General features: G+C 38.2%; 5 protein-coding genes and 1 long non-coding RNA gene across 7 annotated transcripts in view; 3 read left to right on the top strand and 3 right to left on the bottom strand.

Annotated features, from left to right (window-relative positions):
• LOC118697286 (uncharacterized) overlaps positions 1 to 2,349 on the top strand; it is a 5,216-nt gene extending 2,867 nt beyond the window's left edge. Inside the window, exon 2 of the long non-coding RNA XR_004981742.1 lies at positions 1 to 2,349. This exon is cut by the window's left edge and continues 1,413 nt beyond it. This is a non-coding gene — a long non-coding RNA (uncharacterized LOC118697286).
• Positions 2,350 to 20,139: 17,790 nt separating this feature from the next.
• Positions 20,140 to 28,350, top strand: ACOD1 (aconitate decarboxylase 1). Its single transcript, XM_036388172.2, has 5 exons — positions 20,140 to 20,446; positions 22,202 to 22,363; positions 23,457 to 23,546; positions 25,566 to 25,771; positions 26,341 to 28,350. Exons 1-5 carry the CDS (start codon positions 20,435 to 20,437, stop codon positions 27,293 to 27,295), a joined length of 1,425 nt encoding a protein of 474 aa, XP_036244065.1. The 5' UTR covers positions 20,140 to 20,434; the 3' UTR covers positions 27,296 to 28,350.
• Positions 28,351 to 28,864: 514 nt separating this feature from the next.
• Positions 28,865 to 34,922, bottom strand: LOC118689747 (glutamine amidotransferase-like class 1 domain-containing protein 3, mitochondrial). Its single transcript, XM_036388185.2, has 4 exons — positions 34,732 to 34,922; positions 32,050 to 32,221; positions 30,033 to 30,237; positions 28,865 to 29,158 (listed from the first exon to the last, which is right to left on the bottom strand). The coding sequence occupies exons 1-4, from the start codon at positions 34,837 to 34,839 to the stop codon at positions 28,966 to 28,968; spliced, it is 678 nt and encodes a 225-aa protein (XP_036244078.1). The 5' UTR covers positions 34,840 to 34,922; the 3' UTR covers positions 28,865 to 28,965.
• Positions 34,923 to 40,387: 5,465 nt separating this feature from the next.
• CLN5 (CLN5 intracellular trafficking protein) lies at positions 40,388 to 48,032 on the top strand. The gene is made up of 4 exons (XM_036393524.2): positions 40,388 to 40,839; positions 43,495 to 43,660; positions 44,835 to 45,060; positions 46,844 to 48,032. The coding sequence occupies exons 1-4, from the start codon at positions 40,517 to 40,519 to the stop codon at positions 47,353 to 47,355; spliced, it is 1,227 nt and encodes a 408-aa protein (XP_036249417.1). The 5' UTR covers positions 40,388 to 40,516; the 3' UTR covers positions 47,356 to 48,032.
• Positions 48,033 to 51,684: 3,652 nt separating this feature from the next.
• Positions 51,685 to 68,483, bottom strand: FBXL3 (F-box and leucine rich repeat protein 3). Of its 2 annotated transcripts, XM_036393331.2 has the most exons (5): positions 68,250 to 68,480; positions 63,730 to 64,093; positions 61,587 to 61,709; positions 58,437 to 58,608; positions 51,685 to 53,607 (listed from the first exon to the last, which is right to left on the bottom strand). In XM_036393331.2, the coding sequence occupies exons 2-5, from the start codon at positions 64,090 to 64,092 to the stop codon at positions 52,964 to 52,966; spliced, it is 1,302 nt and encodes a 433-aa protein (XP_036249224.1). In that variant the 5' UTR covers position 64,093; positions 68,250 to 68,480; the 3' UTR covers positions 51,685 to 52,963. The 2 variants fall into 2 exon arrangements, with proteins under 2 accessions (XP_036249224.1, XP_036249302.1); XM_036393409.2 differs by lacking the exon at positions 61,587 to 61,709 and having other exon boundaries at positions 68,250 to 68,483.
• Positions 68,484 to 76,878: 8,395 nt separating this feature from the next.
• Positions 76,879 to 251,199, bottom strand: MYCBP2 (MYC binding protein 2). Its single transcript, XM_036387571.2, is given in 83 exon segments — positions 76,879 to 77,685; positions 78,412 to 78,577; positions 78,784 to 78,891; positions 79,494 to 79,703; positions 80,706 to 80,813; positions 81,357 to 81,545; positions 82,689 to 82,792; positions 83,016 to 83,148; positions 85,624 to 85,752; positions 87,422 to 87,523; positions 89,120 to 89,239; positions 91,060 to 91,156; positions 91,290 to 91,573; positions 92,961 to 93,227; positions 93,821 to 93,901; positions 94,546 to 94,644; positions 94,785 to 95,024; positions 96,242 to 96,307; positions 96,916 to 97,140; positions 97,740 to 97,896; positions 98,503 to 98,663; positions 99,837 to 99,986; positions 100,264 to 100,463; positions 100,877 to 101,034; positions 102,698 to 102,836; positions 102,839 to 102,864; positions 103,543 to 103,787; positions 104,526 to 104,695; positions 105,613 to 107,259; positions 120,247 to 120,372; positions 123,033 to 123,165; positions 124,087 to 124,311; positions 132,237 to 132,377; positions 133,145 to 133,261; positions 137,453 to 137,550; positions 139,584 to 139,699; positions 140,121 to 140,176; positions 142,562 to 142,774; positions 144,612 to 144,756; positions 144,996 to 145,168; positions 145,847 to 145,896; positions 148,894 to 148,981; positions 150,254 to 150,372; positions 150,656 to 150,881; positions 151,991 to 152,209; positions 153,359 to 153,459; positions 154,235 to 154,377; positions 156,910 to 157,088; positions 157,634 to 157,765; positions 158,523 to 158,729; positions 159,557 to 159,748; positions 161,374 to 161,595; positions 162,564 to 162,838; positions 163,445 to 163,637; positions 164,442 to 164,538; positions 165,804 to 165,887; positions 165,968 to 166,102; positions 166,992 to 167,083; positions 168,678 to 168,805; positions 168,901 to 169,026; positions 170,071 to 170,243; positions 172,577 to 172,730; positions 173,076 to 173,280; positions 175,175 to 175,292; positions 181,207 to 181,288; positions 181,939 to 182,058; positions 198,912 to 199,013; positions 199,727 to 199,872; positions 200,535 to 200,739; positions 201,214 to 201,372; positions 202,063 to 202,227; positions 203,146 to 203,350; positions 204,892 to 204,968; positions 205,572 to 205,710; positions 206,806 to 206,879; positions 211,232 to 211,328; positions 212,193 to 212,264; positions 212,533 to 212,775; positions 212,989 to 213,185; positions 214,379 to 214,532; positions 219,268 to 219,483; positions 227,671 to 227,746; positions 250,573 to 251,199. Coding segments are annotated over 83 exon segments (13,899 nt in total). The 5' UTR covers positions 250,845 to 251,199; the 3' UTR covers positions 76,879 to 77,569.
• Between the last annotated feature and the right edge of the window lie 37,159 nt (positions 251,200 to 288,358).

The raw sequence follows: 288,358 nt of genomic DNA, 5'->3' as shown, positions 1-288,358 counted from the left end.
TTATTTTTGACAGAGTGATCCCTCAAAGGTAGAATAGTTAATAATAATGACATTGGTGATTGTGCTTCAAATTTTTGTATTAATTTTAGCTGTGATTTGGAGGTATACTGTTCACTAATTGAGCATGTTTCAAAATCATAACTGTGGTCAGTGAACAGTAATTAATGTATTTGTTTTTGCTTTCTTCCACTATGTACCAATGCAAGCTGTGCTTAACTAACATTAACTCTTTAAGTTAGATTAAAAGAAGCAAATGAAATGCAGACATTCATTTCAACAGACTCAGACATTGAATGTGCTGCTTTGTTCTCTTTGCTTCTTTTTCTGTTGAAAACAATTTAAAATTCCCATTATGCTTAATAGAAGAAATATCAAAATCCTTAGCAGGGGTGCTTACAGCATCTGCAAAGGTATGAAGGGAGTGAAAGCTCACAGCACTCTACTATAGATAAGTTGGTAAATTATTTTTTTACTACTTTAGGTACCTTGCTTGACTACCTGAGAAAAACATGTTTGCACTAGTTTAGTTTGCTCCTCTGCTGAGATGCAAGTTTGTATCCCTACTGGCAGAACTGACCTCAGTGCTGTCAAATCCTGCCAGGCTTGTGCAGTGTTTCACAGTCCCCTGCTTGCTCCTGTCCCCCCAGGGTACCAGTCCTGAAGGATGCTCTGAGTAGAGGTGGTTCCAGCTCTCCACTGTGCCTCTCAGTGAAGTGTCTCTCCACCAGATTTCATCATCTCTCAACAACAGCTGAAATGAAATTAATAAAATCTCATTAGAGAATTGCTATTCACTTCCACAGAAGTGAAGATTAAAAACTATTTCTGTAGACATAAAGAGAGAGAGAGAACCTTCAGTGTTAGCATACTCACACTTGTTTCTCCTTCTTTGGCCTCAGAGGCTCCTACATGGTGAGTGCAGCTCCACAAGCTCTTAGCTGCTCCAGACATCCTGGAAAATATCCATTCTCTCAAGAACTTGCCAAAGCACATGCCACCAATGGCTACAACTAGAGTTCATGCCAGTGAGGACATCTGTGAGTGAAGGCTGTAATTACACACTCTTAGCTCCTGCAGGCAGTGTATCTCAACTGTTCAACCCGTGCCAGAAAGGGATGCTGGAGCTCCTATTCACTGATACCCTTCCTGACCTGCTATGTAAAATAATGTGTCACAGAGAATATATTTCAGTTACTTGGCAGGGGAAATTATTCACTCCAAAACTGCCAAAAATCTCTGCCTAGAGGGTGAGATAGCAGACAGCCTTCTGTTAGGGCCAAAATTGAGTTTGCCAGCACATTTCCTTCAGCCCTTATCCTTAGCGGTGTTTCCAGGACTTCTCCTACCTGTTATCCACTGCATAAACCAACCTGATTTTTTCTTTGGACTGAGCCAAGCTTGAAGAAACTTGGAATCAACTTAATCAGCCATAGCTGATGTTACCCAGCTTGCTGATGCGCTGTGCTAATGAGATGTTATTGCCCAAAATAATGAAAAGCATCTGTTTCTTACCTGTAAAGAAAGGCTAAGGGTTGCTTCTACTTGCTTGAAAGTGAGTTTGACAAGCTTGTCTTCCTTCTTAGAAAAGTTCACTGCATGTGTTTTGCTCTTAGCCTCTTGGAGAGGCCCAAATAGAATTCAGTTCATGTGTCTAGAAAATTCTGAATGTTCTTTCCTGTTGCAAGTGTTTACATAGAGGAATTACTACTCTGCTTTGTAGGGATTTCCTGTAAGATATCATCTATGTATGATCCATGTTTGTAAATGCCAATATATTATCACTAAAAATAAATATATCAACAGAATAAATGTTTGAGAGACATGTAAGAGATATATGAAATGAAGAGTGTGTTTAGATTTCATGAACTTTTAATGAAGTAAACATCTGGATTTACAGATAATCACAGCCAGTTAATTCCAGCAGCCTACAGAGTCTTCAAGCCCTTGAGAATATAGGAATTAGATTTTTAAGAGGCTATTTTATTTTTGTATACTGCAAGCTGTTGAAAAAAAAAAAAAAAAGATTATTTGTTAATTGCTTATGAACTAAGCAGAGGAATTATCTTTTCTGTGTCAGCAATATGACAACAGCAGAAGTATATGCCCCAAAGTTTTGCTATCCTGGAAAGTGCTATGCCCATGCAAAGCAAATTGTTTATTTGTTTTCACCTTTTAATTTTTCATGAGTATTGTGTTTGTATAGTTCTTGCCAAAATGCCTTTCTCAGAAAATGGAAAGCTTTCTTCATTAATGCTTGTATTTTTTAACAGAATGCCAAGAGTCTAGATTGTATCAGAACTGAGTCTCTTAAATAAAATCCCTTCAAATAAAACAAGCAGAAAAAATCTATTCATCTCAAGGAGGATAAATCACATATAAATAGGTTGAGATTATAGGATGGATCTTAGCGAAGGGGAAGCTTATCTGAGGAGCAGGAGATAAGCAGAAAGCCTGCAGTCATAGTGACAGTAAAAGGCATCTGAAATAAGAAAAGATCTCTTTTTAAGTCAAGATACTGGTTGTGACTGACAGTCTGAAAGAGGGAAAAAATTAAAACTACCAAGTATAAGGATGTTAAGAGGGAAAAAGAGAAAGGAAGAAACTAAATATATAGCTAAGGAAAAGCAAAAGAAGTATGGAATTATTATTTCTGTATTTTATAAGCCCTCAGGCACATCTCTTCAGTGCTTATAGGGAGTACAATAACCATATATTTAATACTGCGTATAATACTGATATATATAATACTGACAGTAAATGTGGTTATTCACACCTGTTTGATAGGGGAGTGACTTGAAAATACTCATCAGTAACCTGCCCAAGTGATGTCTCTTCTTAACCTCTCAGCCTCTGTCCCCAGGTCAAGGCTGATGTGGCTCTCTGATTTCTAGTGGACAAAGATGATGTCTGGATCACTACCAGCTGAACACAGCAAGGCTCATACTCGTAGGGGAGGTTCTCATTACTTTTTCCAAGAAACCTCTATGTTCATCCTTTTACTGTGCTGTTGCTTTTTTCCATCATCCCCATTGAGTGCTCAACACACCTGCTTTGGGGCTTTTTTGCTTTGTAGTAGAAAGGAAATGCTTGTGAAGGCAAAGGAGGTGCTTACCTATAACCCTAAGAGTTGGCATCTTTGCAGGTACAAGGGGGCACACCTCAACAGTGCCAAGTTAGCTACACATCATGCATCCAGAACAGGGCTCAAGAGTAGGATGGAGTGGAGGAGCAGATTCGTGGAATGGAGAGGGTCTTCTGGTAGCTATAGGGAGGAAAAATATTTTAAGCTATATTTATTATGAGTAATCATACTGCCTGCAGGAGCTCTTCAGAAGTGAGCTGGGCACATTCCAGCAGCATGTATTTGATATACAGGTTGGGAAACATCAAGGTAACCTCATCTATACATACTATAGTGCCTGATATGCTGTAAAACTGACTGTAACATCTGCCCAAGTAGTTTCTCCCTGCTTCATGTAATTTATTCTTCTACACAAACTTTTTCTTTTCCCCCATACATTGAGCAAAAATGTTTTTTCTGATATTGCTCTTCCTCTATGAAGAATAAAATTTTGTTTACTAATCTCAGCTAGGTATTGTCAGTAAGCTTATTGGGCATTTAAACCTTACAGACCACACCAGATTAAGCTAATACCTGGTTTGTTCCATTCACCATACCTTATTTTGAGTGTTCTTGTAGAATTTAAGCAATTTCTCTTCTATATAGAATTAAGCTTACTCAGAGCAGAAAATACAAGGTTGTATAAGAAAATTTTATGACATTCTAAAGATTTTTGGTTGAAGACACAAAGCTTATTAGTGGTCTTAGCCACACAACTTACATTAATTGGAGCTGCTTGCCTTAGTCTTGGACTAGGTGAACATTGTAGGACCCATCCAACTGAAATATTCTGTTCTGTTTTCCTCAGCTGTGGGTATTTCAAACCTTGTTATGCAAATCACAAATCCATCCACACCTCTTCTGGCAAATTGCTGCCCAGGAAAGCATAACTAATTTAATGCATTAATCCCTACCCCTGAAGCACAAACATCTATCACCTGAGCTAGGAAGACTGTAGTTACGCTTATGGATTTCAAGTCACTGTGTCAGAGTGAGAAACAAATATACCGTTAAATGCACATGGAGCCTGAACATGTTTTGTCTGCTAACACAGTGTGACTAAGAAAATATGTACAAATTTACCCCATATGTTTTTCTTAACTTCTACTTTCAATCTTTACTTAGGTTGAACTTTGTAGTAGCTAGATATATATACAACCCCTAGTTATATTCAATGATTTCTTGATTATTTGAAGTAGTAGTAGTATTTTATGTGTTGTGCATTCTTACTAGTCGGGGAATATCAGGTCCAATGTTTGCGTTAAGATTCATAGTAGTTTTCCTTAGAAAGGACTCTGAGTACGTTCACAGTGCTTTCACTCAGAAACCTCCTAGCCTGATGCATCCAAATGAGGACCCAGTTAAATACACCTCAGCTGGGAAATGCCAGGCACCTGGCTGCCCAGGAGGTAAGGCTGTATTAGTCCTTTTCTCACACTTGAGAATCATGTCTGGCTGGGGAAACATTCCTTTGCTCCACTCTTGTTCAAGCTGCCAGTGCTAGAAGCTAACCTGCCTGAATTTGCACTGCAGGAGGAAAGAGATACATTGGGATGCATTTGTTTCTGTCAGCTCTTTTTTGACATCCCAAAGAGTTTCCAGGCGCAAATAAAAATTACTGAAGGCAGCAGCAAAGCAGGGTTCAGGCTGAGGGATTTGAATGATTCATGAGCAAGGACTCTAATAGGGAAGAAGAATGGGCTTACAGAGTGGTGCTCATGCACCTCGGCAGTGAAGCAGCTGACAGCTTGACTTGATAAGCAAGGATGATCCTGATTCAAAGCATTGCAAGACAAAGCATGAGCAGGTGTTAATGCCACACCGTGTTCCAGGCACTGTTTTTAATATGAAAAGCAGTTTTCTTTAGAATCTAGCACAAAAAAAAAAAAGTGGTGTTCCAAAAGCCAGGAAGCAACTCTCTCCCAGTGAAATCAACATTGCAAATGTAAATATAGAAGTTGAAATGTTGGCCTCTCTCAACTTGGTGGCTGCAGTTCCCTGCAGCTTTTGCCAGGATGCGTGACTGGCTGCACAGCATGCACTGTCTTTCCAGATGCACTTCTGTATTTCATCAAAATGCTTTCTGGGGGAAGATCTGAAATTGAATTTCTGAAATAGTACAGTTACTTTAAAATTTACATAGGCATTGTTGTAAGAAAAAATCATCACCCTTTGTCAGTTTCTGGCAGCTTTTGCAACTCAGTAGTTAAATCACAGATTCTAATCTAATTCTTTATTAAGGTGTCATCAAAAGCTTCAGGGTCATAGGCCTAGCTGTTAAAATTCCAGTATAGTTTCATCAGCACTGACTTTATAGTAACCCTTAGATATCCTTCACTATTCAGTCTGTTGTGTCTGAATTTATTTGCAGAAACCACAGCTCTTGCCAGCTACAAACATGTGTCCCATTTCCACAAAACTTTATAGCAATTGTAGTAGCTACTGTTTTTTAACAATAACGTACCATTTTAGCCTGACAAATGTGATGATTTCTAACATGACCTTAAATAGTGTTGCTTTAAGTGCAGTTCTGATAGTGTTTATCAAAGACAAGGTGTGTAAGACTCAGGCTAATCATTTCATCTGTATAGGACAGGTGATGCAGAAGAGGAGTAAATACATTAACACTTTTAGGTCATGCATGTCAATAGGATTTTGCCATATTTTTCTTGCATATTGTTCTTACGTCTGTCACTCTTGTCTGTTGCCCATCGTGCCTTTCTTTAAGGACAGCATTGTTACTATAAAGCCTCAGGCTGGTGAGAGGTTAATTGCCTGCAGTTTCAGTAAATTCCTAACCAAACTCTCTACACTGAACTAGCCAAAGACAACTGCATCAAGGGTGTGACTAAACTGCAAAACAGGATGGCAAGGCAGCTTGCTTTCTTTTTAGGACTGTGACATTATAGTAGAGGAAAAGTATTGTACTTGAGTATCTGTATATAGGCTTTGCCCCGGGAGGTCCTGGTTGTCCTTGATGGGCTGCAGCTGCGATGTCCTTAATTGGGCTGCAGCTGTGACCAGTGAAGATAACTGGGATAAAAGGGGGCAGGTTAGCCAGGCAGGGAGAGCTTTGAAGGAGCCCTGAACTGTGAGACAGTAATATGCAGAAGAAGTAGTCTGTGCTGTGAAGATCTGCAGCTGTAAGAATATGCCGAGGAGGTATGGCCTTTAGAAATCTGATAACAGCAGTATGGGACTCCAGAAATAGAAGAACAACGTTGGTGACCCCGATGTGATAATTGGTAGAAGATAAGACAGCTGAGAGCTGTGACAGCCACGAGCTGTGGATAGTTGGTAGAAGATCAGACAGCCGAGAGCTGCGAAAGGACATAGCCTTTGGGTCAAGGAGCTGTGAAAGAGTATGGCCTTTGAGCAAGGAGCTATGGGTGTTGTACATGGCCTTTGAGTCATGGGAAAATGTATGTATTGTACTTGAAGTATTGTATGTAAAACCTTGTTCTGTAAGTAAAAGCAAAGGGGGAAATAAAGTAGAGGAAAAGTATTGTACTTGAATATCTGTACTTGAATATCTGTGTATAGGCTTTGCCCCGGGAGGTCCTGGTTGTCCTTGATGGGCTGCAGCTGCAGTCAATGAAGATAACTGGGATAAAAGGGGCAGGTTAGCCAGTCAGGGAGAGCCTTGGAAGAGCCCTGAACTGAGAGAGAACAACATGGAGAAGAAGGAGTCTGTGCTGTGAAGATCTGCAGCCGTAAGAATGCACCAAGGAGGTATGGACTTTAGAAATCTGATAACAACAGTATGGGACTCCAGAAATAGAACAACAACATTACAGGACCATAGTAGTAGCTTATGTTATTGCCTGATGCTTTGCAAAGATCAAAGTTTGGTATTTAATTTTATGGTGAACAATTTTTGACTATGAACTTTGATTTTTTTTTTTTAGCATTTACTTTTACAGTAAATACCAACTTTTCACATCCAATCTTTAAGAATTCAACTCAATTACATTTGTAGGTCCCTTCCAGCTCAGAATATTCTGGGATTCTATAGGAAAGCTTTGATGCCCTCAGTGAGCATGAGAGCCACGTCCCTGGGAGCAGCAGGTGGCAGCGCTGTCTCTGCTCTCTGTTTTTAAGCACTGCAGCAGCACAGCCGGAAGGAGCCATTTCATCAAGAGTGTTTAATAGTTCAGGTTCCTGCAAACAAAGGCACTTCTGCCTATGGGCAGTGCCAACTGGCCTCATCAGGGTGGAGTGAATTTATCCTCCAGACTGTAGCCCTCTTTCTCCACATGGAATTCCTCCAAGTCATGCATACAGCATTTGCTCCAGTTTATGTAGCAAGGAGTAAAGGTCTATAGCAAAGTGTCCAAGTGATTTTTCTGTGCTTTTAATTTTAACCCAAGATTTATTTGCCTAAAAATGGTTGAACTGTATATCTTTACTGATTTTGTGGGCAGCATCCTCTGGCAGGCACAGTTACATCCATCCCTAGAGGTTCTTAGCAGTAGATTCAGTAGCAGTGTCAGTGACAGGGACAAACACTGCTCCTGCAATGAGGCTTCACCACATCCTAAGGGCTGGTCAGGAAGGCAGTAGATCGATGTCTGGCCATGCCTTTGTCTTCTGTAGCTGCATTTCTCTTCACAGAGAAAAGCAAGGCACAACTTCCCAAGGATATTGCTGGGATTCATGTTCTCTGAATCTCAGAGGAAATAAAAAACAATTCTTATCTCATTTACTGCTCCTGTGTTTTGGAACAAGTGGAATGCATTGAGGAAGATTATTTACCTGAAGGAATTTGCTTGATTGGATTCTGGTGTGAGTGTTTTGATTCATTGAACAATTCAATTTGTGTGTGTGTCAGGGCTGTCAGCTGATAGTCACGAGATTCTGTGCAGTTGAGTTGGGTGCTTGTGCAGATTCAGTAATATAGTATTGAATAATATAGTATAATAAAGTAATTAATTTAGCCTTCTGAAATCAATGGAGTCCTTGTCATTCCTCCCGGATGCCGGGGGTTATCCTGATTTACAACAGTCTTCTCCATGTCTGCAGACTCTGCTTGTGGGCCATGGCTCTGAGATCACACGAGTGTGCTGATGGCTCAGGAGCAGGTTGTCTTGCAGACAGAGAACTGAAATGGTCCATGACTCAAAACACAGCATTAAATTTAGGCAATGTAAATAACCAGGGGTCCAAAACCAGTGCTCACCCCCTCATGCTCTGCTGTTTATCAGCACAGACATACCGAATAGGACATCTGCTACCTGCAGGGAGTGGGGGCAGGACTGAAGGAGGAGCAGGGACAGACTGACAGCTGCTGCCTTAGCTTGTTGGAGAGTGATGGGGAAAGGAATGACTTGTTGCAAATGCGTGATGAGAGTAAGCCACAAGACCAGGCCATCAAGATTAGTGTGATCAAGTGGCATTATCCTTCCTTTTTTAAGTTCTCCTTTTTTCCCACTGTATTTTTAACAACCAAGACAAAAACAGAACAAATGAAAACAAGAAATGTCTTCTGTGGTCTCTGTTATCTCAAGAGGATTCAGATAAAATATGAGTTAGGTCACAGGAAGCAAGATAAAAAGCCTAACTATAAACTGAGAAAATAAGTGAAGTAAAGAATTTTTCTTTGAAAGGATGAGATGTGAATCATTGAGGTCAACAGTTTCAAGACATGTTAAACTAGATGTCTGCCAAATCACCAAAGCATTTCTGTCAGCTTCTTCATTACATAAATATGGATCTGGTTTTGTTTTTAATCTGAATTCCTTAAATGGGACATCTGAGTTATTTGATGCAGTGTCAGCAAAATAAAGAAAACCCTTGGCCTCTCTGAAAATACATATCAGTCAAAGTGGAGACATTTGAAAGTTCCCCTCTGAGATAATCTCTAAAATTTATTCCCATTAGTATGGGTCATGTTCCAATATACGGGTGTCTTGTGAAATGCTTTTTTCAGTAAGGGCTTGGATAATTTGGTGAATCAGCTGAGAAAGGCCGGGGCAGACAGAAGTGGGAAAAGGAAATGAGCAGAATATGCTGACCCAATGTTCACTGCCAGGACTGAGAAAGGTGAGATAATTCGTCCATTCTCCTGCTTTGGACTGAAATGGGCTGCATTTGGCAATGGGTAAACTGACAGTATTAGCACAGAGCATTATACTATATGAGTAAAATTAAATTAAATGAACACACACATACAAAGGTCTGTAGGAATTACAGACCCATCTTCAGAATTTTGTTAGCATTTTCAGAGAATCACAGAATAGTTACTAAGATTATTATTGAATCCAGCTGTTAACCATATTTTGTCCTTTCCTATTGCATGTGACAGTTATTACTGCCCTTCCCACTGAATTATTCCTTTAGTACTCACAGCCATGTATCACACTGCTGAATCAGGATCACAACAGAACTTCAAACAAAAAATACACGAAGCAGGGAAAAAGAAGGGAGAGTCCCATCTGAAGTAGAGGAACTGTTCATTTTATGATGTTTCTGCAAGCTTCACATACAAATGGAAAGAAGATGCTAATGTTAAAGGGCAGAATAAGGAACAAGTCAAAAAAAAAACCGATGGTAGATGTCATAGGAGGTTGTCAGTGCAGTCTTCTGACTGGTTAGCTCACAGAGGCAGTGAGGTCTTTTGAAGCTTCCTCTCCCTCTTTAGTCAGTCCCTTTAGAACAAGCAGATCCCAGCTTCAATGGCTGCAGGGCTTGTCAAAGAAGAAAGCTGCCTGCTCCTCAAGCCGTGGATGGCAGCTCAATGTCCCACAGTGGTGGTTCCCATGTGAGGCTGCCCAGCTTGGCAGGGTGGGAGTGGTTACACAGCAACTCCTGTGCTCAGATGGCTTTGAAGGGTTTGTGTGCTCTCCCTACATTAGTATTGATCCTCTCCGTTTGACAGGACTTCCAAAGACTTGAAAAGATACTTGGTAAAGCATTTTTCTTACTTGATCCCTCCCCCAGGAAGTCTAGGGGAATCCACAGGCTTCCTGCATTCGAGCTAGTTTTGTCCAGTTCTTTAAATAATAAGGTTTTCTTAATTAAAGTGATTGTTATATTTTCTTTAAAACGGCCTCTACTTTTTCTTTTTTGTCCTACCTACAAAGACTTTTCCCAGAACTTACTGGCACTAAAGTAAGTAGAGAATTTTGTATAAGAAAGCTGCAGTGTTTATTTTGTCCATAAAACACTTCATTAGAGAACATCATTAATAATGACATTTACTGACTCTGAGGAGACAGAAGGTTAAATGCATTTCAGTATTTTCCAAGTCTGTATATACCGATCTTGCAACCTGTCATTTCTGGAAAAGATTTCCAAAGGAAAAAAAAAAGTCCCTAATACAGCATCTCTCTTCCTCGTTTGATCTCCAATTTCCCATTTCTGCACTAGTGTATTTTAAGTGTGAACACCAGTTATATTTCAACAAAGCTTTACTGTTTGCTATACTTCTGATATGTAATGAAATTGTATATCTCAGCATACACATTTCCCTGCTGTTGACCCTGCTTCTCCTATTTGCAATTGGATTTCCATTGAGCTTCAGCAGCTACTTGCAAGTGCTGCATCCCCATTTGCAGTACAAGCCTTTAACCTGGAAATCACCTCTGATGTGTGACTTGTTCTTATGGGTTTATTTTCATGGCGTATTCAACAAAATATAAATCAAACAGCAATATTAGAATCTGGCACTGTTCTTGTTATAGCCATTTTTCCAAGTCCTATTGAGTTCAGTTAGAGCTAACTCGGGCAGGATGGGTGAACTTGGCAAATTGTGAAGCCTGAAAAAAGAGGGATAGAATGAATCTCAAGAGATCATTCTCAAAATCCATATCTGCACCAAGGCAGAAAAAGAAACCTTGAAGTAATCCTGGCAGATTGGGGTAATACATTGGTAATGATTCCAGTAAAGGAAATTCCACAAAATTCTTATGTACAATATTTTAATACTCTTCCTGTTATAAAGGGATTTTATTGCATAAGTCAAGAATCTGAAAAATATTTAACAGATTTGTTTTTTTTTTCTTTCTCAGCAGATAGAGCAAAGTTGTTCAACACTCTCTCTTCTAAAATATACAGATTGTATTTTTGTATTGTGTACAGAAGTACACTTCCACATTAAAGCTATGCCAATCTGAAGGTCAGATGCTGCAAAATTAACCACCCTACATTTTTCCCCATTCAGCCAGCCCTCATGTGATTGAGATGAACCAGTTCAGAGGATAAAGTGGAGAAGCATTCAAATAAATAATAAAATTTGTTTCCTAGCAATTTAGTTTACTGGATTAAGCCCGAGGGAGGGCATCAGACAAGTGCCAGTGGTCAGACTGGCTTAGCTGTGATGTGAAATGGAGTAGCTTCCCTTTTCTAGGATAAACCTCCTCATATCTCTTTCACAGACCATTATTTCCAAGGCTGTTATTGTTCTTAGGCTCCTCTGAATAATTTCCAATTTTTCTGAATCTTTTTCATAAATGGCTTATTTAATGTATTTCTTTATCCAAAGAATATTTAAAACGTATGATCCAGTTGTGAGTGAGCAGGCCATCAGAAGCATAAAAGAGATCAGTTTTTCCTCATATGCTCTTCTGCCCTAATTTGTGTGTGCTGTTACCATGACTTTGCCTGCCTGTGTAATAACTGTTCTCACAAGATGGATGGACAAACACAAGTGTGTCACCCTGTTCCAAGCTTTTTCAATTTAAGAAATTCCAATTTCTTAAATTCAGTGCAGTCATTCCAATCTGCACCTTTCCCTATGTGGTCACTGCTCATGTGGACATCTTATCATGTTCCATTTTAACTTAAGACATCATCTAAATTCCAGAAGAACTTTAAGCAAGAGTTTCTCTAGATGGGGTAGATAATTTTCCTCAAGTTTCCTTCTGTTTTGCTCTGTGTGTACACTGACCTACATTGAGAGTAGGCATATGACATATTCTCAGTCTTTCCTGTAATCAGAACTCTTTTGGGGTTAATGGCTTCATGCAAGTATAATTTCGTGGCACTCTAAAGGAATAAGATGTTAAGATTCGCTGTATTCTTTTAGATATTTATAAATTTAGATTTTTATAAATAATGTATATTTCCCAGTATAGATTAACTCTTGATTTACATTCATATATTTCTCTCAACACATGATCTAGACTCTTGAAGAATTTTTTTCTTTTAAAGCCATCACCACCTGAAGCCATGTAGTCAACTGGGAATTTAGGTTTTCACTCTAACAGTTTCTCACTGTTATCACTGGAAAAATGGGAAGCCTGAGGATACAGCAACAGCAAAGTTAAAGCAGTAAAAAAAAATATACGCAGCCTTATAAATCTCACCAATTGTTAACAACTGTGAGGCTGGAGTTGTGCTGGAGAGTGCTGTGGGTGAAACCCACACTGTAAAGAAGGTGCAGCAATTATGGTTCCATCACTGACTTGTATCCCACCACAGGCTCTGGTAAACTGTGTGCTGCTCCATCACTTGTAATCAGGTCTGGTCTGAGATGAGCCAGATTGTTCAGAAACATTCCAAAATGCCTGATCTGAAGCGGGGGATTGCCAGGATTTCCTGGCCTTCCTGTCAAGGCTCTTGTGTGGTTCTCAGAGTGCAGGAGTGACCAAAGCCCATGGGCAGACTGGACACACTGCTCTGCAGGCTCAGAGATGATGTGGCAGCCTTGGGCAAGCTCTCTCCCCTCCAGGCTTCTTTGTGGTGTAGTGACATGGAGGAAGGAATCCCACTCACCTTCATGTGCTGCCTACCCTCTGGTGAGACCTCAGTGAGCTTTTGAAGCCCATCTTTCCATAGCCTTACAGGAATTTCTCAGGATGCTAGGGATGGAGGGAGGTAGGGAGGGAGGAAGGATGGAAGGACATGCTGAGGGTGGACAGACACCTATCAGTTTTGTTCACCTGGACTCAGGAGCAAGCTCACCACATATTTTACTCTGTCAGAGCACAGGAATATTTCTGGGGCCTGGGAAGAGAAGACCTATGAGGAATCAGGGGACTTTACTGGATGGGAATATTTAAGGGCTTGGGTATCTTTCTTCTCCTTCCTTTCCTTTCCTTTATTCCTCTTCCCTGCCCCACAAAATTGTGCTTTTCCAGTGTCCTTGTGAGACATGTCATGTTTTATTCCCACACAGTCATATATCTTCTCTTTTCTCTCCTCCTTCGCTGTCTCCATCCATCTTCACTAATTGACCTTGACTGGAGAGGCTTCCCAAACCTGCACAGAGTAGACAAGCATGGGGAAATATGCCTGGCCCTTGCTAACACAGGAAGAAAAGAGGCAGTGCAGAGCTCAGCTGGGCTGCACAGGTGGGGGAAAGTCCTTTTGCCAAGGGTAGTAGGGTGAGACAGCAGGAAGCTGTAGGGAGAATCTACTTCTCTGCATCAGTCATTCCCTTCCTCCCTAGGAACCCTTCCTTTGGCAGCAGCAGCTGAACACAACAGAAGCACGAAGCAGCAATGGGTAGGTTGGGCTAAAAGCCACTCAGATTTATTTTTTCTTTCACATGCAACATAGACCCCAAACTATCTCTTACAAGCTGCTGCCAAAGGCAGCTTCCTGCTTTGCTTTTGTGGTGAAATAGAATTGCATTGGCTCTGCCCTGTGGATGGCTGGTGGCAGGGGGATTTACACCCCACTACAATTGTGCCAGCAGCCCACAATGGGCCATAACATTTCACTGCTCCTTCATTTGAGACTCATTTAATTCAATGGGGAAAAAAATGTACCTCCTGTCTTTTTGGACTCCCCCAGCCACCCCTCCTTGAGTTCAATAAAATATCATACCAAATCAAGGAAAGAAAAGGGAAAATAAATGCCCAAAGAAAGCATAGACTTCAAAACAGACTTCAAATCTGCCCAATTTGATAAAGAGTGGCAATAGCCAGATTGCGGAAATAGAAAAAAATCTTCTGACTGTGGAAAGGAGAAGTAAGAATGGTTTATTTCCATATTATATAAACCCCAAAGTCATGGTGATGGCATTGTGCCATGCAAATAAGTCACAAAGTCCAGATAAGCTGTGTGAGCTGGTCGTACCACTACCACCATCTATTCTCGCTGAAAATGATCTTTCTCATAAATAAATGCAAGACTCGACCATCACATTATTTCCCTTACAGCTAACCCTAGGGCTCCTGCAATAATTCAAGACCATACAAGGAGGGACATCGTCCAGCTTTTGCAGGGAGGGAAAAGGTAAATAAAATGCTGTCCTCTGCATCTGACAGTAGGTTTCATTTTTAGGTGAATAGTTTTAAACCCTGCCAAGACTGAAGCATCAACATGGTTGATCATTCCTATCATTTTGTGAAAGTAGTTATTTTTTCTTGATTTTTAATTCTTCCTGCATCTGGTTGAATCTACTATGCTGAAGATGAGTAATCATAGGGAAAAAAGAGTGTCATTATAAATTCTAAAACCCAAAATTCTTCAAATGCTACTTATGTAAAAAGGACCAATTTAAATCAAATCATTAGCTTCTGCTTAGATGCTCAATTACAAGTGCAATAATATAAATGTTTTATGTATTCACAGCTCTTGTGTTCAAATTTGACCTTTCTTCCATTTTTGCCGTTATTTCTCCCTTTTATAAATGTTGGTGTAATTAAGCCCATTTCCTCTTTAGAGGTGAATACACAATCACAGCAGAAATTCCTCAGTATGTTTTACAGTCTGAAATATGTGATACTCAATCTCAGAGCTAATAACTACCATGACATGTTTTATAATTGCACCATAAATCAGAGACTGCTGCATTTTAAAGTGTAATTTCAGGCTGTTTTGCAATATTTCTTGACACTTTTAGAAGTACATCAGGGTGGAAAATGCATAATCTAGCTGGGTACAACCACAGATGAGGAAAAAGCTTTTTTTTTTTGCAGTTCTTAGAGTGCTCCAAAAGAGCAGGGACATATTTGTCACTCATGGGATACCCAGGCTGCCTCGGGGATCTCAATGAAAGCATGATGTCTGATTAGGTGTCCAGCAGCTAGGAGGGAAGGGTGGAAATTAACTCATAGCAAGAGCTTGAAAAATGGGCACTCCATGAGCAACAAGTACTGTGTGTGGATTTTGTAACACGGCTCATTGTTTAAATCTTTCCAGGAGGGGCCATGTATGGGAGGGACAAAGCTGAGAGCAAGAGAGAAAGCATCTGCCCTGAAAGTTGGAGGAACAATTCTGTTAACTCACACAGCATCTTCCAGCACCTGTCTCAAGCCTTCTGCAGCTGCTGCCAGGTAAATTATGGACTCCCACAAAATTAGGTGATTTTTTTTTTACCTGTTTATGTTTGAAGAATGCTGCTTTATTTTTCCTTCTGGTTCTGCTATATATTCTATAGGTGTTATTTTAGCCCTTTTAGTGCATACAAAAGTTTGTAATGAGTCTTGGATAATTTCTTAGGGATTTCAAATCCCTGAGAACTAGTATAGATGCAGAGAGGCTCTTTTATTCCTTAATTAATGGGTAAGGTTGTTGTATACTAGATTTTGATACTGTATCTCCCCACTGGACCACCACCACAGCCTTGCTGGGGCCCATTATGTCCTGACATCTATCCTTGCTCTGAAGTGACCAGGAGCATCAATTTTCTTGGTGCCTTTCTGTGTATGATGCACTGCCTAGCAGAGTGGGTAATGCCTCATTTGCACCACTGGAGTTCTGCTGGTAATTTAATTAAAATTGCCACATCCCTCACATGTGCTCTCACTAGTTTGGTCACTGCTCATGAAACTCTGAATTTATGCTAGCCAAGTTTTATCTTCTCCCCAAATAGCACAAGTCATGTAATGACATCTGGCTGCATCTTGGTCACATAATATAGACATCATGAGCTGCTCTTTGATTAAGAGAGCAGAGTGTGCTACAGGCTGCCACAGGCTGCCAAAAACAAAAAGTAGTTATGGGAACTACAGGTACACAACACTTGTGATGTCCCACACCCACTGCTATTATTCATACTGGTGATCTTTGGGAGAGACATTAATGGTCAATGGCTCCAACATTTGGCCACTTGCAGAGGCAGCAGAGTGCTGTACTGGGGCAGGGATTGCACCCACCAAGGGGAAGAGATGAGTTTTGGGGTAGGTAGTGGCAAAACCTCTGATCCAAATTAGACAGAGGGGAGAACACCCACCACCAGATTCTGGGGTTTGAGCCAGGTAAGATAGAAGGTCCATAAGAAGCAGGCCCTGCAGAGGGGGAATGGTGTTTTTTTATCATGCCAATTGTCCTCCCTTACACTTCTGACTTAGATGTAAATCCCCCCACATTGGGGAGGGTCACATTCACACGCAGGCCTGAAGGTATTTATCCCTTCTAATGGGGCATAACTGGCTCAGCTACATGAGGTGCAGCTATCCTATCTTAGAAGGTGTCGCAAACTATCAAAGACCCCCCAAAGCACCCCCAGACTCATCTCCTAGTCCTTCCACTGAAGGACTCCATGTGATCCACAGTGGTGCAGCAGAGCCTGAGGGTGCTGCAGAAGACAGGGTAAAACTGAGTGCTGGCACCAGTAAAACAGGTAAAGCTTGTAGCTCTGGTAAGAACTAAATTGGTTAGCCAGGAATGGAGCTGCAGTGTCTTCTCACATTGTTACAGACCAGGTCTCTTCACACTACTCCATAATGATGTGTCTTGAATGTGATCCTGAGGGAATATCCCAGTATGTTTGGTGCCTCTATCTTACAGCTCATTTAAGCAAACCAGCATCTACATTACAAGTTAAAATGAGCCTTGAGGTCTTGCATTAAGGAATAGCACTGCTAATTTAGGAAGGTAAGAAGGGCAGTGTAATGTAGTGCACTGATCAGCACATTGACTCCTAGCAACCTTTACCAGAACATGGCTGGGAACTTCCAAGATTTGTTGTGGGAACTTTGAAAAAAACAAACAAGGGTGATAACTTAGAGATTTCACTGCCACTCCCACTAGTTGTGCAAGTAAGTGAATAAGAGAACTACTGTAGGCTGGAAATTTCCAGGATGATACATTTCATGGTGCAATCATTGCCTATTGCATTTGCTGTGTGTCATCGCTGTCTAAGATTCTCACCTTTTCACTGTAATTAAATATCCCAGTAGAGGGAAAAGGAGAAAGTTCTGAACTGTTTTCAGACAGTCAGCAACAGCAGAGTCTCTGTAAACACAACACACTGGCTGGCACCTGTCTCCTGTTTTCTCATCTAAGCACAGGCCATGAACAAAGCTACTTCTTAAAAGCTGGCTTGGAAAATAGGAAGCCTGGGCTCTGTATTTTGTCATAATTTTTAATATTTCCTTAGAACAAAAGGAGCATAAGGCTAGGGCCAAAATTGCTTTCAGTAGCAAACATACAGTTTGCAGGTGTGGGCAGAGTTTAGCCTAAAATAACTGGAGGCAAAAGAAGGAAAAAACTGCTTAAAAATGTGGTGTCAGCAGGAGAAAATAGACTCTGTGGGGCACTGGTTTTCTAAAGCCTTGTTCTGTAATCAACACAGCTCATTACTGTAGCTGTGTGCAATGCTGCAAATGACATTTGGATGAACACATTCTGTCTTTCCACCACACTTGCTAGTTAACAAATTGTCTGCCCAAATTGCTGAACCATGAGTATTGTGTCAAAGAAGAGGAAAGCAGCAGACTCCCTTTGTCAGGGTGCACAGGCTGTACCAAACTCTCAGTCACTGATTTCCAACCTTCTTCTGTTCAGACCCCTAGGAATTCTGCTGTGGAGGTACAGGACTTTGTACAGATGCCTGTTCCCCCTGCAGTGATAATCATATTGCTTTCTTTTCCCTCACAGGCCACAGTGTACACCTGAGCCTGAGGTCTGCAGAGCACAGTTTGGAAGTTGGTTTCCCAAGCAAAGATACTGTTTCACTTCGTTCTTTTTTAAACAAAAAGTCACTTTCTCGTAGTATCTCAGTTCAGTCCATAAATATACTAACGTTATTACTGCAATGCATGGGACAGTCCATCCTGCAATCAAGATCACAGAAGGAAGTGACCACATATCTGAGATCAGCCAGCAGCATGTGACTGCACAGCACACTGCAAGGCACATCACAAGTTCTGAGTCCCATCCAAATTCACTTTGGAGTCTCATCATGGGATTAAGGCAGTGGAACTTCTATCTCACTTGAGGAGGAGAAAGAAATGAGAAACAGAATGGGTTTATAAATTATATCCCAAAGGTTTTGGGAAAGAGGGTGAACTTTAGGGTTTTGAATATTTTTTATTTAATATTTTCTGTGGTTGCCCAGGGTGGCTGAGGAGTCTCTGTCCTCAGAGATATTCAGAACCTAACTGAACATAGCCTGCTCTGGGTAGCCTTGTTAGAGGTTGGGCAAGATGGTGTCTGGAGCTCCCTTCCAACTGCAGCCAGTCTGTGATTGTATGGTTCTGAAATTTAAATATTTTCTTCCAATTTTCTGAGAGAAGAATGAGCTGAAAGAACAGAAGTGAAAGTCAACAAAATCTTTCCCTTTATCAGCCCAATAGCATTAACTTCTATTAACCTTTCCAACCACTGCCAACCTTGTCAACCTGAGCAATCCCAACATGTCAGTTGGATTTTATCAGCACCAAAGATAATTCTTCAGGCTACCTCTGAGATTTTCCTCAGTGAGGAAATATGGGGGGCAAGGAAGAAGCACAGATGCACATTCTATCCCTATGGGGTCAGGATTTGGCAAAACAAACCCAGGACCTAGGACACGTGCTGGCATGTTTTATGTAGATGCAAGTTATATCTGCATGGGTGAGGAAACTGTGTCATACTCATAGAGAAATGTGTGGGAATAGGTTTAGTAGCCATGCTGAACAGCTGCTCATATTTAAAAGAAAGGACAAGGGTTTAAATGGAACCTTCACATGATGCAGGTTAGCCTGTACAAAATTAAGTTTGCGTTTGTAAGGCTGGGTTTTAGGAGTCCCAGGCCTTTGGTTGTATCCATGCACTGACTCATCACTGCTTCTGTCATTTAAGGCCCTTTGTTACCCAGTGCCATTTTTGGCATCAAGCTATGCACCAGCAGATGATACCCAAAAGCAGAGCTGGCTAAAAGCATAGGCAAAATAGGCAAATGTCTTGCTTAGAGCTTGCTGGGGAAAAGCTGATGCCCTCTTCTCTCATGTTACCTGTCTGTGCTCTCCCAAAATTTCACAGACTATTGCTAGCCCTACTTCTCCCTCCCTCTGCTTGTGCTGCAAGATTTAATTTTGCATTTCTGAGGGAATGAAACTCAGTTATGCCTGACTGCTGAGGATCATAGAGCTAGCTTTGGAGACAGGCTGGACCAGCTCAGAAATGGGTCTGCTCAGCATCAGGGCTGGTCCAGGGAGGAGAAGGACCATGTACCCAGGGACAGGAGAGGGGGAAGGACACAGCCTGAAATAGGACCTTTCAGTAGTGGTTAGAACCACTCAAATTGATGTTTAGCTTCACCTCTAGACCCATGTTGTTATCTACCTGGAAGCACTCAGGAGTTAGATAAGGCTTTACAAAATTATTTGGAGGTATTCTCAGTAAAGGGCTGAGGTTTCTAGACTGTTTTAGGCAGCACTTATCATGTAAGTGCAAGGCTGCAATTCTGAGATTTGATGCTTTGTTCCCTAACCCAGGAGATTTCCATACTTCAGACATGGTTACTTATTTACTTCAGAATTATTCAGTGGCCCCTAGTCATGCTCCTGTGGGGTCTGCTCCCTTCCTGATGGGCTAGGCAGGGATTTGTCACTCACTATCTATTGCTAACACACAGTGATTCATGCTGTTAAAACACTGCTAAGTGCCAAGAACTGCCTTAATCCAATTTATGGTCTAAAATTCTTATGGCACGCATTTCCCAAGTCTGAATTGTATGTGTTAGAGAAGAGACATATAGCAAAAGAAGAAAAAAACAAAACAAAACATATAAACAACAGGTTGTTTAAGCTAAAACAGCCTTTGCCATCCTCTAGTCTAGTACTGGACTTTTCCAGCCATGTATAACTGTGGTTCCACACAGCTCTCCATGCTGCCAGATGAATCAGCTCCTATCTGGTAATGAAGTATTACATGTATTACATTTACACAACATGTAAACATGACTGGCTAAGTCCTATCACATGTGTCCCAGAGGTTTATAGTGCAATTAGTCAGAGGAAAGTTGAAAGTGAAGCAAAAAAGAACATTTATAGATGGAAGAGGAAATGGGCAGGACAAGATGCAGAAGTGGAAAGGCCTAATATTCCTTCCCCCACCTCAGACAGACACACATAAATAGGGAGAGAGTGAGTTCCCCTGCTCACTGGCCACCACTCATTTGCTGCATCTCTCTGGGACGTGCATCACCCCTGCAGGATGTGGGCAAAGGTACTGTCTTGTTTCCTTGCACTGTAAGATGCAATTCTCTATTTAAGCTTTTGTATCCTCACTGCAAATGTTGCAGTTGGTGACCACCACACCATGGGATATGGGGTTCACCTGCTTTAATCTGCTTGTAACTGCTCCCTTGGGATAATATTAATGCTTCACTGCAAGTGTGAGTGAGAACTTGTTTGTAATGGTGGGTACAATTCTGGTCACTGTGGTGGTGTTTGCAGGGTGAGGGAAGAGATGAGAATCTTGACTCCATGTTTCAGAAGGCTGATTTATTATTTTATGATATATATTATGTTAAAAGAAAATTATGTACTAAAACTATACTAAGAGAAAAGAGAAAAAAGACACCAGAAAGCTAGCAAAAGAAAGGAATAGAACGATAATAAAATCTTGTGACTGATCAGAGAGTCTGAGACAGCTGGACTGTGATTGACCATTAATTAAAAACAACCACATATGACTAATCAAAGATACACCTGTTGCATTCCACAGCAGCAGATAATTATTGTTTACATTTCATTTCTGAAGCTTCTCAGGAGAAAAGATCCTATCAAAAAGATTTTTCATAAAATATGTCCATGACAGGTCACCATTGCTAGAGAAAGAGGAATGCAGTGTGAACAGCGCAATGAAAATATATGAGCATGGTAGGGGTGAGTCCATATTGTAGAGGAGAGAACAGCAGAGTTTGGTTTGTTTACCTCAGCTAAATGAAGGCCAAAAGGCAATACCAATACTCTGTGTGGACATGTACAGGGGAGTAAAGGAAGGGCAATGAAGAGTGGAAATGAAAGGAGACAATTTCCAAAGAGAGAGAAAATAAATATTCACTACTGCCAGTAGAAAAAAGAAACTGTTTCTTTTTTAGGTTGTAAATAATGTGTACCTCTACACTTTATTTCTAATGATCCAGGAAGTGGGACATTTCTAATGGTCCAGGAAGGGAAGTTTGACATCATTTTCTGAAACAGATACTAACAGCAGCTCACAGCCAAGAAGCAGGTTGAATTTGCATAATGGGTCATTGCTCAATAGGAGAGGAAAATAAATATATATAATTCCCAGATCAGTAGGATCCAGGAACAAGGAGACACTGCTTTTCAAAGAGGCAAGACCTTGTCTTGAAGAAAAGCTGGGACTCCAGCTGAGAGTGAATTCAATGGGAGCTGGGAGCTATGAGCAGTATGTGCAAGGTAGGGCTGCCAATTCCTGCCTCCTACTGAGCTCCAAGCTCAGCAAGATTTGAGATAGTAAGGCTGCCAATCAGGGAGATTAAATCTTGCCTTCTTGTGGGGTAGTGGGTGCACTGGCTTGAAATAATTTCCCACTGATTTCAATACCAACAAGTAGGTGCCATGGGAAAGACAGATGTTTTTACTTCTGTTTGAGAGATGTGTGTGTGTGAATAGTCATTAGAGATGGAGATGAGATGGGGATGAGATAGAGATGATAATCTTGCATAGTTATAGCACCTGCAGTGCATACTCTCAAGGGCTAGGGGAGAAAGCAGAAGAAATACAGAATAGAAAAGGATAATGATGAATGCATAAGTAAAAATAAATAACACAGTGGCGTTTCTCGGAATAAAAAGAGGAAGAACTCAAACCTTGGCTTTGCTGATGCAATTTAGGGTAGAAATGGCCAGTGTGCTAGACAGTAGCCCAAAAACTGAAAGGATAAGAAAATAGAGTGTTTACTTTAAATATAGAGAAATATCTACTTCTTCTTTATTTTTTCCCTTTCCAGACAGTTACAGGAAATTTTGCCAAGGTGATTCATGGTTTGAATGCAAATCAGTTGACAGATCAAGTAGTTCAGAGAAGTAAGCGAATGATTCTGGATACTCTTGGAGTGGGGCTTCTGGGTACCAGCACTGAGGTCTTCCACAAAGTGGCACAATACAGCAAGGTAAGCTGTCTGGCATTCATAGCACACCCTAAGGTTTAGCTTTAAGAAAGCAAGGGAAAACTTGGGCAATGAAAAGGAAATTTTGCCATGGTGAAATTCTTTCACAGATGGAAAGAGAGAAATCATGTTCTTCCCACTGGAGACAGTGAAACTTCAGTGCTTAAATTACTTTTCACTCTGGATGGGCAAAAGTCTGTGTATCAGTCTGTATGCTAAGTTCCCCCTCTACAAACACAGTCAACTAAGAACCCCTTCCTTTCTTTCACCTGTGATATCTCATTAAAAACATCAACAAAGTAAGCATCACTTATCACCAGCCTTTCAAATCAAGGAACTGTTAAAGAGATGGGGAGTTAGGAGTGGGTTACTTGCAGTCCATAAAACAAAATTGTCTGAGGTGTATTAGCCATGCTTGTCCTCCACTCTTGCTCTCCTCAAACTAGCAGAGAAATTGACCCTGAAAAGAAGCCTTTCCCAGCACAGGAGTGCATCAATGAGGAGGAGTTCAGCCCACTGTTTTAGCATTCAGGCCTGCCTGGGTGGACTTGTGCTCCAGAGCTCTGTGTGCCAGTTACTCTCTTCCCACAGAGAATTCCCCTTTCCAAACCAGGGTAGTTTATGCCCTTTTATTCAGTTTGCAGCACCAGGAGGCCATCTATCGTTTACTCAGGCTCTTACTAAAACACAGAAAACAAAACCCTTTAATGAGACATCTTCCCCAACAAGATGATGACAGTCCCATATAATTTAGGTTGGACTTGATGATCTCAGAGGTTTTTTCCAACCCAGCTGATACTGTGATTCTGTCAATGGGTGGTGAGAAGGGGCATCAGTGGCCAGAGGTTGTGTGAAGGTACTGAGTGCCAGGTGGGTGGTGTTGGTCTGCCCCCGAGCTCTGTTTGGGTGGGATAGGACATAAACCAACAGGAAATTTACTTCCTTTTCAGACTTTCCGAAAGAATAATATTTTTCTCATAAAAGGGAGCAGTTAGATCCCCAGAGGACATGGTCTGCTCTCAGTTACATCAGAGATACAATGCACATTTATCCTTAGGTTCAGGACTTTGAATTAATTTGTGTCAATTTGTTTCAGATCTACAGCTCAGATTTATCCAGTACCATCTGGGGCCACTTGGATTTCCGACTGCCTCCTCTGTATGCAGCTTTTGTGAATGGAGTGGCTGTAAGGGATGCTCTTTTATTTGCTCTGAAATCATACCAATTGATGCCATTCTTGCTCTATAGAGAACAAATGTCCCAAAAATCATAGCTTATTCTGAAGCCTGCTACAAAACTTTTCTAGACTATTCTCCTAATGTGCTACAACTTCCTTCCAGTGAGTTTGAACTTAAGGTATAATATATGCATGATCCAACTCAACAGCATCCCTTATATTTAATGTGGGACCTGGGGCTGTTGTCAAGTGTCAGAACTCTACCTCTTACAACCTGGCAACCTTGTAGCAAGGCTACAACCTTGCTGTAGCTGCTTAAAAACACACCCTCTAGCTCATTTCACTGGGATCCGAATTTCTTGCCAGCTGGCAAAGTACAGTTACAGAAAAACACAGATGCACATATAGATACATACAGACATAATATCACAAGGCAACTTAATCTTCAGTTACACAGTTTCCAAAAGCCAGTGATATATTTTGGACATGCACTTTGTCATTAAAGCAATAACTGACTGCCCAGACATTTGTCTAAATTCAGATTGAGGCTGAAACTGTTTGAAATTGAAAGATGCACAAGAGGTGGGGTAGACAAATTTGGCAATTATGCAAAACTAGGAAAGGTGACCAACCAAGGAAATAGTAATATTAAGCCTATTTAAATTAGTGTGACAACAATATCAGAGGTCCAATTTAACAGCTCATTTCCAATGTAGAGAAAATTACCTTGGAAATGAGATCTGGTACTGCTCCTAGCAGCCCTCGTGATATTCAGATCTGGCTGTTAGCATATATATGATCAGTTTATATCTTGGTCACAGGTCAATTTAAGCACTTACTGAGGACACCAGAAACACAGCTTGCAGGGTCAACTGCAAGCCACAACTTTGGCCACAACTTTCCTTATCCTGCCCTGCAGGGCATCTTCCCAGATGGCATGAAAGGTTTTCAAGGGAGACATTGCGTTTTCTTCTATTTGTTTAGAAACAGTCCTCAAAAATGCAGAATCACAGTATAACAGGGCAAAACCTGACTGCTGGGGAGCCTGACCAGCTTCCCAGTTTGCTCTGAAGTTAAAACATGGGTGAACAGATGTGAAAGTTCAGGTTTTTGAGGTGTTTTGCCATGCTATATTAAAAAATGCTGTCCCTGATGCGCTCAGGTCTTTGGGGTTCTCAAAACTTTGCAGGAGGAAGGAATGTGTGTTATAAGCAATGCATTACAGACACTGACTGCACTTTTGGGGACAATCTGCTGCCAGATCAGCAGCCATATGCCATGCTGGGAACACCTAAAACCTTCCTGAGCAGCTGGGCTCTGGGCATGAGAAAGAGAAGGCACCTCTTGGGTTACTCTTTTGAGCCAAGCAGCTCGTTCAACATTCACACTGTAGCTTTCTCCTACTCCCAGCAACTCCAGGAAATCTGGTTTCTTGTGTGACAGGTCTAGTTTCAGTGTGCTTAAAATTCACAAAATAAAGCCTCCTGTGCATTTTCAGGCTTGTGCCACTTTACAGTAGATGGCTGCAGCAGAAAAATAGCTCTGATGATATAAATTCCATTTAGCAGTATTTAGCTGCTACAGTTTTATGGTGTGAGTCCTAATGGCAGCATCGGTTGCAGCACCGGGGAAGGAATTTCATTGTGTTTATATTTCATTATGTTTTGGGGAAAGAGAAAATTCATGTTCACATGGTAAACCTAGAATAGCTGCTTTAATTATACCAGTCTAATGAAAGAAGCAAAAGCCAACTGTAGAAAAAAGGAATCACTGTCACACTGGTTTCAGGCTAGTACAAGTTGAATTAGAATTATTCTCTTCTGAGGAAAGATCTCTGCTGCATTGCCACTTCTCAGACAGCCATGTTGGGAGTAAAGGTCTTTAAAAGACTTTTGAAATTTTTGCTTTCTAAGGAAGATCTAGTTTTTTGGCACTTTTTAATACCAGTTGCAGTAGTTTCATTTGACTGAGGCAACCTTGCAAAGTCAGAGTTTATTTCTAACATACCAATGCTTCTCTTTCCATTAGGTGCACTCAATGGACTTTGATGACACCTGGCATCCAGCCACACACCCATCTGGGGCTGTGCTCCCTGCATTGATTGCACTCTCAGAGGCCTTCCCTCAGAAGAAAAAAGTCTCGGGTCTTGATCTGCTCTTAGCTTTCAATGTGGGAATTGAAGTGCAAGGCAGGTTGCTGCACTTCTCCAGAGAAGCCAGGAATATTCCAAGAAGGTACATAGAAATGTTTAAAGTAGAAATTGGAGCGGAGGTGGTTTTTTATCAGTGCTAATATACATAATTAAATGTCAGTTAACATACAGGTGGCACAGTTATTCATATTTCCTAAGCTCTTTGTTGGAAATTTTGGGAAGGCTCATCTTACACATAAATACATTTGATTCCTAACTCTGTAGCTAATATATTTTTTTAAGCATCGACTAATTCAGAATGATGTGATGATGTCCCTACTTTGCATTTTTATAGATTTAGAATAATATATAAATTTAAATAATAAGAAATATAACTTTATATTTAGACTATAAATTTGCTTTAAACTATGAGCAGCACTAATGTTTCCATTGCTTTCTGGGAAGGACTTACTACTGCAAGCAGCACTATTCCAGTTTTACTTTTTCCTGGGGAAATGTGACAACTCTCAGTTAGGCCCACACATGAATGCTGAATGTATGTTTCTTTATGGTCCAATCCACTTCCCATGGCAATGAGTGAAAAGCTTTTGTAGATAGTGAATTTGGTTGAGTTTTTGAAATCTGGTAATGAAGATACTTTTGTTTCCTCAGGTTTCACCCACCAGCTGTGGTTGGTACGATGGGGAGCGCAGCAGCTTGTGCTAAACTGCTAGCTCTTGACCAGCTGGAATGTAAAAATGCCTTGGCTATTGCTGCCTCCTACGCAGGTGCCCCACTGGCTAATGCAGCAACCCAAATAAAGCCTCTCCATGTTGGGAATGCTGCCAGGAATGGACTGGAAGCAGCTTGCTTAGCTTTACAGGGCCTTCAAGGAAACAAACAGATCTTGGACATGGAGTCAGGGATGGGTGCCTTTTATACAGATTACAACCCACAGACTCTGCCAACCTTGCAGTCCTACCCATGGCTCTTGGACCAGCAAGATGTGGCCATCAAACGCTTTCCTGCTCATCTTGCAACACACTGGGTGGCTGATGCAGCATCTTCTGTTAGGAGGAAGCTCGTGGAGAGCAGTGAGAACTTGCTCCCCCTTGATAAAATCGAGAAAGTCATTCTCAAAGTCCCTGAGGTCAAATACGTGAACAGAGCCAGCCCAGCCTCAGAGCATGAAGCACGACACTCCTTCCAGTTTGTGGCGTGCTCGGCTTTGCTGGATGGCAGCATGTCAGTCCAGTCCTTCGCCAGTGAGAACATTCACCGGCCGGCCTTGAGGGAGCTCCTCTGCAAAACACAGCTGGAGCACCCTCCTGACAACACGCCCAGCTTTGACAGCCTGTACTGCCAAGTGAGCGTCACGCTTCGGGACGGCAGCACCATCAGCGACCGCTGCACTACCTTCTACGGGCACTGGAGGAAACCTCTGGAAAAGGAGGACTTGGAGAAAAAGTTTCAATCCAATACGCTCGACATCCTGCCCACAGAAGCCATGGAAGGCATTATAGAGACTGTGTACAACCTGGAAAAAGTAGAGGACTGTTCTGTATTAAGTACATTTCTATCAGGACAGTCTGCTAGAGTACTTCCAGAGAAGCTGCGCTTCCTTTGAGTGTTCCAGCCAACAGCTACATGCTCTTCACAAAGCCAATGCAAAATTCAGGACAAACTTTTACTTTGCGATTCAAGCACTTTTAAATAACACAAGAACATAATCCTGTAATGCAAGAACCATATTCAGTCCAATATTGTGGGTTTTGATTAGGTAAATAATTTGGTGTTTATGTGCCCAGCTTAGCCAGGCTGAACAGAAGATCCTCGGCTGGCACAGCTGACCCCAGCTATCTTTGTACCTCTAGAGGCAGAGCACTCACTGCTTGCTCACGGCACAAAAAATCTCCCTGCTCCTCTGCCAAAAATCTGTGTTCTGCTTCTCCTAAATAACTCCATACAGAAAATCAAAATTCCAGAAGAGGATGGAAGTGCTGTGTCCATGAAAATCATCATGGTTAGAAGTACAAAGAATGAAAATCTTTTAATATTTTTTTCTGTAGAATTATCTCTACAACCTCCTTGAAGAGGGAATCTGTTATGTCTGAGTGTTGACATTTGTGCTAAAATAAACACAGCACATGTAGGGAGGGGCAGCACTCCCTACTCTGCAGCACGTCAGGTGTCACTGTAGCCATTGCTCTTGCACTGAGGCAGCAAAGGCCTGGGCCCAACCTGATCACACGAGTGCTGAGCGTGAGGGACAGCTCCACACTCCTCATCATAAAGGCATTACTGCCCAGTTCCACCTGCTGGCTCCTCTGTGGTACAGGTCTGCTCCTGTTTCATTCCTGCCCCAGTTACATGAGACACTGAGCAGGTGATGTCAGTGTAGGTTACTTCAGGCCCAGCAGAGTGTGGGCTGCACCACACTGGGCAGGAGTGACAGACCGTGAGCACCACAGCACCTCTTCCCAGAGACAACTCAGTGAACCCAGATCATGAATTCTGGGAAGTTTTGGTTCCTCCAGGAGTACAAAGCCTTGCCAGACTGAGCTTCTAAGAGAAGCTGCCAACCCTTTGTTCACATTTATTAAATCAAAGCATGGTTTCTAATACATATAAAATTATCTTCCTCGGGACAATAAACAATGTATGCAAAAAAAATTTACAAAATAAATCGAATTCGTTTTACTAAATAAATCTGAAATTACTTCCTTTATTAGCACGAAACTTTAGTATTTTCCACTGGCAATGCATTCATTTGTGCTGCATCTTGGTTTATAAAGTTGGTTTACCTTGGGGCTCTGCAAAAATTTTGGAAGTCCATCAGTAATACTTGCTTAAAGACTTGCAAGAGGAAAAAAGAATCCAAATAACCACATTCTTTTATTTTTCTCCTCTGATTAGAAATCAGAATTGAATTATTCACCTATACTGATGATAAACAGACTCATTTACAGCTACTTCACTTGTAATTGCAGCTGGGTACATCGCAATTGCAATTGCAGCTGAATACATTTGGATTCATTAAAAAACAAAACAAAACAAAAACAAAGGAACTCCTCCCATCGCCTTCAATATATGGCTTCTATTTTAAAAGAGAAATAAATAAGTTAAATTCAGCAGTAACCATCTGATGTATTAAATATTAAAAAACACCCCACCACACCAAACAAACCAGGAACTGTGAAGTTTAGCAGTTGCATTATTTTATTAATTCAATCTAAGGAAGCTAAATGTTTATGCTTAGCTACACTGATTTCCTTGGAGAAGTCTGTACACTTCTAGTCAGGCAAGCTTCAGGACTTCTTGTACCATTGTTCCAATTCCATCAAAGATTTCATGCAGAGGAGCTTTGCACATGAAAGCACAGGTAGTAACTATTTTATTGGCTTTATCCACGTGGGATTCATTTACATTTTTGCAAATGTGCTTACATCCAAGCTCTGCTATAGCAGATGCCGTTTCAGCATCAGGAAATCTGTAAATAAAAAGACTTTAATTAACATAAAGGAATGATACAGCCATAAAATTCTGCATACATAACTTGAATGAGAGAGCTACAATAATATCTATGTGAGTCTTTAACTGATCGATGACAAGGGAGTTAGAGACTGCTACTATCAGATTTTCCTATCCCCTATGGACATATCAAGTGATCTAATACCTTCAAAAACAATGTCTGAAATATGAAGCCACAATATGTCAGAAGGTACAATACTTTTTACTAATCTTTCCATAAGTTTGGAAGATGATACCAAGTGCAGTTATAACTGATCTTTAAAAGGTTGAGAGAAGCCAGCTGAACTTGCAACCTTTTCCAATACCTCCATGTAAGGTGTTCCTCTTGGATCTCTAGAGATTTTAATTTTTTTCCCCCTTCTGATAAAGAAGGAACAAATTGCAATCTGTTCTGAACAGAATCCCCCACTACAGCTGCTGATACATTTAATTCATAAGTTTTATTGGGAGTTGACAGTTCTTGAAGCAGTACTGATTTCTTCCAGGCCCTGTTCTCATCTCCATCCCCTAAAGTGGCCCCAAACCACTACCACTAGAAAAACTTTACTAAAAATCCCTGAGTTAGCAGTTGGAGTCGCCCATCCTAGAGGACTTTTCCAACCTAAACAAGTCTATGGTATCACAGATCAGTGTATATCTGGTTGTAGCATCACAAATCACCTGACCTCATGGATTCACTCTGTCTGCCCTGAGAGTTCTGTGCCTATTAATTTTTCTTAAAAGTAACTAAGTTCCCCTGGGTTTACTGCTACCAAAGAAACTTTTGCATAGAAGCCTGTCCATTTCCTAATCTTAATTCCAATGAAAATCCTCGCCATCCATTTCCTTCTTACCTTCCATCTATGTTTTTATCCTGACCGACCGTAACCTCACAGCCAGGAAAGACTTTGGCTGCCAGAACTGGTGATATGCAGCACAAACCAATGGGCTTTTTAGCACTGTGGAAGGCCTGGAGTGTGGAGTTCACGTGCTCGTTGACAGTACAATTCTTGCCATCTACAGCCCAGGAACACAGATTCTTTGCTACACCAAAACCACCTAAGAAAAAAAACCAAACCAAAATCAAAAAGCTCAAATATAAGGCACTGCTAAACGCTATTAAATTTGATAATAGCACACACCAAACAGAAGCTCTTTTTTACAACATAATCTTGGTATCAGTGAGACTGTTAAGTCACTGTACTGAAAGCCTTACAATGTCACTGTAACCTGTAAACAATGGGTTTACAATGTTAAAAGTTTAGCTGTGCAGTTTTTTATACCATGCAGGTCATATACAGGCCAGAAAGCTTAACCTTGTTTCAAGAAGTAACAAATAGACAAAGAGGAAACCTCACATTCGCCTGCTAGTCACTAGAACAGCTGTACCATCTGTCGTGCACTCAATAAGGAAGAAGAACCAGAAGACCACTACTAGTTGAAAGCACAAGTATGGAGTTCATGGGAGTAATGCAAACAGTGATTTGACCCTCTATAGTAATGAACTTTCAAGTTTTATTTTGATGCTTAAGCAATTATAGAAGAGCTTTTCTTCTTCCCTAGAACTACTTTTCAAATTAAAAAAAGCCATTAGCACAATAAAAAACCACTGGGGATTTTACATAAAATGGACACTATAACATATGGTATTCTAAGACAAAAAAACTTGTAAATGATAACATAATTTCCTATTAAAATTAGTGCTGATTTGTCTTTCTATAAATTAGTTTTAACAATCCTTTAGATACATTTAATCGTCATTTAATTGTATAAGCAGATTGTATTTTACAGCTCCTTTGTCTGCTGGATTTATAACCATCAGAATAATCAAAGTAAGGTTATTCCACATGGAATGTGCACAGCATCAACTTTTCTCCAATAAGCATAAGGAAATTTCCACAAGTACTTCAGCAGACATCAAGAAGCTTTGCATTTTTAATATTTTCCCTTTCCCGGTTTGCTCACTTTCAAGTGTTATCTGAAATCTCTGAGGTAAGATTTTAATTTTCAAACTAAATAGGGTTTATTTCCCTCTAACAGTTATTACAGCAATCCCCCCGGGCCTGGGTTATAACAGCATGAAATTAATGTGGAAAACATCTGTGAGCCTCTACTCGCTCCTGATCAACTACTCACAGTGCAGGCAGAATTGTTTCTCTGTGTTATACACACGCTCCCCCTGCTGGCCTTACAACAGTGTGAAAACTTCAAAATTAACAGGCCCAATCATGAAGGCAGTATTTAACAGTACTGTGAATATTCTGGAAACAGATCTTCAGCAAGTCATGATTTCCTTGTGATGCTCCAGCTTCTTCATTTCTAAAAATGATTACAATTACCTCTGTCTGGAATGAATTTGTGTGGTCTCTAAATGAAAAATTATCCATAAACATGTTTAGTACAACTTGATCAGCAGTTGAGTGGATACATAATTAAAACAGAATGTACTCCCATCTGACATGGAACATCATCTATTTGGAAACGTGCTATTCTGCCAACATTTTCAGAGGCCCTGAAATTAAGGCATTGCCATGTAACTGAGTTCTGACCCGATTTTTGTACTCTGGTCAGGGTTCTTGTCCACACATAAGTAGTGAAGTTTTCACAACATTCAGTAAGAAGGAATGGTGGGATGCATAACTTAATACCAAGAGAACACTCTGGCATTTTAACTTAGTGAACTATGAATCAATAAATATATTGAGTTTAAAAAAATCACAATTTTCTTTTGAAAGATGAGCTCAGCTGGTCAGAGCATGATGTTAATAACACCAAGGTTGTGGGCTCAACCCCTGTGTGGGCCATCCACTTAAGAGTTGGACTCAATGATCCTTGTGGGCCTTTCAACACAGTGTATTTTGTGATACCTACCAGGGAAAATGACAGCATCAAATTCACTAGCTTTAAGTTCAGCCAAATCCTGAATGTTTCCCCTTGCCAACCTGGCACTTTCAACTAACACATTTCTCTTCTCTTCTGCTGGACTTCCTTTTAGGTGATTGACTACATCCCTTTGCTCAATATTGGGGGCAAATATCTTCACCTAGAAGAGAGATGAAGAAATTTTGTGAATGTAAACAAAACTCATACATATTTGTCACAATAAAGATCATTTAATGAAAACAGATTTTGTTCCTGAAGCCTCTTATCTAAGTTAAGCAAATTCCAGAGGATGAATCTAGCACATTAAATATCTAAAGCAACATATGATATATTAGAATGGGTAAACACAGGCATCCTTCCCATCCTATTCCTGCAGCATTTTGACAGGAGAGTATTCTTATGCCAACATCAAGCTTACTGATTTTGCCATGGCAGATAAGGCCAAGGACAAACAGGACACCACAATTTATATCAGCAGCCCAACTGGACATGCAGCTGACTTTGAAGAAAGGTTGCTCTTAACTGTTATGGGATGAAAGTGCTAAAAAGTTTGACATAAAAAAGTTAAAGATGCAAATTTTACAAGCATTTCTAGAGCAAACATTAGAGTTACCAGCTATCCTAAAACACCAGCAGCAGAAAGGAAGACCAAAACACAGCAGAACCGATTTTGGTTAGACACAAAAGGAGGACAGTGCATCAGAATACAAAGCCCTGTGACAGGTTTACCACAGGGCTGTACCACTGTGTCTGTTTTGAAGCTTCCTTTGCAAACTTCTCAGAGATGACAATTTTGTGCTAAATATGAGGGTGCTGTTGTTACCATCAGACACCTCAGCACAGCTACACACAGACAGTGACCAGCTTCTGCCATCTGAAGCCACAGATGGGACCAAAGCACACCACTACATCCTGGCCCAGGCTTCTCTGACAAGTCCCAGCTTACCAAAGAGAGCCCAGAAACTGTGAGCAGAAAGCAAGCAGGTAACCCCCAGTGAGGGCTGCAAAAGCAGTTGGAAAGATGATAAAGAATTTTAACCCATCCTCAGCTCCCTGTGGCCAGAAGAGAAGGGACAGGTCTCCAGCTTCTCCTTGCTCCTGGCTTCACAGGATCAAAGAATTCTAAGGGCTGGAAGGGACTTCTGAAGATCATCCAGTCCAACCCCCCCCCCGACCATGCAGGCTTTTGGATATTTTCACAAACACATATCCAGGTGGGTTTTGGATATTTTCACAGACAGAGACTCCACAACCTCCCTGGGCAGCCTGTTCTCATGCTCTGCCACCTTCAATGTAAAGAAGTTCCTCCTCATGTTGAGATGAAACTCCTTGTGGTTTAGTTTATGGCCATTGCTCCTCATCCTCACTGGGCACCACTAAAAAGAGTCTGGCACTGTTGCCCACAAAATTGGATTCATTACCTTGTATGTGACAAGCAAATAATTACATATCAAGACAGACACTGATCATTTATTTCAGAGTTGTGCAAGCTTGGGTGTTTGGTGGTATTCCACAAATCAAGCACACCCACTGGAGTTTTTGTGCCATTGTCTATACACCGAAATCCAGAGAACTCTCCAGGTGAAGCCCCTCTGTTACAATTGGCTGGTCATTGCCACACAAGTTTTGTATCTCCAGTTAACTTCTACACAGGCTCAGGGGAACAGCCCTCACCTGGGCAGGGGTCTCTCTGACCTGCAGGCATGACTCTTAGTATAATAACTTAGTTGTATTAATGAGACCTCTTTTCAGTTTTGTGTCCAGCTACCTGTGCAACCTGAACTCCTGTCAGGGAGCCAGACAGGCCTTTGGAGGGTGTGAAAAATGCATATTTTATGATTGGCTTTTTGCAAATATTAAAATGAATATTATATGTGTTATGTTAGAAAGTTATGCTGTATTAATTTTCTTAAGTAGTGTGTTAAATATAGTTTTAGGTTATAACAAAATGTTAAAAAAGAAACTATGCTATGTAAGATACTTTTTTTAAAGAAAGGCCTTGCACCAAGATAGCAGCCACAGGACACCTAAATCTTTCAGAGAAAAAGAACTTATTGCTCTCTTATCAGAAGAAACGAACTTCTTCCCGCCTCACTCAGCCCCGACGACGCTGCTAGGATTAAGAAGAAGCAGCTGACACTGACCAGACAGAATCCTTTCTTTGAATGGAACTCATGCATCATGTATGAAGTGTATGAATATACAACAGGCTATTGTTTTTAAGGGTTAATCCTCTGTTAACGGGTGTCCTTTTTCGGGCTTATTTTGCCCAGAAAAAGGTACCCGGACGTCCGTAACTGTTTGTTTTTATTGTCTCATATCGTCCTAATCCAAATTGTCCAAAGTATTATTACTCTAATTATGTCGCTATTTTTATAAACATTTTATTATTATTAAACTTTTAAAATTTTAAAAACAAGTGACTGGCGTTTTTCACAGATGGGGATGAATAAAACGGGGAGGGGGGGACAACATAAAGAGAGAGGTTATGGCTGAAAGGGCTTGTAGGGTGCAGGGGCGGCGCAGGGAGCACCGCAAACCGGGAGGGGCTCCTGTCCCACGGAGAGGGGGACGCTCGGCTGCTGTGTCGCTCGCACGCACACACACAGACAGACACACAGACACAGACAGACACATACACACACCCCACACCCCGCCGCCCCCCGCTACCTCCGCGCCGCCGCGGCTCAGGTGCACCAGCGCCGCCGACGCCTCGTGAATCTCGCTGCCATCGAAGACGCCACAGCCGGCGAGCACCAGCGCCACCCGCTTGCCCATGGCAGCCGCCCCTCAGGCCCGGCAAGGAGCTGCGCCAGGCGGCGGGCCCGGGCCTGGCACCTCCGTCCCTGCTCCTCCTGCTCCTCCTACCGCGCCTGCGCCGCCGGCTCCATCTTCCGCCGGCGTACGAGCGGGCGGGGCGGGAAATAAATGAGGAAATCTGGAAAGCAAGGGGCGTGTGTCTCTAGTTTTAAACAAAACATATTTTAGAGCTCGGGACATGTTTTCGGCCTCAGGGCTGGCCTGGCTGCGCCCCGCAGCGGGGCAGTGACGGCCGGGTGCCGCACGGTGACCTCGGTGCGCTGCAGAACGCGCCGCCCTGTCGCTGGTCCCGAAGGTGCCCGGCCTCGCTGAGCCTCAGGGGCTGCCTGTGAGGTGGGCTTTGTTTGCTGGGTTTGTTTTGCGCTTAAGGCTATAATTGTGTAATGAAAATCGGCTTCCAAATTGCTTTGAAAGCCGAAGAAAAAAAGTGGAGTTTGGTAAGAGGCCTGCGGTACTGCTGGGTCCTGATGCTTTTCGTTTCAGTGACCCCACCTAGGCCTTTTTTCTCCCTCAACTTCATGACGGGTTTCAAGGAGCTGCTCCACTTTATCAGGGAAAACTGAGGTATTTGAGCAAACGAAACTTTCTTCCCACTTAGTTCCTTAGGGCATTGCTTTAAAGAACCAAAAGGGAAAGAATACATCCCATGTCTCCTCTTTAGGACTGTGCACACAAATGCCACACCAGGGCTCAGCTGCACTGAAGTTCAATAAGATCTCTCAGCTCTTGGTTCTTCGTTTCTCATGAGCTGCCTCTCTTAGAAGAAGCTTGTGTTTAATAATGAAAACTTACTCTTCTGCTGAACCAGAGGACTGAAAAGCTGGATTTTGTAGAAGAATTTAGAGTGTCTTCCAAAAATTTGGAGTATGGGTTTTCTGCAGAGGATGTGAGAGTGAGCAGTCTGGCAGAACAAAAACAACATTTGAAAGCAGAGCCTTTTCCTGCAGCAAAATGCATTCAGTTGAATACTGATTGGGAGTCTGTGTGGCATGATGGACAGGGAGATTCTGGAACAGGACAGGGCCAGGATAGAGAAATTCCCTGCTGAAGGGCAGACTCCTGTCTGCTGGGCAGTGTTTACTCCAAATGGGTGTAGGGCTTCAGCTCAGTCTACACCACAGCCCACACTGCCTCTTAGGATTGAGCATTACAGCATAGCCCACTGAGAGTCTGCAGAGCTAGAATCCCACTGGAATCATCTTTATGCTTGAGAAGGAGTTCTTCTTTGCATCTTCTGCGTTGAAGGAGTTTAAGCTCAATGCATGTTTGGAGAAATGAGTGTTGTCGCAGACTCTGCTGTGTGTTAGGGCTGGGGTTAATGTTAGAGCTAGGGAAATGAGCACCCTCAGGACTACAATTCCCTGCTCCTTTCTGACCTGACTTACTGGCTAGTCTTTCTGGATGGATCCTGAACCTGAATTGTCAGTAACCTCATCTCCAGTCTTATTTCTGGCCCTGTCTTTTAGATGGATCTCAGATTCATATTATAGGTGGTCCTTTTTCCTAGATGGACCCTAGACTTGACTGGGATATGATAGTCCTATCCCACTTCAGGTTCTCTATTTCACACCTCTGTGCCAGCTCTGTTCCCTGATCCAGCTCCAGCTTGCTCGTGCCGTGTCCCTGCCCTGCCTGTGTGACCTTGTCATGACCCTCTGTGTCTTAGGTCCATGTTTTCATCCCAGCTCATGACAGGGCCTTGCCCTAGCTCTCTGTCACCCCAAAGTAGCCCTAAGAGGACTCTTCTCCATCCTGTGTGGGTCACTCTTCCTGCACATCCTATAAACTGCCCTTGGCACAGGTAATGTAATCCCAGCCTCTACCCTGTTGTATCTGGGGCTCCTGCTGGATCCAGCCACTACTATGGGCCTGTTCCCTTCCAGAAACTGAACAGCAGTGAGGTTCCACCAAGAGTCTGATCACTAGAAAAATCCATGGTGATGAGGCAAATGCAAGGCTGGAATGATCAATGCACTGGGTCTGCATTGGTGGGGTACACATCTGGGTTCAGGTGTGGCTGCAATGTAGCTCAGGTGGGAGGCAGGAGCTTTGGCTTAAAAGCAGCTCACCAGGAAAGGAGCAGGGAGCCTCTTCTGAGGTGTCTCAGCAGAGCAGAAGCAGTTTCTGACTTTTCTCACAAGTTTTTATCAGACCTTGAGCAACCAGCTGCACAGCCTGAAGAGAAGAGAGTAGGTACCGTCTCCTCCAGTCTTCAAGGGATTGAATTACAGCTCTGCCCTAGACCCCAGCCTTTTTCCTGCTGCCCAGGATTTGAGAAATATGTTTTCTCTGGTGGAAATCCTGCTTTGAGGTGCCTTAGTTGCCTGATGACAGCTGTTAGCTTAAATTTGACTTGGACAGCTCTTTGTATTTCACAGGCACTCAGCTGACTCATCAATTCACTCATCCCTACCCTGCAGCAAATCCCAGAGGGTTCATCTCAGTTTAAAACTCATGATGAACTTCCTGTGCATCCTTATCCCAACCCTCATCCTATCTTTCAGGCTTCTGCAGACCCCCCCTAGAATTCCAGCTTGGAAAGAGATAATTTCCATCACTTGCCCCCTAAGCTAGCAGACAAAGGAGAAGCTGCCCTGTAATCCCAATTTTTGCTGAACTGCATATCTGCCCCAAGCACAGCTCCCATGCTAGCTGCCAGGGTCAAGGAGATCCTGAGGGGAACTCTTAGCAGTGTCTTACAAAGCCCAGTCATTCCCCCCTCCTGTAGAAAAAGACATGGCTTTCTCCCAGCCCAGCTCACAGCTCAGATGGCATCTCAGGCTATGTAGCAAAGTGTAGAGCCCAGGAGCTCTGTTTCTGACCCCTTTTCTCAAAATTCCTTTCTTACCCCTCAAAAGCAGAGATTGTGCCTCTGACTGATGAACTCCTGTCTTTCAGAGCAGCTTCAGCATGATTTCAGGTGATGTTTGTATTTCTCAGTATGTGTCCAGATGACTCAATAACTGACATATGCCAGTGTGAGTGGGGAAAAAACCCCCTGTGATCGGTAAAGCTGCCAGATGTGTAGCTTTATCTGCTGTGCTTTCAGCAGATAGCTTTAGCTTTATCTGCTGTGTGTTGTTTTCACTAATCAAAAAAGAAAATATTCTGGGAAATGAGAAAAATTTAGGAATCCTGTCAGGTCTAAAATTTTGATCTTTGTAGCCAGTTTCAGTATTTACTCAAAGCCTGTTACTGGACAAAGATGCAGATCAGCTCTGTGGGATTATAATGGGGAATTTGACATGTTTCTGCATAATAAACTAGACAATGTCTTTTTAGCTCAAGTATATTTATTCATAAATATATTAGTGGTTTATTTTCTATGTTTACAGCATAACTTAGGTTGCATGAGAAAAAAAAGAACCAAACCAGTTCCTCGCTGCAAAAGTTTCCTGTGGTATGTGATTAAGTGAGATATGAAAATGCTATTAAAAAAAAAAAAAAATCAACCCCTTCAGCATCTACATAGTGGAGATTTAATAGTCCTCACTGCAAACATATGCTGAGTGAGGTCTAAGAACCCGTTCACACTGCATTTCTAGTTTGGCTAGTGAGCAGTTATGGCACCTTTATTATGCCTTTTTACTTCCTTGCATCCTGATTTCAAAGAAAGAATAAATTAGCCTTCCTTCATTTCATAAAGCACTTCCAGAGTTACACATCTAAATCTCTAGCACTAGGAATTATGGCTATATTCCAAACAAACACATATCTTTTTGAACAGATTAAAGAGCTGGTATATTGCACTACGCTCAAGCTATGAAACATGCATGATTACTGGCATACTTTATTTTCTAATAAATAAGCCCAGAGATTTTATAAATCGGACACAACTAACATGCATGATATTAAAATGAGATATGGAAATGTAAGTATGTATTGATTATGTAAGCATGCATTAAATTAATGTATAGTGCTGAATGGCATGGGATTTTAAAAATAAACTATAGAATCAGAGAGCAGGGAAGTGAGATAAGGAAATGTTGCTGAAATTTAAAGTTTTAAGGTTTTCTGAATATCTTTTGTACCCCCAGCATTACTGAAACTGATATTCAGCTGCCTATCCTGCACTTTTATGAAGGATGCAGGGTTTTCCACCTGCAGTTTTGTTTGAATATACAGCCTAGCACAGTGCTGACTAGAGAACTGATTGTTCTTTAGGGGCTCACAAGAAATGAGCAGGGATATTTTTCTGGCTCCTGATGGTCAAAAGTCCACAGCACAAGTTATTATTTACCCAGTGAGTAACATACACCAGTGTTTTCATCTGGATGCCAACTACTAAACTTAGCCTCCTGGACTCTGATACCAGCATAGCCAGTTTTGGACTCTACAGAGCTGGAAAAAGCTGTGTTTTCTGCAGGGATGCTGCTGACAAACCTGTCTTCACAGTTTCTCTTAGTTCATCTGCAAGACAGCTCTCACCATTACCATAAAGATGAGAGAATAAAATGCTATATGAGTCCTGTAAAGTGTTATGATTTGAAAAAGTGTTCTGAAATGGGTGGCAGATATACAGACTTAGCTTGAAGCCCTGAAAAGTTTCAGATAAGACATCTGGGCAGTCTGAGGAGGCTCAGGGTTACAGGGTTTATCACAGCAAAAGCCTCTCTGCCATTTGGTGAACCCTCACGTCATCATCCCAGGGCCAGGCCCAGAGGTTACTCCCTCAGTAGATTCTGGGTGTGAGGATGGGCACTTGATGTGCCTTTTACAGAATCACAGAATCAATTAGGTTGGAAAAAACCTCTGAGATTATCATGGGGTATGGTAACACCCCATGTCAACTACAACATGGCACTCAGTACCTCCTCAGTGCTGCATCCAGTCTGTCCTTAAATACCTTCAGAGACAGTAACTCCGTTGGGCAGTCCATTCCAATATCCAATTACCCTTTCTGTCAAGAAAATTCTTCTTGATGTCCAACCTAAATCTCCCCTGGTGCTGCTTAAAACTATGTCCTCTCATCTTGTCACTGATTACCTGGGACAAGAGACCGACCCGGACCTACAACTTCCTTTCAGGGAGCTTTAGAAAGTGATAAGGTTTGTATGAAAGACATTCTGTGCTGTTCTTGTGAGCCAGCAAAGGCCTCCTGAAGATAAAGAAAAGCCCTGTATCTCTCCTGAGGAAGACACATCAAGGTTGTCACCATGGCGACGTAATGAAGGAAAGAAAGTTAAAAGATACGGACTCTCGCTGGCTCACAGAATGACGTGGCTCCTTGGTCACCTACTGAGAACTTTGTTTCTTTCTTATAACCAATGGGCAGTGAATGTGTCTGTTAAATAAATGTAAATATCTTGAAAAAGTATAAAAGCAACATGTTGCTATAATAAATCTCTCTTGCACCCTTCTGATGGAGTCGTGGTACTTTGTGCTGTGTCGCGCTCGATAGCGACAAGGTTCCCCATGAGCTTCCTTTTTTTTAGGCGAACCGCCCCCACTTCCCTCAGCTGCTTCTCGTAGGACTTGTGCTCCAGACCCTCCACCAGCCTTGACGCGTCTCCAAAGCAATGCGTGAAAGGACAACGTTCAGAGGACCCCTGCTCCATCCGAACGATAGCGACATGTAGTTCCCTGGACCTCCAGAAAACTCAGTCGCAGTTCGGCCGGGTGACGTTTCTCACGGATGATTCTGCACCCTGCTGGCTTCCCTCGGGAGGAGGAGGAAAAGCACCCCGCTCGGTCAGGCCCTGCCCGCAGCCCGGCCTCGGCGGGCACCGCCGGCCTCCCCGGCCCCGTGGGCGGGCGCGGGGGCGGCCCCTTCCCGCCCGGCCTCCTCCGGCCCCGCCGCTTCCCTGGCGGCTCTGGGCCCGGCTCTGCGATGGGCGCCGCTCGCTGCTCCCGGCTGCTGCCGCCGCTGTGGCTGCTGCTGCTGCTCCTGGCGCTGTGGGGGCCGCGTGTGTCGGGGGAGCCCCGCTCGGCGCGGCGGCGCTGGCCGGTGCCCTACAGGTGAGTGCCGCCCCCGGGCCTCGGCCGCGCCGCGCTGCTCCTGCTTCTCTGCGCCTTAGACTGAGAGGCCGTGGGAAGCTTCCCCTTTCTGATCTCGGGGTGGTGCTCACTGACACGGTGTTTGGCGTGTGCGGCTTGCCGTGGTGCCGTGCCAGGCCAAGAGCTGCGCTTGGTCTCTGCAGCGGGAGGGATTGGCTCCCCGGGAATGACTGCCCGCTTTAAACACGCTCCTTAATGCCCGCAGGAAAGGTGGTGGTGAGGAAATCGGGGTACGGGTTTGTTTTTTTCTTTTTAAATTTAACTTAACATCATGCTTCGTGACAAATGAAACGGTACAAAATCGCTGCTCCAGAGCTGCCTGACCTCCAGAATTCCTGGTGGTGTTGGGCCACAACTGCACGTTGTGTTGAGAAAACAGCGATTTGGCCGTGCCGAGGAAATGAGCCCCTTCAGAAGAAGCACTACGCTTAATTGTGTATTTTGTGCGGGTTTGCTGTTTGTAAAGGGAGTAGTTATCAATGTTTGACTGCAGCTTAATAATGCACACCTGAAATTTTGAGAGCTTGTTGTGCAATTCCCAGCAGTTAAATTTGTGTCAGGTGATGCCTGAAGGAGCTGGTCTTGCAGTCATGAGTTGTTGGGATTTTCCAGCAAGTTCAGGAATTACAAGACTGGGCCTTGGGATGGTCAGATTTGGAGAACAATCCTGTTGGTGTGAGATGCTCAGAAATGTGGGGTTTCAGTGTTTCTTAACGTGCTCTTTACCTTCTTGTCACATGCAGTGCAAGGGGTAATTGAAAATATAAGGTGTGCAAGCTAGAAATAGGACTTGAATGTGTGGTTGGCCTAAGTTTTTGTTTTCTGTATGTTTTTTTCAGACATACTTGTTAGGGTTTGGGGATTGTTTTTCCCTTCTTTTTCTTTTCTTCCCCCCCTGCCCCTGGCTAACCAGACAAGATCTGGACAAGCTGTGCATGCCAATTTGTCATGGTATCAGGAATATAGGAGTGTTGTTTTAAGGGAAATACAGGAGTGACTCTAAAGGAACTTGGAACAGGAAGACTTGTTACAGTGGGTTGATCCTGGCTGGATGCCAAGTGCCCACCAAAGTCACTCCATTATTCCCCTCCACAAGTGGTGGGGAAGGAAAATACAGCAAGGTTCATAAGTTAAGGACAGGGAGAGATCACTAACCAAATACCATCACAAGGCAAAACAGACTCAGCTTTGGGATATTAGTTGAATGTATTGCTAACAAAATAAGAGCAGAATAAATAAAAATAAGAAGTAGAATAAATCTTAAAAACACCTTTTCCCCACCACTCTCTCCTTCCCAGGTTCTGCCTCCTCCCCCTCGTGCTGCAGGGAGATGGGGAATGGGGGTCAGGCTCATTTCATCAGATGCTGTTCCTGCAGGGAGAGGAGTCCTTCCCCTACTCCAGCATGGGGTCCCCTCCACAGGAGACAGTTTTCCATTAAGTTCTCCAACCTGAGTCCATCCCACAGGCAACAGTTCTTCGTTAACTGCTCCAGCATAGGTCACTCTTCCATGCAATCCTTCAGGCACAGTCTGTTCCAACAGGGGTCCCCCAGAAGGTCACAAGTCCTACCAGGAAGCCTGCTCCAGCATGGGCTCCTCTCTCCATAGGTCTGCAGCCTGCTCTGTGGGGTCAAAGCATCCTTTAAGGGATCCACCTGCCCTAACATGGGTTTGTTCCACAGGCTGCAGGGGAATCTCAGCTCCAGCTCTTGGAGCAGCTCCTCCTCCTCCTTCTTCACTGGCCGTGGTGTCTTCAGGGCTGTGCCTCATACATATTCTAACCCTGCTCTTCTCTGGCCACAATTACATTGGTGCAGTAACTTTTTTTTACTTCTAAAATCTGTTATCACAAAGGTGTTGCTGTCATTCCTGATTTTCTCAGCCCAGTCCAGTGCAGGGTCCATCCTGGAGCTGGCTGGCATTGGCTTTGCCTGACAAGGGGCAACCTTCTGGCAGCTTCTCACAGAAGCCACCCCTGTAGCCACTCTGCTACCAAAACCTGGCCACACGCTCCCCCTACACTTGTCAAAAAGGTTCTTTGCTGTTTGACTATAGTGTGATAAGGAAGTGAATTGGGTCTTTGGTTTTTGAGGTTTGATAGGAATGAAATAGAAACAACGATTCCAACAACGTTCTTAGACCTCTTTATCTAAATTAGCATAGAGGGATTAATTATTTTTCTGGACTTTGCAATATTGTAGAGTCAAAATAGCTGTTCTGGGGGCCTCTTACTATAGAATAGCAAGAGCAAATTGGTCAATCCCCATGTAAATAAATTGCCAGGAGAATGTTTTTGAGGCAGATCTCAAACTATGCATTACTCAGCACCTGTGTGTCTCTAATCTGGTATGTCACCCTTTGTAATCCACATTATTTCCACTCCTTCACAATCAGTACAGTATGACTTCCATTTGTGAGCGTTAAGTCCTGAAGTCCTGTTTCTGCAGATGTGCACCCCAGCAGCCTTATGAACTTGTGTACTCCAATTGTTGCAGTGTCTGGGTCACAGAATCTGTCTTGAGGGGTGCTGGACATGTAAGCTGTCCCCCTCAGGAAGCCATGACAGGTACTCCAGCTGTGTTTGTCATTCTGTGTGCTTCTCTTTCTCAACACAGGCGCTTTGATTTCCGTCCCAAAACCGATCCTTACTGCCAAGCTCGCTACACCTTCTGTCCCACTGGCTCTGCCATCCCGCTTATGAAAGAAGAGGATGTCATTGAAGTGTATCGACTACAGGCTCCAGTATGGGAATTCAAGTACGGAGACCTGCTAGGACATTTGGTAAGGTGACTTTTTAACAAAGTTAGAATGACAAATTCAGCTGAATTTAACAGGAGCTGTTAAGAGTGGGAGCTGTAAGGTTGGGATAGGCTTGTATGGAAGAATATTAGAGCACACAATTAAAGCTGGGCTATCTGTAGGGCAGGTACTCAAAGACCACTGAGTTTCAAACAAAATGTACAGGATTCAGCTCAGCTAAAGACAAGAGCATGACCAGCATCGTTGGTGGGTTTGAACACATTCCCCCTGTAGCTGCATAATGAGTGCTTTGTATGCACCCCATTATGTCTTGGATTATTCTTGAATTATGTCTTTTCTTCTGTGCTATCACCACATCAAGAAAATACCTTTATTTGTCCCCTTATATCAGGTAAAATAGTTGCTTAGTGTTTTAATTTTTCTCTTGTTAAAATCTCACATATTTGCTTGTACATTGGTATCTGTCAGGAGCAGACAGCCAACGGTCAGAATGGTGGATCATGAGAAGTTGGTTGCTTTTACAGTTCTTTCTTGAGTGTTATGATGAGTATGGGATTGAAGTCTCCATTCATGGAATCATGCAAACATGAAGTCTCAGCTTTAGTAATATTTATAGTTATAGCAGTAGCAAAATTAATCTTCAAAGCATGATTCCTAATTAGTAAAGAAATGTTAGTGCATCAAAACCAAGCACAAAGAGTTAGACATGGGAATAGATTCAAATACTGTTATCTCAATTGTTAACTAAGTTTGGATTTATGTTTTTCTGTGCAGCTTTTAAATGAAGTATTTATATCATAGTTTTATGGCATTTATTAGAAAAATCTGGTTTTGGTAACTTGGTTCTGCTCTTTATTTTTCTGATACCCCCATGAAGTTAAGGATTCAAAAGACAGCTTGAGTCTTGATGATGAGCTCCCACTGAGTATCTTCTTCCAAATGACAGAATTTACAATGGATGGATAGACAACCACTGAGACAGCATGATGCTCTGAATAGTAGTGTGTGTGTCATGCAATCTGGTGTATTGTGCTTCAGTGTTACAGAATTCAAGATGTTATAGGAACTCCCTCCCCTCTTCTCACCCTGTTACAGAACAGCTCCTGAGCATCTTACCTTCTGTATAGGTCAAGCTGAAGTTGTTATGAAATCAATGTTTTGGTGGTTTGGTTCTTTGTTTTTTTCTATTTTCCAGAAAATTATGCATGATGCTGTGGGTTTCAAGAGCTCTCTAACAGGCAAAAACTACACAATGGAGTGGTATGAGCTCTTCCAACTTGGGAACTGCACATTTCCACACCTGCGGCCTGGCATGGATGCACCATTCTGGTGTAACCAGGGAGCTGCCTGCTTTTATGAAGGAATAGATGATGCACACTGGAAGGCAAATGGAACTTTAGTTCTTGTGACCACAATATCAGGTACATTTTGGAGGCTTTGGATAATGTTAATACAAAATATAGAGTCAGCCTTGTCTTCTGTAAAGCAGTATCTTTTAATTTATGTTCTGTAGGTTATTTGCAGCATTAGTCAATGATGCTGATTTCAGACACTCTGTTGAATACAGAAAGTAGCATGAGGCTCCTGCCTTTTGAACAATTCACACTGGAGAGTTGTTAAGTGAGAGTCATTTGGTGTTGCTGTACAAAAACACTTGAGTCTCTTGAGTGTAAAAATAGCAAAACAGCTTAAACAGAGTCATTATGGGCTCTTTTCAGATGGCTTCACCAAAACAAAATCTTCTATTGTGAAGTGGCAGATGACTGCTGAGATGGAAAAACTGTTGAAAACATGTTCATTATTGAGCAAACAAAAGGCATATTTAGAAACAATCTCAAAGATATAAAAATATTAATCTCTATTTCTGTCCCCTTCATTATGTGTCCTAAAAACTGTGAAAATGTCCCCAGTAATAGGTCTCTGTCATATGTTGTAGAACAAACCTAGGCCTTACACTTCAAAATACATAGGTGATCACCAGAAGAGTTTCCTGCTGTATACTGATCACTGCAATCCTAAAATAAAAAGGTCATTCACATAAATCTGATTGATTGCTCTAGCAATAGAGTGAATGACTTACAAAGTTCACTGAGTGAACTTTGTTTGTAAGACATTTTGGGTGATGAAAACTGCTTAGTTTCTGAAGTTGGTGCAGTGTGAAAGACACAGTGGAGAGTCAGCTTACAGCTTTGTGTGTGCCCACTTCCACCCTTAGCAGCTTTGCTGGCCTCAGTCTCCACATCATCTATCCAGTGCTGCTAAGAAATCATAGGCAGTTCTTTAAACAAGGAAGTAAAGTGGAGCTGCTTTCCTGTGAGTTTGTAGTTCATGACTGAAGTATTTGATGTCTGATACAGTTGGATTCTTTTGTATGAATACCAAATTAAAATTTTTCAAACAGCTAGGAAACTTGTCATGTTTCCTCTCTCTGGATTATTGGATGCCCAAGAAAGGGGAGGCTATACTGGTGCCTCATGGAGGCATAGTTACAGTCTTCCTCACATTTCTTGCTTTCCATTTCCATGAAACTTTGAAGGAAGTAGCATTTCTGAGAGCTTTCAGTTGTCTGAATTTCACAATAACTGTCAGATTTCTAGTCAAGGAGGGTGAGTGGATGCAAGCACAGATGAACAGCATCATGAGCTGAACTTACTCCCTTCAGAGAGCTGGCAAAAAGCATCCCATCTTAGTGGTCTTACATCCCACCCATAATTTGGCTCAATTCAGCTTTGCCAGCTGTGCTAAATCAGCAGGGTGTCTCAGTCTGTGTCTCTTTTGTGAAGAAACATGAAAATTTCTGCTCTGAATTTTTGAATTTAGTTAAAACTTGAAGGGCAGAAATGTCTATTGTTCTGGTGAGCATTTTTCCAGCATCTCTTGTAGACTGTACTACCTCTGTCCTGTTTGTCTGCATGGATAATGCAAAATGAGAATTGTCATGTTCTCTGGTGTTAGAATGTTCTGGCATAGTTGCAGGAAAAGTATCAGGAAAAGGAATTACAGTTTAAATAATCTGCATGTAAGTGTAGTTTATTCAGTGGGTTATCCCTTGCCCCTCTGACCTAAACCTTGTGTCTCTGTATGCTGAGGTAGTGTAGGTAAACTTTTGCAGTGGAGGCAGGTGAACCTTTAAACAGATGGAAAATATTTTGAATTCTGCATTTGTTACCTGATGTCTGCAATACTTACTTTCATCTCTTACAGGAACCATGTTTAATGAAATGGCACAATGGGTAAAATACGACAATGAGACTGGCATTTACTACGAGACCTGGACAGTTCAAGCAAGTCCTGACAAAAACTCAACAGTGTGGTTTGACTCTTATGAGTGCTCCAAGTTTATACTGAGAACCTACCAGAAGCTAGCTGACTTAGGAGCTGTATTTAGGAAGGTACAAACAAACTACACAAGCATAATTTTATTCAGTGGAGAACCTATTTATTTGGGGAATGAAACATCTATTTTTGGACCACAAGGCAACAAGACACTGGCAGCAGCTATAAGAGACTTTTACAATCCATTTAAACCTCATCAGAGTGTCAGAGAGTTTTTTGTGGATCTTTTCAAAATAATTGATCGTGTTATCTTGAATCATCAGTTTTACCTCTTCTACAACTTGGAATACTGGTTTTTACCTATGAAGTCTCCTTATCTCAAAATAATTTATGAAGAGGTCCCTTTGCCTGTTGGAAGCAAAGCATCCTCTGGTATATGACGGTCTACTGAAGAACAAAACTTGCCTTTATGGCAAAAAATTCTTAAGGATTTTGGAGCGCTACCATGATGATGTGAAAGGGTTGTATGTTTCACTGCTGACTGTAAAAGTTGTGTTGGGAAAGCTTTGCTGTACCAAGTGAAAGACTCAGCATTTTTTTTCTTACTACCTGTATAACACATTCATGAGTGCTTCAGCATCTCTGACCTGGCCAGTTTCTGTGTAAGCATGGCCCCCTGCTGCCTGAGGGGAGACCGCAGTGGCTCCTCTGGCTGAGCTCTGCAGTGCCAGAGGGGGAATGGGGAGGCAGCTGCCTGCTCTTGGCTCAGGGACTCTTTGCATGCATGGCCACGTGGCAGCAGATGGCATCTGGCCACCAGCAGAGGTGGGACACAAGTTACAAGGACTAACTCGCTCAACATGAGTGTCTGGATGTGTCCAGTTCCTTCAACATGTGCCTTACACTGCTGTTCCTGTAGTTCTCTGGTTTGTACAGCTGGGGCCTATGAACTATTCTCTGGTATTCTGGGACAGTGAATGTACTGGAGGATGGCATGGGTGATGCTTTTTCACCACTTTGCTTCCTTCAGCTGCACTGTAAACACCATACAGATGGCTCTTCTTCAGTTTCATGTGTGTTCTTGTGACACAGATAAAAGCCAAACTGCCTGCCTTGATGTTGACTCATGCATAATTGCAGTGTTCTACCAGTCTACTATCTTGGAGTCTACTTGAGGCTTCAGTTGGGTCAGTTTTGTAGAACTTGTGTATATTCCTTTCAATTTTTTTTTAAAGCATAGAAATCTTAGTATGAAAGAGGTAATGACAGCTTGTGGGGCATCAACATTGGAGGTAAAAATCCATGCTTGTCACAGAGCTGCCTCTAAAATGTGACTGCAGCCTCTTGCTGGCAGTGATGTTTGCAGTAGTGGTGCTGTGCCAGCTCTGCTGTCCTTGAGTCCTGTTCCAGGCTCAGCTTAGAGCACTATGGCATCTACTTAGTTCCCTTTAAACCCAAGGGACCAAAGTGAGAGGAACACTGACTTTCTGCAAACTACTGAGGTGCCTGCACACTGAAAAAACACAGCTGCAGCGATGTAGTCATCTCCAAGTGTTCACTGCTCACTTGGATTTTTTTTTTAAACTAGCTGTGGGATGAATTGTGCTCCTGCAGAACTTATTGCTGCCTTGTGGCCAAGCAGGAACACAGGAACGAAACTCTGCAGTTTCATTTGGCTTGAGCCAAGCTAATACCCTGCTGCAGCCAGAGAGGAGAGTACACAGTGCTTGGATTCAAATAATAAGAATGGCAGAAAATTACCCTTGTATTCAGAAGGTCACTACAATTAATTAGTTGAATTGCATTATCATGTAATGGGATGAGCATGAAAGGTAATGGGAGAAGAATGAGAGGATGAGCACACCTCTCTTCAAGCTGCTACTTCCACTGGTAGGTGAAACTTCATCTTTTACCACAGACTGAAAGACTTGAGTCTTTTTAGCCAAGTCACAGGCCCTTGTGACTGAGCTCAGCTTTAGATTAAGACACTGTCATGGTTTCACCCCAGCCAGCAATCGAGCACCACCCAGCACCACCAGGAAGGTAGTCCAGGACGCTCTAGGGAAGTCAAAGGGGCTGCAGCAAGCCCATCTACAGCAGTTACATTCTCATTGATGCATGTTTTTATGTCTCTGAAACCCTCAGTGTTGTTAAACCCACTTTTGTCTTCCCAGGAAAAAGCCTCAACATCACAAACCACTGTTCAAAGCTCTGAAGGGGAAATAGGATCACAGAACCAAGCTTCTAAATCACACTGCCAGTGATGTGGGGATTGCTCCATGCTAGTCACATGTCTGTTTCACACTCTGAACACTATCCTCACTTTAAAGGTACTAATTTCCAATGCAGGAGCTGCCCTTTATATAACATACATGAGTTCCTTCTGAGGCCAGTATTTATGAGAGAGCTCTCACTTTCTTTGCTTCTCTCAGCTGGGAGGGTTTGTGTGTTAATTAATTGTTCAGACTGAATGCACAGCTGGCTGGGAATAAACTCCACCAGTACAAACTGCAGTCCTGAAGGAGGTGCTGTTGTTGCAGTTAAACTGGAATGATTGCACTAGAATGAGTTGAAGTTGTTGAGTGCAGTGCTCTCTTGTAGGTAGAATCCACAATCCTTGAGTTCGGCCTACAGAGTTAGATCCAAAAAAAACTAGAGAGGTGATAAATAGGCTAATTCTGCAAAGTTTAGACAAGCCCAGAATAGATCCATAAAAATGACACTTTTAAAAAGGAAGCATTAGGTGTCACTGCTTCTGTGCACCTGATGATCTGCTTGTGATGGAAAACCACCTATTCACCTCAAACACTTAAGGATGGCCTCCTCCTGAAAGTCACACAGGGAGCAATAGGTAGGATCTCACCTATTTCACTCACAGGCAGGTGGTATCAGCACTTGCCCAACAGGAGGAACCAGGGCACTGTCCAGACTGCCAGGCTCAAGGATAAGCCTGGCATTTTTTTGTGTCACTGTCACTCTGTCTTTACTCACAGTTTGAATACAGGACTTGTTCATCACTTCAGACTGTGCTTGGTCCTGCTCCCTCCTCTGATGCACATTGCACTTGAGGGCAAAAATATACAATCATTCTGTACTACAATGATTTCCAAGTCTGCATACTGGTCTTGTGTAAAACTGCTGCACTGCCACACCTGTGGGCTGCTCGGGTTGTAAGCCACACTTCATTCCATGAGGGTTCTCCAGCAAAGCAGATCCTGGCTCATCATCCATCAAGGTCACGAGTGTGCTGCTCCTGTTTCTCAAAGCACTGTGCAATAGAAGTCACTGGTACCAATGTTCTCTGCCTTCCCCCTCACAAACCCACCCCCAGATGTCCTGGATTAGGAGAGCTGCTGCCTTCAATATCTTAACTTGTAACCACTTGGATTTAGAGGTAAGATTTGTCACTGCACACATTAACTCCTACCCAAAACTGGACAACCAAGCCAACACCTGAGTTTTGTTATTCTGATAATAAGAAATAAAGGTGAGCTCGGGGAAAATGATACATCTATGACACTCATGTTGCTGTTTCTAGTGAACTTTGTGAGTCTGTGGTACTCTTTACTACTTGTGCCATGATTTTTATGTATTTGAATTGTTTCAACATCTAGAAGGCAAAAGAAGACATACTGAATTTGCTCAAAAAGCACTGTAGGCTTGCCTGGCAAGTTTATGTCATAGCTGGATTATTTGAATGAAGGATGCAGTAACTGATTCAATGTATAGAAACTGCTGACCTCCCATGGAAGAGGGAGACAACTGCTTTTAAGCATTTTCTTGTGCTGAACATCCTAATAACCAGTAGTATAATGTGGTGTTGCCTTCAGGAAGGACTTTTTGAAGTCAGTGCAACAACACAGGCTTCTCAGAGCCAGCCAGTTACCTTGCTGGGAAGCAGTTTTGCTACAGCCAACCCTGCCACCTTCAGCTCCTAATACATTCCTCACACCAGGGTCTGACAGAGGCCTCTCTGTGAGCAGCAGAACGCTGGGTTTCCAAGGTGTGACTTCCAGGAGTGGGATCTGGTACTGAGGTTATGCCTCGCCTTTCAGTTATTCCCACTACCAACGTGTTGGCAACTTACCATGCAGCATCGGGACACCTGCAGTCAAGGTCCAAAGAGCTTTTGGCTCCATTACTAATGGTATTAGTTCACATTAATTTAGTGAAAACTAAATCCTGTCCCCAGACTACAAGTCATACTCCACCTTTCTCATACAGGCAGTTCTGAGAGTCAGGTTATAAAAGACACAGAGCTTTTTTACTTTTAAGGACTAAATATATTGACACCTTTTGTACAAATAAAAGCAAATTATAGATTACATTAATTTAACAAATTCTAATACAAAAACCGGAGTTATTTCATAAAATGCAATTTTTAAATCAAAGCTCTACAGAAACATACAACTCCCCTATAAAGATGTCCAGTCCGCTGAGCATTGTTTGCTCAAAATATAGTTATGAACTTAAATACACTCATAAGTGTATTACACTAAATTATACATTCGGATAAACATGACTGAAATCAGAGATGAAGGAAATCTACTTACGACAGAAGGAGCTGTACAGCTCAAGTGAGAAGCAGCCACCAGCTAAGCTCAACCCAGCCCGTGGGGGCAGCTCTGCCTTGCTGAGGGCTGACCACATCTCTCAAACATGCAGCTCTCCGGGCAACACTTCAGTGTTACCATCAGCAACCTCAAAGAGAAAATAACTGTTGGCAGTAAGAAATGAAGTCACAAGCCACGTCCAGATCACAGGCAGTGTCTTGCCTACACCACTTACAAACTAAAAACTTTCTTTAATAAAACTGATTTATAAAATGTTCGAAACAAATTTTTGCCTATTGCTCTACTTCACCAAGTCTACTCCTTTTGAATTGTTAAATATTATGAAATTACAGAACTAGCTGAATTAAAGGAATACAAAAATTATCATCTATTAAACATCCACTTTATACATAAACATTTCTGAAACAGATTTACAGTATACAGTTAGTTTATACAGCTTAAGCAACTGTTCCAATGTCATTTCTGTCAAACTGAAAGCAGCCAAAAGGTCTAAGGTTTTGTGAAAAGGTTCTTGGTCAACATTCAAATTTTACCTTTCTCGCACTGCTCACACCCACTTCATCAGAATAACATTGCTGGGTTCATTTCACAAACCATACATTATTCCATCTCACCGTATGCTGCCAGACCGGGTAATGTGCAAGAAAGCTCATTAACTCCAGTGTGGTTTTAAATACAATGTATCTACATTTTTCCCCAGAATGCTTTCGCTTCCTGAGCTAGACATAAAATACCTTAAAACAGGTTTAGACGCAGATCTGAGACCCCATAAGCAAACTACATTAAAATGCATAGAGCGTGGAAAAAACCCCACACCACTTTTGGTAGCTCACACTACTGCCTGTTAGCGCTCTAAATACATTTTAGATGGATCTAATAATCTGTTGAATAAGGTGGTAAACTTACTACTTTAGTTGTCTAAATTTATTATTGTATATTGCTCTTGCCTTTATGACTTAACAGAATGTGTGTATTTCACAGGCTACTAGACACTCCTCATAATCATCATCTTGTCATCGAGGTGACTGGACTTAGAAATGCTACAGGTCTGCAACAAAAGCATGCAATTTTGGTGGGGTTTCACTTGGCTTTTTAAGATTAAATATGATTGTGTCCAATACTACTAATCTAAATCAAAGAAAAACACCATATTAAAACTGGTGTTCTGCAAGTGCATTTCAATATTTTAAATAATTTTTATTTCCAAAAATATTTAAAGTCACCTTTAATGACAAAGACTAAATATAAAACAGAAACCTGAATTTTGTTTGGATGAAAACAGGTTTTGGAGCTGTGAACTCTTTTGGTTCTCAAGTTCCAAAATATTTTTGAAAGAAAAATTAATTTTCTAATCAAACCATTAATTAACTTGCAACAGAATCTGTATTATTAAATAAGCTTATACAGGAAATTGCAATATGGTAAGCTTGGGTTTAAGGTGCTACTCCATTCGCCTTGGAGTCTTTTAAGGACTTTACCAAGTGGGCATCATGTCTGGGAACCAGACTCTACCAAGATGCTTTGAAACCTCCCAATGAATCTGCTCTAAGCTGTATTTCTGATCAGGAATCAGAACTTCCTCCATAATAGAGAGTTGAGAGAGGCGACCGCCACACATCTTCACGAACTCCACAAAGGCACTGCAGGAGACTTCACATTCCCCGAGGCCCACGGCCGACAGGTACTTGCACCGCTCGGCGATGCAGATCAGCTCCTCGTCCAGCGGCCGCAATCCATTGGCACACACCACCAGCTCGACCAGGCGCGGGCACGTCATCCCCACGCGGCCCAGCACGTCCTTGCTGACCGACCTGCCGAAGTACAGGTGAGTGACGGGGATCTCGTAACGAAAGAACGGGTCAAACTCCTCCTCGTACAAGAAAAAGTACATGACTAAATTTACTTTAGGAGAGTGCTTGATGAAAGCGTCCCAGCTGCTCTTCTGAATGGTGTGGAACTGAGTCTGTCCGGGATTCTCACTGACCACATCGATGCGCAAGTGTTCTAACCTGACGTGTTTCTCCGAGGACAGAGCCAGCAGCAGCTCGTCGCTCAGCAGGTGGTAGTTCAGCGCCAGCTCTCGCAAGCCATGGCACTGGTCAGCCACACAAAGGATACCTGTGAGAGGACAGCACGATGCAAGGCGTTACACAGATAAAGGCACTGATGACTGAAAAAAAGTGGGAGGGAACTGTTTGTGTGTGGCAGGAGGGGTGCTTTGGGCACCTGTTTCAAATGTGCAACCAAGACCTTGAATCAAAACCAAATCAAACTGGACAACCAGAACACTAATCTTTTTCAAAGGCAGGATCTTGTGACTTTTTTGTACCTACATGTGAGACAGACACACACAATGTGACTACATCTCTGTTTTGCTGGGAATCAGAAAGAAGTGAACAAACACATAAACAGAAGTGACACATACATAAATAGCATATTCTGAGTGTTCTGTTGTAAGACTACATATACTCAATCTCACTTTTGTAAAAGGTGCTTACTTATGATAAAACTATTTCCTTAGCCAGCTTGGAAGAACTGCTGAGTGCTCTGTGGCTGACAAAGCAACTGTGAGTGAAATCTGTCATCTGAAGAAAGCAAATGTAAAGCAAAAGTAAAATGAATGTTATATTTTAATTCAATAGAGAGGCTCCTGCTCTCATATTTATTTTTTCTAGGAAAGTATAAATGCTTAAATTTGGAAAAGCTACAGCAAAAAAGAGGAAAACAGTAGAAATTTGGAGCAGTAATTTCTAAAACAGCAATTTTCAGATTCTCTTTAATGATTCAATATTCAATGCAGCTCACAGAAGACAAAATATTAAAAAGAGAATTCGGGTCAGTCTAAGGTTTCCACTCACACTATTTGTAGATACAAGCGATGGTATTATACTGGTAACAATACTGAAATAAATAAAAAGCACTAAGAAGAGCATTCAGTCCTCTGCATTTCATGTAACCCAGAAAACTGCATGAAATGTAGGATACAGCCTTTCCATTAAGAGAAGGGATGAGAACATAGCATTTAACATGAAACTGAAAAACCTGAGCTCAATACACTGAAGCAACAGGAAGAAATTCAGAAAACAGCAGTTATTTTAAAGTGCAGCTATTAAATTTAGGGAAGCCTATTCTGAGCATAGAAACGCTTTTTTAAAAAAAATCACTGCAAAAACATTGCATGAATCAGAAGGGTCACTATGATCACTCTCTAAGGAAACTCAGACATGCTGCTTCAGAATACCTAGGTCTGTTGAGATATATAGTATTTTAGGCAGTTTCAAGATCCATATACATTTTCTCATCTAAAAAAAGCTTGTTGTCCTGGCTGCCATCCTTCCATAAATCTTTGTTAACTTGTGGGGTACACTATAGACCAGTGCAATGCAAAAAGGGAAGAGCTGGGGTACAACTTACTGTGATTTTTATGGGTCTAAAACTGGATATACATGGTCTGTCAATGCAACTATGCATCCTATATAAAGAGCTGACAATGTATACAGTGTAGACAGCTACTGGAATGCCTGCCTGGAGCCCATGTATTTCAGAGAACACCCCTAGGCACTGCCCACACCTTAGTGTCACTGAGAGGTAAACAGCTCTGCTCTCTGATCTTACTGCTGAGTTGCATCAAAAAAATCCCTGACTCATGATGCTCCTGATAAAGGCACACCTGACACCTACTCTGCTTCCCAACTCCCAAGAGAAGCAGCCCTCCTACCCCATGCCACAGCACAAATACCACCTTTACAGGAACACTTTCCATTCCCTCTGTTCCAACAGTTAGTGTTTCAGAGTGGGAACACCAAACAGAAGTAACTTCAGATAAACTCACAAAGATTAGAAATACATCACTGCCTTTGTTTCTCCAGCCCAAATTCAAACGTGTCTCTTTATCTTTACACAGTAACTTAGAGCAATTCACTGTTTGATATCAACCTTTTTCCTATATCCCTGCAGTAGTGGAGTCTCTCTTGCTCTACTTTCATTACTCTTCTCTGTCCTTCACTAAAAAATTTCTTGAGAACTGACCTAGTAATGAACATTCCCCCTTCCTCCAATCTGAAGACATTTTAATTGCATCTATAAGTAATTAGTTTTGCAACTCACAGCCCTTTTGTTTCCATAAAGCTTTTCTATATTTTTAGCAGCCTGCTAATTACAATATCCCCATTACAAAAAAAAAAAATCCAGGTCACTTTTTCCTTCAACAGTCTCATTTTTTGCAGCCTGCCTGCTCTGGAAGCCAGCCATCCACACACCAGCTTCTTTCTTTCTTTGTTCCACTTGGTGGGATGCCCCTCCCTGGACACCAGGTGCCCACCAAAGCTGTGCAATCGCTCCCTTCCCCAGCTGGGCAGGGGAGAGAGAATACAGTTAAAAACTCAAGAGTGAAGATAAGGGTGACAGGGAGAGATCACCAATTACCATCATGGGTAAAACAGACTCAACTTGGGGAAATCAATATATTATCACTTGAATCAGAGTAGGGTAATGAGAAATAAAAGTGAATCTTAACACACCTTCCTCTCACTCCTTTGTTCTTCCCAGGCTTAACTTCCTTATTATTTTCTCTACCTCCTTCCCTCCCAGCAGCACAGGGGTACAGGGAATGGGGGCTGTAGTCAGTTCTTCAGACATTGTGTCTGCCACTCCTTCTCCTCAGGGGGAGACCACCCCTCACTCTTTCCCAGTCCCTCACATGGGAGCAGTCCTCCATGAACTTCTCAATGGGAGTCCTTCTCAGACTGCAGTTGTGCTCCAGCGTGGGTCTCTTCCATGGCATGCAGTCCTTCAGGAACAGACTCCAGTGTTCCACACAGGGTCAATTCTTGCCATCAAACATGCTCCAGCATGGGCTCCTCTCTCAACACATGCTTCCAAGAGACTCTTCCAGCATGGACTTCCCACAGAGTCACAGCCTCTTTCTGGCATCCACCTGTCCTCCATGGGCTGCAGGTGGACCTCTGCTCCACTGTGGCCCTCCATGGGCCGCAGGGGCACAGCTGCCTCAGCATGGTTTGCACCATGGACTGAGGGGAATCTCAGTTCTGGCACCTGGATCAGCTCTTGCCCCCTCCTTCTTCATGGACCTTGGTGTCTGCAGAGTTGTTTCTCTCATGTATTCTCACGCCTGTCCCCAGCTGCAACTGATCTCCTGCAGTACCTGCTCCCCATTCTTAAACAGGTTATCCCAGAGGCACTACCATTGTCACTAATGGGCTTGGCCTTGGCTCTGCTGGACAAGGGGAAGCTTCTGGCAGTTTTCACAGAAACCACTCCTGTAGCCCCCTCACTGCTCCACAAAACAAGTGCCATGCAAACCCAGTGCATTCACTTTTTTTCCATCTCAAGGCACACCCTTATCTGAATTAAGCAGTTAAACTTTCCTACTGTTTGCTCAGCACTCCCTGGTTTTGTTACTAATGCATCTTACCCCGATCTATTCATCCTCCATGAAGAACATGGAGGCTGGAACATGTCCTTTAACAGGCATGACCATTTCTTACCCATTGTTCCTTCAATTTACAACCATGCAAGATACATCAATCAGAACACACCCATGTCTCCTCCCAAATTATCAAGTGTATGATGTTCCAATGAAGCCTTCTAGCAAGGATTATCCACAAACCAGCCAACTCTGCTAGAGCTGACAGGCTACTCTTCGATCCAAGTCCAAGGAAATGACTCTCCTGCCTAGCTACAAATTACTGCTGAAGCCTTTTCCTCTTAACAGACACAGCTGTTATGGCTCTTGCACTTCTCAGACACAAGGATTCTCAAAAAACAATTTTAGGCTGGAAAAGCCAGTCCCTCAAGCCTATTTAAACAAACCCCATCTACGACTAAAAAGCTTGGAGGAGGCAATTATGCAGTTAATTCTGGGAACACTTTGCTGGACCAGGCTGCTGCAAAACACCACTCCTGCATTTTCAGGACTTCTTTATACAAAGCCAAACACGAGGCTCTGTCTGAGAGCTACACTTACAAAAGGTATTAAATTTGTTTTGTTTGTTATCACTACAGTAACACACCCTCTGCAACAGTACTGCTTTTCCCTTGTAGAAATCCTGCTGGTGAATTTGACAGATAATAAATCTAGCATTTACAGCTGCAATGTATTTGCACGGAGAAAGTTATGGTGTTATGGTTTCTATAGTTTCTACTCATCCTCAGAAGAGGAATCACACTAAATTGCCAGCACTTCATTTACAACTCCTCTTCTCTTTCTCAGTAGAAAACTGTAAGTGTTAAGCTGATGGTCTGTGAATAAATCTTAAATTCGCTGTGTGTTGTGTAAGTCTATCAGAAATGTTAATTCTGTGAATTTCAACAATCTTGAATGATTTTGTTCTGGTATGAGCTGGCTTCATTCTTGTTACAGACACAGTTAAGAGTGTTAGAGAAGTACATCTGGTGACTGTAGAAGTTTTACACAGCTCAGTCTCATCTCCCCTTTTTGATACTGTCCGCAGTTTTTCTCCAGCGATGACTTTCTTTCAGAATTACTAAACCAGCATCTTTCTAAGCCATGGCATGGCAACAGTCAAAACCCACACATAACAAAGTATGGAAAAGAAACCTGTATTCCAAAAAAGCTTCATTATATTGGAATACTTTATCATTGCACAAATTGAGCACAATCAATTTGATATGTTCTCATTAAGTTCCACATGAGGTTAACTATTTGCCCACAGCAGACATGCACTATTTTATCATTAGCCCAGTAGTCACTGTGAAGTGGTAGGATAGATGGATTGACTACTAGCTGGAAGTACTTTATTCATGGACAGTTGCTGGTAATACCATACTCATCTTCCCTCTTACCCCACCCCTCTGTTTTCAGAGGTGTACTGGTTTCAGACAGAATTTATTGCATGCATTAAAAAATCCCAACCAACCAACCAAAAAACCCCAAAGAGGCTAACCCCAAAACCACAGCAGCTTACCAGCTGGAGAAACATGAGGACAGCTGCTCATTTTCAACAGTTTGAGGGTGTCACTGTTGTTAGCCACCAGAACCTTGAGAGATGGATCATCCACGGGTGTGTCATCAATTTTAAGTGAAGAGAGGGATTTGGAGTTCACAAACACCACTGTCAGTGCAGAAATAAAGTGAGACTGAAAAAAAAAAGGAAATTTAAATGAAAGAGTAGTATGTGAAGTAAAGATCTCAATGGTTTCACAATGTGCACAGCACTCCTAGTTTTTAGTTCTTGACATTATTTGTTGAAAAAGCATTCTTTTGATATTGCATAATTTAAAAATTATACTAAAACTGACATTTTTAGTAGAGGAAGTGTAATAATTTTTTGCTATCTGTTTATGTATTGGGCAAATCAGAATGTATAACATCAGATGTTAATCAAGAACCTGACCTTGGACAATCCACTGCGCAAATTTAAATCTGCAGAAAGACCACAAGCAAAGGGAAAGCCTAGAAGCCCTCATTTTGAGGATTTGTTTTAATGTTCTTTGAACAGATGAGACAAGTCATACTCTGAAAGAAGCATCTTGTAGAAGAGGAATTCCCTCATGGCAAGTTCTGCTGCATACGTAGTCAGGAGTGTTTGTATCCAAAGACAAATGACTGCACTGCCTGCCTACCACCCACACAGAAATATTTAGGGTTTGGACAGGTTTCTTGGAAAGCTAACTGGAGTGGTCCAAACAGAGCCAAGGAGCAGGAAATCTATGAACTACTGAATAAGCAGCATAGATAAGGCAGGACAAGTGCTCAGCATAACCACTGAAACTTATCCTTAAAGACAGAGAGCCCTGGGAACCTGAACTTGAGAAACACAGACTAAGGAGCAGATACAGCAGTGATGGTAAAAACCACTGGTGGTTATGAAGTGAATATTTAGTTCATCTCATGATTTCTTATCAGACTGACCAAATAGACTTTAAAAAATAATTTTCTCCATGCACTACATTAAGTATCTTTAAAAAACTGAGCTGCTGCTTGGATTTCAAGCCTGTTTCACTCTGAGCCACAGGCACATACCCTGAATACATTTATGTAAGAGAAGGCCTGGTAACAATATTTGTTTGTTCATAGGTGATATATTTGTGATTTTTAATAAAACTGCCACACAATGAGATTTACAGTAGGACTTACTTCTTTCACGTTTACACAAACTTTCAAAGTCAGTTCATGCAGATGGAAACATGAAGTTCAACTCAGAATCTTTACACACTTTGGCTTTAGGGACCACTCCAACTATCCCAACAGTATGCTCATATGTGTTATGTACAGAAGAAAAGATGCTTTAATATTATTTCAACTCTGTATTATGAGAATGTTAGCACTGTGTTTTTATTCTCTGTATTTAGAAAAAGAAGGTTGTTAAATAGAAAGGCAAAGAAAGTTAACCACACTTATTAAAAAAGGTAACTTGAACCTTCTAGTTTGAAGAGGTAGCAGGAAACAGGCAATATCCCAACATGTAAAAGCTGGTCTTTTCAGTATTGCCATATCTGTAGTCTGTAGTATGATTCTTTAAAAGATTCTACACACCTAAAATGTACTTAGTGAAAAGACAGGCAACACAACTCTAAATATGAGTTAGAGATATTTGCCACATGTCAGGTCACTTGACAACAAGAGAGCACTGATGAAGATAATTCCAAGTAGTTCAGACCTCCTATACAGTCTGATAAAAATAAGACCCCCACCACCCCCCAAGAAATCCAAAACCACAGCAAAGTATTAACCATTTCCCAAATTAATTCAGCTTTGTCTGCTTTTCATCTAATGGACCTGTCACTAACAGCTTCCCACAAGAATTCAGTCACAGTCAAATTAAATTCTTTAGTTTCACTATTTGTCCCTTATGCAAGTGACAAAACTATTGAAGTCATAAGCACCACAAGGCAAATTATCCTTAGAGCTAATTTTGACTTATTTTGAATCTATTTTTTTAAAGGCCAAATGTGAACTTACTGAGAAACAAAAAAAAAAGGAAACCCGTGCTTTATAATCCTTGAAGCTGAGTAAGAACATAGCATGAACAATTACAAGTAATTACTCAGCAAGCTAGACACGATCCTAATATATCCCTCCAGTGAAAACTAAGAGATCTAAAGCAGCATTCAGGTTAATAAAAAAAAAGTAAGAAAGAGCTGAAAGGACAAAGTATTTTTAACACACTGTGGATTGTTGTCACTATATTCAGGTTTTCTTATCATCACACCTCGAAGAACATCAGAAAAGGAAAAAAATCAGAGTAAAACTAATTAAATATCTGAAAAGCCTCTTTGAAAATTATCAGTTAAAAATACATATTCAAGAGAGACATATGACATAGCAGTGACCACTGCAAGGATAATAATTGATAACCCTTCTGTAGCAAACCTCACCTGCAGCCTACTTCCCTTTCCAAGGCTGTCTCTAGTTCTTCCTTGTCCTTACTGCCATCAGTAGCCATGACAACACTGAGATCTAGCCAATAGTCTATTTGTATCTGGCCCTTCACAACCACTCCCCTGCTCCTTCCACCTCACTAGCAGGAATGCTTCTCTAGAAGCACATGTAAGAGATTTGTCATCCAGATTAAATGCTTTCTAACAAGATCTGATTTTTGGTAAATGTGCAAGGTAAAAATCTTGACTGAAAATTTCAGAAATACAGTGCACTTCACCAAGTATGTTAATGCTTGACTGCCTGAAGTGAAGCCCTGCAAATCATGATCCTATTTCTTTCTGAAGAGATTGTGTAAGTCCACACGGATAAAACTCTACCAATCATTTGATTGTAACTGTCTCCTAAACAAACCCCACAACACAATTACACAGACCTGAACTGTCTAGCCTCTTAGCTTGCACCACACTGCTCAGCACTACATTGAGGTCAACAGACAGGAGGACTTGAAAGAACAAGGTCAGGCCTACACTCTCATATGATTCAGAGACTGAATGGAACTCCATATATCCATCACTGTACATATCAGCTCCTCCCTTTATTACAGGCCAGACCACTAAAAAACGTTTCTTTATCCAAGATTCATATTCCCACAATAGAATTTTTCATAAAGTTACAGAAGTACTGTATGAAACACTGCAATACTTTGCAATAGAAAATATACATAACAAAATACCTTTGGTAAATCCATGAAGCTTGGCCGGGCAGTTGAAATTAGCCCAAGTGTTTTCAGAGAGCAATTCACAAGCTGTGATAAAATATCACAAGCTGCTTCTGCAGATTCCTTGCTACTGTCCACCTTAAAACAAAACGAATTTCGTGTTCAGAATGCACTGCAAATACACTCTTTAACTTTTTTTTTTCACTTTACCTTCTGAAATGTGATGTAAAAAAAAAACTCTCATTGTGAACCCATCAATGTTATTCTTTATTCCCCCAAAAAAGTATGAATCAAAAATCCAAGACTATTTGCTCTAAATTTACTACTTTTCTAAACACTTTGGTAAAATATAGCATGTTGAGGGGTTAGCTAAACAGTGTGTTCCAAGATCCTCATTCCACATCAAGTAACAAGCCAGTGGAGGGTCCAGAGCCTATTCCACTTCCTCTTTACATTCCTCCTTACCAAAATGCAAGAATTCTATAAATCCTTTCTTATGTGCAAAAGTCATTTCTTTTTGCAGTGGCTCAGTTCATAAAACTGAGCTGCTGGAGAGTTAAGTGCATTATCATATAAACCTGAATGACTGGCCCTTCACTGCTAAACCACAACAGATGCAATGGATACTCTAAAAAAACCAAACCAAACCAAGCAAACCAACACAAATCCCAAAACCTTCATTAGTCAGCTTGCTACCCAACCAAATCACTAAGCTTGTCTCCAGGGGACTTCCCCCGACTCTCAGATGTGCTTTCTGAATGCGCAGCAGCCATGAGAGCTTTGCAGACCTACAGAACAGTATAAAGCTTGATCACAGGATCAAATTTAACTCCACTGTAAGCCATGCTACCTTGGCAGCAACAGATTCATTTTCTGCTCAAACATAAGCTGAAAAACCTTGATTTTCAACAATTCATCCTTCTTTGCCTATAGACAACACCCCTCTTGTTTTCAGCCTTTACAGAGGACTGGTGAGTGTTACACCCACTTCCTTGTGTATTCTGCAGCACTGGAACAACTGAAGTGACACATGAAAGAAATGATGGATCACCCTACAAGCAAAGGGCACCCAAAATTCCTTGGGTGTAAAGCAACACAGACAGGAGATAAGACACTGGGAGGTCACTCCACTACAGCCCCAGGTTTTCTTTATTTGGATGCTGATAAAAGCCCTGCAAACCACGTGGTAACAGTTTGTATCTGGTACTGCAAGCAAGCAGTAGCAATACATGTGATCAGTTAGAGGTGACTCAGCTCCTCACATGCTGATGATTCCAGCATTAGAACTGCCTGATCTCAGAAACAAGTATGCTGAACTTGCTGCAGAACACACTTCCTTTCCAAATTTCTCACACAGCTGATGCATATGCAGCCAGGAGATTCACAGCACCCTTCCAAAACACACTGCTATGTAAGCCCACATTAGAAGTTTTCATGTACTGAAAATAATTCCACAATGTGAATACATGCACCATCCTATGCAAACCACACAAACTCTCTCAGTCCCCTGTACGCAGCTGCACTGAGTACAGACAATCCCATACAATTGAAGATTAAAACTGCTAGTTGATGACTGGCAGTACTGAAGTCACTCTCTGTGCATTAGATGTTTTCTAACCATGAATATTAGAGCCAAGTACCTACAGGATGTGAAATGGGGAAATGCTCAACTTAGGTATTCTGACTGAAGTTAATTCAGAGGCAGTAACCCACTCATGCAGTCGTATCAGAACTATTTCTGTCCACTTCACGAAGCAGAATTTTAAGCAGCTGAACTGCTACATAAAAAACCTCAAAAAACCAAAAAAGCCAAAACCAACCAAAAAGCTCACAAAAAACCCCAAAAAACAAACCAACAAAGGACCCACAAAAACAAACAAAAAAACCACAAAAAAACACACCACCAGCCAAAAAAAATCCCATCTGACAGAAATAAGACAATGAAAAGGTAGGTTCAATACTGTTATTTCAAGTTTTGGTCCTCAAAATAAACCCAAACAAATTAATTGGGAGGTAATCTCCATGTCTACATGTCCATTTAGAGAATCCATTTCCTCCATCTATTAAGCCTGAAAACAAGGCCACCTACCACACTGACAGCTGCCCTATTCCTTTTTGGGATAAAAGTCACTTTAAAAAAGCCTATAAAGTACACTACCTTGAAGCTAACATACTGCAGGTGATTGGAATGCCTCTTTATTATTTGCTTGATTAGTTCAGGGTGTGTAGTCCTCAGGTTTGACGTGGCTGGTTGATTCAGCTCAAACTCAAAGCACCTCCAGAGATCAGGCATATGAAACACTTGGTTCCAGCTCCTGCAGACCTGGGATGCATGAGCACGATCCAGAAGTGGCAAGTACTGGAACACTTGCAGGATAATGTCTTGGAGCAGGTTTGCCCAGTCAGGACTCTGCACAACTGTGGTTTTCTTCTCTACAATCTTGTGTCTCTTGGATTCCTTCTCAGTTGTGTCTTCAGATGAACTGCTGTTGGCCTCATTAGTTGTCCTTCCTCGTTTCATTCTACAGAAGTAATTAAAAAAAAAATTATTTTGTAAATGTAAAAGAGCTGAGAACAATATTAATAGAAACTGTGGAGTTGAAAAGGGTATTTTATGCAACAACACCTTGGCAGAGTTTTTTTTCCTGCCATATATAAAGGAAAAAAACCCCAAGTAACAAACCAAAATGGCAGTCCAGAAATAACATTATCATCTAAACTGATATCTTTACTATTACTTCTTTAATCATTAACAGTGCCAACCCGTTTATAACAGTCACTCTCCTTTCAGTGTTTCATTTGTGTGTTTGAGAACACTTTGAACTAATTTGTTTTACTGTGTTGTTGATTATTACTCTACTGTTCTACTAATGGAAGGATAATCTTCTAAACAATTTTTTGAACACTGACATAAATATTCCTGGCCCAGTCCTATTAGGAACTAATTTATTAGGAACTACACTTGAAACTGTGGAGATAAAAATCAGGCAAGGAAGTAAATAATTACTGCATGTATGCTTGCAAGCACTGCATATTGCGATGTTGCATCAGACCAAATATTTTTTTTCTGATAAAGGAAGAATATTTTCTTTTTAAATTTATTTATTTAAAATGCATTGCTTAAATAGATATCTGTTTTAAATCAGTATCCTTGAAAATATATTTCATCAAGTCCATTGGTGTGCTTTCATTTTTCCAGCTAACTAGTAAATAGGCATTACAGAAGACTTCCAGTAACAGTCTGGAAGTTTCAACCCACAAAAAAAATTTAGAGAAGGGCCAGAAAAAATTCTTCAAAATTGTATTAAATTCAGCAAGGCCCACAGCAAAAGGTTGTAGCATATGCTTTTGCCATAATTACATCACCTAAACAACTTCTACCTTATATTACATTATTGGAGAGAAAAAGACCCTTACCACTACATATATCTGAAACACATCCAGGCTCACTGGGTTTTAATCCAAACATGTTCTTTTGTACATGCCATCTTACAAGTGAACTCGGCATCTGATCATTTATTTTCAAAAGCCTCAGTGTGATGCACATCATGTCCTAAAGGGCTCTGCTGCCTCATACTCAACTACAATGTGCTCAATTCCAGTCTCCAGAGAGCTGAGAGAATCCAGGGGCAGGGTGAGCCTGACACATAAAGCACCCCCAGCCTCCCTAGAAGATAAACAAGGACTTCATACACAGCAAAATCATCCTGGTTTAACATTCAAGTACAATTACATGTCTAGGGTTATCACATGCCCAGATCCCTCCTGGGATCTGAAAAGTTACATTTCCCTGCTATGTACTGCGACTAAGTCTGGAAGTACTTCCTGAAACAAAATGCCAGCTAAAAATTATACTGCTCATAATCCAGTGCATCACAGATTACTTTCTCAAAGGCAGCACCTCCCTACCTACCTTTAAAAGGCTTTAATCCTAGCTACTCACATGACAGAAGCAAGCTATCACTTAAGGTCTAATGCCACTCATAAGATGATGCAGACAAACCTGAACATAGGGTCACGAAAGACTGATGAAAAAAATTTGTCTTGACTATTTTAAACTCCTATTTTTACTCCCAGCACACTTGGAGGCAAGCAGAGCATGAAAACAGTACTGGGCAAAAATCTCTACTTGCTTCCTGAGAACTGTTTTCCGTGATTCAGTTCCCATCTACGGGACTATGCAGAACACAATTCCTGTGCTGGAACAAGCTTTCTGCTAGAGACAGAGCTCTGGTGCTGAGCCACTTCATCAGTGAAGAAAAGCAAGAAAACTGAACAGTGACTCAGAACCATCTGCAACTAACAAAAATATAAAGGAATTGGATTTTGCAACCATGAAAGTGGAATTCAACTTAAAATTAATCAAGAATTAATTGGCAAATCCACTGCAAGCCTGTTGTGTTTCTCTTAGAGATAATAACTCAGCATAGTGCAAGAACAGTATTTATAATAAGCTAGTCTGAAATGCAACATTGGTTTAAGCTTTAGGCTAAACAGATATTCCAAACAACTAGGTTATAAGGAGCATTCACCACAGGCAAGCTATTAACTTGCCAAACTCAGGCTTGCCTGTTTGAGGTCCAAGTCTTTCCAAAGCCATCTGTAAAAAGCTAAAGAAGGTACTGTTAGACTGGGCTCTCCAAGTCCTCCTTTGCAGAGATCCTGTCTCATCTGCTAGCAAGGCAGTAAATCTGCATAAACGTTCCAGTTAGGTAGGCTATTGTTATCACTGCATTAAGGTAGGGTTTGGGGTGTTTTTTTTCCCCTCTTTTTTGTCTCCCTTTCAGAGAAGACCAGGAGGGAGCTGCCACTGACAAAACTGCATTCATTTTTCTTCTGGAAAAAAAGCCTCTGGGATGCGTTGATAGGAGTGGACCAGTTCAATGACAGCTCTCACTGTGCACCTCTGAGCTAACTGGGATGAGCTCTAAGTAGTTAATATGTGCTGGTTACAGTCCAAAACCCACTCAGAGAAGTTGTGGGATACTGCCCCATATTTTTGTAAACAGCCAACTTAAAAAACAAAAAGACACCACAGCCATTACTTAGAGGTATACTGATATTTTCTTCTTCCAAGAAAATAAGAAGTTATATGTACTAAATGCCATGACTTAAAGCAAGGGACGGGGAAAAAAAACCACCTTTCCAGACAACTTTTTTTGTTACTGTATTTAAAGAGGTCAAGATTAAGATTTTTGAAACCTTTCAAAAGTATTTCCTTAGCAAACTTTTTCCAAACGTCGTTTTTTTCCAAAGGAAAAAAGTGCCTAAGCTAAAGACTAAAAAATTTATTTTAAGAACTGCATGACTGTTTTGTCATCTGATTTTTAACCAATTTGTTAATCTAATTTTTGGATTCTCATTTTAGAACTTAAAGTATCAAAATAGTTTTTTTAAAAATATAACTGCTTTCAACCTCTTCACATGCCAACAATAAAACAAATATGAAATTTTAAAAATGCATATTTGCCTGCACAAGTTTACAGAACTATCTAAAAATATATTTACTTTTAAAAGGCCACTTAAAGTAAACCTTTCTGGACATTTAACATAAGAAAAAGGCAATGCAATTAGAAGCTCAATTCATTTTGCTTTATGTATCCAGTAATTGAAAGATCCGACCACTTGAAACCCAAGGCCAACTTTTCAACAGGAAGACATGGATGCAAAATTCCATACTAGCAAATTACTCTATGAGTAAAACCTACTTTTCAAGGAATGATTGCTTATCACTTCTTAGAAATGCATGAACCATCAATCTTGCTTTTATCTCTCTCTGGCACACTCAGGACACACACATATCATTGTTTTTCAAACTGCTGCTGTAACCAACTTTGCTTTAGCAGCTAAGATTTTGCCAGTAAGGAAAATAAATCCCAAAAACCAAACCAACAAAAATACCCATCTCTATGGGGGCAGAGAGATGGGTGAAAGACGGGTGCGTGCCTAACTCCTTAAGATTTTCCAAGCAAATTTCTCCACCTATTATAAGGACTCGTTTCTGAACTCCGCACCTGGGCGCAACCCAGGCTATCTTGTTTGCAATAGTCATGTCCAACCCTAATCACACAGTTCAGTCACCGAGCAGCAGGAGGAGGAGCAAAGCACGTGCTTAGCATTGTTTTTATTGCCGAGTAAGGTACAGCCAGAACACAACGGCAGTTAAAAAACAAAACAAAACAAACCAAAAAAATCCCACAACCAAAACCAAACAAAACAAACTGTGCAGAGCTGTTTGCACCCGACTGATAACGCTTTCCCAAGAGCCTGTCCAACCGAGCTCGCTGTGCCTCAGCCCCGCTGTTCATGGAACACCAGGAACGCGCTGAAGGGGAGCAGAGGCTGAAAGAAGGGGCGAACCCAACCCCTCCCTGCCGCAAACAACCTGCTCCGCTGGACACAGCGAGGCTTTCACGACTGATTACCGTTATCACGGGAAAGCTGCGAAGCAGCGACCCCAAACACGGCGGAGTAGGATTTAAGGATCTCTCGCTACTCCCGGAGAAGGCTCCCCTCAGGGTCGGTTCCTTCCGGCCCAGCCCCGGCCCGGGGCGCGGGGCTCCGACAGCCCGGCAGGCCTCGAGCTCCGCGCCCCCGCTGCTCGGAGCCCGCTCCTGGGGCCTGGGACCCCGCGGATGGTCCCGCTGCGCCGCCGCCCGCCCGTTCCTGCCCCATCACCTGGCGGCTCCCTGCTGCGCTTCGCATTAACCGGGGCTCGGGCCGCGCTGGCGCCTCCGCTCCGGCCACATCAGCTCTCTCCGCCAAAGCCGACCCCAGCGCGCTCCGCCGCCCGACCGTCCGCTCCGTCCCGTCCCGCCCGCGTCGCTGCTTCGCTCCTTCCCTGGCCTCGCTCTCTGTTTACTTCCAGCGGCGGAAGCGACGCGAACCAGCCAAAATGGCGGCGGGCTGCGGCCCCACCTCCCCTCAGCGCCCCCGCCCGCGGCGCCTCGGAGCCGGGGACGGCGTCGGCTCCTCCTCCCGCCCGTCTGCACTACGGCTCGGGGCTGGGCGCGTCCCGCCTCGGGCAGGAAGGGAGCCGTGCAGTCTAGAGACGTACCGGGGCTAATCCCAGAATCTGTTAGGTTGGAAAAGTCCTCCGAGATCATCGAGTCTGGCCTATGATCCAACGCCCCCATGTCAGCTGCACCATGGCACTCAGTGCCTCCTCATTGCCGCGTCCAGTCTGTCCTTAAATGTCTCCAGGGATAGTGACTCCACCACCTTTCAATGCTCAGTCACCCTTTCCGTGAAGAAATTCTTCCTAGTATCCAACCGTAACCTTCCCTGGCGCAGTTTATGACTATGCCATCTTGTCCTATCACTGGTTACCTGGGGGAAGATGCCGGCCCCGGCTTGGCTACAAGCTTCTTTCAGGAGACGTAGAGAGTGACAGCTCCCGACCCTCAGCTTCCCCCCGACCCTCCCTTTTCTTCAGGCTAAGCACCACCAGCTCCCGGCTGTTCCTCACAGGACTTGTGTTCCAAGCACTTCCCCAGTTCCATTGCCCTTCTCTGGACACACTCCAGCCCCTCACTTGGTTTGTTGTAGCGTGGGGCCCTGAGCTGGACACAGCACTCGCGGTGTGGCCTCTCCAGTGCCGAGTACGGAGGCAAGCCCTGCCTGGCCCTGCTGGCCACACCACTGCTGACATTGCTGTGTGCTGTCGTTTGCCTTCTCGGCCACCTGGGCACGCTGGGTGTTACCAGCGATGGAGCTGGATCCTTTTCACCAGTACAGCCGGTTGCCTCCTGTCATCTGAAAGTCCCACGTGAGGATGGCCTTAGGAATAGATGTAAGAGGGAAAACAAACCACCAAAGTGTCCTGGGGCCGGCAGGCACTGGGAATTATGTGCTTGGGATTTTGCCAGGCAGAGAAGACAAAGTGATGTGTGACATTTGCCATGGGCTGCAAATGCCTTGTCATCATGTGTCCTTCATGCATGTGGTACACTCCAATGCACCTCATTTTTCAGCCTTGTATGTGTCCAAACTCTTTACAATTGTTGAGATTCACAAAACTTAATTATTAATTTATTGCAAACTATAGTAAATAAATTACTGCTCAAATTGTTGTAATCCCAATTCCTGTCATTATTTTCTTGGAAACAGCACTTGTGATCCTGTGCTCACCCCAGTCTTGAAATGGCTTTGAAACATTCTTCAGTGGTCACTCAAATATCACCATCCCTGAAATCTTTAAGAAGCACTTTATAAAAATACATTTCCTTGCACGCATTAAGTCAGTTAATTTTTTTTAAATCTAATTCCTTGAGATTATTAGTGGGGGGGGGGGGGGAGGAGGGGGGTAAGACTTGTCTGGAAACAGAATTGTTTTTCAGTGAGAAACATATAATAAGTTTTTATTTTGAGTTTCTGTGAGAAAATAATCTCTTTTTCTCCATTTCAGAATGTCTTGAGCTATTTACTAAAGCTCAGCCATTACAGTTCTGTGTTCTGTGTGTATTTATAAATCTACATCCAGTCTTCAGCTTTTCAGGAAATGCAACAAAAATCTGGAAATAAGAGGTGAGTTATCACCTTACCTTGAGCAGATCAATGAGTATCTTAGACAACCTTGTAATAGCAAATATGTGACTGTATAATTTGCTCAGTTTTATGAGACAGCTGTATAAACCTTGGTAGGTAATGAGATGTGTTTATGAATGGAGCCAATACTGTCAAGAAACCTGCAATAACTGTTTTGCCATCCCCATCTGGAAGTGTTCCATGTCTTCCATTCTCACTGCTTAGGAATTCCCTTTTCAGCCCTGTGTTCCAGGTCAGAGATGGTTTCTAATGGTGGGAAGAGAGCATCCCCCAATTACAGTTTCTAGTAAAGACAAGTCATATTTGCAAGTATGCAACTTGCAAACTGCTGGAGATGTGGGAGACAAAATCAGACTGCCTGCAAAGGCTGGAACTAGACCTGGGCCCAGTCTATGGGGAGAAGGATCTATTTTTTATCGACAAATAGAGAGCAAGCAGCTGCTGCTTCTCCTAGACCTCTCTTAGTGTTTTAAGGCAGCATTATGTGCATTTTGATGTGATGTAACTGAGCCATGCCATGTGAAGTCACTAAAAATATAGCTTCATCAAGATTTATGCTCTGATCAAGTTCTGGTGTCTGCAGAAAAAAAAAAAAAAAAAAGAAAGAAGTATCTTCTTTTGACCAAAACAAATATTTTCTTTTTTTTTTTTTTTTTTTTGTTTGTGTAGAAGTCTTGGGAGATGTAACAGCTGCAATTTCATTATTTTTAAGGTAATGCTACTTTTAAACCCTTGCATTATCCGAGTTTCACTGTATTGACTTACTGGGAGGGACTTCTTACAGTGCCGAGCAGTTACAATTTGCTGCCTTATCGTTAGAGTAAACCAAGTTTGGCTCACTGCCTGTGCCCTTCTTTGCTTTGTTGGAGCCGCTTGTGTAAGTTTTAGGCACCCTTTGTGTGTGTAGGAGAGGAGAACAAGCGCAGAAAGCACTCCCAGCATGACACTGTTTGGGGCCATAGCAGCTAAACTCAGCAAGAAAGGCAGCTGCAGCTCTGTCCTTGGGGCCAGCCCAGGCCCTGGGCATGGTGCAGAGCACTGACAAAAACATCTGCAGTGTCTGTGGGCAAAGCACAAGAAACGGGCAGTTCATCAGAGCTGTGGGCAGCTGGTGCTGTGGGCTCCAGGTGACTCCCCAGGGCTGGCTCTGGTTTAGCTGGCAGACAAAGCCCTGCAGAGCTCCTGGACTCAGGTAGCTGGCACTGAGATGGGAGGCAGCAGGCTAAGAAGGGGGCCAAGCAGTAAAGGTTCAAAGAACATCCGTAGGTCTGGGCTGGTCTGTGTTGTTGCCATGTTGTTGCCAGTGGTGGCTGGGCACTTTGGAGCTTTAGTCAGTAACTTGGACACCTCTGTAAGGTGTGTCTGCATTCAATAGTCTCTATGCCTTACAGTAATCACTTAACTAACAGCAGGTGGGTTTTTGAGAGAGGAATATTTTTAATTTTTTTTTTTTTTTTTTGGTGTATGCTTTCAGTAGCAACAGAAAAAGGCCATGGCCTGTGCTGAGCCCTGCTATGCAAAAATGAGACTATTAAGGAAACTGCATTGTAACTTTTTATTTTTCCAAAAGAGAAGGAGAAGCTCGCTGAAGTTTCAGTTTTTCTGATGGGAGAATCACTCACTTAGAGATGTGAAGCAGCCCTCACTGTCACCATGTGAAGATGAGGAACAGCCCACAGGCATAAAACCCAAGATATAGCCAGTAAAATCTCAGTGTCTAACAGGGGATCTCACCAGCTCAGGCTGAGGCTGCACAGAACACCTCATTTCAGCTGGCAGGCTGCCTGACTGATGAAGCCACCGCAACATTTCAAATGCCAGGTCTTGATTATAAATGCTGCACCCTTTAGCACTGAAAGTCTACTGTGCTGATTTTCTGGCCGTATTCAAGTAGCTCTGAAGCATTCCTGAAGCAAGGAACTGTACTCCACCCTGATAAGCCTGGCTTGCATTTGGCTAGGATAAGAATGCAGAGAGGAAAATCACAGAAGCAATTGGAAGAGAGTTAAGTAACCATAGCAGACCAGATCCAGCTATGATGAAAGTATGTCAGGCTTGCGGGGCATGAGTAGCTCTGATTTAATGAAAATAGAAGTTCTGAAAAATGTGAGAATATTAATATGATGAGTAGGGGCTGAAAGAGCTGGTCTAGAATGTCTGTGACAATCTTAATTCTCAGCAGATTGTGCTGAAAAAGAAAATACAGAGGAAAGCTGAATCTATTCATTATCAATGCCAAAAGAAGTGAATGTTTTTAAGTAATGGATATCGTTAGGGAAACTTCCTGGTTTTATTTCCTGAACATGTCTATACAGGAAGATTTTCTGTGGTGAGGGACTTTCTTATACTGTTAGAATGTGGTATTATGGGCTGCTAAAATAAGTATGTTTCATCCATCTAAAGCAAGACCTTACAGAATAGGAGCTGTAACTCAGCTTTTCTTTTTTTTTTTTTTTTTAACAGTAGATACAAATAAAATGGTCTTTAAACCAGTGAGCCTCAATTTAAGGCCTCTTGGCCACAGAAAAATACAAAGATAAAACTAAGGATGAGCAACAGCAGGACAGTGTTGCCTGCAACAGGCTGTTTACCTGATGTTGTTGCTCATGGTTCAGTAGAAGCTGGACATAATTATTTTAAAACATTCCTCACTTTCTAAATATTGTTTCTGTCTCTAGAGGCTCTAGTAATTCTTTCCAGATGAATGGCTCCCATGGTTGCTTCCTGGGTAAAAGCTGTTGTACCACTCTATTTTGTTAGGCAATACAGGAAAAGCTGCTGTTTGCTGGAGCCCCTCTGACAGGGGAGTCTGGTGGCATGGCCTTGGCTAGGGCTGCTGTACAAATGGGCAGAGTGGGCTGAGTTGTGCCCAGCAGCACAGGCAGCACCTCACCTTTGCCATGGTGTGATCCATGGACAGAGCAATGCTGCTGGAAAGGGCAGTGCCAGCTCACTGATTGGTTGGTCTGACAGCATCCTGCTAGAGGAGGTCTTTGGTTTACAGGAATTTTCTCTGTGCTTTGTGTAGCTCCTTGCAAATCAGTTCAGCTGACTCTGCCAGTGTGTGAGGAGTTAATATGATTAGCAAGCCACAGTGATACAAATTCCCAAACAGACTTATTGCTAAGAGGGGGCTGGCATTTGTATTAGGATTGGCCTTGGTACCAAGGCATGGAAGGAGGGTACCTTATGTGTGATGTGAAATGTGTCCTGCAAGGGCACCCTAAAGCTGGTTTCCAAACATGGCTTGTTTCTAAGTCTTGTATCCTAGCACTGGAGGCAAACCCCAGAAGTTATTCACCAGCTCCTTGATTGTATGAGAGTGTTGGATGAACAGATCCAAAGTTCTGCCTGTGGGCATCTATTCATGGGAAAGGTTAAATTCAGTCAGCAGTAAGGCACTCGGGGTGTGCCAAAATTTAGGATTTGCTTGGTGGGAGGTACATAGTTGTGCCCAACCTCCATCAGGAGGGAAATAAAGATTTATGAACCTAGGCCATTCCACAACCCACTAAGAGTATGGAAAAAGCCAAAGATGTAGAAATAGAGACAACAATCTTATGAGTAACAACTGGAATGTTGTTGCTCAAATTCTGTTTGTAGTGGAGAAAAGGGAGACAGAGATGGATGCAAACTCAGCGTATCATCTTACATATGTTTTGTCCATTAGAGCAGAATCTGTGGAGAGCTGTGTTTACCCTGTAGCTTGGATCATCCCATTGCAATTTCTGCTCTGTGACAGAGTCCACTGATACAACCTGCCCTCAGGCAAATGCTTTTAAAAAGCTGTTCAGCTCCTCCAGCCAGGTTTCTAAGTATCTTTGTTAGGAATTGGCACTAGGATGGTGATGCTGGTAGATCATACCCCATTCACACCAAACCACCTGAATCTCTATCTTAAAGTGATGTGACACTGCTGCCCACATGGCCTCAGTGGAGTATGCATTCCCTTTGTGTGCCAGCATACTTAATGCCATCCTTCCTTCCTTCCTCTAATGGCTGTTCTGGCAGAGTACATGGCAGAGGTGAGGCCTAGGAATGGGGCTGGGTGGAGTGGGAATGCTCTCCAAGGCAGCTGAGTGAGCAGAAAAGTTAAACTGTGCAGGGGAGGATGTATACAGAGTCACATTCGGGAAAGGAATATTACTGAATGAACAGACAGGGAGGTGGAAATACTAGATTAGCTGAGACCTAACATGGGCTAAGGATGCTTGAATCACCTGGCATGCAGAAATGAGTGGGAGTATAGAAGCAATGCCATGGATGGCAGTAGCAAAGTACACTGTGTGTGATGCTCAGTGGATGACCCAAAGCACTGCCTCAAATACCCATCCAACGTTTCAGTGTCCAAATTCCCTTTCAGGTACACAGAAAGAAACTTGGTACATCCAAGCAGATTCTATTTCAATGAGCAGCCCACAGCCTACATATAACATTGAGGCAAGAGCAGAGAGCACCTCCTGAATCCCAAGAGACAGCAGTGGTGGGTATTACCTGAGAAAACTCCCTGGACCAGCGGGCAGGGGACATCTTTGGGTGATTATCAATAATAATCGCAGTCCCCGTTGCATCTGGCTGCTGTGTAATCAGCGTGCTGTTCTGCATTTGGCTGCATCTCTGTAGGAATGCCTGGTGAGGAGTCAGATCCTGGAACGCTTGGCAGCACAAACTCACTACCACACCCCATCAGTGAGAGTGGGGGCTGTGACAGTGCAGCCCTTCCAGTACACCTTGGGCTGAGGGACAAGGAATCAGCCCTACAACCACTGCACTCTGGTACCTGCAATGTGTGGCATGGCTTAAGGAGGGCTGTGGAAAAGCCCTGCAAAGTTAGAGTTCTATCCTGAATAACTGGGTGGGCCTGAAACTCCCCAGCTAAGCCTCTGTCTAGGTGAAACATGAGCCTAGTATGATGGACTTGGCAAAACCTGTTTTGTAAGGACCAAGCTTATTTGGCCTGGATGATGACATGTTAATTAGCTGTATCTTATTAACTTTTACTGTTCACATTGTGTTCAGTGGGTGGATACACCCATAAAAGTTCAAGCTATTTTTAAACTGATCCAAGTGTGAGAGCACTGAGGCCTCGCCTTGGCCAGGAGCTGAGTTTGGTATAAATTAGCTGAGTGTGGTGGGCTGTGGCAAACAGGGTGGTACAAACAAGAACTGACTATTTCCATTGCGTGGGCAGTGGATCAACAGCTGATAGAAAGACATGTGAGACTGCTGGAAAGGCATACAGCAATCTTATTGTGGACTGATCTGATTAGCAGCCTGTGCTGGCATCTGCTATAATCACCGGCAGAGATCGGCGTGGGGGGACGTGGTGACGCCAATGTCTGAGACGCTGTGGGAGCGGCGTGGCCAAGGCTCAACCATTACGTGAGGAGCTGAGCTCTGTGCAAGAGCCTGGTGCTCACATGTGGCTGTGCTGCCTCCCTGGAGTGGTGACAGGGGATGGTCAGCTGTGTGTGAGAGAAACATTTCAGCAGTACTACCTATCCCTCACTCTATCAATTTTAAATAATCATGAACAGTGTCATGTCCTTTCCACAGCATTATCTCAATTTCCTAAATTAATACTCATATTAATCTGAAGTTAAAGAGAAGGCTGAAAAATTAAAAAATTGAATTAATTTGTAAGGATGGTGCCACACTCCAATTTTCTAAAAATGACAATGGGTCAGACATCCAATCACTTCCCTGGCCCTGCTGGCCACACTATATTTGACTATTTTTGGCCAGAAGCCATTGGCTTTCTTGGCCACCTAGGCACCCTGCTGGCTCATGTTTAGTTGCTGTTGACCAGCACCCCCAGGTCCTTTGCTGCTGGGCAGCTTTCCAGCCCTTCCCCAGCATGTAGCCCTGCATGGGGCTGCTGTGACCCAAGCGCAGGATCCAGCACTTGGCCTTGTTGAACCTCACACAACTGGCCTCAGCCCACTGATCCAGCCTGTCCCGATCCCTTGGCAGACCTACAGTGAAAAAGATCAATTGTACTTCACAGGTGTGTGAACTATTCAGAACTATTTCAAAGTGCAGGTATATATGCTGCTCTAGGTAAACCTGTTTTAGCACGGAGGGGTTGGACAAGATGATCTCCAGAAGTCTCTTCCAATGCCAGCCTTTCTGTGATTCCGTGATTCCAGATGTTTGAAGTTAGGCAAGATGGACCCTGTGCTTCCAATCAAGATTGTCTGGTACGGATGCCATCTACCAATATCTTAAATATAAAAGGCAGTAACACACTTTTCATCAGGTTCAAGACAGAAATGCTAGAAAGGGAGTTGAACACATCTAAGAAAAAAAATCCAAAGAGAAAAATCTTTCAAATAGAAGTTTTTACTTGAAGTTATATTCTGCATTCATTATGCAGGTGCAGAGGACTTCGGACTCTTATGAAATGAACATTTTGAAATTCAAAAAGCTGTTTGTCCTAAAAGTGGGAGTGATTAGGAGTCTTCAGTAAAATAAAACTGATCAAAAATAATTTAAAATGCAGTCGTCTTTTGTGTTTTAAAATTGAAATAGGAATGCAATTCTTCATATGAATGCTGGAACATTTATCCAAGTTTTCTGTTGAGAAATGGAGCAGTGCTTTTCATGTCATAAGTACTTCCATTACCACCAGTTTACCCAAAAGATTTTCCTACTTTTCAAGAGTCTGCTGAAATAATTATAGGACACCTCTCTTCTACCCCTTCCCTCCCACCTCCCCCACTCTGTTTTAAGAGTGTTTCTGAAAATGGAGGCTTACACATTTGTTAGACTTTCACTGTATAAAAATGTACAGTGGCTTTATTGACATGTACATTCCATTATGTTTACAGCTGCAAGATATGAGGCACACTCAGTATTGCACTTCATTAAAATTTCAGGCTCAAACATAACCCAGAAGTTTAAATGAAACTGCTGTTGTAATTTAATATTTCTTATACAGGACAAACATTGATACCTTTATATACAGGGTGATACTTGTTACATTTATGCCTTCCTAACACATTTTTTTATAACAGTCTAGGAAATAAACCAGAATATTCCTCTTTCCCATCCCCACTTGTGATGCGTTACAATTGTACAAGATTACAAAAAGTCAGTATACAATAATCAATATTTTTTTCTTTCTCCTGAAAGCCAGCATCATTCATAGTCCACAGACACACAGATCCTTTAATAACAATTGTTTATTTGTAAATGTCCAATGTTTCCTAGCCGATGACTGTAATGGCCACATGCAAACACCTCACAAATTTTGATGTCTCAGTTCAAAAAATGTCAGTATCTCACAGCAAGAATTATGTACATGGTATTTGGCATCCTTCTTGCACTGTAAATTGTTCCTTTTACCTGGGTTATGGAATGGTCCCATCCTCATCCCAGCTGGACTTTGTTTTCAGGACACTTGAGGGATGAGGGCACCTGTTTTGCTCTGGTTAAAAAAATTTGCTATTCTAAAAAGTGTGTGCATTTCTGCAAACCCCACAACCCAGAGCAAATTCTTCACCAGTGGGTGGATGGACAACATGAAGTGGACATTCTGTTCCTTCAAGTTGTTTACCTTTGGGACCTACAGTGAATGTAAGGATAAGAGAAAAAAAAAGAAAAGAATAGATTAATGCTTGCAGACAATGTAAACAGACATATATTACACTTCCTCCAAAAAAAATCCAAACTAAATGAAGAGAATAAAAAAAGATCAAACTGCCACTTAATTGAAATCAATCAAATTCAAATTTAAAAAGGCAAGATGCTTATAGACAGTCACTTAAGGAAGCTGTATCTCATTAATACTGTGCAAGAAATTTGCACAAGGTAAGAGAAAAATTGAATAATGAACAAGAGTTACATTCTGCAGTAAACAATAATTCTAAGGTTATAGCAGGAATTGTAATTTATTTGTTTACTTATTTTATGTAAATATCTTAAAGAAAGGATCACACTTTCAACCCCCAATCATTTACTAACAGAACATCGATATACAGCACATGAACTTAGTAATTAAGGCATTGAGGTAACAGTTTGCAGATAATGGCTACCTAACTACACATACATCACTTAATAATGTGTCAATTTTATCAATATACCATTTTACACACCATTCTACATATGGAGTCTGACCTGGTATAGGGAAATTGAAATGTCTTTCTCTATCAAAGTTCCTAATGTTTAAATGATCAGTGCAATGACATTGCCAGAAAACCAAAAAAATATCACCAAGAAAAGCTAGTATCAATTAGAGCTTGTAATTTATTTCAGAATTCAGTGTGGTAAATTTGCTTTGTCAAAGTCCTACCTGCAGGACAGTGTGGGAGCTCTTCTTTAGGGATGCTTGTCATTCTTTGGAAATCATCATGGCAAGCATTGCAAAAATGCGTTGTCCCGAAACAGAAAAAAACAGCAACTGAACAGCAGTAGCGGCATTTGTACTCTAAGAAATCTGTACCGTGTTTGGGACACATCTGAACAAGGAAAGCAAACACCAGTCAGTGAAGCAGCCATGTTCTCACAATCCCAACAACTCACTTCTACATTCTGTACAATATATTAATAGTATATACAATATTGTTCAATACATGTAATTACAAATGGCTGTGAATTACCATATAGCTCAGGTACTCAGGGTTTCAGAATGAAATAAAAACATGAATAGAAGTTATTTACTCACCTGAGCCCTTGAAACATCAGAGCAGGCACCACAAATAAGTTCTCTTGGATCGTAGTCATCTCCTTGTCCAGCCTCAGCATCACAACGAGCTTCACCACCAAAATATGCCTTAATTGCATATAGAAATGATTGGATGTTAAACCAGAGACAATTATTCTTTTAACTACTCTTTTCAGTTTAACCAATTCCATTTATAAGGGGAATATGACAAATGACTGCCATTTCAGTGGCCTCCCACTATTCTGAACTCTCTTGACTCTGTAGGTACGTGGTTTGGAGGCACTCAGAGAAATGTCCCTCAGTCTCAGGATGAACAAGACCAAAAACTGCAACATCCCCTGCTCTATGCCAGTGACTGTAAGGCTTTTGGAACAGCATTTGGATGCTCTATGAACCCTGTGTCAGAATTAAGTAGCAGCTTGAGGTGAATAGGTACTGGAGGAAGTAGGTACCTGCACCTTCTTGTAAGTGGCCATTGACTCAAGGTGCTTTTGGTTTCTGAGCTGCTCTGTATACATGCTTGAGCTTTACTAGCTGAGATACTGTGTACATCTCATTAGCCCAACACTCGATTTTTTAAATTATGAGTAAACAACATAAACAACATCTTTTCCTGCCTTTCTGCTCCATACACAATGTATTAAACATAGTTTCTGTTTTAAGAAATTACTTGTGAAATGGTAACATCCATTTAATAAATCCCACCATACCTTTTTGCACTTGTAGCAAACATAATAAGCATATCTGTTCATAGCATAGCCAGCTGGGTCATTATAAAATCTAACACCTGGCGTTGTGATGGCCTCACTCTTGTGCAGCCCTTCATACTCCAATCTCATTAGCGCTTTTCTCCTTACATCTTCATAGAGTTCTTTGATTGGATCAAGCAAATCCTTTAATACTGTGTGATTGATTTTGTTCTGAAATAAAAACAAAGCTGATTAAAGTATCGTGCATCTTTATCCCAACAGCTATGATAATTTGTGTTATAGGCACAAATAGCATGAGAGATGTCATAAAAACATATGCGCCTACTTCAAAAAACAGCTGATACAGAATGTCCTCTGTTTGCTGTAAAAATGGTATCCATGAATGCTTTTTCTATGGCCTGTTGTGACATGGGAACATCAACCCTTCCAAGAGACTAACAGCCAGGGAGGTGGTGAAGAGTATATGAAATATTCACCACAGCACAGGAACATTCTCATTGTGTATTTTCTGTAATTTTGGTCCTTTTTGGCTTACTGCTCAGCAAGTAAGCATAATGACTGACAGTCCTCTACGGCAGTTCTTTATCAATTAGTGACCACAAGCTACTGCCATTAATTACCACAACACAACATGACAGAAGAACCATAGCATGCAGAATGGCTGACTATTCCCAAATTTCAAATTCCTAGGGTGGGGTAAGGTGCTCTTCTTTCCAGCAGCTATCATGTGCTTTTGCTTACAGCAATTTTTTAGAGTACAAGAAGAATTGTTAGCAACTTAGCTGAACTAAGTACATGTATTCTTTGGCTCTGCCCTCACACGGAAAAGCAAAAAGCAGCTTTAAAATGGTTAGTAAAATGGAGAATTCCTGTTTCAAGACAGTGTGCTTTAAGATTACTTCTTCCCCTCCTCATTATCACCAATACTGGGAATTTGCAAGCTGATGTTGGTAAGAATGAAACAATATTAAGACAATGTCTGACCTATGCTTTCTTTTTAAGAGGACACCTCAGGGAACAGTAGGAGAGAGTCAAAAGATGCATCAATGCAGCGACAAGTGGAATTAAGAAAACAAGTCATGTATAACTCATTTACACTGTACCAAGCAATACAGTATTAACAAAAAAAAAAAAAAAAAGAAAAAAAGAAAAAAGAGAAAAGGAAAGTATCAGGTAAGTTTCTTGACTTTGGCAGGCACATAGCTCATTTACCTTGCAAATTGGGCAGGACATAAACCCAAAAGTTATCCTTGGACCAAGCCACCTGTTTTCTAGTACTCGTTGACAGCATTGCAAATGGAAAACATGGCTGCAGTCCAGCTTTAGAAAAGAGTAAGTGAATATTGTGAATATTGAAGTTACATTAACCACTAAAGTGAATACTGAAGTTACATTAACCACTAAAGTAGAACCAGTTACTTGCCTTTAAGGGGCAACATATATCAATTCCAATATTAATCTGAAATCCTAGAAGACCCCTATTTTCTTCTTAACAGCAAGAAAGAACATGAAATGGGCATTAAAATCATAACCATACCAAGATCACCTACAGATATATGAAATACATGTGAATTATATCAACTAATTACCTCAGTTGTTTTACTCCTTTACAAAATACCATGTATTTTAATAAAGTAGACATAGCAAACTGCTATGTCTAGCAAAATCTGAAAGCAAATCTGCTTTCTTGAAATAGAATGTCAGACAAAAATAAAACTTTAAGTAGCTTAACTATTGTTACGGTGTCTGTTTTCAAATTTTGAAGAGCATAATTTGAAAGACTTTATATTTTCACTTCCTTCATACGACACATTACAATTGTAACAGTAATCTCTTAGAAGGGGAAAAAAACAAACAAAAAACCTGGATAGCTGGTGCTGCTGAAAGTGCTTCAGTAAAGCAGATCATGCACATGTCATCAGCATCTTGTTTCAGAGTTGTAGCGTTTTTATCGCAGCCATGCAGGCACGGCAAACAGTGCTCTTCGTTCTTCACGCCTCCGCAGGGGTGACCGCAGGCGTGTGTCTTGCTGCAGGCAATCTTGGCGTACTCCTAAACAAATGTCAAGTAGAGAGTTAATCATCTCTTCCCCTTTACTGAGTGTTCTGACAGTGTCGCTTTTTGAAGGACTGCTGGTCCATGCAATAAACTGAGATGGAAGAATCATGGTTTATATTGGCTGCTGCCTCAGGTACTTGGGAAAAGCTGAACGTTGTGTACTTGAAATAACAATGTTTCCTTTGTTTACCTAGCTGCTTTTGAATGCAAACGGCTAAAAATGAAACCCTAATTTAAAACTTTCAATAGAAAGAGAACTGTTCTTTGATCCTGTGTGCTTTTTATATATTGAGTGCTTCCTGCATAAATACTGCTGACCTGTATTAACAGCCTTTAAGATTTCTGCAGATTTTGGAGAAGTTTCAAGTAACTCACTCTTAAGAATACACTATAAGCTAACCATTAATCAGCATAAAGTGATTTTACATGGAAATGGATTTTTAACCACCTTAATTCCCATTCCTACTAAACAGAAAACTTGTAAAAGTTACCCAGAAGCTAGCAACAAATTGAACTGAATTTAAGTAACTGTAATGAACTGTTACTCAACAGTTCATTAATGAACTGTAATATGTCTTCACAGGCTGACAGAGAAAAAAAGATGACCAATTTGCTTCACTTTGACAGAAACAGATAAGAAAAGTAAGTAAACAGGTAAGGCAAAGTAAGAAACTGGTTATGATTTGACCCTCTGCCAATTGCACCCAGTGTAGGACACAGAAGCACTCAGGATACGTGGATACAGATGATAAACCTGGCAACTCACATAATACACAGGCTTTTGAGCAAACTTTTTATCAAGCTTTCCAGTACATTTGACTTTATACTGACAGTGTGTAGTTTACTTTATAATTGCAATGCTGTTGTGAAAACTTGAGGTACTTTTGAAGATAATAATGAAACTACCCAGTATGTAAGTTGACTATTAGTGTTCATAATCAGTAATTAAAATAAACATTTACAAATTCAGAAGTATTTGAATGGTAATATTCAATATTAGAACCTTTTTATATGACAGACCTGATTTAAAATGGACCACAAGGATAAACAAGGTTTATTCAAAATAAGAAACCCATTTCATTCTATGCTCTCTTCTATTTATGTAATTAATCATGACTGATACTTGCTAATACACACCTGGCAGTCTGTATCAGAACAAACACTTCCCACTGCTGATAATTCTGTTCCACTCCTACATCCACAGAACCGACATGCTTCAGAACTGCTGGTGGTAGGTTTGCCTATGGTGCAAGAGAGAACAAGGCCAAAAATGTTCCAATGAAACACAAGGGACTGATACTCTATCAGACATCAAAGCAGCATTCACAGAAAACAAACAGAAAGCCAGCAATTCTTATGCAGCTAAACTATTCTACTTTTATTATTATTTAAAAGCATTGCCCTAGAGCAGGTGAGGATCACAATAATCAGGATAAAGAGCAAGTAGTAACAGTTGTGTTTTACCTGTCTGTTCTCTAAACTCCACCATGGCCTTCATAGTTTTAGAATCTGCTAATGCCATCAGCCAGAAAAGTTTGGTCCTACCACAGCCCTCGTGGAGATCAACTTTGATAGCTTCTTCTTCTTCTTTGAACACCTGTCAAGTTAACCAAACAGATACTAAATGGCATGTTTAATTAGAGCATAGACCTATCTCTGTAATTTTTGTTGCTCTCTCTTTGGATTCAGACCACGTATTTTATAGATTCTGTGAGACTGTCTACTGCAAGTTGTTTTTCTTTTATACATTCCGTAACTCGTACATCTTGCAGATATGCATGATAAAGGATTCATGTTTTTAGAAGTAAAAATGAATAAAATTAACTCTTGATCTAACATGGTGCAGAAACAACAGTGCAGCAATGCTAAGAATAGAGCTGCACTTTTTTTTTCCTGATTTAATAAATACAGATCTTGGACTTCATAATTCCTACCCAACACATCCAGTAGGCCACAGAATATTAAAAGCACAAGATAACATCAGAAATATCTTCATATAACCATGCTAGTAGTTTATCAAAGCAACATTGAGAATTAGGGTCTTCATGACAACTACTATAGAGTAACAATTATAGAAACGTGTAATATTAGTATTTTTGACTTTCATATAAATACATAGTGGATACTTTTGGCTACAATGAGGAAAATATAAAGTTTTTGCAAATTAAAAAAAACTGCAAGAGATCCTTAGGGAATTTCATGCAGTCTCTTCTTTTGCTCCTTTCCCAAGCTTTGAAGGAAGTTCTGTTTGCATTTGTTTCACCTGTAATGCAAGGAAAGTTAGAATTTTCCCAGGTATGGATATATACAGCTCACTCCAATTTTTACTAGAATCAGGGAAAAAAACCTCTAACTGCTTCACAAAGTATTCACATAAGCACATCTGAGTAACTTACAGGTTGTCCTTTCTGGAGGGGACAGAAAATACATTAAAGAGGTATGTATGACTGAAGTTGGACAAAGAACAGGAAGCAAACAGAAAACAGGACAGAGGGAACATGACAGAATTGAAACTGAATTTGAGAGGCTTAACATATGAGATGTAAAGGTAGAAGTGGTGAATAAAGAGCAGAAGTTTAAACATGCTTTTAGAAGTAAACAGGAAAATCTGGTAAGTAGCTATTTTGGACAGATAAAAGGAAAAATACGAGGTTTTCTATGAGATAAGAACTTACTTTTTATCAACTGTAATCTGAACAGGCTATATAGGAGAAATCAGAAAAATGAATGAGACTAGACTGTGCTGTGCCATGACAGAAGAGTAGACATAAAATGATATTAGGATGATGAAATAGGCAAATTTCAAAGGGGATCCCAAAGATTCTGGCTGAGAACTAGAAGATAATAGACACCCATGGCAGTGCCAGACTGAGACTACACTGCAAATGCTGTGGCACCAGAGAGGAGTGTTTCACTGGAGAGTGAAACTCAGTACCAAAGGTCTGATATCTACACCACGTGTGCTCTACAGCAGCTTATCTCTTGCACTGAACGACCATTTGCAGTGTCTCTGCATCTATCTTTTGATTTGCTTTTAGTTTCACCTAAAAGCAAACAAAACCAGTTCAGTTCATGCACTCCAAGGCTGCTCAGTAACAGAAAACAATGTACTTTAAGGAGACATGATCATCTTCTTTAAAAGTGAATATAGAGGCATTGTAGGAGAGGGAGAAGAGGACTGAGTTTCACTGAAGTAACTTTATTACTGACATTTATTATTTTAATACTTGTACAAATATAAGTAGTCAGAGGGAAAAGGGAAAGTAAAGGATCACAACAAACCATAAATGAGGAATAGAGGCAGGAAAGAGGAAATGTTCAAGAATTCTAGAAGTAAAGGCATCTTCAACATCAATTTCAATGACAAAAAGAAAAAAATCCAAAGGATAAAAGAATACCACAGAATAATAATAATTAGCAGAGTACACAGCAAGTTATAAAAACTCATATCTAGTCAAAGTTTCAATTCTAAAAAAACTCAAAAGAAGTCAGGAAATTTTCAAGCTTATGGATAAGGCAACATATTTCTGTTTTAAAATCTATTTGTGTTTTAAAACACAGTGAAAGCTAGAGGAATATTGAAAAATAAGAGAAAACTCATAAGGAAACCAGTACAAATATTTGCTGTCAAATCATCTTCCTGGATATTAAAAAGGAATACAAATACATTAGAAATGAAGGGGTTGACAAGCACTGACTCCTATGACAGAAGTAGTAAAGAAGATAAAATTTAACAGGAATAAAGACTCAACATATACTTAAGAAAGTCTATGCAGCTTCTAAATTCTCCTAAAAAAGCATTCCTAACCAGGAGAGAAAAACAAGAGAGAAAAAGCTGATGTAGCACAAGAACTAGAATTAGGAGCTGCTCCAAGATTTTCTAATCTTTGTGAAAGATAAAAGGACATGAGAACGTAACCATAAACAACTGAAGAGAATTAACTGGAAACACATCTATCCCATCTCCAAAATAAAATATAACCCCTTTTTCAGATTCAGTATTTGCTACTACCTTTTGGTTCTATTTTATTTATATAAATATGCACACAACAGGGAGCCATGTATACTCTACCTGTCTCTGGTGAGTTTTTGTTCTCCGATGGAGATGAAGGAATCGGTCACAGTCTGTGCACAAATTCCCACAGACATTACATAAAATGATTGCAGCAGTTTCACCATCATCATGGTTATCACACATTGGCTGAGAGAAAAAAAAAAAAAAGAAATAATTCCTCTTTATTAAGTCCTTCACTTCCTTTCAGCATTTGTTTTTATTCTCCCCTCAGTCACACACCCTACACCTCCCCTCCAATTTATAAAAGTGGAAAAAGAGGTTGCTTGGACTATTAATGCTATCTTTAAAATAATCAGTATATAAACAATTATTCCTTGACACAAATCCCCTCAATTTCTGACATCAGTTTTTCCTCATACTCTTCATCTCTTCTTTTGTGTGATGTACAAAAAACGTGTTTTTCAATAATAACATTGAGACATTAGTTTAAACTAGTCTGAGAAGAGGTTTATGTGGTAACAAGGGGTTATGGGCATGTTAACAGAAAAGTTCAGAGATATGAGTACTCAGGTCAGTCAACAGGCATGGTATTTACCCTTCATTACTTTAATATGGTATGTTTACTCTTTTCAAACATCTAAACAAAGCTGTAGGTCATCCATACCTCAAAGACAGTATGGTTGAAGTAACAAACTTCAAAATCCATCATAAAATTAAGTTGCTCTACTGACAAATTTTTTTTTTTTAATTGAGCAGGGTTTTCCTTGCAATTCAAAATATCCCTGCAAATAGACTTCAACAACTGATTTTGACTATGCACATCTCTGAGAACAAGTTTCCATTGTCATACATGGTCCATTGTAACACATGGTTTCCATGATACTCTCATGCAACTTAGAACAGAGTTCTCTCACAGCAGTTCTGGTAGGGAGACACACAGTTCACCTCAACATTTGAATATCCTGATGTGGAACAGGACTGGGGAATTTCATGCTTGGGTTCAGCAGCTTGAATAACTGCTTAACAATGTCTTGGCTGCTCCGCTGACATCTCCAAGACCTTTGACTTTCTTAATCACCTCAGAAACCTTTGTGTTTGCTTCTGTCTCAGCAGAGTTTTATTCCTTGCTGCTACTGCAGCTCTATGCCTCCTGCATTCTGTTTCTACCTACACTAAACTGCTTTGGATGCTTCTTTGCTCTAACTATGCTTGGTTGCTATTGCACACCCTTCCCTTGCTTACCACAGGGATCCACTTAACCAAGATTTAGAGAGACCAGCTCTTTTTAATATGGTATTAAAAAATCACAAGCTTTTTGTCATATGGAAAAGTATAGGCATTTTGTCAACTGAAAAGTATTGAGAGAATCATATTCCATATCAAATTTATAAATCCTCTGAGTCAATGGTAGTTTTACTAAATTCAGTTAGAAGGAGTTTCTCCCTGGGGTAATCATTCTCTAGTGAGATGGGGAAGAGGAAGCTAAATTACAGAGAAGTAGTTACTGAGTAACACAGAAGAATCGATTTTATTTTGTGACAAGGATTAAGACAAAGAAAGAGCTCTGACAGAGGGTGCTGTACAAACAGAGTCAATCTACTAAAAAACTCATGCCACAGGTGTTAGGAAGGCCTTGTTTCATCCTGAATACTGGCAGAATTGCAACATTACTGTTTTAAATTGGAATTTCTGTTTTCTGAGCAATACTTATCTAGAACACAAATACTTCAAACATATATACAATCTCCACTGGGATGGAAGGAAGAAAGGCCAATTTTACCATTCTCTATCATTAAATTCTTTGATGAGTGAATATATCAAAATAAACACAAAACTGTATGATTTTCAGTCTCACCATCTGTTTCTGTTGCCCGTCCTTTCCCATCCATCTTCCTGAGGATAGTCTATCAACATGATCCTGATCAAGTACACAGAGGGATGCTAAGGCCAGCCACAACTATTGAAAGGCAAAGTAGAATTAAATGTCTTAGACATATTAAAATCAAACCAAATACTGAAGAGATAAACTTTGTCAGATAAGAATGTCACTGTTACTTGCAAACTCTATTACTGTTATCTGAAGCCTGCTCATACAATGCAAGTTGATTTTCCCAAATAAATAAGTTTTATTGTGTTGCTGACTTAACTTTTGGGAACTACCTTGTTCCTTTCAGGTATGTCACTTTATGATTATAAATACAGTAGTCAGCACACAAGAAAGAAAAAAGCAAAGAAAGATCAACCAAAGCACATTATGAAGAAATATGACAAATACAGACTTGCACATTGACCCAAACATTGCAGGCTTTGGAGAAGAAGAAATTCAAGGACACAGACTAATAAAAGTAAAATCAATCCCAAAAAACAACCACCCAAAAACTTGAGCACAGTGAGACTGATTTCCCTATTCCCTCCTCACTGCATAGGGCAATTGGCATTACCTAGAAAAGGGTTCTCAGCTAATTAGTCAAAGGAAGCTTTTCTCTCTTCTTCTCCACTGACTAGAGGGAAATCCTGAACAGATGAGCTACATGAGGGTAATTTGTCACTGCAAACAAAACTGAAAGGCACTTGACAGCTGCTTTTTGGAACAATCTTTAATCAAATCTTTGATTTGAATAGAATTGTTTTTGTTGAGAAACTTTACTGGACTCTCCCCCAAAACTGCCCATCTCCATGACAGAACTACACTCAGTCACAGGAGCAGCTGGGCTGACATTCAGGGCTCCTCTAAGACCTGATTAAACTAATATGACAACAGCAGAAGCCAGTGGTAGTCCAAGACTGTGACCTCCAGAAAGAAGAGACTATATGAGTAACAAAAATGATGAAAAGATCAACTGCTACATCCTTTTAAGATGGAAAACAATATGAGTGTCAAATGTTTGAAACCACTGCAAACTTTTTTTTTTTTACTTTTACATGTAACTGTTAAGCTTGAGAAACTAAAATCTGTGCTCCCTATGACAGCAGAAATGTCATAATTTACAAACATGCTTTTCATGGTATTTCAAGCAATCTGTTAAGGTTAAAATAGTCCTTAGTTTCTATAAAAGATTCACAGACAAAGTAAATGCCAAGAAACGAAAACCGCCAGGTTACACCATGTCAGTAATAAAGGACTCAGCAAACATTTTTTGAGACAAACACAACTGAAGCTTAGCTTAATTGTCCTGGAGAACATCTGTTAGAGTGTTTTCATAATAGCCTTAAGATGTGGCAGCTGATTACCTAGAAGTCAAACAACTTATAATAACTGCTTGGAGAGCTGAAAGAACACAGCTACATACATATTGCGCAATTTTCCACACAGATGATCTCACATTTAGTGTAAAGCAAGTGTGACAAACTTCAAGTAGAATTATTTAAAGAGTAAACCCCCAAATATATACAGACATCACACTTATTCTTCATTATTTCTGAGATTCCCTAGATGCACATTTAATTCTAATTCAGTTTTGGGTTGTGTATTTCTGACATATAAGAAGGTTCTTGAATGGGCTCCTACTGCACATTTACAATGAACTAATGGTAAGTTTGATGAAGTTCTTACTCTGGTTGTTGCAATGCACCTCACAGGTGATCTGTACTCTTCTTCCATTTTGGTCAGAGCTATGATGGTTTCAGCAATAGCATTCTTTGTCACACGTGACCAAGCTTCTGACAGATGACCCTGTTCAAGATGAAACTCAATTTATTACAGCTTTTATTAACCTTAAGAGCAAATAAAATTGTAATTAGAACTGCTACAAAACATTAGGTTAGTATCTCAAGTTAGAACAGAAAAAGAGGAAATTTGGGATGATTGATAAATAATTCTGTGAAAACACCTAATTTATCTTGGAAGGGATCTTCAGGATCCTCTAGTTCCAACCTTTTGCCATGGGTAGGGTCACTTTCCACAAGACCAGGTTCTTCAAAGCCCCATCTAACCTGGCCTTGATTTTCCAATCAGACACATCTGGTAAAAATTAGCCCTCAAATACTGAGGTGACTGAGGTTGTCTCTGAGCAACTACTGGAATAATTAACTTGGAATAGGTAGAGGGCATATGATTTGAACAACGGGGAGTCCTTCTCCTAAAGCATTCTCCACCCCTTCTGGAGAAATAAAGATGCAGAGCTGGAGCACAGTCAGATAAGTGACTGTAACCAGCACACAGATCACAGTGGGTTCCTAGAAAAATTAGCTTCACATGCCTAGCTCAGCCTCCTGAATAGACTCCACAGTTCCTGTATTAGAAAGAAATAAATAGGAGTACACAACAAACATCAGAACCACAGCACACTTTCCAATCTTTAACATTCTGAGCCTGTGGCACTGACTCATATTCTCAAGTTTCTGATTCAGAGGCTGCTGCATCCTTCAATTCTTATTGTCATCTCTAAAGTCCTAAACTTCATGCTGAAGGTGACACATAACTGAGATTCACTGGACTCTAAAAAAGGAAGCTAAAGTGACTAACTCAGACACAGGTACCTACACATTCCAAATGGTGAAAATGTTATGTGAAAGGAATCACATTTGTAACTCTCATGAAGAGGATAGTTACACTGATGCCACCCTGCTGATAATTAGCAGCTCTAAAAAGCTTCAAAAAAAAACTTTTCCAACACAGACTTTAATTGCAACTCTTCTCGATTATGAGATTCTAAAATCTTGTAGTCAGTATCAACAGGGAGAACTCCCATCCAGCTTCAGCAACCTTGAGAAGGAACCTCCTTAATCCAAGCACAGTGAATGGTTTAGAAAATAGGTCTTTCATTCAAAGATACTGAAAACCTTTCAAAGGGTATTCACAGAGGAAAATCTGGGTCATTTAGACCATCTCACTGAAATAGGTGCAGAATTAAGGAAAAAAACCCCAACCTCCTAGCTAAATTCCTTTCCCAGAAACATATATAGAACCTTTTTTTCTTTTGCCAATATTATTTCTGGGAAATAGCTGATTCACTTTTCTTCAATTTTTCTGCCAAAAAATTGTCTGAAGCAGAACTATGCCCAGATAAATAAAGTAGTAAGTAACTATAAGTGTAGATTTCAGCGACTAAAAAAAGTCAATCTCAACCAGAAAATCTGTACAGTAAGTCTACACACAGTTACATGAAAACAATGCTGTTAATTTTACTTCACAGATAAGTTTTACTTTTGACTTAAAGTTCTGAGTGCTCAAGATTTAAAAATTAAACTTTAAAGTTAATAATATTAGAAAATGACCTGCAATTACTGTTTATCTCTTAAATTTCTACTATGAGCAACTTTTTAAAAAACTTGTTTCAAAACTGGATTTTTGTTTATCAGAAGCAGAACTCAGTTGCTACTGCTTTTAACCCTAGACTCTATCCAGAAAACTGTATGGGTCTTTTTTCTTGAGACCAATTAACATTTAACAGCTCAATCTGATACTAACTGTAACAGAATTTATAAAAGAAATGTATTTTTCATTATCAGAAATATTTGAATACCATCCACATTTAAAGAATAAAAACTCACTGCTGCCATGTCTTTAATGAGCTTAATGATGATCTCTGAAATCTGGGTAGGTGTTGACCCCTTCATCCACCAATGACTTTCACCTCGCCGAATATAGCTGCAAAGGATAAATGGTAATAGATGAAATAAACTCAAATAGTTAGTATTTGTCAAAATCCAGCACAAAGAAATAGTGTACATACTCAGCATACAGGAGGTTGTAGTAGTTTGTTACATATTTTGAAACAAACCTGGAATTGAAGATCATTGGAAGTGTGACTGTAGTAACTCCTTTTCCTGCAGTAGTGCCAGCTGTCCCTGTGATAGTAGTTCCTTTGGCTTTTAGCTGTACAGTGAGAGCTTTGGCAATGCATCCCAAAAACATGTCCAAGATACCTAGTTTGTTCCAATCTCCTTTTTCTGTTGAGTGAATTATATCACTTATATCTGCTGGTGGAAGAGACTTCACCCCTATAATACTTGCCAGGCGACTGGGGGTTACCTCAGGCAAAACACGCCTCAGTAATGATGTTACCTGGAGGAAAAAAAACCAGAACACCACAGTTCTTACCAAGACAGCTGGAGCTTTCAAGCAAAATCACATGAAGTCCTTCTTCCAAATTTATTTCAGTTAGAAGGACTCAATCTAATTGCTGTACTTAATTACTCCTGTTAGAAATTCTGCAATATTTCTATATAATGACGAAGCATTTATTAATGTAAGCAGCAAGACAAGGCAGAGAGTCTAAAACTGATTTCACTCAATACTTAGTCTCCACATGCTAACAAAATTATGTTTGGTACTGGACTTAGGATAAGAGTCGTACAGATGTTTGTACAGCTTTGATTTGCTTGCATGGTACCCACTTCACATGCATTATTGAGATGTCAGAAACTGTGGTAGAACTGTTAGAGACACTTTGGACTTCTGGAAACAAAGAACTTGCCTGAAGTACTGAGAATTATAATACTCTTTTCCAATGCCTTTGTTTTCCCTTTTGATAGCCTAACTGGAATTTTTTTTGCTGTGTCAATAGCTCTGGACCCAACAAGAATTGTCTTGAAACCTTACCAACTGGTGAAGCTGGGGTTAAAATTGCATGTGTCATGCGAAGTTTGGTCCAAATCAGCATGAAAGCTGATGAAAGCTTAAGGACTTAATATTTCATATGTAATTTTGCAAGCCCTCAATGTACTCTTGAAAAACCATTACATATCTGCAATGTATCACAACTACTAAGTATCTGCCCCCAGGCAAGATGGGATGTGAGATTTTAACAGATCAAAAACAGTAGAAGAAAGAATAAAGAGTATGAGACAAAAACTTCTGCAACAGAAACTTAAAATCCATCTGAAGAAGGCACAGCACCTAGCAGCAAAATAGTGCATTAACTGTACTAATGCAAATATGTTATATGTTTATATATTATTAGCATTATTAAACAAACATATATATATATAAAACATGTTTATATAGTATGTGGATATAACTATATATACACACAGACAACACTCAAATTCAGATAGAAACAGATATTAAAACTCACCTTGAGGATACCAAGAGTAGAAAGAAGCTGTCTAGTTCCACACTACTACACTTAGAGCCTGAGGGTAGTAGTGTGACACAGACACTAAGGACTCATGCCAGACCCGCAACAGACTCTGGTAATTAAAAACTTCTCATCTTGCCTACACAGGCTACATGGGCATTATATACATATACCAGGAAATACTGAAAAATCACTGTGCTGTTCATCTGACAGACATTTCTACCATGTAATCATTAGAAAAAACAAGCACCCTAAAACCTGGCACTTCAATTCCCAAAAGAAATCCTGTATTTTTTCCAAGCACATGATTTCAGTACTCCGAAGACACTATTCCAGCAATACCAAGGCACTGGAGGAGCGGTCAGCACTGACCTGCCTCTGCACCCTGGGAGAAGCCGTGTGCAGCAGGGAGAAGAGGTCCTGGAGCAGAGTGAGCTGCTGGGCCAGGTACTGGCGGCCCACGTTGGAGCCGCTGAGCGCCAGGACCATGGAGAGCAGCTCGAAGCAGTAGGCGTCCGAGGCGGCGTCCTCGTCGCTGGGCTGCGAGTTGGCGTTCTCCTTGCTGGAGATGGCGTGCTCCCACTCCTCGCGCACGCGCGTCGCCTCCATCCGAATGGCCTGCACGATGTGCGCGCACACCTGCCACACAGAAGCCAAACGCACGGCAGCTCTTAAAAACTTGTAGCGAGTGCAAAACGTTGTGGTTTAGGTACCTCCACAAGTATGGCTAAAATAGGAAACCCGTGGAATTTGGCCTGTGCTTAAATTACTTTTTAGCATAAATTCAAATGAAGAATAAAATGCTGAGTTTGCTCATCTATGTTATGGAAAATTAAATCGAAATGATTTTTAATTTTATTTCAGATCCTGTCTTTTAATTTACTTTTTACATAGAATTCAGGCCAAAAAAACCACTCCACATAAACCCCCTAAGAAATACATTGACTCAAGACACAGAAATAAAAAGCACTTCTTAAAATAGTCTTTTCTTCAGTTTAATAACCAGAAAGCTTAAAAATTTTAGAAGCAATAGCATGGTAAAAAGCATTTTTAGAAGACTACAATGTTTGCTAAGATGAGTGACAGAAGAGTAGATTCTGCTTAAAAAAATTACAAAATTAATCAACAGCTCTACTATTGAACAAATCTTTATAGCAATATTCACTGAAATTGAGCTTATTTATTAAAAGATACCAATATTTAATCCTCAAATAATTTCAAAAGGAACAAACCTGTTTCTGCAAATTTGTCAGTTTGCTCCGGCTGAATATGATCCCTACCATGTGCTCCTTCAGGTCTGCATCTGATGTTGCCTTCATAAAAAGCATGTTTAATATTAGATCAAAAGTTTCAAGAATACTTCCCACTTACTGCAGCAATTAACATGGAATGTATCAACAAACTGCGTTTTATAAGTTAGTAGCTTTTTTTACAGGAAGATATATAACCAAGATCAATTTAACTATGCTTAATAAATACCTTATCAATGTATTAACTTTCTCTTTGTGAGAGGAATTTAAGCATCAAATGAAATAATAGACAAAACAAGTGGAGTGCAGTTTCTTCATACTTTTTCATATTAACATATTAACAGAGCCTCTCTTGAAGCAAAAGATAATGGCCAGGACTTTCAGGCTGACCATTACTACAGTTGTTAAGTACTTCTCTAATTGTAGGCATAATTTGCATCACCATTACTATGGTGTTTCCATTAAATACATATGCCTCAGTTATAATTTATTTTAAAAAAACACACTATGGTTTAGTATTAAAAACTAAAATATTAAAAATATTATGTATAGTATTAAAATATTATGATATTTAAAATAAGCAATTGCAACCTTTTACTTCTGTTTTGATCTAAAAATGATGCAGCAAAAGAAACAGAACAAATACTGAAAATCATCCTGGATAATTTTTTTCAGCAAAGTATTATTGATAGAATACAAATAAATACATTGTGTACTTTTTCTTCTCCTTCTGGGGATGACAACAGTGCTTTTTCCTCTTGTTCTGGGGTTGGCTCAGCATCTCCAGAAATAAGTTTCCCAAATACCTGGAAGAAAGACAACGATAATCAGCATATCTCAAAGATAAACTTGTGCAGCTGTGACATTTTCCATTAAAACATAAAGCACTTAAAGTCTACAATTCACAGTAACTTTCACTGTGAACAACACCTCATTAAAATCTCACCTGGGATGTTATAAGTCGGAATACTCGCAGTGTCTCAGATTCACAGTTCCTTTGTTGAGCCACACTTGCAGAAATCTGGCCTGCTATTTTAATGCTTTCACCATCCTTCCATCCAAGAATTTTTACTTGTCGAACCCTTAGTGTGTTCTCCGGACCCTTCAATTCAATTTTGATGATGTGATTATCACCCCCAGGAAGCTCACTTGTTACCCAGCCAATATGTCTTGAATCCAAGTCTACCTATTAAAGAGGAATATAAGGTTGGAAACTGACATTACATCAAACAAAAAGTCACCTATCATCATATACATCACTGTAACAAATACTGTGCTTGGAATGAAAATCTCAACCTGAGTAGTAAGACCTATATTTAATGATAAAAATATTCAACCTCTCGAGTTCAGATTAAAAAGCGACATATAGCCATTTCAGGTTTATCTGTAAAGCTGATTAGAAATAGTGGCCTACCTATCTCTTTTATCCTCAAAGCAACAGTTCATATATTAAAAACAACAACTCTTAAAACTAGTCTTTGGACACTACTCTTAGGAAAAAAAAACAGCCTCTATAATTTAAATGAAAATATAAGACACAATTATCATTTCATAAATTATTTCATCTCTGTTCACACAAACCGCTGCCAAAGAAATTGTTACTCTCTGGAAGTCAGTATTTGCTACCCTTACACCAAGACATGCAGGACTTAGCTGTGAAAAAGGGAGATGAACTGTATCACATTAAGTGGATTTCAAAATAAGTACTGTTAAAAACAAAACAACATAAATAATGCTATATGAAATCATATATTTCATATGAAACTGCAGTGTCACTACTGGAAACCAAGCACTGATAGGATGCAGTGCCTCACATCACTACTCAGAGAAACCCAAGCCCTGAGCCAAGTGAGCCCTTCTCTCCTATCCACAGGCTCATTAATGATCAAGCTAATATTTGTTTTTGCCAATTTCTACATTAATTCTCAGAGTCTGCATTGAACTGTGCTGCAGCAGACAAGGCTAACTTATTTTTTGAATACCATGAGACAGGATATAGTATGTGGGTGTGCTGGAAGGTAAAAAGCTGTTGGAAAAGTGTCAGAGCAAAGAGGAAGCAAAGCTGAATCAGTCCCTGCCTGTGTTCTGGGAGTTTTTTTGGGAAACCTCCAGCTGAAAGGATAAGTTACCATATTTTAGTAATTAAAACTAAATTAATTTAAAGAACACTTTACATAACCCTGTTCTATTTCAGCAGAAGAGTAAAAGCTTGATCAGTAGTCAGTATACATAACTGAATTCTGTCATTAATAATACAGTATTTTCCAAGGCTTATTATGATGTCTGATATTTGCTAAGTAATTTATCTACTGTAAGAAATGGAAACTATATGCTCAGAAAAATCTCTGATATATGCACAAAAAATGACAGCAATTTTTCTGTGTCAACTGTTAAGATGTTTACCTGCTTTATTCTGCAGAGATCTTCTACTGCCTTGCCAGTTAAGAAGGTCATGGAGGTCACTTTGTTCTGCAACAAACAAGCAAAATAAGAATGAAACACTTTAACTGAGACACTTCTGACTACTTCTTCTGTATTAATATATATATTAACATATATAAAAAATTGCTTCATTACAAAAAACCCCCCATGATGAAAATCAAGGACAAAGAATTCCAAAACACAGCTCTCTAACACAGTCTGCTCTTTGTATTGAAAGCTTTAGTTGAAATACAGATATATATGTAACATGACTGTACAGATCAATAAAAAAGGATGTAAAAGGTCTAGAAAATTTGGATTTTATGACAGCTCCTTATTTCAATGCTTTTGCAGAAACCATGAGCAAGAAAAAGTAACTTAAAAGAATTAAATGTTTGAAAATGCATCTGAAATAGAACATCCCACTAAGAATTATGTTTCCCAGTTTCAGTTTTATGTAACTGTAAATTCAGACAGACTGGTCTGATCGTAACAGTTCCTGCTTTCTAATCACAGGACTTAAAAACTTCACTTTGAAATGTGAACTTCTGCATTAGAATTATGAACTGACAAAGAAAACAGCACATCTCCATTGATAAACACATACAGCTTGGACTATGCACCTTCTATGAGAGACACTTTTATTTTCCTCTTACCCCAAGATCTCTGGAATTGTCCACATGAACACAAACATAACGTGCATTGATTCCTTTTACACAGTTGATGGTGATGTTTTTAGTTTTGTTTTTGTCCTCATCTCCTGACTCCCAGAATGTTTCTGTAGACCCATCTGTTAAACTACCAATCATGGCAGGTCGGCTTGATGTCTTAATGTCAACAATGCTGGTAAGGTCTTTCAGACAAACTACTATACACAGTTCCTGTAAAAACAAATGGCAAGTTTTAAAATACTTGAGAGTAAGCCCAAATACATGGGCATGGTTTACAATTTTTAAAACCACACAGACATTTCTGTTTTGACATTGTGCTCTCCAAGAAATTTGTCCTTCATTGATTCAAATTATTCAGTGCTTTAAGCCAAAGGAAACATTAATAGCTAAGAGCTGAATATATTAGCAAATGCCTAAATATATTACTAAATGGAAGAAAGCATTTAAAAATATTAAACAGAAGTATTAATTCATGCTCCTCAGAATAACAGAAGGAAAAAGATGTAAGCAAAGAAGAACTGAAAGTACACAATATTTAAAAAGTTAACCGACTCCATGACATTCCCCAAAAACTTCACTTGCAAACAAGCACTCCTCCAAAATTTAGGTTTGAGTGATATACAGGCTAAGGGTCAATATTTGAACCTCTAAAGCTAAATATGAGAGCAGGGATAAGATCCTAAACTGAGATATGTTCAAGAAACTATGACATTGCAATAAGGAATCTTTTAATTTAAAGAGAATCATCATTGGAAGAACAGACTGCTCACAAATGATCTCTGCTTCTGAGCCAGAGCTGCAATACTTGCCTGATTCATGACTTCAAAACCAGACTGAACGCTGATACTAAAACTCTCTTCACTATCTCCATCATCAGATTTAGACAAAATATTGTTGATATGATGAAAAACATTGCTCTGATGCAGGAACTGGTGATCAGATTGTTTGAACTTAAGACTCCAGCACCTGAAAATACATTTAGTTGACTTTGAAATTTTGAATGTTGGCAAAAGACATCACTTACCCGTGAAACTATTAATCACATTCTTGCTTCTCAAACTATTTTCTAGAAACATTTAACTTCAAATTTTGCAGGATCTCTAGTGTTTCTAGTGCACCATTTTGAGGAAAGCAGGAATAGACTTTTCTTAGAATTGTAATAGTAAATGCAACCATTGTTATTCATTTTTTGTCTTTGAGACAAATACACAGAAAAAATCTCAAAGTTTAAAGATACTATCCAGGTGACAGATTTCTGAGCAAAGGGCACTAAAAAGCCATGCACATACACACAGATCCTTCCATATTATTCTGTTAGATGTTTTCTTTTTCATAGTGGACACTGTACAGAATTTAGAAGAAAGTACATTACTCTATACAAAGTCTTTTATACTATTGTTTATATGTATAAACACTTAAGTGTCTTCTATGTATCTCCTTCCTAGTGGTAAGGACAGATGTGCCCCTTCTGGCACACAGTTTTCAAGCATCCTGTTTACATTGCAAAATCTTTTAACCTGTAATTAAACAACATTTCCAGCCTTTTCAAGAATTTGCTTGATTTGTGCTTACCTTAAGGCCATTTGCTGTAATGCACTACCACTGGGAAGAGACATCATAAGATCAGAGATTGTCTGAAGAAGGCGATGGAAAGTGTGGGGTAAGGGGTGAGCAGCTTCCCCAGCAATCACTATGTCCGACAGAGGGTGTTCACACACTCGTGTGTCTTTTTCCTACAGGGCAAAGCAATCTGGGTGTTATTAACAGACTTTCTGAGACAAAAGGTTCAGTACACAAAAACATTTCTGCTGTTTGCTTTAAGAGTAACTGCAACAATCTTACAATGAATGTGAACTTAACGCAGTTCCTGTCAGAGAATTTTTGGAGTAAGTTACGCACGAATCTCAAAGAGGGAATTGGAGAAGCGTGTTGTATACTGCCACATATTTCTCATGATTTAAAGATGTGAAACATTATATGGCAATAATTCGAAAACAAAGAAACAAACCAGAAAGAAATAACATATTCCAGCAGTTGAAACTAACTTTATCTGAGCAGCAAAATCCACCCATAGCAAACTTGATCACTAAGCTGATGTTATCAGTTGCTGCATTTCATTAGAGCTGTGAAAATAATAATTCTTAGTTAAGGTGTGTCAGTATCAGACAAGCAGTGTACCAGGGTTACACTGCTGAAAAGACTAATTTCAGAACAACTAATTTCAAAACTGGATGAGATTTGAAGTGATAGAGATTATCCTGACTTCTTGACAACACTAGCATGATTTTTTCTGAGCTATTCATCATGGACATGATAATATTTTAAATCAGAGCTAAGTCTAGAGAATAGGTTGTATGTAGATGTCTTTTGGAAGTATGGGATGTTAGACTGTACCATTTTGCAGGCTACATTTTCAGAACTATAGATTTTTCTTAAATCACTGAATTAAGTATACCTATTGCACATAATATTACTTACTTATTTATATACATACACGTACACAGCAGTACGTAAATTATCTATGCTTTTTATAACTAACTATGGACTTAGAACACGGAAAGACATAGTAAGCCAAACCACAAAGTGGTTCTAAAAAATATTTTATCTTCTCTCTCATTGCAGGGCAAAGGAGGAATAAAAAGCAACTTTTTTTTTAAATTTAGCAATGTGCTTGTGCTTTTTTTGCTTTCTTATTTCCCAAGAATACTAGAAAATGCTGCTTTAGAAGACCTCGTGATTGATCAGCACATAGAAAGTGATGATTCAGAAGAAAAACTAATCTATGTCTACAAAATGAATTCAACTACAGTTTAAGATTCTGTTTCACAGAGGGAGGATTAAGGAGTTTTGTTTTTCATATGGAAGTATTTCTAATTTGCCTACAAAATTGGCAGAACCTCACTTACTTGTTCTGCATTTTCTTTATTTGATTTATTTTCTTCATCCTCTTCTTCTTCAGGCTCTACAGGTGCAGGAGTCAGGGAAGCCACAAAATGCCATAAGATATCATGAAGAGAAGTTGTTTGAATGACATTACAAAGAAGCCAGTTGAAGGCCTAAAACAAATTACATACAAGGAGTTACCAACTGGTTAAGCAAACCTGGAGTAAAACTATTTCCTAGACCATTTATTGAAGAAGGTGATGATGATTTGGACAGGCAAATAATAATGCAAAAGTCTTCAAGTAAGACATTATTGCTCTGTAGCTAAAACAGTTTATTTAGATGACAACTATAGTACAGCCAACAGAGCATAATCTTAAAACAAATTTCCAAAGTAGAATTTAAAGCCACATTATTTTAATCATACAGGAGCCATCAGTACATGAATACCTCCATGGCAAAGACTCTGCAAGCAGATTTCCGTAAGGCTTGTTTCATCGCTATTTCAAGTCCTTCCAGATCATGATGCTGGATTACAAATGCCAATACTGGCCACTGGAAATTTCTCTCTCCTTTGGAAAGAGAGCTGTGGGCGGAGATTAACCGAGAAAGTTCAGGAGATGGATGTCTCAGGAGAGAGGACCCCACTTCTATTTAAAAGCATAAAAATATGCATACATTAGATTCCTTGTGCATTTCAATTTTATAGCCACAGTAAAAATGAAAAGCAATAAAGCACTTTTAGAAATTATTTTTTTTTTCTGAGAGAAAACTGCATTAAAAAAGCAATATGGAAAAATGATGCTTCAACTGAGAAAGAAAATACCACCTTCACTTTAAAACAGGCACAGAAGATGCACTATAAATTTTAGAATTACAGTAAATCCTAATCCAATTTTAGGCTAATTCTGTGCTGATTACCAAACACCTGTTTACTATTATTTTGTTTTATAACTAAAAAGTCACTACATGTATTTATAAAAAATATATTTGTCTACAATTTCCAAAAAGAATTGCAAATCCTTGAATCATTTTTCCCTGCTTCTGCTCTTTGTGCTCTTACCTGCATCTCCACTGTTGACTCGTCTCCTGGGGATTGCTTTTACACGTGCTGGCAGAATTGAGTGCTGTTTGTCATATTCTGATGCAACAACTGAATATGATCTTTGAAAGACTGTGCGCTTTGCAAGGTCTGTATCTGTGATTGGACTGGTTTCCAAACTACAAAGAAATCAGTGAAGTAATACACTCATTAGCAAATACATACAGTGTATCTGAATCATACACCAATAATTAATAAGGATACATGCATTTCATAATCACAATGTTACTACTGCATGAAACTTTGTCTTATGTACCTAAGAACTGTTTAAATGCTGGAAAGGAAGGAGCACATATTAGAATTACACATGGTGAAAAAGCATGCAAGTGCTTTATAAACAAATGCAATGATGAACATGATGAGTTCCAAGAATTTAGATATTTCTTTTAGAGAAATAAAAACATTCAGATCATGCCTAATTTGAAGTTTCAGACCAAACTTCTCCTGAGAATGCATGTGAAAACATCTATGAAGTGAATTACTAATACGCAAGCCAACTGAAATTTAGAACTTTATGTGAAGTAATCGTTTCTAACATCATTAGCCTTAAAGTCAAATTTGAATTGCTACAGCTATACCTCTGACATGTTTTACTCCTTACCTTCAGTGGACTTCTTACAGTCTGCAGAAGGACTCCCAGCTTATGCTGTCCCTATAGGCCTCAGGAGACCATGGTGTCCACAGTTTTAATAAAGGAATATACCAATACGATGCACTCTTAAGGAGTTTTGTTAGAAAAGTTCTATTTCTGAAAAGACTACATTATAGATTGTAGTATTCCAATAAACTATTTGTGCAGTCAGTATGAAATACAACAAATTGAATAAAAACAGATAAAAAGCAAATTTTCTCTCCATTACATCCTCACTATAATATGAGGAATCACCGACATCTGAGAACACTGAGCAGCTAAGTAGATTCTGAACTATTATTAATAGTAAGAGCCATTTTTTCCCTGGTGAAACAAAAATTTTTATACCTGATTGAATTAGATCACAGTAAACATTACATGACAAGAAAGTGGCTTAAGCTGACAGAAACCATCTAGCACTCTTGGTCCTAGACAGCATTGTCATTTCTTCGTTGACATTTTTATGTCCCACAGAACAAAGCAGCAGCATTTGCTTTGAAAAGTGTCAGGCAATGAAATTTCCTCCTGTTCAAGCTTCCCTTCAGAATGAAATCCTGAAAGAACAGCAGCTACTTCCTTTCAAAAAGCCTGCACTCAATCAGTTGTGGTAAAGTACAGATATAAAGTCAAAAAAACCTGCTACATTTTCAAAGAGTTTGCAATAGTTACAGTCCTTGGATTATTGATCTTTAGATCACTTCTTCAGTTCTGTAGATTCTGGAGAATTTTTCTCTATGGGGAAATAAGCAGGCCTGAAATAGAGGCTATGGATAAATTTCCCTGTATGCTAAGAGTCCTTATCAACTGAACAAATTTTTTTTGTATTTGGGTTGTAAACCCAGGATCTTTCTAGAGACAAGTAATTGAAGTACAGTAAAAAGTTTCAGTTCTGATTTGTATATTCCTTGCATATTTACATATTCAAACATACTTCACTGCTAACAGTTGAAAATACACACTTGATATGCTATAATCCACTGAAAATTTCCTAACTACAGCTTCATAGGCTTTTGGCTTTTATGCTGCCATTTCAGAAACTGATCTGATACTTTAGCTTCTTAACTGCAGCAATGTTTTCCTTTTTTTTTTTAATTGGTGTTATGCTACTGCTTTAACATTTGTATGTAGCACCTAGAATTACAAGGAAGTACCTTGGGGGCATAGATTTCATGTTACTCTCTGGCTCTTCAAAGACATTTGGGCTTGCGTCAGGCGTAACGGAGATGTACGGCGCAGGTACTGAAGTTGACCGCAAGTATCTCATCTCATCCTGGAACAGGTTGTCATCTGGTACCCAACAAAATTTTCATGATGATGTCTACACCAAATGAGATTTTTAAATTAGAATTAGGATTAAAAATTGCTGAAACACAAACATACACAAAAATTGTTTGCTGATACACCTCATCAGCCAATGCTAGTCATGTACTCTTCACCTACCTAATGCTTTTAAGCTTGTTGTGACTTTGAAATGTTCATGGAAGATAGAGTGGCATTCTCAACCAACAGGCAGTGGGGATCACCCTTTTCTGTCTTTTAGTAGGCATTTCCAGAATGTATTTTAGGTCCAAAAGTCTACCCAACATAAACATGAGACACTACAGTGAAATTTACTAAGAATTTCCAAGAAAGCCCAAGTCTTCTGGTTTCCTTTTTATTATTTTTAACTGTGAAGAGAAAAAAGTAGCACATATGTCTGCTACTAACACACTAAGTTAAACTCTTTGGAAAATTCTGAATTCTTTGGACAGAAACTGAACTGTTATAAAATATTTAGCTGAAAGCTACTAGGGCATATTTGACTCTAGGAGAAAATACAATCTAAAAGATTGAACAGGATCATGGATCAAAACAGACAGAAGAAAAAAACATCATGAAGAACTAGGAAAATATGTCTTTTTCTATGTAAGCTTTAGTTTAGTTTACACACCCATTTTATACAATACTCTCCATAGATGAGTGTTAAAATCAATATTCATACATGTCCTTTAATTACCTTGCTAATGTCTGTAGATAGAGACATGGCATCTTAATGGGAAAGTCTTCAGAAATTCCTTCTTTTAGACTGGGAAGTTGAGATTGGAATGCTTTTGCAGGGTTATAGCAGAGGATACTGGGCTCAGCAGCACTACTCAGCGACAGTAAATACAGTGCATTGGCTTTAATCACTTGATGAGCTTCCATAGTTGGCAAGGCACGAGGTGTCTTAACTTGCATTGGTTTTCTCCTAGATTGCTTAATCTAGATAGATTTAAATAAGGCATAATTGAATTCACCACAGGAAAACCTGATGACCTATCTCATAATAGAGCTGCTGAATTCTACCTGTTGTAAAATGCCTCCTATGACAAAACACATTTCTATTACTTTCCTACCTTCGCAAACATTTAATAGGTTGATAGTTCTGACATTTGCCTCAAGATTAATTTTGTGTGCAAATAGTTTCAAAAAGTTTAGTTTAAAAATAAAGTTAAATTAGCATCATTAGCATCAACATATTTGCATACTTTGAGCAAGATTTCAAATTAGTCCTTGAAGACCACTACAAGAAAAACACCTTTTGTACTATTTCCATTAAAAACACCTCTAGTGGCATCTTGTATGCAACGATCTGGATTATTGGGATCACTTAAAAAACTATAAACATGAAGTTAAAACAGCCCTCATTTTAGCAAATAAATAAAACCATTCAAAATTAAATAAACTGACAGATACTTAAAGTTATTACATTCAATCCTGTGGTTATACTGGGATAAAAAATAAAATTACTTTACAAATTTGAGCACACTATTATCTGAAGGGAAGAAAACTGGTCTGAAGACAGTGAAGTTTCTATTTCATTATCTTAAACCTAACAATGAGGGTAAGACAATATTCCCAAATTATGAAAGTCCAAATTTCTTAACTAGCCCTTCTTTTCAAGTTGTGAAGACAGCACTACTAATCAGATAGAAAGTTAAACATAAGAGCTGAAAATACCTTCTCTCTTGCTGCCGCTTGCTTTTCACGGAGATACTTTTCTCTGCACCGATCGCACACCAGATACCACGTGCTCCCTCCAATGCCACCATCGCCACAATTCCCAGCCCATCCTCCACAGAAGTGCCCAATGCTGTTGTACCCTTGGCCACCTGCATAGCGGCCACAGCCTACATGGGGGAAAGGTGGGAACAATTGATTTCAAATGCAGGATTCTTACTCTGTTATTTATTGCTCTAAAAGAGGGATGAAGAGGGAAGAAAGGAAGATGCATGCCTTTTCCTGGCCTAATTTTTTATTTTTCTGTATGTCTGAATTGGTTACAAAACAAGGTTCTTCTCTGTTCTTGTCCATGTGTCCCACCAGTGTCTAAAGAATACAAATGAACTACAAATGGTTTTATAGGTTTAATGGTTTAATAAGTTCTTTTATAAAGAACTTATCCAAAGCATGAACAGATCCCTATTCAGACAGCTAAGTTATAGTTAAGGTGAGTATTATAAGTTAGCCAACAATATCTGTAATTTAACAAACACAAAAATCTCGCCTCCTAGCTAACAAAACTTAAGAAGGAATGGAGGGTATTCTTTTGCTGATTAGAGTTTCTCAGAAAGATTCAGGACTTTAACTTTGCACACACAGAGCTAAAAAAAAGTAGAGACCAACAAGTACATAAAAAATATTAATCACTGATACCCAGTACTGACACAGCAGATAGAAGTTTCCTACTCTTGACAGTAGAACAGTAACAGAAAACTTCTGTCAATGTAGAAACTCTAACTGACCAATCTCATTTTTTATTTCAGCACAGCTTCAAATCCTAAATTGTAAAACACAGCATGTTTCTGAAGAGCTACTGTAAAGTCAGAGCATTATTTTGACCTTGTTTCAAACAACGTAGAAACTTTGGATCCCTAACTACTTAAAATTATACACAAAGATGTGCAACTGATCTGTACGCAAGTACAATTTAGTGTATATAATAGAAAGCATAGCCTGACATTTTCCTAACAGCAGCTAACACCAAATCATGTGTGTGAAATATACTTTATGGATGGACATGGGAGTTAAAAATATGGAGTCTTACCTGGATGAGCTTGTCTCATGTGGTAAGTCACTGGATATGGATGGGATTCTCCACACAACTCACAGATGGTATCTTTTTCCGGTCCTCCCACTGCAAGCTGGGCCATCTCACCAAAAAGATTTCCCCTTGGCCTAGCCTCAACTTTTTCTTTTTTCTTTTTCTCCTTTTTGGCTTTCTTGTTATCTTTGTCACTTTCCTTCTTCTTTAAGACTGCACAAGAACCAGGACTTGGAAAAATCATGTTTTGGGAAGCTGCTTTAATAGTTGCTAAAGAAATATCTTCCCAGAAAGCTACTAAGTGCTGCAGTGTTAATGGAAGAGGAGACTTGGATTTCATTGTGTGATGACTAGATGTTTCAAAGGAGGTAGTTTCAGTTTTTCCATCCTCACACTTTTCATGCAGAGGTGGTTCTTTTAACATTGAGAGGACTTTGTTTTTATTGATGCTACCCATTTTAGATATGTCTGGTCCGTGAGGTGAGATGTTGAACATGTTAAGAGCAGATGATATTTCCAATGAATGTCTATTTTTCAACTTGGTTTCTTTTTCCTCTGCAGGTTGTTGAGTAAGACTGCTTCGTATGGGTGCATGCTCTTTGGACAGTTCTGGATTAAACTTCAAGAAAGATGAGCACGCCATAGCATCATGAACTATTCCTTCATGCCAAAGAAATGCAGCAAATACGGCTCGAGCACATTCTGCAACAGAAGGTGACATTGCTTGCTTGGCAGGCTCTATGGGCTTTGATCCATCTCCTTTGAAAAGGAAGTTGGATTTTTCCTTTTTGGGTCTTGTGTGCCTGCCAGCACATTTACGGCTCACTTTTGGAGATGCTCTCATGTCTTGCTCATCCTTCAGTGGTGCTTTTCCAATGCTGAAATGAACTTTATTAGAACCATCATCCAGACTTCTGAATTCAGTGTTGTCTTCACAGGTGGTATCTGTAATGCTGTCAGTCTTTAAAGTACTTGAAGTACAGACTTCAACTACCTCACTGTGAAGATTTTCTTGTACGACATGAGGGGAAGGAGCTCTATTTTCAGTTTCTGGTGCAGGTTTTCCATCTTTTGTAGTAATTTTTGGTTTGGGTGAAGTGGACCTCCCCCTTAAGGGTTCTGTTAGCGGCACTTTCTTTTTGCGAAGGGTGTCTGGATCTAAAGTGTAAGAATCTGATTTGGAGCGTTCTCGAGGAGGATCAAGCTTTGTTTTTACAGGGGATGAAGCTTTCTGAGGTAGAGTTGTTTTGTCATTGGGTGACGAGGATCGCGGAGAACTAGCACCAGATCTAATGCCTGTAAGTGTCTTTGTCTTTGGAGAAGTTGACCGGGTTCCTGGCGCCGGAGATTCAGCTCTCAGACCAGGAGTTGTTCTTCCATCAGTTTTTAGTGTTTGCAAAGTGTTATGATTTGGCGACAAAGACCTGCTGTGGGAGTCTGAGCGCAACTTTGCGGCATCTGATTTCAGCATCAGGCACTCGCTGGCCGATAAGCCATCGGTATTTCTGGGCTTCTTCTGCTCGGCAGCGGCTCGGTTCATTCGCACATCAAGCTTGGGTGACCTGCAGTCAGCTCTGTGCTTGGATGCCATGTCTGATTTTCCTGCTGGAGAAATCGGTCTAGCAGCTCCTGTGAAATTCATTCGGTCACCTGCATAATGTTTCATAATTGAATTGTTACATGCTGACAGTGACACCCTCAATAGTACAAAACAAAGACTGAAGACCTGAACACAAATATCAAACACATGCTTCTGTTCACATCAAAATGAAAGGAAACATGAAGGGATCTTTTTCCCCCTAGAATACTTTTGATACATTTCATTTCCCAAAGGTACACAGAAACAAGTGTTAGGAAGTTTTTACAGAGAAAACACTACTATGGAGGTTATCAAAAGCCACAGTTCACTCTTTCTACAAAACAGTAAAGGAAGCACGATTTACATCCTTAGGTGAAATTCCAGAGTTAACTAAATTTACCACAGTTGCAACAGAAACCAGGGACTATTTATTATCTCAATGTGTGACAGGCTGACTGCATCAGGAGATGATCACACGTATAATGTATATCTCTCTTGAATAGAGATCAAATGTACTGCCAGATTTATTTTCTTCAATGCTCAAAAGCCAGGAATTGTAGCAAGTAAACACTGTTAGTAAGGCAAATTGGACAAGAGGCTTGCAACTATGCTCAAAATGACTCAAATGGATAATCTATGGAATCTACTTTTTCAAGTTCAAAATCTACCCCATGTTCAGCTATAAAAACACTTAAACCCCCCCAAAACAAGAAATCCACTTTTTTCAACCACTAAGTTAAATGGCCAGCTCTGGTCAATGATGTCCCCGTACTTCAATGCACTAATTTATTGTTCCTATGCACATTGACATTGTACATACATTAATCTACAGAGCTGTAAGACTACAAGAGCTACAAGAACTACAGGCAGCTTAGTACAGGTACATACAAAACAAGTATATGCAAAAAGTAGCTTATGAGGCAATCTGCTTCTGATACCTCTGTGAACCAAGTCTCTCTTGTAGAATTGTATTCTGAAAATTAATCCAAGCAATACGGAAATTACTGGCAAGCAATGCAGCAGTTAATACAGCTGTCTCTCCATAAATCCTTACTGCAAAATCTTGAATGCAGAGTTAAATCCTTTTGATTTGAATGGGTTTTCATTAGTCAAACATGAGAAGTGTTTCCCTAGTAAGCCTGCAGAATTAGGACACAGTACGTAGGAATATTTTTCTTTTCTAGATATTAAAAAGGTTATTTGCATTTGTCTGGGCATATTTTTGAGAAAGCAACTATTTGTTAAAAAATAAAGTTTCGATTAATCAAAGAGTATTTGCAAATTTAAGCCTTGATTTCTAGTGGGAACAGGACAGACAGTCACCTTTAGCTAGTATCTTCAGTATTAGAAGATGTGAAATCAGTGTCTACTTCCTTATGCATTGTGGGATCTGAAGCAACTTCATGTAGTTCTCAATCACCTACCCTTACCCCTACCCTAGAAAATACATAGATGCAATTTTTTCCTACTATTATCTCTCACAATATAAAAAACAATCAAGAAAAATTTAGAAAACTTCTGAGCAAAATTTAGCAACCAAGATGCTTCCTCAGGTTATAAAAAATTATTATTTATTTGCTATTTCCATATTTAAATACCTTACAATAAAACTAACAGCAACAGGAAAAAAGTGAAGGATGAATTATATTGGAATATTAACAAGCCTGAAATTTAGAATATTTTTCTGCCTTCCCAAGAAATGGCATTTCATACTTTTCTGAGCAGAGAAGAAATATTGTGTCTACATTCAAGAATAATAGCAAATGTAAGCAATAGAATATAATGAGAATATAGCAAGTATTTATCATCCTAATAAATTTTCAGAGTCTAATCTGTCTTCATTTTTACAAGTTCTATAACTGTTTTTCACTTGGAAGGGGGAAGTTGGAATAGGAAGGCAAGAAATAACATGGTAAATTGTGGTTTATAAAATGACTCTTCTTGCTAAAAGAAAAAAAAAGTTTTGGAAATATCAGTCCAAGCATTTCAACCATTCCAGCTTAATTATTCACTAGTTTTAATCATGAGCTATTTTGAGATGCTTATTTTGTGATAAATTCTGAAATGCAAATTAGAATTACTTTTATACACATTTTTCCCAGTCTGCCAGATGAGAAAATACTTAAGATTGAAAGTTTTACAGAATGCCTCATAAAAGAGAAAAAAAACCTGAAAAGATGACAATCATTTTAGAGAGCATATAACACTTCAAGCCATTCAGCAAAGTATCAAATTTAAAGTACATGCATGATTAGCAAATACCAATGGGGAAAACATTCCAGAACAAAACTGCTTATGAAAGGTATAGCCTAACGATGGCTTCCAACAAAAAAAGTATCTTGTTTTTTAAGAAAACAAAGGTTTGCACATAGAGAAATAATCCTAAGCAGCATTCAGGAGTATCAGCACAAAAAGAAAAATCTCCCAAAGGAAAAAGTGCATAAAATAGCAAGCTTCTTTGTCTGTAAGCAAAAGAAAAAAAATTCCCAGATTTTATTTCCTGTTTCTTCTTAGATACCTCTTTTGCCTATTGTTTGAAAACAGCTGTAATTACACTAACAGTCACTTTCCATTTTACAAAGCAGAGACAGCTAGATTGTGCATCATGGAGTTGCTGCAACTCAGGAAGGCAACACTGAATGACTACAACAGATGAGCTCCCAACAAATACCAAATTTGAACATTCGCTTTCAAAACATTATTTTCTTACATAAATGAAATGAAAATGCATGGAAGAAGAAAGAAAAACAAACCCAAAACATTTTGCAGGTAAAAAATCTGAATAACCTTGCTATGTTGGCATGCATACCCACCCTTCAGTTTGTGAGAGAGAGATGAAATAGCAGAGGCAGGCCCAGCTACATCACTACTTTTGTAAATACGCTCACGAGAAGCAAGGCAGCAGGATGGAGTTTCTACAGTGGAAAACAGTTGCACAGAAGCAGCACAGATTCAATGGAAAAGCAGCAGAGATAAAAACAATAGCATTTCAAATGATATGCATCTTCTTTGTTATGTATTCTGAATTCCTACTTTAGTTTTAAATGACAGACAGTAGTTTGTATTGGAATGCAGTAGATCAGCTTCCTTGATCTAAAAATGCTGCAATTTAAATCTTAGTTTTTAGGATCTAAAAATGTAATATATGAGGGCTAGCCAATGACATTTATGGTTTATTATAAAAATCAGCAGTGTCTAGTTTTGAACTGAACCTGGATTTGAGATGTTAACATTTAATCTGTAAGTTCATAAATTAATTATTTAGAACTTCAATATGGCCTTCCAGATGATCAATTTACACATTCTTTAGTGAAAATTAGAGGAGATCTAATTTAGTTTCGGAGTCTTGTTAATCACTGGAAAGAATGAAAAAAATACATTAAACACACCAAAACTCTGTTTTCAAAAGTGATTGCACCTCAATAATGTAATGTTTTGAAAAACTTCACTTATGTAATGTGAAGTTCCTCAATACAAGAAACCTAGCTAGTAGTAGATGAATGTCAGAACAGTACACAGATGAAAAAAAAAAACCTGCATCAGGTCTTAAAAATAATTCTGATTTAAGAAAAATTCTGATGTCATCCAAGATAATTTCAGTACAATGTACTGACATCAAATCTGTTAGAAATACAACTCCACAAAAATAAAACTTGGAGAGAAATAATAGGGAATTTTCATTTCCATCTATAATTTAATTTTTTTTCCTGGTTTTAATTTTAAGTCCTATTCCTTCCTTTGGGGAAAAAAAAAGTAGAATTCTTACTGAAGTAGTAATTGTAATGAGAATGTGTATGTTAGAAGATAGTGTTTTAGATACACCCTTTTGTACAAATGGAGTAAGGTAGTTGTATTGAAAATAAATTATTTCAGATCCTACACTATTAAAGACACCTTTTTGTCCTGGTAATACATTTATTAACTTGTACACTCAACTTACCAAGCCTGCTACCTTATGCAATGAGCTATGGTTCTAGAAACTGCAATGAGAAGGTGTTCATACATTTGAAGTAAGAATGTCATTCTCTAAAAAAGGAAATGAATCCTTAATTTCTCAACACTGTATTAACACAGATTTAACACCAGTATTACCTACTTTTGATACCTACAAATTATTTTGAGAGATCCAACAACAACTATATAGCTTCTGAGCAACAGGATATCACTCAGTCAATTTTTAAAGGTAAAAGGCAGACAAACATTAGGAGCACAAAACAGCAGTAGCAGCAAACCTAAAAATGTCAATTTGATACACTAGCATCCCACTGTATGAATAATAAAAGAAAATCTTTATGAAATCCACTTTCATGAATGCACATTTATACTTCATTCTTTCACTCTGTCTCAGAGAACACTTACATTTTATAATACTGTAATCTAGTGTTGAATGATGCACTACTACTACTAAAGCATTTCAAGGGGACTGTGGGTCCAAGCAGTATGACAATCCATGTATATCCAGGATAACTGGACAGCCTCAGGGACCAACATTTTGTTTAGGGCTCCCTCTTCCTGAAACATCCTCAAAGACTACAAAGACTTGAAATACAAGGCAGGCAAGGCTGTCTCAGGAGCCATTCAAATGTGACAGTGTGCCTTTAGTCATGCTCTCCTTCAACATGGAAACAGCTCCAGCTTGAAAAGCTACCCAATATGGAGACATAATAAGCAATTCAATTTCAATGCCAGGATGCTCTGAGGAAACCTAGGAAGCAAGACATACATACCACTGACTGGCTCATGTGAAACTTTTTTAAGCAAACTCTGTAACCATCATGTAAAATGCCACTGGAAAATGGAGTTAACGTTAAGTTTCTTCTGAAATGCCACTGCTTTTCTGCATCACAATGAAGGACAGCACTGACCTGCCTTTGCTGTGCTGCCTAAGCAATGGATGCCTCTTAAAAATAATGTATTCTTCTTTCACTCACTTTTACTGACATGGAAACTACAATACAGCTGTCAGTTCAATCTCCTCAAGCACTGCAATCAACATATCTTTCTTCACCTCCTGAAAATGCCAAATGTCATACTAACAGCAGGACTAGGACTTTTTTAGAAATTATTTTTCTATGAATAAAAGAATGCACTGAATTAAAAAAAAAGCTTGAATATTAAAAAGAAAAACGTATTTAGTATGGTTAAAGTGGGGATATGAGTGAATGAATTAAAGCAAAAGCTGAAATATGCTATAATGAGAAAAATATTAGCAATATTCTATACCAATGGTGGGGCTTGGAACACTAACACTTGAGCCACATAAGCATATGAACTGAAAGAAATGTTCCTGTCCTGGAAAGGTACATAAAAAAAAGAAATCTATGCTTTTCCAATTTGTAACTACAACTTCTGAAGATGTGATATGAGGAGATTAGTTCTAAAAAAACACCTGACACAATTTGTACTCTTTTTCCAGCCTTTACCATACCAGCCCTCTGAGGATGGTTTTGGATTGACCTGGCCAAATGTATGTTTCCTATGTACCCTTGCCTATAGAACCTGAAAAGCCTAGGTTATGGGACCGTTTAATTTAGCTCAAATTTTCAGGAATGATACCTTGGCAATATCAAGGTATCATTATTTTTCATTTTTAAATTATGAAAAAACAATTAGATAAGTTGTCAATGGTTTAACTGATGATTAAATCACACACAGAAGAGATCACCATGGCTGGTTGAGAAGATTCTCTCAATTTTACTGAGACACTTCCAAGAAGCACATCTTATGTGCTTCATATGTGTGCTGGTCTTTTGTGCCCCCTCCACAGTTTTAGAAAATGCAGAGAGAAGCACTGTGGTTCTAAATGCAATTTCACCAGCACCTAAATGGGAAAGGAACAAAACCAAAAAGAAACTGATTGCACAATAGTGAAAGGATGTATGGAGGAACTCCTGACAAGAATGGCAGGAGCCGATGATGGATGGTTGGACTGCAGCTCTGCAGCACAGACTGCAAAGGAAGCAGCTGACAGGACACTGCATTGAACAGCAGCTCAGCACTGCAGCTTCTGCCTGGACAGGAAACAGTACCTCAAACAAGCTGCATGGCTGCTGGGAGGGAGGGAAGTTAACATAGCAGAAATCATGGGGGCCCAAAGCTTTTTAGCCCAGAAATCCATCCCTCATTTGCAGTATCAACTCAGGCGTGAGGAACCATGGCATAAAGCTCTAACACTGGTGACTGCAAAGTTTCACACTTCCCTCCTTAACTTCAGAGCTCAACAGCCAATCATCAAATTTTGGTAACTGATGCTGGACAGCATGCCAAATCCTGTTACCTACACTTGCCACATCTAAGGACATTTATGACCTAGCATATATTGCTGTAGGTTGAGAAACAAGATCTTCCATGACCCTCTAGGCTTCCTCACTTCCCCTACAATCAGAACTCAACAGAAATTTGTCTTCTATGCTTTTAGCCGAGTTCATTGACAAATAAATCAAGCAACAGTAATAATCTTGTGGGTATGGCAGTTTGCACAAGCAAATCTGTTACTGATGATCTTACAGGCTTCTCAGAAGCAAGCATAAGCAGGCTGCAGCAATTACAGCCTGTTTTGGTCAAATATCCAAGGAAGAAACATACATAAACTTGTGATCTTACTGGAAAAAAATTCTTGCTAAGGCTCCAAGTCAAAACAGATGTTCCTGTACTCTAAGGTAGGTTTTGCCAGCTCTTCTACCTTTTCTGAACTTTTAGTTCCACACAAGACTGACAAAGAATTAAAATAAATGGCAAGAGTACCTTGTTTGTCCCTGTGAAAAAGAAAGCAATCTCTTGTATAACTATGTCTGAAAAGTAGCAAAGGAATTAAGCAGGACAGAACAATCAGCCATTCAGAGATTTCTAGCAAGTAACACAAAACTGAGTAACAGTTTCCATTTTGTTTTTTCTAATATCGCTTCTGCAACAAATTCTTTCATATAACACAGGGTGCTGTTGTAACTCATTTATGATGTGAAAGGAGTAACAGAGGCACTTTTTATTTCTTCAAGCATTATATCTCAGGAGGTGACTGTCCTAAACTGTAGTATTTCAGAAAAAAATAACCAGACACTGTGTTGGAGGATAAAAGGCTGTGACAAGTCCTTTCCTTCTTTCTTAAGTGAATTTGCAAACCAAACCTCAAGGACAGAAAAATCTCCTGAAAAACCAGCTACCTACAAACACTTCTAAGGAAAACTATAATCTGTCACCAGCACAAAGTATGTTTATATCAGATGAAGATTTTTCTTCCTATTATAAAAATCTAAATTAAGGAAATAATTCTAGAGGGCATTCAGCAGGATCCTAGCTTTCCTCAGAATTATGCCAAACCAAACTTCTCCCCAGGGATAGAGATATTTGAGAAAGAACAGAAAACATAAACAGTTGACTGAACTATTTAGGCTGACTTGCAATCAAGATTGGCATTTAGTGTATAACATCTGCAGACAGGAAAATCTAGGCTGGCACAACTTCTTTCAACTATTAGACTACCATTAGTCCATTTAATAAAACAGTATACTGACTATAAGCATTCATTTTAATTTTAAAATCTAACTTTACTGCAGGAAGCACTTAAGGATGGAGCAAGTAATTGGAAAGTAAAACTAAGCATGTCTAGGGCAAAAATTCAATTGACTTGATATGGACTCAAGATATGTTGTTTAGTGGATTTGACTTTTAATTATGTTTGGTAGCAGGAGGCTATGAAGTGATTTAGAAGTAATTAATTAAAATTGCATACTTAAAATGAGTTTCTGTTACAGTTCTAATACAACTGCATAAAACTATTAGATGAAAAAGTATAATGATACAGTCTTACAGCATCCCTGACTATATGCTGAATTTGGATGTACTAGCAAATGGAGGATGAACAAGTTTGCAAAAGTCTATTTAAACAAGAAATCTCCCATATTATTCTTAAATTTTGTGAAAACAAAAATATTAATATTTCTCTCCTTTATGAATAATTTACATTATCTTCATCAAACCTGACACTGGATAATAAACTGTCTAAAAAAAAGTCTATGCATCAAATCACAGTCAGCGACCAGTACACCAGTTCAGGCTGACAATTTTTTCCCTTCTGGAAGGGCAAATCACCAAATTGGTTGAGACCTTGTACTAAGCTAAGATCCCAAATCAGACACAAATTCAAAAAAAATTTTCCAGTTTCATCATGTTTTTATTTGGTAGACTACCAGTGCTCCTCCCCTACCTGACAAAAAAAAGGCTTCAATTTGAACTGGATCCTTATTAAAACACAAAACATCGATGTACCTTACTGAATACAGTTTATCTACACATCTTGGACAGAAAAATCCATTGAGAAACGTTGTGCAATCAAAAAGCCTTTGTTTTCATACAATATGGGTTTAAATGCTAAAGGACAAATAATCTGAAATTTGAAGTAAGACAATTAGGGTTATTTTTGATGCAAAGCTGAGTAACTGATTTTACCTCTCTGAACAACAGAAAAAAAACCCTAGAAGTGATAGGAAAGAATAAATATTTGACAAATTCTCAATGAGAGCATGCTGGTGCAACTGGCAGTCAGCTTTTTTATCTCAGTAGAGTTTGGAATATTCTGCTCTGATGGTGGTGTAAAGTCCACCAGAACTACAGGATGTTGGTGTAGAGTCCAGCAGAACTACAGAAGATCACAGTCAAAAGATTTCCGACAATCCTCGTAAAAGCAAATTAGAAATCTTAATCTAGCTCTCACATGAAGGACTTCACTGTAACTTCAATAAGCTGAGCTGGAGAGGTGCAGGGCTCCATGCACACAGACACTGAACTGACTGACAGGGTCAACAAGAAAGAGCTGAGGCACCTCAGAGAGACAGTTTGTGGGAGACAGGCATAAAGGAGTATTCCTGTGACCTGTGCTGTAACTGTTCTGCATGTAAGAGAGAATTTAGTGCAGTATCAGCTATCCATCACAAATGCTGAGCTTTTAGTTTTCATTAATCAAAACAGTTTCCTGTCCTCCCATCAGGTTAGCAAACTTTCTTTAGCATGCCAATCTTAAGAGCACCCAACAGAAAACTAACAAAACATTTCTTATGAGTAGAGCCAAGTTATTCCCACTGTCCTGCTACATCCCTGAAGTTAGGAGCAATGACAGAAATAGAAATTTAGGAAGTAAGAAAAGTTAATACCTACGTGCTTTCTGCAGTGCTTTTTTGATGTTAAAAGAATTATCAACATTTTGTACTATATAAAATATTTACCTCATTTATAAACCAGAGTTGCATAAAATACTGGAAATGCACTCTCATGACTTGTCTATGGTGAAGAACACATACAAACCCAAAATACTGTCAATATAAAAATTAAAGTTGAACAAGTATACTTCTTTGGGAGCATTACCTCACATGCTTCTGAATCATGAAAAACTTAAAACAAACAAACCCAGAAAGGTGCACTGTGGATGGTTAGCAGCTGGTAAGCAACTGAGAACAGCAATGTGAAAGCTGCAGAAATGGACTGATGAGGCAGGTAAGGCTGACAAACTTACTCTGAAGCTGTGGCTGAGGCTGCTGGAAGGAAAGGGGCTGTCCGAACACAAATGGACTGTGGACAAGGGAAGAGGGAGCTTTTGCAGCTTGATCAAAGATGGAAGGAGCTGGGAGATTTGGCCGTGACTGAATGGAATTCAGTATGGCACTCAGTTGGTCACCTGTAGTGGGCAAAACAGTCAAAACTACAACCTGTTACCTGTCATTCTCCACAAAGGCAGAGTAAAATGGTACTCAAAGTTTCAATGATGATAACAGAGAAAGCTCATACATCTCATTTAGCCACATACAACTCTGGTTGTGGCTAAACATAAAAATCTCACTCCATGCATGGCAATAAAATGACTATTTTTTAAGGCTCATGGATATTTTACTGCAATTATTTTAAACATTTCAAAATAGAGATTTATATTTGCCTTGCTAAAAAATGAAGAGCAGCCAAAGAAAAAACAGAAATCCCTAGCACTTACAGTAACACACACATGCAACAGTACATGCAGAAAACACATTAGAAAAACTGATGAAAAGGGAAAGCTAACATGTAATTAGGCTTTGGCAAATGTATTTCTGTGCCAGTGTTTTAGTAAATATTTGCTCATTTTTGCAAATATTTTAAAAACTATTCTGTTACACCTGTTTTTCAAGGTCAGATTGAAGGTAATTTAAAAAATCTGTAAGTACCACTTAAGAATTGGAATTGTTTTTCTGAAGAATTACCTACATTTACTGTGAGGCAAATGAAGGCATTCAATAAACTAATTTATAAATTATAATTTATAATTAATAAACTCTTGATGTTAAAATCAAGAGTTTTAATTTCTGAATGCCAATTTTTAAAGAACTCTATGTGAGCATTAGAAATACATGACGCCTCAGTAAGAAGGCCACACCATGTTGTAACTTGAAGTATACTTAGTAATATGAGGTAGGAGACACCTGAGATTCTCTCAAATTCTTGATTTGAACCATCACCAGACAAATCCTAACAATGTCACTTAATTCTGCACATTCCTATAATTTTGACAGCATTGTAGAAAACCTAGCAAAGAATTTTAGCAGCTGATACAGAATTTACAACATTTTTTGATTATTATAAATTATCTTTTTAAGGAATTAGGGACATACCAGCAGATGAATCAAACCCTGTATTACCCAAGAACTGAAAAGTTAAATTTGTTTTCTTGATATTTTGGGTTAAAAATTAAGATGACAAAATACCAGAAAATAGCTCAAATGCCCTTTTAAATAATCATCTAGAGGAATCAATGAATCAATTTTATTTCACTCTTTTGGAAGTAGCATACCTAAAACCTACTGGAATCTGCACTTCAGCATCAATCATTCCTACCTTAAAAACCTAGAAGTGAGTGAACAACCTGATCTAGGGGGTTTTGGACCTAAGGTGATCTGTAAGATCTCTTGCAACACCAGCCATTCTGTGATTTACATGTCTGACAAACTATTATTACTAAATGTAATGAGCCTAATTCCTAAAAAGAGGAATTATTTTAAAGGGAAGAGTATCTGAGAAGAAGGTAACAGTCATCTGCCCACAATAATCAAAGATGGAGGTGGGTAGGGCCAATCATGAGGAATATTAAAAACTTGCCTGTGACACAGAAAGCTGGAAGAGAGAAGACATAGCTAAATCAAACAGATTTTTTGGGGGAGTCAAGTCTTCTTTCTTGCAGGTAATAATGTAAACCTAAAATTAATGGTTTTACAGAAGGAAACTCTTACCTACTGTAGAACTACACACCTATTATGGGGATCTTTACATTTGATCAGTTATTTTGAAACACTCTTGGATGGGACTGAAATTTCATCAAAACCAGGGCATTCCTATAAAAGTACTTTTAACAAACAAGCCCCTCCAAAGAAGTGCTTCCTTGGGAAATTACCCTAAGAGATTGTGCCTGTGCCTTCCATTTTTTATTTTTCACAAAACTCAGAGCTTCTTAGACCTGAGAATACAGAAAGACTGCATACAAAGTAATGGTACAGCTGAAGAATTCTATTTTTGGGAAAGTAAGACCATTATTTTTTCAATATAGTTGCCAACAACTCTTGGGCAATTCAAAAGGAAATACAGTACCACAGATAGAATGAAGCCACGTAGCTGAGTTGTTCATTCACACTAAATATCACAGCTTGAGGGTATCTTGAGAAAATAATGCATACAAAATAGTAGTGAATTCAATGCCAGGAGTAGCTTCCAAATGTTTTGTAACTGTATCATCCCAAAGAAACACCTTTGACTGGCTTAAAATGTAGTAAAGAGAATCACAATGTCTTTAGAAATCAGGATGCCTGTTAATATAGCATATTTATCTCTAAGATTTTATCTTTGGACAACACAGAACAAAAAAAATTTTGTCTTAATAAATTTCTGCAAAAAAAGAACAGATAATATTTCTGCACTATTACACAATTGACACTGAGAGACAAGCTGTAATACTGCCTCACATCTTAATTACTTCCACTTTTGTGATTCCACCACTACTCTGAATTGAATAAGGATTCATTTCAGAGGGAAAAGAAGGTTTAAAAGGCTCTAAAAAACAAAAGGAAAATGCTTCAACTTATGCAGTCGTTGTCCAAAAAAGAGGGTTTCCTATAACAATGCATAGATAAGTATGGACCCCTTTCTACACAGTAAACCACTGTGAAATGATATAGAGCTATTTCATGTTGTGACATTAACAGAATAGACTATTTAGGAATAGTTATTTTTCTAATCTTCTCTCCTTTAAAGTAAGTTTTAAATTCTTTTATTTAGGATACCATGAAGAAATATATGCTGGTGCTAAAAAACACATAGAACACCTTACGCCCTTATTTGTAGTGGCATAGGCTAGAGCAATGTAAGAATAAAACCATAGAGCTCCATGGTTCAGGAATATTTCTCAAGAACCTCATGGAAAGTCCCTTCTGTATTATTAGATCTGCTAGAACTAACAAAGAAATGAACAGAAAGCATGCAGATTGAGTTTATTCTGACAGCTTTTATAGATGTATTTAGATCTTGCCAACAAAATAAACCATGATTAAAAGAAACAACTGTTTTATATCAGTAAAAGAAACTAGACTTTCTTTATTTCCCAGGAGTTGTAACTGGTATCCAGATGACTGAAAGGCAAATTCAGTTTTATAACTTCTTTTTTTAATTTCACAACAAATTTTAAATGGCATGTTTTATCTTGTTAACTCACTAAAGGCATTTTAAAATTATGAAGAAAGATGACAAATGTTTCTGGACTTTTAAAAACGTGCTTTCAAAATCAAATAGTTTTCTAATCTTGATTTACATGTATTTTTCATTTCAGCATTTCAGTTTTGTGCCTACCACTGCAGAAATCCCAAACTAACTTCCAAATCTTGAGTCTTTTTATAGACAATACTTAGACTGAGTGAAACTAAAGCAGAGACAAAAGCAGTTTTAACACTTTGTAATTCATTATACTATTGCTTTGGAGAAGACCTGTGGTGCCTTGAAAAGCAGAAAATGAGTAATAAAATATAGCTATTAAAAATATGAGTGTAAAAACATACCTTTGTTATTTCCAAGGCCATAATCAAACCCTTGTCCATTACTACAGCTTGTCCCCTTACTGAAAGCTTGTATTGAAAAAGGACTTGGGGGAGGAGTCTGCACATTTTGATCTAGAAGGACTTGCTCTGTAAAAAAACCACATCACTTTGGGGTTAGACCTCTGAGTAATGGATTTCCACTAGAAAGATGAGTACAAAGCAAAAGGTGATATTATTTCCACCAATAGCACTCTTCCTCTTCAAAAAAACCCACACTTGTACTTCAGAACTCATGCTCTAAAAATAACAAGACAGAGGACTTAATACTACCTAGACTGTTTTTGTTTGACTGAAAGTTGTTGGCAGCTATGCCATTATTTGATACATGTTTTTTTCCAGTAACATCATTCAGCAGTGTTTATTCTTTGGACAGCAATTGTTAAAATCCCTTTGACAAAGCAAGGTGGACAAAGGATGGTTTTCAGAGTGACAAACTCAGAGCCAATAAACATTTAATTGTGGCTACCTCTGATAGTTCATGGAACACAAGACATTTTTTCCTGACAAATTTATTGGTATCTGTAAATGAGTACTATAATTTTACTTTCTGTATGACACTAAAGCAACTTCCAACCCAAATCAACCTGCAGTATTTCATAATATTCAAAATTACAGCAGAATTAAAATAAATGAGACAGAATCCACTAGACTATTTAGATTTACAGAGAAATTACTGACTTAACGTGGTCAAAAATACCATTCCAACTGACACTATATATGAAAGCATTCAGAAGAAATATCCTGAATTCAGGTTTTTAAAAGCTTGAGCTGGCACCTTGAAATTTTTTTTCTCGTCAGTGTACTAAAATTAACATGGATAAAATAAACAAAAAAATCACAACTCTTTAAAAAGTAATTTTGAAAAAATGGCATTTCAGGACAAAACTGCATTTCAGAGTACAAACTCTACATAACTTATTCAAGTTAAAAACAAATTATGAGGGAGAAAGTTAGAAAGTTGGAAATTTAGTCAGTCATAAAAGAAAGGATCAAGAATTTTTTCAATCAGAAGCTACTCTAGATCTTGCTGTAGTACTTGAACTGGCTACAGATCTAGCTATTCAGAGTTCTACCTTGTCTCTGACAGAAACCCTACTCATTATGGAAATGTAATTATAATTTTTTAAAATAACAAGAACACGAATGTAATGTGAAAGATGGTGCTATTCATGAATAAAAAAAAAATTTGCAAATCTAGCTAGAGCACCTGATGATCCTTAGTATTTCCCTCTAGCAAAAGCACTGAAACTGATGATAAATTATTTTGAAATAATTTCATTGCAAATAAAAACAACTAGTTCAAAATAACTTTCAGATATGGCTTGAGTGCAGGAAGTTTTACATGGCACTGAGGTGGACTAGGAACCTAGAACAGGTTGAAAAATCTCAGTAATTGCACTGGTAACTGCTTAAACTGCTTTAGCTAGATGCCCAAGAGAGATCTGCCTTCACCCTACCTGTAAAAAAGAGACTCATTTAGAAAAGATTAACAACTCTTACATTGAGGCATGGGATTTGTATCAGAAAGTTTCTAAGATGGTATTTCTATGAGCTGTATTGCAGAAATCCCACTACAGAGTTTTGTCCACAAAGCCTGGAGCTTGCATTTCTGTTTTTCTGTGAGAGCAATGCTATATTCCAAGATGTCCTTCAGTAACAGTGCCTAAGCATCAAGAATCTGAAGACAAACCTTCAAACAAGGGTCTTGTTTAAAGTCTTCCTGATTTGTGAATTCTTTCTTAGAGCACACATACACTTTAAGACAATATGAAATGATAGGTCAAATACTAAAGATGAAAAACTACTAAAAATGCAAAATACTGTCAAGTTACTTAAATGTATTTCTCAAAATAAGCACTCTGGAATGGAAATTTTTGCACACTGCTTAATGTATTGATTTCAGATAAATTATTTTCTACTGGAAAAGCAAACAATCCTGTATAAAAATAGAAAATAATGAATTTATCAACCCTATTATTGAATACCTGTGCTTTCAACAATAAGGTACTGTTCCAATTCACAATTATTTAGTTTATGGAATCTACTTGGGCTCTTTGAGCACCTCACAACTTGACATTATCAGACACAACTAAAATTAGAAAAGCTATGACTTCTAAAGGAGTGTTTGAAATATTACATAAACATTTATATATGTAATGAAAAACTCTTGACTATTCCCCTTCTTTGCAGAAGGCTTTACACCTGAAAGTCAAGCTGCAACAGTCTACAGAAATACTTATGTATTAGCAAGGAATTGCTTTGTTCTAATACAGTAATCTGATGATAATTGTTAGAGTATCTACGTGTGAAATGAATTTCAGCAGCATATGTGAAAACCAGAAAAATGGTGAAGAGTCTGTTAAAATGAACAGATAAGAGGCTGACAATAAGTGCGACCTAAAAACACAAGCAGAGTATAACTGCTGAGGTCAGAGCTTTTCATAAAGATACTTTTTGGAAAACAGATGCATAAAAATTAACCCCAGAGCTACAAGAAAAAAGATGGTTAAAATTATTGCCCATAACCATAAGTGGTACAGAAGAAATAATACAGAAATAATTTGACTGGTTTTAAAAATCATTCAAAGATGTTATAACGACTTTTAAGTCTGACCGTGCAATGTATTTCAAATGACAATACATAAGCTAATGTTATACCTGCTCAAAACTCAGATACTTCTTTATTTCTCCTGTTCAGACTACTTATTTTTTTAAATTAAAAAAAATAAAAGAAAACAACCACTTGCCATCTTCATGTCGAAGGTACTGGTTTCCACCTCTGTCTCTAGCTAATGACCATGCCTCGCCTTCATCACTTTCACAGAACTCTACCATGCTGTTCTTATCCATTTGCACCCACGTACCTTCTGAATTAGTCACCTGATGCACACACATAAAAAAGCACAATTTATTGACTTCTCAAATAATTCAGTAGTACAATTCAGCAACTACTTATAGTATCTGGAAAACACATTAAATTTCAATCTTTCTATTAGAAAGTAAATGTTAAAAAAAAAAAAGTTTCTTAAATTAAGGCCACAGGCTGAGGCAGACTGAAGTACCAAACCTATTTATGGCATATTTACATTTAGGAGTAATTCCAAAAATTTTAGACCTATTTATGTTCAGAAGAAGCAAAACACCAACACCACAACTTCAGAAAATTCACATAAGCCTAAATAAAAACTGGAGGGAAATAGTCACCAAGATATACCTTCTAATCGATGGTGGCAACAGGAGAATTATAATACCAAGATACACATGAAAGGTTTTTATGAGTATTAATTTTGTTCCTGATATTATATTTAGGAAATAGCATGACACACTTCATCCTTAAGCCCTTCTTAACCATTTAAAATATTTTAAAATACCACAACTGGACAACCCAGAACAGTAACAATAGTTCAGCAACTAAACAAATTGATACAATCAGCAAAGAGAAACAGGAATTTGTTAAATGGTTAGGTCCTAGGAAAACATTTTATCATGAAACAGAATTCTTTCAAAGAATAGGACAAAAAAGGTAGATCAAGAAACACAATTTTGTAAGGAATACTGTAACAGAAATACATAAGCAAGCATAGGTAACTGCAGTGCAATTTCAACATTATTCCAATCAATGCAAAAAGGCAAGAGACACGACTGCATTAGTACTGCTAACATAAACAAAGGTCAAAGGCCAGTATTCAGCATGAGGAGGGGAAAAGCAAACCTGGACAGAGGCAGATTCTTTTGCTGTGGTTACTACTGTTATATACTGGTATCTATGAAGACATGAACTGAAGCTACAAGGATCCATACCTCGCCCACTGCCTTGACTTTGTTTCCCAGAACTAACATTCCAATTGGGATACCTCTAAGGTTAGGGCAGCTTCTGATGTTGTGACCTGATGGGCCAGTCTTCACTACCTTGTACACTCCAGGTCCACCTCGAAGGAATGGCATGTCTTGTTCTTGCATCACTGCTTCCTGTGGGCAGTGTGAATTTAGGTCTTTGAAAAAATCATCAGCATTAGACCTAGATTCCTGAGAAATTTAAAAAAAAAAAGGCAGAACAGAATAAAACCTATTAATACCACCTTTAAACTACTGAGATAAGAAACACTTACTTATAGACTACAAAAGGTAAATTTCAGAGCTAGGATATCCTAGTTACATTGCTAATTTTAGTGTGCAGTGCTGAACAACTAACTACTACTAAATTGCATATTAATTGAATTACTCCTGACATTACTCTTCAAGCAAAACTGGTATAAATGCAACCATTTATATAAAATAATAGCTCATATTTAACATCAGATACAAATTATTTAATCTAACTGCTTTCACTAAACCTTTATCCTCGCTGACATTTCTCAGGATACACATTCATTCCTCCTGCTCTATTTGTGAGATTTTGTTAAAGTCTGGGGCTATGGAAAGGGAATTTAATATTATTTCATACTATTTGGTGATGAAATATATATCCAAACCTGAAGTCAGAAAACACTTTGAATTTCTTACCAAAAAAAGTGGTAGTTACTAAAAGAAAAGAAAAATTACCCTAGATTCTTCAGCCAGCAACAGCTTAACTGAAACCCTTTTATACAGAAAACCATGAGGGATAGGAGTAACAAATGTGCATTTATTTCAGAAGAATGCAAGTGAGAAGCAGGAGCAAGTTCCATTGTACTAAAAGTCATAGGTACTTTTAAAGGAACACCTGAAAGTTACAGACTACATAATGCCCTGCTGGATGCAGCCAGTGGTTCACCTCATTCAGTTTACTGTGTTCAGCAACAGGAGAAGCTTTTTAGAAGCAGCATAAATATCTTTACTAGTGGTCCCTTATATACCTTAAAACCTTTTTATTATGGATGATACAGGGTATACCTATTTTCTTTACTGTCTATTTATCAATCTGATTTCTCTAAATTTAATTTCTTTTGAATATGCTGATACTTTCTGCCTTGACAATAAACACCTCCAGGAGTTCACTCCCTGCTCTGATAAAGAATACTTTCTTGGTCAGATTTAAACCAAACTTCTGGTTACATTATTTACTTTTAAATGAATGCAAATTTCCTCTGATCTCTTTAATTACCATGTTTTCAGCTTTTTTTGGTATGGAAGTCTGTGCATGTGTCCAGACTAATACAGCAGTTTTTTTCAAGAAGGCTCTATACAAAAATGATTCTATTACGTAAATATGTAACTTACAAAGCAAGTTAATGCAAGCTGAGGTAAACTGGTTTGAGAGAAAAAAAAAAAGACAATTTAAACATAGTTTAGATCTTGACATAATAAAGTCTGCCATTCTGGGGAAAAACAACCAGTGGACAAACAAGTTTTAAAATCTCTAAACCAAAATGTACTTCACATTATTGTCTTCATTACAAAGTTCACACCAAAATAAAGTCCATCTCAAAACATTACAGAACTGATATTCAGACAAACACTTCTACAGTCAATTTAAACAGCTTAACTGTACATAACATGTCATGTTCCTAGAATTAAATAATTTTTAAAAACCCATTAAGAATGGTCAGAGTATTTATTAAATATCTGTGTGGTGGCTTTACTTCTACAAATATCATCCTATTAGATGCCACAACTTTATGTGGAGCCTCTAATAACAGAAAAATATTTACCAGTAAATTCTGCTCTAAGAGAGAATGAAAAGCTTTGTTATGTTACTAGGCCACCTCCCTGAATTTCTAATTTGGTTTGCTAAAAAAGGAGAGCACTACTTATTAATTAATAAAAATTCAATAATCTGCCCTAGTACTTTTTTCTCATTTTAGAAGAGACACAGATACAGCACTAAATGCAAATCTGCTACTTCCTATAAAAATAAGTCACAGTAAAACAGACTTCAAAGAATATTGAGCATAAAGTTGAGTCATAAGATGCATTCTGAAAACACGAGATACAGTTTGACTTTTCCTGTAATTTAACTCACCTTAGGGGGTAAAGCTTTGGAAGTCCATGAAAAAAAGTCCAAATCCCTTACTCCTTGGCTAGCATTAAAGACATTCTGAGCAACAAAGTTTGAAAAAAAGAGACACACATCAACAAAGAAATGATAACAAAGAAGTATTGGAGGAAGAAGCTCAAGGGAGTATAATGCAAAGTTTCTCCTCAAGTAAATTTACTGGTAGAATGTTTTGCAAAAGGGGAAAGTTTTATTTTCCTAATCAAGTCACCTGAGTCCATTGCTCACCATGGCAAATCATCCATTACACAGAAACAGTTTAGTATGTCAAAAGCTCAAAATGGATGTAGTGTGTCATGCCATTTACTGAAATTAAGAGCCAGACATCTCTTACAAAGCTTGAAACTTCAGACACAGAAAATCTCATATTTCTGTTACAAAGAAATGGTAGCTGGTCCCATCACAAACCAGTTTTCTAGTAAGATGGTCTCCTGTTCTGAAAGATGATTTCAACCAGTGCAGGACAAGTGCACACAGAATTTTAGTCACCCAGTCAGAACCAAAGAGATGCAGAAGGGCTAAGCTCTCTTGCTGAAAGGAGTTCACTTGCACAGAATGATTTCACCAGTTTGCACATCAAAATTGTACTTTTAACCTATACAGTGCTATATGGAGAACAATTGCTAAAATTCCATTAGTTTTGTAAAACATAAAATGCATTAACTAGTTTGTTATGAATGACTGTAACCCAAATATAGCTGCCAGAAAGACATCACTAATTTTATAACCAATTGCACACACTATTTAAATAAGCACTGCTGCTCTCCTTAATTTTTCTTCCCACAAAACAGTGAGGACAGCATTTTTTAATCACTGGAAAACATGAAAAAGAAGCCATCTTTTCTCCATAGGCTAGTTCCTACTCATTTCGAAGAAATTTTCACTGTTTCTGTCAAATGCAAGAATAGTATACGTATAGCAGTAGTAACAATCTTATTTATGGTATTTGTGATGGAATCCCTTTGACAAAGCACCCATTTCATCTAAATGAACCACAGTATCAGAATCTAATTTCCTATCCCATCCTGATATGGGAACCAAGTGAAATCGCTGCTCGGCACCTGCATTAAAATTTAACAGTAGCTAAGGCAGTAAATCCTTTCAGGCAGAAACAAGTACAAAACACCCTTGGCATGCTTCATCTGTATTCCTTGAAAAAGCACTAACATGTTAAAAGTAAGCAAATCTACACTTTGATCACATGATAGAAGCAAATCATCTACTATATACTGCTTGTAAACATTAAGTTTCAATAATACAAATGATCTGCCATTTTGACAAAGAGAGGGAAATTGTCACAACACCAGCATTTCTTTAGAACTGAGTACCTTTATCCACAGCTGAAGGAGGTAGCCATGCACTAGTGATATATGCTCTGGGGCACTGGGGAAGGGTCTCAGATGGGAAGATTAGCAAAGTAAAGGTTTATCAACTCAGCATAAAACTATGGCAACTATAAAAAGCCTACATGTGCCTCGTGAGTGTACTTCAGAGGCATCCAACCTGCTTAAACTGCCTGATTCTATTACTCTGCAGCATATCGCCTTTTTTCTGATGGACTTCCACTGAGAAACATGGACTACCCATTCCTGAAATATTTAGGTATCATTTCAAAGATCTATTTTTCTACGTAGGGCTCTATGTGTAAAATACACAAGGGAAACCAACAGCAGTGAAGTGGGACCGTGCTGGCTTAGAAACACCAGGAAGATCAAACTAGAAGCTCTGTTTTGCTCTGTGAACTTGAGAACTTCCTGCCTATTATAACACTGCACACCAGTTTAGATGAATAGATCAGGCAGCTACTTGGGAACTAGGTTTTCATTCTGAGAAACTACTAGATAGAAGCTTTGAATTTAGCCCTTATGCTATCATCTGTAGATTTAGTTGATGCTTTTTTTCAAGACTTTACTGTCCAAGATCTAAAACTAATTTTAGAAATTCATAGTTTTCCCAATAAATTCAAAGTTTCAGAGATTAAAAAAAATTAATTTGTTTTGCCACAAAAAATCATTGGTCCATTAGGAAGCATTTAAAACCTCAGTTATTCTTTTTCAAAACAAAGACTTATCTTAAGCAGCCATCTTGACATTTTATCCAACATAGTCTTACTCTTCAACTGCTTTCCATCATGCTTAAAACAATGACAGAAAATTTTGTCAATGTCCTTCAGTGTTTCCACAGAACATTCAGCTTTCTGAGGTTCTGTGATCAAGCACTGGAGTCTACATATTAATATTAATTCTTTCTTCCATTGCAATAATGGTTTGGAAAAACAAATTTTGCAATCCTTGTTTGCCTGGGGAATGTAATATTGTATCAGGGTACAATATTCCTTCTTATAAAGTTTTAAATTTAAAATGAAGTAGTGAGAACTTAGAATGTGATTTTTTAAAAGACAAGCTCCAGAGTTTGACCAAGATCAATTTCTATTTCTTCCTAGTGTGCACTCTTTTGTATCATATGTTCTTTTCTCCTAAGCACTATGTGCAAGCAAGAGTAAGTAACTGTCTGCATAAGGAATTTTACAAGCATTTTTTCAAAAACAGATACCTGAATATCATAAGACTGAAGGAAAAGTAAGTACCAGAGATAGAATCAGCTTATTCAAAATTGCAATCTATTAAATTCACATTCTCATAATTATCTACAATGGATTGGACGCACAATTTTAGATCAGGGGCTGTAAAGTAGTCATGGAAAGGAAAAGAGCAACAGAAGAAGAACTGAAGACTTTCTAAGAAGGTAAATGAGCACAGCTCAAATAAATAAAACACTGACAATACCATCGATCTCCCCTTTCCTATGATAATTTATCTTCAACTATAATAGCTCTAATAAAAATACAGAAAGTGCATTCATGAGATCCACAATATTCAGTATTTGCTTTATCATAAAATACCTAGTTAATGCTAATAAACATACATAAAATGAAGATACAAAATATACATCAAGATGAAAAGAGGTCACAATTAACACTGCCAAGAACCTCTACTGTTTTTAATCTGCTCACTGTTCCATAATACAGTGAAGAAACAGAATAACTAAAACTTTTTAAAAAAGTTTTTACACATTTTCCAAAATGCACTAAGAAATTTTATTTACTTAAGGGATTGATTATAAAAAGCTTGTATATTTAAATATGAGAAAGCAATGTAATTGGAGATGACAAGTCTGCCTACTCAGAGTTGAACAGAAAATGAAGTCTAGTTGAAGAAATGTGACATCTATTTATACAGGGAATACATGGCCTAGCTCAGGCATTTGATCTTCCCTTTGCATTTTCAGTAACGCAAGAGACTTTCTCCAATCTTCCTTTTAAGCCAAAACTGGTTGAGCAGCTCGGCTTCAAAAAATCTCACACAATCAAATTTTTTTCTCCTGCATTCTGCTCATCAAGTCATTCAGCTACACAAAATCAACAGGATTGAGCAGATATGAATTATACCACAATTTAATCTAACAAAACTTCAGCATTTATTACTTAATTCAGTATCTTTTTTGACATAAATCATTCATCTCTAGAGGACTGCAAAAATCAAATTTGACAGCTTGCAAAAAAGAGTGTGATTTGAAATATTTTCAACTTAGTAATCACCATAAAAATGATTTTAAACTTCCTACCAAGAAAGCAGTATCTGTGCAAAGGAAGGATCTAGTAAGAAAGCAGTATATGCTAGACTAGCATGCTGTAAAGACTTAAGGCATTCAAAAGTCAGCCTCTGAACCTTATGTTTTGTCACCTTTAAAATACAGAATGTTAGAAAACTATTTTCTTCCTTTTTCCTCTTATTATTATAAATCAAACCAACAAATCTTACTGCTTATATACTGTCATAATGAAATAAAATAGCTTCAGGATATGCTGAGTCCTCCTGAAAATCTGAAAATTAGAGCCACACAAGGAAACTTTTTTGACAGTAGCTCAGAACACATTTCTTGCACATGCAAGAGTTGCTCTCATAACCCTTTTGCTATGTTGGCTGCCACTTACAGAGCAGAAGCTAAGAAAGCACATGACTTTTAACTTGTGTCACTCAAGACGTGTGACTGGCTACCTAAAAGAAAATTAGGCACATCTAAAGCTCATAACAGTCTAAATGGTAACAAAACTAATTCATAAGAGTGTTCAACAACCCCCAAAACCAAGAGAGAATCTTTCATCTGAACTTCAGATGCAGAGAACAAAATGTTTGAAAACTGAATGTTGTTTTTCACTCTTGATTGTACCTGACCTCCTTATTCATATGAAATTTGAATTCTCAAAATTATGCTGTCAAGATTGAATGCTCAGTTATTCATGGCAGACATTTCTTTCCAGGCTTCTCTCAAGGAGCACAGCATATGCTCTTCCCTAGAACCACATGTATACCAGAGCTATATGAAATATGCCAAGCAGTAAGTTCTTGCTAATCACAGACAATTGCTGAGCTCAAAAATATTCCCTTCAACAAGTAAAAAGGTACTGAAGATAGCTAAACTAAAAAAAAAACAAACCACAAAAAAACCACTAACCACAACTAATAAAAATCTACCAGACTATAATACCCATCTAGATAAACAATATTTGCTAAAGTTAGTTACTTAGTCAAGATAAATTCACTTTTACCATGGGTGAACTGGTAAAATACAACTACTGCACAGAACTATTAATATTTCATGGAAGTATAACACAGCAATTTTCTAATGGGAACTAATTTCTAAGGCAAAAAATACAGGCAAAATTTTAAACAAAGCCTAATTTTTTTCAATGTTTTCATATGTTCTACAACAGACTAGAAAAACACTGTGATGACAGGCATATTTGAGTGATTGATTTCTAAATACAGAAATAATTTGCTTCCCAACCCAAAATTAAAATAATTTCCCAAAAAAGGATTCTATTGAAAGAAATCTACAGATAAAAATACACCAACAAATAATTTGTAGACAAGAAGACCTTGTTATACCATGTAACACTGTTTGGCAGAATAGTCACAGGGCATTATGAATTTCCAGATTTAGCTACTAGCAAATAGCCCAATTTCACTGGAACTGGGAATATTTCAGTTCTTCTATAATCAAAACCATGAACAACATAATAGTACTGGTGCCAGTGTTTAATTTAATGAAATATTTCTCAACTATCTTCAGTTGCAGCAGCAGCTTACTCAGGTAAGATGACAAATCAAATCTAAATAGCAGTATCAATTACATCTGATTCTCACATTCTGCCCATAAGAAAACAAGGTAGTGCCCACTCTCAGGAATGCACGAAAACAGATGAGCCAGAAAGGCCTGCATTTCATGAATCTTTTGAGAACTACTGGTTTAGCTAATAAAGCTTTTCCTTCTTTGTCTTTCACATTTTTCAAAAAACTGCAATTGGTTTCCAGAAGAGGTCTAACCTTTAACTGTAGTGATAACAATCACCATTAAAGTTATTCACTTTCTGTTAACTCTTATTATAAATTCAATGTTTGTCTTGAAGCTCTAGGGTTCTTTGATTAGCTAATGAAGTGGTAACTTAAGGATTCAGGTATAAAACTCACAAAAAACATCCACAAAACCCAGAGCCTAAAGAACTTTTTTGGTTGGTTGGTTGGTTCTTGTAAAAAGCAACAATTACATTGATTCACTGTAGGCTGCAAGCCTCTTCTGAAATCATAGCACCAGTGGACACTTCACAGACAATGTTATCTAGCATAAGAAACACCTGGTGCAGACCACAATCTAAAACTATTCTGCTTTTATTATAGCAATCTCTGCACTTCTGTTTCTCTTTTAGGAGAAGAGGCTTCAATATAAAAAGCCTCATACCTTTCTACACTCCACCCTCATTACACAGTAGCCCTCCAAAATGCAAACACGTATAAGGTTGTATTTGATAATTAAAATATTGTTTACCTCAGGACTTTTTGCAGCCTTAATTAAAGAAAGTCTTGTAATGAGGATAGAGTGTACTTTTGGATATTTTTCAAAGGCACCTTTTACTTACGTCAACAGGTACCAGAAGGCTCTTGCCAAGATGTTGGTTAAAAGACAGACACCAGGCTTCAGTGTAACCATTCATGTTTGGAACATACTTCTTTATTGTTTCATCATTCAGCCTCAGCCAAACACCATCATCATTGTGGATCTATGGGAAACAAGCAACAAGAACGAGCCATGCCCTCCTGTAACTGTTCTGGAGCTAGCAAGGATTAACAGACTTCAGGCAGACAAGAGCAGCAAAGAAGCAACAATCCTTACAATGCTGATACAACAAAAGCAGAGGTAAAGAGGAATATTGACAAAATCAGAATTCCAAAGCAATGGGGAAGCATATCTTTTTATAAGTCAAGGCATGAAGACAAATTTAAATCAGATCATGCAGTAAATGAGATTGCTTTGAAATTAAAGAGGAAAGAAAGCCAAGCCTTAATAAGCTTTATAAATTCCCCACTTCCCATTTTTCCATTGCTGGTATGACTTTGTAAATCACAAAAATATTCCTTGCATATGAAATTATATTGTAAGAAAAATACATGCATAGTAGTCTAACACGCTGGTAGTGATCTTTCAGATCTCTGTGTAACAGATGCAATGAAAAGGACATCTGCATCTGAATTTTTGTGTATAGTTGAAATAGTAAGTAGTGAAAAGCTAAATCTTAAGAGGTATTATTGTAAGATGAACTCGAGGAATTTTCTTTCCTTGTATCAGTATCAAATGTTTGTTACACAGGTTTGAAGTAAATGAAAGGAAATGACAGCTTGAAAAACTAAATTAGTAAATTTAGATTTTTGCAATTTATGGTCTTAGGTTGCATATGTCAGCATCTAAACATGGAAAAAAACCCATTATTTTGCATGAATTACCTTTACATGTCAGCCCAATTTTCAATAGAAATGTCTTATGGATTACCTCATCAATGAAAGTGATGGATCCATTGACTTTCACTATGCCTATCTGCTCACTCTGAAGGGAAGGGTGGCTACGGATACGAAGCCCTGCACTGTCCTTGGCCACAAATTTGCGAACCTAAGAGAAGCAAAGAAAGACAGTAAGGAAGAAAAAAAATTGGAACAGAGCTCTCAGAGTAAAAAGAAATAGGTTTAACAGGTTCTGAAATGCCAGTGACAAGACAGCAGTCTTAAGAGTTACAGTTTGTTGCTAGTTTCCCATGGTTGCTGTGTATAACTTCATTTTTCTACTATAATCAAGAAAGTTATAATGTTCCAAAACACCATAATGTAAGCATGCATTAACTTGGAAATATTTCTGTTATACCCTACAATAATCAGTACAACCTTCTGATTTTTTTTAACACACACACACACACACACACAGAATTCATTCACTGCTGAAAATTTCACCAGATCTGCATTTTCAAATTTATAATTTCTTTTAACTCATCAGCCTTGGATTACCATTTCTCAGTTGTGCTACTGCAGTATTCACTTTAGTCAGCTTTTTTTTACCAAAATTTGGTTATTTTCCTTAGCTAAAGAGTTTAGCTAGCCATTTTAAAATAAAATAATCTTTCTACTTCTTTATCTTTCAAACAGCTATTCCAATAGCTTCTTCCTTTTTTTTCCACAGGAGGGTTAGAGCAGAGGCTTCTTGCTATTAGCTGGACTTACTACAGCACCACAAAATCTTCCACTTGTTATTCACTATCATGTTTTTTACCATTCAAACATTATCAGGCACCTATCCCATAGAGAACAAACACAAGGCATCCTATTGGTCTCTCAAAACCAGAGATGCATATATTCTATTCATATGGTATAAAACCATTAGGTTATTTTCAGGTTATTTTTTAGGAAGGTTATTTTCAGACTTCACAGGTAAAAGTGATAAAAGTATCAATGGAAATATGGATTTTATCTATTACAACATAAAGCACAGAATGATGTGTAAGGAACAAACTTAGGGATACATAACAAAAGGTAAGAGCTAAGTGTATGAACCTTTTTTCCCTAAAGGAATTATTTAAGAAATCATATTTATTCTGAGGATAATTTAAAAAACAAAATATAAAACCAACAAAACTCCAAAACCAGAAGCATGTAAAGGATTTCATACATAAATTACTCCAAAATGTGCAAGCTTTTGCTTATTAACAGTCTTCTTACTTGTAATACTTAGATTCTCACAACAGACAAAGCTAGGACTTTCAAGGTCCTTGTAAAAGTATAAACTAAATCACTGCTGACAGCATTCTAAACACAGACAAACAAAAAACAAAGTCTTGCAAATCAGGGGTCCTTGCATCATGTTACTTCAGAAAATTGTTATGACACTTTGCTAGAACTTGGATTAAACCTTTAATTTAGAGGAAAAACTCACATTCCAGATTTTGAGCAGGGACAGGCCTGGAAAGAGCCTTCTTCCCTTTTGCAACAGCTAACCTAATTAGTTAATACAAAACTTCAACCTATAACTAGAAATTACTTAAGGATCAGATCCACTGACAGACAATACAATAAAAAACAGATCAGGAGTTCTCTTGTGCTCATTTCTGACCATGATGAAAAATTGTATCATCTGTGTCTTCTATCTGATACAGCGCCTCTTTGCTAGGAATATTTCTGTATAGCACAGTGGATTTGTAGCTCCGTAACACCTCCACAGGCAGTTCTTCCATGGAGCATACACCTGGATTCCAACTGAAGAAGTGACTAAGGCAGAAAGGCTGAGCAATCAGGATGTACATCATCCCTACAGCAGTTTTTAAGACCTGTATTGCTGTGCTTTTTTATCTGACAAATCTGCAAAGAGGTACACGTCACACCAACACACATCACAAGAAAGGGTGTGTGTTGTGTGACATGTTGTCCAGGATAAAGCAACCTTAACAAGGGGGTTGGTCTATGAAGGGGTGAGAAAAACCACCCCCAGCCCAGAGCTTTTGGGTTTGGTGGTTGTTTTTGGGTTTTGCAATCAATGCTAGCTACTTGTTGTATCAGGATGGTAGAAACCATCAAAACATGTTAGTGACCAATCATTCTGGTACCAGTCTTGCACCTTCAAATTCAGCTAAATTAGGACCATTTCCTTCTAGTTGGTTCCAACTACCCTGAATTACAGTACATAGCTTGAAAAACAATGTTTTCCTCAATAGGATATGGAATCAAGTTTCCTGCAAGTTAGTTAATTTAAGCTTTGCAGACTAAAGGAGGCAGCAATTTTTATGGGCCATATACCCCAGGCTGAATACAGATCACTATCATAGCTTCCTTCAGATTTTTCATCTGACTTCAAATAACAGAGAAGGAAGAATACACATATAAAATCATAACACAGTACCCATTTTCAGCTTGCAATTTACATGAGGTTTGGCTACAAATCTGGAATGTTCCAGTGCCTCAATGAAAATATTTTGGTGTTTCTAGCTGAGAACAGATCACCACTAAGAATGCACTCTTGGTGTCCTTTGGTTACAACTATCTGAAATTTCAGGCTGACAAAGATGATGGAACAGCATTTAGAGCTCAACTATGCCCTTTTTGTCAGCAAAACATGATTTGGTACACTGGACTGTCTCTGCCTGATACATGTCTAATCTGCATTCTTGGCTTCAGCAACACAGAGCACAGTACAATTACTACCTTGCTGTATTACTTACAATATTGCTGTTGATACACAAAGAATTATCCTGATTTGTTATGTGATTTATTATGACACAGAAGAAAGAAGACTGATTAAATGATTTACCATGAAAAGTCTAGTTTAACTTTTCAGCTGGCTCTACAGACACTATGTACAGGACAAAGATGGCTCCTTTTTCTAAGAGACAAACTTGGAAGAAGAAATGAGACATGCACACAGTGTAACACAAGGAGAGGATCAAACACTACATAACATCTCAGAACTCCAGAGGACTGACTTCTGTCAAGTACTTTGACTGTTCTTGACAACACAGAGTTATCATGTATGAACCAATCACACCAATTTCCACTGTAATAATTGAAAAGAAAAACAGAACTTCTGCTCGGCAATTCATCTCATATCAAACCAGATTCTCTCAACTTGGGCACAGCAAAATGACACATATGATGATCACCTTGGGTGCAAGTATAATGAAGTTGCTTGAGATATAAATCTCTCTTAGTAGGAATTGGGAGTTCTAATTAAGATAATGAACTAACCAGGCAATCTTCCTTCCAAGAGAAGGGAGAAAGTCTAAAAGAAGCTTCTTGGGGAAAAAAACAAAAAAAGAGAGCCAGTGAGGGGTAAATGCTGCATTGAAACTAGAAGTACATTTATTATTTTTAATTTGAGGCATGGCTCCAGGGAAAAAATCTTGTTAGTAGTAAAAGCAGATGCTGGATGCATTTTAGAGACTGGGGAGCCATACAACAAAGTTACTGTCTCTGGATTATCCTGAAGTCTAGAAAAAAAAAAATTAGGATGCACTGCAAAGGTAAGAACTTGTCAGAAACCTGATCGTTTTTGTAACCATGTATTTCTTAACCACCTTCCCAATTTCAGTAGGACAGGAAAGACAACCTTGTGCCAATAAACCAAAAAAAAAACCAAACCCCAAAAAAACAAACGGACCAACCACAAAAAAAAAACAAACAACCCACCACCACCAAAAAGGAAAAAAAGAAAAGTGCAAGGTATCTCCCTCATCTAGGCATTTTCCTTATACCACTGCCACCCACTTCAGCTGATTTGCTTTATTGTGTCTACTTTAATCCTTCAGGGTGGAATGATAAGGTGAAATAGGGATATCAAAAGCTACAGAAAGGATACCTTTAAAAAACACAATCATGCCATTCTCTAAGGAAGGAAAATATACCAAAGAAACTGGTTATGGATTTTATATTAATTGAAGATGCCCATGACAAAACAAACAAAATCTTTGTAAAAATTTGTGCACAATTAATTTCACAGTACAATATAAAAGAAATAGAACAAATAATAGCGCAAAATTTTGTCTGTGGCTTTAACAATAGCTGTGATATGTTTGTGTGACAAGCCAAGGCAAAGGCAGTTTCTGTAGGGCTTCTATCAGTTTTATGAATTCATGTACAAAAAGAAAACAAAGTGAATTTGTTTCATTTTATCCAGTATAAGAATTTCATTCCATCAGCATGTTAAAGTGATCTGCACATATCCTAAAGTCTTCAGCACTATTATATGAAAAGTATACATTAAACAACAAAAAAGTCCCACCCAAACATAACTATCTGTTTTGGGGTTTATTTCAGTTCTCCAAACCTTGTTTGGCTGAGGCTCTGCTTTTGGTTTAATAAGTTGAGTTCCAGGAGGTATCATTCCTTTTGGAGGATCTTTTACTTTCACTTCTAGTCCAGCATCTATAAGCAAACAAAGACTAAGTTTAAAAAAATATAAGGGGATATATCAGTTAAATAGCAACTATCGTTTATCTGTACATTTAGAGTAAACAAAATAACTGCTTGCTTATCTGTCTGCCAAAATCAACACTTGCAGTTGTTTCATGGGGCAAGGTATTAATTTTTGAACATTTCTATTTTCATATGTGGAAATTTACAGAGATGTGGTTTCGTGCTGCTGTTAGATATCTGCCAGTACATACAAAGCACTATCAGCTAATTTGGTATCTTAATAGTGTCTGTAGGGTTATGTTTCAAGGTATGGTCAACACAGAGTCTAGTGTTTGAGAGGTGCAGGTGAAAGCTTCTGGAGAGGCAGTAGCTTACACAATGCTGTACTGCTACAGAAGCTAATTGCTACATGTGAGACAGTTAAGAGCCTGAAAAGCCACATTAAGCAGCCGGAAAACGCCTATAATGTAAAAAAAAATGGCATATTTAATTACCAATGCTGTTAAAAACACTAAGGCACTGGAAAGTGACATTCTTGTTTGTGAAGAAAAATACATGTAAATCCATGTGAAGAAAGACACAAAAATTTATCTAATAGATGAATATAACCCTGAGCAATAACCTTCAAAGAAATTGCCTCAGAAATCACTGTTAAAAGTGAAGAACAACATGTTGAAAAGAATCATCCAGACATAGCAATGAAACTGCTGGTTTCACTAACATCCTTTTAAACAAGCATGGCAGTAACAGAAGCAATCTATGAGCATCAAGAACATAAAAGGTTTGAAACAAAAGAGAAACTGTTATCAGTACTTAAGCAGTCAAAAATTGACAGAATTAGGGGCCAAGTGAACGTACATCAAAGCTTCAGAGGGCACAGTCTAATGTAATGATTGAGTAAGAAAGTTCCATTGCAGAAAAATGGCACAGCTAAGTATTAAGAGTATAATCATATCTGTTTAATAATGAAAGTTAAGAGTTATATTTATCATTTCTATAAGTTTACACAATGCTTGAAGATGGTAGAACTTGTGCAAAAGTATAAGAGCAGTTGATTGAAGCTAGAGTGTAAAGTTTGCTCCAGAGATGACACACTGGAAAAAATACAACTGAGTGCATCACAGGCTCTAATGAAGGCAAATGTTCCTCTGTTTGAGAAATAGAGGATAATTAATAATAATACTTTATACATCTTATGTTCTGTAGTTAACACATAAAACCAACTCTCATTCCATTTCTATATGAATTACGTGTATTTGCATTTATGAACATCACTATGTATTAACTAAAGGTGCTGGTCAGTATTGGGAAAGAGGAACTGCTGGTGCTCATGAACTCACCCAAACCCTCTTATCACATGTGGGTCGAGCTACAACACTGAGTGTTTCTACTTCCATCTTCACCATATCACCAGTAAGGCTGACATGAGAGCATTCATGATAGAGTATTTTGGACAGGCACTCTTTTCACCACATGCTATAGTATTTATATCATAGTGCAGTCCCCAAGACTGGCAAGATAACTAAAAGATTTCCAGCAAGAAATGAACCAAAATCATTTAAACATTAGTACAAATAATTAAGAATTTAGGCAGAGTCTCAGTTAAGACCACATCTCCTCAATTTTCCAGAACAAATGACAGTAAGTATTTCGGCATCATCAGGAACAATTTCACCTTCTTTAGGAGGCGGTTCTTCTTCTTTAGGGCTGGGGTTTTTTTCCCCTTTAACTATACCTTTCTGTCACTCTCAGCTGAAACAAGACATTCTTCTTTCCACACTGAGAGTTGAGAATAAGAAAGTCTCAATCTGGTAATCTAACCACATTATAAATACATGATTTGCAACATGCATTCCTATTTCAGTGGGGTTTTTTTCTTCTGCCAAAGAGTGATTGAAGTAGAAGGCTTGTGAATGAAAACTTGGCTACTAAGTTTTGCTATGAACTGTAGTATTAAATCTTATGAGCATTAAAACAAGTGTGTTAATACACAAAGTGGAAATAATATAATTTTATGCTTAAATATAGTAAAAATTAAGTACCTATTTCAATGCCATCTATAGTAACATGAATGGTATAGAGACCAACAGCTCCAGGAGTCCAGTTTGCACAGTATGTACCATCATTATTGACTCTGATCAACATGTTTTCACTGGGTCTAGGCATAAACAACACAATTAAAATCAATCAATTAAATACAGTGACTAGTATAATGTTTATTTTGCAAACTACTCTTTTTTTTCTAGCAGATCATCTAAATACAATTTTTCCCTTTCCAATGTACTAACCACCTATTATTTACTATGAAAATGTAATCCTCTATTCCACATTTATTTATAGCAAATGATAAATCACATCCAAAGAGTAGCTAATATAAATAAGGAAACAATATTAGAACAATTAAGAAAAAAATATTTTAAATAAAATTGCTACATGTAAGAAAACATAATACTTGACTTCTGTGTTTCTACCTTCAGACATGATTATGTGTCAGTCACACTTGGGAGTCTGGGTGTAAGCAGAAGTGTCAGGATATGTTAATTTAAGCTCCTATCCAAAGGAAAGTTTTTAATGTTTACCTCTTTGGTGTTGGTGAAGCGAAACGTAGTTCTTCAAAAGAATAATTTTCGTATGCCTGTACACAGATTAAATTCAAACACAAAACCAACAGTTATACCACTGTCTTGAATAAAAGAAAGCAGAGCATTTTCTTCAAGAACACATGAATCTAATTTTAGACACCCCAGAAGCACTGATCTGGGAATCAGAAACAAATTTCAAAACACAGAAATATATATGCACACATGGAAAAGAGTATCTTCACTGTCTCATTAAACAGCCATGATTTAGATAAGAAAGATTGCTACTGCTAACAAAAACCTTGTAAAATCTTTGAATCTCTTCAAATCTAACTTGTATAAAAACCTTTTGAATCCAGGCAGTGCACTGAAGACTGTGTGAAGATAAGAAAGCAAATAAGCTGCAAGTAAAACCTGCAAACCAGCCCAGGGGCTTTATCAATAAAATTACACATCCTTTTTCTTTCAACTCCAAGTGAAGATGAAATTCCCTGAACATTGAGGTGATACTTCCACTGATTTCCACTACAAAAAGACCTGGTTCACTTCCACAGCAACTTGTAAAATCACTGCTCTGAAAAGCCCCCTAAGAAAACAGAGTTAGTCCTAGGAGTGCACCAAGTCCCTCAGCAAGAATCTCTCTGGGCTGCAATAGTTGCTGAGTTACCAGATTCCCCTGTTAAATCAAAGCCAACAAAAGGTAGGATAAGAACCTTTGAACATATATGCACATCAGCCATTCTGGGTCCCTGCATAAGGATATAGTTTTGGGTATCAGTCCCCCAAACATGTCATAATTGATTATGTATTTTTTTTGAAGTGAGATTTTATAATCATATTTAGGTACTTGCATAAAGTACTGATACAATGTGCAGGCTGATGTAAAATGAAAATATCAGGGGACATCTGCATTTTACACTGAAATGAGTATGTTCTGAATGCCTTGAATTCTTAAAGTTTTGGATGGAAAGGACTTAACTTGAGAGGAACCTTGGGAAGATTCTCTGGAAAAGCACTAAATACAGAAATCAAGCATGTTTCAACAAGAGAGACGCTTTTTTAAATTAACCTTGGTGTCTTTTTACTTTTATCTTTATGAAAGTTTATACTGTTATTGCCTTCTAGGAGGATTTTAAATTAACCCTTCCATTTTCATTTTCCTTTAGCCTTATTTCAATTAAAGAATGATTACACATTAACTAGCTGATATTAAGCATTCCTCACTCCATCAAATCTACAGAACAGTTTTTGAACATGCTACACTTGCACCACTGTAATTTACCCCAAAGCATCTTATGCATTACAAGATATACAACTCTAAGAGTTTTGTGAGCAGGTTTGACACATTTCACTGGAAAAGAAATAGCAGATACCTGTGAACAGTGGCTATCAGAAATATCATCTAAGCCCTAACTTGGGAGAAATAATTTATTTCTACCTCCCTTCAAGTCACTTTTAAAAGAAGCATCAAACCAAGAACTGATGTTTGCACTAGCCCAAATAAAAATGCCAAAATCACATCTTGATATGCACACGTTCTAGCAAGTTCTTAAACCATTTGTTGTACACTGCCTTGATTTCATAGTTCTTTCATTGATCTGTTAAGACAGTATTCAGTACCCAGCTGCACTATTTACACACAGGTACTGCAGCACTATCCTCTGCCTCTAAAAGGTGCCAGTTTGCTGGTTCTGCCCCCACAACAAATCCATTCTGATTATGCTAAGTATTATCCTCCTCTACCCTCCTGGCTAATCCTGTCTCATTAAGCTGTGCAACTGTTAGTTGTACACAACACATCACATCTCTTAACTGGGTCAGTATGGTACACATATGTAAATTTACTGCATGTGCCACAACATTATCAAATCAAGGCTAGCTGCTCAGTTTTCACTTCTTTAAAAACTGTCCCTGGCTAAGTGTCTGAGCTGATCCATTTAACAGTGGCTCATTTCATTAGATGCTGCTTAATACATATGCATTGATATATAAATAATTTGTATGCCTTTTTTTAATACACTGAGCTCTTTTTTTCCTGATTTTCTATTTCATCTGCTCTAGTTTAAAGTAAGCATTCACTGCAACACTCCAACTCCATATAAATAAAAATACTGCTTTAACTTTCCCTTCACCACTTTCATGTCTGTTTTTATTTCTCCTGCATGACTCCAATTAATTTGTTAATCTGTTTAATCAAAATAAAAAAAAGACAACTTTCCTTTCTATGCTAATCCAATCTAACTGCTTTAGAGTTTAAGCAATTGGCCTTTTTGAAGTATTTAGTTTATTGCTGAACTAATATTAATCAAAGTGATTTCCACTGAATATATTTTCAGATTGGGACCGAAAATAAACATACATTTGTCCTTCTCTGCTGCATACCTTTACACACTTTGAATGCTGAATTCTATAGTTACATTGCCAAAATTGCAGTAACTTACCTTCATCATTGTAATAGCAATATACCGAGCTTCTTTTACTATCATTGGCTCATAGGAGGAATCAAGCTTTGGTGAAGGAAGTCCTCCAAAGGTCATATCACTGCTAGGGGAAACAGCTGTTGCAGGACTGCCTGGTATCCGCTGCACTTTTTTAACCTGTTCTTGTTGCAAAGATGTTTTTTTCTGAGAAACAGGAATAGCTTTGACTTCCACCTGTAATAAGATGTGGAAGAGGGAATATGATTTTGTGAGAAAACACACACACACATTCTTTTCAATTTGATGCAGTGCAGTAACAAAGCACTTAGAGCCCTCCCTGCAAATGCAGCTGTGTCCAAACCCAATGTATATCTACACTTAACCTGCAAAGCCAAGCACAGCATCTTGGGAAGATGCCAATGGGCAGGGGAGAGGCACCCAACTGACTCCACCATCAGCACAGGCTGGTCTCACTTCTGCCAGTCCCAGAGCACTTCCTGGCAGGCAGAACACAGTCTGGGATGCCTAGGGAAGTTTTCCCTGAACAGAAAACTGCAACAAAGGAGAAAGAGAGCCTTCCAAGTGAGTGCACAGATTTCAGAGTGGATCATCATGGCCACTAGATCTGGATCAGCAATGGCCAGACTGGATCCTGGCTGGCTCTGCCACCTCCCAGCCAGCACTGCACGTTTATATTGTGCTCTTCAATGCATGTTTTAACAGACTTATTCCCCCAGAGGAAGCATGGATCTCCATTAGTGCAGGTAACAGCTAGCAGTACACAATTTTCTGAGAAAGACAGACTACCTGGAAAATAAGTTTATATATTACTCATTGGAAATCTGCAATATCAAATTCTGCAGTTTTCACACACAGTTTTATCAAAATTTGATTTAATTAACCAAAAGTTACATCACTGCATTGCACACTGAATGAGTCCAGAAGAATAATTAAATTGAATTAAGGTTTTTGTTACTTTAATACATTTGTGAACAGTAATTAAATAATAAAACCAGTAATAATTTCAATTATATTTTGACATATTTTTTTCCTGACTGATAGGATAAAATCACTACTGAGAGTCTTCCACTTGCTCTGTCACTAATTTAAATCAGTAATCACACAAGTTTCACTCAAGTAGTGTTTGTGACTAAGCTGATTCTTGTGTTACTGTTGCAGAACTGCTGTTCATTATTATGTTTACAGCTCACTGTAAGAAAACTCAATTATTACATCATATACAAAGAACAGATTTGGGAGCTTTTCTCACAGGAATCATGCCTTTGTAAAAAGCATTTCATCTACACTTGGGCTTGACAAAAACCAACTACTCCACAGTAGTAGTGGGCTTTAAAACACAAAAGTACCCTAATTTATTAGAACTACATGAAAACCATTTTGTGTTCATTTTGTTTGCATTGCTTTACTAATTCAAATCAAGCAGCCCACTTTTACACATGCCACATAGATTTTACCCCAAAATGCACAAAATTCTTCTAACTCTACCTGAGGCTGTCAAGAACACCTCCTCTCCAGTACTGAAAAACAGTGTTTAACTGAAGAGGCTGAAGGCAAACACAGGAACACCAGGTCCTGCCAGTTATCCTTATTAACTGCAAGGACTACAGGAACATCCAATATTAGAAACAGAAAAGGCAAGAGTACTGTTCTAGTCTAAAATAAAGTATCTATAAGGTGGTCCATCAGTGTGCTTCTGATTCTTTTTTCCCCATCACGAAGTCTGTGGTTTATAACACTCTTGCCTGGCTTACAAATTTAAAATGGATTCTTGTCACTTTAATACATCACCACCATCCAAACTCACTTATGACTGATTATTTATGCAACTACACACATGTAGTTCATTACAGGCAAGTTATGAATTTCATGAAATGGTGGTGGCATAGTACAGAATTGGGCAGGTTTGTAGATTTAGAGGTAAGAAAGTCTCGTTACAATGAATTTATGAATGCCACTTTCTGTCCCAATACAAGAGTATTCCATGGAATACCTACAATAAAAACTAAAAGACAACAAGATTAGGCAGAACAGCCAAGAATACAATAATTACCTTCATATTAGGAACATGAACAACTTCCCCATACTGGTCTTTTGTTTGTACTGTAATAACAGTTGGCCAACCACATCGGATGTCATCCTTATTCAAAATCAATGATGTTTTTTGAGGATCAGCATATGAATCTGGCTGCAGCCACCTACAGCAAAGAAAACCACCCAACATTAAAATCTCTTACAGCCTCCAAAAGACAAATTCTTACTCTGTAAAAATGTGACACAGAGCTAAGAAAAGACACAGAACATCTGAATGCCTACATGCTTTTAACTAATGTATTAATGGAATCAATATAGCCAAACAGTTTTAGTCAACTAATACTTAAAATAACTATGACAGTTCTATAGCCAGTTAGAAGGACAAGCAACAGTGCAGTTTTACCTTGCAAGTCGTCCACCACTTGATCCTGGTACACAAGCAATGAAATCTTCCAGAAACGACTGCTCATTGCTTTGGACCTGCAAGGGAAGGCTTCCTTCGAGAGCTTCCAAAATGGTTGGGGAGTGAGATAGTGCCAAGCCTTTCCCAAGAATGCCTGAGTGAGCTTTGCACACCTTTTTGGTTTTTTGGCAGAGGTTGGGGGTGAAAAGAGAGACACAGAACAGCTTTTCAGTAGCATGTTCACATTTTCCCGTAACGTGAAACAATTGGTAAAAACATTTTGAGCATTTAAAACTTTTCAAGAAGAGTAAGCTCTACCATCACAAAAGCTTTAAAAAAAGCCATCACAGTCTATTAAACCATAATTTATGCCAAAAGAGGTTAAATGACCCTGAGTTGAGGGAAATTCAGCATTAACTCCCATTGTACTCAACAAAAGACCATCAGCAAACCAGAACAACTGCAATCGTAGTATTTGAGACTTGATTAACATCACTGCTCAGCTGAAAAAGTTATTTTATTTCTGTCATTACAAAGACATGTAAAAGATTCATCTTGGTAACATTTAAAACTTGCCAAATACTACAACTTCAGCCAAACAGATATTTTGAAATACTTGGTCATCTAATGTTCTATGTGACATGACAGGTCTTTTTTCCCAAGCAGATTCATTATAAAAAAATGATTTAATTTAAATACTAAAATTCTGTATGATTTTCTTAAACTGTCAAATAATAAGCTGGATTCCATTCTACTATAAAGGCCTTACAAATTATTTTCTTCTGTAGCAGTCAGTTTCAATGCAATTCTGTGCTTAAGTGCATTGCAATGGATAAAAAGCAGCAGCATACCTGTAAGGCAGCCTCTTCAAGTATCTCAAGATCCTCTTCAAACTCACTACCTGCTGGAAAAATAGACCAGTTATATTATTTACATACTGCAGAATATGAGATTCAATTCTGTTTTGTGAAGCTTTTTATACTGCAGATTTCAAATCTGCATAAGGATGTATCATACTGTTCAATCAGCAGCTGAAATACTAATATTTATAAATAACATTGTAAACATGCAGTATTGTGTAGTTCAGTGCACAGAACAAAAATTTGGTGCTTCTCTTTTTATCTCGAAGGCACTATGTATGGCAAGTCTTTGGATGTGACTAGATATTTTCAGAAAGATTTTGAGAGGTCAGGATGGTTTATGAGAAGCAGTATCTCTAAGTATGCAAAAGCTGCTCCCTTTTAAGAGCTTACCTTTGTAAAATTATTTGAAAACCTGACAAACCCTGCACAATTTCATAAATTATGATTCTTCCTAAAACAGAAAGCTCAAATACATACTATTACACAGTATTTCTTTCTCACAAATCCAACTCCAAAGCCTGATTCCAGGATGACCATAATTGCCAAACACGGTCTTTTAACAGAGGGGTGAAACAGATAAGGTCACCATATTTCTACTCTCTTTTAAAAATATTTCAGGCAATTCTACTAGTACGAAGAGAGAGAAATAAGAAAACCAAGTTCCAAGGCAATTTTTAAAATTCAAAGAAATAAAGACATCTAAAAACTGCCCTCAGAAATAAACTACTGCTAGATTTGATACAATTAGGAATGTATTAATACAAAATACATAAACCAATTTCACACTGCTGTTGAAGTCAGATCTCGGTCATAGACCAGATCTCTCTCTTGGAAAGAAGTATCTTAAATTCACATCTTGAAGTCGCAAGAAGGAAGAACGACCATTTGAACATGGTAACTTGAACACTATTTGGGCGTAACTCTCAAAGACACTTTTCCTAGTATGTGAAGAAATCACTTTCTGGTCCACCTTTCTTCAGAGCAAAATAGCCTTAACCTTGTTAGGTCCTTCAAAACACTTTTATTCCTAATATTTCTAGAGGAATACTCCCACAAACATTTGACTTTGCACACTGAACATACCCACTACAACAATTACTAAAAAGTAAAACTGTAGAAAGAATAACAAAATATGAAAAGTCTACTAAAAAGGGCCTTTCCTATGTGTATGCATTACAAGAAAGTCTTTATATGATTATTGACTCTATTATTCTATGTAGGTTTTCCTTAAGAAACACTCTTCCACAAGTCCGATAAAAGGCTCTGCAGATTAGGAACGACAGTATTAAAAAAGCATTTCACTTGCAGCAAAAGGTAGAAGATGCATAAACTAGGATGCAGAAAAAGAAAGACTAATACTAAAAGAAAAGAAAATAAATAGAAAAGAAAAATAAAGTCTGATAATAAGGCTTTTAAATGTTGCTCTAGAAAACCACAACTTTACCACTTTTTCTGCCACAGTGTTTTTCTGAGACACCAGGCAAAACACTCAAACCAAAATTACATACAACTGAGAACCATTTTAGAAGGCTGCACAATAGTTTTCATTTGCAAATACTACCACTGTTGGCTACAATTCCCCAGTTTTGTTTACTCAGAGGGTCTAGCGGTCTTGGAGAGAAACAATACACTTATATAGCACAAGCACTGTAATCTTACCAGCAACATGAAGAGACTTGGTTGAAGTTCTTGAGTTGATGTTAGATAAACAGTCAGACAAATCAATTGCCATTAGAGCAGTCATCAAGAAACTCCTTAGAGGCAATGCACCTACCCCTCCTCTCTTACAGATCATAAACAACCACATTTGTATGCAGCTGTGATTGCATAGGTAACTTCACTGCATATTTTATTTCAAATTTCTATGGGATAGCATGAAGTCAATCTATGTGTCACCCTTCTCATTCCAGGCATTTTAACAGAACAAACATAAAAAGCTCCCAGGAGAAAAGTATGAAGTATTGCAAAATATGGGAAAATAAGTTACAAGGATTTCAATCTTTTTGTTGTTGTTGCACAGAAGAATACAAAACTAAGAGAAGTCAACAAAACTAAGTAGTTTGAGGGATAAGAGAGGAGGGCACTTATTTAACCTGAAGAATTGCCTGTACATTGGAGAGTGAAGTACAGATCTACTAGTGCAATTGAGGCACCTCCTTACAACATAAAGAAATCTGTAAACAATCCAAATACACAAGCAAAATACTGGATTAAAAATACAAAGAAGGTTTTGTGATTAGAACTCCACACTGATCAGTGCTCTCCTGCTCATTAATCCACTCACTGTAACAGTATCTGAGCTTTGATTTGTGTCCCTAAATTAAAATGATCAGAGAGATATCCTATTATAAATTATGAGCCTGTTTTTCCTATATGCTGGTGCTATTTAAGAGAAATTATATTACTCAAAATACAGCTGCATCATTAGAATTTCTAATTCCATCTCCATATCCATTAATTTCCACAAACTCATTTTTCCTTCCACTTTAAATTCCAGTTGGGTTACTATAAACCTCTATTTGCAGCATCTGCGGTAAAAATATGTGATTTCTTTTCTAATTGCAGAAAAAAAAGCTACAGTAGAAATATTTTTAGCTATAAGGTCTACAGACAAAATGATCACTTTCAACTTTAAAACAGTACTTTTAAGTTTTGCAATTCAATGATGCAGGTATTTTTCACACAGAGAGGTGTGAAGTGTAGGGAGAAAAAAACCAGTGAAAGAGAAATACAAAGATGATACCTGCACATTTAGGAAGTACCACGAGGAAACTGTGGGACACAGTTCACACAGTCACACACTACCTGTGGATGGGGTGAGTTCATTCAAATTTAAATGACCAGGTGTCCCTCTTCCCCATATACACACAGAGGGAAAAAGACAAGCAGAAAATACTGCCAGCTTTATTGTTTGATTAATTCAGTTTGAAGACAATTTTGTATTATTATCTCTAATTAAAAGCAACAATAAGATCTGAATGTACTACTAATTCAGAAAACATGGACAATGATGAAAAAATGAAGTATGTTCTTACCAATAGGAAGTGCTAAATCTTTCTTCATCAAAGCTGCTGCACATGATCCTCCCAAATTTGCCAGTTCTTTCTCCAGCTGAATAATACCCTTCAAATTAAAAAAAAAATTAAAAAATATTAGTGTCTCAGAAAATAGGACAAATACATTTTTCTGTCAATGTTTTATATTAAGAAATAGTGTATGTCCCAGTTTGAAGCTTCTCAGCAATGTATTTCTTGTCATACAGCTACTGCCATGTTTTGCTGCAACATAGGACAGTGTACCAAAATTTTTAGCATAAAAAGGTATGTTTGAAAACAGCTACTTATAACTGTTCTTTAGATGATAGACTTAAGGTATTAGCTAGCATGTTTTTTAGCACTGAGCATTAAAAATATGCCAGCAGCTTTGTTTGAAAATTCTTTAAAGAAAAAGAATGACATATGAATCTACATGGGTATTTTTGAATAGAAATAACTTTTGCTTAAACAAACACAGACTAATTCAATCATCTGTAGAATTACAAGTCTGATTCTGCTGAAAGCCAGTACCACCATAGATAACAATCTTATGGTATGTGTCCTATCTGATATGTAAAGAAATGCCAAAGAACTTGACATTCTGAAAATGGGAAGACATGATTTAGTTTTAGCAAAATCCAGAATAAGATGAGGTAAATCTTCTGTGAGGGTTGTAGTGTAAGCAAGATGCAGACCTTGTGAAATCCACATGAAGGAACAGGGCCAAAGATTCCCAGGACAAGGGAAGACTTATTTTTCTGGATGTAGTATAAAACATATTAAGTGTTTTCAGTAATCTCTTAAAATAAGCCAAAAGAAACAATTGGGTGGTGAAGAAATCTGATCTTCCCTTTGCAATTGACAGTGGTGGAAATTATTCATGTCCTTAAAGGTAAAATGAGGAGACCACTGGGTAAAACCTGAGGTAGCCTAAATGCACATAGCATTTCCAAAGAGTCTGCGAGTTCTGGTCTAAGTGAGCACTGGAAAATAATGCAAGTATGTCATTCAATAGGCAGTGACAGTAAAAAGCCCCACATCTTAGATCTTTGATGCAAGAGTAGGCCAGAATTTCAGGAAATCTTATATCCCACTGACATACAAGATAAAACCAAACTATGTTTTTGCAGAGTGCCACAAACCACGCAAAAAGCCATTTCAATAGTATCCTGATTAAAGAATTCCAAATTAATAATGCTCTTAGCAAAAAAATGTTATTACTTTTATATAATTAATCTAAAAATATTTTGCAATGTGTCACCTAGCCATAAGTGGAAATACAATTTTTCTTTACCCTCAAAAAATTTATTAGGTGATTTATTAGGTGAAGCAATTATAACTACCTCACTTTTTCCCTTACCTCATCACTTCCTGGACTAAATTCATATCCAATTGCGTAACATTTGAAGCCATAAAAACAAGCTTTTTCATCTTTCACATAGTCTGATGCAGTCTCCAGAGAAAAAAGTGCTTCATTCCCTTAGAGAAGTAAAAGGATAAATTAATAATATATTCCTCCTCTTTTACATAAATATATATGAAACCCAGCCTTTATAGGTAAAATGTGAATTAAAATCATGGGAAAAACAAGCAGATCAATACTTCAAGCAAGAAACCTACTAGAGACATAATTAACTTGCCAGCTGGATAAAGACCCTTCTTTAATTTTGTTTGCCAAGATAATTCTGCAGAAAAATCAAACTTCCTTTAATTATTGCAGTAACACACATTACCAGCAATTACATCAGTATCTAAGCATTACCTGGCAATACCAACACCATGGTAGGCCATCCTGAAGATCCAGAGAACTTTTTCAGTTCTATCCATGAATTAAGGTTCTCATGAACAGAGGTATGCTTTGGTCCAAATCCCAGGCTCTGTGCAATTCTGACAGGAATTAGTAAACGAAGAACATCCTCTGACTGAGCAGTGCCACACTGAGTGTCAAACTCTATTGTTATCCACCTGACACATTCAGGAAAAGTCACCTAAAACAAAGCAATAGGTTAATTATGTCCAAGATTTTGGGGTTCTTGTTTTTTTTTTTTTTTTTACATTTACTTCTTCATTTCCATTTGGCCTTAACTCTGATTTAGTCTACAGAAGTGATTTAATTATGTAATTCTACACAATTGTTCTGCTATTCTTTTAATTAACATTAACCTAATTTATTCCTTGAAATTTATGTACACCTGAAATGATCCACACTTTACACAATTAGAACCCTGTGTTATAACTTAATATTCTGTTTAAGTATTTGCACTGGCACCACTTGTGATTGCTTTCAAGAATTCTGTACAGCTTCATTAAACAAAACAGCCACAGACTACTACACGCAATGAACTCTCGGATACCTTTTCAAACTCAAACTTCAACAAACATAATGAACATCTATTTTGTGCAATCCCAGAAAAGTACAGAGCAGCTGAATTCCACTAGTGAATGTGGCCTGCAGTACAATAGCATATAGCTACAGAAAATCAAAGGTAGTAACTACTAAACCCAAGGCTTTAGACATGCTCCATAAACTTTTAGGACAAAAGTAAGCATTATTGCATCAAGATGATCACATGGTAACTACATTTTCTGCAGTGGATGCCTTGCTGTCTCACAGAACAAGCACTGGAATAGCAGAATAATAATTTATGTCCTGTTCAGGCTCTTGATTATAGCTTTGCTACTTCTGGATGTTAATTTGACTAGAACTGACTTTATGCATTCTTACAAAACACTGTTTAAGCATTAGGTAAGAAAATCTGGTATGTGATTACATACTCTATACATAAAGACTTTGAACGTCACAACCTCTACAGTTAAAGCAAAGAAACTGTATGACAGCAGAAAAATATAAGACTATGCAAATTTAGGGATTTAAAGCAGATACCTGAATTAGGGGGTTAAAACTTCACTATTTTCCACTATACTTGATGTAGAGTTTTGTCCAAAAAGCAGTACAGCAAAAATATAATGTCTTCAATATGCGACAATATTAATTATCATCCACAGCAACAATTTTTCAGATAGCAAATGCTGACTCAAGCAAACTCATGTGTAAAGCTTTTAAAAAGCAGCATGTGCACTTAGAAATGGTGCTCACCTTATAATGTGTAACAGAGGCGGGTTTATAGGGGTGCTCACTTTCTACAACAGCATAGTGATTGGAGGTAGTACAAGCTGAAAGCCCTTGCTCTGGCTGGTTTCCAGTGGTGCTGTCTGTAGACTGATTTGGGTTAAAAGCTGGAGGGGCGTATTTCTGATTCAGAACTGCCACAGAAGGAAGCAGCTGTTGTACCAGGCCAAAGACCTCAACAGCAACCTGTAACATAACACCACATGTGTTATTAGAACGTCTTATAAGTTGGTGAAAACAATAGTCTAATACTACCATTTCTCTTCAGTGTTTCTGAGAATGTTTGAACATTCTCAGAATATCACTAATAACAATTCATTCAATCATTTTGCAATTCTGCATCTACACAATCCTAACAGAAAAAGCACCAGTACGTTAATCTTCTCTTGGAGCTGTGCCAAAGCTGAAACAAGAATCTGCATATAACTGTGACATCCTTTCCCTAAAATAGCTTCTACTAAAATCTTGAGCATTAACAAACGGGAAGCACAAGTTCACAACAGTAAATACCATACTAAAGCCAAAATCCAGTTATACTCTATAAACATATTAATATTTATTTTAATATTAATATTACGTTCCCTGTGATCTTCACTGCATTTTCTAAGCAGATGAACACTTCTACAAATTACTTCTACAGCAAAACACTTGGTTATTTCAAATCTCAGTTCCATGAAGAAACAAGGTAACTAAAATCTGACACTGTCTTTCATAGCATGTCTGCTAGATTTTAAGTGGTCAGTTCTATTTCCTCCCCTTGAAAAAGAAGTCAGAAAACATCTTACAGCTCATGAAGAAGCAATAAAAGGTAATAGTGTATACTAGCTAAGGATTATTGACATTTGTAGATCTAATAACAGATCTCAAGAGTGTCCCAGACCAGGCACATGCAAGAAATGGCATGGCACTGGAAAGAAATGTTACTTTCTTTATAGCTGACATCTTTCTAGCGCTAAGTTTGACAGAAATAATCTTAATTTAATGAGCAAATGCTTCTGCTCTTTACTGTAAAAATAATATTTATATAACGTAAAAAAACCATTTCATCTCCCAATGTTCATCAATGAGTTGTAAATTACATTCTTCTCATTCCTAGAGAACTAGAGCCTCTCATATTTCTCTGATTCCTTAAGGTATTTTTGCTATCATGTTCTCAATTCAAGTTTAAAAAAAAGTGATTACATGTTTTCTAAATTCTTGACTCATGGAAAATTCATGACTCATTAAATATAAACCACTAATTCACAGAATAGTAAGAAATCAAGATGGTCAAATTTTCAGAGTAAACCTTTTCCTTGCATACATTTCTTCAGTAATTTCTCGTTAGGAGCATACCTTGGGAATAGCTGCTGCTACTGGTCCTATGTAGGCTATGATGAGGGGAAGCAGCATTGAAAACAGACTGGAAGAGCTGAGTAATTCTGGAATGTCTTCAGCTTAAAAAAGATAATTAGAACAGAGGTCTTATTAATAAACATGGTGTGGTTCAAAGCACATCTTATTTTTCTGGTTTGCCCCTTCTAAATTAAAACTTCTATTTCCCAGACTATTTTTACTTCAAATTGTTTTCATTATTTAGGCACTGTTGAATTCTGAGTCTGCCAAGTCCACTCAAGATAAATATATCATTATATATAGATCTCTGTTGAAAAATGTCCTTCTCTTAGAGCATTACTTTATTGCATTCTTTGCCATTTTGTGAAACTGTGTTCATATTTTCTACAGTATAAAAGTTAGCACAACAGTCGTCCCAGCCCTTCAAAATGAGTTTTATAGCACTATGCAATATTCTGAACATTTTGGCTAATGGCTGATACGTACATTCCTCAAAAAGGGATGTTTAAGTGCTTATATATTAATTACATTAACCAGTCCTACTGATGACAACCTCTGTGCTAAACACTGAGGAAATTTGCAACTAACCTGCCATAAAACATCTTTAGGAAATAAAGAATCTTACCAGCTTTAATACAATACTTGCTAAATTGATGAGCAATTATACAAAGTATCTGACTATGCTATCACAAGCATAACTCAATGATATGAATGATGCTCATAGTTTGATACCTACAGGAATGAAAGTTTAGAAAAATATTCTTTGGAAAGCAAAAGAGAAACATCACAGCTCTTGTATTCAGGTCATATTCTACTATTATGGCTTGCTAGCAAAGTAAAATTTTGGAAAGTAAAGTAAGTTTTCTCAAGCCTTACCATCTACAGCAAGAGCTCTGTGCAACAAGTCTTTGGCTGCTCGGACAACAGCACTCACGACAGAAAGAGCCCTGCTACAGTTTTTGTCCTCTTCATTAGCTTTGTTCAACAGCTGTGACTGCAGATCACCATCATACTCACTCCTGGAAAGTGGATTAAGTTAAAGTAAGTTCACAAATACAAAATTACATTAAAAAACACTACTGACTAATTTTTGGCATCGAATAAGCAAAACAATTTTTGATAAAGCAATAAAAAACCACAAAGAAACCATGGAGGATATTTTGGAGGAAATGTGTCACTGTTAGTCTTTGCAAGAACTTCATTTGGCAAAAAGTATAAAAAGCATTTTTCTGCAATGTTTCTTTTCTCTAGATGCCTTTTAAACCACAGAATTAATTACACATTAATTGCAAAGCCAGTTCCTTGTCTTGGTAAAAACAGAGCAATGCTAAGTGCTTCACAGAAACAAGTAAAACGTCCTTAATGGATATTTCTGCATTTTCATAAGAGACAAAGATTCTCCCTTCTTATTTCAAAGATTAATTATGGCTTTGAAACAGTCCTGGGCTCAGCCAAGACTTACCAAACAAACAGTTCTTTCTTTTAAATCCACTCTGTAGGTCAAATTAGGCTCTCCTAAACAACATCATGCATGCAATCATTTCAATACGGTTTGATTTGCTTTTTCAAAGCTATCAAATGACAATTACAAACTAATTCAAGCCTTCAATATTATAATGATTAAGCCTTGGCACAGAGAAATAAAATCACTTAGTCAACATGTAAAACAAAATCTACTATTTTCTTTGGGATATCTTCTGTTTGTCCAGTGCATTATTTCAGGACTAGCACCTCAGAACTTTAAGAAATTTTACTTTGAGCAGTTCAGTGAACAAGGATATTTCTCCTTCTCTGTCATGTGAATCAATGACTCATACAAAAATATTATTTTTTCAAAGTGTCCTAGAATTGTAGCTTTGCTGTCAGTCTCAAGCCTTTCCCATTTGAATTTTTTAGCTACTGATGGTAGGTGCAATTCAACTGAGTACTTTTCCAACAAATCCCTCCAAAACTTTTCTCCCCTTATCAAAAGTGTGTTAACTTCTATATGTGGTTTTTTTTGCATATGCCTAAGAAATATTTTGATTGATATCTGAGCATCCTCCAAACAAAATGAAGTGTGAACTTTTACAAGCTGCTCTGTAATAGTTGACTGAACATTTGTTTCTCTGCTGTAGGCAAATCAAAACCTCAAATCATTATATATCAAACAGTGAGTCCCCAAACTAAGTCCATAACCATGCAAAAGATAAATTTATCTTGTCCATGCAAACTACAAAGACACTGTGATTACAGCACAGCAGCTGCAATTTTTTTTAACACAATTTATTCTGTAACAGTTCCAACTTGTACCACTAGTCTTTCGAAAGCCTCTTTGAATTTTATTAGTTGAAACAAAAAAACCTGAGACTGCTCTGATCTGAAGAAGGGACTTTGGTGTGGGGTTTTTCATATGCTGATTTATCATTGTTAGAATGCCTTGAAGTTTCCATAACTGAAATTATGTCCTTTGCTTTTCTGAAATCAAAGAAATTGTTATTTCTCTTAATTTTCTCTTCTGCCCATATAAAAGCAGACAATCTAGGAGTGAAAATAGATGTTTTCCATGTCTGTCTTTCATCCTTCTTACATAATGACACTTTCCAATTAAGATACTTCATAATAAAGTCCAAGTTTCCAGGAGACTAAATCAATTAAAGTATCATGATCTGCACCACTGCAATTCTATTCTTTCATAAGTAATTACTGGTTTTATTGACAAGCTGGATCTTTGAGCACAATCTTATGTTTTAAGGTAGTTTAGAGCTATCCTGTATCTTCAAATATACTATTGCTGTAATTTTGCTGGCTACTTTATTTCTTCATATTTTGCCTTTTTTAAAACTTTAGGTGTAGCATTACCTTTTCGTATCTTCTACATCTTTTATTATGTAGGTACTTCTCACACAATCAAAGGTAAATTATTATTCATTGATCATTTTATTCCTTCCATCTTCTGTTAATCAGCCTTGTACTACCAGTTTGAAAATCCTGTCTTTACACAAATCAGGGTAAGCAACTCAAACACAAAAGCAATGCTTTCTGCAAGTCAATTCCTACTGTCATCCTGAAAGGCTGAAGTAAAGTTCCCCTGCAGAACTGTCAGATGTTTCAGCTGATTTTCTTCAGGCAATTGCAATTTCTCTTTTTATACCTTTCACCTCTAAGTAAGAGAGGAGCTCCTATATAAATAGACCTTGCTTCACTACCTGATGCAATTCTTTTTTGGAAACTGAGGAACGGAAAAAGTTGGAGATAAATATGCTAGTGAGTAATCTCTCAGATATCACCTATAGTATAGAAAAAACAGAAATTGAAATAGTGCATCTTACAAGTTCCTCATATTTAGAGCTTTAAGGTAGTAAACAATGGACCTCAGAAAAGTCAACAATCACATTATTTGTCAAATAAAAAAAAACCAAAGAGAGAACCTAAAACAAGGCTGGAAGAGGCATCACAAGCACATTCTGGATGCATTTATTTCTACCACTTCTTAAAAACAGATGTGGTATAATAACCCTGTGATGGTTTTGTTCACTTTCCTTAGAAATGAATGATTACACCACACAAACCTGTAATAAAGGATCTGTGGGATCTGTCCTCGTGTTTGGTTGGTGCCATTACTGCTCAGACTGCACGTGCTGAATGTGAACGTTACACCATCCGGACACTGCACCGTGGTCATTCCCCCATCCCCATTGGCAGTCCGGCTGCCGTAATTCCGCAAACGAACTGCGTACTTCACGTTTTCCTGAGAAAGGAGAGCAAAAATAGGCTGCAGTATAAAACAGATATCTAATGGCTTCATGCTATGCGAAAGTTATTATTTTACATTAATACTGGAGAGTCTGGAAAGTCCCTCAAAATACTCTACAAATGAAATAAAACAAAAAAGGTCCAGCATGAAACAAAAATCAGAGCTGTTCCATGTTCCCAAATTATGGAACATAACTTAAAATTACTACTAATTACTTTAAGAGCAAGCAGATATCCAAGAAAATTAACTATCAAGTAGCACAAAAAAAGTTGCACTTTCAAAAATATTCTAAAATTACTAGGCAATTATAATCTATCATATGCACTTATAAAAATCATATGCACTTGGGATCTAATTTCTTCTAGCTAAAGGATTTGGAACTTGTAATTTATAGGTTGAAGTTGAGACTTTATGAAGCACACATCAAGATCAACTTGTGAATGTGCATCCAAAAACCCAAACAATTTACACTGACCATTTCAATTTTGTTATCTAAAGAAGTTGTATGAAACCTACAGATGTGATTTTATTTTATTTACCTTCAGTGGCACAACTTTGTCAAGTCTGATTTCAGCTATGTCACTAGGAGAATCATCTGTGGTGTAAGTTCCTTTAACCAATTCTAAAGATGTCCATCTATGAGAATGAGTTGCATCTCCAGTATGATCACTCTGATTCAAAGAAACAAAGTAATTTTAATACATTTATCATGTACACATGTACACAAATACATGACACACAAAATTGTGCAACTTATGTTTCATTGAATAAATTTTTACACATGGCATTACAAACAAAAAGATGAAAAACCTGCTCAGAGTCAACTGTGAAGCCTTTCCCCTAAAGAGGAAATTACTGAGCAGGGAGGTTAATTTCCCATAGTAACCTATGCTTGTCCTTTGGAAGAGATCACAATCATCAGTTATAGTGAACAACTGTGTGTAAAAGAACAGTAGTTTTGCTTCATTACAAGAACCCAGAAGACAGTTTTATGCTGCTTCTAAGAAAATATATCAACAGCACGTGAAACATCTGTAGGTACTGTCTGATCATGCTGGGAGGCTATATCCTTTTCTTCAATTTTGGTTATAATCTTATTTCTTAATTTCATTCATGGTTGACAGAGAGGTAACTGTACTAATTTATATTTAGCTCCAAAAAGTGAAGAGCCCATGATACTTCAAATATTATTTGTAATAAAGGAAGAGTTCACAACAATAACCAAGATAAGGACCCTACTAGATATGGTATGAAGCTTGTGGTAATATAAAAATCTTCACCACAAGCGAAAAATTCTACTACCAGTGCACTGGTTTACTGGTAGCCTAGACAGAATATGAATATGAAAATATCACTTTGTAAAAAATACTCTAAGAAAACCTCTGAGGTTACTTTTGTTCAAATTGTTTTCTCAAAAGCAGTACTTACATCATCAACTAATACCTCCAGCTCATACTCATGAATTCCTCCTCCACCATAAACAGAAAATCCTACTACAACTACACCAGGTTTGTCAACAGAGAAACATATGGCATCAGGGGATCCATTCCCAGTATTCCAGCTTCTTCCCTGACTTGTTTTAGTGAAGCGGTTTGGAGTGGATTTGACAGAATGGAGAGAATTCAGTCCATCAACCTGCAGAAAATTAAATACAGTTGTCAGAAAACATTCACTGCTAAATTTTAGACAACTTTAATAAAGCAAAGATTTTTCAACTGGGTAAATTTAAAAGTCAACTCATAAACCACAGAAGATGCCACTATTTAGCTTTGTAGTTAATATTGATTAAAAAGAAAAAAGACAGTATTTCTGATAATTAGAAAATAACTAGGAATAATCAGAAATCCAACTCGGTTTTTTAAAGTATTTAAATATATATTTTATGGATGAATTAGCAAAAAATACAGATTAGCTGTACTGAAAGAAAGGTTAGGAATTTCTGCCTTAGGTAAAGGTAAGGTATTTCTGCCTTAGGTACAGTCAAGATTAAGAGAGGGCAGAAACAGATGTTACATAATGGTAAAAACACTTGAATCAAGATGTCATCAAAAGGTTGATTCTTTCTGTGAGAAAAGCCTGTTGATAGGATAGAGAGAGTGATGTGCCTTTCACAAAGTCAAATACTTTTCTGTCACTTAATGAAGTTATAGCCTCCTGAAAGGATTGTATATCTACATAAATATGCAGGCAAAAAGCAAAGTATTCAAAAAATGCGCCTTTTTTAAAACAAAGTATTCTGCAGTATTCTTCAGCACTAATGAAGTAGCTAATTATCAACAGTATTTCTCTAATACAGTGAGTATATGCTTTTAAATCTATGCAAAACATCTGCACTACTCAAAACAGAGAATTCCACAATCTCTGAAAGATCTACACACCTATAAAATACCCATTCAGCCTCTATCACATTTGTAGTATGTTTGTCCTGAAAGATTTCTAAAATTGTTTTAGAGCAGCTTTACCTCAGATCCTAATGCTGATGCTGTAAGCTCACTCACAATACTAGCAAGCAACCCACAGGTATTAGAAACCAGATGTGAAGAGAAAAGTTCATTTTCTCTTCTAAGGCTGTTCCGTACTGGTAAAACAACAATGACCAACATCTTTTCCAGCACTTCCCGAAAGCTTGTCATCCCTGAAACATTTTCTTCACTCTGCAGTGTAAACAAAAACAATGACAAATGATATGGTTATTAAAAAAACCAAAACACTAACTTTCACATATTATAAGTACTAGGTAACTGAAATCTCTGTGACTTCATGAAGATTAGAAATGTCTAGAAGGTGGAAAAAAAATTAAAATACCCAAAGCTATCATGTATTCCTTTGTCAAAAGAACTGATTGATGTCCTTAATTTCCTGTATGAGGTAGTGACAAGTCTTTTATTACATAGGAAAGACACCAGATATAGATATCCTTTCCAGGAGATGTCTCTTCTTTATATACTATATAGCCATAAAACCTATGGGCTTTAAAAGCATTCATTAAAACACAGTGGATATATAGTTACCTTTGAAACTGTTCATGTAATTTTCTTCTGCAGTGTCTAAACAAGAGACTTAGAAGCTTTATTGTTTTGGTGTTAGCAAAAAGAATCTTCTATGCAAAGAGGTAAGACAAAACCAGAGGTGGGATGATTATAAACAGTTTTTCTTTGCTGAATGAAGTCTATGAAACTAATCTAAGCTTAGGCATCTATTGTGTCGTCTGCCTAGCAGTGACATCCACTGCTTTCAACAAGAAAAATAAAATCAGCACAACAGATGAAAATCCAAGGTTTATCTTTCTCACCTCTTTGTATGCCAAAAAAAATCCAAGTAGTGAACAAATATGGAGGACAATCAGGCAAAGCAAACCTGTACAGAACACTTTTCCATCTTTTACAGTTAGGAGGCTGCTGTATCCAAGACACAAATATATTTGCATTTAGTAGTGCCCGTTGTTTTTTCCCTTCATTAATTTGTACAGGTGCTTTCCAAGTCCATGAAAGCTTTTAGCACAATAATGGCCTACAGGAGTATGTCCCCCAGCTTAACTGTGTATTTTATGAAGAGTAGAAAACTTCTGATCTTATCTTTTGCTCTAGATTTCTGGGAATGGTAGATTCTACAAGTGTCCTTTATTTACCTTTCTTGCACAATTCATAACTTCATACCCCTGTTGTCAACCAAATTGAAGTATACTGTTTAGTAGTCCTATTTCCCTAATTATTATCTTTTATTATTTATCTTCTATCTTATTTCTCATTCCTGTAAATCAATTCTAAAATATCAGAACTACAACAATACAGCATTAAAGAGCCTTTGATTAGGAAATTGTTTAATAACCTTTGTACAGTATGAATAACCTTTGAACAGTATGAACTGGGATTCCTTTACTGACCCCCTTAAAAACTCCAGTTTGGGACATGACTTATTACTAAGATGTTGACTCTTCCTCAAAACACCAAATCTATCTACATGCTCCTCCCTTGTGATCACATGAAAAAACAGAAAACACTATGCAACAGAATACTACTCCAAAGGATATTTTGTCCAATTTAATATTCCAAGATAAGAACCATTCTGCTTAGACATTCCCCAAAGAAGAAACAGTTGGAATATTTCAGACAAAAAGTTGAAAATTGTATAAAATAATAAGTTTCTAAACTAAGCCTTTTAGAAAGAAAACATTTAGGTAAATTCAAGTACATTTTTATTGAGCAAAACCGTGTAGATATGTAACAGCTTTCTGTTGCAAAGTAAAAGAAATCATTGGATTTTTAGAACACATCCTCACCTGACTGAGCTTCTCCATGTGTGCAACCAGAAGAGGGAAGCGATGGGCCAGGGCAGAGTCGTTCTCAGTGCTGACTTGTTTAACCATGGAGCGCAGCAAGGCCTCTCCATCGTAGGCAATGGGAAAGATGGAGGTCAGCTTCACCGACGTGTGGCACAGAGCAGACATGACAGCTGCAAGGAGCCTACTGCTGGAGGTCTTGAAGTTTGCTTCCTGGATATCCTAAAGACAGAAAAGAAATTAACAGAATGGCACCACTGCACTGAAACAACAGAGAAACTACTCGGAAAGGAACTTTCCAGCTTTACTGTAATTAATAAAAATAATTTAGAGAAAGCTTTTTTATGAATTTTACATTACCTTCCCTCATAAGCTTGAATTCAGATCTTCAAAAGTGGAGTAATTCAAATTTCTGGGTTGGCATATTTTAAAATAAACCCATCTAATATTACTTTTAAAATTATGGTATCCTTTGAAGACAAGGCTTTTCTTATATAACAATACAAGAAAAGCCTTGTCTTCAAAGGATACCGTAATTAAATTAAACAATAATTAAATGACTTAGAGAAATACATTAAAGAACAGATTCTTCCTTGAAATTGTATATGCTAAATGAATCTTCATGCAAAGCAGCAAACTGTTTACATCCCACCACAAGCAATGCAAGCAACCAATTACACTGTTTAGGTGTGGGATGCTCATTCACAACAAGCAAAAGAAGAAAGTTGTTGATTACAGAATAGTATTTCCAGCTGCTTCTCATGTACTTGGCTGGATCAAAGCACTGCTGTAGTGTTTAATAATGAGGAATTACTCAAGTATTAGTGATAAAAAATAATACTACATGGATGCTCTTAGGCAACATGCAGCAAGAGTAAGCACATACAAAGGCATGGCCTCAACACTCAAAAAGCAGGTGCTGACAAATTTTCTTCACTGTCCCACAGAGAATCCTAAAAGCTAAAGAAGACAAAGTTCCTAGGCTCTACGTTTAGAGAACACCACAAACAAACAAAACCAGAAACAAATCCAATACCCAATCATTAAAAAACACAATCCAAAACACAACAGAACTCAAGTTGCTAATCTGGATAAATGCAAAAAATTAGTAACAGTTTTACGTATTACTTGGCTTCAATTTGAGCAAAAGGACAAGCTAAGCTGAATTTACTTGTGCCTTTTTAATGTACCTGGTCCAAACAGTTCAGCAAGTCACAAAGACATGCCCACTGGAGAGCTGGTGTTGGATAGAATGAATGGAAGCAGGCTGTAAATGTATTATGGCATTCCTGAAGAACAGCTTCTAACAGACTGAGAGGCTGACTAAGATATCCTTGTGGATCATTGTCCAGCTTCACCATGCAATGGTCAACTCCTTCAGATAAAATTTTTCTCAGCAAGGTCCTAGTTTTTCCAATGCAATCTGCTAGTTTGCTGGTTTCTTCTACAACTGCCTTAGCTGTAGCTAGAAGATTACACAAACAGAAGCATTAAATGCACAATAATGAAATATTTTCATGTTAGAATGCACACCTTACATGCAAATAGAAAAATGGGGAATTCAGCAACATTTTTAAATCTACATTCAGAGAAGTTAATTCCAAAAGTAAAACAGTGAGAGGGTGTTAAACTCTATCAAAGAAACCTGACCATTAAAAACTCCCACTTTTCTGATATTTTATAATATATACTGTGCTTTAATGAGCATTATTAAAGTACAGGCATGAAAAACACACAATCTTTGAAATTCACACTATGCTCACTGCCACAGCAAGCACTATGTACAGAAATGGAAAAAAAGATACAAACTGCCCAAAACAGCTCAACTGACAAATCACACAGGAAATTAACTTTAAAATACACAGGTTACAGTGCAAACATGTGGTACTAGGATACTTAGTTATGCAGACAATTGAAAATTTCCTGTTTCTGACAACAAATCTTTTAATGCTCCAATAAAACCATCTGTGTGAGCAAATCTATTTCAAATCACATCCTACGTGACTACTTAGATCAAACCATAAATTTCCTGTAGATTATTTGCTAATAAATATGAAGCTGAGAGGAATACCTGATATTGGGTATATTTCACAGGTGTAAACCCTCAGCAACCTCAGGCAGCAAGTGCCCACAAAACGCAACCTTTCCAAATCCAGAAGAGTAGCAGTGTATTGGAAACCCTTCAGCCCACGAAGTTCTTCAACTCCCAGCACCAGTGTTGTCCAACTCCAGTGAAGAATACTCAATAAAGATTCAAAACATTCCTATTTCAGGGTATGAAGGATAGATACCGAAGACAGATTGAGTGTTACAAAACAAGAAATGATAGTTCTGCATCAGTTTTAGACAAAAGGCAAATAGCATCTCTATTTATGTTTACCTAAATCAGACAGCATCTTTATTTATGTCTATACACATCTACCATGCAACACACAAATCCCAATTTGCTTGAGAATATTAAAAAAGAAAAACCACTGAGAATGCAGAGGACACTTCACTGCAATACCATAATAAATCTATCTATAAGCTATATTAGAATATTATGTGTGGAAGCCCCTCAGTTATTTAAATACAAATGTATTCACCTGTTATGGAGATTTTCAGTAAACTTTATTTGCTTTATCTACAGAAGAGTGCAACACTGACTTCTGACATAATACATTTTTGTCATAAAGTATTATCAGGGCTGTCTTCACTTTGTTTTTAAACAGTTATGATCAGCAGGACCATGGCCACTATATGACATTTACATACTTGAAAGCTAAATAGAAGCACATGGTAGTCCACAAAAAATCTGAGGAGTTAAAAAGTTTTGTTTCTACTATTATTATTGTATGTGGTCAGTCAATTTAACAAAGTCATACCTCAGAAAGTAAAATAAAATTATTTGGTGTTGAACACCAAAATGAAATCTTCAGAAAAAGTAAAAAAAAAAAATTCTTATCAGGGTACCTAATTTCTGCTTGAGAAAGCAAGCACAAAATCATCATTATTTCCACATCTAAATCTTTCAGTTTCCTAACCATGTATGAACTTGCAGGAAACAGAAGATTCTCAATACTACTTACCACTGAGACAGTTCTGGCAAAAGATCTCTTTAAAATATGTACAGGTTCACTAGTTTGCTGTTTTCCTTTGGATGCACTGCCATCACTTGTTGGCAACCTGGAAAAACAATTTTAGAACTTACTTGAAATCTCCAGTTTTTACTTTTAGTAGAGTTTTGGGTTGGGTTTGGTGTTTTGTTTTGGTTTTTTACTTTTTGTAGTTTTTACTGGTTTTATTGTTCAATTGGGGAAAAGAACCAAAATGAAAAAAGTTTTAATTCTCAAAAAAAAAGTTCACCTTCAACCTAACTTTCTCCAATTTCCTCATCATTCTAGACCAGTAACCAAGCATCCTGTATTCTGTCCAACTGGCAGTACTGTAACAACTGAAAACTAGGCTGAGATTTAATTACATGCAATTATTACAAGAATCAACTGTATTTCCTCAGATGACATCAGGACTAAAAATGTTATTTCTCAAAAGAACACTGGTTTTGTGAAGGAAAAATATATGTGGAGGTTAAAAATACAGACAGCATCTATCACTGCAATATCTCCCCTTTTGTGCCACTCATTGGTCTTCAGAGGCCTCAAGGCTTGTTTGCCTTTTGGCTACAGCCATCTCCCCATAGAAATCACCCAGATGATGAATTTGTCATGCCAGGACTTCATATACATCAAAATGAAACCTTCACCTGGAAGGCCTGTCCTTCTATGGACATCTATGGACAGAAAGCTTAATGGCAGAAGTGAGCTGCTCTGCAGAGGAACCTTGAAAAGGACATTCTTAGAAAGGACAAGAGAACTGGTATTAAAGAATTCTAAGCTTCAGAATCAGTGTGGAAGCCAGGGGAATTATATACACACAAAATATATAAAATCTATGTCATATATCTATCTGAGGACATCTGTAAAATGTACTATCAACACAGTGAAAGAGTTCCTGAATATTACAACACATAACATTTATCAAGGCAATGGTAAGTTTATGGTAACTTATTGTAAAGTACAGTTCATTGTTTATTTTGGCTTTGTTACATTAACATCACCTGTCCAAGAGTATACAGATCCTAAATTGAGGGCAACCAAATAGAGAACTTCCCAACTAGCAAACAATATTATTCAGGTTATTGTGCGATTCTATGGATGTAAATGAAAAATCTCAAGACTCATGCAGCATGACTGCAAGAAAAATAGCAAGGAAGTAAATGTGGGTATAATTTCATTACTTTTCTCAAAGGCACTAAGTTTTCCCTACATTTTTCAGATACTGATTTCCTTCGCTTAATACAGTAATATTTTCATGAAACACAGCTATAATGAATTTAATACTTCTATTAAAAAAAACATGCCAGTAAACTGTTCCAGAAGTTAAAGTATTACCTGTATAGTAATTGTGGAATCTGCCCTGCATTCACATCTGTACCATTATTTGATTTCTTGGAACTTTTAAACTGAAATACAACACTGAAAGAGAAATAACCTAGTTATTATTCAAGCCTTATTAGAGCTCTTCTTTTTCAATAAAAATATAGAAAAAAATATACCCATCATCTGTAGTAATAGAGGCCTGTCCATGAGATCCACAATCACTGCTAGGTCCTGACACTCTTGCCCAGGCTACATACCACCAGCCAGCTTGCAGGAGTACTGGCTCATCAAACATCATTGCATATTTCTCTCTGGGAGAAGGAAATTTTGAAAAATGTTAGCTGTTAATTATTTTTAAATTCACTTTTAACAAATGACACCCTAATTATAAAAAGAAATTGAGAAGCAATGGAATTAAGTTGTATCTATTTAAATTCAAAACCCAAAAGCTTTTAATCTAAAAATATTGTAGTAATTAAAAAATAATTCAGAAGGACCTACAAATGCCTGAGTTGTGCTTGATCTTGAACTATGAACAATCGTATCAATGCCAGAGTAAGAAGACATTAAGTTGAATTAACTTAATTTTAAAAAGTTTAAGTCAATTAACTTAAATAAACCCAATTACATCTAATATACAATACTGCAAGCAAAGTACTAATTATAAAGTACTATATAATACTGATTTCAGAAAATGTTTGCAAATGACAAGAACTTGTACATAAATTCTTAGTAATTACAATAAGCATTAAAGAAATTAACAGGATATATATTTACGGGATTGATATTAAGATTTAAACCTGAAAGAATTAATCACATATCATTTGAAATTTAAATTGCTTCTTTACAGAGAACGAAAAAGCAGCTACAACATAGCTAAACCAAAACATATGCACAAAAGAGCTGCTGCAATATTTTGTCTTATGGTCTCAACACAGGAAGATGGGATTTGACTTGGATTTATACAAGAGCAAGAATTTGATTATTTTTCTTCTTTTAATTTAAATACTGTAATGGCTTGGGGACGTATTTGGTGTTTTACTATTTCCCTACACACATCAAGTGTTTTATATCACTTGCTACAAAATTTTAATGATGTAGACCATCTCTGTTGATATTTAAAGTGATGCTAAAACATGTATAGGGAAGTAAAAATGAAGATCAAGAAGCAGGTGTAAGTAGGCAAGCTAAACATCTTACCTGGCAGCACAGTCATATGCTAAGACATCTGTCTCAGCAAGGAGGTCTCCATCTGTCTCATGGTCTCCCCCATCTGGACCCAATTCAAACAACTGGTAAAGTAAGAAAAAAGGTAAAATTATGTCTTAAGTGTTGGCAACCTCCTAACACCACTTTTTCTTGTCTGGCATTCTGAGAAATTGTATTTCCCAAAAATAACTACTACTTAGTATCACTGACAGGCAAAACCACATTCGGAAGTCAGGCATTAACTGTTAAGAAACAGCAATTGACACTGACCTCCCAGCCTTATGTCCAGATACGTTTTTAAGTGGAGAAACTCCCTAAATCTCACAAACAAGGTAAAAGCAGAGCATCTAAAAAAGGCGAAGTTGGGCAGAAGTTGCAGGTTTTCCATCACCAACTGAAATGCACTATATGACCTTAAGATATACTCAGCTTCTCTGGAAAGGGACAGCTTGACAGTTCAGCAGAGACAGTCGATAGTGTTACAAACAGTTGGTGACTGGGACAAAACATGATACCTAAGAGAACTTTGTTTTCTTACTTACAACTAATTTCTACCGTTTGATGATTTTGAAAAAGGACCACAATACATGTCTATAACTTCTCTTGCAAATACCTATTTAATACACATCTTATTTCTGGCAGGACTGGCAGTTCTTATCTTGGCTATAAACTAATCCTAAACAAACTGAAAATATAATGTTAGAGTATTATCATAACATTATTACCTCTGGTATTTAAAAGGTATGATTAACATTAAGTTTCTTAGCTGTACTTAGTTATTTGCAATTCTCAGTCATTATGTTAAACTAGAATAAAGCACAACTACTTATTTTCTGTTGGCTTAGGCAAATGTTACTGCTAAGTGTGTCGTCCATTTCCCTAGAATAAACCTCAATACCTATGCATCTGAAAATAGAGGGAGAAAATTCAGTATTTCACTAAATGATAAGTAACAACAATGACATGTTCTGAATATACAAACACAAACATCTACTAGAAATCTCAGATATAACATCTTTCACCAAAATCCTTATAAAGTATAGGAGCAGAGAACAGTCACCCAAAACCAGAGGTCTTACACCAGTGTGTGTTTCTGTGAGGTTTATTTATCCATAGCTGGATTTATTTATTTTAAAACAATCAGCACACATAATCATGTCTATATTTGGCACAGAGTTAATTGTATTTGCTGCCATTTTCTCTCAGTTGAAAAATCCCAGCCCAGAAGCTATCCATAGAGCAGTATGAGAAAGAAATGGCATGGAAAGTGGAAAGCAATAGCTCCTGATAAGGACTGTTTTTCTGTTTTTGAGAACAGCTCCTCATGCATCACACAGGATGTGATTTTAACCGGAAGCCCACTACACCAATCTTCTGCTGGTGGACCTTGGAGCTTTGTGTAAATAGATCACAGAACCATTCAGACTCTAAAATAACTGCCCAAAATATCTCTAGGATGACACAGCATTTAATGAAGGTAAGAATGGGCCAATTTCATGAAAAGTAAGAATGGTAATTCTCAGCTCTCTACTTCATGTGTGTGCCTGCATAATGCTTTCCACATACAGTAAACCACTCATTCATCAAGAAAAAAAACTAATCATGGTTTTGGACAGCATTACTGAAAGTTGTGATTTTGAGATACAATATTGCTTAAAACAAAACCAAACCTCCTACCTTTATTTTAGCAGTGTATTCACCTCTACCACCAAAAAGACCAAGACCACCTAGCAATATATCTGTGTCAGCACAGAAACGGATAGCTTCCACTGAGTGGGCTGAATAACCCCAGCCTCCTCCATGACCTGCAGGAAAAAACCCCAACAAAAATATCATTAATCTTAGTCTGTTGTTCTGCAACCTCATCAGCATGTGCTATGAAATTTTAGTGTGTACATACTTTCAAATCTGTTAACAACACTATAGTCTTCTTTAGAATAAACTTTCATTACTGCTTGAGTCTCTTCTTCTGTATTTGCAACACCCATTTTTAAGTCCTGCATAGCAGCCAAAGTATCAAGGCAACCTAAAAGAAAGCAAAACCAAAAAGAACTCAAATTCTGTCACTGTTGATTATAATCACTGAAATAGAAAGGAATACTAGTTAAGAAAATCAAAATGTGTTGTCCCTACACCACACATATGCTACCAAGTAGCTTTATACTTTAGATTAAGGGTAACTGCTGCAGAATCTCAAGGCTTGCTAATGAACATGAACCTCATTTATTATCTAGAATAATGAACAAATGTGATTAAACCTACTCTGAAACTCTTCCAATGGCAAATAAATTGCCAGTAACAATTTTTTCCTTTTTTACACTTAAATTATTACCAAGAAGAACTTGAAGTAGGAACTGGATTACAATCAGATTTGAAAGTCTTCACAAAAGGTGTTTTGTTTCATCCATGTAAGCACCCAACATGCTTTACTTTGACACAGACACAAAAAAGTGCTGTTCAAGTTGAAAGTTACCATACCTCTAGCACAACAATGAAGTGAGCAGCTCAAGGAACAGATGACTTATCATAATCAGTGGACAAGTGAGTTAAAATATCTGGGTATGTTGCACATGGCCAGTTTATACATGAACACAGTGTACTTACGTGTTGCATTTTTAGACTAAAAAAAACTACAAAAGGAAATAGTATTTCCCTTAGCAACTCATTATACAAAACTGCAAAGATTTTATATACTGCATGTTCTTTAAAGTAAAAATAACTTATTGAAGATCACTGTTTCCAGGTTCGAGTTCTCTGTTCTGAGATTTCACGTTAAAAGTACTGATTTTATTCTGTGGACTCTAAAAAGATCCTCTAGGAAGGTCTCTTACTTTATTATGTAGGCATCTAACAAGTTTCACTAGAACTCTAAAATCCTTTAACACCGTTAAGATGGTAGAAGATAAGTACATCAGCCAAATTATAAAAGTTAAGAGGAATGGTGAAAGACTACCAAAGTGAAATTTTAACTGAAAAAGTCAGGTAGTTTTTAGATTACAATTCATTTATACATAAAGTTATGGTCCTTTATTTCATCTACGGTTCTGACTCACGAACTATAAATGTATACCTAGAATATGCAAAGCTGCATGAGATCTGGTGGTTAGAGCTTTGGAACCTGTTGGCAGAGCAAGTTCTGGACTCAAAATACTACACCGGGATTGCATGTCTGGAGCTGAGGGAAGCCTGGAATCGGCAACTACTGCATTGTAACTCCACAGTTCCCTGGCATTTGGGCAAAACCTGGAGCAAGAGAAAACAGAATGAACAAAACCTGTCATCTACTGAAAAAATACAAAACCTTACCAACAATTACATTTTAAAGATATTTAATATAAAATGTAGATCTGCTGGTATAAACTCTTGAAACTGAGCATCACTATCGAAATACATGAAAACTTTACTAGCTTAACACTCCAGCAAACAAAAAGATACAAAAACATTATTATACCTTAAGTCAAAAAGTCGTATTAGGGTTTAGAAATTTCAGAAAATATTAAGACACTTCTCAAAATTAACAAATGTTAAAACAGCATTATCTATTAGGAAATGTGAAGTAACTAGCTAAGTACTAAACAGAATGACAGATGTGCTCAAAAATTTTAAAGATGCCAAGCAAAAGGAAAAGGCTTACCTTCAAATAAGAGAAAAAAATCTTGAGGAATCCAACGTATTTTGTTTGGGCTTTTTTAAATGGGTAACATCGCCTCATGAGTTTTTAAGGGATTATAAAAAAGGGCAGCATAAACAAGGGAATACAAAGACTTTCTATAATATAGATTAACACATAGAAAAAAGAAAATGAAATCTTTGAAACCACTACGTAAAAGGAAAAAACAGTAAGAAATAAGTCTATGGGAGTGTTCTGAAGAAACTCAAAAGGAATTTTCACTTGCTACACTTTCAAAAATCTAATGGACAACGAAATAGTTTTAGCTAAAAATACTAAAGGGCACCATAGGTATTCAGGATTTTAGCAAGCATTTATTCAGCATTTAGCAATGTTCAAATTTATACACGTGACATTCCACATCCACTTGAATTTCGCTAAGTGACTAAGTCACAAAGCTCTGAGGAACTGTTTAAGCTGCTCATTATCAGAATGTTGTCTCTGTACAAGAAACTGAACCCATCACTTAAATAGGCATGAATCAAAATGTCTAGAAATAATAATATACCAAGTATTCAATTACTAACAGGCATATTTATTAACATGTCTCTCCTGACTGTTTTAGCATTTTTCATTGAACAAGAATGGGATATAACAGAGAAATAAATCTGCACAGTCTCAGCAAATCCACTCTTCAGTAAGTATTCAGGCTCTGGATTTAGTTCTATAGTCCCCAAAGTACTACAAGACAGTAAAATACCTCAATTCATGTTTACCTATAATATCTAACATGTGACTTTGTACTTCCACAAGCCAAATAACCATTTTATTGTCTTCAAGTTGAGTATCATTACCTTGCCTCCCCTGAAACTTGCTGCATTCCCATGGCCATTGATAACTGGTTTAGTTCACAAATTGAGTCTTTCAGTGGATTAAACATGCTGAAAATAAAGAACTCTAAGGGATGTGGGTGCTACTCTTATTTCTAATCTCAGCATAATTTAACTAAGAACTGAACCACTGAGATTCAAACAATCCTGCAGATGTGCAAAATGCAGAACTGCAACCATCCAAGGTAATTCCTATGTCATAAAGGAATGTGCCTGGCAAACACATGCTTTAATGTTAATTGGCTCTTAAGTACTTGAATCTCAATTCTGGATGAAAACATCCAAAGTAAAATACAAGTAGCTTTTAAAGACGTGATCCCATGAGATATCATCTCTTCCAGATGAATGTTGGCTAGCTGGTTCCCTGCATCACTCAAACTTGTTTTGTCTTCAAGCAATTTAAATATCATCAAGCTCACAAACTCAGATGGAAGTTCAGATTTCTCTACAAATCCTAGTTAATATACCTTTTAAATTGTTATAGAAGAATTGAATGTTATGATTCTATGTTGCAACAAAGACTTATTATCTCCACTTGCCCAAAGACTACACTCCAAAGACTGAAATAAATACAATTGGTCTGAATGTCTATACCATCTAAATAAACACCTTTACTTTGACCTCCCAAAATGTCAGAACTGAAAAGAATACCATTGCTCCACCCCTTCTCTAGTGGTTTTAACCACTAATGCCTGACAGAAGAGCAGTAATTTAAGACACACACATATGGCAGCTGAATATGGCAAGGAAGTTATCCAGTCAAGTGTTAAGTAGATGGAAGAAAGGGATTAAAGAGAGTAAAGAAACAAAACAGATTTGAAACCCCAAAATATTATGAGCCTGGAATGAGAATGATGCAAAAAAGGAAAGAAATTTCAAAAATGCAGGCAAGAGAACATGTTTGTTTTGGGCTTACTTGAATAACGATCCAAAAACGTGAAAAAATATTTATGGAAGACTAAAACTTGTTTTTCATTTACAGGGAAAATAAGAATAATCAAATCTCCAGCCTTGCACAATATTTTAGAAAGTATTTATATATATTACTTATTTTAATAGCTATAATCCACACTTGCCTCCAAATAACATCATAGACAGGATCCAGACACACACCAGAACCTTGAAGATCTTCCTGCTCAGAATCATTGAATGTTTTGCAACTGCCATCTACTTTGTTTATCAGAAGACATTTAAAAGGAGGAGGTTCTGATATTGAAGCTGGCACCAAACCTAGATCAGGGAGCAAAAAGAGCAAAGATGAAGACACCACTCATAAATGCTTTGTGCTTAGAAAATGCCATGTTTTACAGTAGGGAAGAACAGATATATTGCTACAACAAAAATATAAAAGGTGATAAATGTAGGTGAAGGTTAGACTTTCACATTATTATTTTTAATAAAAACCACCTTTCTAAAGAAAGGATCATCATATGCAGTAGAACTAAAAAGCAAAAATATTTTCAGTCCCTCCATCCATGTTTCTGACTTGTTGCTCCTCTATTGTTTACACAACTGAACCCACTTTCTCCTCCAGTACTTCTATACGCATTTAAAATAATATAGAAGAGTTCTTGCCTATTATATGCCTGCTTGCAAATATCTCTGATGTAGCAAGCACATGAGAATTAATGAGAGCTTCGTCAATGCGGAGGAAAGTCTGGTCCCCGCTCGCTCCAATCCACGTAGCTTTGCGCCCATACTTGGAGCCTATGTTAGGCATAGGGGCTGGTTTTGCATTCCAGTAAGGCATATCCAGAATTGGTCTGCCAAGCTGACCTTTCTGTAGGAAGAATGCAAGAATCAGTAATTGACAGTAACAGTTAGTCTCAAAGATGGATAAATTACTTTGATAGTTCTATCACACAAAACTGGTAAGCTGGAAGAGAATTTACCACAAAACTACGTTCAAAATGCAGTGCCTGCTCCAAGTGAAGCGTTACACATTTAACTACAAGGAACAAGTTACTGACAGATATACTCCACCCTTTTCAGATAAGTTTTTGAGTAAAGTTTTTGTTAAATACAACTCCAACTCTCTATGATGGATAAACCCTCCTCTCCATCTTCAGAATCAAATATAAAAGCATTGTTTTTCTACAACGTTCAATATCTGATTAATGTCAGTACTAAACAAGGAATAGATTCAAACGAAAAAAAATTTTATTTAGATATATTCAGACAGACCATTCAAATTCCATTCAATTCTGAACTTACATGGACCAAGATTCATACAACAAATACCTCTTAAAAGTACCTAGAAATCGATTAGCTCATCAAACTTGAGCTAAAAACAGTGCCTCAGCAAGCACTGCTGCACATGCTCATGAACACTTATCTGGAGATCTAGGGCTTTACCTCTATGTACAACTAGTTACTGAGATGGACCAACGGTTCATATACTGCACCTAAGTATGCAGAAAGAACTGCTGCCAGAAACCTGCTCATGCTCCATCTACCTCCCTCAGGCACAGAAAATGCACTGCATGCAAATGAAGTTAAAATCATTAGAGAAAAGAAAAATGTATATACAGGAAATGTTTCTGTTCAGCACATTACTCATCTTTCTTCATAACAAAATAAGTAAACTTGGTGAAGACATTTTCAAGTAATATGCTTTGTTTTGATTTTGTCTTGACTTTATGAAGCTTTCAGCAAACTTTCTAGTACTACAATATTAAAACCAGACACAAAAATCAAGTGGTTTAAATATGGCCTGAACTTATTTTTTCCTTTTAGCGAAAGGGGAAAAAACCCTCAGCCAACTGACAAGGATTTACACCTCATTTCTGAGAGTCAACTTGGTTTTTCAGGGGCCAAGTTTCACTGCAAGACAGCAAAGCTTAAATCTTTACATGTTTATATGTCAGATATGTCAGTTTTGACAGGAACACAGACATCAAAGCTTTTGCCTAAAGTCTGAAAAACAACAAAATATTACTCATTTTCAATTCAGGACATGACTTTCTACTTCCAAAATTTCAGTCTTCACTTTTTAATTTTTTTTTTTTTTTGTAAAAAGATTTCAAAAGTTGAAATTTCTCTTCTGTTGTGTCTGGCAGTAAGTAGTTTTTAAAGCATGTAAAAATGGCTCAGTAGTTATATGCTACAAGGGGCATCTTTGCAAACACAGGGAGGCACAGAGGGAAGTAAACAATGTTTAAATCCTTGTTTAGTGAATATAAGAATGGATTCCACATGGACATGGGGAAATATACTCCATATGGCTATGAAAGAAGACTACTGGAGTTGTGCTGTACTGTACTGAGCAATAACCCCTCCCCTCAAGTGTAAGCAGAACTTCTGCAACTCATTGCTGTTTCTATGGAAGAACCCAAAACACTTTTTTCTATCAGATGGAGACAGGTAATAGAATAGGCAACAATTACTTAGAAACAAGCTTGAAACAGTAAGAGTTTGAGAAAACGGGTGTACTTTATAAAATAACACTGTTTTAAATCACCACCTTCATTAAAATATTAAAAAACCCCAAGAATTCCTGGCATTATGCTTTTCTAATCAGAACAATATTAAAGGCTACATTTTAAAACATAAGTACTGAAGACATGCAGAAGTTATGCACAGTTCTGTAAGAGCAAGTATAAGCAGTCTTGAAAGGTCTTTGAACAACACATGAACTACTAACTTATTCCCATAAGCAAGTAACATTTCCTTACTGAGAAACTTCCAAATGTGAAAACCTGGCCATCCATTAAGAGAATAGCTGTGTGGTTGCTCCCAGCAGTAACTTGTGTACTAGGACCTGGTAATGCTTGCACCAAAGTGGGACATCCCCTAGATAAAAATAAATTAACTCTATGTCAATACACGGTCACGCAGCATTTAAAGAACATATTAGTATTATAAGTATTTCAATTGCCATGAAATATATTCACTAGATTCACATACTATAGGAAGTTAGAGCCAAGAAACATCTTGCATATTAAACCACCAGAGGTTTGAAAGACGGCACCAGATAGTCAAGTTCATGCCTTTCTGTTACAGGGAAACAGATCAAGGACCCTCTCTTCAGTTCAAATCAAATTAGCATTGAATAAGAATTATTAATTTAATATATAATTCTAGAATTACAGATGTGTAGATACAATAACATACACATGTGTGTATTTTTGTATGAATACACAATATATTGCAATGAAATGTAGCAGTAAAATATATTCAGAGAACTCTACTTAAGCACTTAAAAAACCCCTGGAAGCAATCAAAGTCTTACTCCAGTACAGTTACCAGAAGCAATATTGCTACAGCACTCTCAAGATCACTGGCTAGGGAATTATAAAAGAAATAAAGGTCTCCTCCTCTTCATCAGCTCCTCTCCCATCAAACTCAGACTCAATAAAGAATAAACATCTCCAAACTCTTTTCCAGAGAGATATGAAAAGGTCTAATCCATTTGTCTCCCAAATATGGACAGACATAAGAAAATAAACTTTCTATTTCAGTAAAAATGAAGGGGAAAAAAACGACAGGGTGTTCAACATGCAAAGAAAGAAAACTTGAACTGAGGACTTGGAATAGTAAGAGCACAAAAGATAAAAAGAATGAGACACTAAAATTTTTATTTCAATACCAACAAAGAGAACAGAAACCTACAAGACTTTGAATCCCATAATGAATGTCTACCTAGACTTAATATTTCCTGTGGAGTTAAAGACTGTGAATTTGAAGAACAAGTTATTCCCACATAATTTTATGTTTGGAAACTGGGCTCAGAGTTATACAGAGGATGACAGCACTATGTGAACTTACTTTTAAACACAGCCTTTCAAAAGTAGAGTAATCTAAAATAAGAACAGGTTGTTTTATACTGGAATAAAAAAAGGCCAGCCCACAGTTACCTAGTTATTGTTTAGCAGCTGATGTGGTAAAAGATGGTTCATGTCAAAGTTCTGATTTTGGCTGAATTGCAGGTAAAATAGAAGTCAAGAAATTATGAGGAAGGTGAAGCATCGTGTTCAGCAGAAAAAGGGCAGATGGGAAGATGTGAACATACAAAAATGTGGAACAGAGGAATGTAGCATGAAGATAAGTTGATAACCTAAAGCAGGATGAACACAGGTATACAGAAAAAGTATTCTTTGGTGGCAAATCTAGATTTCAGTGAGTGACTAGTGAAGATAGAGGGACTGAAGGGCAGAATAAAATTAAGTGGAGGATGTACAACATGACACTCAATTTTAGGTGCTTATCTTGGTCTACAGGCACATAGATTTGGACATCACTATGATTATACATAGACACAAAGCATAGTTTAGTAGCACCAATGATGAAATTTAAAAAAAAACAAAAAACCTTCACATTTGTCTCCCATTAACTTTAAGGAAACTCAAAAAGGCATCAAAACATAAATAAAACATAACTAGTAACTAATCCAAAAGCACCCCTGTTAAAAGGAAGTATTTTTATCATAAGGTTTTTCTTCCTCTCTCTCAAAATTAGGATAGCTGCAGGCATGGAATTATCAATCACCTCTTTATTAAAAAAAAACAAACCAAAAAACCAGTGAATATTTCATCTTTTAATGCTTAAAAACGGTGCTATTATCACCATAACTATTTATCATTCTGTTCTTCCAAGTGACTCTATCAGTAATGTTATATGAATACAGTGTTTGATAGCCTCTTGGCAACAGCAGAACAAAATCAAATAAGCCACTAATGCAGAGAGATGAACTACATTACCCTCTTAAACAGCTTTTTCATTAAGATCACCCAACTTTTGGAATGGCCAACTACAGTCTATCGGTTCATTTAGAAGCGAATAGAAAAAAAATGTAAGATATTTAACTACATAAAATAAACATGAATTGCAAAAATCTAGCTTTCACTTCATAAAAGGAAGAGGGATTTAAAAAAGTACAGACAGTTTGACTAGTGTACATAGAATTTAAAACCCGTGATACTACTGAGTATTTCCCTATCCCCCTGAAACTCAACAGAGGAAAGCTCAGAATAGACACTGAAGAGTCTGAGAGACTCTGGGCAAAGTTTTAACAACTAAAGTTTCTCCATCTGAATCAAAGAAAACAAGAATTTTGTATGACTGACATACCACTATTTTTCTGGGATGGAGTGGAAAGACATGCTGGTATTAAAGTCACAGAACATTTGGTCAATCACAAAAGACCAAGCTCAGCTCTAGAGAAATTAACCTGAGATCCCTTGGGAAAAAGCAACTGCTGAATAATTGAGGAGATGTACATGCATCAGCTAACTCAGGATCCTGAAGAAGGCCCAGATGCATTCTGGCTGTCCACATGGAAACGCTCTTCCATCCCCAAAGGTAAGCATTTCTCAGAGCAGTAGTAGTCTTTGAAAATTCATTATGCATGACCTGTTGGAACAATCTCTGTCCGTGGTACTGATGCAGCCAACAGCTGCCTGCCAGCTCCCAAAACATGTCACTTGGGGCAGCTGACCGTGGTGCTGCAAACACGGTTCACTGGGAAATGTTACTGTGTAGTGGGTAAGAGGAAACCAGGAGCAACTTCTGTCCATTGCAAGCAGAGTCAGACAACTTCATTACAGAGAAAATGGAGATTTCTGTATTTTAGAAGTGACTCCATTTTAGAGGAAATCTGGTGAAAAGATGTAAATATGACCTGCACTCCCACCACTGGAGTAAAATATTCAGAAAATACACCTAAAAACATGGTCCTAATAAACAGATCATGGAACATTTTTTTTTCCCCTGGAGTTACTAATATAGTCTCTATTCTTTACCTTCAAGTGGAACATAGCTGATCATCTATGGAAGGTCTGAAGAGTTTTGGTTTATGTTCCTATTGAACCTTTGGAAGCAAAATCCTAAAAAGACCATATCACTTCAGTCATTCCATTTCTGGAACTTGACTGTCAGGTAATGTACTTGCTACTGGAGTGCTGAAGTCAAGAGTTTGTACAAAAAAATGCAGGCAAATTTTAAACAGTAACAGAAAGATCCTGGAGGTTTAACTTCCAGCTTCTTGAGGGAAGCATCAGCAACAAACACGCCTTTGCTTACCTGAGCACAATACATGCTATTTTTCACCAAGACTAGATACTGCAAAGCATTTCTTGCTTCCACTGAGTTTCTATTCACCAGCATCTAATTTGAGGAGAATATAAGCACAGATTGACTAATCTTTCATGTAGTGAATAGCTTATCAACATCTGTCACTGTGGATGATACAACAAAAAGCCTACACAGGCTAATTGAATGGTTCCAGCTTACTGATAGGGCATGTAATCTACCTCATTCCTGCTGAAGTAGAGGAAGAATTTGTGATGTTTACAATATTCTAATAGAAGAGTCTAGAATCTCCTTAATTAAGGAGCAAGGCTTGAATGTCTGAACAGGTGTTCAGAATTTATAATACTTGACCATTTTCAAGACTTTTAAAAATGTAGCCTCACTACTAAATCTTTACACTGCAAGTCAAAAGTCTCTTGAAAGGATGCCTAAACATTACTTTTCTTTTTTCTCTCCTCTCTCTTCTCTCTCTCTCCCAGAAATACAGTGGAGTATCAGTTCCTGAATTCAGAAGATGATGCTCTTCCTGAGGTCAATACAGGCAATGTGACACACTGCATGACTGACATACCACTGACCTGGCAGGAGCTGGCCATCTGAGCACCACTGCGTCCCAACTGAGGTGGAACTCTGCATAAGGATTCCCTGTTTCCTTCTCTGAATCCCTTACTGTGAGGACAGAGGAGAGATCTCTACTTAAAGCTGGAAAAAGAAGTAGATCAATGAAGAAATTATAATTTGAATGATGGTGCTAAATAGCAATATAGTACTATAGCCAGTTCTCATGCATAGGACATACTCCAAATTTCTTCCAGGCTTTTTTCAGACACTTTCTAGGTCTGATGTAGAATGATAGAAAGGTTTGTGCCAAGTCACTGGCAATTCCTCAGCTTCTACTTCTGGTCAAGCACTATCCTTCAGCACAAGAATTTTCATATTCTCCTTTAGGATCTCACTTGGAACTACTATTGGTTTTCATCCAGTTTCTATCTAAATAAGCAACAGATGCAGGGTTTACCACCTGAAGTACTGACAAATACAACAGATATCTCCAAAGCCTTCTGAAAAGCCAAGTGATTTCATCAAATTTAGAAATAGGTGACATTAGGTTACCAGTACAAATGTCACTGCTATGTGTACCTCTTCAGTCTTTAAGACAGAAACTGGCCTTTTTCTAACAGCAACTTGAATTGCTAGTTTAAGCCATTGTTCCTTAGAATAAATACCCAAGAATTTCCAGGAAGGAAAAACAAAGTATTTGTCTGCAATACGACTCTATCATAGACAGAAACCCAGACTGCATCCACCAATCTAAGCAAACTGAGTAGGGGTAACAGTTCAGAGACTACTATCAGGCACAGCAGCCAATATAAGGCAATATTTCCAGTATACTTTCTTTCTTCCCTCTCCCCCTTTGGCACAGTGAATCCAATGCAAGTTTTAAGATGATGAAGATTTCTTCAGGAACTTGACAAAAGAAAGGGTTTTGAAGTCTCCAAAGAGATTAGGAGGACAGATGTTCAGTAATTTTCACCTGACTGCTACAAGAGAAACAAGAGAACTGAAGACAGGTCATGGATGCTCTGCTCTGTATGCCTTTTACATAAGGGTACTGAGCATTACGTACACAAAGTCTCAAAGATTCCTACTACAGAAACCTCCATTGTGTGCATTATATGGCATATGTACATGTCCAAAGACCTAAATCACATTTCCTTTTATGGCAAGACAATGTTTTTTTTATTTACTTTAATGAAAAGATGTGACTCTGAGCATGAGATACCAAGGGTGAGATTGAGCTTCACATTAAAGACATCTATATTTAGTTATCTATGCTCTCACTGTAGTCAATGGAGATCAGATTTACAGAGCTACTAAGCACACCACACCTGAAGCATGTAAGCAGTGGCTGCTTAGTCAAATAGCTGTCCATGCTATGTTGATTTCTCTATTTCCATTGACCACAGCGAAAGCACGCATCACTCTTCTGACAGCACCCAAAACAAGTGACTACAAAATGCAGCTGAGACCAAAGCTTAGAGACTTCATTTGGGAGATAACTGATGAGCAACAAATGAGACTTCATTATAACTGAATTGAGATTAGCTCAGCTGGTCAGAGCACAGTGCTAGTGCTAGTAACACCAGGGTTGTGGGTTTGATCCCCACACAGGCCATTCACTTAAGAGTTGCACTCGATCCCTATGGGTCCCTGCCAACACAGAACACTCTGTGATTCTGTGAATATTCTGTGAACTCTTACCACTGATTTAACAGGAACAGGTTCATCTATGTTTACAATATCATACTATTTCAATTATTGCCTATGTTGTATTTTACAGAAATAATTAAATCTTAATGAGGCATCAATGTAATTCTCATAGATGCAGGGAAAATTAAAGAGACAGAAGTCTTTCAAACTATTACCCAAGCAATGCTAATAACTATGCACAGAAGATTTCATGCATTAAATAAATTACTTATACAGTACAAGAGTACTGTTATTGCATCAATATTCAGGAGGTTATAGGGAGTAAGTGCAGAACAAGAGCTCTTCAACTTTATTTGGTCTTATATTTGAATTTTCACACTTGCTAGCTATAGAGAACCAGAAATGTAGCCATATCTTATGCAGCAGTACAGTAATACACAATCATGTCCTCTGATTACCAGCTTACCTGGAATTAACATCACCATGTCCAAGTTGACCATGCTGCCCATATCCAAATGTGTAAACATCACCATTTTCCATCAAAACCACTGAAAAACAACAAAATACTTTTCTGACGTACACACATGACATGGCACTGCACCAGTCCTGGTTATCCTTCTGAGTAGCAGCTTCTGATTCCCAAGAGATCCAGATCAGATTTCCACAACCCAAAACAATGAGCATCTCTACGCAGGAGTAGAGCTGTGCCATGTAGATGTTTTTATTTCACTCCAAAATTGCTTACAAGCTCTGATACAACTCAGTATATGATACTTATAGCCATTTTCACTACTGAAGGACAGTGAGATGCCTTTCATTGCTGGAATAAGGGAGGTGATGTGAGGATTTGGGTGGTGATCTTACTTTAGCCCGTAATAAAATGGCATAAAATATGTCAGGGAAGGTTTAGGCTGGATATTGGGAAAAGGCTCTTCACCCAGAGGGTAGCTGGACACTGCAATAAGCTCCACAGAGAAGGGTTACAGAAGCCTGAGAGAGTTCACGAAGTGTTTGGACAATACTCTTAGGCACATGGTGTGATTCTCTGAGATGTGACAAAATGTGCCACGTTTTCTGCTTCTAGCACTCGTGTATACATCCACTTTAAAAACTGAATACAAGACAGTGAAGACACATATGACAACCTTAAAAAAACCCCTCTCTATTATAATAATTAACATTGATTTATTTATTTTACCTGAATGGTGAAATCCACAACTGACTTGTACAGCTCGCAGCTCACAGTCAAAGCGGACAGCCCCTGGTGGATATGTTGTGATTTTGCTGGCATCCTTCTCACCTCTTTCTCCACTTCCATCTATAAACAAGACTTACAATTATATACTATGCATTCTAATAAAGTTATTTTAGAAGAATGAATAGAACAAGAATAGTAAGTAACTCCCCACTCCACCACTTGTAAGGTAGAAGAGAGAACTCCCAGAGCAGCAAAAGAGCTCAAAATGCAGCATCAAAGCAGATGTGGAAGATGACAGAAACTCTATTTTTAAACAATGTTCTATAAAGGTACACACTTGAAAAGATCCTCTAAAGCAGAAACTTGCCAGTGAGCAGACAAAAGGAACCAGGCAAAACAGAAAACGCAAACTTCAGAAGCTTTGCTTAAAAGCCATCACTTTCATTCTTCAGTAAGGTAGCATTAGTAAGTAGGAAACACTGTAGTTAAACTTAGCAGGCATAGCCTAGTCTACCTTTTCCAATTACTACTCTTTAAGGAGTTTACTTGACTCCAATTCAGCCACAGAGCCCCTGTTTTAAGTAGGTGACAATTACTTACACAGCTCATTTCTAACAACGCAGACAACTCACCAAGAGCCTGTTTCTTGTCTGCTTCCATGCATTTTCAGACAACATTTCTGTGATTTCCTTTAGTAAGCATGTATGAGTTTAGTAAGTATGAAGTGCTGTTATTGATTCCTAAAGTCAAACTGCCTTCACATTGGACAAAAGCACTGAAGTGCAATGTGTTATTCCTAAATTTCTTGCAAGCTACCATCTTCAGAAATCAGAATGCTTCCAAACAGTTGCTTCTCAAAGAATTCAAGGTATTGTTAAATTTACATCTCTACTTAGAATTTCAACATATTTTCCTGAATAATAATCAGTGGAAGTCTGAACTTCAGGACTTCATAATTCCCTCTGTGAAGCATAGTAATTACAGACTTACGAAATTTTTTAATATAATTCTGCTTTGATACATATTGGTCAAATTTTTCTTTTTATTGCAGAGGAACTGCTGATACAGTAAAGTAATTTCACACTTTCATTACATGCCAGTTTTTAAAAATCTTACTGTTCAAAGAATAAAGCTATTTTCTAGTGATGACTTGAGTACAGCAATTACATGAATCGGCATGTAGTTCACATCTGTAAAGAACAGTGTGTATAGGTACTAATGGTTTTGAAGAATTAGGTTTAAAAGCGTAAGTAAAGCATCCCTATGAAACATGCACTACATGCTGGATACATGTGAAATGGAGATGTGGTTAGGAAAACCTGTCTCTCAGAATTGCCATGGCATTTTTGAGGTTGTGTACTACCAGACGACACACAAATTAGAAGTGTCTCTGAAGGTCTGTGCGCAGCTTTCTTTTCTTTTTTTTTTTTTGTATTGGTAACATAAGGAAATATAAGGAGAGACAGAATCATTGTTGAACAACAGCCCCCTCAAAATTACAGTTTTCCTCTTAGTCCCATAATTCTGCCTTAAGCAGCTCACAGTATTTTAGTCAAGTTTTACTACTTCTCAAATAGAGTACCTTTGAACTTTTTATGCCTGCTTTTGCATTGAACTCTATGTGCCAAAGTAATCAGGAGTGGTTCTAGCAGCTGATATTGCCCCCAAAATTATTCAACAAGCAGTCTGCTTACTGCTTCCCAATTCCATACAAGTTTTTCAGACAGGAGCAGAAAAACAGCTGATTATTCTGAAAGTCTACCTGTGGCCCCTGTATCCCTTCCTCCCTCAGACACTGCTGAATAATAAAAAAATATGAGCTCTCCCACTGTGTAAATGCACTTTTATAATCATCTGTCAGAAATACACATGTCCAGTAAGAATGTGTCCTGGCTGCATGCACTTCCAATGAAACACACTGGGCATACAGCAACCATGTCACCTAGACAGTCACATTAGCAAAATGTAGCAGCAGCAGCATATCAAGTGATCTGCAGAAACTTAAAGAGGCACATGTGCATTTCTGCCTCACTGTAAGAAAATCATCCTGCTCTAAAGGGCTTAAAAAACCACTAATAAAAATTTGGGGATTCCTGCTGTCTCAGTTGATAAATGTGATAAATGTGATACTATCATTAAATAAAACTTGATTCTAGATATAGCCCCGTTTTCTCCAAGGTTGTAAATGAAAGCATAACACAGTACTTCCCTTGAGGAAATACTAAGTATTAGTGTGCAAGATGCAGAGACAAGTACCTTCACATGAAACAAGTTTTGCAATTACGTATCTGAGCAATAAATTTATTCTAAAGGATAACGTTCTACAAAGCTGGTGCTTCCAATTTCCAAAGCTAACTTCTTAAAGACTCTAAGAATGCAGGAATAGAACCGACAATCCTTCATGCATATCTTACTTTGCTCAAGTGTGAAATTTTTAAACTGAAAATGGAATTCTGTCAGCCTTCTTTGCATGGTTAGTAACTGTCTCAAAAGCTTTGAATTGTTTGGATCTTCAAAACTTGATAAGCACTTGGTAATTTATGTGTGCTCCAACAACATTCTTGCAACTAAAACAGCTAGTATTGTTTAGGAAAAAAAAAAGGTCTTTTGACCAAAATACACAAAGCTAAATAGAATATCATTATATCATTGCTTACTTTTAGAGCCATATTTCTGGACTATATCCATGGCCAAAACATATAATTTTTTTCCAGCAGCACTGGCTAGGAGAACTTACACTTAGACATAAGGCCACAAATAAACTGGGTCATCCTCTTTCCTTCCATTACTTTCAAACAGTCAAAGTTTTTTGAAAAAATGTGAGTCAAAAGTGGATGCTGAAAGCTTATTTGCATGTCTCAAGGAACAACTGTAACTAGGGAGATACACATTTGTTTTCTTTAAACAATTGTGCACTTTTTCATTTCATTGAATATAGTATCAAAATAACTGCTCCTGAAAAGGAAGCATAAAAAGGCTACTGAAGCACAGACTCTTACTGTTGGATGCACTGGAACCTTTAAGCAGAGCAAGTTTGTACCTCCAGTGTTCTCCAACTGGAGTACTACTGAACAGCACCTCTGACTCCATCTCTCTGAGAGAGAAGAAAACCCCAAGGTAAAGTACTTTCTGCTGTCAACACAGAGGGGTGTGCTCCATGAACAACTTCACAATGATGGGTTTTCATGTTTCACACCTCAAAGTTGGGGAAGGAAAGAGAGAGAACTGTAAATACAACCAACCAATCCCCACTACCACTCGGAAAGTTCTAAACTCCTGAAGACGATTTTCCTCTGCCATTAAATGTGCTTAGAAGTTCTCTTGGCTCATATTGCTGCCACAAAAACTACTACTTTCCAGGAACAAAGGAAAAGCACATTCAGACCCAATAACAAGTGAAGTACTAAGCTTTAAATGAGACCTCTTCTGGCAAAAAACCCATACCCAGCATCGTTACAGAAAGGTATGGTGGACCCTTGCTTGGCCCAGACCAGCGGAAATGCATTTTGTTGGAGTTCTCCAACAGCAAGGGTGGTGATATCCCTATTCTCACTTACCATCCATCTTTGGAGGAGAGAAAAAGCACTTCTAAAGATATTAAATACTCCACAGAAGAAAAGCATTAATGGAGTATGACTGTATATTAAAAATTCTTACATTAACTGTCTCTTCCGACCACATCGCATGTCAACAAATCTTGGTTCTGTTCAGCAGCAATCACTCAAATAAATCATATTGGTCAAATTACTGGTTAGTCTCTGTGAAGTCCAACTCTCACAGGGTGTTCTGAGTGCCATAATTTACAGACTTTATATACAACATTACTTTAACTAATCAGCTTGTGTCTGCAGCTTCTTGACTGTCTACCCCAGGCTGCAGCTGAAATATCTGTAACCAATTTTATAGCTACAGTGCAGGGGGAAAAGGAATATACTCTGGCTGTGGAAATCATCCATCCTATGAGGGCAGCACAAAAAGTAAGTCTGTTGGATTCTTTAGAGGTTTCTACAGAGCTTATTGAGCTTATAGGTGAAATAAGATATGCAGAGCCACAAGAGCATAACACATACAATAAAGTGACAACAAACTCACATTCTAATTATAAACTCAGTCTTAGATGTAGGTTTTTCATTGTCAACTGTCTCATTCCAATGACTGCTTCAAACTACCCTGCCCTTCACATGGTATCTTAGCCAAAAAGTTAAAAAGTAAATTCCAAGTAAGTTTTCTTGAACGTCTGGTAATTTTGTCTTAGCATTTGCAAAATGGTTGACCTATATCTTGTTCCATCCATGCAGATTCAGCTTCATCTAGACCTAGTAGTTTTGAGGGTATTTGTTTCCTTAGCATGTTTACCACTACTTCCAAATACAGGGAAAAGGTGGCATTCAAACTGCTGAATCTTAGCTGACTCAAGAAGCTTACTTTGTTTTTTATTTCTACTCAGTTCATTTCTGCAGTTGAGAAAATTTTACAGACTTTCATTAATCTTGGATGCCTTAAGTTTTAGTTTTCATATTTTCCAGATGCTGTACTGCATTAGTCTATAACTCTGAACTTTATATGAAGTGTTAGCAAGTTCTCTTCTTAGCAAGTTCAGTTAGACAAAAATGATCCTTTTCCTGCCTCAGAACCAAGGACACCATTGCAGCTTCAGACCCAAAAAGTATAAACAGCAGTGAGCTGAGGAGAGCAAACTGGGAGGATGGGACTTCATGACCTGAAGCTGTAATTGGACAATTAACCCCAATATGGAAATGGACCAAAACTTATTGAAGTGTGAAAACTCGTAACTCAGAGTTCATCAACAGCCAGGTTCTTGAACTGCCCAAGGTGTATCCTTTGAAGGCCTTTTCAATAAATACCTACTTTATTCCTTTAACATTGTTTAGCCTGTCTAGCCCCTGTTCTAGGTATCCTCTCTAGGCATCACTTTTTACTAAGACGCTCAGTTATGGGAATCCACAGGGACTGGAGATGTAGACTGGAAACTCACTATGTCATTAAAGAATAAGGATGAAACTTAAGCTCATTTTTCTTCTTAGTGCCAAACCACTCCATGAATACTAAACATGTCATACCTAATCCCTTCAATTAATAATTGTGAAAGACACAGAAGACAGATCAGGAAGAGTATGCTTAATTATGCAGTTTTTGCAGTAACAATGATCTTGATATGCAGACCCTATAAATGTGAAAAGAGTAAATGACAATGGCAAGACTTCTAAAAAACCTGCTGTTTCAATGAAACTGAAGGAGTTTTCAACTGAACAACCAAATAGATGAATTGCACAAGTGACAGACACGAGGATTATTATGAAAAAATTCTTCACTCTGAGGGTGATGAAGCACTGCAACACGTTGCCCAGAGAATTCGAGGATGCCCCACCTCCGGAAGTGCTCTAAGCCAGGCTGGATGGAGCTTTGAGCAACCTGATCTAATGGAAGGTGTCCCTGTCCATGTCAAGGGGGTTGGGACTGGATAATCTTTAAGGTCCATGAATCCATGGTTTGACAATGTGTATAAGTAGATATCAAATACACCTTTTATAGTAGACAATAATTGTCTGAAAAAGTCCTGAGGAAGCTGTCCACATTCAAGTTTAAATATCATTATCAAGAGAAGTTCTGCAGCTGCAAGCAGAGAAGTGGCAACCAGCAAGTTTGGTACTGGCCTTATCAGTACTACCAGCTGAACTAAACATTCCTTGCCCAAAGATCCTGAAGGTCTGGTTGGTGTGAAGAAGACTACTATAGCAGAAACACCTGAAGGAAGGAGGACAGTCTGGAAAGCATCATGGTCAAAAATAAAATAATTTGCTGATTTCAATGTGATAATGTCCTTTTATCTCTGCTCTATTATTGCTTTTACATTCTTCTTCAAGAAGAGAGGCATGCCTTCTAAGATAAAAAATATACATTATCTTTTTCACAATACTCACCTTGCCTGTTACTTGGATAACAACTCACTTCACCAGTTTTTCTTTTCCCCTTGGAATCTCTTTGAGAAGTTAAGGGGTATTTCTAGTTCCTAGTCAAATTTACGGCTGTCTTTTGAAAAGCAGTCTTCTGAGTCAGAGAAGGGTCTAGAAGTTTACTTAAAACCTCCTTATCTGTTTACCATAAGACACAAAGAACTAAAAAAACTGAGTATTTCCTTCCATATAGCCTTCCTTAAAGAAAAAGAAATGTTCATTTCTATAGGGCACATCTGACCAAAGTCTTCCAGCACAACACAGACCTTTATACTGTTCTTACAACTCCAAGAGGCAACATAAGCCTCAAACTGACACTAATGAATACACCTCTTGTAAGGAGATACTTGATCTGAAATGAGTTCCAACAACTAACACATGCCAAAAAAGCACAGATGTAGGCAGGACAAGCATACTCCTTTATGCACTTGCCTCTGGAGTCAAGGGTTTGTAGTACAACTAGCAGCAGTAACCAGCTCAAGAATAATGCCCGTCAGCAAACGGCCACTCACGTAACAACACTTAAATTCGTTATGGGCTCTTTCAACAGGCAACCTCTCCAGTGAGATTATGACAGGTTATTATTAGTCCATCAAGACTTAAAACTCAGACAATATGCATTCCAAAGACTGAATGTTATGCAGATTCAAAGGATCAGATTTTGCTTTCGTTTCCATAAATTAAACTTAAAATGATTTCACGATCCAGTATGTTCATAACTCAGTAAGCCCATCACCCACATACACTGAAACTTTATCCCATAAGGCTTCAAACTGATACACAGTTTGTTTGCACACATGCCAAATACAATCAGTAACTTCCACTAATTCAGCTGAAATGCCATACTAACTCTTTTAATATTTAGCTATTCTTTAGAAAAGAGTTGAAGCATTCTGGGTTCACCATTTTTAAGAGCTTCCTACTTTGACCAGGTCTCTAACCTCCATTTTACATATTTATCTTCTGTATATAAATAATGTATGTACAGACACATCAATACACAGATACATACAAATCTGATTTGAGACAGCTCAACTTCAGTAAGTTCAGTAAGTAATACACTACTACTTTCTAAGAAACACCTAAGTCACTTATATCTGAACAAATGGCACACTTTGAAATTGAAGATATAAGGAACAGGCTTGCCAGACATACAAAACTGTCTAAAATATCAAGACACCTCCATACCTGTACTCTATCAAACCATTTAACCCAAGAATATTGCAGAGAAAAGTGTTTATTTTTATTTGTAGTCGCCCCATTCAAAGTTACCAAAAAGTAATGTTTACATTATTTCAAGTATTTCACTCCTAAAAAGGGCTTGTTGAAAGGTAACATACCTATGAGAAGATTTATGCCAGAATTATCAAGCCTGAAACTGGTATGTTTAAGTAAAAACCCCAAATACACAACACAAAAGGACAAAAGCAGTGCAACAATCTTGAGTCACTCTAACATGTTACGTTTCCTACAGTAAAAATAAAGAGCCTTAAAAATGAGGCAGCATTAGAAATGAGAGAAGACACACAGAAAGACAATGCATATTTCACCAAAAAAAAGGGGAAAGAAAAACAAAGATGATGTGGACTAATGAACATGTAGACTTCTAAAGAAAGGTCCACATTTAAATGCGTTTTCTTTCTCCTCAGGTAACAAGATACTAACAGGAAGAAAAGGCAGAATTCATTTTGTGCAGTTCTTTGAAAAGACAGATGCAGCATCTGGAAGAAGTGACTGGGAGGCTGGGCTTATTTCCACCCTAGTCAATAAGGAAGACCAAATACCTTTGTGCTTGTCCCGTTTATGCTTTAGCGGTGCTGGAGAGAGTCTGATTCTGGCTAGAGCCTGTTCTCGGTGGTTCATAAAAATAGGACCAGGAATTACAAGGGGGCCTGAGGAGAAACATTTTGCACATGCATAGGAAAGCTCACAAAATGGAAACAGTGTGTCAAACAAAATTCAAATTAAAAGCAATGAAAAAAACAAAAAGAATAATAATTATAAACTCGTTTTCTTAAATTCAAAAGACCTTAAAATCTAAGAAAGTTGCCATTTCTTGATAACTTATGTGAAAAACCAATAAACATCCCACAGTGATACTTTTACCTGAATTTCTAAGTATGCAACTGTACTGCAAGCAATGGAAATATACTCACATTAGAGTAAAATTTGATAGCAAATACCCATTATTGCCTTTAAAAGATAAAAAGAATAATTATCATGCCTTAAATCCTACAATATAACATTCAAAATATTGATTTGGAACAAGGTCATAATATAATTGCTATATTTAAAAGCCACCACCGTAAACCTGTTTGCAATTACTATATTGAAGATGCAAAGGTATAACTTTTAAAGAAAAAATTCCATGTTTCATGAAGAAAGTTATTCAAATCATATGACTCTTTTCTTATCTACTTAGTAATTTTGAAATTCATTTATTTTGAAAATATTTTTCAATCTATTTAAAGGTCTTCAAGAGAAGATTTGATTTAAAGAAAGCAATGATACATGCCTTTAAATTTTTTTTTCCAGATTGCTTTTCCTTTTTAAAAATCTAGACTTAGGCAGCGAGGTACTATATGCTTAACTGAGGCCAAGTATAAGCAGGTAATGGACAAGGAATTTGTTTCTTAAATTTGTATTTCTCCTGTTTTACAGGTTAAGTATGTCGCCATGAATTTTTCGAACACTTTTTGTCCTTTCAGAAGTCTCATATTCAACAGAAACCATGAATGAGAAGCAACTAATTCTGCCAAGTGATACTCAGTTCCACAGGTCCCCAAATCCAGCCCCTCCACGAACACTAAACAAAAGCACCCCAATCAGGCTGTTGTGTTATAAACTGCTTATGCAAAACTTAGAATACAAATATTCCTCCTTTTTCTGCAAATTCATTGATACTTTCATTTCTTAGCTGAACTTTATTAAGAAGACAGTGTAGGTTAACTTTTAATAAATGCCCATTGCCTCAGGTTTTCTGCTGGCAATTTTATACCATCACCTCTTCATTAATTCTAAAAAGCACAGATAGACATCTATGCAAAAGTTAGGCCAAATCTATATAGCTTTAGAACTTTCGGATGAAGAAACTTTCTTCATACAGAGAAGCTCCCAAATTTTAGCATTCACTTAAAAAACAAAATGAAAAATGCTTTAAAAATACACTACTGTCTAGGATAGAGGTTCATACATGTGTTAGAGAATATAATGGCCCAAAACTTCCTCAGTCATGTTTGTTTCTGCACACAGCATTTAATTTTTATTTTTGTTCTATTGCATTCATTTGGACTCTATTCCAGAAGAGATCTTCTTACTAATTCAGAGCTCCTTCTCCTAATCAAGGATCATCACTTGCTTTTGATTTACCTTCATCTTGCAGATTCTTCCTTCAATTGCCTTGCTGTTGTGCTCCCCCTTTTCAGTCTCCTCTGAATTCAAACTTCCATTTAATAGATACATTTTTGGTAAACATTTCTTTCTGACAAACCACTTACTGTGTTTAATATTCTACTTTCCAGAGTTTTGACTTACACAAAAAACTACACTATATTTTCCTTCTTATCAAGTTGAGGCGATATAGTGAGGAGTATCCTGAGGAACACCAGGAAAAGGCAAAAAGAGGAAGAAATGAATGACAAGCAGATTATGAAAGCTAAAAATGTCTGAAGGACAAATGATACAGAGGAAAGGCAAATGAATAACATGAGAAAATAAGGCAAAAGTAGTGGGACTTACTGGAAAGTTTCTAATGAAATTAAAATCTGAAGAAATAGAGAATGGACAGGACAACACGCACAAGTGAAAGATCAGCAAAGTCACAAAAAGAGATGCAAGGACTGCAAAGAGTGTGGCTTGAAGAGTGTAGATTTAAAATATTTGTAGGTGACTGAATGATCTCTAGATAACTTAGGCAAACACTGTGAAGCTCCAAAACATGCTTGCACAACAGTGCAGGGAACAAGATACAGCCCTAAAGGCAGCCTTTGGCATTTCAGTGCTAAGAGCAAAGGTAACAAAAGAGAATTTCAGGAGGACAGAAGTGAAGTACAGTAGGGTGAGCAAAAGAACTACAGGAGATTTGTAAGACAGAGGATGTTTAGTAAGCATAAGAGACTGTCAGCTCCAGCATGGCCCTAGCACATACCTGCCATTAGTTTCCAAGCTACTCATCTGAATCACACTCTCCTAGTCAACACTGACAATTCTGTGACAATCTAACCTGACCAATGCAGGAATTATCTTTGCTTCTAGATATTCCTATAAACTCTACATTTACCATTGTGCACAGAACTTGAATCCGAAATAAACTTAAATGCAGCAGATTGCCATTTCACAGTAATTTGTACCCAAATCCCTGTAACACGTCTGTTATCTTCTTTGGGTTTTTGTGCATGCTAAATCTGTAAAATGATCGTAACAGAATAGGAAACTACAAAAACGAAAAAAAATCTACATTTAGATTGCATTGTGATGTCTGCCTTCTTGGTCATCTGCTGGGCAAGGTGCAAAGTACCTCCCCCTCTCCCTCCAAATAACACAGGCAACAAAACACTACAACAATTCATGGAGACCATGAATTGCTTTCTGCTCACATCTGAGGTTGCCTGTATGAAGGGAGCAAAGTTTAGGTGCTGGGAATATTTTGGTGGAACAACCCAGTCATGCATTAGATACCTCCTTTAATTTGTTGAAAAATTTCTGCAGAGTATTATTTGGAAAACTGCTTCAGAAGCCTCTAAGATAGATCTGCATGGAGAATAACAATCTATTACTAGTCTCTACTTCAGAAGATCAAGTGACAGAGATAAGCAGAGGAGTCACTGGTAGACTACAGAGCTATTTTAAATCAGTCATCAGCTGTAGTATGATGCAAAATGACATTCACTCTCTCCCTTCACAGACTGTTTTTCCATAGCTGAGCTGAGATGCTGAACAGCCCTAGCTGAAATGTCAAGACTAGCTTTCTTTTCTTGGTTCTGACTTTGCAAAATGGACATTTTTTCACAGAGAATTCAAAGCATTAAAAAAAAATCTATTTAACCACAGAAATAATTTCATTTTCTCAAAATAGAATGCATTTATTAAATAATGCAGTGGACTTCTGAAAAATGTATATTATTTCATTCTACATGCACTTAATGTGTTTTGGCATTCTTGGTCATCTAAGATCTTAGATACAGCTATGAAGGAGTTTAATGTTTGATTTTATATAAAACAGACTTTGATTTCTTCTAGTACCTCACCCTAAACAAATGCTATTTGGCAAGCTGTGATTGCAGGAGACTGAAATCAATTATCCCAAATGCTGACTTCTGCATCAGTGCACTGAACACAGCAGGCTACCTGAAAAAATAGTACATGATGACACATACATACAGAAAAGTAGTATAAATTCAGGTTGCAGAGCTAAGTCCTAGGTTGGATCACACCCTCTGTTGTAAAAACCTATTTTTGGCTTCTTGAAAGAGACCAAGCAATTTTTGAGGGGGTGTGTTTTTGTTGGTTTTTAGTAATAAAACAGGAAGATAAAACCCTAATATAGGAAATTAGCCATCTTAATAGGTCAACAGGTTGCAAATTTTGAGAAAAATATTTCAGAAAATTGAATTAAAGACAAATGCTTTACTTCAGTTCCACTAGAAGCAGAAAACATTATAGGGAGATAACGTGCTACCTATAAAGCCTTAAAGGAAACAAAATTTAATATTCTTATGAGGCAGGGCTAATAATTATGGTATGTAAAAAAAAAAAATCTCTATTCTTCCAACTATGACTACCAATTTATCATTAAGGCAAAAACATCCATGGAGAATGTCATGTGCAGGCACTAAGGTTAATTGCAGTTTGCTTCTTTTGTTCAAAACATTGAAAATAAAGACAGGATACATGTCTCTTCCTGTAGTCTTAAGGCAACATTTAAATTGTGCAAATAGGTATGGAAGAAAAATTAAGGCCTTTTAAAGGGGAAAAAGATGCACACTAGCCAACACAAGCATGCAGGGCAATGTGGGAGTAATAAGAGAATGAGATGGAAGTAAGGTTTATGATAATCTTAATTTGGACCCTTTCTCCCTTCTGAATAATTCACTTTGTATGTATTGTTAAATAAGTATAAAATATTCATTTCTGCATATAAATACATGAAGTAAATTAAAACAGCAAATATTAACCAGAACTGTGTCATGGTATCTGCTACAAATTTGATTTCTGAAACTATAATATAAATATTTTTACTTTAAACATCAGTTTTAATAACAATAATTAGCTCTTTCACAAAGGAATCACAGACACAAGTGTAACAATGCAAGTTCACAGAACCATACCTGATGGTCATTAGGGGCAAAAGCCCACTGCTTTCCCTTGAAAGCATTCTTAAAAAGTAATTTGTGAATTCAATATTGTTTCAAGTGAAAAGGTTTTGAGTGGTTTTGGTTTGCTTAAAAAACATTGAAACAAAAGTAATCCTGAAAGCATCAAAATAAACATTTAACTAAAACCATAAAAAGAAGCTGCACAATTATTTACTAAGTAATATTGCACTTAATAGTGCACTAATGCAGACAGTTCTGCTGTGTATTTAGGTATATGTTGAGCAGACAAGGAGATTGCAAGCTCAGAGTGGCTTGTGCAGATGTTAAACAGATTTGTATGATACTTAGCCTACCATGGTAAAACTAATCACTGAAGTAACTGAATCAGTTACACTTCAGAAAAATGAAAAAATGCCCAAATCTAGGCAGTCTCAGATTATATTGTCTTAAACAGAGCAGCTTGGACTAAAATTAATCAATTTTCTGTGGGTTCTTTGTTGTTGCAAGTAGGATAAGACTGATGAAAATTAATTTTCCTTTTCTGTTAGGGCATCAAAAGCTAAACCTTGCTTAATTACACACCAAATCTGCATCTCAGTAATGATCATCTTGAGGTTTTTACATCATAGGCTGAGAAGGAGTTGTAGTGAAATACCAGTGAAGCATGAGACCATTTATTATTGCTGTATTGAGAACCATGTCTGTGGTTTTTAGCTTATTAGTTAAATATAGTTGAAAAAGCTATTTTAACACTCTCATTGCCTCCTGAAAAGATCCCCCAGAATTATCTTCAAGTGATAAATTGAAATCTTTGACTATACCAACATCTATTAGTTCAAATACCAATCTGAAAAAGTAAAAAGTCTCATGAACAGCTTTCCAGAGTAGCTCTCAGAAAACGCTAGTCTTAGGTTCATTACATTAATTGCACATGTGGCCCACAGATTTCTGTAATCCATTAAGGCAATTTAATGCTCCCATGATGAAAAAAATAGTTTTATAGGAAAGAAAAAATAATTAACCATGTTCTGAACATTCTAACATACAAAACTTCCTCACTGCCACAGAAAATAATGAAGTGCAACTATTTCCATATTCATCTCTCATCATACTCATCAAGCCCCAAACCAGCTTGAAAAACAAAAACCACTTCACCATATGGAAAATCAGCTCCTTCATTTCTCACCAGAAAACAGAGACAGTGAAGAGCTGAGATAATTCCATCAATAATTATATTGAGATATTATGATTTAGCATAGAAGCTGTGATGAATACAGCTGGCTTTATTTCTCAGAAGGTCATACAACCAACTCAAAAATGTAGAATCGGTTTTGAGCCCTCTTCACTGCTTGTCGCAGTCACTTGTGTGCAGAAAAGAGCAAAGAACTATAATAAATATTAAGGAACTTATAATTTTTTTAAATAGTTGATTATCCCAAACAAACACTTTTTACCCACTATGATGTAAAGGATCTATTTTTTCCACTAAAGCAGAATTTCTTTCTTGAATACAGCAACATAAATAACTGATTCAAAAAATAAAATTATTAGCTGGTTACAGTTCCATCACAAACTATAGTTTGCAACTCATTTCAGTGTAAAAAACAATCTTCAGCATAAGCACTTTAAATTTCTGAAGTTACTTAGTGTGCTGTTGCTGAGCAGCATGTATACAGGTCCCTTACAACAGTGGCAGGCTGCTTGGATCATGTGTGAGAAGTGAGGTAATTGCTTGTGACAGTAACATTGAACCAGGTCACTGATATTGCAGCTATTAGCAACAGCTACTTCTACCCAGAACATTCAAATTCAGAGTTAGCATTTTCAGATAAATGCAAATTAAGATGAGCATCCTTATCTTCTTCAATACAAGAGACCACAAGTGATCTTGGGAAGAAATTAAGAACATATTTTTGTATCACAGGTCACTGTAACAGGACTAAAATCTGGAGCTTTGAATGAAGCACAAACAATTAGACAACTTAAAAATCAGTATAATCCCAGCACTTTTGCTCTTACACCTCTCTCCTAAACCTAAGTTCTATTTCAACACATTCAGGTGAGAGGTTTCTTTGTGATTTTTTGTTTTATTTGTATGACTCTTTTAGGAAGAAATACTCCTGTATTTTTAAAGCTTTTATCTTGTTTACAAGACATTCAATATTTACTGAAAATATTTGTATTGAATAAAGGTCACCAACAGGAACTTAAAAGTCTGCAGCTACATTCAGTGATGAATCCTAGTCTTGAACACCATAAACTATACATGCTTTGTTTCTTATAAAAGAACAAAACACACACATTAACACACTAAATAATCCAGAAATCAGAATCCTGACAAACTAAACACTGTGTACCTTAAGGAAAGGCCCCAAAGAGCTGGTCCAGCCTTTAAATGACTAAGCAGTGTTTTCAGAAAATTGAAAGTTCTCTCTGGATCTCCAAATAGCTATTTCATTAGCATGGATTTGTTCAGTTCCATATGCATAAATACTAAAACCCTTGGGAAAACTAAGCAACAAGTAACCTGCCTGTTCTTTTAACATTGTTATAACTATGTTTTATGAGACTGCAAAACCTTTTGCACAAAAAATCTAGTAGATTATTTAAATGTTCTTGTTCTCTCATGAAAAGAGCAGCATCATAAGAGTTATCAAGAATGGTGCTACTCTTTGCACCAACTCATTAATGAAAAACTTCAGCATTTGGATGGAGAAGTAAAAAAGCTCTTTGATCTGATTATGCAAATAAAGATTGATTATCAAATCAAATATTCATACTTGATTATATGAAACAAGATCTCTAAGTATTTATGAAACGCTGTTCCCAGCTTTATCACAAGAAGTTTTTCTGAACCAAAACAGGAAACTAATCTCCAACCCTTCCAGACCCACTACCTCCCACAGCCACACAGGTATGGGATTTCAATGCTCTTTAGATAGAGAATGTAACACAAATGTGTGCAACAAGCTGATGTGTGCAACAAGCTGGATAACAGTATCTTTTAAGCTACAGTCCCTACACAGAATCACAGGATCAACTAGGCTGGAAAAGACCTTTGAGATCAAGTCCAACCAATGATCAAACACCCCCATGTCAACTAGACCACAGTACTAAGTGCACATTCAGTCTTCCCTTTAAACACCTCCAGGGATAGTGACTCCACCACATCCCTGGGCCCATTCCAATTCCCAATCACCCTTTCTGTGAAGAAATTCTTCCAAATGTCCAGCCTAAACCTCCCCTAGTGCAGCATAAGACTGTGTCCTCCTGTCCTGTCACTGGTTGCCTGGGAGAAGAGACCAATCCCCACCTGGCTACAGCCTCCTTTCACCCATATGCCTATAAAACCAACCATAAGAGTACATTCCTGCTACTGTTCAAATGATCTTTTTTTGCTTTTTGAAACAGATGGCATACAGAAGGGATAAACTGCTCTGGTTCTACTTCTAACCACAGAAATAGAAGCAAATGTAATTTTTTCTCTGCCACTCTTCTTTTTTTCTTTTAACTGATATTTACCTCCCAGCTCTGTCATCACTAATAGTCTGAACAGCAGCACCTTTCAGTAATGCCTGGGCATTTAATTAGGATTGAATAAAAAACTGTTCGCTGCACCGAGCAGCATGCAGCAGCGCTGACATGACCTAAACAAAGGCTTCCTCTCTTTACCTCACAGCTAAAATTAGCCACAAAGATGCAAAGAAAAATAAATATTCCATCCTTTTCCATATGTACAGGCAACTGCAAGATTTCTCTTTCTTGTTGCTCCTTATTTGTGGCTAAAACCAGCAATTTCTTATAAAATGAAATAATGACACAATTCACATCACAAGATTCACTGGCACAGTCTAGGGAATAATTTGGATTACAAGGCACATTTTGTATTCAAGTAAAACCAGTATCTAATACATAAAAGAAGAACCAAAGTGGTTGACTGCAGGAACTTGAAAGAGCATATGCCCCAATAAGTTATTCTTCTTCTCAACACACAATAATCTTAGCAACCACATCATCATGCTTTACAAAAATATTACAGGTTACATCAGTCTAAATTTCTCATATTTAATTTGACAAGACATGGAGGTATTTTAGAACACAAAGAGTACTGTGAAGTTCTTAAGGTAGATTATTGTTTATGTGGAAAATCAATAATGAGGTAGATAAAACATAAGAAAATTTTGAAATGCTGCAATGGTGTTTTGTTTTTTTAATTCAATCCGTGTCAATATTCTCATGTTATGCAAATACAGAAAAGTTCATTTTATAAAAGAAAATTCTGCCTACTATTACAGAACAGAAATGGAATAATTTATCATAGTAATTAGATAATTCATATAATAGGTAAATAGCATGGGACAGGCTTGTAATCCTTTCTTCAAATAAATGTTTTTTAAAATGTAGATCCTAAACAATCATTCAACTAGGAAAAAAACCAACCGGTGAAAGTGATATAAAGTGCTCCTTTCATCATTAAAATTATGAATCGTATGTGTAGACTTCGTTAAACACATAGATTTTCCACTTTTTCTAAAAGCATGCTACATAATGAACTCTCTTCTTAGGACCTGATTTAGAGTTTGATCACTGTACAGGCTCAATGGAGGAAGACTATTTTCATTCTTAGAAAACAGACTCAGAAGTTTCTTAAGCTATTCTAGGCCCTTCTCAATAAGTCACTCACCCCTTCCTTCTTCCAATCTATGTCTCCTAATTACACGCTGCCGCTTTTCTTCTTGCCGTAGCTGAAGGTGTTCTTCAATATTAACTCCAGGAACAGGGACAGCTAAATAGATTAAGAAAATAAGTAAAATTATCTTTAAAATTGTTGTGGTGGCAATAAACCCCAGAAGAAGTTAAGGAAATGAAAACTGAAAACCTACTTACTAGCTGCTCTTTACATGGCCCTGACAATAAAAAGGATTTGAGTAAATTTTGAGGAGTTCTAACCTTTATCTCCTAATTTCCTGGTTTTCATCAATCTGACTATTCCAACATCACTAAATATTACTTATATACATATATACATATATATGTAGTTATGTGTGGTCGTGGTTATCTCCATTCTCCCCTAAAAAGTTTCAGAAAGTATTATTAAACCAAGTCTACAATTGTTTATATTTTTAAAAGGTTTTACATGAATTAGCCATGTTTTAGTTTAAGAATGCTTAAATTCTGATAAAAACTTCATAGAAAAATTTTCAGGGTATCAAAAAGGACTAGAACAACTTTGTAGTATCAACATTAGCATCATATATGCACAGGTCACAAAATGTGTACAGGTGACTACAGCAAGGGTAAACTTAGAACAGATCACATAACAGAATGATCCCACTTTGCTGTATCACCAATAAATAAATCTGTTAAGCACCATTTTAACAATATTATATTAAAACTGTCTGTAACAGTAAAGTGTGTAAACAATTGTACTGAGGGGAAAAAAGGAGGTGCAGTAAAAATGAGAATTAAAAGCCTTTTTGCTAATTTCATATTACTTACCCAGCAAGAGATCTAAAGGTATCATCTCTTTTACAGCATCAAGGATTCCTCTTTGCCTTGCTTCCTGGCCATCCAGTTCTCTAGCACATGCCTTGCAGCAGCCACACACAGCACAGCCTGACTCACCTGAGCCACAGCCACAGATTCTGCAGCAAACAGAGTTACTTTATCACTATCTTTTATTTTTGTGCATTACTGATTATGACTTTGTTCGACCTGTGGACATGCAAGTCTTCCTGCGATAAACAGGAAGGACAGCTAGTTTAAATCCTAGCTGCTGTTACATGGTGCCAGGACCATACACTGATTGTCCACTGAACTGACTTCTCAAAATTAGTTTTCTTTCTTCAATTTAATGTATACCACATGAAAACATGAACAAGGAAACAATGAGCACACAAAATGCTGAAGAAACAGTAATGGTAACATAGTGGGTCTCTGCAGCTCAACTAAGTAGTAACAGACAAAGGCAACTTGAAAAGCAAGATAAACTTCCATCAGAGGATGAAGAAAAGTTATCCTGAGCCAGCAGCTCTGTCAAGAGACAGAAATTATATCGGTGTTCACATCCAACAGCTTCTAGTAAAGAACTACATGCTAAAGTAAGAAAACAGTTTGTAAAACTAAACCACCTGCAGCCACAGGCTATTTACAGAAATTTTAAGCCATTTCTGACTTTAAAAGCACATACTACTATATATTTAGCTATAAAGTTACTTTGGATGGAAACTTCAACTCAGTTCACATTCAGGAAGTGCTTCAGCCACCCAACTCACTGCACTAGCCACAGTCCCACACATGTGCTTACCCTCCAGGTACTCTATCAGGACGGCCACTGCTAACACAGCTGGCTCCATAGCCTGTGCAATCTCCACATACAGTGCACACCATACACTGCTCCAGCTTCCATTTATGCATGCCTGGAGGACACATCATGGACTTCTCATCTTTTTCATCCAGTTCCTCTTCCAGATCTTCATCCATTGCTGTTGCCATGCTCTCAACTCCAAAACCTAATTAAGATATTGAAATAAGAAATTCTTGCTTTCTGAGACCAACAGAGAGGGTTCCAGTTACTCAGAGAGGTAAGGACAGGTTGGACAAGGCTCTGAGCAACCTGATCTAGCCAAAGATTTCCCTGCTCATTGCCAGGGGGTTGCACTAAATGATCTTAAAAAGACTGCTTCCACTTCCAACTATTCTACGTGTCTATGAACTGCTGAAGCTCTGAAGAACATTCACAGATCAGGTTTTAAAAGGAATTACTAGGAATGCCTGATTTGCCTGCTCAGTCAGCACAGAGACTTTTTGGAAATCTCTGTGCATGGACATGCTTGATTTTTTTTAATCATCTTGCATGTATTCAAACTTTAGCATTGGAATTACATTTTACAACAAAATGTTTAGCTTTGTTTTCACTTCTGTTATTTGCCAGCATGCAAATGAAAAGGAAAAAAAAAAAAACAAAACAAAACAAGGTCCCACACCTTTTCCTCCCTGGCTCATAGAGCCTGTGTCTCGTCCACACTGTCCTTTATTATTTACTCCAAATGTCCAAACTTCTCCATTCTTCATCAACACACAGGTATGAGCTTTGCCCATGGCTACTTGAGTCACAAAATGACCTTTCAAATCTGTTACTAAACCTGTAAGACACAAAACACTTGGGTAAATAATTGCACTTTCTAGCCAAGAAGGAAACTCAATGATGTACCAAATTTTTAGTGGATACTGACAATTTTAAAATTTATAGCATGGGAGAAGAACAGATATATAAAACAAGTGCTAGAATAAAAAGTGAAAGGAGAGCTAGGCCTAGGCCACTTGTCCTGCAAAAAATGAAAATCCAAAAGGAAACCTAAAACTGCTGTGAATCACGTGTTTTGAAAAAGAATTCTAAAGGAATCGTAAAGCCATTGGAATTTATTTCATTATATTTTACTTAAACTGTGGTGTACAGGATCCCCTGCTACCTTATGAGCAGAGAAGGACATTAAGGCTTAGCTTCCAGCAGCCTTTGTTCGTACCAAAGCACATCTTATTTCTGTGACTTTTTCCTGTGTGGCCTTCTTGTGCCAACTTAACATAAGTGAATTTTTTTTTCTTTTCCTTAGTGGAAGAATTACTTTGGATATTTGTCACCACTGATGCTAAATTATGTTACAGAACTTTTGGAAACTACCTTTTTCTACCTTTCTGTCATATCTGTCTGAATCAACAGAATGTCAGAAATACATTAGTAAACACACAAACAACATTTTCATGGGCTAAAAACTTCCATACTAATTTCAATTACTTCAGTTGAAAAATAATGCAGAAGCCCAATATTAACTTACTTGTACTATCAGAGTAAATGGCATCTTTTCCAAACATGTAGAGTTCTCCATCTTTGGAAATTACAGAACTGCTTCCATTATTGCACGCTGTAGATATGACAATCTTTCCTTCCATTTTAATAATTTTTTTAGGCTTATATGGTTTTGATTGCCGTCTGCTTTTAGCTTTAAATAAAGAAATAAATTACAAGTATATCTACCAAAAAATCCTCAAACCATCACAGGCAAAATTATAATTTTCAGACCACTAATGAAAAAAACCCAAACAAACAACTAACTATAGGTACAATCTCCTGATCTAGTTTTAATTGGATTATACTGGCTCCTCTCAAAAAATTCAATGGCAAACCAAGACATGATTAGATCAGTATCTTTTAGAAATGATTCTTCAAGTATTTCAAATCATGTTAATTACTCTTACTAATCTACCACATCAACATCTCCCACCTGTTTCCTAAAGTGAAGTCTTTAATTCAATATTACAGCAGATCACAGCTTCAGGGCACTTAAAGATATCTTCAGTTGTCTTACAAAGTCTGTTTCAACCTACACACACAACTACAGAAATGAAGACTAGGAAATGTGTTAATCTTATATTGATGAGGCATTTATTAGCCTGAAGATCAAATTAATCTGTCTTCTTTAACATCTGAAGAATTCTGCTTGATCGAGCACAGAAGATCTGCTTCTACAAGTTCTCATCAATGCACCTCCACCAGCCAGCAAAACACCCATTTCCAAAGCTCAATAAAACAACAGTGAAGAGGCAAAAGTTTGGCTCCACAGTTTTTCCAAGTTCCAGGCAGACAGCATGGCCTCTTGACCAAATTTACTACTGTCTTTTCTTGGGACAAATCTAAAATAGTATTTCCACCACACACCCTGAACTGTGGTAAAACACAGATTGGATTCTGTAGCTGGGAGAGGTTTCGGCACTGGTTGTCAGGACTTGTGGCCAGCATCATCTCCAGCACAAATGGAATGCTTACATGTTCCTGGAAAATGCTGAAACTCTTATTTTCAAATTAATAACTCTTTAAGAGGCTTTTTCCAACCACTGGTCAAGCAAGCAATGGTACATACTTGATTCACCATCCTCTCCTTTACTAGCAGAGCCTGTGAAGAATATACTTCCATCCTCAGCAACAAGTAAGGCATGTGAGCCATCATGTCCAACAGAAAACTGAATAATCTTTGGAGATTTTGTGATTGGGAGTTCAACCCATTTGCCAGCTGAAGGGCCACCTTGTTTGATTCCAAGGCTCTGATATTTGCCAGTATAATAAATCTAGGAGAAAAAAGTTTATCAGTTTTAGTTATGACACAGCACTTCAAGCTTACATAATTCTCAAAGTTGCATGGTTTTTAATTCCTTTCATTTCAAAGCACACTGCACTCTTCCTGACTTTGTTTATGCCATTTCACTATCTCTGTCCCAAACCTATCAATTTTGACTTAATGGGGGAAACATTCTGATTAGATTCTTAGATTAGATTGTTTGGAATTGTGCTTTCTACTGAGCCACTGAGTGGGTTTTCATATATAATTGTTTGGCTAGATGAGTTGAACACACAAGAAAGAAATCAAAGAAACTACTCAGAGGAAGCATTTTAAAACACCTCACAAAAATGTCTGGTCTGTGTAAAAACAAGATGGTATCATAACAATAAAATCAATTGAAAATAAAAAAAAATTACTATATATTTTAATATGCTTCAATACATTTGTAAAACATGTTTAGTAAATGCACAGTGGCCATTGACTACAAAAATAACAGAGTAAGATATTTCACGTGAACAAACACAAAAATACTGACATGAACTAAAAAGTTTCCTTTAGAACCATGCAACTCAACAGCTCTAGAAAATTAGTACGTCAGCCTATGGGGCACCTGAGGCCACTTCACATTGCCTTACATATTGTATTTCCTACCTTAACAGACAATCTATAGAGCAAACCCAGGAAATGTGGTAATTTTATACTGAACAGGCAACTGTCTCCCTCAATGCTGAAGAGTTCTATTTGATCAAATTCTGGTACATACCATTAAATTCTCTTAAAAAATATTTACTCTAACATTTTAAGCAATCTTACTGCTCTGACAGCAGCAGAGCAAGGCCTTCATTCCAACAAAGCCATTGCAATTTTGAATATGTAATTAAGAACTATGTTTCTACAAGATAAACAGCATTAGTCTTTCACACTGAAGTTGAACCACAGTAAATAATGTAAAGAGTCACCAACAGTATTATTTCTAAATCTCCATGATTATGCAAATGCCGCAAAAAGTCTCCACTGAGCAAAACAACGTATCAAATCATTAAGAATAGGTTTGAAGAAATCAATTGAAACATTTGGATAGGGGAATCAATAATTCTCTAAAAGATCAGAAAAAAAATCAGGATGGGATTTAAATAAATTACTACAGTCAGACTGTGGAAAGTTATGAGGTGGTCAAATTTGCAAAGGTGCTAACACATCATTTCTAGACAGAAGACAGTTTTGTTTCCCAAATTTAAACAAAGCCCTTTATTGTAAGACTGACTGTAGAAATTCCTATAAATTCAAGTAATGGATTTCTAAGGGCTTCCAACATCTGAATGGTTGATTATCTTATTGGTTGATTGATTAGCTAATCTTTTTTTTAAATAACTATTTGCCTTTTAGGTTCTAAAGCAGGCTCTGAAAAATATATTCGAGTACAGTCATAAACACACATTCTAACATACTGAAAAGGCAAAAAAGAAATTATGGAAAATAATGCTTAAATTAAAAACCACAGAAATCTATTGGTGCAATTTGCTATTTACTACAGAACATTTTCAGTACCTTTCCACTAGCAGTTTTCATCAGTGCAAACTCTCTCCCAGCACCAAGGACAGCTGATTCCTCATCAAACCCTGTACCTGTGCAAGTAAGATTGTGTTAACTGAACAGTTTAACCAGGCAGTTTCACAGACCAGTCACCTATCCACCTCTGCTGCTCCATGGAGCCAAACATGCTTTTTCTTTTGTTCTGATAGAGCCAAAAGCAAGCTCAATAGAGCAAAAATACCTCAAAGCAAAGGCCAAGTGATCTTTTTTCAAAATACCTTCATAGATAGTAACAATTCTTCACCTCAAATTCTGATGCAAATGTGTTTTTCAATGTAATTCTTTCTCCCTTTAATCCAGTCAGTGATCCTTGTAAATTGTTGACTTTGACCCACAGCAAGGAGTTCTGCAGCTTATTATAAAGTCCAAGCTTCAAACAATTATATATTTATTATACAACTGAAGGAAAATACTGAAAACCATGAACAGTACGAGAGACAGAAAGGTGGTTCCAAATGGGTGTATGGATTTGACTCTGAGTCAAGTAATGCCTGAATGGTTTCACACCCCTCTCCATGTGTTTATTATGGAGCTGTACCTTCCTGCACATAGTAGAGCCAAAGGAAAATGCAATGTTTCAGCTCTACTGTTTGAATTATCAGGCTTGTTATTAACCTTCAAAGAAGAGAACTTACTGATAATGTGCAAATCTTTTTCCAGATCAAACAATGAGATGCCACAGGCATGTAAGCATTTTCTTGCAAGCTTAAGCTGCAGTTCTTGTTGCAATACTGGCTCAGTACTCGTAGCAAATATTCGCACTACAAAGCCATCCTGTAAAAAATACAAAAATCCACTTTATACTGTACAAGAAATTAATTAATTTACTTCTCAAGTCCTAAGTGCATCAACATAGTACTATTTCAGAGTAAATGTCAGAGGACACATTGATAAAGTAACTTTTATTATAATTACCACAGAGGAGAAAATAATTAAGTGGCCACCAGGACAAGCTGAGGTATCTTACTCCTTAAACTCATTGAGTTCTAAGAAAATGCTATGAACACTATAAAAATAGTAAACTGCTATAGAAATCTTACTCTTGCAATTATTTACATCTATGTTTAAGCCCTGAACTTCTTACTCAGAACTCAAAATTCTGCATGCAGAGTGACTGCTGTAAAGAGTAGCTAGAAGAGTTTTCTGTTTACAAGTGCAGTCATGTTAAAAAAAAACCTAACAGTTGATTCTGTTAGGAGGGAAATGGATTAATCTTGGTTTTTCTACCAAAATGTTTCTAAACATCTACAGTTGATGTTTAGCATCTGTTGCCAACCCAGTTTCAACCCATCCCTGTTTTGCAGATTTCTCACTTGAAAAACCACACCAGAATTAAAAACATAGTAACTGTCTGCTGAAAAAAATATAACCACCACTACAGTTTTGTCCCTAGTAGGAGCACTTTGAGTTTCTACAGCTTTGGCCATCAGGCAATTTCCACACAAAAATCAATTGGAATGTAGTATATTTCCTATCTCTTCTAATAAAACTGTCTGAAATGCTCCAATAAGTTCCAAAGCAATTACAGGAAATTAATAAAGAAAAAAAATTTTATCGTTAAGATCTACAAAGCTTATCCTACAAAGAACCTGTAGAACATATTATTCAACGTATGAGATTTTTTTCTTTTCCTGCAAGAGCAATGGAGTTTTTCTTAAAACTTATCTGAAAAATAAAAAAATCAATCACAGATCAAAATTGTGTGAATTAATAACGAAATACTGCATTTTTATGCACAAATATGGAAGTTTCTCATTATTTCTAGTTACATGGATTTCTTCCTTAATTGTGTTAGTGAAGAAAAAGCCAAACATGAAGCAAAAAGGAGGCTATAAATATTGTAAAAGAAAATCCAGTTGTAAAACTTACATCTCTAGATGCTGCTATTTGATTAATATATTCTCCATCTGTGAAAAGGATATTCTGCCCTTCAGTATGACAATCTGTGAGAGAAATATGAAGTGCACTGCATCAGTTTATATTAGCATACATACATACACTGATCTCTGCTTCTGTCTAATTCATCCTCACTCCAATCAGATCATGAGAGTTCTACTTTGTCTCAAGTGAGACCATACCATTCTGATAATGTGTTATTTTACATTAAGATGTCCTGTCTCACCAAAAGCATGTAATTCTTCTTAGCTCTTGTAAGAGTTATTAGAGCACTTTCCAATGTATGAAATGTGAGTGGTTACACCCCAATATTTAACTGCAAAAGAAAGGCATTCACCTTTCACAGGTAGTCACCTCTGAAGCATATTTCAAACTATTACAACACAAATAAATTCAAATTTTCCAGGACTATTAAATCTTTCTCCTTTCCCAAAACCTTTTTTTAATATAAACACCATTATCTTCAAAGAAATGTCTCCTTGCTCCAGCACATAAAACCTACAGAAATGAATTAATCATTGTTTTCATTATTTATCTCATTTTTTCACAATTTATAAATCTCACCAACTATTAACTGAAAATCTAGGAGTTTTTTGAAAACTATGAAGTATATACTTGAATACATCACTCATTAATTGAAAATAGCTCAGATAATTGCAAGAAAATGGGAGGGAAAGAATTCTATCCAAATTAGGAGAAAAAGAAAAATACCATGCAAGTTTAAATCTACGTCACTACACAATTTCTTCTTCTCTTCCTGCAGTGCTGATGGAGCTACTGGCAAAGAGATTGATATCATATGGTTTGTGTTTGTCTCATTGATTACACACAGAAAAAAGACCTCTTCCAAAAATACTATAGGACAGCCACTTTACACTCCAAATATTTGCTTCATAATCTGAACAAAGATCCAGTATTAACATTTTATCAAATAAATTTAATGCTAAATGGAACATACTTAATGTCTTTCTAGCATAACCAGTAAGTTCACTGGATTTTTGCTACCTAGCTAAAGCACTAAAATAATACAGCTGAAAACACCCCTTAGAAACCCACTGTTTACTTTTTCCTGATACACTGCCCAGTCCAATATAGTGTCTTAATCAGGAACAGAACATGCATTAAAAAGCCCTCAGTAGCTTTCACATCTGGAAGCAAAACATCAAAAGCAGACAACATTCCTTCCCCTTAGAGCACAACCAGGCATGAATCACAGAAAGTAAGCAGCAAGGATGATGGAGAAAGGCAGCAGAAACACTGAACCTTGAAATACTGCTCTCTCAAAAATAATCTTGGATTTAACAACCAAAGGCAGTCCACGCTACTAATTCTCTATGCTGCAAAGTCATGTTAGTCATAAAAGAAGTACCAGTAACTTGATGAGAAGTTCCAAAACTAACCTAAATGACATTTCTCCAAAGGTTACAGGAAGCTGGTAAGCATGAAGTTTCCTTGAATGACTGAAAATTACATGCTCACACAAGCAGAACAGCCAAGGAAACAGCACATTCTGGCCACCAGTGGGTCCATATTGCACTACTTAGCCTATTGCTTGAGTCACTTCAAGAAAGATGAGTCTCCTGGTAAACATTTCTGGGGGTTGTTGCTATGTTTGGTAGATCTGCTCAAAGAGGAAATCTAGAACAGAGGTGGTTTTTTTTTTGTTTTTTTACATACATGCTCTCCAGAAGACTTCCTAAAACTTAGCGCTTGCTTAGCTACCAAACAGGCCCAGCATTAAAAATCAAATCATTGGGAAGACTAAAAAATGTAAGACAAATGGAGTATTTGGAAAAACTAGTATAGTGTCTCAGCTAGGAAGAAGCTTGTATGATCAATTCTAAATCTTATTCAGTCTGACTTTGTATATTACTATGGGGATAAGGATAACCAAGCATTCTGTCTGAAGACTGCTATAAGAGAAAGGGTTTATATACCAAAACCACATAACTACAGACACCTTTTAATCACATCCTCCTAAGGAGCTTCAAAGGAAGCCTCTGTGAAGCATCACCTTCCACATTCATATGCACATTCTGCACCTGCTAGGTGTGATTTGAGATCACTTAGGCTACCCTCAGTTAGCAGTACTTTCCACACTAAGGGAATAGTCCTGAGCCTAAAACACTAATTTGCAATTTCAAAGAACAATAAAACCATATACCATGTGACTTCAATTTATCCAGCTGAACACAGAAGCTGTTTTAAGGTATGCAGTAAGCATCACTGTTGTAAGAAATGGCAAAGATGAAAACCTCTGTAAATTCAGGTCTAGTCATCTAGTAAATTCTCATGGAATTCAGACATTCTTTTATGATACATGGACTGAGAAAACAGATACTCAGGTACAGTGTATAAATCTGGGCAAAAGGCTCAGACACAAGAATGTTGACACACAGCCTGGTAGTTCCAGAAACAAGGCTGGATTTGAAAGATTACCTTTCAGAGTGGAAAGACTGCCCTTTTAAAACAGAAGTCTATGGCTTCAAGAAGCTGATGGATCCTACTGTCTGAGAAAGGAGAAAATAATGTTCCATAGTTCTCTGACTTTTCTAAGGTCATGTGACTTCTATCTAGGATCAACTTCTAATCCAATCTCCTAACTTCCTATGCATCCCATGTATGAATAAATTCTAATACCTTTCTTTAATGCACTATCACCAGCCCAGGCATTTGAAAGAGATTAATTCCAGATAGAGCCATGCCTGAATATCATCCCAACTAGGAGCAAATATTTGCTGTGTTCAGCTGTTAGCAAGGTCACTGGCCTCTAGTTCTATCCAGCATGGCTTTTCAAAACTAGAACAACTTGCAAGTCACCATAAGATTGCAGTGAGGCAGCCACTACTATTCAGAATTAAGTACCTACTGTTTTCCTCAGGTCAGACACCTTCCCCCTACCTTCATTTCATTTTTTCTAATGGGAAAGGAAAATAACCAGAAGTGGACCTCCTGGAATTTGTCCCAGGCAAAAGAACAAGGTCATATCTTCTCATAATAACACACTGATATAAATGCATAGAAGTGCACAAAGCAAAACAGCAAAGTTCAAGGACTGAAATACAATGGACTGGAGTTACAAAGAACATCTAACATCTACTCTAACACCATCACAAACCATACAAAATGCAGCTGAGAGGACAGTTTGAGAAATTTCTGAATGGGTATTCCCATTGGGATTTGCTTTTGCAAATTGTTGAGAAGGCACACACATTTGATTTGTACCTTTTTACAGTATAAATACAAGGCAGTCTTGCAGAACGACACTTGTCACTGAGATTTGCAAAAACAAGCAAGAGCTCCAAAGGGTAGACTTTAAATGTGCTCAAATCTCTCTCAAGACTTGCATGAGGAACACTAATTTGTTTACAAATGGTAACATAATTAAGGACATCAATGAACCCTACTGTGTAAGAAGCTGCCCTGAGGTGAACAAAGCTGAAAAACCACTCTGAAAGGCAGTTTTTCAGGTCCTTGAATGTGCTCTCACTGAAATACCTCTTACAGCCACCACAAAGAGAGCAGCTTAAAAAGATGTCCATACTTTAAGGATGTGCAGAAGGATGCATGGACTAGATTCAATATTCAGAACTTGTTTAAAAAATTGCTGTTTGCATTTTAAAGACAAAAATCCTAGAGAACTTTTCTGAGGTTTCAGCCCGTGCTTTCTTATTTATGTCAGGATGAAACAAAATCTTTCTTGTGATCTACAAAATAAGCCTGTCATTGTTTGATTAAAAAATATTCTTGTGTCCTTCTGCTATTTATCTGTGTAGCTAAGAACAGATGGATTTCACTAGAAGGCCCTTAAAGCATGTTCCAGGAACATTCTTATTCTCTAAACAGACTGAAGTTATGAGGCTCCTCTGAAAAAGGACAACAAAATGAACACAAACAACCCCCCACAAGCCAAACAAACCCCACCCAAAACCCCCAAAACAAAAAAAAAATATTCTCCCAACAAATCAACCAAAATTCACCAGCATGGTCCATCACTGTTCATTAGCTGCCTTTGCTTTTTGGATATATTTTTACCCTATTAAAAACAAAATTGTTTTGTTCATAGTTTATAACTGCCTACATGTAAGAAATCCTGGAAACAAAGTCATACATGAGCCAAACATGAGAAAGAAAAGAAAACTTTTAGGAAGAAATTTAAGCTCTTGTAGTCTTTAAATTAAGATATTCACATATTATAAAATGTTGCAATATTCTTCCAGCAACTGGAGTAAGATGCAAGGCCTTTAAGTGAAATACTGAAGCTGGTCTGAAGCGAAGCAAAGTCATAAAGCAATCTATCTGTGGCCTGAAAAATCTCAGTATCTCTTCTGCTTGCCTGAAAATACAGAACAGGGAAACAGCAAACTCCACCAAATTGCTCTCATCTGGAGGTTCTCACCTGGCAAAGCAACTGTACCGTCTTGTTCCAAAGTTTCAGGGTTTATTCTTATGGCTGTCATACTGTGATTATTCGCATCTCTGTATAATAAATAGCCCTGGCAAGAACAAAAAAAATATGTGGGGGTATAAAAATACTCCTAAAATACATTAAGAGATATTAAAAGGGGAAAAATGCAATGATTATTTTAGATATTGCTTTAAAATAATGGAAGCCTTTTACATCAAATGATGATCAACATTTTTTCTACTAACCCAAATTTTAACTAAATTTCTTATTAAAAAACGGAAATTTGACTCCCTTCCTCCACTTTCTACATGCCATAGATTAGCATGCTGAAGCTTGTATACAACTTTTGAAGCCCCACATTTTAATTGTTATTTATATCTGTATACAATTAGATTTAGATTTGTGTGTCCACTTTTCAAATCAACAGACTAGTCACAGGAATACCAGGAAGGCAATAGATCATGTTGTCCTATATAGAAGAGCAATCATTAATGCATACTAATACATGCATTAAAACTTAGAATAAAAAAAGTATTCGTTAACTACTTTGACTCCCACACTAAGACAGTTCCTTCCATTGAAACTACTGGATAAATAAATCTTGGCAAAATCCGGAAACACTTTCTTACATCCACTGACATGCACATACATCAGAACCACACAACAATTGACTATACAGACTATAAACTGATGTGCAAAAATATATTTTGCAAAAGTCTTTACAGTGACAACACAAAGCAAAGACACTCCATTATTCCTTTCCACAGACCAGTGATTACAGGTCCATCATCCTCCATAATTTAGAAGCCAGTACAAAAAATTTTGTTTTTTATAAAGAAAGCCAAAGCAATTATAAAATATCCATGTAAGCTTACTCTAAGGCAGGGTCAACTTAAATTATTTATGAGGGATAAGGAGGGCTGCACATTTTATATTTTAAGTATTCACTTACCTGAGCATAACCTAACCAAGACTTTTTTTCTTTTCTGTTTTTGATGCGGGATGTAGAATTGTATATATGGCCCTGAAAAGCAAAAAATTTCCATCATTTAACAAATACCAGAGTGAAAACTCAACAATCATTTCCCATCTAAGAAATATCTTCAACCATATTGCAATGTGAAAATTCTAAGAAAATGTTGTCAAGTTGTCATAGAAATCATCAGAAAAATTTACACAAACTGTAATAGAACTGATGATCAATAAGCTATGTAAGATTGCCCATGGAAACATCATAAAAGTTAAATTAAAATACTAAGTATCACTCATCAGACAAGAAGCAGACACATTACCCTCACTGTCCCACTGTATCCAGAGCCAATTTTGTAAAGTCCATCTTTACATAAGAGATAGAGGAAAAAACCATCACTCTGAAGTAGGCACTGGTCATCTTCATCTACAGATATTTCTTTCAATGGCCATTTGTGCATCAAGGCTGCCTTTTTTATTCCATTACTGAACCAGTCCTGGATTTGGATTTTGCCCACCAGAACTGCCTGTACACTCCGCTGAAGAGAGTTTAAAATGGTTGGCACCTAAACAGTAAAAGAAAAAGTGAGTGAAAAAGATGAAATTTTTTTAAAATGTTGTACCTTCTGTCCTAACTCCAGCTCAAGAAAGACCAAGAAATACCAACTCATCCCAAAAATAGTGGGGGGGAAGGTAATTAAACAACACATCTTCTCAGAACTCATGAGAAGTACTCATTTACATAAATTCCCAGATACAGAGAAGTTTTAGTGCAAGACCTGAATAGTCTGACAAGCATGGCTGCCATTATTGGTGAGGATTGCAGAGATTGCTTGCAATGTCCTTCCTGTCTCTCCCCAGGCAGCCACCAGACTGAAGAGGCAAGCACAGGAAAGCGCTGTCAAGGACTGTCCCGTGCTGTCATTCATTCCCGTGCTACGGACTGTTATTTCCAAAAGCAGCTGGAACAGAGATTCTGCAGATAAAACACAGCCATTGCACAGATCAGTCACAAAATCATACAAAACAATTTCACTATCAATGGGAAAATAAAATAGGAAAATACATGATATCTTTCCTCAGCTATTATGTTCAGAGCTAATTTCAGACAGAAAAGCATCTTAAATGCACCTGAATGATCCTTAACTTTTCTTCTTTTCAGCCAGAAAACATCAAGTCTGGATAATCACCAGTGGAACACATTAACAAGAACTGGACCAGAAAGTGTTATTATAGTAGACACTATTCAGTCTACCCCATCACTGAGATGATGTGTAGATCACTTGTCTACTCTTTATGACCATTACCCATGTTGAAGCACAACCCACTTCATAGGAACAAGCATTTCAAATTGAGGCTTGAAAATTATTTTGATCATATGCCTCTTTCCAAAGACTGTTTGGTGGCTGAACTTCTCTAACAGGTGTGAACAGAAATCCACCTAAATTTTCCCAAGAGCTGATAAAATTAATCACTAGGGCAGTAATCAAAAAGTTTTCTTTGCAGCTTTTTAATACTCCATGAATCAATACAAAGTAAGTTTTCTGCAGCAAATTACAATCTTTGGAGATGCAATACTGTTAAGTCATAAAACATGAAAATATACATGAAGTCTAAAGACTTTTTAAAAATTGTCTTTAAACAACTCAGGCTACAGCCTAGACTTCTCTGCTGTTCTATCAACAAACATGGGATTTTAACTTAAAGGATATAGTCAATCATGCTCTCAAAGGCATCAGAAGTTCAACTTTTACTTTCAATATCATGTAAAAGAAAATTAATTTTCAGGGAAACTTTGGGATGGCCAGGAATTGTGACACTCTGCTTAGCAGCTCCACATAAATTACAAAATTAAACATCTAAGCTATAGACCACAACAGCAGATTACAAGAGAAATTCACCGTAAAATTGTACTCTTTCCAATAAGACCAAGTATTTTATGTTTCAGTAAGAAAGTAAAACTCAATTTTTTAGGCTGTGATGCTCTTTACTTTGTTTCAGTGAGGAAGTACTCCATACATGCACCATAAGGACCTAACAGGCCAGAATAGTCAGTCAGTTGAGAACAAGCATGTTACCATCTCACAAATACTTGCCAAGAACCATTTTCTTCTGTCCAACACAATAACAGGTGTATGTTAATAAAAATACAGTAAGAGATGAGATTACCTAGGACTTCAGGAGGCTCTGACTGCAGGCCTTCTGGTTGCTGACCTTGGAGCACATTAAGTAGGGCTTGTAAGCTCCTGAGACACAAGGATGGATGAGAAAATCTCGTCTCCTTTATCAATTCAAAGACTTCACACAATCCAACTTCAATGATCTAAAGAAGTACAGATTTTTCAGAACAGATGTCAATACAGTATTTTTAGATCTTCATCAAAAAAGTATATCCCAGTGTTCACTAAACAAGAGAATTACTCAAATAAAACTTGTAATATAAGATACAATGTTAAACCAGAATCAAAATCAAGAATCCACCTATACAATTATACCAGCAAATATTACATGTAAGTCAGCCACTACATAAAAGAGCATATCTAAGCAGACTAAGTTTCCTGAAAGAATAAGGAAGCTTAAAATTTTTGCACAATAAAAGGCAAACTGTACCTCTGAGCCCTTCTAATTTCTATTCAGTTCACTCTTTGACAGTCTTCTTTTTCCTTGCTCATTAACGTGAGCCAGCAAACTAGAATGGTCCTGCAACCTGGCTTCACATCCTGAATAACAATACATTTGACAGCTGATACTGGCAGCTCTAGAACTTTCTCCTCCAAAGCCTCTGAGATTATTTTTATATTGTGACAAAAACAAAGATTAATTGCTAGTCACTAAAACTCCACATGTACTCATAAAAGACATGCATTAAGCCAACTAACAGAACATGTTTAAAAGCCCTGTTAGAGACATCTCTAACTTTCCCTTTTAGAATTCCTGGCTATTCTGAGATTACAGTCATGCTTCTCTTCACTGACTGCTCCCTTGCACTTCTTCTCAGACTCTGTGTTTAATAATGATGAAGATGAAAGAGAGGAGGTTAGCACATTACAAATAAGCAATTGTATCTTAAAAACTTCACTATGTCTTTTGGTCAGGAGCAGAGCCCCCATAAAGTATTTAACAGAGACTCATCCCTGAGTAAAATCTAAGGAAAAATACAGAAATGCGAAAATAAATAACATCGTTAATGCAACTGCCACCCATGCTTATAACATATATTCTGGAAGTCAGCTCTAAATTCTACTGGATGCCTTGCAACTGTCTTTGCTGACCTTTAATTTGATTCCCATCTTTCAGAAATTATTTTACCATCTATTTTTTCTTGAAGGCAGGACAAAAACATAACCAAGTCAAGTCCTCAAAGCACAACAGCAATTTTCCTACTAATTACACCTTACATTTCACATCTGCAATGGAGTAGGGGGAAAACAGATGCATGGAATCTACAGTGAAAAAACCTGTCAACATAATAATGTTTTTTCCAGGATCTAAAACTCACCACCATCCTCAAGGCTAAGAAATAAAATACATTTTCACACATTTTTATAAATGCCCTTCCTGTTCAGTTATAGTGTCTTTGAGAGAAACTAAGTTTATTCTTCACAATCTTCAGACAGAAGACCTCATATAGGAGCTGACAGAGGCAGCCAGAGAAAGTAGAGAACATAACCCAGTGGAAAAGTTCACAGTTTGCTGAACTTCCACTACAGTAGGAATCAATAAGAAAGAGTTCTGCTGCAATGTTATCAATTCTCCAGAGGTTTTGGATTGGTTTTTAAATATCTGAGATCAAGAGATTGGGTAGGCTTCATAAAATAGATCTATTTACTGTATTATCTCATGTATGTATATCTTACATTATATATATATAGATAGATATAGAAATAGTGTGTGTATCTCTCTACCTCTCTCCTCCAAACCACGCTCTGAAGGACAGAATAAGAAAATAGTTCTTTTCAGGACATCTTAAGCTTGTTCTCACTGCTCTCTGAAAGGTTTTTGAGCAAAAACAAGCACTGCGCTGCCTCAGTTTGTGTCACAGCCTGACTGCTCCTACTGATGCTCTCTGTGCAACCATTCTCCCACTCCCTTTGCCACACCTTTGAGACTTCAGAGCAAAAGTTCAAGACTCCTTAACAAAACACACCCAAAATTCTAGCCTGGATGCAGACATTGTGACTCCTAACTAATTCCTAAAACCTCACCTATTTCATCTTGAAGTCTTATCTATGCCCTTGTTTTATTTCCTTTATCTTTCCTCTCATTGTGAGCATTATCCCCAATGCTCACATTTCTATAATTAAAATTACACACTACTCTGAATTAATTTATATTATATACATACACCAAAAAAAGAGAACACTTACGAAGGTAACATTATCCTAATGAATTTTAAAATGCATAAAATCAGTCCCTAAAGAAAGTAATTATTTGTCTTTTATTTTTTGTTACAACTTAAAAATTTAAATTTTTGCTTAAGGTTATTAACAAAATGTATACCAGGGCAGGAACAAAGAATATTTAAGTCAGTTCATTCCACCTTAATCACTTTAATCCAGTATTTGTCTCTTTTAGTACAGGGCTTTTGTGGATCATTCATTACTCAGCCTCAAGTTTAACATCTCGGGGGGAGGGGGCTGTCTCTGTGTGTGTGCGTGAAAGGTGTGGGAAATACCTTTCCTTTAGTCTGCAAATTACAAATCATATCAACAGAACTGAACCTACTCCATTTTAGGTAGAGAGAATTCCTCACCATTAGCTAAGATACTAAATAAATAAGGTAGCAAACAAGTATGTCAGACAAAGGCAAGTGTTTCCTGAGAAACCAAAAATATAAAGCTATCAAAACAAGTTACTAAACTATCTGAACAAAACCAAAACACAAATTTAAATTTTTTGTTGTGCTAGTATTTGAAGAGCAGCAAAGTCTGTCTCTTAATGTTAAAAACAACTATTCTCAATCTTATTATAGAAATTGCATAGGACAACTTCTGATTCAAAAATACATTCTACTTTAAGGCTCTAACAAACCTGACTCCCTCAAGTTTAAGATCTGAAAGAAAAATACCTCCATAGAACACCCAGTCACCTTAAGCTACAAAATTGTAGAATGTTTTCAACTTACTCTCAATTAAACAAAAAACCACCAACACACCAAGGACTACACTCTGGAGAATCTCTAAGAGTACAAACCCTAGCCACACTTTTTTTCATCTTTCACCTCACTGTCAAACTCAAAATACATCAGTATCTTTTTTAATAAGCTAACAATTACTATCAGAAATTTGTCTTGCAAATATTGTGAACCTTAGAAACTTTATAATAACTGTCTTCTTTACAGTTAACAAACTAAGCCCTACACAATATTGTTCATTATCATGAGACAGACACCTGTATCCAGGATAGCAAAAGATTTACAAGTCAGTCCCTAGAAGTTTACTACATGTGAGACAGTTCCAAGCAGATGCTTTTTTTAAAAGTATGAATGCAAGTCCAATTGTTACCTCCAAGTGACCTAAACAACCCTGTATTACCTAGATAGTTATGAAAAATACTGAGGTTGTATCAGGCATCTAAACATATTTTTGAACCATAAATTCGATATTTTGTAGATACTTTACTAAAAATTAACAGTGTGAAAACATATTAATTTTCACCAATTTTATATTTGCTGTACTGACTGCAACAAAAATATCAAGAATTTTCTATTTTGAGACAAGTTTGTTACTTACAGTTTCCCTAGCATTTTTTCTAAGCCACCATCTTTGTAATTAGCTGTCCAACACAATACCAATGCTTTGGTTTCCACATGCAGGTCTTCTGTCCATATCACTGATAAATCTCACCCTTCTTGGAACCTCTTTTAATTTCAACATCTTTTTAAAACATCATTCCATGCTCCATAAATGCTAGGAGCTACATTGCCTTTTACTTAAAATTAAGCACCCACAAGCACTTGCTGATTCATTTAATACAATCCATGAGTACTCAAATGCAGTTCATAAACAATGCTGACTTTATTTCTAGCGACCACATATTGCAATCATCAATCATGAAATTTCAGTTGGCTGACTTGGTTATGCTTCTCTGCAATTCACCACTACTATTTTCTGGAGTGCCAACTTTACCCCTCATATAACAACACCTAAATGCAATCATCTATAAAATCCTAATTTTCTAAGCCACTCAAATATTCTACATAACCACAGCTGCAACCACCTTTTTTAATTCAGCATTTGTATTGGTTTTCGGCCAAATATATACAAGGGAAGTTAATTTGAATATGCTTTTTAGATTCAGAAGAACAAAACAAAGCATGTTCCATAGCATTAATAAGGTAGCAATGAACACAACTAAATGTATAGCTTTGTAATACATAGTAAAAAACATGTGAACCAACAAATTGAAAAAAAAAAAAAGAAAAAAAAAACAGTAAGTCCTTTATTTCTGACTTTCCACCATTAATCCTACTGTAAGCATAGAAGCAGTCAATAGTTAAAAACCCACTCTAACTGTTCAACTATAGCATCAAAATCTTAACATGCAGTAGAATCTGGAGCTGTCAGTACCACGAAGGTCACTAAAGCCAAAAAAGGGAAAGAATAATGGACAGTTGCTGCACTTACATGGATACCCAGCAAAACATCTTAGGAACCATTCCACCAAATTATTTCCATTATTAGAAAGACTTATTCTTTTTGGGGGGTAAAGCAAAAAAAAGCACCCTTTACTATTATGAGCTGGTAGCCCCTCAGAGATATTAGAGCTGCCTTATTTGCATCATTTCTGTGTAGATTTTTGAGGCAGGAGGTGTTCAAGTACCAACACTTTAAAAGGAGCGCAACTTGAGTGTTTAGCTGACATTCAATTGACTGTAATTTGGGCAGGTACATAGATCCCCCTAATTCATTAAATGATTCTGAACTAGATGCACTACAAATAAAATTACAGCAGTGTTCTAAGCAGCTGGCTTATACTGTTGCTCTTTAATCCCCAAAAAGAACACACCAACCTTAGATGACGTACATGGCACACTTTAAGTGGTATCAGTTACTTGCCTTTGGAAGTTTAATAGGTGGCTCTTTGGGCTCCTCTTCTTCATCACTGTCTGAATCCCCACTCTGGACACTGTTCTTTGAGGCCAAAGACACAGACGCTTCCTTTTTCTGCCACTCCAACACACAATGGCGGACATTGCAGTAAACATTAAAAGCTGAAGGATTGCTATGTAATCTGATATCTGGTATGGTTATTGTACTCTCTAGGCTTTCAGTCTGAAAAACAAGATCAGTTTTAGTTCATTAGTTTAGTAAAGTTTCAAGCTTTGCTAAATATAAATAATCTCAACAGTCTCAATTTTGACAGACCAATTTATTTCTAAACTAGAGACAACTTTCCTGTTGAAGTACCTAAAGGTCTATTGCAAGCAGGGAAGAAAGGAAGAAGAGGAAGGCATTTCAATAGATTCCCTCTAGCTTTAGCCTCTACCTCTCATAACTTGATGAGGACACTGGGACTAAAAATGACAGGAGCTCAGGCTACAGAATGATCCAAACCTGTGCCACAGTGGTAAGAATAGCAGAATCAAGCTCTATCTCCTCAACAGCAGTCTGTTTTGGAGGTTTTAATTATAATTGAATTTTTAAATACATGCCTTGTTATTCTAGTTGTTAGTTTTAACCTGCTGTTAAATACTAAAAATTTAAGATGTTTGTTAAACATATACTAGAAATTTAAAAACCCACTTGTTTTCTCATTAGATGAAAACTGATGACAAGTTTAAAAACTCCTGTCAGGATGCTGCAGATAATAGTTTTGAGAATAATAATCTAATGGACTAATTACTAAATAAAGAAATCAAGGCCTATAACTTAACAAGACACTATTCTGTTTTCAGAAGCCCTGAGCCACAAAGTATGAGCTGGGAAATTGTTCTGAGAAACTACCACTACCATAGCCCACCTTGGTACCTACCACTGGTGCATTACTGTCAGCCTTGGCCAAGACACAAAGGAGCCTTCATGAGGCTGCCACTGGACTTGGAAAAATAATACGAGAAAACGTTTAAAAAAAAACATTTTTAAAAATCTGCCCTGTACTTTCCCAGTCTGAAACAGTAAGATGGGAGAGGAGGTATGAGGACTGAGAGGACTGACTTGAAAAAACAAAACTCCACAACAAGTAACTCCCAGGCAGGGTTACACTTTCCATTGGGTTGTGTACTAGCAAAGACCAGGCTGCTATCAGCAAAGGCTTTGAAAACTGACTAATGGGAGGCATATGGGAGGAAGCAATTCTCTCTAAGTGCTTGCTGTAGACAGAGGGCACACAGATCATATAAGGAGAGAAGGCCCAGGTTAAGAGTGCAGGACAAATTTGCTTGACCATGCAAGGCAAAATGCGGGGGATTATTAGGCCAGACAGACTCAGGGTCATGACTAACTTCACAAGGTCATTTCTGGTTTCATTCTTGTTTTCTTGAGGGACAGGGAGAGGAAAGGCACAGTGAGAGTGGAGGCTTTTTGTCTTTTTTTTTTTTTGTTTTATTTATAGGGTATTAATACTGTGCATTGCCACATTCATCTGGCATGAAATTACACAGTGAAATTATACTACAGTGATTTGAAACAGATCACTGAGAACAGTGATGGGAAGGAGAACATTAAACTAGCAGAGGAGAGGTAAAAGGAATTTGAGAACCAGTGAAGTGGGTAATATTTTAATGGGGTGATTTTTTTTTTTCTACAATATAGTTGCCACAATTTTCTACATCAAAACCACTTTTATCTGCACATACATTTTTATTAATACCAGAAACAACACAAGACTCTAAGACCTTTTAACACTGTATGTTAAAAAACATAACAAAAAATTCAAAATTACTTGAAAATATTTAATCATTCACATATTCCCTATTTTTGACTATAATATTATTCTGACTGTACTAGTATGTATTTGCCTATCCTTCCTTTCCATTATTACTAAAGTTACTGCAAGCCAGAACATTAAGAAGTAATGCTTTACTATGCAACCTATTTTATCAAACACATTGTGTGGTAATTTTTCTCACCTGCATCAGTCGTAGCAGTAAGCACAAAAATATAAATATAATGAAGTAGGAAAAAGAAAAAGCTGGAAAAAGTTCTCTACATGTATACTCATGTTTGGCAGGTTTTTTCTTTAACTCAACAGAACTTCTACCATAAGGACTGAAAGACAGCAAAGTTTAGTCCTTGTTCAATATTAATATCTTTGAAATAGTAAAGCTCTTGTTAGAAATCCCACAATATTAAATCAGTGCAAGAACCCAAGGCACAACCTCATATGTTATTCCAGTATCAAACAATCGAAATAAATTTGGATTGACCCCACTGATAATGAGCTCCTACATGCTTTGATGTTTGACACCATAAAACTGAATGGTTTTAAGATGTAACTCTTCTGTTCATCAAGTACTCATACACATTACCTCAAAAATTTTTGCAGCTCCAGTTAAGGCAAATGCACAGTACAAGCTTTCAGCTTTAAAGCTAGCTCAGTTGAATGGCACAGGTTAAATTCCTCAGTAAACTTAGTTTACTAAAGTTTTTTACAGAAAGAGAAAGCTATTTCAGAGGCTCCAGATATTTATCTGAAAGTTCATTTATCTAGTTAATATTACACATTGTAACTGTAACTTCTGTGAAGAGTTTCCATTCCAATTCTTTCTTGTCAGCTCAGCTAAATCTTTGATCCTGAAGAGCCTAAGTTCTGTAGCTCATACAGTCTCATTTGAAACAGACTGGCCAAACTGTTAAACCAGCACAGATAATTTTAGACATTACAGTGCTAGATAAAAATCAATGTATGTTCTCTTGCCTATTAATAACAAGCTGACTAATTTTCAGAAATAAACTCCTTATTCCAAATACTTTACAACTGTTAACCAGTAAGCACTTTAACTATTCTATCTCTGTGTTCAGTGTTTTGCTTTTATACAGCAGTGTATGAACAATACAATACTTGCATACACTAACTGCCTACAGAGATTTCAGGACAGCACAACATCCTCCAGAAACTTCATCATAAGATAAAAAACACTGATGTGACTTGTGATGGATTTGCTCAAGTCTAAGTGGTTTAACTATAATACTTATAGTTGCTAGGTCTTCAAAACAAACATCTATTGAAAAGTGGATGCATATAATAAGCAGGTTCTACAAACATCACATTCTTAGATTTCCTCTACATAAGGCAAGAACTGAGCTGACAACAACAAAAAAGAAACCAGTAAAACTTTCTGCCCCCTCTAATGCAAATGATCATTCAGTGAGCAGCTTTTTTTGTTGTTTTTTTCTTTTCTTCAACAGTGGTAGAGGAAATTATTCAAAACAGAAATCAGAAGTTTTTCCCATATGAAACAAGTGTTCTTCCTTTCTAGGTAACAGATTCCTAACTTCACTAAGGTCAGATACATTGAACAAGTCAGAAAACTGGGATTTGAGTTCATCCCATCATCACCTGAAAGCTTACTTTTCTGCAGCTAATGAATACCTTCTACACAATCATAAAAACTTCCCCAATATTATGAGACTCATGATATCATCTGTACAATCTTGTTGCGGATTCAGATTTTGAGGTAGAATAGATCAGTAAGAAAGTATAACCAATACCTGTACCTACAGAACCTCACTTAGTACTTCTTTTATTAAACTAATAAAGTCTGTCTTAACTTACAATTCTCTTAATGATACTGCATTTCATGTTGGCACAAAATACATCTGTGTTGTCAAGAAAAACAGCAGAATATTAAACCAAAACGTTAATCAACTTCTAAGAACTCACTAAAGCAATTTATTGATTTTGCACAGAACCAGAATCATTAATAATGCAAACAGACTCCTCTTGAGCTATACGATAAATTATTTCAGAAAGAAACAACACCTTACAGCCTGTTTTCATGGTATTAAGAGTACTGAGAGTCACATGACACTTGGAATAAGGTGAAGAGCAGCAATCACTTTCTCTGCCTCTGAATGTCCAATTCTTAATGGCTGCTGGGACATTGCAATCCAAAGCGCTCATTACATTTGACTACAAATTCAGCTTCCAGAGTGCCTAAGCAGATGATGAGATGATAGCTTCTGTACTAGCTTTCCTCCCAAAGCATCTGATTTCTTGCAAACTGAAATTGCTACCACTGTCAAAAAGAAGAGAGCTTACAGACTGGAAAATAGAATTATGCTGTTTGATTCAGTAGTTTTCATCTGAGCTGTAATGTCACAGACATATTTTCTGAAAAATCCTTTGCTAGGATTTTTTTCTCCTGAGAAGCTGAGAGGCCTCAGAAATGAAATGTAAACAATAATCATCTGCTGCTGTGGAAGGCAACAGGTGCATCTTTGATTGGCCTAATGTGGATTGTTTCTACTTGATGACCAATCACAGTCCAGCTGTCTTGGACTCTCTGGTCAGTCACAAGATTTTATTATCATTCCTTTCTATTCCTTGTTAGCCTTCTGATGAAATCCTTTCTGCTATTCTTTTAGTATAGTTTTAATATATAATTTTCTTTTATTATAATATATATCATAAAATTATAAAACAGCCTTCTGAACATGGAGTCAAGATTCTCATCTCTTCCCTTGTCCTGGGACCCCTGTGAACACCACCACACTGTAACACAGTGGGATGTTCTGAATCTTCATCTTTGCTGTTTGACTTGGTGCCACCAAAAATTAAACGTGCACCTTATCAAATGAAGATACATGGTGAAACATACATTGTAAAACTTAAATATCCATCATTGGTGAAGACAGTTTTAATACGTGAAGATTTTATTTCTTGTGTGTTACTTTTTATTTTCTGAAAGGTAAGAAAGACTCATGAGGGAGAGATCAAAGTGCAGATGCTCACACTCTAATGCCTGGCTTGTCCTTGTAAACATATACTCCCTGCTAACTGGAAGAATGAATTATGTAGGAGAGGGTAAACAGCACAGGTTTGGTTCAAAAGATAAGAGCAACCTACTCCTAATTGCTCTTCTCAGTTAGCATTTTGTAATGTTCCAGTACACTCAAGGATAGCAGTGCAAAAAACCAAAACCCTCTGGTCTCCTTTGCACACCTCACACATAAAGAAACTGTTTTCCCTAAAGATGAAACCCATACATAGCTTATTTTCTGACCTATTTGTTTTCTTTCTCTTGAATCAGATGACTGTGGTAATGTTTTATTCTTAAATATGATGGAAATAGACTATAATTTAAGAGAGGAAAGTTAATCTGCTGTTAAAGATGGGTCAGGTTATAATAACCATCTGATCTAATCCATGTGTAACACTGGGAAGCTCACCCAATTCTTTTTCAGACAGTCAAAAGATCTCTTAGAAAGGGATGCCCTCTTGAGGTTGAAAGACCAAATACAAAAGCCACTGAAAACAATGCCAAATTATTTGAGAACCTACGTGTGTTTTTAATGAGACAATATTCATCCCTGTCAATGTGTTTTATACATCTATTCATTAGCTTACAATGAATTTGTCTGTTACATGAACCTCCCCCTTAAAGTTTTATTACTCCCATTTGTAGAAAGCTAAAAAAGTCACAGCTTAAAACTTCTGCATAAACTAAACAGGTAGACACCAATCATTTCCAGTACAAGCTGTGTTTGGTGGACTCCAACTTTTCAGTATTCTTCAAATAACATGAAAACAGAATATGAGGAACTGGGGGTGTCTGTGTAAGTCTCTCTCAATCCAAGGGTCCTAAGCAGCACTTGCATGAATTAACAGCAAAGGGGGAAAATATCCAGGGTATCTGAAGGGGGAAGGGGAGGTTAACAGGAATATTCATAGAGTTGGGAAAAGTTACACGGCCTTACAATTTTCTGGCAATATTCTTTGCCAAAAGAAAAAAAAAAAGTGGGCAGGGGGCAGGTATGGACTGGAATCCAAGGTGCTACACCCATGTCTAACAATCAGATACTTGTTTTCTATTTAAAAGTCACTTATGTCAGCAGTGAATTTCTAAAGCCAAAATAGACTGCACCACACAGAAAACTTTTGTACCTCCGTTTAAAAAATAGATACTAAACCACAAACCAAAAAATAAGGGATAGTTCAAAGACCAGTGATCACAGCATGACCCACCTTAGAAACAGAATAAGGCTCAAACTACTGAGCTATTTAAACACCAATTAGAGTTTTGTACCTAAAATGTTTTAACATTTAATGCTTAAATGGTGGAAATAATTTTCTTCCAGTTGCTCAACAATTGCTTCTCTTTTAAATTTCTCTCCTCTTCCATTACTCAATCATTTTTACTAAGCAGGGGATATAAATAACAAAATTTTGGGTTACTTCATCTTACTCTTCATTTAAGGCCCTCTCTGCCTCTACTAAATAAGTAAGAGAAACCTTCCATCTCTGTTCAGACTAAAAGACCCTGTTTCTTCAAAAAATAAACCAATGCACACAAACTCTACTGCTCAGAAGTCCAGTAGTGAAAGACTTTTCAACTGCTCTATTTTAAAGATTCCAAATGGAAGCTCACATTTTCCTGACAATAGACACATCCATTTTCAGACATTCCAGTGCAAAAATAATCACTGTGCTGATTCTGCCATGGTAAGCATTGGGATGCATTGAAAAGTACATAAAAAAACAACACAAAAAAAACCCCTCCAATGAAAAAAACAACTACAAAAAAAATAAACAAAATCACCCAACTCTGTCAGTTTCATAACCTCAAGATATGAAACTGGTTTTATCCTTCCCTTCTCTGCTACATGTCTCAGGAAATACACAATTTTTTGCTAACATGCTGAAATAAGCTGGAGTGCTTTTCTATACCCAAGTCACTCAGAATGAAGACCAATGTTCTAATGGTCAATCCTGGTCAGTTTCAGACAATATTTAGATAATGGCATCAGTAAAAGACACACAAAAACCCATTATGACTTTCAAAGATGTAAATCTCAATGCTTTAAGTAGAGACTGACTTAAACCCAAGAAAAATCATGAGAACAAGCTTCCATAGGGATGAGGTGAGGAGATTATCAGTTAGTGCCATATCCATAACTACTCACAAGAACTAGCCTTTAGTATGGTCACATTGTCTTGGCCAAGGATCTTGCCACTCCATCTACTCAACACAACTAAATTTAAGAACTACATTTGACTGCTAAGCTTGTCCACAGCCATTGTGTATTTAGCTTTCTACTTGGCAGTAAAACTAGGGTCCCAACAACCAGATAGACAAGGGTCCCTTTATAGTGTAACAATGACCAAAGCCAAAGAGTTATCTTATTTTAAAAGCACAAGTTTCTATCACCAGACAGAACACACAAACTAACTATATTTCTTCGAATCTCTAACTTGGTTGTCTTTGTTGACAGTGGGATGATAAAGTCATGGAGAGGACAGAGCTAAAACTTCTTATAGCAACTGAAGAAAGGACTGAGAAATTCAGTTTGGACCACAAATATTTTACTGTACAGTGCTGAGAACAGAAATGAAGATAAGCTCTTTCTATACCATAGTCAGAAGCTGCACTACTTGAGATAAGCAGAATAATCTGGTAAGTCTCCAAAAACTCAATACCAAATGAATAGATAGAGGGTTTGCTTCACCCTCCCAAAGCCATTTGTCTTGAGATACAGTAACTACATGAGGTTTGGCAAATAGGGATAAGATGGCCAAGTGGTTCTAAAGTGCATTTGTATTATAAGGGCATTCAGCCGACTAGAAAGTGTTTTCACTAGATACTTCAGTGGTTCTGTCCTTCAGAACCATTCCAAAACTGAGTTTTCTCTTTACTGACGACAAGCCTTCACACCCTCATGAAAATCCTTCCAAGACTGTAGCTTAAATAGAGAAATAACAGCTCTCTAATAGAGAAAGAATGCAGCACAGCAGTATTTTAAAATAGCACTGCTTCTGCATAAATTTATTCTCTCTAAAGAATAAAGATGTAAACATTTTTATTAAGTTCACTGTATGGTTCCCATGCATTTAAAGTGATTGGAGGCAGGGGTTACATGGGGAGAAAACACGAATAGAATCACCTAGGTATAATTTATTACATTTTCCATTATGGAGGAATTTTCAGAGCTAACTTTGGAGTCCTAAGAATGCTCCCTTTATCCTTTAGCCAATATGGCAAACTCTTTGCAGCGCTAGTCTCTGTTTGCTAGATGCAGATCTCAAAATTTACCTCTAAGACCAACATGTTTAGATACACATGGAGAACTAAAAACACTGTTCACATTACTTTGTGTTGAACATTAGCACCAAAAGCAGTTGAATGAGGTTAACATTGGTATCACAGTCACGTAAGATACAGTAAACAGACAATACTGGTCTGCTGTTAACTCCTCTAAACAAACACATTGTTAGTCACACTTAGGTGCTCTTGCATTTCTCTCAACTGAAGTTACTGTCATTTTTGAGTCAGGACTTTGTCAAGTTAGTTACAGGCTTACCTTGTTACGTGTTTTTACTTTCAATTTAGTCTTCTGTTTTCTTTTCAACTTTTTCTTGCTAAAAAGTTTCTTACTTCTGAAAAAGAAAAAAAAGCAATGAGAACAAAATAAATAAACTCCCTTCTGTACCTCATGGTAATAAGCACAGAGGGGAAAAACGTCAGAAGCGCTCTATATTTTTTTCTCATAGACAAAGGGAATAATCGCAGGTAGAATTTCAGAGTATAAATCAGAATACAAAGCACTTAAAATTGTGCTTTCCTTATGTTCCACTGAATTATGGGCCTTTACTCCCATCAATTTAAGCAGAATATCTGCTAGGAGAGAAACAAGTCCCTGAGCTTTCTATTGGCTTGCCCTATTGTTTCTATTACAAGTTCTTTAGTGCCACAGCAACGCTAGAAGCCAGAATTATTGACAATTCTCAGTAAAACAACCTGCTAGTACAGAACATTGCTTTGTAAAGTCTTTATCACACAAAGATTCAAGCCTTCCAAGACAAAAAGTAAGCTTTAAAAATGTATCATTTAGCAGAAGATTCAGCTGATGGAAGAAACTGCAGTTTCTTTACCTTTTGTTTGGACTTTTTCCACCCTCACTTTATAGACTTAACGTTCATCCCTTTACATTACAGATCTAGCTAAGACACTTCTCTAAGCTCATTAAATCCTCTCCTGCCCACACCTCATTCCTACCACACTCTTCTTCTCCTCCATTTTATTACCCAGGAAAAATAAAAAAGACATCATACAAGAAAGACACCATACGCACACACACCTGTTCCATCACCAGCGCTGAGATTATTCTGAAATGCATGTTTTTTAACCTATTTTTCCAGATTATAAATTCTACAAAAATAAGAAAAAAGTCATATGGTACCTGTGCAGCATACAGCTCACCTTACACAGGACTTCAAGTAAAAGCTACTAACATTCCTCTGTACAACAAACTTTACTCCAATAGCTTACAGTTCAGATTAGTTGAAAAATAAAAAACTATCACATCTGAAAATTCCAGGCAGTGAGAAGTTGCATTTTCAGTAAAAGACTGAGAATCAGAAGAATCTTAATACTTTATTCAAACAACTTTGTTCTAAATAAAAATGCTGAGGTTCTAAAAGCATAGTGGTTACTGTCCTGTACAGCATTCAGACTGCAAGAATATAGAAGCCTCATGGTCCAGCAGTTAAAAGCTGGAAAAACTGAAGCCTGACCAACAGCCAGCAGTTAGAATACAAGCTCAAACAAAGAATTCCTGCAGAGGATGCCACGAAAGCTGCCTCCTAGAAATTTCACCACTTTTCCCCTCTTGACCCATATTAAGAGGAAGGTATGTTCCTCAAGACACTTCCTGCAGAAACAAACCAGCTCACCACTTTGCTTATAAGGAACAAACACCATTATCCTGGAGTTAAAAGAACTGATTCAGTGAGCAGTAATTCCCTCACCATCCCCAAAAAGTTAAAGCTTACAAAGAGAATGGAGATGACTGCTCAAGGTTCCCCCAACAGTAAAGTTTCAATAGGTAACAGTATATAAGCTATTTAAGAAGCAAGGAAAAAAAAAACTTCATATAACTTTTACTACTCAAATTTCAGCAACCGAACTCCATAGCCTCACTATTCAGTTTTTCTTTAATTAGACATGTTTCCTTATCATCATTTAATGCAGTTAATTCTTATTCTGCTGTCAAACATGAAGAACAGTGCAGCCCTTTCCATTCTGTAGCCACTCAATCTTCTGCTCTGGACATAATGACCTTTTATGAAACTTGCACCCTAACTTTCAGTTTAGAAGTCCTGATGAAATTATCTTCGGGGCTCTCTCAGTCCATACCACACATGAACCATGTTGACCAAAGCTGAAAACAATACTTGCTGTTTGCTGTTAGGAAGAGGAAGAAGAAATGTCTCATATGGCTCCAAGGTCACATTTAAACTGCATTCCAGGTATTATTTGGCAGCTCCACAGCAGTATGGCACAGCAGACCTATTTAACCCAGGCTAGCATGAAAACATTTCCCTGCAAAGCTCAAAATTGAGCTTCCAATACTCTTTTTCTATCTGTGCTAATAATTATGCCTTTTAAACACAATATGATTTGGACTTAACACAGACAACTTGAAAAGCATAGCTTTTTTTCTTTTTGTTTTAAAAGATACTATTCAAGTTGCCAAGACATTTCAAATTGAATCCTTCCTGCCAAAATCCCTGAAAACTCTCCAAATTTGTTACAGTCTGCAAACATTAAAAACACTTTTTCATCTTGTAAATATTTCACTGGACCAATCCCTGTAATTTTTGCAAGTATTTCTTCATGTTTACACATACATCTGAAAAACCCCCAAATTAAGCCTTTTCCCTCCCCCCAAGACTGGGCTCATTTCCATAGTAACAAAACCTCTGCCATTTGGCAGATGACCTTCATTTGTCATGACACCTACACAAAGTTTTTTCCAATTAGCAAACAGGAAAGATCAGCAATGGGTTTACTGATGGTGCTAAGATCTCCCTCATTCATACAACAACCATTAAAGATGCTGCAAACAGCAGCACAGTCTGACTGTTCCACTGTGGCAGTCTTTATCTTCAGCAAGTTTTGGGCTTGAATAATTTTACATGGAAACAGTTTGGGATAGAAATGCCACAGTAAGAACCCACAATTATGTCCCTGTATTTTCTAAAAATGAAACCTCAAGGAAGTGGGAAGTATACTTTCTTCCATTTCCAAACAAACCTCCAAAACAAGTAAACAATTAATTAATAAAAAAATACCTCATCACACTAATTTTATAAATAGTTCTGAGCACCCTACAATAACTATGCATAACACTAATGTATTCACAATGTATCTGCATGTAACAAAGATACATATGATCGTTCACCGTTCTACTGTTATATACCAAAACACTGAGATATTTTAATATTCAGAAAAACATGGGCAAATATATTCATGAAAAACAATGTTATGCAGATTATGAGTAATTTCCTGTTGGAAACCACATGTGTTAATTATAACCACAACTCCTCTACTACCTGAAGATTAACAAGATCTGATATGGCTCAGCTGGATTTTTTAGCTAAATTATTAATTATATTGCTGGTTAACAATTGTAAGCTGCTGCTAGCTGTCATTTGTAAAGGTCTTGGTACTCTGTGCTGACAATCTGCTTCCACTGGCAAAAGGTCCTTAGCCTTCAACTTCTAACTCAGTTGTTGATACCATTTAACTCACAGAAAACAAACACTCATTTTCAGCAAATCTCAGGCAGGCTTTCTGCAAACTGCTTCAAAACTTTGTAACACTGGAGACCAAAATTTGAACTGGACCACAAGCAAGTGCAAGAGCACGGAACGTAAAGACACCTTGACAAAAAATTACTTGTAGCAAATGGACACAAAGATAGAGATAACGGTGCTATTACAGCCTTTACAGAAAAATCTGTTGAGAATAAAATAAATACCAAAAATCTTCAACCTTGGAATATGAAATAATTGCCTCAAATCAAAGGCAGAAATAAAAAAAGGAGGGGAAAGGGGAAGGTGGGTAATAACCAGTTACTTGAAAATTTAAAATAGGTGAAACAGCTGTTTAAATGACATGATTGCAATTCTAATCAGGCTTGTAGCACCTGTAGCAGGAGGAGTAAAGGCATGCTTTAGTTTATTTGTTCTAGACAAGAAGTAGCAACAGCTAGTACTTGGACTATCTGATGCATTATTAGGAGAACATTGTTCAGTGTCTCAACACCATTGCTCTTACTCTTTAAAAGAGATGAAGAAATGCAAACAGAGCATCTTCCCTCAAGGTGCAACAGTCTTGAACTGTAATTGATAAGCTTAAATTTGAGAGGGAAGCTTTACATGTAGAGCATGTGTTCCTCCCCTCAATGCTGGTACTGAATTACTCAACATGGACTAACATTATGTTAGTGTTACAACTGCATAAGATCTTCTAGACTATATGTTATACGAAGTGCGTGTATAATAAGTGGAAAAAATATTATTCTGTCTCTGCTGCTGAGGCAGAAAAGGAACAACAAAAGCTTTATTTAAGTGCTGTCTGACCTAAAACCTTTGCTTCTGAAACATGGTACCAAAGACTACTGTAGCTAGTACAGTATTAGACACAGTTCTGCTGTTGAATCTTTGAGTACACTTTTGAAAAATTTGTGAATTTAGTAAACCACATGCTAACACATGCTCAATTTTTTAAGACTTCCAAGTGACTTTAACTCAGTGCATTTGTCTAAACTCGCTTGCTCTGGGTTCAAGGGCTACCCATCTTTGGGAAGAAGTATACTGTTGACAGGACAGGTCTAGCCAAGAGTTGCTGCGTTCAGACAAATGAGAAATACATTCTGTTACTCTGTTTCCATAAGTGCTAACTCAACACTCATCTTTAGCTTAAAGATTCAAGGGCTTGTGGAAATTTGCTTACCAGGCAGCAGCCACTCAGTAAACATTGAAAATGAAACAGTCAGGTTTGTGGTATCAAACAATTCTTTTGTTTCCTCCATTAGGTGAACTACTGCTGCGGGTGATCAACTTGGTTAGACAAGATGCAAGAAGCATTTGCTTCTGAACAGCCCAAAGTGAAATCCCAAGCTCAGATTGTCAAGAAGACCACAACAGCAAGCTATTATCACTCATCATGTAGTGATGAGTGATACACTTATCATGTAGTCATCATCAAGTTTGAGGGTGTTTCATCACAGCATCAATTTACTGGATGCAGTGGCAGTGCAGGTGAAGTTCAGGTACCTGAAAGAAGGGAGCAAGACAAAGGCAGCATCACAACCCTAGACTTCCTAAGAACAGACTTCACCAGTCAAGAACAGACTGTTGTTCATCAGTCATCTTTGAAGAATCCACAGGATACAGTTCTCTGGAGAGAAAAGAGTGCAGAAGAGCTCTCCAATGCAGGCTCAAGTTCTACACACAACTTGCAACACTCTATCTGGAATACCACCACAAACTCTGGGTGCTCCAGAACAAGAAACACTTGTTTACTCTCAGAGGGAGTCTGAGAAAGACTTAAAGAACTGGAGGTTCTGTTGTATGAGGAGTAACCAAGCAAGCAGAGATTGTTTAGCTGTGAAAAGAGAAAAGCTGGGAGGGTGGGGGAGGAATAGCCTCCATGTGAATACATCCACCTCCATCTGATGGGAGAGAGCAAAGATGATGGAAACATATTCTTCTAGGCAATATCCACTGACAGGCCAAGAGACAATGGAGGGGAAAAAAATTAATACAGGAAGTTCCAATTACACCCAAGAACTGTAAAAATGGTCAAAGAACTTGCCCTGAAGAGGCTACACATTCTCCCTCCTTGAAGATACTGAAAAAACAATTGGACAATGTTCAATTGTAGAGTTCAAAAGTAGAGCAACCTGCTCTGGTTGATCCTACTTTGAGTGCTCACAGTCTCCAGAAGCCCCTTCTAATTTCAACTATTCTGTGATCTTCACCATTTGCTTACGAAACAAAGTAAAATTTGACTGTAAAATAAACATGCTTCTGCATTGTGGAAAGACTGTATTTTTTCTCTTTCTGAGTTTTGCATTTCTCCTGGTGTCATGCCATGTTTCTGATTATGTTTCCAAGTAGAGACATACTGAGCTTTTCATCTGTTCACCATCTGGATCAGCAAACAGACATCAAAATCAGGCACAGGAGCAACTTCTATGGGAATTAGTCAGCATAATCAAACTTTCAATAGTACACAAAGCTAACAAGAGAATGAGGCATGAAAACTACCTTATCACACTTAAAATATATGCCTGCATTAAGACAATCCAGTCACTTTAATTGATCCACACTTCGTTGGAGACAACCAACACCCACAGGTCCACTAAGAAGGGCATGACAGAGAACATGCTTATATGCAACAATCAAGAGCTTCTCTGTGCAGATGAACCAACATGGGCACTGCACAAAATCTTTAACAAGACTTTTTTAAAAAAAGCTTGTGCACATGGCATGTCACCTGGGAAACTAAAACTAATTTGTCAAATGAAAGGTACTCTAGAATCAGTAAAAAGAGTGTCTGGAAAGACCCCCGAAAGGTCGGCATTTCCATTTCCTGGTCTATCATAGAAGACCAAGGGTCCTGGTCAATGACAGGCTGGTTGTGAGTCAGCAGTGCCCTGGCAGCCAGGAGGGCCAACCCTGTCCTGGGGTGCATCAGGCCCAGCATCACCAGCCAGGCAAGGGAAGGGGATTGTCCTACTCTGCTCTGCACTGGGGCAGCCTCATCTTGAGTGCTGGGGGCAGTTTTGGGCACCACAGTGTAAGAAAGACATTTCTTTACTGTTAGCATCCAAAGGAGGGCCAGGACCATGGTGAAGGGTCTGGAGGGGAAGCTACATGAGGAGCAGCTGAGGTCACTGTTCAGCCTGGAGGAGACTGAGGGGAGACCTCAGCGCAGCTACAAATTCCTCATGAGGGGAAGAGGAGGGGCAGGTACACATCACTCTGGTGACCAGGAGAGGACTTGAGGAAATGGCATGAAGCTGAGTCAGGGAAGTTTAGGCTGGATATCAGGAAAGCATGGCTCATCCAAGAGTGGCTGAGCACTGGAACAGGCTCCCCAGGAAAGTGGTCACAGCACCAAGCCTGACAGTTCAAGGAGTGTTTGGACAATGCTCTCCAGCACATGGTGTGACTCTGGGGGATGGTCCTGTGCAGGGCCAGGAAGTGGACATGGATCCTTGAGGGTCCCTTCCGACACAGGATATTCTATGATTGTAGTTAAATTCCATTGCATTCCCAACATCTCTTTTCCCTAGAGAGATATTAAACACTGCCAATGATCACACTCCCACCATGTCCCATGAAATCCTACTAAGAGAACTCTTTCTGAGGTATTTTTAAATTGTCTTTATGGCAATTAAATACTATTTTTCATATCTTCATTACAGAAAAATCAGTTTATTTTTCTCTTTTTCCACAATTTGCTAGATTTTTTTTCAAGTCTGAGGAAAAATGAGTCTTCTGACAATTAAGCAGTCTCAATTCAGCCTAAGCCATAACTCATTTACATCATTACCATCTAATTTCACTATTCTTTCATAGAAACCGGTCAGTTTTCAGAAAACAGTGGAAAAAAACAAAAGTGGGAAAAAAAAAAGTCCCACAATGCTGAAATACAAAGAAAAGGTCAACAATTACCTCAGATTTCTTACAGAAAAGAATCTTTCACAATTTTAAATAAAATTCTGAAATGTTCCAGGATGGCTACTTCTGAATCACAATCACTTTATAATTTTATAGAATGTGTAGAATCTCTCATGAGGTACCTTTTATTCATTGCTGATTTTATGTTTTTGCTTACTGGTTTGGTAGTGGGATTTTCTGAAGCAAAACATTTACATTCTTAACTGCATCTTCTACAGTTTTCATCCTCTGTTAACTTTTTTATCTACAATCTCAGTTCCAGCTCTGAAATTGTCAGAGAGCGACTATACAGTTCAGGACCTAGGACAGATCCAGATGCAGAGCAACAGCTACTACCTGTTCTCACAGGCTTCCCCTTCAACAGCCATTACACAGCATCTCTCCAGGGTGGGCTCCTGTGTAGCTTTAAATCTACTTTACAGTTGTTCTATCCAGAACAAAGGCAGCCAAATCATCAGGCTGAAGGTAACACACCTAAAAATTCTAGTTGAGGAAGGATACAGTCTAGACAATGATACAACAGGAGCAACAGATGTTGCTTTTCTTACTTGCACCTGCTTGAAAATCACAGAAACGTAAAATACCTGATAGGTCCCAATTAAGTCACTCCAAAGGTCTCCTTTTTGTAGGCTGAACAACCCCAATTCTCTCAGCCTTTCCTCATAGGAGAGGTGCTCCATCTCTCGAAACATCTTGGGAACCCTCCCTTGGACTCCAGCAAGTCCATGTCCTTACTGTAACAGGGACGTACCTGGATCATGCCCAGCCTCTCACCTACTACTACCCCCAAATCCTTCTTTGTGGGGGGCTACTCCATCTGTTCCTGTTCATCCCCAAGCCTGTGTTAATAACAAGGGCTGCCCCAACCCAGGTGAAGCACCTTGTACTTGGCCTTGATAAACCTTTTGAGATTCCCATGGGCCCAAGGGAATGTTTCCAGGTGCAGGCCCAAGGCTGGAGTAAGAGCTCTGATGTACTCATTCATCTGCTATAACAAGATACACCAGACCTGCACCAGACTTGGCTGTTGTACAGAAAACCAGAAAGGATTCTTCTGATGAAATACAACAATGTACATTTTTAAGGTTTTTTTCCTTCTCTTCCGTAAATGAGTAATCTATCTGACACTTGATCACACAAAGAACAATACTGTTATGAAAAGCAACTTAAAAGCAACCACAGTTTCTGCTGGACATCCTTATTTCCCAAGTCATTTACTCCATTCTCTGAATTGCTCCAAAACAGTTCTTAAATCTGTAATTGAGCTTCAAGGAAACTTAATATCAAACACAGAGAACTACAGCTAATAAATATCAGTTCACTCATCAGCAAGAAACTTACTATACACACATCTCATTGCCATAGAAGTTCAACTATAAGAGCTTCAAAATAAAGGAAAGGGAATACTAAGGAAAAAATGGTTATCAAGTCTGCTCAGAAGATCTGAGGAGATCTCAAAATTGTGTGACCATCTTACTTTAAAGGACATCCCGACTTGCTGTCAACAACTGAGAAGCATCTGGCAAACAGCCAAAGGGGAACAAAGAAAAGAAGTTGTTCAAGAGAAGTTTGGAACATACAAGCAACCGCTCACATGAAGGAGTTGACACTGATAAGAAACAGAACAAAGCAAGTGGGCAGAGCTTCAATGGCCTAACCTATAGACAGAGAAGAGCTTTTATGACCAGAGAACTGAGTATCAATAAAACTACATAGAGGCTGCATGTTGTCAAGGAGATGAAGATACCATGTGAAAAAAAGCAAGTAACAAACCTTGCTGTAAAACATACTGGAGTTACTGCTTGCATACTCCCTATTTTGGTACCTCTCCACATGTACATAAGCTTCAGTCTTCAGCAGTCTTATTTCCATGAACTGGACAGTTGCTTTTTTTTGAAAGCAACTACTTGTTTTAAAAGCCTCTACATACATCATCTCCCATATACCCTCCCTGTACCATACACAGTATAGGTATATGTACTGTGTCCTTGCAAACAAAATACTTTTATTCCTCCTATCTCAATGTAATCTCTCAGCACTGTTATTTCAGCTGCCAAGAATTCTACCATCTGTAATGAAAAACAGCCTTACAAAAAGTCCCATAAAGTAACCCAAAGTAAACAACTCACCTAAACAAAATGCTATACACCTTCTACAAAGCTGGCATACAGAATGAGTCGCTTTAAGGTACGTGCTTTAACATTGCATCTTTAACTGTAAAATGGGAGATGCTCAGAAAACGGCTCTTATGTTAGGCCCAGCCTGTACCAAACATCTGATTCTGTCCTCGCTTTTTTGTTTCTCCATCTAACTCACACCAATACAGATCTACCAATTAGTGTCAAAGTGGTGCAAGTCAAGAGGACTCAGCAAATGTTCCATGACATTTAGAAGTTGTTGAAGCACCCTGCAACTGAACTTTCCTAAGGCTTTCCACGGTTAACGTTCCTTCCTAGCAGATACCTTCCATTGATAACTAAGTAGCCAACATGGTTATCCTTCAATCTACTGCTGGAACACCCAGGACACTTTCAACTATGGGGAAGGACAGTGCCAGCGGGCTGCAAGAACAAAGAAGGGAAATAAATATAACTCAAAACCCCCAACCTGCTCTTGCCTTGATAAACAAAATGTCTGCTTACAAACAATAGCTCCAAGAGCTTTTTAATGCTTCGTTTTCCATATCAACTACAGTTGATATGCCTATCAAGTTTCCAAAAGGACTTGCCATAGTACAGTTGACAGGGAACTAAATACATATATATAAACTGAAAGCTGGCACACAAATGCTTATCATACAAATATATAAATTCTCAGTGTAATGCCAAAGTAAGTATTGGCAAGCTTTATGAAATAAACATGCACCACGTATATACTATACTATATACTTACATCAGAAACAGACCCAAAATTTTACAAATTACAAATAGAAAAAAACCAAGAATATTGATTTCTGAAGAAATAAATGTACTAAATCTTTTCACTTTGATTTGGCAATGAAATCTACAGAGCACCTGAGGAAAAAAATGCTTTATATAAGCCTGGTTAGTAATGCTGGATTTTACACTGTATCTGAAAAAAAAATTATTGCTTTGTAAAATATTTAATAAAAAACACCTCCATGAAGCAGTTGCTTGACCTTCACTTCCTCTTTGCACAGTTGCAGGTAAGATAGGAAAATAAGATACTGCTTCTGCCAACATCACAGCCAAAGTAGCTCAGTTGCAAGATAGTTAGCTCACAAAACATTTTTGCCTGTTGTTACAGTTTTAATACATTTGCTCCCAAAAGGGAAAAAAAAAAAGTGGAAGCTTGTAAAGAGAAAAGCTAAGATTTTTGCAGTAATATTTCCAAACTGGGAACTAACTGCCACTAGACAACACCCAGCAAGACTTCAACACACAAAACACCCTAAATTCAAAAATACTCTAAATAATAAATTACTTACATTTGTATTTTGTTACCATGCAGTTCTTCTACAAGAATGCTTGGCCAAATATGCTGCTTTGTCCTATCTGAAACTGCAAGTGAACCTTTTCAGTTCTTCTCACATTTCCTTTACTCATATCAAGCTATAGCAGGAAGATCTGATACGTTTCTAAAAATGTTTACAACAAAAAGAAGGGCAAGGACAATCTCCATCCTGTAAAGGATGAGGAAAATGTAGAGGTACTTAATCCCTTCTCTGTTTTAGTCTAGTTGTGTTCTCAGGGTATTCAGCACTCATCATCCAAGGGGAAATGATCAGTGACTTGCTACACCACTTAGACACACGCAGGTTTACAGGGCCAGGTGGGATCCACCAGAGTACTGCAGGAGCTGGCAGGAGGGCTCCCTGAACCCCTTTCCATCATCACTCACCAGCAGCTCTGCCTAACCAGGGAGGTTCCACTTGACTGAAAGTCACTGAATGTGCCACCCAATTACAAGAAATTCTGGAAGGAGAATTCAGGGAAGGAACTAAAGCCCTGTAAGCCTGACCTCAGTGCTGGCTAAGGTCATGGAGCAGATCACACTGAGTACCATCACATGGCACATACAGGACAACCAGGTCACCAGGGCTGCCAACATGGGTTTATGGAAAGGAGGTCCCGCTTGACCAACCTGATCTCCTTCTGTGACCAGGTGTCCCACTTAGTGGAAGAGGGAAAGGTTGTGGATGTTGTCTACCTGGCCTTTATAAAGCCTTCGGACACTGTTTCTCACAACATTTTTTTGGAAAAACTGGTGGCTTATGGCTTGGGAGGGGACTCTTTGCTGGGCTGAGGCCAAATGTGTGAGGTTCAACAAGGCCAAGTGCTGGATCCTGCACTTGGGTCTTGACAACCACTTGCGCACTACAGGCTGGGAGAAGGGCTGGAAAGCTGCCCATTAGAAAAGGGTCTGGGGGTGCTGGTTGACAGCTACTGAACATGAGCCAGCAGAGCACCCAGGTGGCCAAGAAGGCCAATGACATCTTGGCCTGTATCAGACATAGGGTGGCCAGGAGGGCCAGAGCAGTGATCACCCCCTGTACTGTGCAATGTTAAGGTCACACCTTGAAACCTGTGTTCAGTTTTGGACTCCTCACTCCAAAATTGTTAGAGTGTGCCCAGAGAAAGACAGAAAAGCTACTTATGTGTCTGGAGAAAAAGTCTTATGAGGAAGGGCTGAGATAGCTGGAGTTGTTCAGCCTGGAGAAAGGGAGGCTCAGGGGAGACCTTATTCCTCCACACAACTCTGAAAAAGGTTGTAGCCAGATGGGGGGTCAGTCTCTTTTCTCAAGCAACCAGCAACAGCACAAAAGGAAACAGCCTCAAGCTGGATGGTTTACATTGGATATTGGGGGAAAATTGTTCAGCACAAGGGTTTTCAAGAACTGGAACACACTGTCCTGAGAGTGGGAGAATCACCACCACCAGACGTATTTAATAGGTGCAAGAGTCCGATTGTCATTACATTGCAAAGGTTCCATATTGCTAGAGCTTCACACCTCCTTGATGTTTCTTGTAGGCAGCTCCTCCAGGCACTGACTCTTCCTTGGCCTCACAGCAGCCAACTGACTCCAGTTCCCCCACAGCCACCCAATCCACTCTTTTATAGCACTCTTCTGATTGGCTACAGGTGCAGCCTGTCAAAATCAGGCCTGCTCCTAATTGGCTCAGCTGCAACTCTTTAGGGGGAAAGATGACTACCTTTATTTACTTATGTTCTATCGCCCTACAGGTGTGTAGATGTAGCTGTCAGGGACACAGTTTAGTGATGGACTTGGCAGTGCTGGGTTAGAAGTGGAACCACTGATATTAAAGGTCTTCTCCAACCTAAACTATTTAATGATTCTGTTTCTAGTACCACAACAACCACCATCTTAAAACACATCTCTGCTGGAAGATCTGCTTGCTCAGTACCATGTCTGTTCCCTGTGACACATCTTTTCAGAGGACAAATGAACTTCGTATTGAACCTATGTCCTCCTTAAGGACTATAGAATCCCATCATTTAGGTTAGAAGGGACCTGTAAAGGTAACACTTTTTTTTTTTTTACTGTGAGGGTGACTGAGCACTAGCACAGGTTGCAAGCAAGGCTGTGGAGTCTCCATCCATATTCAAAGCCATCTGGCAAGTGGCTGCAGGTGGCCCTGTTTGAGCAGAAGTGTGGACCAGATGAACTTCAGAGGTCACTTCCAACCTCAATCGTTCTGTGATTCTGTGTTTGATTCTGTCAAACCCTGCTGAAGCAGTGTCAGAGACAGTAAGGTGCCCACTACCATGTGCAGTGGCACTTTTAGTACTACCAAGGAGATATAAGCCTCTCTGGATAACACTTGCCAATGCTTGACCTTTCTCATAGTGAAGAATTGCTTTCTTGGAATGCACTGGAATTCTGTGAATTTTAATTTGTGCCACATCAGTGCCATGTCAGGGTGGGGGACACTACTGAGAAGCATCCGGCTCTCCCTTCTTTATTCCCTCACTGCATTAACAAAATCACTCCTGAACCTCCTCTTCTCCAGGCTAATAATCCCAGCCCTCTCAGCCTTTCCTTACTGAAGAAAAGCTCCAGATCCTTAATCACCAACATGACCCTGCACTTAACTCTTCGCAGTACCTCTCTCCTCTACTGGGAAGCCCAGAACTGGACACTCCAGATGCAGCCTCATCAGAGAGTAGAGAGCACCTCCTTCAAGCAGCTGGCAACACTCTTCCTAACACAGCCTAGAAGGCTTCTGCCACCTTTGCCATGGCAGTGCATTACTGGCACACAGATGGTTGCCAACCAGTACATCAAGCTACTTCTCTGCAGAGCTGTCTCCTAGCTGGTCAGCCCCTCAATGCTATTTCATCCGTGATGGAGGATTGTGCAATTCCCCTTGGGGCACTTTAAAAATCCCACTCAGCTCAAATCTCCAGCCTGGCCCATCCCTCTGAACACAAACACAACCATGTGGTATATGAGGAACTCCTCTGTTTGGTGCCATATGGGAACTTGCTGTGGAGACAGTGTCCCAGCATTCAGGCCATTAGTGAAGATGCTAGGCAGCATTTGCCCCAGTATCAGCTTCTAGAGTACATGACTGACAACTTGACTCTGGCTGGACTTCATGTCACAAACCTCTAGGCCCAGACACTCAGCCAGTTCTCAATCTACTTCACTGTCCACTTATGTAACCCATCCACTGTCAGCCTGTGCATGCTGTGGGAGGCAGTGTCAAAAGCCTTACTCGAGTTGAGGTACAGCACGTCCACTGCTCTGCCTGCCTGTATCTGTAGATTGCCTACAGTTATTTTTCACCAAGGCCTGCAAATTTTTAAGGAATTCAGCCGTAAGAATCATTAGAGTGGGAAACTCTTCAGCTTGATAGGTGGACCTCAAAACAGCACTGAGAGCACAACCAATATTTTCCATAAATAATCAAAACTTAGTATTTTTTATTGTTGACAGTATTATCTCAGATAAACTCAAATATTTAAAGTTATTGGTGTTTTTATTTAGTAAGCCTAAAATTTAACAGTTTTAGTGAAATGGACAATAAGTCAACTGTCATTCAAAGAGCCACCTGTATGCTCTCCAAGCCATTACCAGCTTATACACTATCTTCTTTAAATAATTAATCAAGCATTCTGACGTGAATTTTCATCCATGCCAATAATAAAAGGAAAGTCAGGGCTTAAGCAGTATATATACAAATGGAAAAATCATCAAAATCCTGTCCCCTAAATCCGTAAATCAGGGTAAGGAACATCAGCTGCAATCCAATTACCACAGGCTTAGAGGAAAACATAGGCAGAGTAGTAGGACAGGTTTACTCTGGGCTTCTAAGGCATCTGAAAAGAAAAGGTTAAAAAAAGTCAGAACAGAAAAAAAAGGCCACCCTACTCATTGATTTTCCAGTTGGGATTTTTATGTGCTATTGTTGGTGAGCTGAAATCACACATCTTTTTAATCATTACTTTAATTTCATAACTGAGGACTATTTTACTGTGACAATAACTTTCTTAACAACTACCATTTTTCTGAAAACCAAAACTCTGGAGGCTTAAGAATTATTCCAGCTGCTGGAATACCCTAAGGCCTCTCCAATAATAACAGAAACAAATACTACAGGTTCTAAAAATGAAATCAAAACCCAACTGCACAAGTAAAATGCAACTGCTTTTCATTTGACCATGACAAAAGTGCAAAACAGTATCTGATCCCTTTTGTAACTGGAAAGGTTTCCAGAACAGCATAAATCTGTCTCAGATGAAGAAAAGCAACTTAAAAGAAAGCATCCCTCTGAAGTGGTCTCCACACAAAGAGAACAGCTTTCAGTACAACCATTGACAATTGGAGTTTCTTTTCTGTAATTACCTGATTTTTCATTATTCACTTCAATGCTGTCTATGAAATTAGATCTGCAAGAACAGATGCAGGAAAACCCTTATTCCTCAAGTTTGTCAATGCAAATGTTTATCCTTAAACACTTCTAGGACTTTTTTTTATATTTGGAAAGTCATCCAGCCAAAGCAAGGATGACAAAATCTGCACTTTTGGCCACTCTGCTATCTAAACACAACCACCAAAATTAAAGTGTACATACAAAGCTATCTTACACAGAATCATATCAGCAGAATTTTAATTTAGCAAATATGCTACATGAAATAAAGGAAAATCTGTACTTATTAAGAACAAGCCCATTACTAGTGATTAACGACAGTGTAACATCTTTAAAGTGATTACTATCAAAAGCAAACCAAAGAAATTCAAACTTAGTCTGCAACAAATAGCAGAAGACAACTGCCAAGTGCAAACAACTGAAAACTCACCAGTTTATAGCTGTCAATGGTCTACCCTGTATAGCAGTACATTCTAGAAATAAAAGTGGATAGAGAATCGATTGGTTTGAAGAGAAAAGGAATAGTGACATGACTACTCTGAAAACATACAAGTATAATGAAGATATATGAGCACATCTGTTGGAAAGAATTATGCATTGGCTAGTGGGAGAGAAGCAAGGCCAAATCAGATAGGAAAGTCACAAGTGACTACATGTAACATGGTGAAACAAAACGAAGAAGAGGCTGAAATAATAAAAATAGAATAAGGTATTTACATAACAACAAGCTCATCTCAGTGTAACGTAAATGACTGGCTGCAGATCTGTATAGACACAGCAATAGAAAAGAGGAGCAATGTTACCGACTGCAACAAGGAGCACAGCAAAGAAGTAATACTTCTGTTTTAATCCCATTAAGGTTAAAACTCTTAGCTACAAACTTTTCCAGACTGACAGAGATCATGGCCAAAATAATCAAAATACCACAGCATCTGTGAATTTAAACTACAAGCAACAGACTTCCGCTTTTGACCTTATCTGGCTTTGGCTACAATAAAATTTTTCTTCCAAGCAGCTTGTATCATGTTTGTATGTTTTGGATTTGTGATGGGAACAGTGCTGGTAGCACACCTGTTCTTTATCTGTTGCTGACTAACACTTGGACAGGGTCAAGGCCTTTCCAGTTTCTCACACTGCCCTGCTAGCAAGTAAGCTGGGGGTGCACAAGAAGCTGGGAGGGGATATAACTGGGACAGCTGAATCCAACTGACCAAAAGGATATTCTCTATCACATGACATCATGATCAGTACATAAAACAGGGAGGAAGAAAGAAGTAGGGGGACAATACATTCAGAGTTATGGTGTTTGTCTTCCCAACTCACAGGGAATGATGAAGCCCTGCTTTCCTGGAGATAGCTGAACATCAGCCTGCTGATGGTAAGGAAGGAATCAATTAATTCCTTGATTTGCTTTGCTTGTTATGCACAACTTTTGCTTTACCTACTTAACTGTCTTTACCTCAGCCCCTGAGTTTTCACATTTTTATCTTTCCAGCTGTCCCCCATCCCACTGCAGGGGGAAATAACCAAGGAGCCATGCAGTGCTCAGCTGCCCACTGAGGTTACATCACATACACCCTTTAACAGAAACTACAGAGCATTTTCCAAGAGTTTTAAACCTATTACATATGACAATAATGCTTGGAACACAAGCCTAAAAAAGTTAAGGAATGAAAATGAAAACAACGAACAGCAGTAATCTAACCACGCATCCCCAATATCATGTGGAGACAAGGAAACTCAGTTTTTGATTTTTGTTTATAATGTGTACAACAGGTATAAATTTAGATTTATTACACTAACAAGAAAATTTTTCGCAAGCCCAAGTAGTCATAGATATACTAGACGCAGAGAAATAACAATCATTCAGTTTAAGTTCATCAACACACTCATCAGTCTGAAGGCAATGAGCTTATAACATGCTATATACTATGATACCATAAGAAAAAATAATATAAAGCATATCAATATGCTTTGAAACATATGAAACACTAAATCTAAAAGTACAGAAACCATCTGCCTTAATGCAGTCAAAGCATAAGTTATTCTCCTGTGTTAATTTCTAGTATTCATCCTTTGAAGGGGCACAGTGGTAGGAACTGGCTGTGAAAGACCAAAGGAACAGACCAGCTTCAAAATGTATTTACAACATGAAGTTAATTATAGGAGTACTATTCCATTTAGCACGTGAGCACAAGGCAGGGTTTATGGCAAGCAAGGTAAGAAAGAAAAAGACAAAAATGTAACCATGTGTTCAAGTAATGCTGCAAGGGATCAAATTTTCTAAGTAAACAAAGGATTAGGAAACCAGTTTGCATGAAGTACCTTGAAACTGTGTTATTGATACATCCCATGTGCTTTCTATAAAGATATAAACAGTCTTTATCTTTAAATCATGGGTTTGGCAAAACATACATAGTCATATGTCAGGAAGAGAATTTACTGAAAAAAAAATCTTCAAAATATTTTGGCCAGAAGGCAGATCATAATATGGGAGGAAAACCAAAACTAAACCCTGACAGCTGATAGTTAACATAGCAGAAAAACAAATTCAACATCAAGTTTTTCAGTATGCAGGAAACACATTTACTACATTTAATATGGCTAGCAGTGAGGAATGGTAACTTATTAAATTGCTCCAGCCCAACCTTAACTGCCTCAACTTGCTACCCAACAAACCATCAGTGTGCCAGAGCAGATTGTGTAACAAACTGAAACTTTAACTAGCATGTCCTCTCCGTTTAAACTAAAAAATACAACATTCAAAAAATCCATCACAAACTGTGGATTCATGTTTTGATTTTTCCCATTACTTCTATAAATTATTTTTTACAAATATACTCAAATAAAATGCCCATCTTAAGCCTCTCAATGTAATGTTATTGGGCTCTTTCCAGCTTCTGTTTCCTAGACCAACACTGAACAAATACAACCATGTTGGACTGAGAGACAACTAGAGGTTTTTAAAAAAAACTACTACATAAAACTGTTTTCCTTAACAGAATACAAGGTAAGTAAATAAAAATACACCATTTTAGTCATTTGCTAATCCCCATTAACCAGCAGGGCAATACAGTGTTAAAACACTACTACACTACAGCTAAAAAGTCTAGAGCAGAGAGCAACTCTCATCAGCTCTTCCAATGCACTGCTTAATCTAAGACTCAACAGCACATCAATTTCCCAATCGAACAGTTTTAGTTTACACAAAACTTGAACTCTTTTGTAAAATTACATCTACAAAACAAAAGAACAGAAAAACAGATAACAGAAACTAGACTAGAGTATTTCAGTTGGAAAGGAGCTATGGAGCAAACCTTTGCACAGGAATAACCAGGAAAATGGAGTAGGTAATGTAATACCACTATCATTTTACTAGTCTTTGTACACATAATCTTTATTTTTTTTAACTCAATAAATGCTTCCTAACTTTTTGCAATTATTATTCCATATTAAAAGAGCAACAAGTTCCAAACCAAAAAATCTAACAGCTTTTGTAAAGGCTTTAGATCTGAAGAAATTAAGGCTTTCTTGTGTACCAACAATCAAATTCACACAAATCTCATTCACCAAAATTTACTCAAAAATAGTTTTCACAAAATCTTTAAATCCTCACAAGGCAAAGCTGAAGCTTCAGTAATATTGCTGCACTAAATTTTCAAGTATATGTACTCCAAACATCTCAAATAAGCACTGCTTTACTGACTATAAGTAAGGGTATAAGGGAAGACTGTACATTTTTAAAAGCCTAAAGACTAACCTAATGTCCAGAGGATGTATAATTTACAATTACAAGTGTGAATGAGTAACCTACTTTCAAAATGTGCTATAATCATCTAGCTGAAACAATCAACATGAAATAAAGTTGGCTGGCTCTTCAGCCAAAATAGCTAGTAAAAACAGCCATCTAATTTCTAGTTTTTATAAGAAATCTTACATTCCCATCATCACTGAAGTTTTCCTGGCCTCAGTGAGACCACAACACTAGAGTTCACAACACAAAGAGAAGCTTTCATTTTTTTGAAGGATCTAAGTTGAGAGGCAACTTTAGCAACAAAGTAATGGTCATTTTGGCATGAGTATGAACTCACTGTCATTTTAGAGTACACTGCCATTGCAATACAACAATTTCAAGTTAGTCCAAATTATGCAGTGAACACTTCCACTACAAAACAGGTCACACTAAAGCCATTATGAATTTATATGGCTATCCATATTTGACAAGAAGTATCAAAGAACATGCTGAGCCTAACTGATAATTCTGGTACTATGTAAATAGGGGAAAGGACAGTAAAGGGACTGGCAACTCAGGGAAACCCTCCAAGATGCACAAGCAATAATAGCAGTAATTCAGATGGATAGGGATGCTTGTTAGGATTAAGTTATATTACAGAAAAAGCGCATCTGAAGACAGCAAAAATGTGAAAATCAGAAACACCTTACTTGGCAAATACAGAGCCTTGGTACAGCACTAAAACCAGTACCCACTTGCAGTTTTGTCCACCCAGAACCCAGCATACAAGACAACAGTTTAACATGAATTTTTAGTTGCCCTCTGAAGAGGCCAATTCTTCCTACTAGTGTTTTACACACTAATAAGTTACACTAGACATTATGCAGTTATTTTCAAATACTTCAGTGGCCACAAAACAGAGATTATAAACTGAGGCATGCTCAGAGTAGATTTTTCTTCCAAACCAATCCTGAATTGACAACTAAATTGTCCACTGCCGGTAGTACTGCAGCAGATCCTTAACATTGTTATCTGCACACAGACAACGGCATGTTAAATCACAGAATTGGATACTTTTTTCTGTTTCCTCCCATAAAATTATTAGGTTGACACGAGTGACAAAAGTAAGTTTCTTGGTTCCCGCCTCTCTGTACACAAAAATCTTTGTGCAACCCTTCACCTCGCGCTGTCACAAGTACAATCACAAGGTGAGCCAGATCAGGGAATTAGTCCGGATTACAACAAACCAGTTTTGCCAAGTTAATTTTAACCCAGAGTGAGTCTCTAATCTGTTACTGCAAGACACTACAGAAGTATTAAGTCAGCGTGGCAGGGGGAGCAAGCACACCAACCAACCCATCTCCTGTGGAGACCAGTGTTCATGACACTGCAGCCTGTATCACATGAGGAAATGCAAAGCACTGCTGGTTCTGTTTCAAAGCCAATTACTGCATCCTACTCAACACGTGATATTCATACCTTCCGATGACAGCCAGCACAAACACCTTGCAAATGTGATACTAATCTTGTGACTTTCAGATAATCTCCACAATGTCTGATTTCCTTGTCTACACAAAAGCATTTTCATACTGCTTGCCAGTTCTTCATAAACACTAAAGTTAGGTTTGGAATAGAAGCACTTACTGAGACGGGCATTGGTCACGGCCCATGAAGTGCAGAGTATAATTCTGCAGACTTGAAGCAAAAATTCCACATCAACTTATTGCAAATAGGTTGCACTATCACTCTTCACATTAGTCTTCTTGGAACACATGAAGAATTTTATTACTATTGATAAGCCAATTTGTTTAGCTTTTTTTCAGTTACTTCAAGTTGTTTTTCTAGTCACACGCACTCTTACTGACAATCTTACTGATTAAGAGGCTTCAGATTTTCCAGATATACAAAAATCAAGTTAGGACTTCTGTCATAACCTATATTATCTTAAGCTCCATTTAATTTATCTAGCATTGTTTTCTACCACAGCAACTAGATGCAGACACAGTTAAATTTAAAGCTCCCTTTAGGAAATATTTGGAATTTGTATTAGTTTTGTAAAAAGGCATAAAAGGTCAAAAAGACCATAAAAGGTTAAAAAGACCATTTCTGTTTAAGTCTACCAGGCAGCTGAAGTATTTTGCAGTATTTTGACACCAATACGGAGAAAAGGTGGAGACCACAAGCAATATCTTTGCTGCCATCAGTCTGCCACATAAGATAGTGGGGGTAGTGATAGCAGGAAACTAGATAATTATTAAATATTCCACCTCTCAAAAGTCTAATACACACTGGCTGTATTCACCAGTATTAACTACCTGCCATTTACTTGCCAAAGCCTAATATAACCTGTTTGCTCTGTACAAGGAGTCTATCTTCTTTGACTTGACCTCAGAAACATCAATTAAAAGAAGCATTAACATTTACACACACCTAAAGCTAGTATTTTCTACAATTTTAAGTATAAGGGATCGCAGTTGAATCATCCTGAAACCAAAAGACATGGAGCACACGACTAATGCAAAACTACAGCTTTAAAAAATACACACCCCTTTGGGCAAAATCCAGACAGGTATTTGAGCAGTGAGGAGCAATTGCACAGCTGATTTCCTTGCATATAGTATCCTTACATTCAGCTCTTGCAATCCTGGGCTTAAATGATACAAAGCTCAGAAGCGGGAAGAGATTTAATGGAAAAGGTATAAGCAATGGACTAAGGAATATGTGGAGTAAGAAAACACTTGCTGGTCTTCAGGGGGGAAAGAAGATCTATAGTTTCCCTATCATACACTCTGAAAAGAAGTCGGTAGTTGCAAAGATGTCAACTACCCATGCTATCAGTCCACGTTTCCAGCATTTACCATAAAGCAAATTGGGAAAGGTAATGTGCCTTATGTTAATTCCACTCCTGGACACAGCCTTCTGGGGCGAGGGGGGTGGGGGGTAAGCCCTGCTGTCAAGTCCGACTAACAAAAACCTGAAGAAGCCAAGCAGGCAACCTCCTCGTGCTTTACAACCATTTGCAAACTTGAAACAACGGTGACTCAAAGCTCTCCGTAGGACCCGGCCACACATATCACAGCCTAAAGAGCAGCACAAGCTGAGAACACAGGAAGGTGCCGGTTTCATGTCATCCACATCCTCAGCGACCTCCGGAGGGGAACAATGGGGAGCGCCCGGCACCATGGGGGAGCCCTTCACACGGCGAGACCGGGCACCCCGCCACGGCCTGCAGGGCCAGGAGGATCCGCCCGGGCCGGGCCGAGGGCTGTGGGCTAAGGGCGGCCTCCCCTCCCGCCCCTACGGCTCCGCACGGCTACAGCCCGCAGCTCCCTCCCCGCCCGGAGGAGCAACAGGCACCCTGCTGCGGCCCCAGAGCCGGCCGGCAGGACCAGGAATGGGAGCCCTGAGGGGCATCATCCGCCGGGGAGGGGTGCTCGGCAACCAGGCGGGGCCACACCGCACCCCAGAACCCCCCGGCTCCCCCCACAAGGCGCTGCCTCCTTCCAGACACCGAGGCCGCCTACATGGCGATGGCAAAGGGGGAACATGACCCAAAGAGGAGGAGGAAAAATAAGGCAGGGTAGCTAAAGGCAGCCCCGGTACATGGAAAAAGCGGCACGGTCTCTCGTTCGGGTAACACAGCCGGTGGGAGCCGCGGGCACCCTGCGCAGCCTGTCTTGGGAGAGACCACGGGATTCAGCCCGTTTCGGCAAGCCTGGCCGGAGCGGGGTCTGCCCGGGGGCCCAGCTTGGCATTCTCTATCCCCCCAGGAGATCTGGGCCGCACACTGGGGCGGGCACAGGTAACTCTGCCCCGGAGGGCCCCGGGAGAGGGGGCGGCAGCGCCATCTGCGCGGTATCGCCGGCCAAGCGAGCGGCGGGGCCCGGGCGGCACCTGGGCAGCCGCCGGGTTACATCACCACCCCTTCCCTCCGTCCGTCCCCCGGGGCGCGGCGACGCGGCCACATGGCAGCGGGGACACACAGCCGCGCTGCCCGGCACGGGGGCGGGGAGGAGGATGAGGAGGGCGGCTGCCGGGAGGGAGGAAGGTGCACGCGCCGGGCCGCTCCCAGCCGGCGATGGGAGGGGTGGCGGGGGCTGCGCGTCTGGCCCGGGAAGGAGCGCGGCGCGCGTTACCTGCCCGGGTGGCTCCCCAGCTCACGGTCGCTCAGCGCCGCCGTGTAAATCCTCCGGTATCTGTCGGCCAGGGCCTTCCCGGAGAGCAGCAGCTGGTAGCGGCTCCGGCACCCCAGCGGCGGGGCGGGCAGGGCTCCCAGCCCGCCGGCCGAGCCCTCCTCGGGCCCCATGGCCGGAGCGGCGCCGCCGGAGGAGAAGGAGTAGCCGCGTTCGGCCCCGGTGCAGGCGGCGGCGGCTCCCGCAGAGGCGGCGGCGGCTGCAGCGCTGCTCATCCCCCTCCCCGCCCGCCCCCTGCTTGCGGCGGCGCCGCCTCCTGGCGCGGCGCGGACACAGGCGGCTCCCGCTGCCTTCACCGTCGGGGCCTGGCCATGGCGAGGCCGCAGGAGGCGCCGCAGGAGCCGCCCTTCAGGCTGCGCATCCACCCGCGTTGCGGGAACACCCCGCTCTTCCCTTCCTCCAGCGGCGGCTCCAGGCCCCAGCTACCCGCCGCTCGCCTTCCGCCCCGAGCACAGCGCCCGCCGCCACCGAGTCCCGGGAGGGACCGTGCACTGCCGGGACCGGGGGGTGGGGGGGGCGGGCTGCTTGCTTCCCCCTTCCCGCTACAGGGTGTGTGCGTGGGGGCGGAGGCCGGCGGTGCCGCTTCCCCTCCGGAGTTTGTGCTCGGCGCTGCCGCCGCCCTCTCCCGCACGGCCGCCCCGGCCCCGCCTCCCTCCCGCGGGCAGCGCGGCCGCAGGGCGCATGCGCTGCCCCGCCCGCCCCGCGCGGCCCCCGGGAAATCCGGGATCGGCGGTAGGGAGGGAAGGACGGCGGGAGCACCTGCTGCGTGCGGCTGGAGCACCAAGCTCCGGGACGGCCTCCCACCCCCGCGGTCACGCCCGAGCAGGGTCGGGCTGCGCGGACCCGGGAGGCGGGTGTTGGCACGGAGCTTCTTCTGCGCCCTGTTGGGAATGGGTATCACGGTATCAGCTGGGTTGGAAAAGACCTCAGCCATTGTCGAGTCCAGCCTATGACCGAACCATCGCCTCATCAATTAAACCAGGGCATCAATTGCCGTGTCCAGTCTTTTCCCTGGTCAGCGAGGGTGACTCCACCGCCTCCCCGGGCAGTCCCTTCCAATGCGTACTCACCCTTTCTGTGAAAAAATTCCTCTAATGTCCGACTTAAACCTCCCCTGGCGCAGTTTAAGACTCTTGTTCTGACCCTAGCGCCCAGGAGAAGTGGCTGAACGCCGCCTGATTTCAGCCTCCTTTCAGGTATTTGTATAGAGTGTCTCTCCATCGTATTTTATTGAGATGTCCAGTGCCTCACACCTTGCTTCTGTGCTATGTAATGCTACCTAGGAAGGATCTTTTCGCAGGAGCAATATCCTCCATGACTTGAGGCAGAGTCCACTAAATCGAGTTGCCATATTAGGTACAATTTTCCTTAAGTTGCCTTCAATATCTCCAGGGCAACTTACCTCCTTTTAGAGGATAAGGGAGGCATGGCAGCAGGCACTTTCTTATCTTCAGGTCACTTGCATTATTGCTTTTTATCAGTTGGAGTTGTAGCCCTGCAGTTTTGCCATACTTTCTACCGCTTTATACAGCTGAAAACTTCAAGTATATAGGCCAGAATATGTAATAAATAATAATTAAAAAATAAATTTAAAAAGCCTTCATGCCAAATGTGGTTTGGATTGCAGTCTTCAGAAAGCTGTCATCCAAAGAACCTATGTGCTGACATATTTTCTTATTTTTAATTCTACATTCCAAAAAAGGCCCTAAACAAACCCTGGAATTCCCCTGCTTGTAACTACAGATAAATATTTTTGCAAACAATTTCTGCATAATCATAGAGTCACAGAATATCTGGAATGGAAGTGACCCACAAGGATCATCAAGCCTCTTGACCTGCTCAGGACAACCAGAAGCATAGCATGTGCCTGAGACAGATAAAATAATAGCAAATATAAGAGCACTATGCAATTGCCATCTTTCTTAAGCTTGTGCGTTGCCCACCAATGCTTTATCTTTGAAGCTAAATTTCAGGTACTTTTTTTTTTTTAAACAAAGAACTAGAGATGTTGAAGCCAGTAAATTCATGCAGGTTTTCACAAAGGCAACTGTTCAGGTAGCAGAAAGACAGCCAGAATAGTGTGCCACTGAAGAAAAAGCTACTTTCTGATGCATTTAGAGGCAACTAGAATATTCCAGAAATATTTCAAGCATTAACTAAAAAGCTTTCCATTATAATTCTTATATTGTAGTGGGTAGGAGGGAAAAAAAAAGAAAAAAAAATAATAAACCAGCAGTGGTTAAAAGGAGCTGTGAGAAGAGAAGTGTACCACATCTTATGGTGTTTACCACCACCAAAGCACATTCCATATGAGAATCAGTGATAAGTCTTTCTAGCTCCTCTTCTAGGAGTTACCTAGAGTCATTCCTACAGGCAAGATCCATAAAACCAAAGAAACAAAAAACAAATAAACAAGAAAACAAATGCACCCCAAATAAACAAACACAAACAGAAAAAAAACAAACCTGAAAAAAGCAAAACCAGCAATCCACTCCCTTTTAGCTCATATTTTTGTTTTATTGTAAGCTGTTACTTTATATCCAAATAGTAATTTTTCCTTCACTAAACGCACACTACCTGACAAAAGGGTTGTGTTCTGGTTGTCTGTCTCATTTCAGAATTATTCTGCACTGCTGCCACTGTAGCCATCTTACTGCATGGGCAATAAGTGCTGGCAAGCTTTGTTGAAAGTGATGCAATTTATTGCAATTCTTGCATATTGCTGCAAACTCTAGAATTTGTCTGGGCTTGTGTTTACAGAGCCACTCACAGTGGGGTGAGCATTATTTGCAAACTGCAACTTCTACTCCACATCTGTTTTTATCTCAAGTGTTTTTCAGTTTGGGTGAATCTTGCAAGGTGCCTGGAGTGCAAGAGTCCACCTTCCATAAGCTTCAGTCTATGATGAGCAATGGAGTTTGAAAAGGATTTGCCAGGCCAGGGTAGCACTGTAACTTCTTCTAGTCCACCTCTAACCTCTCTTCACTCAAAATACAAGCAAGTATCCAACTTGTGAGACTCTTAATGGCACAAAGTGGGAGCTGGGCTCAGTCCTCATTCACAGCCATATTTTCACTTCTTGCTTTGTCCTCCAAGGAAGCCACCTTTTCTTTCTCCTTTATTTATTTGGACTGTGGTACTCTTGTTTCATATTCCGACACCAATTCCAAGCAATATCATCACTACTGTGCCATGTAAGAACATTCAGGAGTACACATTTCATCTGGTCCAACCTTATACTCGATCTGATATTGACTATACTCCTGTAGTTAGCATAAAGTGTATTCTGCAGTTCTGGGATGAAATCATTACCAGTTCAAATCGATTTCCTTGCTTGTTACTTGGCAATGTTTTCTGTTGTTTGTTTCTTTTGTTTGGTTTTTTTCAGGGATAGTGTCATTTTGGAGACTGTTTGCTCTGGATGAGCCCTTTCCTTTCTGTGGCTGCAGAGGTCTAGCAGTACATGCTTGAAAGACGGATTTATTATACCATCAGAACAAACTCAGTCAACTGAGCAAAGCTACTTTGTGCAGAATATATCTTACTTCTGACAGCACTCAGCTCTTTCCCTGTTTGCAAACATCTTCCTGCTGACACAGAAAGAAGTGCTTTGTCCATCGGCCTCTCCCTTTTACTTTAAGGTGGGGCTTACAGCAGTTGTGTTCATCCACTTGGCACCTTTATAAATAAGTTTTAGCAGAACAAATTGTTTGCATGTCATCAAGAATCAGCCTGACAGTCTATCTTATTAATTGTCACGGCTCACATGGATCAGTATTGTACAAATGTGAGTTTCAACACTGCAGAACTAGAATTTCCACCAGGTAATTCCCATATCCTGCATGACAGAACGTAAAGTAAAAAGTTTCATGGTTTCATAACTTAACCCTTATACTATTTGATTGTATTTCCAGGCCTTTTTTTTAAGCTTTCAAAATACTATACAGACCAACGCAGTAATTTTTTTCACAGCAAGCAGTGAATCTAGAGTAAGACAACTTTAAAATTTGTAAACTAGACAGTTTACATATCACATTGAAGCCAGGAAGTTATGAACCTAGAATTCAGTACTTCTGCAGTAAAACTTGTAATTTACTACAGTCAGGTGATGTTAGAATTCTTTGTTTGCCTTAAGTAACTAGCTCTTGCCAACACATCTGCTCCAGAAATAGGACTTAAATCAGTAATAACAACAAAAAAACCATAACAATCTTTTGGTCATTTAGCTTATGTTGCTGTCAAGATGTGAGGCTGTTAACGTGATTAGTTAAAAGGGCCATTTTTCACCACATAGTTCCACCAAGCTGGCATCTCTTTTGGCATTATTACTCTGTAAATGGAAATCTATCGTTATTTAAGTTGTCAGCACTTATTTTGAAGCTTCATTATTTTTGGGGACATACACACACACAAGAACCAAAACCCCAAAATTTCACAGTACCGTTCTTGTCTTGTGCTTTTCTGTTATAAAGAGCTCTTTACTGATAGAAAGCACAGGACAGGCACTATACTGCTTCCATATTGCAGACAAAGCTTTCTTCTCCATGCTACAATGGAGGTTCTTATTCCTCCCTATACATTTGTTTTCCAGATCAAATACTGCCACTAACTTATGCTTTCCTAGGTTTACTTTTGATATGCAGAACAGATGAAGGAAAACAAAATACACATATTTAAAAAATAAAAATAAATTTAAAAATGCAACTCATCAAATTAATTTGCATTGTCATGGTTTTTTTTAAGTCAAGTTTTTCCATTCTAAATTGTAGAGACATGCTAAAGGAAAGCAATCAAACAAATGCCACTTCATTTTTTATGCCAGCTGTCACACATACCAGCATTGGATAGTCAAAAGGTACTTCTATGCACCCTTGAACCCACTTTTGTCTTTATATTACTTAATGTGCAAATATTTAGACTTTATTTCCACCTTAGAAAAGCCCTGTCTTTTCCTTTAAATGCTTTCTTTAAAATTTATTTAGTATGCACAAAAAAAATAGTGTGAAGTAAAAGCTTAGAGTTTAATGCTGACAAATATATAAGCTCTTCAGTTAAGATAATTACTTCTTTTAGGTAGGGAGACCAACAAAGAAAACCCAACAACTTACTGCTACCATGGTAATATAATTGGCATTAGTCTAAACAAAAATAGGTATACATTGAAGTAGAAGACAGTATTAATGAGTAAATTTTTCCTTTCAAAATTTCAGTAATTATTATTTAACAGTATTCCACCAGATTTCCCCTTATACAGAAATCCAGAAGATATATATATATATATATATACAAATGTCTGAACCAGCTAAGCACTACATGAAGAAAAACACAGTTGAAGAAGTATTACCAGGAAATTATCTTCAGTCATCCTGAAGAGCAAGAAAATTTGTGCAGAACTTTTTAGCTAACATCACTGAAGTTTGTGAATGAATGCAGAAAGTCAAAAAACAAACAAAAGTATTAGAATCAAAAATACATACTAGCAATGTTTTATAATGTATTATTGCTTTGAAAATATTATATAGGTTAAAGGGAAGAGCTAGTATGGCTTGACATTCAAATCTGTGTATGTCAGGAAGCTTTGAAACTGGACCCTGGACTGAAACTGTTCTGAAACTTGGAAATTTCAAGTTGTCTTGAATATAACATATGGAATAATGTTTACTGGATTGTCACATAGGATGAAGAAACAAAGACTAGGATGTAAAGCCATTGAAAAAAAAAAGTGGAAAAATCCACTTGAATCATCAAGATGAGTCTTCTACCTGAAATGAAGCAATGTACATGAGAAACAATAAATCCTGCATCTTTTACAAGACAGGGAACACCTGAACTCTATTGAAAACTAAATTAGCTTGTCAGGGAAAAAAATTACCTGGCAGTTCAAACATGTTAATCTGCAAGCAATAATCTTGGGTATCCCCAAACCAAAAATGGAATCAAATTATAATTCAATTTTTTCCCCATTTCCTTATTTCCACACAAGATTGAAATAATTTTATTGAGTCTTCTCAAATGGATAAAGCAGGTCAATTTTAAATTCAAATTCCAGACTCAGAGCAGAATGCCAGGGATATATTTAGAACAATCATGTTAGTGAAAGCTTTGGAAGTCTAGCTAAGAAACTGAAGGGATGGTGCTGTGATCACAGAAAAAAAAAACCAACAAACCAACAAAACAGTCTAGGATGCAACTGCTTAAAACTTCACACAGTTATCCATGGACATATTTTTAGTAACTGTAAGTCACTTAAAACAGTTTTTTTGAGCAACTGTAAATTTCATTAATACCTTTCAGGCTTTGTGTTGTTTATTAAACGCAGGATCCAGGGGTTCAGTTAAATTTATAGCTCAGTGAACTTTCTCAGCTCTTTAGTTAAAACACCCAGAAACTTTCTACACATGAATCATCACATCAGATTCACTGAACTCTGAGGCATGTGCATATACCTGTTGCTGCACTAGCCACATTATTCCCTGTGGGATCTCTTTTTCCTGTAATCTTATAATTACTAAGGATTACTACATTAGTCACATTAAGAGGTAATTTTCTTACAAATATGTATCAGTAAGGCAGCCAAAAGGAACTTTCCATTTCAACTAGTCCTGAGCACAAGCACTGTTCCCAGTATTTCTAGGAGCATATATTAAACAGTTAGTCCAAGAGGCAAGCACCCAACACAGAGTTTATTATTCTACTTATATTTTACAGTTTTTAGATTTTCAAAGCACTTGGGCAAAGCCTATTTGGCCATTATGTGTGGGAGAGTGTATATCTCTACACTGTTTCCCGTGCTAGACTCTGCATCTGAAGGCATGGATTTTGATGTACTGAAGTTTATCATACAGTTTAGTAGCATGCTTTAGTAACATTGACAATTGGGTCTTTGTCCTGGACACTTGTGACTGACCTGATAAGACTAGGAATGGATCTCACTCAAATGGCTTCCTCACTTGTTGATCTCCCTTCTGCTCTTATTTCCACCTAAAGACAGAAAAATCAAGAAATTTACCAAAAGAGAGGTAATATATCAAAGGAATACCTAAAATTCCTGTAAATGGATAAAATTCCCAAGGAATAAATGGTACTAGAGTAACCAGAGTTATGACAAACAAGAAAAAGCCACAGCAGAGTACAATGTCACACTGTCCTGGTTTCAGCTGGGATAGAGTTAACTGTCTTCTTGGTAGCTGGTACAGTTTTGAGTTCAGTATGAGAATAATGCTGATAGCACACTAATGTTTGAGTTCCTGAGTGATGTTTACCCAAAGTCAAGGACCTTTCAGTGTCTCATGTTTTGCCAATGAGCAGGTGCACAAGAGGCTGGGAGGAGCATAGTCAGGACAGCTGACCCAAACTGTCCAAGGGGATATTCCATACTGAGAACAGCATGCTCAGTATATGAACTGGGGGAGCTGGCCAGGAGCTGCTGATCACTGCTCAAGGATGGGCTGGCCATCAGTCAGCAGATGGTGAACAATTGTATTGCACATCACTTGTTTCTCTTGGGATTTATTCTTCTCTGTCTCCTTTTCGTTACTATTTTTATTGTTGCTATTATTGTTATTATTATTATTATTATCATCATCTTCATCATCATCATTATTATCATTATTATCATTATTATCATTATGTTTTAAATTGTTTCAATTATTAAACAGTTCTTATCTCAATGCATGATTTTTACTGTTTTTTCCTGTTTCTTCTCCCTAGCAGGACAGGGCAGGGAAGTGAGCAAGTGGCTACGTGGTACTCAGTTGCCAGGTGTGGTTCAGCCATGACATATACATACTCTCAGAAAAATGTCTTCATCCATCAACATTTCTCACTTATTATTCAAATGCCACCGACCCACTTACAGAAAGTAATTTTCTTGAAGTACTTGCATTACCTTGAAGCAGCCAGGCACTTTTCATTCCATTAGCACTTAAGACAGGTGTTAGGAAAACCCACAGGACTAAGTTTTTTTTAAAACTAACTGATCACAGAGGTAAGCCACATCAAGAAGTCTAAAACATCTGACTCCAGATTCAAAGAGTTTTTGGTTTTATGGAATTTTTTTTTGTTTTGGTTTTTTGTTTGTTTGGATTTTGTTTGGTTTTGGTTTTGTTTTTTGATTTTTGAGGTTGTTTTACCCCCTGGAACTGTCCTGATACTTAGAGATCTTTTAAAAGAACTAGAATACTACATTTGCGCTTTTATGAGGTACCAACAGAATAACAACAATAATTACTCTGTAATTATTTTAATATTACTCCTTAGGTAACAGAAAGGACTGCAGTGCTAGACAGTCAAAGATGAAATAGCTTTAGTTATGCTCTTACATAAAAGTAGGTCTCATTATGTAAATCTTCCTTCTCTCTTTGACAGAAAAACAGGTATAGGTTTCTAGGTTAGTACTACACAATATTCCAACTCAAATTTATCAACACCATATAGAACATAAAATAAGTAGGTTATTGATTAGATGATGAACAAGTACTTTTTGAGATGTATCAGTATATGTGCTTTATCCATATTAACAGAATTTACTTCTACCTTCTCCTGCAACTGACTAGCTTCCAATTCCTTCTACACTACAGAGTAACTGAAAGATTAGTCTTGTACAAGAAGAAAGCAAATATAAAAAAACCCACCAAAAAAACCACAACATTTTCTAATATCAACATTAAGAAAATCAATAATTACCTCTGTTACACATTTTGTCTTTTTTTTTTTTTTTTAAGAGAAACAAGACCACAAAAGTAGCATGGCTATCACAACTTCCAGCTCTGTACTACTGCTGCTATTAAACAGACAGGCTTTATTTCACAAACTCAAAAAAAGTGCTGTTCAGTTCATTCAGTTGCCAAGCAGACAAAATCCTCCTGCTAGCCTTCAGTTCACACAACACCTCTCACCTTTTTTTCCTTCATCTGCTCACCCCCAATAACATTGGTCTTCTCTCTGAGCTTGGACTGCCTTTGAGATGGAACTGCCTTAAGCTGGGAATCATATACTTTATACCTTATCACATTCACAGCTGTGTGCTACTATTTCTCAAAGTGAAGGGGGCTAATTTCCTAAGTCTGTAACATCAAAGCACAGTGTTATCAAAAAGGACTAAATGTGATCCTCAATTACAGAATGGAGAAGTGAGAAAGAGGAGAAGTGATTCTGACATTTTATATCATGTTTTTGAGTTACACCTATTCCTCCTGCCATTTCATTGAGTAGAAGGACTCCTAAATGAATTTAAATTGCCATAAAAAAGCTTGGATAGAAACACCCTTCAAGTTGCAATACAAAGATGTGTAGCTGGAGCAAGGATTACATCTGACCCTATCCACTGTCCATGCCCCAAGAGCCAGGGAAGAAATGCAGGTTCTTATGATATTATTTGTCAGTATATCAAAATCACTAATCATTTATGTATTTTGTATGTTTCATGAATACATTAAAGTAGTATTTAGAAACAACTAACTCACCAGCAAGAATTGACATGGGCATCTATGAGCTCAAAAAATTTAAGGTTTTAAAGATAGCAACTTTCAAAGTAGCAACAGAGTAAACAAACTATATTATAGTGCTTGTTCTGATGGTGCAGTAGGAATCAAATATTTTGTGGAAAGAGAGTTCACCAAATTGCATTCTTGTAATATAAATTTAATGCCAGGCTAATATTCTGTCTTGCAGAAATCATTAGACATCAGGAAAGGAGCTGCTGTGCTTTTTTAGTAGAGACTTATCTATTTGGATTACATCTGTATGTGTTTACACATCTTACATTTTTATAGTCTACAGAACATAAAACTAGAATGAATATTAGAAATTCTTATTTTATGATTGGCTGACTACTGGGTGCTTATAGAGCAGGTAGATTATTAGCTGATTTATTTAATTTTGAATGTTCTCCTTTTTTAGGACTGGTATAACATATTTACTAACTGAAAAAATAAATCACCCAAGGAACAGTAATAACAGAATAATGTTCAATGAGGCTTTACCCAGAAATTAATCATCAGCTTTGTGAATTCTATATTTGTGTAAGTCCATATAGGTACAGGCATTTGGAGCAATATACAAAAAAAGTAGTCCCATGCAGGTGTACTATCCCCACCTCTTTCTTCCAGAGCTACTTTACAGGTGTTATGACACTAGGACAATACATGGCACTTCCAGATTATGTCTGAGCACTACACAGCTTGCAGTGTAGTGCTCAGACATAATCTGGAAGAACCATGTGTAACTGTTGAATTTAGGACAACCTGACAACCTTTTTAACGCCTCACTCCATTCAAAACAGCAATTGGAAGAAAGGCTTTAAAGCAACTAATTGTAATATAGATTTAGTTAGTTAGATTTTGATGACAATTTCAATTATTTTCTGCTCACAACAGTCACACCTTGGAATGATGACCTATAACCCCTTCTTTAGAGTCATTCTTGCCATAAAAAGGGAAAACTTACTTTACTTAATAATAGTCATCTAAAGGTCGGGCATCTCATACCAATCTGGCTTAAAATTGAACAAAGTACATATCTCAGTCTATCACAAGCACCTAATAATCAATATCCTTCAGGCAGGATACCCTAGTTTTAACCACCTGTGTGGATGTTAGCTCTGTTGCCTACACTAGACAAGCTCCTTTCTTTGTAAATGAAAAGACATAAGTGTCTCCAAATGGCACTTCATCCTTCTTGTTTCTATGGTGGAAAGAATTGCCCTTCAGATGTGCCCACCATATTTTAATTAGATCTTGAAACAGATTAAACCTTTAATCAGGCAGTTATGATGTGTTTTCCAGTTGCTTTACTCATCTTAATACAATGCAAACCAGCAAAGTAAGAAAGCAGATGTGCCTTGTGGTGCAAGTCTTTCTAAAATGTGTTAGAAGGCCGTTTGCTTTGATTACAGGTGAGCATTGAATGCAGTTTACCTTTGACTATAGCTCTGTTCTGATGTAAGAACAAGTAAATTCAAAATATATTCATCCTCTTTAGCTCCTAAACTCTTTTTTACCAAAAGTCTTCCAACAAGCCTTACTAATCTCATTCTTTGACCTCAACAATGGAAAAAGTTGTTTTTCAGAGTTCAAGAGTTTTGCCAGTCAGCTACTGTCATTTTGTTTTCCACACCAAGTCGCCTTTAGCTGAAGCCATATCCCATTGTAGTCCTGAGAACTTAATTGTCGGAATGCTTCTGGCTGCAGCTCGTCCAGTTAATTGTTCCATTGCACTTAAACAAGGTATGGTTTGGGTTTTGGTTTGTTTTTCGTTGTTGTTGTTGTTGTTGCTGTTTTGGTTTGTGGTTCCTGGTTTTTGTGGATTTCTGGGGGTTTTTTTATAGGAACTTCTTTTGACTGGTGCTTTAAGCTGCTGTGTCACCTGATCCCTTAACTTGTCCCAGTTTTAGGAAGTTCTGCAACAAGTTTTCTTTGCTTGTAAAATTTACAATTTTGTTTCTGCTAAATATTTTTTACCTCATGAATTGCCAGAGTTTTACTTCTGCTATGTCATGAGAAAAATAGAAAAGCTGGTATTTAATTTATTGTTGTCTAAATTCAAACCTTGTTTTGGATTTAGGAGTCTGTTGGCCATCTAGTCCTATGCAATTTTTAGGTATATACATAGGTAAGGTGAGCCCTCTTTTGGAGTCAATTCTTCCCTGATATTAAAGAACAGTGTAAGAATATCTCTTAAAAATGTAAGGCTTAATGAATTAATTTTTTTAATTAGCAGCATTTCTGTATAAAATTTATGATGAAGCTGCCAAGGTAATCTGGCTTTGCAGAAGTGAAATGAGTGAGAATTTAAGTATAAGAAATTTGCTTTATTTGAATAAAACTAACTGAATTATGGGTATGCTGATAAATAAAAGTTTTCTAGCAGAAGTGCACTAGTTATTTAAAAATAACTTACTCTATGCTTAGTAAGAAAATTAAAGCTATCTCTTTATGAAATTGGAATGTCTTGGATGCTTAGTGCTTTGTATTTGAAAGCAGCCAAGTTTGAAGTTATGCTGGTAACTTATCTATGGGGACTTGATAATAAAAGCTAATACAAATTCAGTTTAAATGAGTGTAGCTAATGGCAGATAATCTAATGTTTTACTTATGCCATAAAATTTAGTGTGTTTTGTAGTTTAGGAAGTTTAAAAGGTATGAAGAGGAGAGAAACATATTTCCCTTAAGAAATATGTTTCTCCATAATTATTTTATTAACATGAAGCTATGCTTTCTGCTTGGGCTTTTTAGAGGTAAACAAGCAATCAGGCTGGAACTTTGATTCTAGTAGTTAAATGAATTTAAGATTGCTTTTTGATTTCAACTGAATGAACCTATAACCTTCCTGAAGTGGGTAGTCCAAACTGAATGCAGCAAAGAAATGAGTGTTGACTGAGTCGAAGCTAGTCAATGTCTGAACTGACGGCCAAAATTTTACAGCTTTAAACATTGGTCCTGGAAAGAAGTGATCAGCCATGACTACACTCTGGGAAGGTAGCCTCATGAGAAAAACAAATTTCTACTCTTCATGTTTTTATTTGACTTCCTTTGTGCTATACTAATAGCACAGAGGGCAATCTAAACTGTGGAACATGGGGGCATGTCCCAGTCTCTGGGTCCAGCTACAAACTCCAGCTGCATTCCCACCTCCTGTCAGGTGGGGAGCAAACCTTCATCCCTCTACCCTTCTTGTTTACAAAAGCATAGGGAACAGGAGGTGACTTATTTGTGTATCAACCACACAGAGAGTGCTCACAAATTCTGAGTGCTCACAAATTCTGTGTTCACAAATGCAGGAATTTTTTTAGAAACTATGAAAACATGCCTTGCAGTTTATCAGGCAGTAACAAGAACCAAGGGCACACCATAAGAAATAATGATTAAGAACAGCCAGTGAAATGAATCAGTAAAATGTTAAGAATACTAGCAAATTAAAGAGAGACTAGCCAGTTAGCCTCATAAAATTAACCAAAGAAATATAGTTACAAATGTGATTAACTAATTTTCTTTGGGCAAAACTGAAAGCAAGTATGTTAAAAAAAAACAAAAAAACAACTTGCTACCCAAATTAAGGTACTCCTTTTAAGATTGATGATGATAACATGAATGGAAAACTCTTAGGACTGCTGAATTTGAAACTGTGCTTCATCTGATTATTTGGTTTACTTATGTGGAAGAAATAGAGGTATTTCTGCTTTTCCCAATTCTGCTTTCTGCTCTGCAGATTGCAGTTCATTCTGTGAGAGTCAGCAGGAGTTTAACCAGCCAGTGTTTGAAACATTTTAGAGTCCAAATTTTTCCAAACTAATTTTAGGCAAATGACCAAAGATGCAGTATTGGGAATGTAATTGCCTTGACTCTTAGCTTTCACTGGATGACTCAGCTGCAAGGAGGGCTAGCCTTTGCCATCTGGAGGTGCTATGGAATTGTACTTCATTCTTCTCTCTTCTTCAATGTCTTTATACATTGAAGCCATCATGGCATAAATTGCAAGCCTGTTAATAGATACAAAAAATTCATAGACTTTTATGGTGGCATTCAAGCTACAAGACCTTAGCTTGGTTTCAACACTAGCAAGATAAAATCTTTGTCTGATAAGAGAGGCCTTTCAATTAGTATCACAACAGAAGTCATCTTGCTGGAACGTTTCCCATGAAAGAAGGCTTCTCTTTCCAGTCAGAGTTTGAGTTGATGAGGAAATCTGCATGATGAATCTGTTCTTCAAAACCAGTGATATACATGGGGAATTCTAGCTTAAACACACAAGAAGTTGCACTTCTTGCAACTGTATCCAGCTTCTCATACCTCTTATCTATATCTATATCTATATCTATATCTATATCTATATCTATATCTATATCTATATCTATATCTATATCTACATCTACATCTATATCTATATCTAATCTATCTATCCACCTTTGTATATATCACTTTATATAAAATTATTCATCTATGTCACTAAAAGGCTTGTGGTCTGGACTCTGTAGTCCCATATAGAGATGTAAGGACCAGATATTTTCCTCAGCACCATTTTTTGTGACTGTTGCTCTGTTTGGAGGGGAGAGGATGAGTTTGTCTAGCTGTGCCCACCCATAAGATTCATGAGAGGAAACAGCAAAATCATAAACCCATGAATGTTTCTGACTTCACATACTCTCCTATATTCTGTTCATAACATATTCTCCACAATTTTGTTATGTTTCCAGCATTAATATTAATTTAAATGTTTTAAGTGAAAACCTGAGGTGCTACTGGCTCAAGATCTGACTGGACACAATCCCTCCTGTTGCAAAAGTACTGAAAGAACTGACAGCCTTTACTAGGAGTGAGTGGTCTCATGGCAGAAGGGCAGAGTTGTTGCCCAGCATAACTGCTGAGCATCACTGGAGATGTCCTAGAGAGTTCAGGATGTCTTTGATATCCAATGCAGAAGACCTGCAGGTATGACATAAGTCCTATGAGAGACCTGCACCTTTGGTGCCTTTGTAGAGCTGAATCAGACCCTTGTTGACCACTGAAATGAACATGTTCCAGATGGTTCTCAAGTCAGTGGGCATGACATGGCAGAATTCTGTTATAAGCAATATCTGGAAACTCTGGAGCCAAGAGATCACTCAGCATATATCAGAGATAGGGAAGCTGAAGTATGGCTGAGTGGTTGGCATTGAGATAAGTGTGCTCCAGGTGATTCTTGCTGCAATTCTTATCCAAAAGATGATGGAAGACTGTGAGATAAGAGGATTTAATATTGTGAGTGGATCTATGAACTTTATTCTGTGCAGGTTGCTCCATAGTTGGAGAAAAATGCAATTTGCCAATGAAGATACAGAACAGACTGCTTTAATGGATTTGGGTCAGTTAAAACCTGAAAAGTTAGACTAATTGTATACTAATGATCTCATGATAGTCCTTTGTGGGGAAGCCCTTTGTCTAGTCCCAGGCAAGTTTAACATAGAGTTTGTGATACTGCTGGGTCTATGTGGAACTAGTTACCTCAGCACTGCTCAGGATGGGATTTAGTAGTCCAAAAACAGTTTACTCAAGATCTTTTTTCCATTTACTGGGCTGAAAATGTCAATCTGATAAAATGTCAATCTGGCTCTTTTACCACAGCCCAAATTATGCAACAATTGTCCAGGAATGCAAAGAAGAGGGAACCACTGACTTCTCACTCCATAAACCCACAGAACTCAAGGCTGAATTTGGTCATGTGGATGCGTGTGCTGTGTCTACATTGCCTGCTGAGTCAGGAAGCTCAGTGCAAGCCATGCATCTTGCAACTGCTGCAAGCCAACTCCTTCCTGGCTTGGAAATTCTCTGCATTGCTCTTTAACCCAGACACACAGCGTGGAGCTCAGCTCAGGGATAAAGTTCAAACTATCTCTCTGGATTTTTAAATCTATCCATATCTCAAGGGACATCCTGCTGAAAGACTTGAAAAGCACACAACCTCTTTGTAAAAGAATTAATATTAACCCACACACTTGTTGCTTCTTTGACAGACCTTGATGGTTTCAGGAAAGTAATAAAGAAGGAAGACTCCATTAGAACTGTAGAAATCTTTCTTGAAAAGCTTTTCTGTCCACAGCTACATACAGCTTCCAAAGGAGTTTGTCTTCGAGGCTGTCCCTGCAGAGATAGGAACAGCACGTTATCCCAGAAGGTTAATGGAGAAGGGCACCTGATCTGTTTGTGAATTAGAGGCTGTTCCCATGGGAGAATACTTGCTGAAGGAGTGTTTAGGTATTAAGTGCGAAAAAATTGGTAAAATATTAATTTTACCAATTTTTACCAAAGATGTAAACTCTTGTCCAAAATAACCTCTCCATTTCCTGAAATTAACAAGTGCAATTAGGACATTAATAACCAGATTAATAGGCAGTATGAGGAAGGCTCCTGGAAGCATACCAAGTATTGTGTGTATACCACTGCACATTCAGTTAGAGAGAGCTGTCAGATTATATGGGCATTTCAAACAGAAGGGCATGGAGTGCTACATGTAATGTTAAGAGCAAAGAGACTACAGAAAACTACTAAAAATAGTGTTGTTTTGCAATGTGCTTATTTTGTGTGCCCCACTTGGAAGGCAGAAGTAGCACCAGATATCTGGAAGACAGCTGGGAGCAAATTGCTATTTCTTCATAAGAAGGTAAATGGGAAACAGCAGGGAGGCTGATGTCAGTGTCTGTGAAAGTAACACCTTCCGAGTCCAGGCACTGTGGCTTAGTTCAGCCTCAGCTCTGTTTAGAACCTGAACCTAAACTCAGGTTTTTAATTTAGAGGGTATGTGAAGATTGTGGGTATAAGCATGGTAGGTAGCTTTTCTTTCTGTAGTGAGGAGTCAGATGTTGACTCTGTACTTCTGATTTGGTCTAAAGTCCAGAAACAAAATAACATTTCAATATCTTTATAATTAATAGGGTGTGGTAATTTTTTTAAAGTCTGTCCTATAATAAAAAGGACATTAGAAATGTCCTACATGTTTCCTTTTTTCATTAGGAGATAGACTTATTTAGGACAAGTTTTTAGGGTGGTAGGTTCTTTGGAGTTTGTCTTTTTCCCATTTCCCTTTGGGATTCATTGATTCACAGCTGCTGATGTATCTTCCTCATGACTGGATTCCTGGGTAGTACCTCCAAGAAAGACAAATAAACAACGGTTGTCAGTTGTTTTTGTTTTTTAAGAACAGGTCATATTTTTTACATTTCTCTACAGCTTTGTTTCCTGAGACAGCTGTCAGGTAGATTTCATGTTCTATTATGCCTAGTACAATTTTTTTTTCTTGCAAAAGTGACATCCTTTAGCCATAGAAAAATCTCAGCTTTTGCTCTTAAAAGATGACTGGGAAGAGATTGTTATGCTAAAAATTGCATTAGATTTAAAACTAGTGAATATGATGGTATAAATTTCATGAGGTAGTTCAATGTAGCTTACACTGGCTCATTATTCAGTTGTTTTTCAGAATAAATGTAATTAATTTTTATGTTACTCTGAGAATAAATCAAATGCAAACTAGAATGTTTTCAAGGTGAAATGAGCCTAGGTGCATATAGGTTTCAGTGTAATTTTAATTTGTCGTGTTTGTACACACATCTGCCAGGTGCCTTTCCTGTTACAGATTTTAGGGAAGTATTTCCCTTGGAAAGAAGAGACATTCAGCCACCATCTGGAAACAAGCTGTGAGAAAGCACCTTCTCCACAAAAAATAATAATTAGGAAACAGGAGGTCAACTGATTCCAAAAACCACATCAAGACCTCTCACTTAAATAGAGAAGAAAGGCAAGTGAAAATTTTGCATGAGACAGGACTGCAGAATGAGATATAGAGATGTTTGTTCAGCGTAATGGGTTTTAACCCATGACACACAGACTTCTAGGGACTGTAAATTCCTTCTAAATAATATAAACCCCAAGGTAATTAAGAAATGCAGGATGATTATTTCTCAGTGAGTTTACATTATTCTATATACTACTGGAAAATGGCTAGCTTCCAAAAGTAGAAAAGGTTGAAAATGACATCTCTAGTACATTAGCTCACCATTGTGGGAACATTTGAACTGATCCTGTCTTTGGAGTAGCTGTATTCAGTTACAAGGTCATCCTTTGACTGCAAAGCACTTTTATGAACCAGAAGGCTCTGAGTTTGTTCCAGGTAGGACTGCTGGTTTTAAAATAGAATTTAAAAAAAAAAAGTAAAGAGAAAAGATAAGGATTAAAATAAAATCTAAAAAATTTCTAACATTAACTCTTCACTAAATACTTTTGGAGCCTTTGTAAGACTTTGAAAACTTTGAGAAAACATAAACAATAACTTATGTGTGTTCTTGTACATCTGTGATGAAGTAGAAGAGGGCCACAGTAATTTTGAGCATGGTGCTTAAAGTTAGCTCAGTCACTGTCTCTGTGTTGTATTGCCTCCACATCAGACATATCTGTTCATCAAGGGGCCAGTGCTAAGCAGTGCAGATTCGAGGTGCTTAGTGCCATTTGCCCTTGGCTTCACACCCCTGTAGGTAGGACAGCATGGGCCAAGTTATTGTTTAAATAGATTTATTTAAATGCTGTTAACAGCAGTCTTAAATACTCTTCTGTTAGTGACCAGGCCAAATACATCATAGATATTTTGTGGCTGCTTTTATGATTTCCTTTATCATCTTACCAACTTGCAGTAAAATATATTTAGCAGACTGAAAGCTTACAGAGCAGCAGAGAGTACCTGAGAAAGCTTTTACTTGAAAGTAGGTACCAGCAGTCTCTTCCATAGAGAACTCTGCTGGACTCACATTTTTCTTTCACAGAATAACCTAATGATTAGCACAGTTGCTAAGGAAATGAGAGACCCATATCCCACTACCTCCTCTAGCTGAAACAGCTGTAAACCAAAACTTCCTGGGAGAATATACCAAAAGACTGGATACTTGGATAGTCTTCAAATCTATCTTTTTTTCTCTAGCTTCCTTTTTCTCAAGAGCTACATGAAAATAGCTGAAGGATATTTAATTTTGAAGCCTAAGGTGTAAGGCACCCTCCAGTATGGCAGAATACCACAGTTCAAGTCATAGGATATTTTCTGTATTTTCTTTAATGAATGTTTCACTGAAACTGCATGTCTTGAAATAGAAATGCCATTTTGTTGGGTTTTTTCAAATTTTTCCTAGAATATATTAAACTACTGAAACAGTTTAGTTAACTAAAAATTTATTCATTGAGTTTTGCATATATTAAATATATGAATAAACTAAAATTTATTCATTTGAGTTTAAGCCCAAAATCCCATGATGTATCATTTCCCTTACTGTGATAGTTCTTGATTTCTTCCTCTTTGTCTCATGTCTTGGGTAGTAACTGAGGAGAATGTTGGTGGATCTCAGTTGCTTTGGGAATTCAACTCCCATTCTCGGAGCTCCAAAAGCTCTGGCTCCTTACATAAAATTCATTATATAGTGAAGAGTTGCATAATGTCACAGAATATCACAGCCTTTTCAGCCTTTGTTTTAATGGTGAAGCTGTGGACTGTGTCCAGAACTCCATACCTTGGGTTCAAAATAGATAAGAGGCTGGGTGGGTAAGATCTATCCTATACTACTTGCCAACAGTTACAAAGAAAATTGTCTGGGAACTAGAGAAGACAACACTGATGATGCTGCAATATTAGCAGTTATCAAGAACATGTTTTCAGAGTGTTTTCATAACCCAAATAATTGCGAGCAATGGGAGTGGAGTGTTTGTTACAAACTTTACCTAATTACAGTCCACTTCTATTTGCATGCACAATATGCCCCAGACTTTAGCGAGTTTTAATTAAACAGAACATCTAAAGACTGCAGTGAGTGTTTTTGAGAAAATTTCATGAAGGAATGCTGCTTTTGAGAAGGCTTTTTCCTTTCCATAGTTTCAAGAGCACAAAATGCAAACTTGTTCAGAGGTAAAATGGCAGGTCTTTGCCAGGATAGTAGTGTAATCAAGAAAATGGCTGTCTTTGCTAAAATAATTGTTGAGTATTTCCCATTCAGTACAAAAGAACACAAAAATTCCTGAAGAATAGGTTCTTCAGTGAATTCATTGGGAGATATTTTTTTCTCCATCTGTGTTAAAGAAGAAACGAAATATATGAAGAAGAAAGGCATCATCAATAATATTCAGGTATTTCAATAAGTTTTCAGTCTTGCACAAGATTTCAGTGAATTTTAGCACCCTGGAAAGTTTCAACAATCTCCTGTTAATATAATGAAGAACAGGGATGAAGCACTGGGTCTGTATTTCTTAGGGCACTCATTTGAAATAATTTTCTGTCTGCAAAAAAACACTGCCTACATTTCCTTTCCTCACAGAAACTGTTAAGCTCAGAGCGAGCATTGCTATGGTGATAACGTATTGACTTTTTCCCACAGAGCAAAGAGATGGAATCCCTCCTATGTCTGAAAAAGATGCTTTTTTTTTTTTTTACTGCTTACCTGTGACTGGTGCATTCAGTCCCTGCCAGGAAAGGCTTCCAGAAACAGCCATAGTTATATTTTTGTTTTCAACCCAAAAAAAGTTGTCTCACAAACAAAGAAAACGATATTACTAACAATTTTAAATATTAAGGCCAAGAATAGCTGTGAATAATGAAGCAGTAGAAAATATCACTTAATTTTTCAGGTTCCACTGTGAGTCATTGTTAAGAAATAAATAAAATTTAAAAAGATAATAAATCAGTTTATGATACAGATAATTCATTTTGATCTCAGGAGAAAAATACTTTATAAAAGACAAATGTAGCAGGGAAGAGGCATCCATTGTGTAAATGGGAACTCAGCTGCTCTCCACCTTCCTCATCAGGCCTGTTTCCATCTCATATCAAAGAAATGAAAAACCACTGTGACACAGAGAGGACTAGGATATGTGTGTTCGCCACAAATATGTTCTTGGCAGCTGTGTAGCAATAGTTTCTGGGCTTTTTTATTATTTCTCATCTTTGCCGAAGTCAGAGAGACGCTTCTGTGCTGTACAGGAAGAGGGATGTGCAAATTGTTAACTCAGTGGCTATTGAGATTGCTGTTTCTGCTCCTGAATCTTCCCACTGTAAACCTACAGCTGAAAATTATTTAATATAAAGGAAGAACACCCTGTGAAAAACAAGAAACAAAGAAAAGAAAAGAAAAGAAAAGAAAAGAAAAGAAAAGAAAAGAAAAGAAAAGAAAAGAAAAGAAAAGAAAAGAAAAGAAAAGAAAAGAAAAGAAAAGAAAAGAAAAGTTTTTGAAAATTTAATTATTTTAATATTTTTAAATTGCCTCAGAAACTGATCTACCTGGAGACTTTCCAGTCTTATGCAAAATGATTTGCCAATTTACTGTTTGTTGAATAGTGAGAGGAAAGAAATATTCCTTGTTCCTGCTAGTTTCTAGTAAAATGATACTAGTGGTCTTCTTGATGTTTGATCAGAGACAGATAAAATATGATGGTGTGTAGTTGGAAAGAATGCTTAGAATTAAAGTTTGACATTTTTCAGAGTATTCTAACTATTTAGACAATTTTGGAAATTTTAGATGGGCTTTTTTATGATTATGGAGTACATGGACCCAGAATATTTCAAAAATGCAGAAAATCCTTCAGATGGCAGGTCTAGATCAAGTTTCTCTCACCTTCAAAAAGGAGAATAGATAAAAAGTGGTGATCCTATATCAGTCTATTTCAATACAATGTAAAATAAATTTCCAACTGTTTATCATATGTTTTCCTTTGAAACTGTATAAGAGTAGAAGGTTGGAGGAATAAACCACTGTAGAGTTTGCTTCTACATCTTAAATAAAGAAAATTCTAAAGATAATTTTATTGAAAATTAATATTTATTTGAATATTATTTTGGTTTGCATCTGATAGTACATTTAGAAATTAATTATTTAGAAGTAAACATAAAAGTATTAATATCTGAATTTTACATGACCTCATTAAAATACAGTGTAGATTATACTTTCTAATAACTTTCAAAGTACTGATATTTCTTCATAAATACTCATGAAACAATTTCTAAACACAGTCAAAACCTAATTCCCCGAATTTAATATTTGAGGCAGAGAAAAATTCAATTAAAAACTACTTAGCAGTAGCCATAATCATGGAAGAAATCAATAATATTAGCAAATGTAAGAAAAATCAACCTTTTTTATTTATCAGTATAAGTTCAATTTTAGTGTAAGCATTTTAAAATGCGTTGTCAAACCCATATATAAGAAGGGCTAAAGTGAAGACCTAGGAAACTCCACACTCATTAGTCTTAGTTCAGTTTTTGGAAAAATAATGGGATTAGTCTTCCCAGAAACTACTACCCTCCAAATGAAGCGGGTGACTGGGAAAAATCAGCACAGATTTACCAAAGGTGAATCATGCCAGATTAACCTGAATACCTTCTACAACAACATAACATCCTCTGTCAGCATGGGGAGTGCATTGGATGTTGTTTGCCTGGACTTCAACAAAGCATTTGACACTGTTTCCCACAGTTTTCTCCTAGGCAAACTGGCAAGATACAGGCTGGATGTGATCTGTGAGATGTGTAGCAAAGTGGCTGACAGGCTGCACTCAGAGGGTGGTGATCAATGCTTTTGACCCAGGCTGGCAGTCTGTTACCAGCAGGGTCCCTTAGGGATCGATATTGGGCTCCAGGCTTGTAAACATCTTCATAAATTATCTGGATGAAGGGATTGAAAACACGCTCACCAAGTTTGCTGATGATGCCAAACTGGATGGTGAGGTGGACTTGTCAGAAGAGAGAGCCCTTTGTCAGAGACTGAGACCAGCAGGAAGAATGGGCCAGCAAGAACTGTATGAAGTTTAACGAAGGCAAGTGCAAGGCCCTGCACCTGGGATAACAGGGATCTGTGTGGCTGGGAGCAATCTATCTGTGAGAGACCTGGGGGTTCTGGTGGACCACAATATGAACACGAGTCAAGCTGCAGCAACAAAGGCAAATCAGGTCCTGGACTGCATCCATGAGGGCTTTACTAGCAGAGATGAAGATGTGGTTACCCACTGTATTCAGCATGTCTTAGGCTACACTTGGAGTACTGTGTCCAGGCCTGGAAAGGTGCAGACAGGCTGGAGAGGGTCCAAGGAAGGGCCAGAAAGATGATCAAAAGGCTGGAGAACCTATCCTGTTGGGAAAGATTGAAGGAATTAGGTCTTTTCACCCTGGAGAGGAGAAGGCATAGGAGGGACCTCATCATGGTATTCCAGTACCTGAAGATCGTCTACAAAGAGGACAGAGTCTCTCTTTTCACTAGGAGCCCCATGGAGAAGACCAGGGGCAATGGGTACAAGTAACACCAGGAGAGGTTTCATCTTGGCATAAGGAAGAAGTATTTCCAATGAGATCAGTCAGTCACTGGAACAATCTCCGCAGGGATGCAGCAGAGTCCTTACCACAGGAGGTTTTTTCTAGAAGCAATGCAGCAGGATTCCAGACAATATCTGTCACTGCCTGGTCCAGCCCCAGGAGCACCAATGGATCCTTGATGACAAGGACTGGTGACATAGCCTGCCTGCAGGAATGCCACATAACATCGGCGATGAAGAAGCAGAAACGATGAAGTAAACCCTGAAAGCAAAACTTTAATAATGTACAAATGAAGGGATAGGCTGCACACAATATAGGGTTACTTCAAAGACCTCAAAATAGGAAAAACATGACAATATATACAGTGCTGGCTGAGGGAACCAATGAACAACAAGAACTACAAACATTACCTTATATGGAGAACATAACTAACTAATCACGAACAAGAACTCAGAGCATCACCTTATTTGGCATGAACATATTAACATAACCTTTCCCATGATTCCATGCACCTCTCCATAACTTAGCTGGATGTTATCCTTCTTAGCATCCTGTTTCCATGGTCTCAGCTTGATGCCACCTGTGTACTCTGTCAAGGCCAAGTCACTGTCCATCCCTGCTAGTCTGCCTCCCACAATTATCATCTAGGCTCCCTTTCCTATGAAAGGCTGGATCAGGTAATATTTCATGTTCCCTTCCTGCAGACTGTGACAGCCTGCTTATTTAGTTGTCTTGTATAAACATCAAGTCAAATTATTTCCAGGTATCTTGTAACTGATAGTACGTTTCTGTGAGAAATTGAAATGATGTTTTAATTAGATGGTGAAATGAACATCTGAAGCAGTCAGCTGCAGAGTGAGGATTACAAATTCTTCTTCATTTCTTTGTTTTGCATTGAAAATTTTAAAATTGTATTTAATAAATGTAGGCACTCTGGAGTTCAGAATAAGCATTTAACATTAGATGCAAAACTATCTGAAACAGCTACTAAAATACTTTTAGTAGCTAGTCCCTAGTTTGGGGAAGAAATAGAATATTACCACATTTTATGATAGGGCAGACATATATAATGAGTCTACTATAACAATGGAATTATTTTTATTAGCTCATCTGTAGTAATTCTGTGTCACAAAATTCTTGGTCAAGGACACTGAATCTTATCATTCTGATCATGATGGATGCTATAAATCATGAAATCTCACTGAACTCAATATGTTAGAAACCTGAATCTCTCCTGAGAGAAAGCCATTGCCTGGTAATATGAGCTTTTTATTATGAATCAGAAATGTCTTTGTTTTGCCTTAGTGGACTTCAGTGCTTTCCACTTAGTCAGTGTGGGATCTATCATGAATCAAAAATGGAGCACTTGTCAACAATGCAATGATGCTGTTTATTTTAAAGTGCAGTGGTATGTAATAGTTGGAGCACCATGTCCTGTGTTGGTCACTGTGTTCTTAAAAAACTTCAGTGAACTGGAAAGTGTACAGAGGAAACCAAAAGAATGATAAGAGGGTTAAAAAAGTTTAACTATGAGGAAAGGTTGGAGAGCACAGATACCACTGTGAGACCACTGATGGTTGTCTTTGAATGCTCATGGTGATTGAAGGAAGTCCCTGATGACTGGGAAAAAGCAGATGTTACATGCTTTTCAAAAAGGGCAGGAAGAATGATAAAGTGAACAATAGATCACTCAGTCTCCCTTCACTCTCTCGGAGGATTACAGAGAAAGACCTCATGGAAATTGTTTTCAAGCCTGTGACAAGAATGTGTTTGGGAACAGACAGCATGGATTTACCAAGGCCAAAGTATGCTTGACTGATTGCCTTCTTAGATGCTAGTGCCTCTTTGTATGGGCTGGAGGGAGTGGTGTGAGTCATTTGCCTTGGAACAAGCAAGGCCTTTGACAATAGTCTCCCATAACAAACATGTGGCCTAGAAGAGGAGATGCAGAGTGGATGGAACACAAACTGGATAGAAAACAGTCTGAAACAGGCTTTAAGGTAGTGGCCAACAAATTGAACTCTAACTGGCAGTGATATTCCTCGGTATTGTTATTTAACCCCAGATGGCAGCTCAGTGCCATGCAGCCGCTCGCTCACTCCCCTTCTGCTGGGATTCTGGAGAGAACTGGAAGGGTAAAAGTGAGAAAACTCATGGATTGAAATAAAGGCAAAGGAAAAAACTGCACATGCAAGCAAAGCACAACAAGGAATGCATTCACCATCTCCCGTGGGCAGGCAGGCATTCAGCCGTCCCCAGGAAAGCAGGGCCCCAATATGCATTATGGTGACTTGGGAAGACAAACACAGTTATGCCAAACATCCTCCCCTTCTTTCTCCTTCCCCCAGCTTTATATGCTGAGCATGACACCATATGGTGTGGGGTATCCCTTTGGTCAGCTGGGGTCAGCTGTCTCCTCTCCCAACTTCTTATGCACCCCCAGCCTCCTCACTGGTAGTGTGGGGTGAGGAGCAGAAAAAACCTTGACACTCTGTGAGAACTGCTCAGCAATAACTGAAACATCCCTGTGTTATCAACACTGCTTCCATCAGAAATCCAAAACATAAGCCCAAATCAGCAACAACAAAGAAGATCATCCCAGCCAAAACCAGCACAACTAGGGGCCAGAATCAGGATGATTCTACTTAATACTTTCATGAGACAAACATGATGGAGTTTAGCTAAAGCAAATGCAAAATCCTGCATCTGAGACAGAACAAATGCACGCAGCAATACATGCTGCTGAGGCAGCAGTACTGCAAAAAAGGGGTGCTGGTAGCCAAAAATTGAATGTGAATCACCAGATTAGAGTGTAGGTAGCAGGTCAAAGATGTTAAAGAAAGTATTTTTTCCCCTTCACCTGGCATTTGGAAGGCTACATCTGGTATATTATGTTCAGCTTTGCATGCTCCAATACTAAAGTTAGTCCAGAAAAATGTCATTAAGAGGATTGAGTGACTGCAGCACATATTGTATGAGATGGAGTGAACTGGATTTGCTTGATCTGGAGATGAGAAAGTTAAAAGGGGGTTAAATTTCTGTCTTCAGTAACCCAAAAGTCCCTTGTAAAGCCAGACTCTTGTAGGAGGTGAACAACAAAAAGACCAGAGGTATTTAATTGCCACAGGTTGCAATAAAGAAAATTGTAACTGAATATGAGGAACAAAATTTCAAGGTGAAAATTGTTAGGCACTTGAATAGATTGCCAAGAAATGTAATGAAATTTCCATCCTTGGAAGTTTCCCTGAACAACCCTATATACTCTTCCATTCTGTTCACTCTGTTGTTAATGCTTCTAGAAAGAGAAATTGGTCAATGTGTTTTTGGTTAAAAAAATAAAATCTGATCTTCTCTACAAGCACAAGAAAGATCTTTGAGATACTTTCCAGAACTTCACTTCTATGAATCTTTAAGGCTGGCCCTACAAAACAGAAATTGTGTTTTGCAGCAGCTAGATGTTGGATTCTTTGATAAATATTAAAATTTATGCCTGCAAATAAGACGTAAGGAATAAAGCTTTGTCTGGAGCTCTGGAGTATTCAGGCACCTAAGAACTGGAGTCAAAAAACAGTGTGTGGATGCACACTGTGAAGTGTAAATAAACATAAATGTATACATGACAGATAAACTTTTAAAGTTTAAGGAATTTATTCAGCCGTATCTGAACTTATGATATGGTTAGTTTCTGCCCCTAGTTGGGACCTATGGCAGGGTTGTGTGCTTATGAAAATATTACAGAGCACAGGTAGAAACTAGACATTGACATGTTCACATGTTCTCTCTTGGCCTTTTTTGTTTTTTGGGTTTTTTTTTTTTTTCTTTGTGGTTTTTTTTTTTTGTTTTGTTTTGGGGTTTTTTTTGTTTGGTTTTTTGGTTTTTTTTTTTTTTTTCTTTTTGTTTTTTCTTTTGAATCAGCTGTTCAATTGTTAGTATACTCAGCAAGGTTAGACAAGACACTGTGGGAGAATTAATGCTAAGTCAGCATTTCTTAAGTGCTTTGAAGATAAAAGACAATATAAAGCACTAATTATCAGTACTAATTAGCATCCCACCAAACATGACTCACTGACTGGTTTTTCAAGTCTTTAAAGGGTTGTCAGCAATCTTCTGGAAAGCTTGAAAACCTTTTTCTCACAGAGAGAAAGTGAGAGCTGGAAAGAACTGATGTAAAGCCAGTGAACAGCTCTGGGCTTGTCTGACTCCAATCAGAGTAAATTCAGTGAATCAGAGGCTAACCTTCAATTTGGGACCACTATCCAAGCCATGTAGGTAATTGTTAAACAAATGTATGGGGTCAGGCTCATAACTCATACAATTCTAGGAAATTAATATTCTCTTATCTAGGGTACCCAATGAGTCTGCTCAGTAGATACAATTGACTCCCTGGCTTCTATCCCTGAGGATATTTTTCAGATGATAATGTTGAACTTATTCCCATGCAAGTCCAGTTGCATAAGAGTCCTGTCTCTTTTTCATCCTAGATTTTTTCTGCAGCTAAGGTAGGACACAACCTATCAATTTTAGGGGTGTTTTCTGTGTGTGAACTAGGGGGTTTAGATCTAATTATATTATACCTAGAGCTAGATATGATTGATAGCTATCCAGAGCTGGAGATATATTCAGATGATGAAGTGTGGGGATGACATCAGCAGCTTTCTCAAGTCCTGTGACTGGGCCAATTATCTCTCTGTTAAAGTAATAGAAGCCCTCAAACTTCTTTTAAATGTAGAACATCTACGTTATAGAAATAGACTTGAGCAGGCTGAATACCATCTGTGTCTATCAGGCAAGTTCAAGTTTAATGTCCCCATTGGCCTAATCAATGGCAGTTGAACTGAGCAAGCCTAACACACGTGAGAAGAACTAATCCCTTCTCAAAATGTGATAGAAGGGTCTTAACGAGACAGAGAGTTGTTAGTGATGCCTCTCCTTGCTCTATTGTCAGTGTGTGCTGTGTGATGTTACCATTCCACGTTGGAGCATTTGGGAAGAAGCAGCTGGTTGGCTTGAATACCATCATCTCCCTGAGGGATTCAAATCTGTATCTCTAGAGAGTCAGCCTAAACAGCGGATGCTCTGTTTTGAGAGCAGATGCTTTCCATCTTATTTCCCAAAGAGGTGCCAGCTATTGCAGCAAGAACTTCAAAGTTTATTGCACCATAAAAAGTTAATTGAATTTCCTCCTGTGCAAACCATATAACCATTATGTTGTCTTACAGGAAATGTCATTCCATTTTGTGAGGAACCTGATCCCATCATTTATCACTGGGCAGGTGTTTTTTTATCAATTAATTGTTGCCTGATATAACATTTGATAGCCTGACACTTCCATCGACCTATTTCAAAGGACAGGGATTGCCACACCTGCATTTTGTGTCTGCACCTAGCTTTCACTGCCTTGGAGAGCCTGTCATGGACAAAGGCAGAGGACAGCTTAATTGCTCGTCACAGGCAGGCTTGGGCCAAAACACTTGGTTTTTTAAGACTGTTGCTCTTTTAGACATGCATTTAAATTCAGGACGCGTGAGAAACATGCAGAGTTTAAAGAGTTGTGCAGAAACTGAGGAAAGATTATGAGAATCTCAGATTTAGATTTATATGTACAAGTATATATGCAAGTGCTTTTTAGGCTTCTGCCCAAGATGTTATTGTAACTACTAAAAATAATTCATGACATCTGTCTGCAGGCACAGTTTTAAATTGCAGCTGCTTCTCATTCATAAACTTTCACGTGTGTGTGTTCAGGGTAAATACATTCTTCAAACCTTTATTGATTTCTGGGATGAACAGATCTGACAGTAAGAGGAGACAGAGCTGCTAACTTCTGCAAGCTTCCAAGATTTAATGTACTTTCTATAATCCATGAGAGTATGAAAAGACTCGTCTTAGCCTATTAATTATCAGCATTAACACATAAAATATAAATTAAGAATCACAGAATGGTCGGAAGGGACCACAGCGGGTCATCTGATCCAAGTACCCTGCTCAACCAGGGTCATTCTAGAGCACAAAATATAGAACTTAATATATAAATCAAATCATGCATTTCCTTAGACAAGTGGTTTTCCAGAAAAGTGAATTTTTTGGCATTGTTCCTGAAGGAGAAAATGGAAAAAACCTGGAATTACTGTAAAAGGAGAAGTTCAAAAAACAGCTTACAATGTTGACTCTAGAGGCTTTGGAAGGAAATGCTGTTACAGGCAGAGGCTGTAGGCAGTAAACATCTTAATTGTTTAGAGTAAGAGGTCTTAGATGCTTTTAGGCATTTGTGCCTATGAGCACTGTACAAGAAAATTGGGCTGCTGACCCGGAAATCATGTGCTCGGAAAGGAAGGAATTTGGAGCTTCAGAACAGGAATCATTGTATCTGACTTCATGGAGCAGGCTGTTGCAGAGCAGAAGCATTTAGAAATGTACCCGAGTTCTGCCCTTCTCTGAAGCTCTGGTGCCTTCACAGGCTGCATAGAAATGTCTTCTTATGCCACAAGTGCACAGTCTTGAATTCCATGTAAAATACAGTGTCTATGTCTCCTGTGCAGGGCCAGGAGCTGGAATCAATAATCCCTGGAGGTCCATTCCAGCTCAGATATTCTATGGTATCTATTTACTTCTAACAATCATGTAAGGCAGTTTTATTTAAATAGATGTATAGGCTGAATTATTTTACTTTTTCATATTTTAACCCATAATTTAGGATTATATCCAAGACCACCTGGAAGAGGAAAAGAAGAGTTGAATGGATTTATCTTCATAGATTAATTAGTGTCTTTTTATATGTGGTAAAATATAAATATTGGATTTGTGATGGCCACCAAAATGAAAACCAAATACCACAGTACTAGCTTTGTTGTCACATTTGCACAGTTTCTATAACCCACAGCCATTCATGTTCTTGCTTACAAGTTGCTAAGGGGATTCTTGGGTTTTTTTATTGGTTTGTTTTTGTTTGTACTTTTTGGGTTTTTGCTTGCTTGTTTGTTTTGTTTTTGTAGGTTTTTTTTCTTTGTTTTGTTGGGGGTTTTGCATTTTATGATCCTATTTTATCATAGTTTTGAGCATACATGTCATATCTGGGAGGCTAATCAAAGAAGGATGAGTGCAGAAGGCATTTAATTTACACAAGTTCTCATGGTGCAAGTGTTAATCCAGATTCCTGACAGGCTTTTCTGGGAACTGTCTGGATCTTCAGTCATATTCCAGTTCGGGATGCTGATGGAAATTCAACAAGATTAAAATATCTGTTGGGAAAACTGAAAGTAAATAAACTGCTTGAAAATTTAAAACATAAGGTGTTGAAAGGAAGAGGTGGGATGATCCTCCTGTTGTCAGTGACGCTGCAAAAGCATATTATCAAGCATAACATTAAGGGCAAAAATAATGATGCCAAAGGGCTGTTCATTAGTCACTTGTTGTGAAACAGAAGGAGTTGTGTACTTTGAATGGCTCTTAGCTTACCCAGAAGTGATAACAAGGAATGACCTTATAGCAAAACAAAGCTTCTATAGAGACATAGTGAACTGCTAAAGAATTAGTAAAAAAAAAAAAAATCTCCATTATTAGCTAAAAACAAGATAGTTGATATATGAAAGAGAAAATTAATTTTCAGTGGAGAATGAGCAACTAATTTACCTTAATTAAAGAAAGATGAGATCTGAAATGAGCTTGAATCTTACTGCAAAGGCCTTCTAGTACATATAACGCACTGCCATAAAGAGAAAAACATAATATTCATGGTACATTGCACTTTTATTTCTTCAGTTTTCTACTTAAAGAAAATATCTCTTCCCCAAGAAATGCATAAAGATGTCGTATTGCAAATACATGTTTATGTAATTATGTGTGTGCACATAAATATCTCCCACCAGAAAGGAAGGTGAGTCATTTAGATGCTAGTATTATCACTTCTGAGCAAAAGTTTTAGGCATGTATGTCTTAAAGAATCATCATCAGATTTCACTATCTTGACTGCTCCTGCTGTCTCAGATTTCATGATCACTGACTCAGTGATTCAAGCCAAGAGCTCCTATTTCTGAGGGGTGACCTCACTGTCGGGATGTGAGGAGGATGGTGGCAAAAGGCATTTCTTTCAAAGCTCCACTATTTACTGGGCAGAAAATAATTCAAGATTTATTATGCTGCTGAGGAATAAATGAAAGAGCAATTTTGAACTTGGTAATCTGGTTAGGACCTGGAAGGCAGAGACGGGCATTACAGTGACTGTATTGCTTATGTGTGCTAAGTGTGGGCCAGTTTTAGTTGTTTATGCACCTCTGATAGTCTTCTGAGCTGGGAGATGGTCCTGCTTAAAGAAAAAACATTATTTTATTCCATTATTCAGATTGAAGATGGAGGTATGGAGAGACAACTTACTGCGAATTGAATGAGAGCAGTTTGGAAAATCAGCACTGAGCCCTAAGAGCAGCAGTGTATTCTCCCAAGGTTTCTTAAAGTGAACTAAGGCAGGCTAGCTAAAGTAAACTAGAATTCAACTGTGTTTTCATATAACCTTAAATTTACAGCTGAAGGTGATATCTTCTTAAACAATTGGATTTTTTTTCTGTAGGATTGCATATGACAGTCAGCAAACTTTTATACCATTGTTATCAAACAAGTATTCATAGCAACTGATTAGCAGCAAAGAGCACTAATAAAAACTTATTCAATCATCTCTCCTAAGCCAGGTGTTGGAAAATGATATTTTTCATTGTCTGTACGGCTCATGTATTGGGAAAATTAAGTTTTTTCATTTGGAAAAATATTTCTCCATTTTTCACTCAATGTGAGCATTACATTCATTACAGCTAGCTTGGCTGCCTTGGCAACACTAAGATCAATATACGTCCTAAATAAAATTTTCTGGGTAAGTTCTTCATAGGTCACAAAGAGATAAATAATATGCATTGCAAAACAAAAGAAAATACAGGAAATTTTAGTTCCATATGATAAGAAACTTCACTTTCATTATGCAATGTGTTTAAAAGTTAGTGTTAAGTTCAGTGATACTAAATTTTGGGTTCTGAGCATGATCAATTCAGAACATTTTGTACAAACAACATTGGTATTTCAGATTTCATAAAAAATGCCAACAAGAAGTAAAAAAATTACTTCTCAAAATTCCTTCATCAGTCCTTTATCAGAACTGATTAAGGGCAATGGCTTAGGATTCTGACATTTTAATTAAACCATATGATATAAAAATTAAAAATGTGTTACTTACAAATAAAATATCTCGCTACTGTAGCTGTGATAACTGGAGAGCAGTAATTTCAATAAAGAAATAAAATACTGTTCATCACTCTTCAAAGAATTTTGATATATTTTCATTATTCTGTTGTGGCTTAACCTGAGCCAGTAGCCAAGCCCCATGCAGACACTTGTTCACTCCCCCACCAGCAGAGAGACTGGAGAGAGAATAGGAAGAAGACTCATGGGTTGGGATAAAGGCAGTTTAATAGGGAAAGCAAAAGCCTCACATGCAAGCAAAGCAAATGCCGGAATTAATTCACTGCTTTCCATGGGCAGACAGGTGTTCAGCCATCTCCAGGAGAGCAGGGCCCCCTCACATGCGAGGGTGACACGGGGAAACAAACACCATCACTCCAAACATCCCTGCTTTTTCTCCTTCTTCCCCCAGTTTATATACTGAGCATGATGCCCTAGGGTCTGGGATATCCCTTTGGTCATTTGGGGTCACCTGTCCCAGCTGTGTCTCCTCCCAACCTCCCAAGCACCCAAACTCCCTCTCCAGTGTGTTGTTATAGAAAGCAGAAAAGGCCTTGGCTCTGTGCAAGCCCTGCTCACAATAACAAAACCAGCCCATTATCACCAGCCCTGTGTTCAGCACAAATCCAAAACAGAGACCCATACCAGCCACTGGGAAGAAAGTTAACTCTACCCCAGCCAAAACCAGCACAAATGCCTGAAGAAATACATGGGGACTTGAATATTTTATGTATTTCAGACCTATGAAATTAATTTGGAAGTTTGTCAAGCTAGACAAAACTGAAACTGACCTTCTTGAAAGAGTTTGCATGTGAGAGAATAATGAGAAACCTTACATAACTTCAATGTTATGTAAAAACCAAAATTTTCCCCTCTTTAGTACTTAGTTTTTAATTGTATGTTTGTGATAACTGGTGTTCTACAAGATGTTCTTTTCGATTGGAAAACCACCTAAGTGGATGTTTTATTATTAGCCTATATTTTAAAACTTTAATGTGGAAATTAATTTTTCATTTCTATTGCCACAGTTTTTATTGGTCTCATTTTATTCTTCATACTTTCTCACATTCCATGTAAGCCTCTTGTGCACATGTTAAAAAATACAAGTTAACAAATACTGGAATAACAGAAGTGTTCTTGCTTATTTTCACTTACCCATATTCTGAGTGGAATTAGTTAATAATGTTATCAAAAGTAAGACTCAGGTATCTATGTTCTACAATTTCAAAGATATATTTTAAAATTAATAATTTTGTTTCCTCACAATTCATGGGAAGTCAACATATTGCTCTTCTTTTCATGGATAACAGAAAAATAAAGTTGTTGTGGAAAACATATGCAGAACTCTAAGGAAACCCCCATAAATTAGATAAATACAGTAGACTAGATAAAATGATGAGCAACTAAAGTGCCTGAAAATCACCTAGATTCAATATATTTGGTGTTTAAAATTATTTATTTATGTATTTATGTATTTATTTTCTAATCCGCAATTACTGCACATGCATCTAAGAAGCCCATTCGTGAGAACAGGACAGGTTGAACTGAACATTGATAGTTAACATGGTCCTGATTTTGTTTTAACAATGCACCAGAGGACATGTGATCTTGCACCATCTAATTACATGATAGAATTGCGGCAGGTCTGTACTCTTGTACTAGATTAGGATGACAGCAGAAACGAATAAAAGCGTATCAACCTTCAATTCAATTTTTATTTCCAGGAACTAACATTGCAACATATTTTTACTTGGTTAAAATTGTATGCAAATCAGTGGGTTTTTCTGGGAAATGCTATATGTCATAGCAGCATTTGAATAAAAGATCTGCATTTTAAATGCATGTAACTAGCAGCTTTGCACTGGTGTCTTTATTGGTAACTTTGTTTTCCAGTGATAACAGAAATTACTAGTGAGGAAATGGGGGTGACAGCCCCTGAAAATTGATGGTTTTATGGATCCTTGACTCATAGAAATCAGATATGGAAAAGACTTTTCATGGTGAATCATCTAGTATAGTTTGCTGTCTGTTAGAAGTTTTTTTATTCTTTTATGTTGCAGCATTTTAGTGTGTTAAGTGAAGGAGCTTATAATTGGCTCCCTTGGGAGAATATTTTGAAGTAGAGATTTCATTGGGCCTCGTTTTATTTACATATATAATTGCTCATTTTATTTACACATGCAATAACAATGAAGTTAATAGGACAAGATATGTTTGCTACCAAGGAGATTTTTTCATGATATCCACTGTCATTGCTACTCTTAAGTTTCCACTGTTTTTCTTAATAATTTTTGCAAATTGAGATATGCTCTATTAGTTACCACTTGGTGGGCTTTTTCCTTACCACAAAAAAATTATATAGGCTAGTTTTGAGTTTGCATGATCTTTGAAAGAGGCTTGAGGCAGGGATGGTTTACTGTCATTTCCCAGGGAACTTTATAAAAGGTAAATATATAGAAGTTACTAGATTTGAAATTATTAACTTCCTTTATTTCTATCCCTGCCTAATATTTTTTCGAATTTTCCTTTCTTTAACATTTCTTAACAAGTTATCAAGAACTATCTGACAGCTTCTTGGTGTCAATATTTTTAATCTAGATACAGTTTAGAAGCTGTGACTGTGTAGGTGGCTTATTGTGGATATAATCAATATGAGCTGAGGCATGTGAGAAAAGAAATCTGTCTCCTGAATATTTTTATCTTTCTCACATTCATTCTTAACTTTCTACCTAGTTTTCTTTTTGTACCTTCCCTAGAACCTTTTTTTTGTTTATCTCTTTGCTCTCTTCCCCAGCAAAGCTGCAGATGACAGTATATTGCAGCTTCAGGGAGACAAGGAAAATATTGCACTAAGGCCACCGACCTGCTGTTGGAGACTGATACCTATATTGGCCTCAACACCTTTGGGAATATGTACCTGGATGACAGAGTAAGAGCTGAAAAACCAAGGAAAATAACTGTCAAATAGAGAAAAATAATTTCTGAGAGTGACTTGAATTTGTGAAAATATCATGGATGATTGTGCCCAAGAGGAAAGTGATCTATTCTAAAAGTACAGCAGGGAAAAAGGCATTTGTCGAGTTTGAATTGCCAACAGAGTGAGCTAATGAAAGGAGTTGGCCAAATAGACTCCATAAAAGCACATTTCCAGTCTTATAATTGAGAAATGATAATTTGTTTAAATTGGGTTTTTTTTCATTCATTTCTCTTAGCATTACATGAATGGATACAGCCTGTTAGAAATGCATTTGGAAAGGAAAATGCCATATATACATATGCCATATCCCTTTGGACATATATAATGCAGAAGTCTAACCATGTAATCTTTGGACCAAGTATAGTCATCCTGAGAGCTTTTAGGGAATTCACAAACGACAAGGAGATAATACTCTAAAAATAGAGAATTTAAAGAGATCAGACTGATGAACATCAGCTAAAAATCTGAATGAGCATATGTTGCTCCAGTAATTCTGAAGGGAACAAGTTACAAAAAGTCAAGGAATAGCTTTGATCAGTGGGAAAAGAAGAGGTACAATCTTAAGGTAAATGTTCTTAAATAAATCATCTATTAAGAGTTGTTACAATCAGAACAGGGAAGTGAGATCCTACTTGGGATGTGGAGTACATATATGTGCATCACATAAAATGAAGAGAATAAATGTGGTTAAGAGTGGGATGGAACAGTCAGGTGGGTAACATTTTTCACCTTAAGTAGGAAATAGTGCTTTTTCAGGGGACAAGGGAGAAGACAGTGTGCTGGAACCACAGAATAATAGTGGTGGGAAGGCAGATTAATTCATTTAGCCAAAGTCCTGGCACTGACATCTTTATAAGCCCAAGTCATAGGCTGTATGGATGATGCCAGGAGCCATCTCAGGAAAGTAAGAGGCTACATAGCTCCTGGAGTAAAAATGAGAGCTGAGCTGGAATTCCCTTTAGTGTCCATAGCTATTGGTAACAGTCCACATAGGTATAGATAAATTGAATAAAAATGTGTATCTGCAGACTCGTAGGCAGGATGACTTGATTTTCATTGCCCATGAGTGATGTTCTTAGGGGGACAACTGAACAGGAGTTCATTTCTTCCACTGGAGTTTTCACTGAGGTCATACCAAAGATGAAGGCACATTATCAAAGCTATGGGAGAGAAAAATTTTAGTCTAGATTAGGAAACGATGGAAGCATAAGTTTACAGGTCAGTCTTAAAGGTTTAACATAGAAAAGAAGAAAGTTACTGTGCCAAAATGGTGATAGAAATGATAAAGCTGTATTTTAAACATTTTAGGTGTTTCATCTCACACAGTAGAGAATAGATTTAGATGCAAATGATGGTCTTGATGTCTTAGTACACAAATGAAATAATGATTTAACTTTCTTTATGGAAAATTAGTTCACAGATTTAGAATATTGACAGTATTGAAACTAAAGTGTGATTTTGAATTGAAAAGAAATGAGATATTGCCTTTAATATAAAAGATACATGTAGAGGTATTCAAGCCCTCAAAATGCTCACAGAACGCGCTGAACCTAACTGGTGTCATGGTGTAATCCCAGCTGGCAGCCAAGTCCCAGGTGATCACTCATTCACTCTCCTCTGGTGGGATGTTGAAGAGAATTGGAAGATAAAGTGAGAGCACAAAGACAGTTTAACAGGGAAAGCAAAAGCTGCGCATGCAAGAAAGCCAACCAAGGAAATCATTCACCCCTTGCCATGAGCAGGCAGGTGTGCAGCCATCCCCAGGAGAGCAGGTTCCCATCACATGAAGCAGTGACTTGGGAAGATAAATCCGAATAATCAATCTGGACATGAGACCCTGAGATGAGCTCAGCTGGTCAGAGCATGGTGCTAATAACACCAAGGGCTGGGGGGCTGCTCCCTGGATGGGCCATTCAGTGAAGTTTGGACTCGATGATCCTTGTGGGTCCCTCCTAACTCAGAATATTCTGTGATCTGGGAGTATTTACAGAGCATGCCCCTCTTCCTCCTTCTTCCCCTATCCTTATATACTTACATGATGCCATGTGCTGTGGGGTATTGCTTTGGGCAGCTGTCCCAGATGCGTCCCCTCCCAAGCCCTTGTGCAGCTTCAGCCTCCTTGCTGGTGGTGTGGGTGAAAAATGGAAAAGATCCTGACCCTGTATAAGCACTGCTCAGCAGTGACTAAAACATCTCTATTGCAACACTGCTGCCATAAGAAATCCAAACAACAGCCCCATAGTGCTGTGAAGAAAACTAACTCCATCCTTACCCAAACCAACACATTCAGGGGCCAATGAATAAGGGTTATTTACTGTTGTGTTCAAGGTCTCCAATAGAATACAGGCAAGTATTGGAAGTTGTGTTTTTAGAAGGGGAATTACCAATTAAAACTAGGAAGGTTGCTTTTTTTTTTTTTTTTGTCAGTGAAAAACTTTTAGCTCTTCAGGCATCAGCTTGCAAAGAGGTAGAGCAGACAGGTTTAAGTGAGGTGATGGACAGTAATACTTGTTTGAACTTGGTTGTGGCCAGTTGGGAAGACCTTACTGAGACAGTGAAAGTGGATGGATAAAGGTTAATATGAAATATGAATTTTGAAGTTCTTTTCTCTTAAGATGGAGAAAGAGACAAATATAATTTTTTTTCAGGAAAGCAGACTTGCATAAACTCAGGGAAGTGATAGATAAGAAGCTAGGGAAAGCAAAGTTACAAAAATAGAGAGCACAAAGT

Source organism: Molothrus ater, chromosome 2 (assembly GCF_012460135.2).
Source record: "Molothrus ater isolate BHLD 08-10-18 breed brown headed cowbird chromosome 2, BPBGC_Mater_1.1, whole genome shotgun sequence".
Classification (NCBI taxonomy): Eukaryota; Metazoa; Chordata; class Aves; order Passeriformes; family Icteridae; genus Molothrus; species Molothrus ater.
This window is presented reverse-complemented; position numbering and strand designations above follow the sequence as displayed.

Excerpts from the sequence above, each read along its gene's own strand:
- CLN5 (XM_036393524.2), top strand. The coding sequence starts at position 40,517 with ATGATTCTGCACCCTGCTGGCTTCCCTCGGGAGGAGGAGGAAAAGCAC. Across the intron at positions 40,840-43,494 it reads CGCTGGCCGGTGCCCTACAG|GCGCTTTGATTTCCGTCCCA; the intron begins GTGAGTGCCGCC and ends TTCTCAACACAG. Across the intron at positions 43,661-44,834 it reads GAGACCTGCTAGGACATTTG|AAAATTATGCATGATGCTGT; the intron begins GTAAGGTGACTT and ends TCTATTTTCCAG.
- FBXL3 (XM_036393331.2), bottom strand. The coding sequence starts at position 64,092 with ATGAAACGAGGAAGGACAACTAATGAGGCCAACAGCAGTTCATCTGAA. Across the intron at positions 58,609-61,586 it reads GCTTCATGGATTTACCAAAG|TCTCACTTTATTTCTGCACT; the intron begins GTATTTTGTTAT and ends TTTTTTTTTCAG. Across the intron at positions 53,608-58,436 it reads TCCTCATGTTTCTCCAGCTG|GTATCCTTTGTGTGGCTGAC; the intron begins GTAAGCTGCTGT and ends GTCCTCTCACAG.
- LOC118689747 (XM_036388185.2), bottom strand. The coding sequence starts at position 34,839 with ATGGGCAAGCGGGTGGCGCTGGTGCTCGCCGGCTGTGGCGTCTTCGAT. Across the intron at positions 32,222-34,731 it reads TGAGCCGCGGCGGCGCGGAG|GTGAAGATATTTGCCCCCAA; the intron begins GTAGCGGGGGGC and ends TCTCTCTTCTAG. Across the intron at positions 29,159-30,032 it reads GATAAAAACATAGATGGAAG|ATTTCCTGATGCTGAAACGG; the intron begins GTAAGAAGGAAA and ends TTTTATTTACAG.
- ACOD1 (XM_036388172.2), top strand. Across the intron at positions 23,547-25,565 it reads CTTTTGTGAATGGAGTGGCT|GTGCACTCAATGGACTTTGA; the intron begins GTAAGGGATGCT and ends TCTTTCCATTAG. Across the intron at positions 25,772-26,340 it reads GCCAGGAATATTCCAAGAAG|GTTTCACCCACCAGCTGTGG; the intron begins GTACATAGAAAT and ends TTGTTTCCTCAG.